Source organism: Rousettus aegyptiacus, unplaced genomic scaffold (genome assembly GCF_014176215.1).
Source record: "Rousettus aegyptiacus isolate mRouAeg1 unplaced genomic scaffold, mRouAeg1.p scaffold_m13_p_8, whole genome shotgun sequence".
NCBI classification, from domain to species: Eukaryota; Metazoa; Chordata; class Mammalia; order Chiroptera; family Pteropodidae; genus Rousettus; species Rousettus aegyptiacus.
This window is the reverse complement of record NW_023416311.1, coordinates 66,690,610-66,978,967: the sequence shown is the minus strand read 5'-3', so window position 1 is coordinate 66,978,967 and position 288,358 is coordinate 66,690,610. Positions and strand designations below refer to the sequence as shown.

Sequence of the window (288,358 nt, the reverse complement as noted above, 5' to 3'; positions counted from 1 at the left end):
AATTTCAGTTCACACAGTAAATATCAGAATGTTCCCACTAAAAATACATGGAAAAAATAATGAGTAAATATATTTACTCATTAATAAATTAAAAATACAGCATAATTAATTTATTCCTAAGTTTTAAAAATAATTCGTGATAAATGCTTTGACTTTATTTGGTAAGGAAGCAACTTAATAAATAAGAGATGCTAAGTATCTACATTTGAGAATCCACATCAGCTAGATACGGCTGAGAGGTCCTATTGGGTAGTTGAGGCGGAGTTAGAATTCTCCCATAAGACAGGTAGGACCAAATCCTGAAGATTCAGGCCCTGAGGAAAGAATATGACTTAGAAGCTGAGGCTAACTGCTTGGCAGTGCTCATAAATTATGAAAGGCACAATTAATTCTTTTCCATTCTGAATACATATAACCTTTCTGTTCTCAAATGCAATTTTGTACTTTATATTCTGTTCCCCCACATGGTTCCAATAGAGAATTAAATAATTTCTATTTCTATTAAGACTTTCCTGGTGCTATCAAAAATGCCATTGTGTAAACAGCTTTTTAATGCCATTAATAGGCTCTCAAAAGGGATTTCAAGTGGCCTGTTCAAACTTATGTGCATCTAAGTAGGCAAATAAAGCAGACATGTAAATGCATACACAGACAAAAGCTTCTCATATAGCTACTCAAATACGGTAGTGAATTCGGTTTGTTAACCTACTGCAGGGTGTGAAAGGTATCATGTGTGTCCTTTTTTACACTAAAGGTACAGGAGTGCTCATTTGGGACCTATGGGTAGCTTGGTTTCTTTGTTATCAATTTCTTCCATTTTTTACTTTAGAATCATTTTATTGCAATTTTTTCCCCAATTGTCAGTTCATTTTTTTCCTATATAACATTAGAAAAAGGAAAATTTTTTAAAAAGATCATTATCTAATAATTTCTAACTAAATTACCTCTTATGAAAGTTTTTTCCTAAAACTTGCAATAGTGGTAACTATTTCTGTAACACTACAGTTTATAATATTCAGTTTTTCCTTCAATCTTCGCATCAGACCTGTGAGAGAGGCAGGGCAAGCATTATTACCCGTTTCACAGATCAGGAAACTGAGGACAGAAAGTTTAGAGAAGACATAAAAAGACCTGCTGGTTATTCATTCCAAATAACTACAAATACCTTATTTCAATGGCGAAACTTCCTTTTCAGCTTCCTGTGGCTTTCCTGAATTCTAAATTATCACCCAAAAGAAACCCTGATGAAGTAAGATATAGTGTACGTGTTCTCATAAGGTTAAACCCTACTGCAATAAATACTATTCCAAAGATGGTAATTGGAATAAGAGTATTTTATATTAATCATTTATGATGTACCAGGTTCTGTATTAAGTGCTTTATATGTTTTGTCTCATTTAATCCTCAGAACATCCCTACATAGAAACTGTTATCTCCATTTTATAAACGAGGGAAATAGGCTTGAACCAATCTAATGATTTCTCCAGAGTTTCAGAAGCAATATTGTTGAATCTAGTAATGGACCCAGCTCAATCTGACTCCAGGCCCAGCATACTTCAGCAGTGCTTTATGCAAAGCTAATCTCTGTCCCTGCTGACGACGCAAAATAAAGGTGTTTGTATTTTGGTCTACAACGACTTGTCTTTATCAAAAAACTTACATTGCACTACACTGCTGGTACAAATGCAAAATGGTACAGTCACTTTGAAAAACAGTTGATCAATTTCTTATAAAGGTAAACATACACTTAGCACATGAAGCAGTAATCTAGGTATTTACTCAAGAGAAATGAAAACATTTGTCTGCACCAATACCTGAGTATTCATAGCAGCATTACTTGTAATAGCCCCAAACTGGAAACAACCCAAAAGTCTATTAACTGGTGAATTGATTAACTGTGGTACATCCATATGATGGAATACTACTCAGCAACAGAAAGAAAACCTACTGATAGATGCAAAATAGTGTTAGATGAATCTTAAAAGCATTATGTTAAGTAAAAGAAGCCAAACACAAAAAGCTATGCTATATTATAAATTATGTGATTCCATTAAATAGAATTCTACAAAATCGAAAATTACAATGACAAAACAAATCAGCATTTGCTATGGGCTGCGAAAGGCAAAGGAAGACTAAGAAGGCCTTTGGGAAACAGTTTGAGATCATGGAAATACTCAGCATCTTGATTGTTCTAGTGGTTACATAAGTTTATACATTTGTCAAAACTCATCCAACGTTCTACTTTAAAAAAAGGGTGAGTTTTAGCATATGTAGATTATACCTCAGCTAGTCTGACTTAAAAACAAATCTAGTATGAAAAACAGGGGTCAACCTCTGTCCTTGCTGCTGTCCAGAGGTGTTTGATTATGAGTTGTCGTCACAGCAAGGATATAGCATAGTTGCCACAGCGCTCTTGTTCACGCATAAAGTAGAAATTACCTTTCAACGTCTCTCATCCCTTGGGAAAATACTACAACTCTCCTCATCTGTTCTCAAATATTCCATCCGTTCCCCTCAGGGAAGAGCCAGTGTTGCAGCTGAAGGCCTTCTGCTGCTGAATTAGCCCTTACTTGGGGTTGTCAGCCTTTTTGTTCTGTTCAGGCCTAATGTGGGTTGAGGCCCACCCACGTTATGAAGGACAATCCGCTTTACTCAAAGTCTATCAATTTAAATGTTAATCTCATCAAAAAATATTCTTACAAAAACAATCAGAATAATATTGAACCATGTATCTGGGCACCAAGGCCCAGCCAAGTTGACCCATAAAGTTAATCTTCACTATCTTTATTCAGCTCTGTTTCTCCTCCAATTTTTTAAGAAAAGGAATGGAATTTCAGGAAATGAACTCCTCAAAACTGTGTTTTCCGGAGTTGGCTAATGATGAGAACCCTTTGGAGATCCCAGTCTCCTCCCCTGCAGATTCTGATTAAGGAGGTCTGGGGTGGGGTCCAGGACTCTGTCGTTTAAATCAGCTCCCTATGGGATTAGGCAAATTTGGGCAACAGCATCATAAAATGATCTACTCGAAACCAAGGAACCGGGCTATCCGGTGGGATTTTTATGAGCCTTTGCTCAATGTGAATCCTATCATTTGAAGCTGCTTTAAGGGCAGACAACAAAGACTATTTAAGAACTCTTTTATTAAGCAATTAGTCCCACCTAGGACTCAGCTGGTCTCCTCCTGAAGGAAGTCCATTAGGTGTGGTATAACTGCAGAGGCTAATGTATCAGATGCTGCCAGCTTATATGGGCCCATCTTGGCCCTTTGCAAAGGTGGATTTGGTGCAGAGTCAGAGCTGTCCTCTGGCAACAGCTTCCAATCACACACTAAAGAGACACAATGTGTGCCCTCCTACCAGGCTGAACCAAGGTCTTGCAGTGCCACAGGCAGGAAAAAACTTAGAAACCGAAGGGAGAAGTACACTTAATACCTCTAAAACAGACATTGGTCTTTTTCTCTGCTCTCTCTTTTAAGAAAGCTTTAGCCTGGAGTGAAAAGGACATCAGATAAATATCTTGAAATAGCTGAAGAGTGCTCATGTGGAAATGAGTTTTGGCTTTTCCCTCTCTGCTCCAAAGAGACAGAAATAGCTCTAGTGGGTGGAAGCTAGAGGTGGGGGACAGGTATATGGGCTTGATAAAAAGAAGAAGAAGAAAGAACAAGGAGTTACAGCCAGATAGGCAGCTGTTCACTCGCTGCCCCCCCCCCCCCCACTCTCTAGCTGTGGGATCTTGGGCAAGTAGTTAATCTCTCTGAGCTTTCTGAATTGCAAAATGGGAATAATAGCATTTCTAGTACTGTGATGAGGATTAAACGAGATGCTTATAAAGCTCTTAGCAGAGAGCCCACAACTGGTGGCAAATAAGCTGTAGATGACAAATATGAGAGTTAAAGCTGTGAAGGGAGAAGAGGTTGCCTCAAAGAGGAGCAAACTTCCATCACCAGAGGTGCGCAAACATAGTCTCAACCTTCCTTTACGGCGGGGAAGGGACATGACCGGAGTGGAGGTGCTCGGCATTGCTTGAGTGGTTGGATAAGACAACTTGTGAAGTCCTTTTCACCCTGAGCAATTTCATGGCTCGTAGGAGAGGTAGTGAATGCAATTTTGTGGCTGCAAAAAGATTTGCTCTTTTGCTTTTAGTGAAACCATTTATTCTCTCCAGACAGCCGCCCCTTAGCCTTTGCGTTTAATAATTTGAAGGCTTATAATTTAGATTTCTACTGGGAAGTTATGACATTACACAATGATTACTCTTATCCACCCTTAATATCAAAGCTTAAAACATGAATCACAAAACAAACTGATGGAAGAGTACATTCCCAAATAGAAAAGAAAATAACTGAACTAGAGCCTTGACTGTCATGCACACGGTGTAAAAAACACTGTGTTACAACCAGGACAATTTTCAGAGTGTTGTGGGATGCTGGAATACCTATTAAAAATCGGAACTGGAACTTCAATTTTCCCTAAATGTGTCACAAGAATGCCTAAATTTTCTCAAGAATTGGAATAAAGGTAAAGGGAAATTACTACGATCTTCTTGTAAGTGCACTGAAAATTCACATCGAGGATTTTCAATTAAACATGGAATATTAAAAATATGCATTTATAACCCTTCTTGTCTGTAGGAGCACCAATAAAGACACATTAAAAAATACACGTGCAGTCCAAAGAAAAGACAGCAGCTACTTAGAAGTTTAAAAGTTTTGGAAGAAGTGGAAGTAGGAGCGGTGATTGATATAGCAGAGCTGAGAAAGCTGAAAACTAAGCACTGGAAGAGAGACAAACCAGTGAGTGAGGGGCAAGCCAATTCACACTAGAGAACCATGGAAAGTCTCAGGAATAGAAGTGTTAGGTGTTATGTGTTATAGAAGATGTAGGTTAATTATAGAAATAAAAACTGAGGGTTAGTTGAAAGTTATATAAAGAAAATTAAACTCTTCATGTCTTTCCCCCTCCCCCACACGGCAAGTAACTAGCTCCCTCCTCTTCCTCCTCCTCCCCCCCCAGCTTGGAAATGAGATATTTATCCTCTGGAAAATTTGAACACAATAAATTCCCCATGTTAGGACATCAGAAAATTGTAGATCTTAGGGGAGGATGGGAGGAAGATGGTAGAAGTTCGAAAATAGGGAAGTTGAGTAAAAATCTTGATACTAAATGGAGAGTCCCTTAGCTCCTTTTTCTCATAGCTTTAAGAACAAAAATAGTCAGGATTCCAAAAAAACGTTTTGCAGATTTGGACCCTTTAAAAGGCTACCTTACCACTCGATCTCTTTAGAGCAGAGCCTACCGCTTAACAAGCCCCATCTGTACACCTTTCACTGATCTCTATAATATCTCATTCTTAATTCTAACCAGGCAACTAAGGATCACCAGATATTTGAGGAAAACCTCCAATGTATGAGAGAATAAAACATACAAGACAAAAAAGAGCTTGGAGGAAATCAAAATAATACAGAAAACGGGACTAGGGGGAAAAAAAAAACCTCTGACATCCTCAAAGAAATGGAAGAAATTTTATCTATGAAACAAGAACTGGATAGTATGAAGGAATAGAGAATAGAAAAAAAATGTTCTTGGAAATTTAGCCATGATAGCTGAAATTAAATATTCAATGGAAAAATTGGAAGATAAAATCTCTTCCAGAGTTGTTGAAAAAAAGATTAAAAATAGGCAATAGGGGAGAAAAGATAAAAATGTTAGAAAGTCAAGAAAATTCACTAATAGAGGTTTAAGGAAGAGAGAACAGAAAACAATGAATGAAGAAAATGATCGGACATGTAATATAAGAAATATCTCAGTGTATGACATTTTCCTACTGATTGAACATGCCAATTGTGTGTCCAACCTAATGAATAAAAAAATGTTCACCAAGTCACATCATTTTAAATTACAATGGGAATTACATTGGAAATAAAGACCCTAAAAGTTTTCAGAGAGAGAAAACGTAAAGAAAAAAGTGAGAATACAAGGAGTGGGAAACAGAATGGTATTAGATTTATTATTAGCAATATCAGAATCTAGAAGACAAAAGAGCAGTGCCATAAAAATTATAAATTGAAAGGATGTGGAATTCTATATCCAACCAAACTATCAAGTATGATATAAAATAATGACATTTTAAGACATGTTAGGTCTTGAAACTTTACATTCTAAGTGCTCTAAGGAACCACTGAGAATGTGCTCCACCAAAATGAGAGAGTAAAACAAGAATGAGAAAGATAAAGATTCAGAAAACAAGATATGTGCGGACCTGGAAACGAACTGCTTGACCTCATTTAGGAAATGACTTTTTGCTCAACTGAAAGATAGATGCTAGCTGAGAGCTTCTTTGAGACAGGCCACAACTTTTGAGCCAAAGTCACAGTTTTCTTGGGGTGGCCCTTAGTCAACAACCGAGCAAGGTGGTGATAAAAGGACCTAGCAATTTCTACCACTATGGGACCTCTCACAAGAACACTGTTTGCATTGCCATTCCCCATTGGGCTGGTAGAGTTGTTGTCAGGTTTGCTACACAGTCTGATAACTCACTTGTCCAATCCTGCTCTTCTCTTTCCCTGCATAGATATTACTCCTCAATAAATCTCTTGTACTCCTATCTTTGTCTTAGTGTCTCCTTCTCAAAGAATCCAATGGGTACGGGACCTAACACAAGAGAGAAGAGTAGCCCTAGAATGATGGTTGTTGAGTGGGCCTGAGGAGTAACCAGCCTGGATTAGGATAGAAAGCCTTCAGGGTCCCAGAAAGTAACCTTTGAGCTATTAACAAACAAACAAACAAATTTACCCCCAAACTAATCAGATAATATGGTAGATTTAATAATGTGGAAAATGTTTTAGGTGGAATTTTACAGTTCTGTGGGAGAGTCTAGGAAGATCTAGGGACAGGTACACTGTGGGCACTTAACAGATATGTCTTGAGAAATGCCTTGTTGGGTGATTTTTGTCACTGCGTGAACATCATAGAGGGCACTCACACAAACCTACGTGGTACTGCCTACTACGCACCTAGACAACATGGGACAGGCTATTGCTTCTGGGCTACAAGCCTGTACAGCATGATACTGTATAAAACAGCACAAGATTAAATCAAGCACAAGAGATAATGATGTGATCAAGAGATAGATGAGGCTGCTGCCAGCATAACAGGGCATAGAGCAAACGTTTTTAATAAGTAGAAGTACCCTCTAACATAATGATAAAAGTATAGTAAATACATAAACCAGTCACATAGTCATTTATTACCATCATCAGGTAGCATGTGCAGTACATAACCGTACATGCTATACTTTTATATGACTGGCAGTACAGTAGGTTTGTCTACATCAGCATCACTACAGACATGTGAGCGATGCACTGCACGATGACATTACAATGGCTACGGTGTCACTAGGCGAGAGGAATTTTTCAGCTCTATTATAATCTTAGGGGACCACAGTTGTGTACACAGTCTGTCATTGTCTGAAACATCATTGTGCAGGCGTGACCATGTACACAAGACTAAGAAAAAGGAAAGTCAAATAACTACAGTTAAGGCAAAAGTTGTAAAAGACTTGAAATATAATCACCCTACACTGGCTGAGAACATAAAAATATAAAAACTAAATATCGATTTAATTTTACAAGTTTGTGATATTTGTGAAAGAACATAAAAATATAAAAACTAAATATCGATTTAATTTTACAAGTTTGTGATACTATACTGGGGGAGGGGAAGCAGGAATGGTAATGAAGGAAAGTTAAATCCCTATTCCACCATTGCTTAGAAAGTCAACAAATCATGTTGCTACGTCTAAAATCGATGCGTCTATAGTAGCAGAATGAGTATAGCAAATGGCAGGAGAAACCGCTGAAGAGAGTTAAAAATTGTTGCCTCTGGAGAAGAGTATTGAAGTGGGAGGTGGAGGGGTGCTGTCATCCTTCACAAGTCTTATAATACGATTAGACTTTAACTTTGTGTGTGTAGGTAAAAAATAAATAAATGAATTTACAAAAAAAGAAAGAAAACTCATAGGCAGGAAGTGGAAACCTCATCAATAGGCATTGGTTCCCTGTGGGCATCTGTAGAAATACTAAAAGAAGAATGGTGGGAAGAGTGTCAGCCTGAAATGGTGGGACCAGTGCCATCCCCAGTGTAGTGTAAGGCCTGCGAGTTCCCCACTGCCGAAAGTCTGTGACTCTGTGCAATACACCGTGGCAAAAGTCCCTGATTAGTAAGTCCTTCCTCCATTAACTCTACCCCCTAGTTTATCAAAGTTGGAATTTCTTGGCCTGTCCCAGATTTACTTATCGGAAGAGAAGAGAAAAACAAAGAATTATAGTTGATTGGCTAGGAAAAATGCAAATATGATAATAACATATGAAGAGGAGATACATAAAATTCAGTGGCCTGCTTTTGTCAGAAAATATTTTTAACCTGATGCTCAGTGGTCAGTGTCTGTGATAAAGGGCACCGAGGCAGGCTTGGCCAGAGACTGAAAAGCAGGTTGCAGAGGAGGAAAGTTCTAGCAGATCAGGATAAAAAAGAAATCCTGTGTTTGCTTCTCATACTGATTAAAAGATTGTCATAGAAAGATTAGGAGGATGCTTGCTTAAAATAAGGCATGGTGAAAGGAGCCAGAGTATACATAAACACAGCAGAAAGAGAGAAACAAGTGAAGGCATCTTAAACGATGGCCCTCAGAAGAAATAGATTACACAGGGAGACCAGGTACTGGGTGGTGAAGCTGAACAACCGTAGGTGCTTTGATTTGGAGTTTGTTCTATTTTGAAGGGTGATTTGGGGAAAACTGACAGAGAAAGTAGCACAAAAGTTAGGTTGTGTGAGTTGGAGTGGGAGGTATAAAAAAGCACAGCCTTTAACTTTTTCATTTATTTTTTTCTTTTAAAAACTTTAAATTTCTTTTACCTTTTGTGAATTTATTTATAGGGTCATAAGAAGTTGTGAAGATAGAATAGAGAGTTCCCATGTATGTTACCCGATTTCCCTCAATGGATACATCTTAGGTAACTATAATATACTAACAGGACCTTGAAAACTACATTGGTAAAATTTGCGTACATAGTTCTATTCCATTTTATCACACGCACAGATGCATGAAAACACTGCCACGATCAAGACACTGAATGTTCCATCGCTACAAAGATCTCCCTCTTGCTACCTATTTACAGTCATACTCACTAACCCTCTTCCCGCCACCATCCCTAATCCCTTACCACCAAAAGTATGTTCTCTGTCTCTATAAGTTTGTCATTTTGAGAATATAATAGGAATGGATTTACACAATATGTGACCTTTTATAACTAGGTTTTTCACTCAGCATAATGCCTTTGAGGTCCATCCGAATTTTCACATGTATCAATAATTAAACACAATGATATGTTTAACCAGTAACTTCTTGAGAAACATTTTGGTTATTTCTAACTTTTAGCTGTTGCAAATAAAGCTGCTATGAACATTGTGTCTATGCATTGTGTTACATTTGCATTTCTTTGGATAAATTCCTTGGAGTGCAATTGCTGCATTGTATAATGAGTATGTGAGTCTGGTTAAGAAACTGCTATTTTCCAGAGTGGCTGTACCATTTTACATTCCCACCAACAATGTATGAAAGATTGACTATCTCCACATTCTCTCCAGCAGTTGGTATGGTTTTATTTCTTTTTAAAATATCAGTAACTTCCTGCTGTCTTCCCTTGTTTATTTTTAAATAAAAAAGTCAATATTCCATAAAGGTGTGTGTGTGTGTGTGTGTGTGTGTGTGTGTGTGTGTGTGTATACTATTTAAGTTCAAATGATAATAATAAGACAAACTTCTATTAACACACCATCCAGTTGAAAAACTAGAGTATTACCAAAACCGGTTCCACCCCTCTGGTTCTCAAGAGAGTAACTCTTTTGAAAGAGTAACCACACTGCTGGCAGTGTAAACCAGTTCTCTGGGGGAGGTGGTGGGGGAGACCTCTGATTTACAATGCTTATTGATGTCTGTGATGTAAATACTCCCACATGACTGATTTCAAGCTATCAAGATGAAGTAACTGACTGTGGAGCTGGGGAGAGATGTGCAGGATCAGCTCTTTCAAGACCATGCAAGCCTGTCCCAGCACCACTGATCCTGAATTTAGTATTTATTCGGCCTAGTGGTGGACAGAAAAAATGGACCCCTCAAGATATCCTAATCCCTGGAGCCTGTGAATGTTGCCTTACATGGCAAAGACTTTACAGATGTGATTAAATGAAAGAGCTTGAGATGTGGGGATTATTTGGATTATCCAGGTGGGCCCTAAATACAATCTTAAGTGTTTTTTATAAAATGAAGGCAGAAACAGATTTGATGAAGAAGAGAAGAAAGCAATGTGATCATGGAGGCAGACATTGGGGCGATGTGGCCAAGGAATGGTGGCAGCTATAAGAAGCTGAAAGAAGCAAGACACTAATTCTTCCCTAGGACCTCGGAGGAAGAATAGCCCTGTCAGTACCTTGATTTTAGCCCTGTGAAACTGATTTCAGACTTCTGGCCTTTAGAACTCTGAGAGAATAATAATCTATTATTTTAAGCTACTGAATTTGTGGTAATTTGTTAGAGCACCCACAGGAAATGAATACACATACACAGTGTTTTACACATGTACTACTAAAATATCTAATTCATTTAGCTAGATTGTATCTTTATAAAATTGCCATATTATTAAATACGTTAGGTAGATAATCGCTTTTTGTTTTTGGTGTGCTCTGGCTAGGTGGAATTCTTCACCAGGCTCTGGAGAGAAAGGCTGCTCAATCACTCATAAATAGGAGGTTGTAGCATAAAGACTGGGGATTACTTTTCTCACTCCACATTATTTCTAAGACTTATCCATTTTATTGCATCACTGTAATTCATATACTTTCACTGCTGAAAAATATTCCATTATGTACTTATCCACTCTCAGTAGGAATTTGGTAGGTATCTTTTATCAAATTAAAGATGACTTATTTTTCCCTCTGAACAGAGTTTACACCCAGGACATCACGTTTCCCACGTTCTTTCACTTCAAGTATTGGGTGAGATAAAAATTGTGAAAGATGACAAGTTGATGAATGTTATATGATTATGGGATTCCAGATACTCTGCCAAGAGTAAATGTGAGTCACCTTACCAACAGGGATGCAGAGCTGGCTAAGGTAAATTGGGGTAAGGGGTGGGCAGGGTCTCTCCTCAGCCACCTGCAGATATGGTCCACCACGGCAGAGAGAATGCCTTCTCTGCTGCACCCTCACCCCATCCCCACCCTGCTCACTACAGTGAGAACAAAGAGTCAGGGTGGATTTGGTTGAGAAAGAGGCAGATATGGCTAGAAGGCCAGCCCAGGACACAGAGACTCACCAAATGTGAGAATGACCATTAGTTGAAAACTGAGAATAAGATTTCTGACTTCTAGTTGGACACAGGATCCTTGCTTCCCCTGAACATCCAGTAAGATAAAAGGCATGAATGAATCTGAGTGAACCAAAGATGACTCAGCTTGGGATAAAATGGGTAAATGTCTATGAGACAGTTCGTTGTTCTCCTTTTGAAAGTTTGCCCTGGACAGTATCTTGCTTGACGAGCAGGTGAATCAGCTCACAAGTCTGAGTCATAATCCCAGCTCTCACTACTCGGCCACCCATTTCTTCGCTGCTCACCATCTATATGCTTTCTTTCCTCAGTTGCCATTAAAACTATCCCCTTTAATGAGAATCATATACTTTATTGATGATTTCAGGGGGACATATTGTGCACCAAAGCCCAAGCAACTGAAAATCAAATTTTCAAATTAATATTCTCTCAAATTTTCACCTAGGAATTGCTGAGTCAAAGGGCAGGTGCATTTCTTATTCTGATACATTCCCTTTATCTCGGAGCATCATCATACTTTAGCCCATGAGTCCCTAAGCGTTTTCTGTGGAGGAACAGTTCCTTCTTTTGCCAGAGGCAGAGCCACAGATAGGGAAGATCTTAGTAATGGGGGACACTTGGCTGAGCAGGTAAGCCTGGCAGGATCCAGAGGAGCCAGCAGCAAACGTTTTAGACAGCTCCTGGGCAAAGGCCTTCTTATGGTCATCCTCATGGCACCATCTCTGGGCTCATCCTTCACTATCATCCTTCCATATATTTACAAGCAATTTTCAACTGATTAGCATCTAGTCCTGCAGCCTGAAGATGACTTAAATTTTTTCCTTGGCTATTTTCCACCGCTTGCCCTTTGGTCACGAATTTCACATGTGCTATCTCCTCTAGAAACTGGAGAAAAACCGGGGGATGATTTGTGAGGCATAAAGATAAAAAGATAAGGTAGCCTTCGCAAAATACATTATCCTTCAGGGACATTCTAGAATCATCTGTAGGCTACAATCTCCTATTTATGAGTGATTTAGCAGCCTTTCTCTCCATAGCCTGGTGAGGAAATCCACCTAGCTAGAGCACACCAAGACTATATTCAGGTCTCCTGATTCTCCAAAGTTCTATTTTACCATATTCTATTTTTTTAGAGGTAAAATTTAAGACATATTTGCCATCGGTGGTCTAGTAAGACATTCAACAGGTTGCTCCTGGCTCTTGCTGTCACAAGTGGGCAGATGATAACTGAAGATCTTTGCCAACAACTGTCAGTAGCCTTTATTTCCATAATCATAGACTGAGGTGATACATTCACTTGCAAGGCAATGTCTAATGCCTTTAGTAGCAACACTAAGACTGACTATGTCATCAAAAGCTCCCAATATTTCTAGATTCATTCAAAATCAATGGCTGTCTTTGCAAAGTACAAAGGCAAACATCAAACTATCCAAAATCAATAAAGAAGAATGATGGACAGGAAAATAGGACTACGTAGCACAAAGGTTAAAGAAATAACAAAGCCAAAGGTTATGAAGTGATTGCTTTCTAATTTCTCTTTATAGAAAGGAAAAGAATCGAATGAAAAATTGGCAAGTCACAGAGTGAAAAAGTCAGAATCGTTTTACATTCTAAGGCTTTGCCACACACTGTCTTGCACAATGTTAGAGGAAGTGAGGTTGAAATGGAGAGTATTTTCACAAGGCTGAGCCAGCCAGGAAGCCAGGGGAAAATACTCTTAAATTTAGGAAAATTACAGGCCTGCTATTTGACATTAGTTGGAGAAAAACATCAAACCTCAGAACTTATTCTAAGAACTTGAACAAGAGAAGTACTTCAAGCCCTGTGTTTGGTCCAGGGGAGGGTGGATTCCTCTAGGAAATACTATTGGGGGTGGTCTGTAGGGAAGCCCCTGTTAGAGGTAGATGGATTAAAGGGGCTCGCATTTATATAAACCGTCTTCTACATGTGCACAGAGAATAAAAGCAGAGAGAATCTAACTCAGGTGTGGAGACTGGGAAAAATACAAGAGCTAGGTTGGAGTCAGATCTTCCCCTTAGGTATGGGCCTGGCACCAAGGTTAAATTAAGAATAAACAAACTTACTATTTAGAAAAAGAAAAGTAGTGAGGGCATGAGCTTTACTGTATAGTAAAACATGTTATCAAAATATATGAATAGTCATAAAGGTCAACGAAACAGACCTGAATGTCCATATATAGACCCAAATACAACAGAAATTTAGTATAGAGTCCATTGGCATGTCACATCAGCAGGAAAAAAAAGGCTCATTTTAGAAATGAGATTAGGGCAATGGAATAGTCATTCAAACAAAGATAAGTAAATTATAATTAAAGGACTTTTAAAAACTATGTAATTACTAGAAGAAATATGAGATTTTTATTTTTTGTAACTTAGGAGCATAGAAGGCCTAAGTATTATAAAGTCTCTGAATCCATAAAAGAGAAGGTAGGCCACATGAAAAGAAAAAGATTTCTGTATGGCAGCCCCTCAGCACAAGAAAATTTAAAAAAAAAGAAAAAACAAACTGGGGGAAAAATTGCAGTTCAAAATACAAGAAAAAGGATAAAAGCCTCTAATATATGAAAGCTCCTAAAAATTATTAAGAAAAAGGTTGATGACCCATGCTTACTCTTATTCATAATATGAGAAAGGCAAATTAAAACTATAATAAAATATTATTTTTACTTATTAGAATGGCAAAGATAAAAAATGTTAGTGGAGCAACAGGCCCTCTGCTGCTGCTAATGCCGTTGCTGGTGTAAATTTGTTCAACTCATTGGAAGGCAGTTTGGAAAACACCTATCCAAATTATAATTGCATAAACCCTGAGATCCAGAAATTTCAGTCTTAGGACTTAACATACAGATATTCCTGAACATGTATGAAATAAAGCATGCGTAACAATGTTCGTTATAGCATTATTCACAATAGGAAAAGACTGAAAACCTGAATGTCTATCGATGGGGGGGCTGTATAAAGAAATTTTATAACATTCAGTCAATGGAAAACAATTCAGCATGAAAAGAATGAGACAGATCTACGTATACAGAAATGGAATAGTCCCTAAGATATATTTTTAAGTAAAAAAAAAATTAAGGAGCAAAGGAATATGTGTTTGTGTATAGACTATATACACATATATACTGCTCCCAGGAGCAGTGATACTGTGCAGGCTCAGGGTTATCCCTGTCACACTCCAAAATTCCATACTGAAAGCCCACTTTTTAGGGGCACTGATACTATCTCTTACCTATGGTTCTCTTAGAAGCAGAGTCTGAGACAAAGGCTTATGGCGGCTGGTTTACTTGGAGTGACCCAAGGAGGAGGAGTGGAAAACAAGGGAAGTAAAACTGGAAAGGAGGGAAAGCCAATGGAAGAATGCCATGTATAACAATGTTTGCCTCTTCCTACTCCTATTAAAATTCAGTATTACACATTATCTCTGTTCTTAAATATTTTGATAAGTATGTACTTTCTGGGTAATTCTGGATTTTTATTTTTAATTAAGTTGTAATATTTTTCTCATGTTTTAAAATTGTTGTTCTGTCTGTAATTTTTTATTTTTTGTCCTTTGCTCATTTATTTATTAGGATCCAGTGTTAGTATTTTTTAAAAAGTGTCTTCGACCATTTTCATAGTCACTCTTATACATTACTGGGAGGCTAAACATTGATCCAACATTTCTAGACAGCCTTTTTAAATGCGTGTCAAGAACTTTAAAAATGTTTTCAGCTACTGCTAAAAAGTCTCTATGACAAACTGAAGTTAGGATACTGGAACAGGGTAGGTTTTGAGACCTTGGCTTGGGAGCCTGGGTAATGCAGGATGGACTTGCCATGGTCATTTCCTCCTCGTTTGTTGTTTGTATTTTTGTTGTTGTTATTTTCCTGAATGATGGTTCAGGGCGTTAGATATTTTAAGGCTTCATCTGGTCAAAACTGTTGGCTTTGGAAAGACTTTGCCCTACCAGAAGTCAGAAAATTTTTATTCTTATCTTCTTCTCTTTGTTTCCCCCCCCCCAAAACTTGACATTCTAAAAACATTTAACTCCTACACACCTATAGAACTTCTAACATAAAATAAATAAATAAATAAATGATAATAATAATAATAATAATACCACCAAATGCTGGAGAGGATGTGGAGAAACTGGATGTCTTACAAATTGCTGGTAGGAATGTTTAATGGTAAATTCACTCTGAAAAACAGTTTGGTAGTTTCTTAAATAACTAAACATTGCCATACAACCCAGCAATTGCATTCTTAGTCATTATTCTGGAGAAATAAAAATTTACATTTCCACAAAAACGTATACACGAATGTACATAGCAGATTTATTTATAACACCAAGATACTGAAGATAGCCCGAATGGCATTCAGTTGGTGAATAGCTGAACAAACTGAGGTCCATTCATATAACGGGATAAATATTATTCTGCCATGAAAAGAAATGAACTATTGATACATGCAACTAGATGGATCTCAAGGGCATTGTTCATGTGCAAAAGGAAAACATCAGGTTACTTACTGTATGATCCCAATTATATGTGACAGTTTCAAAATGAAAAAAAAAACTATAAGGTGGAGAACAGATTAGTGGTCATCAGGGAACGGGAAAGGTGGCAGGCAGGAGTAGAAGAGCATGGGGAGTGGAATGATTGGAGATGAGTGAGAACATAAAGAGGCAGCGCAAAGGAGGTTTTTTGTTGTGATGAAACAGATAACTTCACTGGTAACTTCCTAGTTTATTTTTCAGCAGGGCACATAAGAGACTGGTAGCAGTGGAATGGCTGAGATGGAGACTTACTCTTCACCATCTAACCTTTTGTAACTTTGACTTTTGTATCATGAACATGTATTACCTATTCAAAAAAGTATAATTTTTCAAATCAAACTTTTTTGAATGATATAAGACTTGAATGTCATGACCACATATGGGAAGAGTAAATGTGCCTTTTTCATAGTGGTGGTTACACAGCTCTGTTCCTGGGGTAAAACTACATAGAACTACACACACATATGTGTACACACAAATGCAGGTTTAAAATGGTGGAACTGTGTACAGTCTGCCGGGTTTAACAGTAACTTCAGCAGGTACAGGTAGAAGGTGAAACACTGGCTTATGTGGCAGCTATGACACTTGAATAAAATGGGGTAAGGGAAATTACAAAGATTGGGGAGCTGGTTCAATTTGATCTCTTTTGAAGTTTTGAAAAGCAAATGACTCAGGTTTCAAATGACTATCAGCTGAAGGTATGATGTGAAAGGCAGAAGGTAGCAGGGGAGAATGTGCTCAAAATTGGATCTAATTATAAGAGTGTCAGAGCTGCAAAGGAAGTTAATTCATAGCTTCAACAAATCTCTTGTGTGAAAGTCAGAGTAAGGAAAAGGGTAAGACCCTGAAATTTTATTTGGAGATATTTGGATGGATGAACTGAGTAGCAGGAACCCTCATCCCCTCTGAGCCATCTCCCCCCACTAGAGGAGAGCCACTCCCCTTGCCTGGAGGCCTATGCTAAAGCTTCATGTGATGTCTGTATTCCTCAGGATTCCCCTGCCTTCGCTCTGTTAACTCCAGACAATAACAAAGATGAGGTCTCAGCGTTTTGGTGCGATCAAATTTAAGACCCACGGAGCCAATTGAGATGAATTGTGAGCCTTTATTAGCCGGCTGGCGACTGACTCTCCCCACTAGAGAATCAGCCCGGAGCTCCCAAAAGAGGCAGTTTATAAAGCCTAGAACAAGTAAACAGATTACAGAAGCAAAAGATGACCGTTAGCAGATCTGGTTAACATCAATCAAGCAAGCAGATTGTCACACCCTGGTTAACAGAATCAGAAGTAAATCCTTAATGCTGGCTTACTGGAAAATTTTCCACCCTTAACATCGGCACAGTCTGAGTAACACAGTTTCTTCTCCAGGGATAAAAACTGTACACACCCAAGACATTGTGGGTCTTGGTTAATATGTATCAGTAGGAACCAAGGATCACATGAGCATACGGGTTATAAAGTAATCTAGGGTGGGGTGGGGCGGAGATGGGTTGGCAAGAGCAGAACAGAAAGCTGGCTTAGGGAGGACCTATTGACATAAGAACCCTCTCCCATGATTTGACTATCAGAGAAAGGATGCCTAGGACTCATCCTAATATACTACTGGGGTAGTTCCTTGAAGTTTGGCTTAAACAATGGCCACAGGAAATAAGATGGAAATGCTGCAATTGCCTTAGTATAGCGTCGATGAAGCGATCAGAAGCACAGACATATGGGGATGTTAGAGTAGCTTTATTTTGCAAGACCATAGGAACCACCAACATACTATAGTCTTCAGGAAGGCAGAGAGAATGTTCCCTTCACTAAGGCAATAGGGGTACATGTGAGGGAGATACTGGCATAGAGGAGTTTGATGGTGACTATCTTTAGTAGAGACCAGGGTTGATAGTAGGAGATGCTGTCATGGAAATAGGCTCCCTAGTATTAATGAAAATGACAGAATTCTGAAATGATGGAGACCAGAGGGTAGCAGTTAACCATCAGAACAAAGAAGAACAGAATTAGCATAAGGGCAGCAAGGCCTCAGCAGCAATCAAGGTGCTTTGACCAATGGGGGTGAGGGTGGGGGATCTATGGTAATGGCTAATAGATCACGGTGTTCCTAGGAGCAAGATACATGGACAGCCTGCTAGGACTTGTCAAGAATCATGAAGGGTCTGAGATTTTTGCCCTAATCACAAACTAACAAGTTAGCTTGCACAGTTTCACGGATGCTGACAGAAGACATGGGACTCCGGGGTCAGAGACAAAGAATTTTGTTTCTCACAGCACAGCTAGCAGCATGAGCTCAATATCTGCATTGCTCCCCAACCCCCTAAGTCCCACAGAGGCAATATTGAAGGAAACAAGTAAATACTGTACATACAGTGTCTTTATGTCACAATTGATAAACCCCAAGCTTGGGGGAACTTGAATATTTTATAATGAGCAGTAAGAAGTCTGCCTGTCTTTTGCTCTGGAGGACAACATCTGCTCTTTGCTCTCTGATGGGAGCCACTCTATCTTCCTAGGCTATTTGCTATATAAACATACTTGAAGATGTAATTAGGACCAAATGACAGTTTACGCTGATGAGACATAAAGAGGAGAGACCTTTGGAGAATAATCTCTCAACACTTGCCTAAAAAACCAAAACCAAACAAAAAATAACTTTGGTAAATAATTTTTGTTATAAACAATCCAAAGAGATCTTCCACTGGATCATTCATGGAGACAAAGATCTGGCTTTGTTCGTTGTAACCCATCACTATATTGGGGTTGCTATGGAGTGAACTTAATACCAGCTGGGACCAGGATAAGGGAGGTTTTGCAACCCTCCCTGCATCCAGCACCCTTTGCCATGTCACGCTATAGTTCCTCTCACTAAAGAGACAGTCTGTTTCCCTACGCCTTGAATCTGGGCTTGGCTATGTGACTTACTTCGGTTAACAGGACGTTGGTTAGCAACATCTCACAAACAGGATTGAAGAGCCTGAATGACTCCACTCCCTCCCTCCTGTCCTCTGCCATGCCACCAGAACATGTCTGGGCTAGTCAGCTCAAGGATAAGCAGTATGTGCAACTGGGTTCAGTCACCTCAGTTACCCAGCCAACAGCCAGGCAGCTCCTAGATATGTGAGGCACCCAGAAGAGCTGCCTAATCGACCACCTCAGACACTCAAGCAAAAAAAAAAAAAAGGTCAGCATTACATGTCATTCAGGTTTTGTGGTTTGTTTATTATGCAGAATTATTGTGGTAAGAGATAACTGACACTGTGAGGCAGACATATAAGGATGAAAATTACTTTTAACGGAAAGATATGATTACATTAAGGAGTCTGTTGTTCTTTTCTTTTCTATTTCTGCACAGTTGGCACCTGGATAGAAGGAAGAGTGGTGGAGTTTAACAACAACAACAACAACAACATATACTAGCCCCATATGTCTAATCTGGGAGGACTAGGCTGGAACAGAGCTGTACCTCACCTGCTACCTGAGGGATGACTGTACTGATCAGAAGGGAGTGGGTGGTGTGGAGCCTGGATAACAGAGCCAGGAAGCAAAACGATGCCATCTTTATTCAAGGCCATTCTAGGAAGAACCTGGCCTGAGAGTAAGCATTCTGGGGGCCACAGCCTTCCCCAGTCCTCCGTGGGACCCTCAGGGGGCTGGTCCTGATCCCCTGGCTTCCTTCATTCCTATGTGATGGAAAATACACCCTCTTTCCTTATATTTGCCGCTTCTAGCCATTTGGTCAAGCACCTCATCTGGTTCTCCCTGACCCAGAAACTCCGGCAAGCCCTGTGACAGAGAGTCTGGGGGGCTTGTCCTGGCCTTTCTCCAGGACTTTGCTGAGATTTTGTGTCATAAAACAGCTTCCAGTGATTAACTCAACCTCAAGCTCCCCATTCCCCAAATAGGGAAGAAATCCTCTGTTTGGAGACACAAATTTGGCAGCACCCCGAGTAAGTTATACTGTAGGGATAGCTAGAGAGAGGGAGCATTTGATACAGGGTGGGCCTTAGAAACTCAGCGGGGCACAGAAAACTTGAGCCCCTTCAGAACTGCTCCAATCCGTGACTAGTGTCACTCTCTAGTAGAAACAGATTATGACTTCCTCTAGACCCTGGTGGACACTGAAGGGATTTGGGCAAGTCCAGATTTCCTGTAAATACTATTTGTATGGACAGGAGCTAAAGAAACAATCTGTCTGGCAGCCATGATCAAAGGAACTCAGTCCTTGGTTTTTACCCCCTCAGCCTGGGGATGTAGGAGTGCCTTTTCTTCTTCTAGCACCAAAACCCCTTCAGACCCACAGCAGCCCTGCTGGGACCCTGACACTAATACAGATCTTGCCATTGGCAGTACCGTCTCTATCTCCAGCTCTAGCTGGACATTCTCAGTTTCTAGCAGAGGAGTGGCAGCTAAGCAGACGCTTGCTTTTAAATCTCCACTGCAGTTCACCTTGGGTCCCACCGGGAGCCCTTTGGCAAAGCTCAGGAGCTGCCCGCACCATCAAGAGTTCAGCAAGGCCCTGGCCTGGGTATAAACAGGAAATCTTAAGATTCTAGGAGGCAACTTCAAGCAGTAAAGGCTCTTAAGGAGCTCCTCAGTAAAAGACACTGAACCAGAAAAGTAAACTTTCACAGAGGAGAGGCTGCATTAAGGAGCTGACCAGTCATTAATACCAACCCTCCCACTTTAATGATTTGCACAGATGACCTGCAAAGGAAAAATAAAAGGCTTTCCAAAGAGGTGCAGAGTAGCGGAATTCGAGGAAGTGGAGTCCGCAATAGGAAACGGCAAGTAATACTGAAGGGAATGGAAGAGAAAGGAGACCCATTAGAATTCCAGGAGCTGAAAAGGAAACTAACACTTATAAGAAAAATTGAACAAAAGAATACCAAACAGATGAAAAATAAGTGCATCTCTGATAGGAAAGAATCACGGATAGACGAGAAAGGCCAAATGGGTGTTGTTATTAGGTGATTTCCCGGTGCCAACACCCAAGAAACAGCTGCGGGAACAAAGACAAACAGGATGCTAGTGTGAACTGGAAGAGGATATAATATTATAGGAAGTGCTGTTATTCCTATATAAGGTTTAGATGAAAATCTCAGTGCACCGCTGTACTATCTTGAAAAAAGCTGACACGTTTTCAATCTCTCTTCCATGTAGAGAATTCACAAAATGTCCCTTTAAAAAAGTCATATCTGTCATATTTGAAAATGTACCACTCACACAAAAAATATATCTGTAAACAAATACCTTTACAACTTTGAAATATGGAGCTGCAGTCTCTCCAATGCCAGATTTTCTGTTTGATGATAAATTAGAAACTTTGGGGAAAATATTTCTTCTTTTAGGTCACAATAATAACAGCCACAAAAATAACAGTTGTTACTCTTATTTTTTCATACATTTTAGAAACAGAGAGAGGGCTAAGTCCCACCCCAATTGAGAGGAGTTTGTGACATTTACTGTATGCTAAGCACTGTTCTCTATGGTTAACCTATATTAACTCTTTTGATTCTAACACCAATTGTATGAGGTAGCTACTATTTTTATTCTTTACAGATGTAGAAAACCAAAGCACAGAGAGATTAAGTGATTTGTTCAAGGTCACACAACTAATAAGTAACAACTAATAAGCAAAGAAAGTAGTAAGTAGTGAAGCAGGGATTCGAACTCAGATGGCCCAGTTTCAGAGTCGGAGCTTTTGAACACTAAACCGTGATGCTAGCAAAAACACCCCTGAAGCGCACAGAAGAACTTGTATCTAACAGCAGAGATTTGACTTGAGATGAATTTGGGTGAACCATCAGATTACAAGCGAGGCCGAATTATGGGGTTCATTTAATTTTAGAGGATCCCATTTTATCATAAAGCCTAAAGAGTCAACTTTTCCAAGTTTTGTTTTCTCTAAAGTTATCTTCCTTCTGAGACGGGAAGTATCCCCAGTGTAGGTGTACTTCCTTTCAGGAACAAGAGAGTCACTTCCATGTGTCACAATTAAATCAGTTATTTCTGTATCAACTGTGAAGGGAGCCATCATTATGTAAAGACTAAATAAGACTTTGGCAAAGAAAAAGAGAAACTGGATCATAGAATCATAAGTCTAGGGCAATGATTTTAATCCTTTCAATCCTCCCCTCTCCTTATTGGTTTTAAAATATGTATTTCAGTTAAAGAACTCATTCTAGACCAAAGACTGTCAATAAACTGGGAATGAGTCAAGTTTACTTCTAACCCCATTTTGTTGAACTCTTCAGTGTCTCTGATCTCCAAGGAGACTCCAGTCCACCCAAGGGCCCATCTAGAAACACATGTCTCAAGGGAGCCAGTCTTAAAACGGGTTTAGTATGAACATTTTCTCCCTGTAACCTTAAACCCAGTAACGAAACAGAGAATGTCATGTTTGTGTAATTTCCGTCATGTCGGAAAGAAATAAAATCTGATGACCACCTAACCAACAGAGTTAAGGAAAACGAAAGTTATATAGTTTTGAAAACATTAAAATGTTTACTGGAACCTTATCCCATGCATTAAATAATCCCTGGCCACAAAATACAATTCAAAGTTACTATTTCCCTAAGTCCTACAACTACAACCCAAGTTCTCTAGGTGGTAATTGTGATGTGTGTGAATGTCTTTGATCAGTTTTATAAATCTCTTAAACAGTTAAATGTGACTGTTGTTTAGAAGTAGTGCTTAACTGCTCAAGAAATTTTGCCCTAATGCCCTTGCCCCTAGCCTTCTATGCAAGATCCTTTGCAATCCTTTAGGGAAAATGAATTTCTATTGGTGGTTACTTTTGTTTTTTTCAAACTATACAAGTACTCATGAGGATTTGCTGGTTGCTTGTTTAAAGAACTTCGTGAAGGCTTTTCAAAGTGTCTTTACAGGCCTGGTGCCCAGTGCTTTTCTTCATGCTTGTGGGGAGAGTGAGAGCTAATACCAACAGATAACAAGGGAGCAAAATATAACGTATATTTACGAATATTAACAGCATTTTCTGAATGTGGTTTATTTTGAAACTAAAGGGCCTTTGTTTTACACAGAAAAAGGAGCAGATAATTTAATCACCTTAGAAATCAGTTTCTAAATGATTTATAAAATGAAATTTTATTCTATCAATAGGTTTTATATGCTCATTGTAGAAAATATTATAAATACAAAAAGTATAAAGAAAACATTAACATCATTCATAATCCCACCTCCAAGAAAGGAAAAAAAATCAACATTTTGTCTCGTATCTTTTCTATACCTACACACATGAGTATTTTTTAAATCTGTATGGAGGGTGGGGGGCAAGGACAGCTTTCCGTCAGTGTTCTTGCCATAAGGTTCTGAGACTCTATCTCTCCCTCCAGGGTTGGTCTCTTATCTATATGGTATGACATGAGTGTCCTGAACCTTTTACCTCCACATCAACATCTTGATTATGGCTGTTGCCGCAGAGCTCAGAACAGTGTCTGGCACATACTAGGTGCTCAGTAAATGTTTGTCAAAATAATGAATGGGTGAATGAACCTGGCTGCCATGGTTGCTCCTTTGCCCTCTACTTCTGGAGACCATGGGCAAGCAAACATGTTGTAATTCGAACAGCTTTGGCGCAAAGTGATGTGAGAACCGTTGGATACAGAATTATCCATTTATTGTTGTTTCTTGGGAGGACCCCTGGTCTTGGCTTTCACACGGTGGTATGTAGAATGGACTGGGAGACAGCCAATTTGGGCTTTTTCATCTACCAAACAAAACAAACCCAAACATTTAATTTTATGGCTGGAATCTCCAAGTGGATGATCTCACTCAATCCTTTCAACAATGGAATGAGACCACTGGCCTCCTGCAGGCTTTCTCTTGGTGGGGGGTAAGGGAGGAGTGGTGGGCTGGAATGGAGAGATAACAAATGTTAAAAGATGAACAAAACAAAGAATTATTTTAAACTATTAAAGATCCTTTTCAGGATCTTTTTCAGGATATGCAACCCTAACTACAATATAAAGAAATCTAAAATCTAGTATTATTGCTATATTTTTATGGCATAAGGAAACAATACCTTTAAAAATAACTTCTGTACTAAATGACATTTTAGGAGTTCATACTATTAATATCTTCTGGCCTGCTTGCATAAATACAAATAGCAGTCCCATAAGCAGAGACCAATGCACATATAGATTTGAAGTGATAGCCTTAGAAGATTACACATTTGAGTTAATTCTATGCCTGAGAACTGGAGGTGGAACCACAGGCTAGGAGTGACCATCTGGTTTCTGCTTTGTCCTGTGCAATTGTGCTGTGCCTGGCAATCTCCCCAGAGCTGAGGTTAGCTAAGGTCTCAGTGAAGAAATGGCAAGAGATAGTGATGTTTCTCCGAGAGGTGACCTCAGAGGTAAACCAGGTAACTGAAATACCTTTCCCCACCCAACACAAGAATGCCAAACATCTGCCATGTTTCCCCTCTTCATTCACACCAGTGTAGTTTATGGAAATTGAACCACATCAGTGGGCATGTGTGCGGGGTTTTTAGGGAACAAATTGTATCTTGAGGCATCTAGTCTTAGAACCTGTTGAGGTAGGACACTGTTGGACATCGACTTAGGAGAAATAAAAACTTCAGTGTGCAACTCGAGAGAGAAAATATCCCCAGTACTCCTTTCCAGAACTGGCAGTTACTGACAACAGGTACTTTGGCTTCAGGCCAATTTGACTGCAGGTGAATTCCACCAGTGGTAGCCACACACCTCAAACTGTATTTTTTTGGAGGTAGCACTTTCTCAACTAAAATGTCAATCACTAGTGTTTACTATGAAAATAATAAATACCCATCAGCAAAATATCCAGGAGCCAGAGGGAATATAACAGGGGGGTAATTTTGAGTCTAGTTGGGGTTAAAGCCCAAAGCTATCCAAGCAGGAGGAATTTAATTGCATGACTTTAGCCTAGGGACTCTCAGGACCTTACCTGCTATCAGCCAGGAAGGAAGAAGCCCAAGGCATCGGTACTCTTCCCAGACTTCTCTGACCCCCAGACCTAACCCACCATCAGTCCTGCAGTCACCTACACAAACTCATGGAAACCTATGCATCCCTTCCCTCGAGGTTCCCTTGCCAAGCCCATATCTTTAATGGTGGCAGCTTCTCTTTGTGCCACATAGATTTCTGGAATGAACTCATGTCCACAAATGAATACCCACAGATCCAAGTTAACACAGCCCCTCAGTCCTGTTTCAAAGCTTTCGGTGACCCCAACACACGGCCTTCTTCATGGGTGTTCAATCTATGGGGTGGCATTGGCCCTGTTTCAAAGGGCCCTGGCACCATCTGGAAGTTCTTAATAAGTTTGAACGAGGGGCCTCATTTTTATTTGCCGTGGGCCCTGAAAATTATGTAGCTAGTTATGCCTACATATGACCCTCACAGAAAATCTCCCTTTCTTTCAAGCAGATGCTCCATAGCTCCCCTCAAGCCTTAACCTCTGTCTTGCCCAACCTGGCCCCTACTCACTGCAGATCACTGAGTCTGGAAAGGGCAGTTGGGCACATGGAGATAGTAGGGTCCTTCCTTTGCTCTTATGAAGCCACAGAAACCAGGGTCCCTGGGAAGACACTAGGGTAGAAGGCAAGGAGGTTTGAGGGCGGGAGAAGAGCCCCTGCAAAATTATCTACCCCATCCACAAGCCAATTCCAGAAATTCCGCTAGTACAGAGAATTTGTGATAAAGCCCTTTCCAACTGTTTTAAAATAAAAATATTCCTGAGAGGGTCAACACCCCACATTATTGGTTTCTATCACACTGTGAACAAGTTTGTAAGCTATCATAAGCTGATCACTGGTGAGGGTCCTGGCACAGGGGAACATTTGAAGAGGAAATGAGGATGCTTTTCGAACTTGGAGGAGGGTAAATTGCAAAGGAGAAATCTGAGTGAGATGCTGCAGAGTGGGCACTGGAACATGGGAGTCAGGATAGAATAGGGGCTGCAGCAGGGGAGGAAGCTGCTAAAGAAGTATTTCTTTTAATCTGAGAACAAAGGCTGTTCTACTCAGCCTCTCTTGACAGGTAAAGGGTCTATATTAGTTTCCTGTGGCTGACCCCCCTCCCCCATTTTTGGGGGCCAATAGCAAATTACTACTACCTGGGTGGCTTAATACAACAGAAACTTATTCTCATAGAGTTCTGCAGACTAGAAGTCTAAAATCAATGTGTCGGCTAGGTTGGTTCCTTCTGGAAGCTCAGAAGAATCCTTTAATGCCTGTTTTCTAGCTTTTGGTCTCTGCCTGGCAATCTTTAGCTTGTAAACAAATCATTCCAATCTCTGCTTTCGTCTTCACTCCATCTCCTCTGTGTCTGTTTGTTCAGTCTTCCTCTCCTTTCTCTTATAAGGACACCAGTCATTGGATTTAGGGCCCAGTCAAAATGCAGAATGGTCTCATCTAGAAAACCTTACATCTGCAATGATCCTTGTTTCCAACTGTTAACAAAACTGAATATACTTCAAAATTGCTGAGACTAGACCTTAAATGTTCTCGCCACACACACACACACAAAAATTATGTGATGTGATAAAGGTATTAGCTAAAGCTACAGTAGTAAGCACATTGCAAAACATAAACGTATCAAATAACACACTGTACAAATTAAATTTTTATAATGTTATATGTAAATTATTTCTCAATTAAAAATCACTTTTAAAAAAGACCCTATTTGCAAGTAAAGTCACACTTCACAAGTACAGGGGTTAGGACTTGGACACATCTTTTTTTGTAGCCACAATTCAACACTCTAAGGGGTCCTCATTGTCAGTTTCTGTTTGCTTTTTTTCATGTTTTACTTGAACTTTTGAGCTTTGGTTTTTTCCTTGATAGAAATTCTGAAATTCCGAGAACCTTTATTAAATAATAATAGCAGAAGCTCTGCAAATCCAAGGCATTTTACAAGTATGTACCTCAAGAGACTGCAGGATCCCAGGAGAATGGGAAAGGAACAATAGCAAAATGCCTTTGATCCTTTCAGTAAAAACGTTTCAATGAGAGCCAAGTCCTGTGCTTTTAATGTTAGTCAGAACATAGAAATGTGAGTGTTTGTAATCCTGAAATTGAAATGGAAAAGTAGCAAAAATGCAAGTGTAGGAGATTTTTGTTAGATTCATTCATTTGTTAAAAATATGGAAAAGCCAAGAAAATATTTATGAATAAAACTTCTAATGACTGAATGTCATCCACTATTCCCTTATTATGCTTTTAGGAAAAATTTGTTTTTCAGTAAATTATACCCAAACAGTACCACAGAAGAATAATAAGAAATTATGCATGATTCCTAATCATTGAGGATAGATTCAATTTCTCTGAAAGATGTGACATATTAAAATTATTAAAACAGGAAACTAATATTATAAAAAGGTTTTTTTTTTCTTCATTAATCTTTACTGCTTTGGGTCATTTTTGTTCGAGTATCATCATGGCTTGGATCAAGGCCACAGAACATTCTGCAGATTTCAGATTAAAATTTGTTCCTCTGGGTACCACTCTTCTTTCTTGGATTCCAGTTTGCTTCCCATTCCCCCGCCCTCCTTTTTTTTTAAATGTACAGAAAATCTCAAATATCCCAGTGAGGCTCACTCATCCTAACAATGTTTCATGACTACTAATATCACCACGTAACTTTAAAAAATTGTTTGTATGGAAAAATACACTAAAAAGAGGAGCCCAGAAAATTATAAGAATGATAAAAAAAAGAAGTGGCCTTACCACATATCAAAATATATTACCTGGCTTAAATGCTTAGGACAGTGTGGAACTATTACGTAAAGCCCACTATGAATGGGTGGGAGAGAAAAAGAAAAAAGAAGACACAGACCTCAGAAATTTGGGAGGATTTTTCAAGTCAGTTGGCTAGTCAATGAAAAAAAGACATCTGAATCTATATCTCACACCTTAAAGTGAAAATATAAAATGCAAAAGTAAAACTGTAAAAGGTAAATCTGTAAAAGGTAAAAATGTAAACAACAAAACACGAAGTGGAAAAAAATCGTGGGAAAACATTTACAATTTCAGGGTTAAAAGGTCTTTCCAAGTATGACAAAAAATCCAGACAGCTAAAGAAAAAAAAAGAAAGAAATTTAACAACATAAAAATAATTGTTTTCCCCATGGAAAAGCCAATATAAACAAACTCAACAGGTGAACAATAAACTGGAAAAAATGTTTATAACTCACAGCACAAAGAACTAATTTTGGTCTCTGCCCTGCCCTCCCCTTCCCCACCCCTACCACACTGATTTAATCAATAGAAAACTGGGTATAAACTAATAGAAAACTAATAGAAAAATGGGCAAAGTCTATAAATACAGGTAGCCAAGAGGAAACAAACACTCAAAAGATACTCGCCTCACTGACAATGAGAGAAATGCAGAATTAAAAGCATAATTCAGTTATATTCGGGAAGTTGATTTTAAAAAACAAACGGAAAGCCATGTTTTACTCATCAAACTGTAAAGGCACAAAGTTCATTGTACAGCGTGCAGGCACTATTCCCTCCTCTATGATCCTGCCCCCTCCCTCTGGATGGGTTGGTAAGTCCTCTGAAGAATGGAGTGTGGAAGGGACGCTGTGTGACATATAAGCATGGCTGGGACCAAGGTGAGGCAAGATAGGTGCCAAGGCTCAAAATGTAAGAAAGCACTTCCTCTCAGGGCCGTGCAAGTGCAGAGGCAGCCTTGAGAAAGCACACCCTTAAATTGTGTGCTCCTCTCTTGTTTCTTGCTTCTAAGGAAGTCTGGCTACCTTGATGCCACCAGTCTGGAGAAACTATGTGGAGAAACCACAAAAGGATAGAAAGAGTGGTCCCAGCCATCCCATCACCTGGTGATTCAGCTCTTCACAGTCCTGCACCAGACACGTGACTGAGAAAGTCTTCAAAATGACTCCAGCTCTGATCACCATCTGAACGCAACCTCCTGAGAGATCTCACAGCAGAACAACCTAGCCAAGTCACCCCTCACCTGGACTCAGAGAAACAATGAAAGATAAGAAATGATTATTGTTTGAAGCCACTAAGTTTTGGGATGATTTGGTAGGCAGCAATAGTTACAGATTTTATGGATAACTAATCTAGGCACTCTCATATCTTGCTGATGACAGATTAAATTGGTATATTCTCCTTGGAGATGAGCAGTATACTAATATCTAATCAAAACAATGCATGCACAGGCCTTTTGCCCAGACATTCCACTTTTAGAAGTTCCCCAACAAATATACTCACACGTATGCTAAATGATATATGTACAATGTATTTGCCACGGTGTTGTTTAAATGATTGCTATGATTGGAAACAACCTAAAAGGCCATCAGTATGGGCCTGTTTAAGCAAATTATAACATTCAATGGAATATTGTTTGGTCCAAAAAAGAATGAGGATATTTATTTTCTGATGATATGAAAAAAAATCTCCAATGTAATTTCTAAGCAAAACAATAATTAAAAAGGTGCAAAGCAATGTGCACTGGCAATTGTGAAAGAGTAGGAAGAAAAGGCCATTCATAATAGCATGAATTTGCACAAATTATCTTTGCAAGTTACACAAAAAAACATTCATGTCCATTTCTTGGATAAGTGAGCTGATGGCTGATAGGAGTGGGAAGCTGCAGGTTCCCTGTACATCCTCAATATCTCTTAATTTTATACTGGTGAATGTATTACCTAATTAAAAATAAAATAAACTTTAACAAATTTTCTGTCAGTTGTTTTTGTTTTAACTTCACACTGTCTGTGATTATATAGTAGAGCTGGATCCTCAAATTGAGGTACCTGTAACCCTGTTAGGAAGATTTCTTCTAGGGTGTATATACATGGTTAGAAGGTTAAGGGCATCAGTTTCTAGATCCAGAATAAATACAAGTGCTTCTGCCTAAAATTCATTTGTCTGAGAAAGCAAGCACCTTGCCAGGCTGATTCTATTTCTCAATTCTTCTTTTCTAGCTTTTCTTCTCTCACTTGACAAAAGGCAGGCAAATTTCTCAACTGTCCTATATTTTATTCTAGGTGTCATCCAGATCCCTGGGGGGCCAGACAAAAGAACAATTCTAAATGTTGGCCTTGGTTTTGAGAAAGTGAACAGCTTTAAAGATTGGGAAACAAATCCTTTTGTAAGTCTAAATCTTACAAAAGATAGTTTCCAAGTTTTTGCTTTCAAAAAAATCAGAAGATGACCTATTGAGTTGTTAGCTGATAGCACATTAAAAATTATTTTTGATAGCAGATCACAGGACCATTTTTTATATATAACTCAGGACTTCAAAGCAACATGGGACATTACTATAAGAAAATTCTTCCCCTTGCCATCTGCTTATTTATATAAATAACATTCCTCAGCACTGACATTTTTAAGAACCACCCCCCCCAAAAAAAAAGGGGGGGGGAATAAAATTGATGTGATAAATTATACTCAGCCATAAATAAATGAATTTACTTAAAAACTAAAGCAGCCCTATCCATCTTACTAAGAGATACATCTCCAATAAAATTTTACTTTATGCTTAATGATTACAGCTGGTCAAAACAACTGTAGTGGAAACTCCATCTAAAGTTTTTTTTTTTAAAGCTTTATAGTCCCAGGAAATTTTTTAAATTTTAATTTGTTTACATACTTTTGTTGCTTTGAAGTATAATAAAGTGATTAAAAAATAATTTTAATCATACCGATATATTAGGGACAACATTCTTCAGGGAAAGTAGAATGAGTTCAAAGTAACAAGGGAAAAAGAATAATTTCTTGACAGATTTTAAAAAATGATGATAGTGGGTATAAAATGGCTGTGGTATTTGGTTACATTTTAAGAAATGATATAACAAAGTTTTTTAAATGTTCCATCTTTGGTTGAAGAAACATTTTAAATAACATAAAATTGCATAAGGGAGAAAGTTCTTTAAAAACTTTAAGCAATACACAAATAAATAATTTGAACTATTGCCTTAGAGACCATCTGTTTCAGCACTCTTTGCAGATGAAAAATTTGTCCATCAAAATGAAAGTAACTTGTCTCAAGGTCACTGAATAACAAATGGGGCCAGACCCTGGTCTCCTGCCTCCTGGTCCAGGCAACCATATCTAATCCAGGCAAACTGCCTGGTAGGGGTGAGTTCTCTATGGTCCTTGGCAGGAACACTTGAGTGATAAGGAACATAGGGAATTAGCCCAGTTTCCAACATTGTGCCCCCTGGGAATGGAGATAAACTCCAAGCAACAAAATGCTTTCTTCCCACATCCTTATGGGGTATGTGCAACTTTTTGATGTCCCCTTAAGATCACACTTCATTTCCTTTCCCATCCTTTCACCTCTAATTTCTGTGACTCTCTTGTTTTCAGTTTGCTCATCAGCTCTCTCTCCTGGGAACCAGTTTCATCTCCAATGCCTAGGATTCCAGCGAGTACTGGCCTGGGCCTAGCCAGTGGGAAAACGGGGCTGCAGGGGAGACCACATTGGCACCTTCTTAACTTTGCCTTGGTAGCTCTGCTTTTTTCTGTTCTCACCCTGACCTGCCTTCCAGCTTTGCTCAAATTCATTCAACAACAGTTGAATATAATTCATTTTCCAAATTAGCACACATTTGAAAGTGGAGTAAATATATTAATAATTACCCCAGAAAAAACAGGTAAAAACCAAGCCTGTTCTGGGATATATAGTCACCTTAGCTATAGGTTCCTGGTGAGAAAGAAAGGAAGGAGAAAACTGCTCAAAATGTTGGATTAAGCATGGGTAGTACTAAAGCAGCAGATAGATCAGAGAAATCTGGCTTGGAATTGGGTAATAAGACCAAAATGAGGTAGACAATGTACTGATAATGAATGAATGTTGTGTTGTTTTGCCTAACATTCTGGGGAGAGCCAATACTACCTAAGGACAGAATCAGCACCTATATACTTTGATGTGATTTGGGGAGTCCAGAAAAATCCAGAATTATATACTTATGTATATCTTTCTCACGTTCTGTAGTAACTGATATCCTCCAAATTAAAGTTATTGCTTAAGCCTTCAGGAAACTAGTATCTTTTACCTGGGTGGTATAACTTGGTGGGAATATCATAAATTTATCCTTCTCTACCTTACACAGAAAAATCATGAGAACATGAGTCATAGGACAGGTAAGTTTGGAAGTGAGGACAAGAGATAATGTAGTAAAAGATCCAGAACATAAGGTACTGAACCAAGTTTGTTGGGAGGAAGCAGCTCCAGCCTCTGGGGTGGGCACTTGAAATAGCCCATTCATACAGGCAACACCATTTAACCCTTCCTACAACCATGTAGGTGGGTGCAGTCTTCCCTGTGGTACCCAGGATGTGATGCCCAAATGGTCTGCTTGTTACCCCTCTGAAATTTCTTTGAAAGATTATTACAGATGATGCCAGAAATCAAAGGAATAACACTTGTGTATTTGTGCAGTTCTCGTGTTAACAAGTGCCTTCACGCATTTTATTTCATCCGGGCTTGATAACAGCCCCACAAATGAACTGGTCAGCTATCATTATGATCACTTTATGATGAACATAGCTGAGGCCCATATTCTAGGTGTCCTGACTCTCTGGGTTTAGTGATTTGGTGCTTTTGTCATAGGCTAGTTTATGAGATTAAAGCTGACAAATTTTCTTGGCCTTATGGAGAGAATAGTTGGATCACTCCAGTCATGCATACTGAGAAAATATTCATTTACAACTAGATTCACATAAACCTTACCAAGGTTCTAGGTCCCTAAAAACCTGATTCCTGCCCATTTTTCCAAACCTCTCAATTTTTCCTGTTCTCTCTGCCGTCTAATGTGGCCTCCTTTCTGGTCATTGACTGTATTGGTTCCTTTTTCACTGGCGGTTCCCTCTGCCTGCTCTCCTTCCCCCTACCCCACCCCCAAATCTTTACATGCTTGGCTTATTCTCATGCCTCAGGCCAAAGTTGATGTCTCCAGACTGTCCCTTCCCCTCTTATCTAAAGTGGTTTCTCTGGTTACTCTCCCTCCTGTTATCCTGCTTATTTCCTGATAACACAGCACCAACTGCAATGCTCTTGCTTATCTGTTATGTACTTTTATCACAATATCTCCAATGGCACTTGAGTACCATGAGGCAAAGACCAAGTTTGACTTTTTATTGCTGTATTTCCGGTGCTGGTGCAATAAATGTTTTATAAATAAAATGAATACGCAACCTTAACTGGGAATTCTTGACTGGGTCTGTGGCCAGCTAGCATTTCCACTATGGATGGTTATGCTATAATTCCAACAAGAGTTCATTTAGGAAGCTACAGTCAGTACCCCTGATGATGAAAAGGGAACATCATCTACTTGAAAGAATCTTCCAATCTGTCTGTCTCAGGAAAGGGAGTATCAAGATTACATTGGGCAAACATATCAGGTTTAGATCTTCCAATCTATATCCAAGCTGCTGGATTTTTTTTTTTTAAGCAAACACCACATGCTCTAGTCCAATTTTAATGGTACAGTTATTAGGAAGCATAGTATATAGGATTATATCATCGGAAAAAGCAAAAAACACTCCTCGATTTGCTTTGACAAGAATTTGAGCTCAGGAATTATTTGATCCCAAGAGATTCCAGAGGCTCCAGTACATGTTAATGTCAGAATGACTTCACTGGACTCTGGTCATCTTAGACTTTGGATACCATTGCCTGTTTTTTTTTTGTTTTTTGTTTTTTGTTTTTTAAATTCCATTTTTACTGCTGTCTTATGACCTTGATGCTGGTTTCCTTAACAGTAAGAATTCCCTGGGATTCTGATACAAGAAAGCAATCACATGGAACGGAGCTAAGAACTATATGGGGAAGTAGAGGAGAAATTTTAGAAATATAAGAAAAGAAAAAATTTTGAAGGCTGAGTTTTTCAAGGTCAAAAACATTTTCAGATTTCCCCTAAAGAATAAGGCTAATCAAAATGTATGAAATTCTACATTAATACATATTTATTCTGTAAGCATATATGCAAAATAAGTAAAAAATTACAGTTGAAGACTGTAGGATGTGGTTCCATAGTGTAGCAGTTAGCACTTCTGCTTTACACACAGAAGGTCCTGGCTTTATGTCCCAGTGGAGCCATGGTCTATGGTCTACAGCCATGAACATGCCTGATATCTGATCTCGGGGAGCTAAGCAGGGTCGGGCCTGGTTAATACTTGGATGGGAGACCACCTAGGAAGACCAGGTGCTGTAAGCATAAATAATAATAACACATAATAATAAAAAAAGAAGACTGTAAATGGTGAAAGATCTCTAAAATCTGTTCAGTTTGTATCATAAAAAATAAATGAGAGATTTCCAAATTTTTACTGTAATTTTGACAATTTCTTCCCATACTCTGATATAGGAAAAATAATGTTTATACTCTAATAATGATACAGAAACTCAATAATCACCCTGGAGCTGAGATATGTATTTTTAATCCCAGTTATAGAATGATATGATTTAATTAAATTGATTTTATACTTATTAAAAAAAAACTGAGACTCTAGTAATGATACCCTGCTCAATTTAAATGTATCTACCCACTGAGAAAATTAGAAGAGTGAGACAAAATATTTAAAATGCGTACTTAAAAGATCTGAGAGCTTTCAAGATAGCAAAGAGTTCCCAGGCTGGAAAATAGCAGTCCAGGGATGTGGCCCAGTATATGGAGATGTTTTTTTTTTCTCCTGAGGACTTTTGCCTACTCTGAAAGAAGTGCCATGGCTGAGGCTGAAAGGCTGGAGGGCACTTTTGACAGCCATATTGGGATAGAGGCCCTAATTAGTACACACCAACAGGACCTCTAGTGAACTATAGGTTGAGACCCCAAAAAGATCACTCTAGGAATAAGGGCGAATAAAAGTTAGAAAAGCTTTACAAAGATTGAAACTCAATTTCAAATGATCTAATTTCAAACGATCTTCTCTCTGAACTTGGATTGAAGTAATCTAAATTGGTGGCGTTCCTCTCTGGAGGAAAATGTCATCCTAGGCCTAAAATTAATTCTACAATGTTGCAAACAAAACATTTGGCACACAATAAAAAACAGCCTGGTACATTATAGGGCAAAATGAAAACAAAGAAACAAACAAACCCAGAAATGAACAACTACAGAAATAGACCCACAGGAGTTACGGATAAGGGAATTATCAGTAAAAGTCTTATATTAACTGTTTACTATGTTCAAAGAGATAAATGAAAGCACTGGTAATTTTGACAAGAACTAGAAGCCATAAGAAAGAAATAGATGGACATTTTAGAATTGAAAAAAATAAATTAAGAACTTAATGGATGGGTTTAACAATAAGTTTGACACAAATGAAGAGAGAATTGGGGAAATATAAGAAGGTCCAGAGGAAATTATTCAGAATGAATCATGAAGAGAAATATTAGTGGACAACTGGTGGTGTTTCTCTCTGGAGAAAAATGTAAGATTTTCTAAAAGATAGACTAAAAGAGGATACAATAGAGTATATCAAATACTTGAGACAGAGAGAGAGAGAATGAGGCAAACATAATACTTGAAGAAATGTTAGAATCTTCCGAAGGTGATGGAAGATATTAAGTCATATATTAAAAAATCTTCCCAATTCCAAACAAAATTTTAAAGAAGAAAGAAACCACATCTAGTCACATTATAGTAAACCTAAAAATTAAAGACAAAGAGAGAAAAATCTTAAACAGATCCTAATAATTAAAAACATTCAAAGAACAACAATGAGACTGACAACAGACTTTAATGAAAGTAATATAAAACAAAAGACAACGAAATGTTACCTTTAAAGTTCTAAAAGAAATGACTACAGCTGTATTAGAATGAATGGGAGATACATCTTCAGATAAAAACTGATTGAATTTCTTACTAGCAGACTTAAACTAAAGGATACTATTCAGGCAAAAGAAAAACAAGTCCAAATGAAAGTTTGAAGGTGCAGGAAAAAATCAGAAAAATTAAAAATGTTAGTCTAACTTAATATTGACTTATCAAACAATAATAAGAGTTAGAATACATAACCACAATGGCATATAAAGGTGGTATGAATAAATGGAATTAAAATACTCTAAGATCTTTACTTTGTTCAGGAAGAAGATAAAAACAACAATCAAACTGGACTTGTAAAGAAAGCATTTATTACCTATATGCAAAAGAAGATATCGTTTCTAAGCTAGCAGAAAAAATATAATTTAAAAATTCAAAATAAAAGCAAAGGAGAGAAAATAAGACCAAATCAGAACAATCATAAGTTACTTAATTACATGAGATTATAAACTCAAATATAGCAGTAATTACAATAATGAAATAAAACAAAGTCAAAGATTTTCAAACTGACATAAAAATATGTTTATAAGAATTATCTATATTTATATCTCTATGAATACCCAAATGTTGAAATTAAAAAGGTAGGTAAATACAATATAAATACCAATGAAAAGAAAGTGGATATAGATATATTAGTGTCAGATACAGTAAACTATATCTATAATGAGAGACAATAATAATAAAATGTACATATTAGGAAGATGTGATAATTCTAAATTTGTATCCACTAAAAATATAGCCTCAAAGTAATATAAAGCAAAAAATGAAAGAACTAAATGAGAAAACAAAAAAATATAATGGGAGTTTTTTTTTTGTCATTGTTAAAAAAATATACTTTGTTAGAACAAGCAAACAAAAATCCATAAGAACATGGACTTCAGCAACATGATTAATAACCTGTACACACTACAAGGATCATCTGTCAACTGCTGTGTATATCTTATTTTAAGGCATATATGGAAAAATTGATTTTATAATGTGTCATAAAGAAAGTCTCAACAAATTTCCAAGCATTGATATCATACAACATATGGTCTCTGTCAACACTGCAGTTGTAATTAGTAACACAAATATACCAGAAAACCCCCATTTATCCAAAAATCAAGAATTATGCCTCTAAATAATCCCTGGGTTACAGAAAAAATTACAATGGAAATTAGAAAACATTTTGGATGGCGTGAAATGAATAAAAATGTTATATATTAAAATATGGGGACATTTCTTAATTTTAAAATATTAGACATTGTCTGCTGACTTTACACTACGAAAAAGCTGGATTTAACTCTTTTACACATTTCCATGCCCCCCAACCCAATTTATCCCTTGTCTCCATTCCCCATTTTCCCAAAGAGTTATAGCACATTTGCTTAAATTAATATTCACTATTTATATTATTTTGGCTATGTAAATATTTTCACAAAATGTAAACGCTATAGATGTTACCTTCAAGGCAGTCCAGTTGTTACTTCTTATCTATTCTATTTACTTTCTTATCTCTCTGCCAGCCCCAAACCTCCTCACCCCAGCTGCCAAGGACATCAGCTAAACAGTTAAGGAGCTAAAAATCTCCACAATCCAGACTGCCAGGGCAAAAGCTTTTCCTGAGCTAATTGCAACTCAAGATGGAAAAAGATGTGTTTGCGTATTGCAAGATCACAAGAGCAAAGCTAAGGAATGCACGAAGGAAGTCGTGTTTAAAAACATAAAAAGAAGTAGATGCTCTCAAAGTGGATGGAAATAGCTATTTCTGGCTAACTATAAGAGTGCAGAGTGAGAAGAAACTGAGCTGAGCATTTTTACTTTTATTACTGGAGGAAAATAAAAGTTTGAAATGCCTTTTTATTTTCCTTCTTTTCAACACCTCTAAAAAGAAGGAAAAGAAAAAAGGAAAAAGAAAAAAAGGAGAGGGAGGAAAAAGAGGCAGTTCCCAGGAAACTAATCCATTGCTTATGGAATGTTCCCCAGAATACAGCATGTGCTTATGACTGTGAGCGGGTGGTTCTTTCTCCTGTGACCCCCAGGAGACACTTTCTTTATGAACTAAGTACAGGGGGTGGTGAATAAAGAAAATAAAAGGAAGGAACCCTCTCTCACAGCCAGGGCAGGTGGGGAGGCAGAAAGCAACTGTGTTCACTAAAGGCATCGAAGCAGGACAGACACAGTCTTAGTATCCCCAGTTCTTGGTTAGAAGCCAAAATGCATTTTCCGACAGAAGCAGTGAGAATATATAGCTATTAAGAACGGCTAGATGCGGGCTGTACTCTTGTATCAGGATGGAAGAAGAGACCAACAGATCTCATCTACAAAAAAGAGTTATGGTTTTATTTTTCTCCTATCGATATATGCATATTTCTATGGAAGGGCTGGAAACTTAACCTCAATTCATTTTTTTTGTTGTTGTTCGTTTATGGAGAACTTATTGAGTACCCAGCACTGGCTAAAGCTGGAGTTTTTTCAAAACGAACTTACAGTCCAGTGGGGGATATAGATATGAAAAGGTAATTACAACTGCGTAATAAGGTGAAATTGGGTGGATTTAGGTGCAAGAGCCCCTGGAGAGGGGTTGTCCTCAGTGCAGGCTGCCAGGATGGGAGGCTTCTAGAAACTGTCAGCTAAGGTAACATCTCAAACATAAAGATATGTAGCACTGTAGCACTGTAACTGTGAGAAAATGTTATAAATCCAAACATCAATCTTGTCAATTTATAAGACCTGATCAGCACATAAATTTAAGATTGCTTATATGTTATTCCTTCCTTAACCAGAGATAGAAGTCAACCATACTCACTGTTGTTAAGACTTCTGATTTTTACAGTTGTCTTAAGCCTAAAACCCTTTCTCTCTCTTTCCTTTCCCCATCACCACCTAAAAAGGTCCCAATCCACTTATCTGCTTTGCTCTACTTCTTTCTGACCCATTATGCAGTGTTGCCTCAAAATATTACTTGGAAATTCAAGGACAGTTCACAGTGGAAAAGGCTGGGAACTGCTTTACAGAACTGGCTCTCAGAAAAAAGCCATTAAAGGTAGCTAGCCATATCCAGCTTTTGATCAAATTTTAATGATCACACTGATATAAACCACTTTCTGTTTCTAATCTATTTCCCATGATCGTTCCTTCAATTAATCACCAGCTGAATGGATTCTGGGGCTTCAGGCCAAAGAGAAACTGCTTGCAGGCATCTCGACACTTTGTGTAAGGGACATTACAGCGTACTTTTTATTAGCTCTGACTCACTCTGGCTGTCTCTACAGCCTGAAGTAAGGCTGCCTGTTACCTTTGCTTCCTCCAGTTTCCATGGATACCACTCAAGGGACTTTGAAAGCTTGTAATACAAGCTTCCTCTGTCTTTTGGTACTTTTCTTGGAAATCCATGGTGGGGTTCATCTGACTCTTAGTTTTCAGATGGCCAGGCATTCTCATGATCACGTGCCCCAAGGTGTCACCAGTTGTCTTCAGTCATCAAGAAGGGGACATTAAGGTAACCAAAACACCATAGCTGCCTCTGGAAGCAGCTTCTTGGACTTGGGATTTGAACCATGTCAGAACAAGGTAATTGAGTTCCCTGTAAATTTTCTGGACAAGTGAAGGGAGGCAGAAAACTGAGCGCATTTTCTAAGAAAGTCATGCTAGAAATAAATAAAAAAATAAAAGCAACCTACCTTCAGTTTCCTGGACCTTTCAGTAAAAGAATTTTAGCCCAAATGATCAGAATTGCCTGTACTTCACAAAGTATGTGTGGACATGGCCTTAGGCTGTCCATTCTCCACCCCTCCAACCAGACGTCTCTAACCTCCACCCATTTTTATAAGAGTGCAGAAGCACTTCTCAGTTCCCCATTTTTCTTTATAGTCCAAGTAGGGGAGAGAATCTTTCTGAGCAATGCTTGCACTTGGTTACAGCTAGAAATTGTAACAAGCAGGAGGGAAGAAATCATGTCCTATTCATAGCTAATAGGTGAACCTGCGAATTAATTACTCATGGAGATGATCAAAACAAGTTGCTAAGGAGCCAGGTAATGTTTGTGGATGAGCTAAGTGCAGGTGGGCTATCCTTAGCTAAGACCCAATTCCTCCCACGTGTCTGGGTGGGCCAGAGGGTGGGGTTGGGGAAAAGGGCAGTGGGGAATTCTGTTTCCTTGGTAGCCCATCTGCTGAAGTTATGAGCAAGCTACACTCCGGTCTTGCGGGTGGTCTCTCATATTCACACTTGACCAGCTATACAACACAGCCCACCCCTGCTGTGGTCTCTGCCAGAGCACATATTAGGAACCCTGCCTCTTGGAAGACTAAATAGCTAGGACTTCATAATTAATGACTTCATTAATTTCCTACTGTAAATTTCCATGGCTAATGGGACTTAGGCCTACATTATTTATGGCATTAGGAGGGGTCCCATCCATCAATCTTATCTATCCCCATATGCCGAGGTGCCCACCACTTACCCTCTCCCCCATGAGCCTGCCAGCAGAGTAGGAGGTAGTCAGCACCAGAGTTAAGAAGATTTCTAAGGTCTCCACACTGATGTGCATGAATTTGTAGTATGGCCAAAAGTAGGCTGGGAAATGTTGAACACCCATTTACCATCTTTTAATTGTCTCCTATTCTGAGTAAATGGGGCATTCCAGTAGATGAAGCTGGACTTTCTCCACAGCTTGTCTTTCAAGATTGTCACTAGGGAGTAACTTAGAAGCTCTTTGGGACAGAAAAATGGAGGCCCTTAGAGAAAAGGGGCTGAGAGATGTACTCTGAGTTGCCAAAGGAAGCTGGTAGAAGATGAACATGAGATCAGTACATTTTTCTTAGAAAGAGTCATTTTGTGGCCTCGTTTGAGGAAAAGCTTTCTTTCTTAAGCCTTATGGCATGAGAGAATTAATAATACTGGAACAGCTGATATTTAAGCACCACCTTGTGTCAAAGAGTATTCTAAGTACTTTATATGTATTACCCATTCCTTCAACAGCTCTCTATCAGAATGTTTGTCCCTTCTCCCCTGGCATGAATTACAGCTGCAACATGGCTATCTAACTGGAACTACATTTCCTAGTCTCCCCTGATCCAGGTGAGGTCACGTGTCTACAACTTTCACCAATGGAAAGTGAACAATAGGGTGCTACACACAAGCTGTAGCCTTTAAAGGGGGAGTCAGCCTCCTCCATACTCTTTTCCCCTTTCCCTTGGTTGAGTTGTAATAGTCTTAAAATCCATGAGTTGCTATATCAGACATGGTGCCTAAGCCAGCTACCAACCCAGGTCACCTGTCCTGGATGGTTTAGTGACAGAAATAAACCACTTGTTCCTTAGCTCACCAAGTTTTAAGGATCCTTATTAGAAAGCTTATCTTACCCTAACATACTTTGCAATGACTCTCCAAGGCAAGTTAAATTTTTTTTTTATTAACTCCATCTTACTAATTATAAAACTGCAATTCAGAGTAGGTAGGTATTTTGTCTGAAGTCATACTGTTAAAAATTAGCAGCATTGGGATTCAAATTCAGGTTTCCTGACAATCTGTGATGATAGAGGTCAAAATAATGATTTCCTTTGGTAGAGTAGATTGACTGGGAGGGTGCATGAGTGAGTTTCTCCCCTTTTTTTGGGAGTATGGTGCTTGAATTAGTAATTATCTCTAACATTTAGACAACATTTTATCATTACACAAAGCATTTTCACATAATTAGCTCATTTAGGCCTCAAGAATAGCTTGTCCATTGTACAGATGAAGAGACTAAGGTTTGGACGAGTTAGAGATCTTAAACACAGTAAATAAGAACTGGTTCTAGGCTTTGAACACAGGTCTTCCTTCTAAGTCCTATATCCAATTTGTATGCACACACTAAAGAAACTCCCTCAGGTATAAATTACAAAAAAACAACTCACACTAGCTTAAGCAAAAAACAGACTCTATCACACACCACCATACACACACCCTTGTATGTCTGGTCACATAACTGGGGAAGGGGTGACAACTTAAAACTGGACAAAGTATCACGGCTGCATCAGATGTCTTGTTCTCTCTGCCAGCAGTCTTCTGGCTGTAGAAAATGGGGCTAAGGAAGCTCCAGCATACAACTTCCAACACTGGCAACGCCATAGTTAAAACTGAGTTCTTGCCTGCTGCTTTAATATTTATCAGTCCTACAGAAAGATCCTGATTGGCCTGACCTGGGTCCGTAGCCTTCTCCATGGACCAATCATTGAAGCCAGGGGGATAGGGGTTAGACACTGTGATTGCCAGTCCCACTAGAACCACATGGTACGGGTAGCAGGACAGGAACAATTATCCATAGGCAGTAGAGGGTGGGTGCTGATGTCAGAATCAGGAAGTGATGCTGGCAAGCAAAAACAGATCCATTATACATGTCCTGCATTACAGAAAGAATTCACCATAGAACTGGCAGCAGCATTCCTTAGTTTTGAATATGTTTGTGTTTTATAGAGTATTCTCTTGGTCTTATTACAGACATCCTCTTGTACAGTCCAAAAAGTTGTACTCTGTGACTTGCCCCTGTTCATTCATTCAAAACTCTCTCTAGAACCTCTTCACAGATTCCTTTAAATTACAGGGCCCCGGGGAGTCTGACCAGTGTGTGTGTGTGGTCTCATCCCAGGGAGGCCAAAGCCCCCGATTTAAGGAATGAAGTAATTGCACACGACTGTGGGTAGCTGTGCTCTGCGTGAGGAGTGGGAGCAAGAGGGTCACATGTCCCCTTAGTTTTCTGTCTTTAGGTTACTCTCTAAGGATCAATATTCATTTTCATCACAGTGTGAAGGGAAGACTTTAATAAAAAGTCAGGTATGTCATTCCGTCCGCTCCTCAGGTGTGCAGAGGCTTTTGGCTACTCCCAGCTAAGTCAATGCAATTCGTTACCCCATGGTCCCAACTGCCGGCCACAGACATGAACTTCACAAGCAAGCAAGCTCTCAGAACTGCCCAGCCTGGCAGGGGCTGTCATCTCTTTATTCTGGCATGTGACCTTTCTAACAACTTCTGACACATTTCTGACTCCAGACATTTCCATTCTATACTTTGCATTAAATAGTGGCTTTTAAACTTTTAAGTTAAAAAAATTAAACTCGCAGTAAACAAAAATTTTACACACATACACACACACATACACAACATTAGGTTGAAAAACACATAATATTTACCCTGTGTGTGGCACTCTGATATATTCTATTCAATTTTATTTCATGTTTTAAAAATTCCAGGGTATAACTGGTTACATTGCTTTCATGAGATTGTGACATGCAGTTGGGAGAGTACATAGTCCAACCATTCTATACACTGCCCTGAATGCATTATCACCTTAAAATGTGAGACCTTCCCATCTAATCCCTCAAATGCCTTTTGTATCAAGACTCTAGCCCAGGAGTGTGTGAACTGTGCTAGGTTGGGTAGGCGTGTCCTGGGTCTCAGACTTCATCTTTCCACTCCCTCGTGAGGGGATCTCAAAGTTAGAAGGGACACTTTCTCAGCTGGGTAAAACTCTGCCACATCACACAAGCACATGTGGTCACCCAGGCTCTGCTCCGTATCTCTAACAATCAGAAGTTCACTATCTGCTGAGTTATTTGAAAGTTCTTTGAAAACCACAATATCACCTCACACTTGTCAGAATGTCTATTATCAGAAAGTCAACAAATAACAAGTGCTAGCAAGCATGTGGAGAGAAGGGGATCCTTATGCACTGTTGGTGGGACTGTAAACTGGGATAACCACACGGAAAATAGTATGGAGGTTCTTCGATAAATTAAAAATAGAACTACCTTATGATCCAGCAATTTCACACTTCTGGTTATTTATTCAAGGAAAACAAAAACACTAATTCCAAAAAATATATGCACCCCCCATGTTCTCTGCAGCACTATTTACAATAGCCAAGATATGGAAGCAACCTAAGTGTCCATCAATAGATGGATAAAAAAAAATGTAATATATATATATCATATACATATATATAATGAAATATTACTCAGCCATAAAAAGAATAAAATCTTGCCGTTTGCAACAACATGGATGGACCTAGAGGGTATGATGCTAAGTAAAATAAGTCAGAGAAAGACAAATTCATATAATTTCACTTACATGTAAAATCTTTAAAAGCAAAACAGAACAGAAACACACTCATAAATACAGAGAACAGTAAACTTGACAGTTGCTGGAGGAATGAGGATTGGGGGAATGAGTGAAATAGATAAAGGAGGTTAAGAGGTACAAACTTCCAGTTATAAAATAAATTAGTCATGGGAATGTAAAGTACAGCACTGTGAATATAACCAGTAATATAATAACAACTTTGTATGACGACAGAAGGTTTTAGACTTAATGTGGTAATCACTTTGTAAGGTATTTAAATAGTGAATCACTATGTACACCTGAAACTAATATTGGATGTAAACTATACTTCAATAAAATTATGGGGCATTTAGAAACAATTAGTAATAGGTGTATTAACAAAGTTGTTATAAAACTGAGGCAATTTCTTACTCCAGAAAACAAAACAAAACAAAACAAAACAAAACAAAACAAAACAAAAAAACCCAGAAAGTTATGTAAGAAGGAAACGTAATCATGGTACATTACCTAGCTAGGTAGTAAAAAGTAGATCATAATGTAATCACTAAATATTAATGTACTTCTAAAAGTTATATATTTGTAGAGAGAATGAAGTAAAAAGAAAAAAGGGTCTATAAAAGATAAATCTTTGTCTATAAAAACAACATATCAACAGATGTTTAAATTATAAAGCAATAAAGAGCAGTCGAGCATGTCATTTTGAAATATGAAAATTGGAGTAGAATGAAAAAAAAGAAATGAACAGCTACTGCTGAGGGGCGGTACATGGAGATGGAGAAGGAGGAGTGGACAGAGAACTGCTAGATTTTGTCATGCCTTATGTTTTATTTTTAAAGCTATTTGCATATATTATTCTCACAAAAATAGAATTTAATTCACCCATTACTGTCCTGACCCCCCATCACCAATTCCTTCCATCTATAAGGGACACAGTTCCCAGGTCCCTTGCCATTCTGTCTATTGTTTCTGAGCACACTGTTATTTGCCAACATCTTTCCAAAAATGTGGCTCCTAGAAAAATATGTTTATTCTAATTATATTTTAAGAAATCAGCTGGTGTAACAAACACAGCTTTTGATTCCAAGACTGCAGACCCTTGTCCTAGCTGCATCGGCCCGGTATCTCTTCCTTTTATTGTTAAGAACAGAGGGTTGTGTTGTTTAATGGGCACCTACTTTCAGTCTGAGATGAACAAATTCTGGAAATGGGTAGTAGCGATGGTTGCACAACACTCTGAAGGTGTTTGTTTGACCTGTACAGTTAAAATGATGAAAATGATAACTTTTATGTTATGTCTATTTTACCACAATGGAGAGACATGATGATCTCTAATATTCCTTCCAACGTTTTAAGGCCTTCACCACATGACCTCACTTTACTTTGGCTTTGAAGGCCCCAGGTCCAGGTCCAGCTCAGGGCCTTCCATGGAAAGCAGTGAGAAGATGCTAACAGAGCCCTGTCAGTAGGAGGAAGGCTGGCTGGCAGTCCTTGGCACACAATGCTCTCACTCCCATTGTCCTGGAATCCTGTGGTCTAGTAAAGCCTAAACACAAAACACATCCCCAACTAAATCAGAACAGTGATCCTGGCTAGAACCTGGGCTCAGGGGCCTTGCAGGGCATTTAAATGAAGCAAATGCTTCTTCTGACAGACTGACTTTACAGTTACCAGGGCCAGTTCGAAGAAGACTCAGAGGCCCAGACTTGAAGAATTCCTTCCCTAGCCCTGGCTCTGGGTTTTAAAATCATTTTTCTCCTGTTGTCCCTCCCAGGGCAGCAGTGGGCTCTGAGAGCTTTGGGTGTGTGCCGGCGGGGAAGTCATCCAGTTGGGCTTTCATTCCTTTACTCTAGTTTTGGGAAGCAGCTTTTGCCTTCCTTTTAAAAGGCGGAGGGAAGGAGAAATAAACAATAGAAACCCCAAACGAGCTGAATCTGAGGACTAATGAGATGGCCTCCCAGGAGCCGGCAGGGCCATCACAGAGCTGTGACAAGCATCCATGCCTTGATGCTCTCAACTGTCAGCACCGCAGGCCACCTCCCCCTGAACTGCAGGGAACGGACTCCCAAACTCTCCCCAGAAATGACTCCCAGAATAAGCCAGACTGAAAAAGTACAAAATCACATGATATCACTTATATGTGGGCTATAAACCTAAGAGCAATAAACGAACAGGGCAAACAGAAACTTAGGGACATGGACAATGGACTAGTGGTTACCAGAGAGTAAGGAGGTGGGGGAGGAGGGGAGAGGTAAATGAGGTAAAGGGGGTCAAATATAGGGAGGTAGGGGGAGAGTGAAGTGGGTAAAGGAGAACAAATATATGGTAGCTGAAGGAAACTGGACCTTGGTGGTAATCATACAGTAGACTATATAGATGTCAAATTATAATGTACAACAGAAAATTATATAATTGTATTAACCAATGTTATCCCAATAAATTTAATTAAAAAAAAAAGAAATGGAAATGATCCCCAGTCTAATGCCCAAGCTCCCCCAGGACTCTGTGAAAGACTGCACCTCAATCAACACAGAGTCTTTGAAGTGAAAAAGGAGGAGTTAGAGTATTTGATTTTTGATAATTTTTTTCTTTTTCCAAACTATGGGAGAACACCTAGACAGCTGAAAACTACCTTAAAGACCTGGTTTTGAGAGTGCTATCATAGTTCATATATTCAACAAATGACCGGAAGCAATGCCACGGAGACAATAGGAGGCGAAGTGAGATGAAAGTCATTCAGTGTGGATCTGGTACCCCTTTTGCGAAGCAGCAGCTGACGAGACTCCAACATGTGCCACCACTGACAAAAAGGCCGAGGAGGAAGTCAAGACTGAGAATGAGGATATCAACTTGAAGGTGGTGGGGCAGGCTGTTGTTGTGGTGCAGTTTAAGAGTAAGAGGCATTTTTATACCACGTAGCAAACTAACAGAAGCCTGTTGTAAATGACAGGGTTTGTCAGTGAGGCAGATAAGCTTCTGATTTGATCGGCAGCCAATCAATGAAACAGACACCTACACAGGAGGAAACGGAGGATGAAGATATAATTGATGTGTTCCAGCACTGTCTACTAAAAGGGGAATGCGCTATTTTAGAACTCTGTTCTTAGATACCAAGTTTACAATTTCAATTAGAAAACCACATTTTGTATCCAATACATCCAGACTCTTATAGTTTCTCTATTCTTTCATTTTCCCCTTTCTTTTGCTGTACATAAATAACTGATGCGTGTGTACAAACATGGTGCATTTTTAATAAACTAAATAACCAATGGTATATTTTGATTGACATCAAGTGAAGAGGGGTTGGGGAAAGGTTACTGGCTCTGTGAAAATACCCTCTTTCTCCACTAGTGGCATGCTCATTTGGCTCTTACTTTTTATATACCAGAAGTTATTTTGCTCTATTTAACAAAAGAAAAACATGAAAAATCCTTGCATACCTTGTTTGATTGGAATTATAGTGTTTTTAATTTATTATGTAAAACCAGGGACAATTTCATAACTTTTTTGTATGTAGCTGTTACATGTAGAACTTTAGGAATAAATTACTTGAAAAGAAATGAATGCTAGATGGTTTTCTATTCTAGTCAAATATCTTAAATAAATTTATTTTTAAAATTAAGTTTATTGGTGTAACATTGTTTAATACAATTATATAATTTTCAGGTGTACATTATAATTTAACATCGGTATATTCTGTTGTGTGTTTACCACCCAAAATCCAGTTTCCTTCAGCTACCATATATTTGATCCCCTTTACCCACTTCACCCTTCCCCTCCCCCCTATATTTGACCTCCCTTACCCTGTCTACCTCCCCCCTCATCTCCCACACCCTACCCTCTGGTAGCCACTAGTCTATAGTCCATGTCTATGAGTATCTGTTTGTCCTATTCCTTTGTTGCTTTTAGGTTTATATCCCACATATAAGTGATATCATGTGATTTTTGACTTTTTTTGCCTGGCTAAATAAACCTGTTTAAAATGGAAAAAAAAAAAAAAAAAAAAAAAAAGACGAAACCAGAATAAAACTCCCAGGTGGTGGTCTAGATATCTCAACAATTAAAGAATTAAAGAACCAAACCTATCTGAAGTATGTTAGAGGGAGAGGGTGGGGCCAGAACGCAGGCATCCCTCCCACTTTCCCCCAAATGCCTTCCACTCAGCGCAAGGCACTGAGACCTAAGTGTGATTCATTCATTAGTCACAGCCTTGGGTTCTGGAGTCAGTTGGACCTGGGTTCAAATCCTGAATCTAACAATAACCAGCTCTGTGGCTCTGGGCAGATATTTTATGCTCTCTGTGCCTTTTAAAAACACTAAATAGTTGTCCTGGTTACAGAGTGCGGATGCTGGTATTTACTTTCCTCACAGGTGGTTGTGAGACTAAATAAGATAGTACACATAAGTGCATAGTGAGCAATGAGAACTCAATAAGCCTACATTAATGTATTTTGTGGTGTTCCAGGTCTGTGAAAGCTGAGAGCCATTTGTTCTCTTCAATTGTCAGAGCCACAAGGATTTTTTCTCTCCAACATTATAAAAAATTCCAACATACAGAAAAGTTGAAAATTAGATAGTGAACACCCATGTACCTATCACCTAGATACTACAATTAGCAGTTTGCTATATGGTTTATCACATATCTATTTATCTCTTATACACTCAACAATCTGTTTTTAAAAATTCATTTAAAGTAAATTGCAGATATCAAGACATGGAATATCATTAGTTTTTTTTTTAAAGGTAAAATTTACCTTTGGTGAATTACACAAACCTTAAGTATACCATGAATGGATTCATCTTGGATCCTTAGCTCTGTGTCTTGTCATCCCTATTGCTACAGAGACTGCTTTGTGATATGGTAGGCTCTTCCAGGAAACAGGTAGGAGGTGGTGGGTGGTATGGGAACACACAGGAGAGGAGGGGTCATCCATTCATCCTTTGAGGCCCAGCATAGCTCCTGCTCCTCGGGGAGGTCCAGATTGAGTTTATACTTCGGTCACTGTGCCACTATTTCACAGGTCCACTCCAGTCACTATTTCATAGCTCTATGACAGTCTTAGAAGTCATTTCATTTATTCAATGTAGGAAATCCTTTTGCAACCTCCCTAACGGATGATTATCCAATCTTTATTTGTATGCCTTGAGCAACCACACCAGGTTGGCTGTCCCAACTTAGAAGTTCTTTTTATTGTAAGCTGAAATTCTTCTTCCTTTAACTTCTAAGTTTTTCCTTCTGGATACAAATTCAATGTGCCTGTAAAAATAGGAATCCTGGTCTCTCACATGCCCTTCATCTTCTCTCAACTTCTCCAGGTCTTTCCATACTTCCTTGTTTGGCACTTTATCACGTCCTGCCTTGAACTGTCCATCAACACTTCACAAGGTGTCTCCTTAGTGAAGTTTCCAGATGACACAGAGCACATCTTAAGGCTCCCACATGCCAGCCTGAAACACTGCCCTCCTTAGAAGTGGACAATGCATGTGTGCAATTGACTTTGGTGGTGAAAAATAAGGATATTACACATGTGAGATACGAATGTATCTGATCTTTGAGTCCAAACAGCTTAATGAGCTTTAATCTTTTAAATATATTTTGGACCATGTATCATGAGTGGGAAAGTATATGCATCACTCAAGTTATATTCTCTAGAGAAAGTAGCCATAGAATATAACACCATAATGAGAGCCTTGATTAATGAAGCTATAAATAAAAATGCTTCTGCTAACTGTATGTTGTTAAGGCTGCTTGAGCCACCATGGCTATATGCTTTATTAGCTTTGGTTTATTAGCATAATTTTAGAGAAGAAAACCGCTATTTCCAAGAACCTGCTCTGAAATATCAGCCCAGTCTTCACGTCACCCCCAAGACTGAGATTAAGGGTAACTGTACTTCAATTCTGGGCACAGCAAAGAGCTCTGTGGTGTAAGGTTTCTTCCAATCCCCCAGACTCATCTACCAAACCAAACTTTCCTGCTTTCCATAAAGGGCCCTGGTTTCTAGCAGACACTATAATTGCAGAAAGTCCAGTTTCAACCAGTTCTTATCCATTCACATTCTTCCCAATTCATACACAGGAAACCCAAGTCGAAATGTCTTGAAGGAAACTTGCTTTGACATCATAAACACCTCCATTTGGGGCAGGCGGAGACTCTGCCAGCTCAGCTGGTGCACATTTTTTCAGTTTGTGTTTACAGAAAGGAAAAGCTCATTTTTATCAAGGTTTCTCCTCTCTGCCTCCCATGAGACCAAGAGTTAACCAGAAGCCAAATAATCACTCTGACAACATAACTGTGTCCTTACCCTTCCTGTTTTTCTTTTATCCCAAAATTAAGAAAAAAACAAAACTCCAAACCTACAGTCATGTATGGTTTTCATGGAAGGATGGAGCTGTTGACATCCAGATGGAGCCCAGGACACACTGGTTCTGCCCTGGGGCTGGGAAAGGGCTTTCAGCAAGAGGAGAAAATTGGTATAGGAGCTTCTGATACACTTGCAATGACTCGTGTCCACTGAGAGCTTAGAAAATGCAAAACGAGCCTATGTAGATTTTTACATTAAAAGTCAAGCAGAAAGGGACATCTCCAGCAGCACCACAGCATATAGAAGGGCTTCTTTAGGGAGACACATCTTTAAAAAAGAGCAACTTTGGATCTCAGTGTTTTTGGAGAAATGGTTTTGTTCACTCTCTGCTACATCCCTCCTATGGTCTGCCCAGGAGTTAGAGACTATTAGTTACTGATTGTTCTCCAGAGAGGCTGGGCCTCATCTGGAGAGTGGAAGTGTTAAGAACTGTTTCCTGCAATAGCTAAGAGCAAGGAGGCCAGAGGGAGTGCATCCATCATGCCTGGGGAAGCTCAATTCAGTGTCCTGTGCACTTAACATGGAGCCTGGAGCAAGTGCAAAGGACCCTCTGCGCTGGCTGCCGATGGATGGAAAACGAAAGGAAGGATAGGAGATGATGGGCAGAGGCCAGGATAATTTCCTGGACTAACTGTCCTGGGGAATCAGGGTTGTTTTCCTGAGAAGAAATAGTGTTCTATTTTGTATTTTATTGCTTACCCAGTGCATGGTGAGTCTGTTTGATTTATGTTAAAGCACAATACCCAGAAGAACAGCTGCCTTCAAAACAAAGTGGTTTTGCTTGCCGGAGCTGCCATGTCAGTGTTAGCAGTTTCACCTTCACTCTGGGGTCAAAAAGATCCGCCTCTTAAATGTACATGTCAAACCTCAACTCTGTCGAATTCTTTAAAGCTATGACCTTTAAGCACATTGTTGCGTCATAATGTCAAAAGCCATGATATTCTTCTGGACTAGGAAGTTTAAAGGTACTTAGCACTAAGTTGAATCCTGGATGCACATCTGAAAAACGGACCCTTCCAAATCGGCTAGAGCATCTTAACAGAGCACTGTTTGAAAGATCGCATAAGCTAAGACCGTGAAATATGAACCTGTAAACACACTTGAATGTACAACCCAAGCAATCGTTGGTCTTGAAAGCAATATTTTAGTCACATACCATTATTGCTCAGAGCATTTTCAAAATTCCTCTCAGAGTAGTCTTCAAAGCAGACTTGCAGACAAACAGAAAGATGCAACCTGACTTGATAGTCGTAGATTTGCTTCTTTGATTCAGTGCAATTTTCTGCCTTTCACACTTTTTACTGTTAGCCCTGCCCCCCTTCCCTCTTCCACATCACGAACTGATCGGCAAGGGATTCTAAGAGATGTGTTGTAATGGTGTTACTTGAGAACAGAAAGGTCCTGCAGAAAGACCATGGGGCCAGTGACTGCTGGAACTGGAAAGACCTACGGAGCAGGGCCCTGCCCCGAGTCCTTTGGATATTGAGCGACTATAAAAAATGTAAGTGGATAACTGGCCAAGTGTCATCAACCCAAATCATCTCAAGGTGAACCCCCTTTGAGTCGGGGGGTATTCTTTGGCTACAGCTGAGAGGTGTCACCACGCATCTAACACAGATCTGGATTGGGTCAACATCCTTTTTCGTGACAGGCCAGAATATGAACGCTGGTCAGTCATGCTGGAGCTGGTTGCCACTGGATGACAAGGAAGCTTGAGGCACAACGATAAGGTAGAAAAGAGCCCCTCAATGGTAACAGCTGTCAAAGGGAACCATAAGAGTTGGCTTGGGCCAATGTATGGGAAAAATTAATTCGTGAGAGTTCTCCATAGAGCTACAAAAAGGGAAAGCACCAGCCCAGATTAGCCAAGAATAATAGAGAACCTGGGTTGTATACTCAGGTTTGGAAACAAACAGATCAGTCAGATTTGATTTTGAGAATTAAATATTTATGCAAATATTTTGAAACTATAAAATGCTTTTGCTATGTTACTCACCACCCATATTATCCATCAGGAAAGCAAACAAATGTCAGCATCTTTGTCCTCTAGTTATCACTTATCTACATCCACCCCGACCTCCTTTGCTCTCTGCTCTCAGTGAAAGACTGTTCCTGTTTTTATTCAAAGCGAATTCCTACACCTGTGCAGCACCTGTGCTCTTCTAGAGCCGCCCCTCCCCACTTCCTGAGTTCTTGTTCCATTTAGTTAGGCCTTGTTCATTCATTCCTTCAACCTTCCCCTCCCTCTTCCCTACATTATAATACACTCTAAGATCTGACATAAAATACACTCTAAGATCTGACATAAAAAAAGAGAAAAACCCTTTTTCATGACTTTATATCCCTGTAGGGATTTCTTGTTTCTTACACTATTGCCTTTTCCATAGTCAGCCTTCTGGAACGGGCAAGCTCTACTCCCTACCTCCAGCTGCTCACATCCCATTCATACCCAAGCGCACTGCAGTCTGGGTCCTGGGTCCGTCACTGCACTGGAAACTGGTTTTGTCAATATGACCAGTGACCAGCCTCCCACACCACCACCATCACTAAATCCAATGGCCATATTTTGTTTTCCCATTAATCAACTTTCTAAACGTTCTTACTTCAGTTTCTATGGGAACACACTCTGTTGTTTCTCCCACTTATCTAACTGTTCTGTCCGTTTCCCTTCTTCTTTCCATTCCTTGAACATTGGGAAGCTCTCTTGGTTTGGCCTCCAGAGGCGTTGATGGTTCTTCGACTCTTAGGAGGAAATTTCATGGCACGTAGTTCACAATCAAGGCCCTTTGTTGGGCCAAAGGGTTTAGAGTTGGTGCTTTCTTCCCCTTGGACCCTCATGTGGAGTCATCTTCTCAGATGTTTGGTGTCGTGAGTCAGCCTGTGACCATCTATGGCTGGGAAAGCACATGTCCTACAGGTGCGGTTTCCATCAGATATGCTCCATGCATTAGAGACCTCTGTTTCCTTATCCTTTTCTACCGTGCCTTTTCTAGGGTTCACTCTGCCTCTCCTTAAAAGGGATAAGATGGAGCAGAAACTGGCATCTGGGCTTATGAAGACAGGTGCCACTCGATCTGTTGGATTTATGTCTTAGATCTGCCTACTGCAAGCTAGAGAGTCTGTGGGGCTCCATTAATGAAACCCAGTGCACTAGGGCTAGGGCTCTCCCTGAGGTCAGGGGCTAAAGCTCTAAGATATCTGGTCCTTGGGGGGTTCCTCTGCCTGGCTACATTCCTTATGAACTTATCCGCCCCAGGGTCCTAGAACAGGATTCAGGTGTTAAGGTTCTGGATACAGGCACTCTCAAATGCATCCTGATCTGACCAACTGGAGTCCACAGCCTCAGTCTTTTCTGTAGGCACCTGTCCTGAGAGATCTAATCCACCCGCAGGGCTCCAAATACTGCACGTGGGTGATGGTGACAAATTACCATCTCAAGCACATAGACAGAGCTCCTGCCTGTGGGCCCATATCTATTTAATGTGAACGCTATCTCTAAAAGGCAATTCATCAACACTTTCCAATCCTTTCCTTTCTTTGCCCCCTCCCCATTCTGTCTTTATCCTACTTCCCACCTTCCTTTTTGTCTGGTCGGTTTACTTTTCCATAAAAATGTAGCCAAGATGTCACCTCATTGGAAACCTTCCCTGGCCCCCAAGATCAGGTTGGTGGCCCTCCTTTACGTTCATATAGAGCCCAGTGCTTTCCCAACATGACACAGTATTTTAGTCACTTGCTCCCTTCCCAGTTTTCCCTCCAGAGTGCTTATTCTTCCAGAGCAGGAGCTCTTAGGGGTGAAACTCCAAGAGTAAGTGTACATGTGAATTGGACAACTTTCCCGTTGCAAATTGGAATATCATTTTTCCTCAAACACATGTCACCAGTTTATTGAGAAAGCTTAACTTGGTAGGATTCAATTTAGCTTTTTTTTTTCTCCTACCACTGTCTTCAAAGGAGTTCTGTCTGACTCCTTTCTTGATCTTTGGTGATTTCTTTAGACAGATCTTAAGACCTTGATCACTTCCAGATACCAGTACAGTACCGTTTGGGGATAATAAAAGCTCAAATTTAAACCCAGGCTTGAATCTCACAGCTGCTTTGAAGTTTCTTCCCTCTGTCCAGCTCAGGTCCGACACAGGGCTAAGACAGTGGGGATGGGGGCATGGTTTGTTCTTTCATTCTTCTTGATTTGCCTTCTCCACTTCCCCACCTCTCCAGCCTTCAAGATACTCTAGGGCTGAGCAGATGAGGAAAATGAGGGCAAAGGGGCAGAGGTCATTCTGTTCAATACGTGCAGTTTGTGGCTTTTGCCTGAGGGTCTGGAGTTCTCTGTGTCCTAAGTCCAGCCCCTCTGCAGGGCTTATTAATGGGACTTTTGAGATACCCTTTCTGACTCCCACTACAGGGATTTCCGGAGCTGCCCCAAAGTGATGCACTCTCCAGGACCTGGTCTCTCTCTGCTGAGACGCCCTGCCCCAGAAGGTAGCTCTCTGGCTATCATTTGGACCATGGGAATCTACTAACCCCTCTGCCTTTCAAATGGCAGAAACTCATCTTGCTATCTTAATTGCCTTCTCCCCACTTACCCTGCTTCAGCTGATCTCCTGCTTTCAGAACTCCCCTGAGAGCCAGGTGCCAGTCTTTATGCCCCTGAACTCCAGGAGGCACATAGCAAGCTCTTCCAAGACCCATGGCATTCTGCCGCATTTTGCAGGCTGAAAGGTTTTCACTACCCAGCAAAGCTTCTATCTACAAAATGAGGGGTTAGTTTGTTGAGAGGCCAGTTTGCCTCCCCTTCTTGCAAGACACCCCTAACCCTGAGGTTCTCTTGGTCCCCTCTTTACTTCGAATGACTGGATCCCTTTTTCCAAAGGGAGGAAAGGAAAAAGCAATACTTACTCTTCTTACAAATTCCCTTCAAAGAACTCTCAGAAACCTCTCTAGCAAGTTCTGTGAGAGATCTCCAGCACTTTTCTTTAGAATGTGAGGGTCCTTATCACACGTTGACTTCAGCCGACAGGAAAAGTTCCATTCTGCATCTCGTTAGCTTTTTCCTTTCTTAAACCTGCCATCAGCCTCATTTCGCTGCCCCCTTATCTAAATGTCAACCTTCTCTAAAATGTCACAGTACATAGTGAGGAAAAAAGGGGTAGATTGGAAATTTACCTTCAAATAACACTAAAAATCATAAAATATATGTTACTTATTTTATGAAATGGATGTTATGTGATTGGGCACTAATTCTTAAACTAGCAAAGAATGATTTTTTTTTTATTTCATTAGATATTTGACAAAATTATATGACAGCACACAATGTCTTGGTTCATTTTACATCAAGGATAGGAAGATAAAGAGGAATATTTTTTTGCAAAAATATTCAAGAGGCTCATCAGCTTCCTGAGGGCCTCTCTTCCACCTTTGATATTCAAATCACTTTCTGTTGAAAAGCCTGTTGGGTCAGTGTCCTCATCAATTTCCTCTCCTCCTCTCTCAACTGCTCTAATTCTGCCTGATCCTTCTTTGTTAGAGGGTTTCCCCGTGAAGGAGTTAGTTCTCCAACTTCACTGCCCACTTAATGAAAGTGCATTCTATTTGCATCTTATTTCCGCACCTGTTCAACTTTGAAGAATCAGCTGGAGTGTGGCCCATGACAAGGAGGATGAGGTGGCTGACTAGGAAAGAGGCCGGCTGAATGAGACTGAGTGGTGGGTAAGTTCATCGGTAACCATTGTGTTACAGCAACGTTTGCCACCTCCACGCCACTGTATAACTTTGGGACTTAGACACTGAAATCTAGGATAAGTAGGGGCCTCGTGCTGGCCCCCCAGAAAGAAGTTGTACCTTAAGTGGTTCTCAGATAAGATGGAGGCAAGGACTGGCTGGAGTCTGCAGAGTTCACAGGAGACAAGGATGACCTGGGGCTGAGAGTGTTTATGTTGAGTCACAGGGCTGGGAAGGGACTGGGAGGGTCTTGTATGGGCTCAGAACAAGTCACCCAAAGATATGCCTCTGTGGTATATGGACCATTTTGAGGTAAAGGCAACCAAGACTCTGTGGGCTCAAGAGAAATGTCTAACCCCTACCCTGCCAACTACCTAGAATAATTTGAATTAGGAGCCTTGTCCATAAGAAGAGATTATCAGAGAGAACCTTTTACGACCTAACTTACAGGGCAGGGCAACTTCTAATTATTGAACATCTGCTGCTCTTATCATCCTGCAGTGACCTTCCTCCCCTCTGAAGCCCCAAGGTGATCCTTAGCTCAGAATGTACTTGAACCTCTCATGTATTTGGTGTCTCTGATTCTCACATATGTGGAGTTCCCATATATATGTAAAAATTTTGGTCATTTTCTCTTGCTAATCTGCTTCATGTTTGATTATTAGACCAGCCTAAGGAACCTCAAGGGTAAAGGAAAATTTCTTCCTTCCCCACAGTCCAAAAGGGAAGGTGGGGGAGGTACCAAGATCATTTGGACTCTGTAACCACATAGGCAGGCTCAGTCCTAAGATGGCACAGAAACTGTCCTCTTCTGCAAGGCAGTTATTTGGCCCTGCACTTTAGCAGGACAATAAGCATCTTTATAAGATGATAGACTGTGCAGCATCAATAGGTAGACCAGGCTTCAAGTCATATTTTACAAAATGGATCTCCTCTAGGCACACACTTCCAGAAATGACCTTTCCACACCTACCACCTCTGACCCAGTACTTGGTCTCTTTAGACGGAGGCCGTGCCAGCATCACCAAGTCCTTCTGTCCCATACCCCTATAAGAAGAACATCCAACCAAACGTCCTGTTATGACTTAAGGCCATTCCCCACTCTCAGTGACACAGAAGAAAGAAGGAAGAAGTCACCAGTCCTTTTCATAAGCACATCCTGCACTGGGAAGGAAGAAATGAGATGGGGAAGAAAATGGCACCAGGTAGAGGGGACAGTGGGCAGCCTCTCGGGTGGCCCCCAGGAATCCCTGCACCTGGCATTCATGCCCCTGAGTGATCCCCTTCCATTGAGTATGGGTGGATTTAGCAACTGGCTTTGAACAAATAGAATATTTGTAATGAATGTCATTTCAGAGAGATTAGGTTTTAAATGACTGCGGCTTCCATCATGGGTGATCATGCTCTCTTAAGCCCTTCCCATTCCCCACCAAGTCAAGCTTCAGTTGAGATGGCCACCCATGATCGCCCCTAGCCAGAGCCACCTACCCAAGCTGCACCCTCAGACTGATAACCGTAAGAGACTGAGGGAGATAAATACTTTGTCTCTGGATGTAATTTTGCAGGTAATTTGTTACACAGCAATTAGATAATGTACAGGGCAGGGGGTATTGTTTGTGGTTTGTCTCCTTGATTTTTGAGTTCATTTGAGAGAAAAATATCAGTATCTTCCATGACCATGGAAGCCATCTGTGATCTTGGGCTCTAGATCAGGTGGTTTTTTAAGGACCACACCTTATCGTTACCTGCAGTGCCAGACACTGGCTTACATGGAAGGTGCTCAGCAAATGTAAATATGTGGTCTTAAACATGTTTGTGTTTCACTAAGATTCATGCTATCCTAGTCTGCGCCTAGGTGACTAAGCTTGTATCTCTAGTAACCCCAACCTTTGCCTTTAAAAACTTTTCCAATTCCACTTTCCTTAAAGAAAGCACTAGTTCATCTCCATTGTATCTCACCAGAAAAACTACACACACACACACTTTCATTCTGTGGAAGGAGAAAAGCCTCAGTAAAATATGGATCCATAACTAAAGAGCAAGCATCAGGAAACATGTCACCTGCCCTTTGCAGCTTGTCCTTGGCATTTGCAAGACATATCTCGGCACTAAGAGTAAACCAATAAGCCAGTTTTCTGCAGGGGAAGTGGCACATGGGAAAGCATTTGTAACAAAGCTTAAACAAATGAAAGGTGGAGGAATCTCAGGGAAAGACTGGAAAATGAAGGGGGGGAAATCTGCATCTGTCCAAATCTGAGACCATAAAGAGTGTTTGAAGCCGTCAGCTGGTATCTTGGAGGAGATCCCAGGGTAAACAGAACCTGCCTGAGGAGTCTGGAGAGTGTAATGTTCACCCTGATTCGACAGAGGCGCTGAAATTTTTCTAGCTGATACAGATGAAGCCCTTTGAAGATAGCCAATGCTCCAGACACACGTTCCCCCAGATCTGGGTGGGGCTGCCATCGAGGCCGAGGGAATCTGCTCTGCAGGTAGGATGGAAGGGTTGGAAACCAGGGCCAGACTTTGAAACCAGGGACTCAAAAGTTATCTTGAAATCAGAGAGTGATTAGGTTCTTTGAATTCAACAAATCGAAAGTGCACCCAACAAGTATAGTTTCAGCGCCAAGCCCTGCTCCAGGCGACAAAGATATCCATTAAACAAGTCAGAAATGAGACTTGCACCTGGCGGGAGACGGACATTTGCACATGAACAATAACACAGTGGGATATCCACTCTCACAGGAGTTGTGCAAGTCAGGACCGGCATTCCAGTTCAGCAGATGAGGAAGCCTTTTCAGGGGAAGGGACCTTTCAGGTTAGACCTGAAGGATGGGCTAGTCATGCAAAGAGGAAAGAGAACAGGAAACTATGCAAAGGGGCTAGCCTGTGTTAATGCTTAGACGAGAGCGTTGGCAGATGGGCTGTGAGGAGTGCAGGATGTCAGGCGAAAGGCACTGGGATTATTCGTACTGGAAAAGGAAAAGCTAAAAGTTAAGTGAAAGTTTTTAGTTATAATAAGTTGTTTATACAGAAGGCAACGACCTCCTTACCTAAGGGGGCTTGAGAAGAAAGAGGCTGCAGGGTCCGTTAGAGGCCAGCCAGTGTATAAGGGCCCAAGGCATAAAAGCACTGTCACCAGGAAGAGGCAGCTGTGGCCATCGTAACTGCTTTCCTGTGTAAGGATGGGTCCTTCGGGGTGAGATCACCCCAAGCGCTGTGCTTCGTAAGAAATAAGTGGTTGTTAAACTGCTTCTGAGAAGGGTGAGTCACTTACCTGCAGGGCTTTTGTTTCGCCAAGTGGGGTGTGACCCAGTGCCCGCTGGGACCAGACTTGCTGAGTTTGGGATCAGAGGGGAGTGACTGGGAGGCGGCCTTCTCTTTCCAGCTGTCTCCCACCCCTCCCCCAGTGCTCCCAGATTAATATTCCAATATGAAAAAAATATATCTCACTTTGAAGGAGCACCAAATTATTAGCCTACCCAGAGGGCTCACAGGTCTCAGTTTGGCCCTGTCCATAAGAAAGGGGAAGGACCTTGTCTATTCCTTCTCTACCTCTTTACTTTTCCCTGCCTCCTGCCACAGTTCCAAAGGCTGAATTAAAGCAGAGGCAATTAACCACTCAAAAAGCCCCACCTGGAAGGGGTTCTGGCAGCCCCAGCTGAGATGATGGCTCAGCTCCAAACAAAGGCTGGGCTTCTTCCTGCACTACCCTCTCAGCTGCGGCTCCTGTCCCACCCCGTCCCATGCTCTCTAGATCGCGGAGGGGGGATAGGGCTGATCAGGCCACTCAAAAAAGAGCCATGGGGCCAATAAATACAGGGAAAAGTCTAATCTCCAGGCACTGAAACACAAAATCATGTAACATTTTAAAGCCTGTCAAAGCAGCAAAATTGTAAAAGTTGTATAATTTAAGTACTGATAAAAAGTAAGGTCAGGTTCTATCCACGGACGGTATTATGTGTAAAACCTTAGACAGCACAGTGGAGGCACCAACTAACGGCACCAAGTTCTCACTTCTCCATTCTGCCATCCCCGTCCCCAGGACCAGCTCTCTCTGCCTGCTGGGGATGGATTAGCTAGGCCTCGGCGCTCTGCTTGGTAACCAGGTGGGTTTGCACGGGGAGAATCACTGGTGTGACCGAGTCTGAAAGCCACAGCAGCACAGTCCTCCTGTAGCACCAGCACGGATCTGGCCTTCGGGAGCAGACCCCCGCTGCACCCCAACCCCCCAGACTGTTTTAAAAGAAGCAGAGAATTCTCTCACTGACATTTTCCCTTGCCAACCAGAAAGATGAGTTGTAGACATAATTCCTATGGCTCAGCCACTTAACTTTTATATTTAAGGCAACCAAGTTTAACCAACTATAGAAATCAAAGCATTTCTCTAACCAGGTCCTGTTGACCAATACAAAGCTCTCTAATTTACATAACATCTTAAATAAAAACATACTATCTGAACCTATACATAGTCATTTTTTGTTCCTCTTTTCAATGAGAGACCCTCACAAAGCAACATTCCTTATAAAAAAAAAGTCCACAGATACAGGCTAACTTCTGCATTATCTTATTTCATCCTAATCTTCAGAGATAAATCATTACAAATAGAACTTTAAGAGATAGTCTATGGATCTGAAGTGTTTGTTACGCTTCATCTCAGAGCCTTAAACACAGAAGAGGAATGAGATCCTACTGATTTTGTATAAAAGAGTGTGTAGTCAGGGTGGCTGGTAGGAACCCCCACCTCCTCCAGAATTTAGCAAGATGGTCACTGATTATAACTAAATATTAAAGACCAGTTGATGTCAGCTGCTTATACAAGAACACAACAACAAGTTTTGAAGCCAGCACCATCATCAAAAGCTGCAGTGAGCTTTAAGAACCCACCTGAAAATCTTGCCTCTCCTTCATATCAGTATTGTGCTGTCGGTTTTGTGTCTGCATTCGCTGGGACAAAGGCATAGGTGGCCACTAGCCTCTGCGACCTGTGTGTGGGAAGGCGAGCTTCCTATGAAATAGATAAAAAACAACAAAGTCTCTTCCAGGCTGAGTAATTCCAACTCCTTTCAAATTATTTTAAAATGTATAAGCCTCCCATTAGCTTTTTTTCCTTCTGCTTGCATACCTCTGTAGTTGGCATTACTTCCTGGCTAAACTGTTGCATTTGCCTCCTCACTAGCTTCCCCGGCTCCCACTCAGCCCAGGCCCTCTGCCAGGTTGATGTTCACTCTGGAGGCTCCCTACGTCCTAGCTGTAAAAACTGGACTTCCAACAAACTATCCTCTGCCCTTAAAGGCACAGGACAAAGGGAAGGAAGCCCAGGACTGGACGTTGCAGAAGAGCACAGTAGAGAGCGGGGCTTTTTAAGAGCAATCTGGATTCCATTTCCAACTCTCCTGGCTGTGACTTCATGCAAGATAATTTCTAAAATGGTAAAACCATTTATCCAATGATTACGATGAGTTTAGCAGCCATTGTAAAAGTCAAATGGTGTTTGGCGTACAGCATGTCCTCAGTGAAGGTTAATTCCTTGCCTTGCCCCTATAATTAGCAAGATATGGCATACCTGATGAGCTAGATTACAATATCCAAAGAGGCTGTGGTAGATTTCAGGCCAGACGAGGTCCACGTGGGCACTTAGGGGGAATGAGCTGGCTGGTGAGGCAGAAGAGTGGGAGCCGTTCCTAAGCTCTGGTGACAGGGAGTCTCTGGGAGGGCGGCTTTACGATCTCTGAGACCATAGATTACAATCCTGGAATTTAAGGCTCAGGGAATTTCTTAACCCAAGAAACGCCCATGTTGTCTCTTTTGTCCTCCTCCCGGTGTTTATTTCTTCCAAACAGTTTTTCTCTGTATGTTGTATCTCCACCGACTTGTTTGTTGACTTTCCTGGCTTCTTCCTTTGGGTGAGTCCTCTGTGATTTTTCTACTGTATTGCAGAGGATGTGTATATTGGTTTCTTCTTATGTTTACACATTTAACTCATTTTGAATGTGTCCCTAGCCTCAGGGTCTGCAGGCACACGAGCAAAACAAACTGTTAGGAAAAGAGCAGCTGTGATTCCGGCAATGGAGCGGACAAAAGCACATCACCTAGATCACCTAGTAAAGTCACCAGTCACCATGGAGTGCCACCGGGCACTGTCATGGTGGGGCCTGGGCACACACTGAAGATGGGTGTGCCTGCCCCGAAGGAGTTTCCTTATCTTCACATCACTGTCCCAGAGTCACAGTCCTGGCACTGGTGATGATGAATCGTTTAGTGAAAAAGTTATTCATTCTTTTTTTTTCTTTCCATCCAGCTCAAGAACAGTTCCTAGCTCAAGTTTAAGAGCAATTTTAAATTCGCTGTGGGTATTTTCATGATTACCAATGATACTAGTTTCCCCTTTGCCATGATGATAAAACGTCATTCCTTAAAATTACTTATTTTAGTAAAGAATGTAAATTTAAGGAAAAGCACCATGTTAAGGCTCCCAGTAGCGAAAGGGCCTACGTGAGCCACAGAGGTCTGGGTGGGGCCCTGCGGAGCTATGGGATACTGGGGTACCCTCCAGGGCCCTGCTGCCTAGGGAGCTCAACCCACTTTTGGGGGGTAAGTGCGGATCTGTGGACCTCAGTGACAGAACACATGCAGGGCCCACTGAGAGGTGCCCTTCTCCTTGGCTTGGCGTCCTGGATGCAGGGCCCACATACTTCCATCACCTTCAGGCCTTAAACTCAGACACTCGCATTCAAGCGCTGGCTGTTGTGAAGCCACAAGTTAATGTTTTCATACCAAACAGCTGCTTCCCTAACAGGATCCTCTAATCAAAGGTTTTAACTTTAAAAATAGCTTATACAGAAAGAACTCACTGGTTTCATGGTACACCAAAGTAAAATGGAAAATTAAGGTAAATGAATTCCTTTGCAGGGCACGAGGCTCCATTTCCTCTGATTCAGGACCCCCTTCACCTCCCCTCTGCCCTGTCCTGGGACCTCCTGTCTGCTGGGCTCCCTGACGTGAGCCCATGGGAGCAAGGTCTGATCCGATGTACCCATGTACCCTCGCTTGCTGCCGTCGGCCGTTCCGTCCTTGCCCCCAGTGCATAGTGTGAACCTGAATGATCCTGGCTACAAAACACTGGCATAGAGGGCAAATCCCAGCTTTGATTCACTAATTGCAAATAAAAGCATAATAAGTCCTGTTTACCTGAGGAGGGGAGGAGTGTGTGTGTATCTGTATTCTGCAAGACTCTGCCGTGGACAAGAGGCAGGTGCCTATTTACTGTTTTGATTGCTTGCAAGCTGGCTCCTCAGTGTCCATGCCCCTCTTGAGGCCCATGGAGAAGGAATAAGAGGGGGGGTGGTGGGAAGAGGAAAAGAGGGAGGAGAAGAGGGGGCCGGGGGGGGGGGAGAGAGAGAGAGATAGAGAGAGAGAGAGAGAGAGAGAGAGAGAGAGAGAGAGAATGTGTTTGTGTGTGTGTGTGTGTGAAACCATGCCCCTCCCTTGGAAGTAAAAATCCTGCAAGCATCTATACTTCATTAATGGGATTAAAATGAAGATTTCCAGAAGAGGTGCCATTTTATTTATCTACCATCTTGAGTCTCCAATGAGGGCTCAACTGGGCAAAATGGGATTTGAAAACCAATTTGGGAAGTGGGCCACTTAATTATTCTCTTAAAGGGGTATGAAAGAAGGTTAATAGTGGCTATTCCTGGGTGGGTGGTTTATGAATTGTTTAATTTTCTTTTATAGTTTTCTGTATTTTCTAAAATTGTTACAGAGACATCTCTATTATCAGAAAAATAAAAATTATTAAATACATTAAATTCAGTGACTATTTGGGCAAATCAGTTTGAGAATGAAATTGCCTCTTCCATTTCCTGATGGTTACAAAATTCTGAATTGAGCCACCACTCGCCTCTGCTTTGTGCCATCTGGGGGGTGGCTTCCATGGCAACGGAGCAAAGGTCAAAGAGGTGTGGTGGGGACCTCCATGCTCTCGGCAACTGGTAAGAGTGATCACTAGGTGAGCAGGTGAGCAGGCTGGTCTTTCAACAACCTGAAAATGAACCAGTCTACATAAGCAATGGCTATTCTCTTATACAAAAAGTAGAATAAGTGGTGACTAGGAAAGATAATAAAAATGGGACAACATATTTTTTAAATTGTGATAAAAACTACATAACTTAAATTTTCTCATTTTAACCATTTTAAAGTGTACAATTCAGAGGCATTAAGTTCATTCATGTTATTGTGCAACCATCACCACAATCTAGTTCCAGAAATTTTTCATCACCCACATGGAAACTCCACACTGATGACACATTCTGAAAGATAAATTTAATTTTTTTGTCCCTTAAATGTGAAACAATTGTCAAGTAACAAGGAAAAACCAAAAATAAACAAAAACCTTCTTTAACGGTACATTTAGAAAGAAATAACATTAATACTTCTAATAACAACGTATGAATCTGTTCGCATTCTGGTACAGAAAAAGAAAATCTAATGAGATACATTCTATTATGAATAAAATAAAATCTCAAAAGTTTTATAAAAATTAGTCTTTAAAACTCCTTTTAAATCTATTGAATGCCGAATATCTACATTGTACACAGCAATCAAGGAATTAGAATTGGGGACAGCTACTGTGAGTATAGCAGGGATTGCAAAGAGGTGTCACATAGTGACGGCCTCTAATCTGACAGTGCTAACGGCTACCTACAGTCCTCGGATTAAAAAGATCCAGAAGAAACATCTGTTCTCAGTAAGTTCATCATATCTATCACAGGCTTGGGAGTGAGAAGTAATAGCATTTTGGCCAGGTGTTTGCCAACCCAAGAGTGGCGTACAGGTTGGTAACAGGTGTCATAAGTTCTAGCACCATTTCCTTCCAAACATCATTTTTTAAAACACTATACATTCGTAGTGACCAGAAAATAATGATACTGAATCGAAGGATGGCTATTCCAGGACCTGTATCATATTACTTGGTGGTCTTATGAAAAATAGAACTGAGGATTATTGGCAAAGTGTGCCTAGGGTAGGCATATCCGCACCAGAGAACATTACAATTTACTATGGCATGTGCTATAACCACCCGGATAAGCAGACGATGCTTCTCCCTTAGGAGGGCAGCTTGAGGGAAAAAAGCAATGGTTGGAAGAGATTTATATTACCCTGCATATTCAGCTAATTGGACTAGCACTTTTCATGGTGTGAAATTTTCTCATTTGCTTATTTGTCCATTTATTTATTTATTCATTCATTCATTCATTCCTTTATTTATTTATTAAGTTTACTGAGTGCTTTTTATGTACCAGACACTGATCCAGGTATTGGTGATAAGCAGTGAATGAAATAGTGAGGCTAATGCAAAAAGTGTATAGATTTTGCACACATTACTCTTTGGAGCCAATCTGGGCTGATCTACGTTAGTAGGACTTAAGTGGGACTGAGAAAGGGCGGGCATGACAAACTGTGTTACGTCCTCTTTGCCCTGCCCCAGAACCTCAAAACAAGCAGGAAAACTGAGAGAATAAGAGAAATGTAGATGTGCCCACCTGGCTTCACCGAAGCCCAGCGTCTCAGGTGCTGGCCATTTCCTTTTTCAAGTTCCCCACTTCCATCGTCTTAGAACAGTATTATTCGTTTCTGGGGATTTTTCCTCACTGCTGGGGTAGAGCAGTGCAGCTCCTACTGTTATATGAGACAAAGCCACACTCATTATAATACACTCCCTGCAATTAGAAAAATCCTCACCAAACAGAGGACACAGACCCTCACCTCACTCGTCCAGGCGTTGGCCACGGTCTCTGGGCAGGGCTCTTGCTTCGGCATAGGGCCAAGAGGCGGGCGAGGCTCAGCAGTGTTCCACACCAGTGGTGCTCAGCAGGGAGAAGCAAAGCAGCCTTTGCAAGCACATGACGCCTGAGGTAAAAGGAAGAGTAGGAAGAGGACCACGAGGAGCTGAGAGTAGCAGGAACTCTAGACAATGAATGACGGCAGAGGGGGAAACTTGGGGATAAAAACAGTTCTTTATTGTAAAACCCAGAACCATGGAGTAGGCATATCGTCAATACTGGCCTTGACAGTGAAATGCTGCATGATGGGTGAGTGACGAGGTGAGTGAGCGAGGGGTGAACCAAGGCAGGTTATTCACACAGAATGCCTGAACACCATGCCTCACAGACAGGGAGAACCCCTGGCCAACAGAACCATTAACAATTGTCTGCTCCCTTCATTTGTTACAAGAAATGTGAGTCACTCTAATAAAACCAGTTATTGGCAGAGGGAAATCTAACATCTGACTTGTGAGGCGAAAGGAGCCAGCTGCTCCAGCCTCCAGGACTCAATAACTTCCTATTTCAGATCAAGTTCCCAGCTGTCCCACAGGAAAAACGGGATGGACCCAGCCACCCTCTCCTTTAGTCACACACCCCAGCCAACAACAGGAGTGTTCCAGATTTTATCAGCTTTTAAATACACAAGGGGTTGAAATTAGACACTTCATTGTGGTTTAGTGGCCTGGTGAACCCGGTGAACCCAGGTTTAGAGAACAGATGAGACGAGAGTCACACTAGTAAAGGCCTAAAGTCCAACTTGCAACAGAAAGATTTTCTGGCCCCCGCCCCCAAGACTGCCTGAAATCCTACATCCAAGGGCCCCAAGCCCCAGTGCCCTTGGGATCACAGCGGGGGTCCTGTGCTGGGAAGTACACGGGCACTGAGTGTTCGTGGTAGAACTGAAGCCGGGAGAGGAGCTGCTTGACGATGTGGGGATATTCTCTTGACAGGTCATGTCGTTCTTCTGGGTCCTTATCAATATTAAAGAGCCAGAGGGTCTTGTTCAGTGGGTCCGATGAGGGTATCTCAGAAACACTGTATTGAGATGGTGGAGGGAACCAGGAACCACAGCCTGGCAAAGAAATACAATGATTTATTGGGGAGAGGCAATGGTAGGAAGGTTCTAATTTCGAGGAGGGAGTTTGGGAGACAAAGCTGAGCTGGGTTGTGGGCATGAGCACACAAGGAAGATGAGGTCCTTGATGCTGTGCCTAGATCTGTCTCAGACTCTGACTTCTGGTACTTCAGCTAGACATATCTTGTGCTTCACAACCAGGGCCACCCAGGAATGTGCGTGTGTGCGTGCGTGCGTGTGTGTGTGTGTGTGTGTGTGTGTGTGTTGGGGGGGTTAGTTATCACAATAACTTTGGGGGGAGGACGGGTGCCACTGGCATTTAGCAGTCAGGGATGCTTAAATGTCTTGCAACACATGGGGCTGTCCCAAACAATGAAGAATTGTCTTGCTGCAAATGCCAAGAACATCCTCATTATAAACACTGCTTAATTGCATCACAGCATTAACCATCATGCCACATATTTAAAAAGTGTTAAACAGATGTCATTTTTAGAGAATGTGCTCAGGGGAAGCAGCTTCCTCCCACCCCACCCCACCCCACCCCACCCCCCAGCTACACCATCAGTTTAGGGTGTAGCTTTCAGAGTCTCTTGAAAACCACACATATCTGAAATCCGTACTTTCCATGATGCATCAGAGTAACATCTCTTCCTTTTACTCCACCTACAGTTAATTCTTTCTTATTTTGATGAGGGGGAAAGGGTCAGGATTAGTAGCTCACCCTATTCCCCCCTCCTCCTTGTTCAGTGCCTTGTTCGGCAGCCCCCGAGTTATGCTGCCACGTTTTGGAAAATGCTGAGCATTCTACCTGGGAAGCCTGTGAGGAGTTTCCAGCTCCCATGTCTAATTGCAGCATGGACAGATGTGTTGAACGCTGAATATTCTAGAAGAGAAGAATCATCCTTTGCTGGAGCCGTGCTATTCCCAGGACCTGGGAAGAAATAGTTTGGGAGAATTAGATCCCTGTTATTGGAATGTGTCATTGTGAATCAACATTTTATATCCATCTTACAGAATAGAAGGTTTTATTCAACAGTGGAGTGTAAATGCATACCCTGCCACAGAAATGAATTTTCTATTAAATATAAACAGAGCTGTAGTTCCATTAAACATCAGTCATAAACCACAACAAATATAAAAGAAATCCCAAAGAGATTAGAATACTAATTCATCCTTAATATCACTATGTTCTGCCAATGTACAGCTGGCCATATGTAGAAAATTATTCTGTTATAGCATGGTGGGTTGTTTTTGTGCATGTGTGTTTTTACTGTTAAATGACTAAATTTAACAAATATATTTTCTGCATATACTTATACCTATGTAGATAATATAATACACTATAAAATGTTCACTTTAATGGAGTCTATCTCAAGCTATGAGAGTTCAAGTATGCCATGATAAATTGCACATATAATTTTTTAACCACAGGTATGAAATCTAAGCAGTGCTCTCAGCCGACTATTTAGACAGGATAATTAAGGTTGCAAGAATGAATCTGGTTCATAAATTATTGGCTGGTATTATGGATTACATTCCTTAATCCTCTTGAGGTCTTGTATTAATTGATTAAACAGGGAGCAATTAATATTATCTCCCTTGCCCTCCTGAGTTTGGAACTAATTGAGAGGTAGAGGCCAAACAAAAGCCAAACTCGTTGCTTTTGTTACCTATAAAGTTGGGTGGAGAGGGCATAGTTTCAGATCTGTGGCAGAGGCCTTGCTAATAACTGACCCTTGACTTAGAAAGACTAAAGCACCCATTCCTCATCTTGCTGGACGCCCATCAGGCTCCCTCAGAGTGCATGGCTCAGAGCAAACCAGAGTGCTTCCACATACCCTGGGGACACGCTGGCTCCAAAACGAGACAGATAAAGGGTCTGAATTGAGTATGTTAGATGCTTCTCTGGGGTAACTTCCTCTGTCCCCCGCTTGTGGGGAGGAGTGAGTAACGTGCATCCTACTCTAGTTGAAGATCCTAATGGATCCCTGAGGGCAAAGTAAGGAGGTCCTCCACCTCACTCCTACCTGTCTATGTTTAAAAGCCTCAACTTAGGGCCTAACTGTATAATTTTTAGTTTGTTTTAAGTTTACATTTATCTATTAAGTTTTCAAATATGGTCATGGCAATTACTTCGAGTACAATTCCAAAGGCAGCGAGACTACCCACCCAAGGACTAATAGCCATGGTGTGTGATATGTCTGTAAAAGTGCACTCTCCATTGTAGTGGTCGGTCCATCTGTCCACCATCCTGTTATAATAGATTTTGAGAGCACGCCCCTCCCTGCCAGAGTTGGGCTTCTGTGCTACTCAGGATTTAATGCAGGAAGCACTGTCAGTGGTGGAAAAGGCAGGGTCCCCAGTCTTCTGTCAGTTTTGTGGAAATGACCTTGGAAGAGACATAGTGGAGACTGAGCCAATAAACACTGGTGGTTTCAGATCTTCAGTCTTAACAATCATTAGTACCAAAGAGGAAATCTTTTTGACTTTTTGTTTATCTATTTGCTTGTGGCTATTTTGGTTCCAATAAAAATGAATGCTTCCAGTGATCAAGACTTATGAGCAGTCTATCACAGGAAGTACATTCTTAATACACAGACTATGATAGAACCGGGAGCCCTCATGATTTACTCCTTCTAAATTTGTATAAAGGCCACATTTTGATACCAAAGAATATTAAATAAAACAACCCTGCTTTGTGCACATAAACAAACAAAAAAAAGGAAATTCAGCTATCTTGGCCATATTTATATTTATATACATTTTTCTTAAACAGGAACATAAAATAACTAAATAATAAATAAGACTAAATGATGAAAGATGCTGTTATCTCAATGATATGTTTTCATTTTCAGAAATTCAACAAAAGTGAAAATTACAAGGAGCAACATAACTAACGCCCTGTGAGCTGTCACCCAGAATGAATAGATGTTATCATTTTGTCACATCTGCTTAAAAAAAAAAGAAGAAGAAAACAAGATAATGAAGATGAAGCGACAGCCTTCTTTATCCCCATTCTCAATACCGGTCCCTTTCTCCCCTCCCTCAGAGGTTGCTGCTGTCACAACTAAAGCGTATGGTGTTTCCTTCAACCATTTAAAAATACAGTAACATATATATGCGTCAAAGAATAATACATATAGTATTGTTATATACTCTAAAAATGTATGCATGTGTTATGCTATAAATATTCTGTACTTGGTTTTCATCCACTATTATATTTTTAGAGCTCTGTATTTATAAATACTTTGCTATATAAAAAACCCACATTTTATTTATCCTGTTGATGGGCATTTAGGTTGCTTTAATTTTTTTTCCTTCTGTAAGCTACCCTGCAATGAACATAGTTGCCCACATCTCCTTGCACACAAGTGCAAAAGTTTCCCTAAGTAGAACTCTCCATTTGTTAGGAGCACACGTTTATAACTTTACAACACATACTAACTGGCCCTCCTTCCGGTGATATCCCCATTTCTCGCATCCTATACCTAATACTTTTGGAATTAAAATTTTTTGCCTATCTAAAATTTTAGAGAGGATCTTCATCTTTTTAAAAATCATTTGATCAGTAAGAATATCTTTCTTCTTCTATGTTGAACCAAAGGCTGCTTTAAAAACATTCGTTAATAATACTTGTAGAGAAAAGTGTACAAATCTTGCTTGATGAAGAGTGCACTGTCCCCTGTAAACACCAGCCCACTCAAGAAAGAGAACATTCCTGACACTTCAGAAACCCATGCTGGCATGGCTATTATCCTCCTCTCCCCGAGGCAGCTGCTATCCAAACTTTAACTGGTGTTTTCATTATTAAATCAACAGTATATTGGATCGATTATCGAGAAGAGAGACAGAAGGAAGAGATTTCTTAGAATGTTAACAAACTTTTGGAATTCCTCTGACAGAGTTCGAGTAGATACAGATTTGAGAAATATTTATTGATTAACAAGTATGTGGTAAGAAAGCATTGTTTTCTGCATGAAGAAATAAGCAAAGAGACATGAAGAGAAGTTTTGAATGTAAAATCTAAAATATTTAGGAACTAAAGGTTATAAAAAATAAAATTCCAAGTTTTCAAGCTTGGTGATTGGGAAAATAGTGTTGCCATTGGCAGAACAGAGAGGCTGGAACAGGAATTAGTGGTGATAATGTGACTCTGGAGTTAGGCATACTGAATGAGGTCAAGGTAGAAATATTCACATACACTAGAGCTAAAGCACCAGGTCCTGTATGAGAGACTGAAGCACATGTCAATTCAAGCACCATCTACAGTGCAGTGATCATTGAACCCTGGAAATGGATTAGTTGTCTGGAGAATGAAACAAGAGAAAAGCAGTAGCTCAGAGAAAGAGTACTGAATGCCAAAGAAAACTGTCAGCAAACAAGGCTGAGAAGAAGAAAACTATTTGAGGAGGAAAACCAGTTGAACAGGACATCACAGAAGTCAAGAGAGAAGAGAGTTTCAGACCATAAATCGGAACTACCAAATATTCCACTCATCAGCTTGACAGAAGGGCACTGGATTTGTTAACCTCTGGGCAGAAACTAGGGAGTTCAGAGAGAAGCGTAAACAAACAAATCTTTCTCTTTTCCTTCTGAGCTTAAAGCTTCCTCTAAGATAATAAGGATTTCTGGCCAGACATAACTATTCAGTTATAAGTTGGATTAGTCATGTGTATTGAATTTGGATGTGAAAAAGGAGATTGGTAGAAAATTTTAGGGCAAATGAAGGAAATCATTATGTTATATAACATGTAGTAAATTTATAGAGCTCCTTATCTGAGCAATCTCGGGAAATATGAAGTCCGAATGTTCAGAGTCAGTTGGACCAATGGTTTCAGTGGAGAACTGTTCTCTAGAGCCAGAAGTGTCTCCAGAAGCTCCTTGAGAGTTGTCTTTTGATGGGCTGGTGAGTTAGTTGACAGGGGCCAGGTTCCCCATCTCCACCTCAATTGGTTTAATCCTTCAGGGAGAATCTGTAGTATTTGCTAAATATATTGTACTTCCCTTTTATGTGGGAAGAAAAGATCTGTAGCTAAAATATAATTTGAAAGACAGTAATTAGTGATAGGTGATAGATTTACCAAATGGGGAAGGAAATGGAAGATGCCTGAGGACACATCTGACCTTCTGGTGTTCAGGTGAAGGCAACCTTGCTCTCTTGGCTGTACGATGGATGCGTCCTCCTGACTCCCTGGAAACTACTGTCTAACATAGTCTATAATTGCGTTTTATGAAATATATTATTTTTTATGACTACATACATTATGTGTTTATTTCATGTACATATTGGAAAACACGAAGATGTATGAACAGAAAAATTAAAATTACCAGTAAATTTATTAGCTGCTGTTAACATTTTGGTGTATAATCCTTGAGAATTTTAACTACACAAAGCTTAGATGAAATAAACACATTAGTTGACTTGCAAATAAGAAGAGGTAAGTTCATAGAAAACAAACTTCGCATGCCAAGAGAAAACTGGGCAGAGTAGTGAGGCGTCCCAAGCATCAGTGCAGGGGTGAACAAACCGTCTGGGTCTCTTCCTCTCTGGAATGTCATTCAAGCAGAATGAGCTGGGCATGGCTGCAGAATGGAGCTTAGGAAGAGTTAATGTTGTGACCAGGGAGGAAAGCACTGCTAGGGATGATGACGAGGGCATGGCTGTGGCACTGAAGTGAAGCCTCCCCCACCATCCCGCCCCTCCCAGAAGGCCGTGGTGCATGGCAGTACCGAACATGCTGCTTGGGTTGGCATCTCAGCGCTGTCACTCACAGGCTGTCTGGCCTTAGGCATTAGCTAACCTCCCTAGGCCTGGGTTTTCTCATCTGTAAAATGAGGATATTATCTATATCACAGGATTATTTTGTGGCCTAAATGTGATGACACATTGAAAATGTTTATTAACACTAAGTCCAGCATATAGGAAGTGTGCAATAAATGCTATTATTAACAGTTGTGCAATCTTGGCAACTTTCTTAAATTCCCATACCTCAGTTCACTATCTATAAAATTAGTATAACAATAGCAAATGAGATAAGGCGTATATAGTACTTAGTATAGTATCTGGTATATTTTAAGACCTCTGTCAACATTAAAGATAATAACAGCTACTACTTATAAGCATTTACTATACACTTACAAAGATAAAACACTGTGTTAAGTGTTTTAAGTATATGAACTCATTTAATTCTTTCAATAGCTCTACGAAATAGGTAATAATGTCTAGCACTAACTGTTACTGAATGTTAGCCACTACTAGTAAAATATGTTTTTTTTCTTTTATATCCTCTTTTAAGACCTTACAAAGAGAAGGGAAGTAGGTAGAAGTCATTATTATACCAGGAAAAAAAAAAATCACTTCTCGGTCTGGGTTTGGAGAGGACCTATATTTGTTCCCGCCTTCATGTTCTAGAGTTTGAATAGGGTTAGAGGGGAAAGGTATCAATGGTGAAAGCTTTAATTTGCCACTTTTAGAGTTTATCCCTTATCTGCCCTGCTGAGTGGCCTGCCAATCATTTCCACTGAGCTCTTTTTATTTCTGATTACTTTTATAATTTACAAAGATTAAAGTTTTATTCTACTTCTAACGATCCATTTATTGCTCCTGCTAGTGAGTCCATCTTCATGCTTTAATGGCACACACATATTTACTTATAGCAAAATTTACCCACTTGGGCTAAGTGGGGGAAAATCTCCCTGCTTTTCCAGGTATTTGATCGTTAAGGTATTTCCTAACATGGAATAATACTGTCAGGGATGTTTTTTAACAAACAAGTAAGACTTAGGTTTAATTAGCATGACTGCCTTCAATTTTTTGTGCTTAAAAGTTCTTGAAAGCAGCTTGTTTGTTAGTTTATCATGTGATTCAATATACCTCTTAGAGTTAATTTACACTAAACATTTGATTGGCTGACTATTTCTTCATGGCTCAATCCAAGAAAAGTTCAAAGAATTCCATGTTCAAAGTGACGTTCAAGTTGCTAGGATCCTTACTGTGCCAGTTAGTCTGAGCCTCACTGTCCACAGCCTGTTTGCCCCCCCGATCATGGTGCATTTGGGCTCTGACTGGACAGACATGCTTGGTGCACATGTGGATCAAATCTCTAATGGGCTCAACCATGGCTGTTTCTCATCTCTCTGTGTGGTAAAGACTTACATACCCAGATGTGAATGTGTTCACTGCTCTCTTGATTCTTGCTTTGAAAAATCATTCTGGATCTAAACATAGAAGTTTTTCTCTAAAAATAGTCCCCCCCCCAAAAAAAAAAAACACAAAAAACCACTGGCTAGAACCCCCACGCTCTGAGCTGATGCTTCACTGATCCTCTTTGCTTAATTTTCAGAGATGAAAAAAAAAAAAAAAAAAAAGCCCCCAACAGCCATAGCCCTCCCAGCTTGAAAGCCGGGATTTACAGAACTGTTAGGAATTAGCAACAGAATTCCCTACATTGGGATACAAGTTCTGCCAAGGAACTGAGAGAAACCACTGTGCATTTTAGTAGCTTTTAGAATAATCTCTTTCTATTATCTTATTAAGTTATTTAACCACTCCGAATTCCTGTTTCCTTGTATGTAAAACGGGAATAAAAATAATGCCTACCTCACAGGATGACTGTAAGGACGACATGACAACTATGTGTGGTGAACGTGCTGTGCGCTGTAAGTATAAAAATCCTGGTGACAGATCTCTTGAATTCCCACAGAAGTTGCCAGAGGACAGGGTACAGTGACAAAACAGACTGACCAACTGAAAGAAATCGTTTCAATTTTAGGTGAACCTATGGCCTTTGATTGATAGCCATCAAAATCAAGGTGTGATCGACTGCCCAACTCTGGAACGACTGTGAGATCTGAACCAGTGGCCGAGGGAACAAGGTTTTATAAGATAATCATGGGTGAGAAGGGATGGGGAAACGAGGAGGTATTAGTCAAGGGGCACAAAGTTTCGGTTATACAAGGTGAGTAAGTCCTAGAGATCACCTGTATGGCACAGTGCCCATAGTGAACACTGTATTGTGTACTTAAAAATTGGTTAAGTGTTCTTATCACACATACACGCACAAAATAATAATAAAGGGGGCAGGGGGAACTTTTGGAGGAGATGGATGTTTATGGCATAGATTGTAGTGATGGTTTCATGCATGTATATTTATCTCGAAAATCATCAGTTTGTATGCATTAAATATGTATATGACAATCATACCTTAATAAAGTGGTTTGAAAACAAATAAATGAAAAAAAAGTAACATGAAAAAATGTGGCAATACTACCTAAATTCTATATACTAAACCAAAGAGCTGGCCAAACTTGTGAAAACAGAGTAAATAGAACAGGGATTCCCAGTTAAGATTGTACTCTGAGATCGCCTGATCTGCACAGTCACCCAGTACTTAACTCTGGCTCCCTGAGCTCAGCACAGCTCAGCTCGGGCCTCTTGCCTGGCCTAGCCTGGCCCAACATGGGCTGCCTGACCTTCTGTCACCTTCAGTGACTAGAAATCATCTTTAGCAGCACCCTCTATTATGCTTGCGATGGTCTTGACATAATTCCTCCCTTCAAACTCTATGCAGCTGTGCTTCACACAAAACAGCTAAATGCAGAGGCGTCCAATTTCCACAATGGTTCACTGGCGGCCATCTCCGGTGGACTCCTCAAGCTCCATGGGCCCCAGAGTGACAGCCAGTGGCCAGAGAACTCTGCTGGCTGCACCCATGTGGGCACAGGTGTGGAGCGCGAGGAGGCCTGTGGGCCTGGGGAGCATGTGGGCATTGCGGGGTGGTGGTGCGGGTTTGTGGGTCTGGGTTACAGTGAGCCACATGCCTTTTGCCCTTCAGGGCCACCTCCACCTCTCAGAACTCTGCTGGAGGAGAAAACAGGGAGGCCTGAACACCATTAAAAATCGCCCCCAAACTCATCCTGCCCCTTATTTCTGGACTTAAACCTGATTGCTCCAAGTTTTCTGTTATACCCACACTACTTATTTAGAATCCTGTCTCTCTTTGGTGAAATCCTTACAACATGAAACAGGAGTGTCGAGGAAAATATGCCAGACATAAAGCTAATCAGAAAAAGGTGAGGAGGAATATTACAGATGTTATTTATTACCTACAAGGGAAAAATCAAAATGCTCATAATTTTTATATATGCACTCCACATGACATATTTCAAATGAATCTAGGTTTATGATTTTCAGTTTACAAAGTCAGTCTCTCTGACACCTACTCATTCAGTCCATATTTGATATTTTAAAAGTCCTAGTGAAAAAGGAGCTTTGATGTGGCTTGCCCAGCCCAGACAGAGTTCAAATGTTAATCATTACTGAATCGTGCATAATAAGTATTCAGAGAATGTGCCTGTATTACAGGGAACTTCAACAGTTGGAAAAAGTCTGACACTAGCCAGGAGTGTCACTTGAGTAGCATAAACCAAAACAACAGAGAAAACAACCATTCGGCGAATCCTAAACTCAGGACTGTCCTAGTAAATTAGTCCATTTTTATCTCCTAATACTTTAGTTCAAATTGAATCTTGAATAAATATTCTATTTTATATTATTCATTTGTCTATTAAACAAATATTTATTTTGATTATTTTAAGAGCTAGGTATTAAATCTTCGAAGTGAATATACTGGAATACGGCAGGTGATAATAAAATAATTTCATTAAAACACCATAAATTCTAAAATAGTGAAATGCCCATCTGTTGGCTGAGTGAATAAAATGCACAAAGTACTAGGAGATTCCCAAGGAAAGAGCAACTGCCTGGAAGAGGATCCAGGAAGGTAATGCTCACTGGTGGGACCTAAACAGGATGAATGTCACAGGTAAAGAAAGCGTGACAAAGATGAACCAGGGAGGAGTGTCTTTCTTTTGGAATATGTCGTCTCCTCATGGAACTTTCCTACCCCTCACAGTTTATAGACATTCTCTGGCTTCACCACCTTTCTGCTGCCCTCGTGAGCCAGCCTGTCTTCCTCCTGCCCTGTGCTCAGAGTGAAGAGTAGTGGGCAGCGGCAGGGCAAGCCTGTCTACCTGACGGCCCACCGGGCGGCTTCGGCAGCTCCTTCCTGATGTATCGCATGCACTACCGAGCCCCGCGCCCCAAGCCAGGAGCTTCATCTCCGCAGCTTCCTATTGTGGTTAAAGTGGTAGAAACACACAGACTGAGACGAGAAAGGGGCAGAAGATGGAACCCTGGAGAAAACCAACATTCGAAAGGCAAAACAGAGGGGAAGGAGCCTCCGGCAGATTGAGGAGGAGCTAGACTAGAAGAATGTTTCAGAAGCCACGGGAAATATTCCATGGAGAAAATGGTTACTGTTGAAGAGAGGGAAAGTATGAGAAAGCAGGGAGGAGAGCACTGGATTTGGCAAATAGCATGTCATTGATGACTGTGGAAACAGCAATTTCACTGGGCTTGAAACATAATGCCCATAACAATGAGCTTGCAATAACAAAGACAGATAGAGGACTGTGTATTTTTTCTAATCATCTTCCAATTAAAGTGAAAACAGATGATCATGTCCAGTTATGACATCATTGTTTGTGTGCCAACCACCATCTCCATTCTGATCCTGCCCACGACAGGCTAATCTAATACAGACCTATAGCTATCCTTTGAATTCACATTTTTAGTTTGTCTCTCTCTAAATACAAGTTTTTCAAGTAATTGGTAGAGTCCGTCAGCAAATGGCTATAAATAGATACTGTGTATATATAAAAAAAGGGAAACTAACCGAAAATATTCATCTTCAGCCTGTGATTAAGATGATGAGCATGAACCAGGCTGAGTCGTCTGTTTTCTGGCTAAAGATAAAAGAAGAAAGTCTCCCCCGTCCCACAACATGGCATTTAGTGAAATCCCAACTTCTACAAAGGCCCACGGTCCAAAATGTCCTGCTGAAGGCCACACTCTTCCTGTGTTGTACAGTTCATATTCGGGTACACAAGAAAGACATGTCTAGTCTCTGAGCACATTTTTGGATAAAGATGAAATAATGCTAATTTAATACGTAATTTGGAAAGGGGGCCCTGCCCATGGAATCAGCCCATGATAGCTGACAGGTGGGCCTGGCCTCTCTTGGCAGCTTGGTGGTGCTGCCCTTCCCGACCCTGGGAGCTCACACTGGGGCAGCAGTGGCAACAATTACAGTGCAGAAAACTGAAGCTGGCTGGCACTCTTCCAAGGACAGCCCTCCACAGCATCGCTATTCCGTGGCCCACACCCCAGCATGTTATACAAACCCTATAATCACTGAAATGAGGGCCACTAGGTGCTGCTTGCCAAACGTAAAAAAGCAAAAATTTCAGACAACTCCTTCTAGCCTACCCTAGTTTTTGGCAGCAGCCCAAATGAAACTATGGTTGTTTTATATTTTGAGCCTATCAGGGTCTCACATAACCCAGGACTGAGAACACCAGCTCTTTCCAAGGAAAACTGGAAACACATCTGAGACAGTAAGTAAAGATGGTGTCTTTGTCCTAAAATGATTTAGAGAATGCAAAGTTAAAGAGGTGCCAGCAACTCTTCAGATCAACTTGAAAAGTTCGATTCCAGAAGGTACCTACGTTAAGTGTTTGTGAGTTTATAGACGCTGATTTGAATTTAGCAGCTTGATTATCGAGTCCAACAGGCAGACGATCTGAGGTTCCTGAAGACTTAGTCCTCTCCCTAAAAACCCTGTGTTAAGTGTCACATCCATAATCCCCAAAATGCCTCCTGAGGAATGCTAGCTGCTAGGCACCTCATACACATTCATGGAATGGCTCACAGAAGGGACAGAATCTGGATCTGTGCTGGCCAGCCCACTCTGGAGAGACGCTCTCCCTAACAGTCATGTTGCCATCTTTTTGAAGCCCAAAGCAGGCGGAGGGACTCAACTTTACTCAGCTCTACATATCTACCCACTACTCTTTCCCCTGACAGTAGTATTATCTTTCACATTAGGGGGTGATGTGACAGATAAACACCACTTCGAAGACCTGCATATGGAAAACCAATTAAGATGAAAAAAAAAAAAAAAGAACTGAATTTTCCATTTGACTCAAACAAGAATGTTGAGAATCTTTAGGCAGATTAGAAAATGAAATGGAGAGGCCTACTCTCATATCAGGGATTCATTTACTAGAGGGTGGTAATCTACAAAGGTTTAAGTAATCCAATTCCCACAGAGCCAGGGTAAATTTTGAAAATACAGTCATTTGCTTTGATGCTCTTTCCTGGCTCTAGTACAGTTTGTCACAAGAGAAATCTTGATAACATGGAAAACTTAAAAGACAGACCACCCCAGAGCAACACCCCTGCCCTTTGTAACCTCTTTCTTGGGGAAAAGAGCATTGTCAAAAGGAAGGTGGTAGTACTTATAACTAAACACTCCATGGCAAACCCAAAGTCGGTCTCCTGAATGAGTGGAACCAAAGTCGGACGCTGCCTACAGAGGACTAGAGAGTAAAAGGCAATCTCTACTCCCCACCAAGTATTTTGCCCAAAGGTCTTCCTTTTGGGCTTGAATTCCCAGCCAAAGCATTCCCCCTTAGCTAAGGCTTTAATTTTAGAAGGAATCATACATTAAAACAGCAGTACTATGTCAACAAGAATGTTTTGAACATCTGCTTTGTTGAAGGAACTGTGCAAGGTGTCACAGGACTTATAGAAAAGCATAACTAATTATTATTATTATTATTATTATTATTTTGTAGATGTGGCAGGTTTTAGATGTGGGAAAAGTATCCCTACTCAAGAAATTTAGAATAAATTGGAAGGATACATGTCAATAAAAGGCAACACAAGACAAATGCCAAAGGAATGGTAAGACATAATTTAAATAATTTAAGCATTAATTGAGCACTTAGATTTGTAAGCCACTGTGCAAAAACACTTTGGGGAGTAAGTATTACAAAACTCTAGAGATAGAAAGCTTATTTCTGGTTGGTGGAGTAAGGGCAGGATTTCCAGAGGAGGCAAGACTTGGGGATGACATGAAAGGACTGGCATTAAAGGATCTGTAGGATCCAGAGGGGTGATGAGTAGAAATAGCATGTCCTAGGCAGAGGGGAATAGTATAAGGTGAGGATTCACCAAGTCTGTTTTTAACTCTGGAGGACACCCAGGCATCCTGGCTGGCTGGAGAGAGACGGGGTATGGACGGTGTAGAAAGGACTGATTGAATAGGTTTCCCCAAACTACAGGAGTCGGACCTTTTCTCAGTAGGTCATTAAAATCCCGTAACTTTAGGGGACGGGGCGGGGATGAGAACCTTGTTTCAGAAAGATTTATCTCCATGTTTACTGCGATGTGATTATTAAGCTTACCAGATGACAAGATACTGTGAAAACATCACAGTCAGGGGTAACTGTCACTGGGAAAGAATATTCTACATTGCAAATGTGTAAATTAGCATTCTGTATCAGAGCAGAAAGAAACCAATCGAAGACCAGAAGACCATCCTCGGACGAGTATTCCTAAGGTAGGGAAAAGGAGAATCTAGATGACCAATAGAGCAGGAAAAAAAACATGACTGTGAGGTCTGGAGTGACATCACTGAAAGAAAACACGGAGGGGAGATGCTGCTTTTTGAGGGGGTTGATGAATTAGTTTAGACATGTTGTGCGACACGAGCAATCGATCATGTAGGGCTAGATGTGGTGATGGATTTACCGCAGGTGCATTCCCGCTCCGCTTTCCTCAGTGCCCTGGGAATAAAGCCTAAACTCTGCAACATGGCCCCCAGGGCCTGCATCATCTGCTCCGTCTCCTTCCTGTGATCACAGTCCCACCACGTTTCGTGGTCACCCTTGTAGTAAAGTACAAGCCCATGGAAAGTGAATAAAGTGGAAGCACAACTCCCAGGCAGATCTGGGCCTGGAAGAACCTCTCATGTGCAACCTTCCATGCAGACAAACATACTGGCCTTGGCGGCTCATTAAAAATGGCAGAGCCGCAAGATGGAAGAAGCTGTAATCCCCAAAACGTGGCTTGGACAAGAGCTGTTCACTGCCCCGGAATACACATTTTGTATATTCTATGAATAAAAAAAAGTCTGTGGTTTGGTGGTTACACAGTTTTGGTTTGTTCCAGCAGCCAGTGTTATTTTCACAGATGCACCCCTCCTCCGTCTCATGTCATGACGCTGCCCTCGCCTTGTGAGTCCAGTCACACAGTTTACTTCCAGTCCTCAGACACACCAAGCTCTGCTTGTTGCTGTGGCCTTTCCCTGCTGCAGTGCTTTTGGCATTTGCCTTTCCTTCTACATAGAGCACTTTCTGCAGCTCTTTGCCTAACTCATTTTCCAGGTCTCAGAGTTTCCTCAGAGCGGCCTTTTTTTTTTTTTTTGTCTTCCCAAATGAAATTAGGTCAACCCCTCCTAATCTTTTATTACCCATATTACAATCTGCACTTGTACATTTCTGTTTATTTAATTTTTCCCTATAAAGGTATAAGATCCCCAAAAGGCAGGATGGTAACTATTTTGTTCACCGGTATACAGTATACTCAGTGCCTAGCGCTGTGTAGATATCTGATAAATATTACTGAATAAGTCAACGAACTGAGTCTCCGAGACTATGGGTAGATTTTAGAGTGACCTAAATAAGGGCAAATGGGGAGAGATGAGCACAGGCTGAGACACAACCGTGGGAAATACACACTTCTTAACGTCACACCCCCGAAAGGTCACCGTAGAAGAATAAGGATTAGAGAAAAGACACTAGACAAATTAAGGAGATGATTATTATAGAATGAAGAATGTGAGAGCCCCCCAGGAGCCCTACACATCAAGTAACCTGACTCTTTGTACGGAAGTTAAATTCCCTGACCCAGCCAGGAGGGGGCCAAAGTGGGAGGTGCTGGTCAGGTATCCAGCTCTATATTAGGCCATACTTTAAAAAAAAAAAGTTTGGATTCTTCTGTTTGCATTGCTAGCTAATAAGAAATATAATTTTAAATTTGTGGCCAGGATAAATCTGTGGTCTCACAACTAGATCTAAGGGGCATCTCTGATATTCCTGCGATGGATTTAAATGAACTGATATCTCCTAAAATCGTAACTCCAGATCTTAACTCCATTCTCCTGAATGGTCAAAGAGAAGTGGGACTATTTGTAAGCATGAGTAAGGGATATCTAGGTCCTTATTTGGTTGCGTTTGCTTTCCCACAGAGTGAAACACTTATCTGCAGGAGATAAAGAACCTCCCTCAGAGAAATGAAGAGCAGGCATCCTGGCACCTGGAGAGGAGCATTTTTCCTTCCCTTGTGTGACTCATCTGCCTTCGTGAAGAATGTTTTCACTCACGCATTGGAGATGGAGCTTCAGCTCTGAAACTGACAATTCACCGTGATAAATGTCCCTTTGTACTGGAGAAACTTCTTGTATTAACATGATTAAACTAGCCTGTCAGTCCTCTGGTATCTTTTGAACACTTGAGAGAAAGTCGGCAGCTTACTGAGGCTTTTCCAATAGAACTATTTGCTACTGAGAAGTGACTTCTATACACATCCCTGCCTCCCTTGATCGGCAAATAATTACTGGGCTGTTGAAGCCACTGAAGCTGGGGCCTGGCACACAAACTGTGTGCTGCTGTAAGATTGCCAAAGTGAGCAGAGAAAGCTTTGGATTTGTACTGTCCCACTCGACTCTTACAAGCTTTCATGAGGTCAGAGCATCCATGTTCCCATAGAAACAGTGCTGGTCTCCTCAGTTGGAGGGCTTGGATCAGCCATCTGCCTCCCTGCTATGGCTGCTTTCCTATTTTATCCAGCCTAAATGCCTTCCAGAGGTTCAAGTGATATAAGCTCTGTGAAGACTGGAATTCTTCCCCACGGAATACAGTAATTTATTTTTTTATTTCGACAAATATTTATTGAGCATTGACTCTGTACCTTGTACCATACCAGGAACTGGTTTTGTTCCATTCAATGAGTATTTATTGAGTACTTACTAAGTACTGGGGGCTGTGCTCCAGTGTTTTCCCCTGCAGTCAAGGAGGTCTAGGTCTAGTGAAGGGCCTGTTCATTATTTCAGTGCCCTTATTCTCCCACCTGAGGACACCAGGCAGAACTAGACAGGGTCCCCGGCAGTCCTGGTGAGTCAAGGGTATAAGCAACATGCCCGAATAGCTCTCTAAGTCTTTTGCCATTAATGTTTTGAGAGGGGAAAAAAAGCCTTTTAGTTTCAAGGACCTTACATAAGACGCATGCAGATTTAGACTCCTGCAACAAGAAAGAGAAATATTAGGGGACAGATTATCTCTTAAGATTAATAATTACTCATATAGATATAACTGAAATGTGGAATGAAAAGAAAAAGAGTGTTTTTACTCCAGGTCAGAGTGAATATCTTATCAAAATTAGTTCATTCCTCTCCTTACATTGCCACCCCGTTTAAACCCACCTGTCACTGAGGTGGAGGACTTGGTCAATGTAATCACATAAGCCTTTCTTAAGGAAGAAGGTAGATGGTAAGTTAGAGAGGAGAGGAAGGTTGAGAACTGCCTAATTTTCATGGGATGCAGAAGAAACGGAAACCGTGGAACTATTCTCACTTATGGAACTATTCTGACGTATCAAGCAAGGGTGAAACAACTACTGGGAGGCAAAGGGTGAGACCTCAGAGGGATCAGAGCAAATCTCTCGACATGGCAGATAATTAATACACTAAAACGCACAACCAAAGGCCGAAATGGAAGCTGTAATTACCCAAATGCTTTCAAAGAGTGAATCCTGGAAAGGAAACAAAAGTGGGCTGTTGCTACTTTCACGGATGCTGATGGCCCCCTAGGGACTGGCCCTTCCCTTCCCCACAGGGGCAGGCTGGAGCTGTCTGCCTATCTCTGACCTTCCAGCTTGTTCACAAGTCCCCCTGGTTTTTGGACAGCAGCCCTGACGCCAATTCAGGAATTGGGACAATAGTGCTTATGTGTCCTCACAGGTCTGTGTCAAGTCTTCTATAAAATCAAAGCCATTTGAAGGCAGGAACTATACCTTTCAGTTCCTTTTAAATTACTTAGTACTTAGGTCAGTAGGAACACCATAAATATTTGTTAAGTGACTGATGTTTCTCTGCAACATTTTCTCTGCTGACCAGAGACCATTGGTGGACTCTCAGCATTGGCGTCCATGATTTTGTGAGAATGGCACACAGTTTCTTAGAAGCAGGAAGTTCCTCACAAGTTTACTCAAAGGAATGCACACTGGAGAGTGGGAGACCCCGATGAAATTATAAATCACATTGCAGAAGGGGCGGTTAAAAATACCAAAGCCTTTCTTTAATAATTGCTGAATCACATAACAAGCATCAGGTTTAATCCTATAATCATATCAAGTTTAGCTGTCTGAGTGACTTTCTGCATTCGCCACTTATCTGTAGCAATAATCTGACATATTAGTGACATGTCAGAGCAGAAGCAAGCCAGCAAAGCCCATAGGCAACTAATATTACACTATTAGAACTTATATTTTTATCAGTGATTTTATACAGGTATGTGATGAAGATTTAATAAGATTAGAAAAAGGACAGAGTGAGGTTATTAGGAAGAAAAATATCTTTTTGCTTCTATTAATTTTATTTCCATCTCCCACCGCGAAAGTGAAGAGGCTAATATAAATATTTCCTCTGCTTTCTATGGCAGTCAGAACTATTTCGGAGAAAGCAAAACTCACTCTTTTTAGCAGACTTTTCTGGTTCTCTCTGACCTTGACTAGAAAAACAAGCAGAAAAGAGAAGGAGTGGCAATACGTGAGGAAAAATATGTGGCCTGTACCTCTGATTTGGAAAATGGCGGGCTGATCCGGAATGTCCACTGGAAGCGAATTAAAAATTTCTGGTTATTACAGATGGTGCACTGACCAGCTCTGCGAGCTCTGATGCATGTTCACAGCCAGACTTGCCACAGCACTGAACCCCACATGGAGCACGTCAAGAGAACAGTTCTTTACTGCTGTGAAAAGGGCAGCACTGGACAGGCATTAAGAGCCTGATTCTGGAGATAAAGGAGGCTGGAATCCCAGCTCTGCTACTTTCTAGCTGTGCAGCCTTGGGCAGTTTACTTAAGACTTACTTTACTTCTCTGTAAAACAGGACTACTACCACCATCTATCTTTCTGGGGCTTCTGTGAGGATTACATGGGCCAATGCAAAATGCTGAGCCAGTGTCTGGCACAAAATAGAGGGCAAATATAGTGGCCTTTATTGCAATTGTTATTATGATTATAAAATCTCTTCTGGCTTTATTCTCCTCTCTCTCACCCTATTGTGCAACATAGGAACTTAAAGGATACAACAACGACAAAAGTAACTGGTACTCAAAAGAAATAAAAAACAAGAGTCACAGTGTCCCCTTGACATGCATAACAATTTCATATCTGAAGCATGTCATGAGGCTCTCAATAAGCGAGATCTTTACCGATCGTCTTCTGCATGCAACACACAGGATCAGGCACCTTCGGAGAGATAAGAATACCTTTCCTAATAGCAGCTAACATTTATTGAGATGACCTCCTTCACAGGCTTGCAGGAAACCAAACGTGGTTTCTGGCTATGTTACAGTACTGAAGCTTTCGACTTCTTTTATCTATGCAATTGGATTTTTAAAACTTTGTTTGGAGGTCCGTGTAGCCACATCTTACTCTTGTCTCATATTAAGTTCCCAGTCAGCCATTCCTCCTTACCCTGCTCTTTGCGACCGCCCCAAGCACAGCACTCTACATTTACCCCAACCGCATTCCAACCTGTTAGATTTGCCTTATTATTCTCAACTGTCAGCAGCTCCTGGATCCTGACTTAGTAATCCACTGTATTCACTCTTACACACAGCTCTTATGGCATCTGGAATGTGGTAACTATGGCTTTGGTAGCTTCCTCTAAGTCACACCACTAGAAAATGGAGCATGCACAGGAAGCTAGACAAGATGTTAACTTGTAGGAGTAGGCATCCCGGAAAACCCTTAAGTCTTAAATTGTTCCATTTAAGGCTTCACCAGCTGGCACACACTTGCCATGCTTACTCCTGTACTCCCTGTCACCCCCAATTAGCTATTCTTTCTCAACTCTCTTGCAACCCTGTCTGTGGTCTGCACAGGCAGAAAGCTGGGCCATGAAGATGAAAAGTGCCGAGGACAATAAAGTGAGTGCAAAGCATTCCATGGTGAGCTACGGTGGGGGTGAGGGTGCTTTGGAAACGAGAGGGTGGTGGAAATGAGGCCAATGAATATCTACTCTGGAAAATGTTCAGCTAACAGACTTCACAGCATCCAGTCTGTGTGGTAGATTAAAGAGAAACGTTTGAGAGATGAGATAATTCAGAGTGGAGCCTAACCTCGACAGTGTGTGTGCCTAACTGGCTCGCAGTCCCCAGGCTCTATCATAACACATCTTCATCAGTCGGCTTCCAGGAAGAGTTAGCTGCATGAAAGTATCCTTCCTTTTAAAATGTGCCCATGGCGGCTTCCCTGGGATATAAGCATAGTGAAAATGGCACATTTGTCTTCTATAATCTGTTATTACGGAGGCAGTGACTCCTCACTGGCAGAGGTGAGTGCTTTGTCCCAGAAGGAGCCTAAGCCAGAGTTTGGAGTACAGCTCTGCTTTGCCAGGACTTCAGGCTGTCCCCACCCTCCCTGAATCAATAAGAGGAGGCACATCTTATTCAAAGCCCTTTAAACATATTTGAGGGACCTGAAGATACAGTCTTTTAAGTAGTTGCTGAAATGTGCTAATAATTTGGATATTCTTCCCTAAGTAAAAGATCCTCAGAGGTGACCTTGTGCAAGGCAAAGAGACAATAAAGTGAATTCAAGAATAAAGAGGACGAGAACAAAATAACCATGTTTCCACCTTCTTTCCCACATACTCAAAAAAACACCTTATTATGAAAAATTTTAAGTACGCACAAAAGTAGACTGAATAACATAATAAACACAAAGGTACCCAACACTCGACTCCAACAGTTATCCACTTGTGGCCAATCTTTTCCATCTTCCCTTGTCTTTCCCTCTTCCCCACTTTGTTTCAAAGTAAATCCCAGCCATCTAACACTTCATCTGTAAATATTTAAGTACATATCTCTAAAAGACAAGGATTCCTCAAAGAAAACCCATAATCACCATACCATTATCACATTAATAGTGATTTAATAAGCGGAAATAAGCAATGTTTCCCAGAACATTAGCAGTAATTCCCTAATAGTGTCACAGCATCACATATCCACATATCCAGCACTATGGTCTAAATGTTTAATTCCACCCGCCCCAATTCATATGTTGAAATCTTAACCCACAAAGACCATGGTACTAGGAGGCCTCTGGGTGGTGCTTTGGTCATGAGGGTGGAGCCTCCATGAATGGGATAAGTGCATTTATAAAAGAGGCTCCAGGGAAGGCCCTGGCTATGAATTATGTTAGTACCTTGAACTTGGACTTCCGTCCTCCAGAACTGTGAGAAATAAATTTCGTTTGTTTATACAGACTGGTATTTTATCAGGCAGCCTGAATGGACTAAGACATCCAGTTGGCGTTCAAATGTCTGCCTTCAAATGGTTTTTAAGACACATTTCTGATGAGGCCTGCATTACTCTGTGAGTGGCTGAGAGGACATGGTCCTAGGGCACATAGATAGCTCAGGGCAGCCCGGCATGCTAGCAAAACACATCCTGTACTGGGTGGAGTGAGATTCATTTCATGTTGCATTTACGCTTCCCAGCACAGAGAAGCATTCCTATTAAAGCATTTCCCTGATTTCCGGAGCCACAGGCAGCTTCGGAAAGCCAAATACCTGTGAAAGCCTCAAGGGACCAATCACACACCACCATTCAGGACGGCTCAGTACTCAGCTTCGGCTGATGCTTCTGCCCTGTTCGTAGTGTCACAGGAGGGAACCAGGATGGCCCCCTCAGCCCTCCTGCTTGGGCCACTATATCCTGGCTGACATTCTGTAGGGTGTGGAGTGAGGTGGGATAACACACCAAGAGGCGTCAATAGATGTTAGATATTCCCTTTGCCCTGGTTTTTGAGTTTCTCAACTAGTCAGAGCTAACCTGTTATTGAGTGCTAAAGGCTTTCATTTAAGGTGCCAGATTAGCAATATAGACATATAGAAATTAAAGACTATGTTCCAGGCACTTGCTGGGAAGAGATACAAAGATGAACAGATATATACCCAAGTCCCTGCCTTTTAGAGGTTTGGAATCTAACCATAAGCCTGCCATAATGGGCTAGAGGTACATATAAAATGCTGAGTGGTCACTGAGGGAGAAGCAGTGATTACAAACTAAATTTTGCCTACAAAGGTGGGAAGGCCTTACATTTGAACTGGATCTCAGAGGATTAGCCAGAGTTTGCCAAGCAGGGGAAGGCAAGAAAGGCAAAAAAGAATAGCGCGTGGAAAAGCATAGAGACAAGAAAGCATGTGGCATAGTTGGGGGACAGGAAGAACATGGCATTGCTGAGCATGAGAGCCAGAGAAGGGGTGAAGCAGGAAGGGTCAGGAAATGGGGATGGACCACTTGGCTGGGCCCGGCCTGGGCAGGGCCTCTACAGGGCCTCCAGCTCTATCCTGGAGCAGGCACTGGGCACTCACTGAGGCAGGCTTAGCAGGCAGTGATGCTTATGGAGAGGATTTCAGGCCCACCTCTAGCCAGGGGAAAAAGCATCTCATGACAGACCCTTTGGCACATATTGTGAGTGACTCCCTCCTATGTCTACACCAAAAGTTAGTCTCATGGAGGAGCTGGGAGGAGTGAGGAACAAACAAGAAGACAGATTATTCTGCAGCATGTTCAGGGAAGAGGGTAGGGGCTGTCAGGTCTGGCTCAGCTCCCAGAGTAGGCAGCACTTCTCACCATTCAGCTGGAGCTGGGAGATCCACGTTATAGTCAGACTGAGATCCAGATCCCCAGGACCAGGCCTGACACCAGGCAGAAACAACTCTGCAGCTGTCTGGTACATGGCATCTGTCCACACTCGCTGCCTATGCTCCTGCTGTGATAACCACATCCTGGCAACCTGGCCATTAGACCTGGGCCAGGCCTGCCTGTTCTTCCCACAGCAGGCCTGCAGGCCTGGCGTGAACCTTATCCCACTGATGTACTTCTTAAGCTATATGCCTGCTTGCCTGGCCCTGATTCTGGGTGACCCTGGGACGCCAAGTCTCAGAGTGGAATTGGTGGCAGCTGAATGCTGGCAGGGAGTATAGACTGTATAAGCAGGGTCCATCTCTGGGCCCTGTCAAACCTCGCTCTGGTGGCTAAGTGAGCCCTTCACTGGACCCCTTGATTCAGAAGCATGGCCCATCTGTTATCCCAGAAGAAAAGGCACTGCTCCCCAGCTTATTCTTAGCAAACTTAGCTTTCCTAATCTCTACTTACTTCTCAAACTTCCTGTAACTCCTCAAATTTCCCTACCAAGGCAGAATGTTAATCTGTCTTTTCTTCAGGTGTTTAGAGTAGGACAGTCATTTATCTTTGGGGACAGATACAAACAGAGAGAGCCTGCAATGTAAGGAGTCAGAAAAAGAGGAGAAATAAAATAGAAGTGATTAAATTTATATTCAAAATCAGCATTCAGATCCCATGAATTTCCACTACCATTGGTACAAGTATTACAGGAAGAACTCAGTATCAGTAGCGAAAAGACAGAGAAAAGCAACACAGTGAAAACATTTTGCTCTGAATGGAAAAATGCAGTTGGTGCCTAGGAGTTATTTGTTTCTCATTTGCTTTGGAAAGAGGCTATGGAGAGAATTTGGAAACCTACATTCCATTTCAGAAAGCAGACCAGATTTCTGCTGACATCAGCTTGGCAGTGGGATAGATTTTGTCTATTTTTGCCACATGAACTCATTTCTGGGGGACACACTACAGTTCTAATTCTAGACACCAACAGAACTGCACCTTCAGTCATAAACTGTAATTAACATCGACCGACTTTTGAGTTTTTATTTAGGACCTGTTTTCAGAAAATACAAGGCCTTCCGTCTGCAAATCGTGAGTGCCACTGGGGACCACGTTAGTTAAACATCTTCCACCAGGAACTGTACTTGGCCTTCCTACACTTTGAGAGTTTCAGGAACTTCCAACCACTGTCTCCCAAGTTCAGCTGTCTCAGAAAATAATGACATTGTGGTTAGATTTCTCTCGACTCAAAGGCCTAGAAACTTTGGCTTAGTGTTGTTAACATAGTTAAACTTCTTATTATACAGAAGGCTTTATATAATACAACTTAGAAATATAAGGTAGGTAAATTTCTGTGGAAGATTCAGCTCTTAAAGTATTGGATTAAATGCAAAATTTGAAAAAAAGTACCTGGAGCTGTGGGTGTGATAAACTGGGGGCTCTCCCTACTTGTGGGGCAGGAAGAGCATAGTGCAGAGCATGGTTTGACACTTAACATGCTGCCATCCTACTGTTATTTTAGGTCCCATCTGTCCAATTGGACTGCCCATTTTTTGAGGTTAGCATCCATATATTATCTTTGCCTTGCCCACATTTCTTAGCAGGGTGAAACAATGAGTGCCCACTAACATCAGTTGATTAAATAGTTGAGGGCACAAACTGATAGGCTAGAACTTTTGGATGGGTTCTGTTCTTTTGGTTAGTGGGCTTCTGCTCTGGGTAGTGAAACTGCTTCCCTCATTCCCTCTCTGGGAACCAAAATTCTATCAAGAAGACACAATCAACTTAGCGATATAAACTACAGGATCCAGAAATTCCTCCTAGGAGCCCACTGAAGAGTTAATTCAGTTCTGATATGAGAATTATGAGGCAAGGCTATAAGAATTACACACAATGGATTTATAACACAATAATATATTTTTTTTTTTTATAAAAGAAAAACGAACAAAAGTAGTGACCAGGGACATTTCAGATGAAAAAATAACCATGTTAACCTCACTGCTTTTTAAACATCTGCATCTGTGAGCTGCAGAGGCTCAACATAAAGCAGATTGCCTATATCCACTGAAAGCCATTCTGGCATGAGAAGTTTCTCTTATATAAAGCAAAACAGATGTGTGAGAGAAAAAAGCAAACTCTCTTTTGGGTGTATCAACATTTGGAATTATATAGTAATTTTAGGAACTATATATTGTGTGAAGTAGTAAATATAGAATCTTGACCATACTATGTCCCTAAAAACTCGATATAAAAAGCAGAGACTTAATATCTGGAAAATACTAATTATTAATGCATATGGAAAACAATAGTATATTCACATTTTACTCATATATATATTTTTTTAGCTGAAAGGCTATCTGCCAATTGAACTAACCCTGCACCAGAGATTAAATATCTAGAATTTTTGGCCAAGTGCCACCTGGAAGATATGAATTCAGATCCACTTGACTGTTCAAGCTGTTAGAAGAAGTGCCACATCCTTGTATTCAGGAAAGGGTACACCAGGGTCATATGTACATGCGTCTGCATATTGGGAACCACCAGCAAATCAGTTTGGAAATAGAAAAGTGCACAAAGCTGCCCCTCTGGAGGTGCGGCTCAGTATTTACAGAGCAGTGGGCAAGTGCTCAGCTGTCTGCTAGGTCCTGGGAACCTCGTGAGAGAAGCACAAACAAGAACACAGGCACTGAGTCAGGAAGGAAGGCGCAGCGTCCTGGAGGCACCCACCTGGCCCAAGAGAAGAGCATTTACAGGAGGGAGGAGAGGAGAGGGCGCAGCCGAACTCCTCCGTGAGCAACCAGTCTAAACCCAGGCTGGGAAAGTTGTTCAAGGAACCTTCAGATTTGATCCACATGTAAAATATGTATGTAATAGATTGGGAATGGCAACACGACAATCAAGATCAATTTAGTAGAAATGAATGCTGGTATGATTAAAATAACCTCAAATATTGGATATGGTCACATTACGGAAACAAAGTCACAGGAACTTTCTGTTCAAACACACACACACACACACACACACACACACACACACTCTGTAGCATGAGATGAAGCGTGGAGGACTCAGAATTGTCCTGGGCACACATGAGCATAATAATAATGGGTGATGATTAAAAACTTAAAAATTATGAGTATAGATAGAGGAATAGGTAAAGATATTTCCACTGACAGTTTTTCCACTATGCACTTACACAAATTAAATTTACAATCTCTCCTTCAAGCCACACAGCATTTATTTATCGCTTTAAAAAAACCCCACAGCAGTGGTTTGTACTCTAAGTCAGTAGTCTCCAAACTTTTTGGCACCAGGGACTGGTGCTCCTCTGAGAATCTAATGCCTGCTGATCTGAGGTGGAGCTGAGGCGGTGATGCTAGCGCTGGGGAGCGGATGCAAATACAGAAGCAGCTTTGTTCACTCCCTCTCCACTCACTCCTGCTGTGCAGCCCGGTTCCTAACAGGCCACGGGGTCTGTGGCTGAGGGTTGTGGACCCCTGTTCTAAATCATAGAATCACGCAGTACTACACAAATTGGTACTTTTATCATTTTGTATTTGTTATGAGTATCAGTAAAAGGGAGCAATCTCTTCATTTTCTACTGATTTTACTAAATGTTTTCTGAAACTGTATTCTGATATTCGAAATGACTTGAGTGAGAAAAAGAATTATAAAAGAGAAATATCAAACACCCTCCAATAAAAACACATAGGTAGCGCCCCATTAAAAAAAACAAGCTCCAAATATGGGTTATATGAATAAACAATGGCTCTACATTGCAAAAGGTGGCTACAGTGTTTTCACAATTAATTTCATGACCACTTCTTCAATTTCACTGATTAGCAGTATAGATCGAGATAGCTGTAGGCCTCTCGCTTCAGAAGGAAAACGTACAGAGCAAGAATGTTTATTGTTCATGAAAGGCTCTGGCATCTGAATTTAATAATCAGATGCCTCTCGGAGTCTATACAGTTTTCGACAGTATAGTTTCTTAAACAAATCAGGCTGCAATTATATATAACTCTGCATATAATTCAACTGTGATTTATCTTTCTTTACATGTACATGCACAATCTCTTATGAAAAAGTCATAAAAGCAACCTAAAAAAGAAGAAGGAGGTTGTGGTTCAAGAGAGATCATTAATGAAGCAACGAGGAGATACAATTCAGTGTCCCCCTAGGTGGCTTTGAGCTGTGCGCCATCACATTAAGACCACAATGCCTTTATTAATATATATTCCCCACCTGAAGTGTCCTCTTCTTTTTTTAAAGTCCCAGTTAAAATCCAATCTCTTTTCTGAAATCTTCTCAGAACTCTATTTAGGCATATTCTTCCTCGCTCTATGTAATATCTCACCTATTGTTTTTCTATTACTCATTTAACTCTTCACCATCCACTGCTGTATATTAGTTATTTTGAAATATGTCTACATTTTACTTTGCTGAGTCATTTATATGCTCTACGAGGACAAGAAACACTGGGTTATATTCTTTCCATCTCTATAATGACGTTCCTCAAAGTGTAGTCTTTGTATCTTAAGAACTGCCTGGGTGTTTGATTGAAAGAGTGTTTCAGAGATCCTGAAGCTATATGGAGGAAGAGCCCAGGAAGCTGTGTTTTTAAGATGCTGCCCAGGTGATTTTTATGAGATTGAGGTCCACTATATACAAAGAACTAGGGGAATATTGTGAACATGAGTACCAAGAAGTATTTATGGAATATATAAAAAAACACAAAAATCCTTAAGCCAAACAAAAATAATAAGAACAAAAACCAACCAACCAGGACAAAAAGCTGTGTATGCAAATAGGCATGTTAGGTTTAATCTTAGGTCTGTAAGTTGAATCACTACCAAATAATCTTCTCATGAAATTGACTATATACAAAGAGTTATTTTAAAGAGAATGCTTATTCTTTAGTCTCATGGTTGCTGAATAGGGCAGGCCATCTCCCTAAAACTCCTAATCAGGAGGTCATTTGGCTACCTCCTTTCCCCATCTTTACCTATTGGCTTTCCCCAAGAATGCTTCCCTTGGCCTTCCTCCCTGTCACTATTGCTCCTTCCTTGCCTTTTATCTAAGAGATTGATTGCTTTTCATATATCTCACTATGACTCACAGGGTCAAGATAAGAAGAGAGCAGGCCATAAAGAGCAGGGCCCCACGAGTTTGCAGAGTGCCTTATTCAAATCAGAACAAGACACCCTTTCTGTGCCAAGAAGCATGACTTGGCAAATGAAGGAGAGGCTGTGCCCTGTGCAGTTGGCAACCTGTGAAACTATGCATGGCAGCCTGTCAAAAAAGGTGGAATAAAGTATCTGAGCCTATTATCCTTGCTCCCACATTTCTCTGAAGATGGCTTTTCCAGATCTCTGTTTTTTCAGACTTTACTCTTTTTTTTCCTCAGGTCCAGATGCTATTAGGTAATAAGGGAAGATCCAAACATTAGTCATTTGAAAGCTTATAAGAAAGCTTCATGTGACTTCTTATTGTGAGATGAATGTGAAGGACTTGCTTTCCACAAAAGAATGAACAAAAAGAAAAAAATTTACATTTCGGGAAAAGGTAAAATTAAGAAATGTGGGCTATGAGGGAGGCTGAGGAAGTCTCATTTCTGGAGAGGTTTTGAAATACGATGAGGAATGATCCATCTGGTAGTTTAGGGTTGATCTGAGCAAGGTGGCCTCCTGGAGGCCCCTTCTTTCTCCGTGAAGGCACTTTTCCTACAATGCTAGGCTCCTGGTACCTGCCTTTGCTGCCATTTCTGCTGGAGACCCCTGAGGCCTGGAGACCCCCTTTCAGAACTACAACCTTGGCTCCGAAGTCCTTGCTTCTATAGCCTGAGTCATCCTCTTTAGTACAAAGTTGATGGCAGCTACAATAGCAGGAGGCACTCAGGCCAGTCTACAAAACACGTAAAATTATTTTCCTGAAGATATGTAGATTTCACAGGGTACTAATTTGATCGGGACAGCATTACCAGTCTAGGAGGTATCTTATTATCTCGCTAGACTGTGAACTCCTAAAGAGCAGGCGCCCCATGTTCTCCATTATTCTAATGCTCATGAGGCTGAGCAAAGAAGCTTCTCAACAAAATGCTTATCGAAAAAAAAAGCTTCATTCTTCAGCTCAGTCACCTGACTCTGCCCCCAAAGTCCTTCTCTGTTTGGCTCCTGAAGAAGTTTTCCTTTCCTTGTGTCAACTTTCTATCTCCACCCCTTCACCCACCCCACCCTCCCACCCCCGCCTCACTCACAGTTTTCTTTGCAGAGACCCCTGCATCTCCAGGTGTCATCTAAAGGGCAGATGGAACCATACCTTGCGCAGCTGTTGTTTACTGAACTCTAAGCCCCATGACATTCACCCCTGGTCTACTCCCATGACTAAGTGACTTACTGAAAGAGGAACTCTGCAGATGTGATGCAGATCTAATCAGTGACCTCAAGACAGGGAAATTATCTGAGTGGCCCAACTTAATCATGAGCATTTCAAAAACAGAGAGTTTTCTTTGACTTATAACAAAAGTCAGAGAGATTCTGGATGTGATAGGAACTGGGCAAGAGAAGATTCTTGCTGACTCTGAGATGAAGGAGCTCATGGAGCAAAGACCTGAGAACAGCTTCTAGAAGCTGGCAGCAGTCCCTGTGGAGAAAACAGGGATCTCAGTCCTATAACCACAAGCAACTGAATTCTGCCAACGACCTGGAAGAACCTGGAAGCAGATGATTCCCCAGAGCCTCCAGGTGAGAGCCACCCAGCCTAACTGACTCCTTGACTGCAGCCTTGTGGGACCCTATGCAGAGCACCCAGTAGAGCCTGCTGAGAATTTCAACCTCAAGAACAGTGAGATAATAAATGAGTGTTGTTTTAAGCTGTGAAGTTTGTGGCAATTTGTTATATAGCAATAGGAAATGAATATAGCCCTCTGGGAATGCTGGTAGCAATACTCTACCTGCCTCCCAACTCAAGTTCAACCAGTTCTCTACTTGAGAAGAGAAAAAATAAGCATTAGTAGACTAAAAACAAACAATAGCTACGGTTATTATTGTTGTCCCTGCTCACTGACCCATTCAACCAACTGCTTCATTTTCTCCCCTATTTGCACTGCCTTCTCAAACCCACTCATTCGTCAAATCTTCCTTTCTACTCTCTATTCGGGCTTGTAGTTTATGGCAAAAGCCTCTACACTTGAGCTAGATCCTTTATGCTCCCCGGACCTCACCCAGCTTTAACATAGGTAATTAAAAATATAAATATAGAACCTGCAGAACATCTATACACAGATCTGGGGCAATCAGTGGGTGTGCCTTTAAGAATTAGATAATTGTCTTGCGTAAAATGAACTTGAACAGAAATGAGTCGAACTAAGATCCTTGACACACAACCAAGGGCTGCTCAGACTTGAGCAGTTGGGACTGAGATAGCCATACTCCTGGATGCTTTTATTGAGACCTAGGATCAATATACAAGATAAAAACTCCTGTCTAAGTCCAGGGCCTTACCTTAGAACTGTGCTCTAGAATCCAGCTCTCTTAAACTTCATTCTTCCTTCAGAAATCCTCCCTTCATTGTGTCTAAATCAAAAGAATCCATCAAACATAGCTGTTCTAACTTCCCAGAGGGTAAATGATTTCCAAGTGCCTTGCTTGATCCCCTATCATAGCTAATCCCCCCTTCCTCCTGAAGCAACTTTGTTCAATCTTCTTTATAGGGCTAGGTTTATTCTGTTTGATAATCTACGTGGCTGTTGACATGTGTCCCCACCCCGCAGTTCCATCCAGCTTTTTAGGGGCAGGGCCATGTCCCATTTATCTTTGTATCTCCCCAGGACCTGCCTGGTGAGCACGCAGTACATGTTTAAAGAGTTGGATTTACAGTTGAGACTTCCTTCACTGTCAGGTTTCAGGTAGGGCTTAAGGTCCCTTGATCTTAAGGGAGGCCAGGGCCAGGCAGCAGTTGCAGCTCAGCCCACTCCTGGGATCCCCCATCGAGGTGATGGTCCCACAATCTCAGGGGACTGAGAAGGGGGAGGGGAACGAAGTTCCAGATGGAGAGGAGGAAGTGCCAACCTCACCTCCCACCCCTCCTCCAGCAGCAAGCAGGGCTGCTTCTCTAATCTGATCTTTTCTCTGCCTTGGCCAAGGCTGAGTGCATTCCCTATAGAGCAAAAGTAAAACAATGCTGTTGCTGTTTCAAAGCAGAAAAAAGAAGGTGGTGGAAAAACGTGAGGAAAGCATTCTTCTTGATTTATGTTTTTAAATGTATATTGTGGGAGAAGTAGTCAAGATGATAAAATATGCGGTAAATTCTGAGCCATGAAGGAAAAACATTTCCTATTGTCCTTTAAAATCCTTGATACTATATCTAATCATTTATTCAATCACTCAGCAAACCACATACACTCAGCTTGGGGTATACTTCACTTTGCACAACTCATGTATGTGCTTGTCTTCTAAACCAGAGGGTCTCCAGGGCAAGGACCTTCCCACAGTTCATCTTCACGTCCCCCAGCACAGTGCCTGGAAGACAGCAAAAGCTCAGGCTATGGTGGTTGGCCAGTTACAGGAACTGAAATGGGACTCACATTGCAGGTGGATAATTCTTTGTCATGGGCCATCCTGTGCACTGTGGGGTGTTTAGCAGCATCCCTGGCCTCTACCTGCAAAATGCCAGTAGCACTACAACTCAGAGTGTGACCACCGAAATGTCTCCAGAGATTGCCAAAAGATAAATTATTAGCAGTGGTCATCTTTGGAAACAGGACTAAGAGTGGGAGTCATAGTGAATTTTGGCTTTATTTATACTGTTCGTGTTTTAAAAAATAAAAATGAAAATGTACTTGGTGTTCAAGTCTGCAAATGAATGGAAATTGAAGAGATGGACAAAGCACATGTAAAATACTCCCTGACAAAGTTTGGAGACGAAGAAAGGTGGCCAGAACGAGGCAGAATTAAAGGAAGGAATTTTTAGAATGTGGGAAAATTGTGCTAAATTCAGTCAAGTTACAATTTTGTATAAAGCATTATGAGGAAAGGGGTGAAGAACTTCTAGAATGCTTCCACTTATTAGCTCAAGATTTCAGTAATGCTCTGCCAACAATGACTTTCCCACTACAGTTAAATATGCATAAAATGATAGAATTTCTCTTTTTGTTTTTCCACTGCATGTTTCTTTAATTTGTATTTCTTTGGAGTGTGTACAGTTTTCTGTAACTAAAGTGCTTATGCCATTATGGAAACTGTCACTCTTCAGAGTTAGAAAGACCTGAGAATAAAAGCTGACTGTGACTTGTGTTTGGTCTGGCATGGTTGGGTATCCTGCAGGAGTGTATTTGTTTTTCATTAATTTGTTTGTCATTTTTCTCCATGATCTATGGAACGTTTATTTCCCCTGAAGCAAAAGGATCTGAAATGTCAGAGGTTTCTCTTGGTTCTGCTGGGGTAATGAATTGTTGAGAAAAAGAAAATTTTCTTATATGCTGTTTGATTGTAGAAGAAGACATTTTGTGACCTTTTGCTATTTTGCAGTGATAATGAATTTCCTGACAAATGTGGAAACTTTAGCCTTCTTTATTAAAATAATAAGGTTTGAGGAATAACTTTGACCCGGACCTTTGTAGAATTAATCAAATACAGATTTTGGAAAAATTGATGAGTTTGGTCTTTACCAAGACACTCTAATTTATCCCTGTCACTGAGGCAGTACACAGATCTACACCACATGAAAACATCAAACAATTAACTACAGATCCAATTCCCTGAGCAGAGATTTAGACACATTTGGTAGAAGAAGGTAAAGACTCAGGGACTGTTAGCCTGATCACAGTGTTGCTTCATTTCCTTTTTGGTTTTTGTTCCTTTTTTTCTTTTTTTAATGTAAAAGTAATATAGCCTTGTAGAAAATTTGGCCTATACTGAACAGAATGAAAAAGATAATATAAAGCACCCATACCCTCATTCTTCGAAGCTAATGAGCCATCATAACATTTTGGTTTATTCTTTTTAATCCTATTTTGGTGTCTATATTATTTATGCAATTGAGATGATACTGAATATAAAATTTTATTTTGTGGGCTTTTTTCCACTTAAATATTACATATAATATTTTGTTTCTAATATTTAAAGGATACCTATACTGAGTCCTCTTAGGATGTTCTGAATAAAGATATTAATTCATGGGGAAAATTGATGGAATAGGGTTTTTTTTTCACAATATTATAGGAAAATCAAATTCTACCATTTTCCTTCTGAATGTGATGATTAGATCAATTTTTCATGTTCTCTGAAATTGTAGCTATGTTTATGTCTTCATTTTTAAAAGGGGGGATGAGAAAACAAGCTTACTGAGTGCATGATGCAGGATGAGCTCACACAATGACACTGGGTCAGGATGCTTCGTGTCCCTCAAAGACAGAGTGACTGACAACAGATGTCCCAGCTATGCTGTGACCAGCCAAATGGATGCATGGAAGTCAACCACACCAGAATAACCCCTCAGCCATTTCAGAGGCAGGAGCATGGGGAATTTCTTCTTTTCTACTATGCAGTAATGCTCTTAGTTCCCTAGTTTCTCCACTTATTCTCTTTGGGGGCTTGTTGGAGTTTGATACCCAATACTCCGCACAAAAGAAGTCAGAACTCGCAACCCAGGCAGGGTCTCCGAGAATTTGCACAGAAGGAGAAGTGGGCTCCCGCATTCCTGATTGGGGTAGTAGATGTTCAGTTCACGGCCATTTTTTGGAAGTTTGGGTTTTCTTTCTGAATGTTGACAGAAAGAGAACATCGGAAACAAAAAGAAAAAGAAGCCAAGCTTCTGAGACAAGCTCTAACATCTTCATGCCTTGCTGACTTGAATATATGCTGAATTTTTTTCATCAAACACCAGATTACTTTAGGATCAGAAAATAATTTGGCATTTGGATAATGGGAAAGATAATGTAAATTACTATCCAACTAGCCTAAGTGGGAACTCGAGGTGGGGGTGGTGAGGTTATAAACACGTATAAAACAGTTCTGAAAGTTAAGGTCTTGTACCTGTTTTTAATTGCATATCTCGTAAAAATAATTAGTCTTAAATATTCATGCAAATAAGTGTATTGAATAAATTAATTTGTAATCTAAAAGATGGGATCTACATTTTAAATTTTAAATCTTGAACTTCAAATTGGGTGAAAGTCCTTTTTAGACTAGCGACTGGCTGCTCAAAGTGTGCAGGGAACCACAAGCACTGGCACCGACCGCCTGGGACCTTGTGAGAAATGCTGAATTTGAGTCCCAGCCAGGCCTACTCAGTTAGGTTGTCCACATGCTCACTTAAGTTTGAGAAGCACTGGTTTCCAGGAGGGTGACAGACTAGACCTTTAAAATGCAAGGATTTCACCTAGTGGCCACTGGTGAGTTCCCGGGAGATGCAGGAAAGTTGTTAGTACTGTTCACAGACTTTTTTTTATTCCATTAATAGCCTACTTCTAGTATTATCTTTTCATTGTCACCTCATTGGTGGTCATAATCTGCCTCTGACTGCTGAGAGAGTCTATAGTTCAGGTAACTGTCTGAGATTTTCTGTAGTAGTAAAATGATGCCAAGATTATCATCTTCTTGATTTGGGGTCAGGTCAAGGTAGAGAAAAGGGGATGATTGAGCTGAAAGTATCTGACAGCTGGAATACTGCACTGATAATACAGTGCATTTTGACAGATGTGATAAGTAACTCTAAAGAGTGCTTTTTTTTTTTTTTAATCTCATTTGTTTTCTCACTTGCTCACCTCTGCTTCTAGAAAAAAAGCAGCCTATGGACAATAAAGTTTCAGGAGTGCTCAAAAGCACGCCTAAAGTCAAGAATGTATTTGGTTTAGTAGTTAGGAGAATTTAAACTAAAACCCAGTTGGTTTTTAATGCAATTCGATCACCAAAACTTGATGAAGCACCATCTAGTTATCTAAAAGAAAGCAGATACTGCACAATGGAAGGGTTGATGTCATCTTTGGAGCTGCCAAACCATCAACAATTTGGAAAGTGAGTTCTTAAAAGGGAAAATGTAAAATTATGAAAAACATGTCATTCTTAGATTTGCTTACATGCTCTTCCAAGTGTCTGGTGATTTATGCACATCTCTGTCCATTCTTTTCTAACTTGGTTTCCACTGTCGCTATTTTCTTTTTAAAAGGATATATATTCACTTGAGCTCCGTGTAGGATAAATGCTGCTTTTTATAACTCGTGGAAAGATTAAGAAAAAATAAACTCATATAAATTTGAAAATATGGTTGAAATTAGAAAAAGGGAAAGGTTTAGATTTTTTCAGACTCTAACATTAAAAATTTTAAACATTAGTTGTTAACAGTTAGAAATCAGGTACTATATTCTAAATTTTTCAAGAAATAATCTAAATCCAATCCTCAACGTTGTTTAAATAAAATATATCTATTACAAATAATTCTTATATCTCAGGCAAAAGAGTATAAGGGAAGGTGGAACTTGAGCTGACCTTCTCCTTCTTCTTTTATTCTTATTTTCTCTTTAAAGAAAAGAGCCGACAGTCAGAGATTTAGCAAATTATTTTCTAAAAGGAGTTTTGAATCTAGTGATATAAAAAAGGCTCTGAAATGAACTTTTTTAAGTAGTCAAAATAATCATGACTTCCTGTTTAAGTCACTCTAAGTTATACTAGTGTCAGACTCAAGCAAACTTAAGTCTCGAACTTGCCATCGGTTAAGCCAAATCTGTTTTCTCCTTCCTTTATGGACAAACATTAGCCATCACAAATCAAATACCTATGACAGCTATTGAATCTCTTTTTTAAATATCTGTTAAAGAGGGACGCGAGGGTGCACATGGTGAGAGCACTTAGTTTTCATGTCCCTGCTGCCCCCGTTCCTCCCAGATCCACACTTATTTCCTTTCTCTCACTTTGGTAGACCATGTTTGTTCCCTATGGAGAGATGGTCCCCGATCTCGCAGGTTTCACCCTCCTGATGCCAGCAGTACCCATTGGAAATGTTGGCCAGCTTGCAATAGATCTGATTATTTCTACACTATGTGTAAAATTGGTTACTTCTATACTGATTGTCCTGTGCCAACGGTTGGAAACAATCCATATGCAACGTCAGAAGAAAATTCAGCAGAACTCAGTGTAAATGCTGAAGTGTATTCATTACCTTCAAAGAAGCTAGTGGTTCCATTTTTAAGTATAAATCAAAGGCATTCTGTGAAAAACTGATTTCCTAGGTAAAAAGTAGTAACTGTGTCAAAGTTATTGTTCTTTCAAGCAATCATTCCATAGCTTCGCAGTACTCCTTGCAGGTACCTTCTTATGCCTTCCGTGCAAAAAAAAGTCTTCAAAATAAAAAAAGAGCCTTCACTGGGAAGATATGGAAAAAGCCAACGCCTTCCTGAAACGCTCAGTTCTGAGTTTTGTATTCGTATTCCTGACACTCTATGATGAAGGCTGTTCTAAAGAAATCCCAATGGCAGTTCTGTCGAAATTTGTTTGGGAAGGAGACACTATCCCAGAAGCATTAGGCCTTGTTGAGTATCTTAATGAATAGCTTCAGGTAATCAAACCACAGTTCCATTGTGACGACCCCACAGCATCTGCCTTGCCGTGGAAAATACCCAGTTCTTGGAGGTTACTCTCGGGCAGTGGTCTTTCCCCTGCACGTCTTTGATGTGTTTTCAGTTTTATACCCAATGTCCCAAGACACTTATTGCCAACACAACTGTTAAACTACATAAAAAGTTGTATTACCTAATGTACTAGAAAATAAATCTTTAGTTTTCATAGAATATCTCAAGGAAAAATGGATTAGCAAGAGGTTGTTTTTGCCATGTTCGATCATAGGCAACAAATGTAAATTTTGTACAATAAAATATTTCCTAAATAAAAAAAAAATCTTTTAAAGTCTTTCTCAAGTGTTTCCTTTTTTTCCCGTTTTTCTTTAAATGAAGAAGGGCATCTGTTCTACAACGGCTTTTTGTTGTGCCACCGTTTTAGATGCTGGGGTACAGCAACAAACACAAAAGTCAAAATGTCTGCCCTCATGAAGCTTATATTTCAGTGGGAGAGGAAGATAATAAACAACTAAATATTTAAAATATAATCATGTCAGATAGTGATATGAGCTCTTAAAAAAAGGTGATGCTGGTATAAGGGATAGGGCAGTGGGGAAACTGCCTAGAACACAGTGCATTGTCAATATTTCTTTTCTTTTTTCTCTCCATGTGATTTCTCTCAACTCCCTTATTTAATCTTGTGTGTACGCTGTTCAAACTGCTTATGCAGAAACATTTCAGAAAGAGGGCAACTAGCACAGGTACCTAACATACCTCATATGTTAAAAGGAGGAGCTAAGGCTGAGTGAAAGCTTCTTTCCTGAGGAAAACAGTATGGTGCCCTAGGAGATAAGAAACACGCTAGCAGACTTTCACAAACATCCCTAATTTGGAAATCATGGCAGGTCACAAGACAGGAAGGAGTCTCCATGTGAGAACCTCTCTGATTACTCTGGGTCAATAGTATTAGGAATCACCTATGCCAAGAAGCCTGAGAGCTTCTAGTCCAACAGACTAGATAGAAAGATTGCATGCATGGGGTCCATTTTAACATGAGGGTAGAGTAGCACCAGGAAAGGAGCTGGGTACAGTCACTTGCATGTCTAGAACAGAGTCCAGGCTGATGAGAGGGGACCATCAAACTGGTTCCATATCAATGGCTCTAGAGATTATTTTCCCTTATTAGGATGGCCCTCTGCATCAGACATTTCTGCTCATCCACAGGCTACTCATCACTGAACTAGTTCTATATATCTTATGTAAGCTAGCCCTCCTCTTTTATATTTGAGATTATTCTCACAGCATGCAAAGATGGGACCTACGGATAATCCATCTATGATATTTTTAAGCAAAAACCAGCTAATTTACTCAATAACAAAATAATCATAGTACGGAAATACTAAAATATACAGAAATATAAAAATATTTCACAACATAAAAGAAGGAGGTAAGCATATAATTGAAGAGGTAGAGGCGTAGTATACCTGAACACTATTTCCTGAAGAAAAAAAACTGTCAAGATCAACTTTGTGTATTTAATACAATCACGCAAAAAGAGGCACACAAAAGAGGCAAAAGATACAATCATAAAATTAATATTAAAAAAAAAAAACTGGGGAGTTATCCATACTAGAAAGGTAGTGAGAAAAGGGATCTGCCATACTACATTTCGAAATGCCACTGGAAGCACTAAACAGAAACAAAATAAGATCTGTAAAAAAAATTAAATCAGCAAAGTGGAACTCACCCCAGAATGCAAGGGAAAAGGGCAAAGAGATAAAAATGAGACATGAAGAAACAGATCTATGAAGGGCAAAGGGTACCCGACATACATGTAAGTGGTGTCACTACCCAAAAGACCAGAGCACGTATAACAGAGATAAAATTCGAAGACATATCCGATTAAAATTTTCCTTGGAAGAAAAAATTTGAATTGTGCAGTGCTCACTGCGTACCAGGAGGAACATGAAATAAATTCGCAATACATTGAATGTACACACACACACACACACTGTTAGTACCAAAGACAGAATGCTACAATTATCTAGGCAGGGAGAAAAAAACTGGATACTGCCAAAGCAAGGATATAAAGCTATGTTGAGTTTACTTTTCTGCAACAATAGACGCCAGAGACCACGAGCAATATCTGCAGAATTTTGTAGGGAAAAAATTGTGACCTTGGATTATTTACCCAATAAAAGTTGTCATTATGCGTCTAACAGAAAGACATACAGTAATCTCAAATACGCAAGGCCTCAGAAAGCACACTACCCAGGAAATTTCCATGGAAAAAAGATAATTCAAAGATATACACAAACAAACAAACAAACAAAATCAAAAGAATATTTCTATCTCAAGATAAAATTACAATAAAAGAAACTAAGCACAGAAATCTGCAAGTAATTTGTATACAATTAAATCTGTTCTTTACTCCTGCACCCTGGGATCACTTTAAACAAACTGACTATGAGCAAGTCTTTGTTTCATGCTCTACTTTTTGTGAACTAAGACAAAGGCAATGAACAATAAATAATAAATAGATCAGTACAAGACACTGAAAATGTTCACTAAACAAAAAACTTTAAACTGAACTCACAGTAACGGGGAGTAGACTGATGATTGCCAGGAGCTGTAGGATAGGGAAAATGGGAGATGGTAATCAAAAGGTACTAACTTCCAATTTTAAGATGAAAAAGTACAGCATGGTGATCATAGTGGGATTAGAGCGATTTTTATCTTTGTCTCTAAGCTTTTCTGTATTTTTTAAAATTTCTACAGAAAAACCCTCCTGTGCATTACTTGTATGTCTAAAAAACAAACAGGGAGCTCCCCAATGCATACAAGTTCAAGTCTAATCTCTTTAGTCTGACACACTATCCTTATTTATCTTACCTTTTTATCTTTTCCATCTTTCCCATTTATTTTTCCTGCCTTCCCTTTGCCCATGGAACAGGCTTACACACACGCCCTTTTACTCACACTCTTCTATGCCTCAAGATGGCCTTTTCCATCTCAGGAACTCTTACTTCCAGGTTCAGAGCAAGGCTCCCTTCCCTTCGTGGACTAGCTGGTGTGATTCGGCCCTCCTTCATCCTCACACCAGCTCCCAGTCAGACTCTATGAAAATGATCTGGCAATTAATCAAGTACAACTTGTAATGTCTCTACCACCAATGCCTTGACCTGTTATTTGATTTTTTTTTTCAACTATTTGCGTGTTTTTGTTCTTCCCTCCAAGTACACTATTCTTGGTGTTTTTCGTAAAGTCTAGTGCAACAGAGTAGGTGTTTGAGGTAGACAGAATAATGGTCCCCAATAATGTCCATGTTCTGATCCCAAGAACCTGTGCATATGTTAGGCTACAATTAAGTTTGCAGATGGGATTAATGTTGCTGAACAGCTGACCTTAAAATAGAGGGATTATCCTGGGTTACCCATGTGGGCCCAATATAATCACAACAGTTCTTAAAATGTGGAGGGCGTCAGAGGAGATGTGATGATGGAAGCAACGCTGGAGTAATGTGCTATGAAAAAGACTCAGCCCCCATTGCTGGCTCTGAGGAAGGAAGCCATGGGCCAGGCAGGGCGGGCAGCTTCTCCAGGTGGGAAAAGACAACGAAATGAATTCTCCTCTAGAGCCTCCAGAAGGGAATGTGGCCCTGCTGACAGCCTGGATTTTTGTCCTGTGAGACCCATATCCGACTGTTAACCTACAGAATTGTAAGATAAATCTGTATTGTTTTAAGACATTAAGCTTATGGTAATTTGTTCCAACAATGGTTGAAAATTAATAGTGTTAAATATTATTTTCTTTCATTCACATTAAAATCAAGAAAAGATAAAATCAAAGTTGAGATAATAGACAAATGTAAAACTATCCTTTTTTAGGAAGTCTGTCCTAATTCCCAAATACCTCTCATTATCGCTTCATTTCTCTTTAGTGCTTATGTATTCAATTATATCACTTATCATACGTTGCTATTTTATTTTCTAACTGTGTTATTCTAACTGTGTATTTTATAACTGTGTTAACATCATTTCCTGGGCATATATTTTTTTCCCCACTGATTCAGAAGGCTCTTAAGAGGCAGGGGGCACGTATTTGCTGCCAGAGGTAACCGACTTCAGTCTACAAATGCCTGTTCCTAACATCTTACCTTACGGGTTAATTAAGGCAGTCCATGCATTCAGCATTGTTTTTAGTTTTATTTCTGCCTTATACATAAGCACTCTAAAGCTCCTTACAAAATCTGACCAGATTAGTAAATATTTAGAAGTAAACTTGCTATACTTTAGTTCTATTAGATATGTCCCATAAAATTTAGTGAGGTTTTTATGTGTTTCCAGAATTTTATAGTTGACTATTTCAAGAAAGGTGTATATATTTATCCTTACGGATTATCGGGTTGGGGAACTGAGGGAGGATGATGACTAGTCTAGACTGGGAGAGAAAGGGAGGAGTCTGGACATCCCCGAATCTTGAACAGATCTGGGTATGAGGTAGCTCCAGTGTGGGGGGAGGAGGGGCACAGCTGCTGGGTCTGAAAGGGACAATTTGGAGGACAATTGACTTTTGTATTGCGTGTCAAGTCAGCATAGGCCTTAACCAACTAGAATTATCAGGCTACTCTTGGAAGCCATGGCTAAAATTTCCAGGCTCTACCGGAATTAATGAAAAGGAAATAAATAAGTAGTGAGTTGGAAATGGCAGAACTTGGAATTATTGTAACACTGGGGGGGGGGGAGGGCGGCGGAGCTGATGTGTAAATGAGGTTCCAGGCAAGTAACTGCATTGTGCTGTGCAAAAAAGAATTTAGCAAGGCAGCTGGCCCTTGCCAGATGCCCTTCTCCCAGGCGGGTCCAGCCTAAGCCCTTCAAGTTAGCATCTGTTATCTGGCCCTGAGTAGCCTTAAAAAAGTTGCTTACCCTGATTTCTCCAAACAGAAAGTTGGGCAATGGGATTTGTCATTTCTGTGTAGCCTCGGCCTGTGGTGAGGATTAATTGGTGTTTTTAAAGTGCTGTGGGTTTGGTTTGGTTTATTTATTTTCTCAGGATGAAAGCCAGTGTGCCAGCACCAAGTGTTAACAGCAAAGGTTTGATGTATGTTACTTGAGATGCACTGCGTGAAGTGGGGTGGATGGGCTATGAGGCTTGTGGGACTGCCTTTGGCATCAAAAAGGCCATAGTTCAAAACACACTTTAGTACTCCCCAAAGTGAAGGAGGCAGAATAAAAGCCTTTGTAAATTAAAAAGGAGCAGAGTTATCTGTGTTCAGGCTCTGAAAATGAGGACATGCACCAACCCACACCAAGGAAAACTTGATGAGCCACTAAAGACAAATACTGGCAGCTAGAGAGGACACAAAATTCTACTCACTTTGTGGCAAGCTGTAAAATGAGCCACCGATAAAGACAAAGAATCGCAATGCAGGCAGTCAGGGTTTCGGGGCCGACAGCTGAGGAGAAATGCTGTCGTCACACACGAGCTTCTCTGACCCAGGACAGGTGGGCACAGGGAGCAGGAACTTCAGTATGGTCCCAACTCCCACTAAGAACCTAGCAGCTTAACGGACATTGCAGTCTCACAAGAACCCCTTGAGATAGTTGTTCAAAATAAGTATTTTTGGCTGTACTCCTGATTATGGAAGTTATACGTGCTCTTTAATAAAAATTAAAACTGCAGAAATACAAAAAGTAAAGAGTAAAGACACCCCTTCCAATCCCGACAGCCAAAATATAATTGCTGTTAACTGTCGTTTGGATTTATTTATAGGAGATAGCTATGATTGTCCTCAATTTACAGGTGATGAAACAGGTAATTCATAGAACTCATCCACATGTTCACAGGAAATATATTAAAGCTAGGATTCAAACCCAGGTCTTTCTGAAATCCCAGCGTTCTAAATGTTCCATTAGGTACACTGCTCTGTCCCTATACCTGCTCCCTCATCCCATCATCCTCGAATGTAATTACTACAAAGCACCGACAGGGTTTCCACAACTAGCTTTACAAAGAGAAGCTGCAAGGTCATGGGGATGTTATAAACAGCACGGGGAATACAGTCAATAACATCGACATAATTATGTACAGTGACGGATGGTTACTAAACTTACCATGGTCATCCTTTTGTAAGGTATATAAATGTTGAATCACTATGTTGTACACCTGAAACTGATATAATGCTGTATGTCACTTATAATTAAAAAAATATATATATATATATGTTTTAAAAAAAAGCTTTAAAAAACCCCAGAACTGCTGTCATCCATATAGTCAGATTATATGTGAAACTGCAAGGCTAGTCTGTCACTACTAAACCCCTTTTCCCACCTCATTTAAGTGTATAATGCTCCATCAACATATCATTATCTGAGTGAGACGACTGTAATAAGATCTGGGTGCCCTTTTCCCACAAAACTAGTGTAGAACAGAAAGCAGAGAGTCAGCAGGGTGTGACTTCTGTGTGAGGCCTGGACCTGGAGAGCTCTGAGTTCTCACTGTGTTATTTATTAGCTGTGTGTGACCAATGCCTCAGTTTCTTTTTCAGGATTATAAAGGTGATGGATGAACTGAATGCAAGGTGCCTTCTACCCTCTGGTATTTTATGCAATCTTATCATTGAGAGTTAGGCCTCATGCATCTCACCTAACTTTTTGAATTCTGCTCAATATCTAATCTCAGGCTGGAAGATAGAAAGTTGCCTCTGTATTGCTACTTCTCAAATATGCCCAGAAAAAAATGAAAGTGCTTTGAAAATAATGTATAATATTATTATTTTAGCTAGATTTACTCGAATTCAATGAATGGATGATAACCAACTTAAATGACTATTTTATTAGCATACATTCTTTAAGTATGTATAAATATCTGATATATAAGGCATCAAGAGAGCTAAGGATGAAATCTTGTCCTCCTTGGAACGTATGGCTCTGGATGGGAAAAACACACGAATATAAATAACTGCAGTATGAGGTAGCAAGAGCTCAGTGTCCCAGGATGTTCCAGAAAAAACTCAAGAGACTCAGGTTTGGAGAGATCAAGGAAAGCTTCATGGAGGAGGAGGGATGTGAACTGAGCCCTAAACCAGGATCAGAGAAGCAAAGGAAGATGACGGCGCCTGAAAGAGGGCATTGCAACGGTGCTGAGGGGGTGTTTCAGCTGAATGACAGAGGCTGTAGGAAGCAGGCTGAGGAGTCTGCACATGGCTATGAGCAGTTGGGACCCTCCGATAGCTGTCAAACAGGAACATGAGAGGTTATGTCCATGCCCTTTTCCAGACCAGTTTCTAACAAAAAACCTAACTGATCTCTAGTATTTACAAGAGTACCCAGCATGTCATGGGGAGTCAGTATCTACTGAATAAATAATCTTGGAAATGGCAACCTTGTGTCAGGAAATAGATTTGAACATTGCTCTAAAGAGGAAACAAGGAGTAGCTCCAAGCATGCAAACCTGCAGACTCTTTGATCTTGAGTATAGATCTGGCAATTTTACCACAGAAAATGCATGTGTGTGAGAGAGGGGGAAGGTCGTTCTTTCACCCTGTAATCATGAGCAGAAATAACATCTCATTATAACCTTTAAAGAGAGGAGGCCCTTTAAATGAAATAGTAACAAAGCCGTGCAGAATCACTTTGAAGACTTGGCCTTTGGTAGCGTGGAAAATGCTAACATCTGTCAATGCTCTTCATCTATAATCAAGCTCTATTAGCAGTGCTTTATATGTGTGCACGTGTATCAGGTATATATGCGTATGTTACACAATTGGATGTAGGTGAGAATTCTCATGCTGCACAGAATGCCACATCTGACTGCCAAGGTGAGTTGTGGTCCAGGACAGAGTAGGCCCATTACCTCAAAACGCCCCAGATTAAGCCTGCAGCCTGCAGGTTGATCTAATGCCTTCGAAATTATTTTTCTTCCTAGTCTGAAGCATGCTGGCTAGAACCTAGGGGAAGCACAGAATTTGGAGCCAGAGCTCTTCAGAACCACATGGGGCTTAACTCGCACCTGCAGGATTTCAGAGCCTCACTTGGGATCATGGCTACTCTCCATCACTCTGGATGTTCCCAGGCTTCTCCATATATCAGCTTAAAGATAGCATCCCATTCCCTCGGGCTTCCTCACAGATTTCCTCCATAGCCCAACTTGTGCTGCTGGAGAAAGACACCGAGTCTAGATCAGCCTGCTAGAAAGAAAGGTTTTAAAGAAACAGAGGAGTTAATGATTCTCAGGCTCTCTTCTTAGGAAGAAGGAAAGAGAAGAGGGTACTATCTGAACATGTCCATCCAAGGTTACCTCAAAACAAAGCCTCTAAAGATGAGTAAAAGTTTCCTCAAAGTGCACAGGAAAGCAGTTGCAGCCCACAGGTGTGACACTAGCCATGGGAGCTGCGAGCAGGGGAGATAAAATTAGAGTCAGATTTGAGGCACTGAGAAGACTAATGACCAATTAAACAATGGAAGGGAACTTGCCAGGAAGGCAGGAGCATGAAGAGGCGGTGCCCTGCACTCGGCAGCTGGGCTGAACCTATGGGCAGGGCCTTTATAAATATATATTTTTCTACCAAGGAAGTCTAGGGAGACCCGATTATTGCTCACATTACTTGGGGTTTGTTTTGTTCATGGTTTTTAGCCAGTTGGTCTATGTGACCATTAACATAAAATATGAACAAATTGGCTATAGATATATTAAAATAAGATAGAACAATATTCTGAAAAATCAAGATATAGTCTACAAAAAATGTAATTTTAATGTCCCTTAAATGCCTTAATACTATATTCTTTTCTTTTTGGTGAATATGTACATTTGATTGCTTTCGCTGGTGAGGACAAAAAGGACAGACGGTACTCCAGCCACAACCTACCAAGGGTATGCGGCCATGAAGAAACCATAACTCCACCAGTAAGAAGAGCCTCTGGGTGCCTCATACTCTTAGAATAACAGCGAGGTGGTATAGCTGCTAAAGCCCAAGAGGCAGGCCTCGGAGGAGACCTGGACCTCTCTGGGAAACCTCTAATGTCTATTACTATAATTTATGATAGAAGGACACACTGGACCACTATGCCAAAGAAGACCCATGAAAGGAGAAAGAGAAGATGGGAAAGTTGACTGATTCAGTAATGTTTTAGAACAGGGATCAGAAAGGTGGGCAGGATATAATAATAACAAAATCACATATTAATTCAAATTACTCTGGCATTTTTGATGTTTCTAATATTTTCAACTGTATTCATCTACTCACGACCACACCTCTGGCTACATCACTGCTTATTAACGAGTGCACCCTTTCCAGCAGGGTAAAAAAGGAGAGGAACTGAGTAAACAGCTTTGCTCCTTTCAGGACCTATTTATATAGAGACCCACAGAATGTTAAAGCTGGAAGGGACTTTATAGGTCATTTAACTCATTCTTTATTTCGCAGATGAGGAAACTGATGAAGTGGCTTTTGGGAAGGTGGAGGTGGAACACCGCCCTCTTCTGCTGTAAGCAGGTACCTATAACCTGGGAAGTGCTGGAGTTGGAAAGCAAAGAAATGGTTCAGAGGTAACACAAACTCAGTTGTCAATCCTTAATTTACACTCTAGATTGGCTGCTTTCTCATTTTATTCCACAAAAGCCTCCAGAACATATTCATAAAACAGATTCTATGAATATGATTGGCAGACTTGTCTGTCCTATAAATACATATATTCCTAAAGCTGAATTTATTTTTTCCCTATAAATTAATTGCACAGGAAAAAAAAGGGTTTGTTTCATCATCCTATAAAAAAGCAGGTTCCCAAAGACAGTTCTCCTTTTTTCAAATGCTGCACGGTAGATTGAAATGAATATAAAAACCAGGAGAAAAGGCCCACAGTGTTGCCTGTATATGAGAAAGAGGTGGCCCTTTGCTACCTGCAGGCACAGATAGTAGAGAATGCTATTTTTATGGACCAACGGTGAAAGTGATTCCATGCCAAGACCTCACATTGTCCCTCATCACACTCAGGAGTCACATCAAAAGTCCCAAGCGAGCAGGGAAGGCCAGTAGGAAGGCCTGGAGTGAGTGTCAAGAAGGAGGAAGGTAGAGTAGAAGGCCAAAAGTGTTCCTGAATTTGTGACCGCAATCATTGGTCTTAGTGAGCCCATCATTTAATATGGGGCAACTGACACCAAGAAAAGTGAAGGCACTTGCTTGAGGCCTTACAGTTTAAAAATGGCAAAAGTAAGACAACTCTCTATTCTTATTTTCATATTAAGGACATCTTAGGAGAAACAGCAAAAATCACTGTAGGTTATACCAAGAACCTTCCATCAAATAGCGTTATGGCCAGGTTAAGTAGGAGTAGAGTTCATAAGCTCCCATTTCTGATGCCAAATCAAAATGCATCTTAGTGAGTGAGGGGAGCGTAAGGCTTTTCATTTGTAGATGGAACTTAACGGGTTAGGACAGTTTATAACCAGTATATCGTGGGAGCATATTCAGCGCATCCCCGGATGTTATTACTGGGTTTATATAGTACATTAAATTACTCAGAAGTTTTAAAAACCATCCCTGCCTCCCCTCTATTCCCTTCTGGCCACCCCGAGAGAATCTGGTATGGCTGGCCCTTGGTTAAGAATCACTGCTCTAGTGGCTGGTTGCAGACTGGAACATGTCATATCACTTAGGTGTGCTGAAGCAGAGAAAAATTTAAGAACCACTGATGTAGTAGCCTCACAATAACTATCATGGTCTGTGATCCTCTTACACAGCTGATCAAATCATTTCCTAGCATCTTCTAGAATAATCCTTCTATACCAATAGAAATACATAGGTAATTAAAATTTTTCTATTAGCCATATTAAAAAAGGAAAACAGGAGAAAGTAATATTAATATTACACTTAACTCAATTTATCCAAAATATGCTGTTTCAACAAGTAGTAGGTGTATATTATGATATATTTTACTTTTTTATACTAAGTCTCCAAAATCTAATGTGTATTTTACACTTACAGCACATCTCAATCCACAATTAGCCACATTTCAAGTGTTCAATAGCCACATATGGCTGGTGGCTACCATATTGAACATTAAACTTCCCTTGCCTCTCTCACTGACATGTTTACTCCAACAGAAATAGAAATGTCTCCAAACTATAGCCATTCCTAGCTGTCCCAGGGCCCTTTCCTTTTCAAGCCTAATGCTTCCACTTTAGTCTTTATTCCATCCCAACTCTCCTCCATTCAGTCATCAAGTAGTCATTACTGAGTGCCTACCAAGTGCTGGATATTTGTGTTAACTTACGAGAATGAAAAGATAGATAAGACATAGACCTTGACTTCCAGAAGCTCTCAGTGGTAAATGAAGGCACATACAAGAGAATTTGATGAATGGTATACAAAGGTACATACAAAGGAGTGCACAAAGGAAGGAATGACTGATTCTTCTGGGGCTTCTGGAAAGCATTCAGAGATGGGGCATTTGGGCTGTGTTTTAAGGGATGAAGACAAATGGTGCAGAGGCAGGGAAAGGTGTTTCAGGCACAGGTAAAAGCATGTTCAAGATATAAGTATGCTGATCTGCATCCCTAGACATGGTAAACGTCTAGTAGGGCAAGATGGCAAGGGGTGCCTGGAGTGAGACTGGAGAGGTGAACTGGGCCTCAAATACTTGATGACACATTTGGAATTACCAAGAGGTCATTCTCTGAATAGGAAAATCTTGTGGTAGGTTATAGCACAAACGAGAAGACAAAATAGAGCCTGAGCAAAAGGTGGTAGCACTTTTTAGAAAGGAGGGGATGTGAGCACCCAAGTGAATGAAGGGAATGTAAGAACACTATTTTCTGAAGACAGTCTTAAGATGAGGCATTATGATGGAACCTGAGCAAAGGCAGTAATAGGTAATGCTTTCCAGGCCCAAGCTCACTAGGCTAGGAGCCTCAGGGCCACTAGCTTGGTATTTACATAGGACCATTACGATCTGCTGTGATCTGACAGCACTAAATGGCCTCTTTCCCTGAAGAATTAATAGGGTTCCTGATGGGTTAATTTAGGCAGTAGAGAGAATCAAACTAAATTACTGCCAGGATGTCTGGGTAAGTCCCACCTGTGAGATGCAGCAGGTACTCAGCAGCACCTGGCAGCTCAATTAGATAATGTGGTAGCTTATTCATTCCCGGAAAACCTTGAGTGTTCTAGAAGAAGGCTGGAGCTCTCAAATAACAGAACAGCAACAGGACATTTATAGTGAGAAGGAGCTTCTGAGATCTCATGGATTCTCCTTTTAAAGATGGGAAAGCTGAGGCGTGGAGAGCAAAAAGGCTTAAAGGTCTCACAGCTAGTAAGTAGCAGAGCCAAGACAAATTCACCCTCTGTGGCACCAAAGCTACAGTGAGATTAGGACAACAGGGGCCATGGAGAACTGTTTATCTCTATAGCAAAGTCAAGTGAAAAAAGAGAAGCTTGGCTAGAGACACATTAGGTGAGAAAACTATCTTTGGGAGCCAAGCAGATCCAGTTTAGCAGCAGTGAACAAGGTACTTACATGGAGAAGCGTCCACAAAGTTTGGGTCAATGTTGTGCAGCAGCTCCATTCTGGGGGATGGGCTTCCTTCACTAGAAAAGAATTTTTTAAGGAAACATTAATTTCCTTTCTCAAATGGGTAAGAATGATTTTAATACTTCCTATCTTATACTTGAAGGCAATAACAAAACTGCTAGTTAACATGAATTCAGGTCTCGAAAATCTGGTTGGTGGATATATCTTCAAGCAGTCATCATCTATCTATATTACGGCAATGACTGAACATTTACATAAGAACTTCAGTGTCAAGAACATAACAATTTAAAAAAATGAGTCTTGTGACCTTTTGTAATAAACAATGTGGCTATATTTAAACATGACTACTCTTCACAGCAGCAAAATGAGAACTCAAGTCATCTTGTGAAAACTGCATACTGAACCCTCACAGAGAAATGAAGAGCATCTGGCAAGATGGCAGCATCCATATTACAGATGCAACATGCCTTTTAAATACTAGACTAAATGAGAAAAATTAATGTCTTCCATATCCAGATCTGTGACATGGAACTTATATTTAATACAAATACATGTTAATTAGCTATACCTCTTCAACATTAAAAAAAATGTACATGCAAATACAATCACAACCCTTATTAGTGCTGAAAAAACACTTAGAGATCACTGAGTCCAACCCCCTCATGTTACAGATAACATAGTAAGGTATTGGCCAAATAATGGGTTGTGTGACTTTCAAAATAGTGTTCTTAAAAAATTGGGAGCACAAACAGCATCAGATGTTCGTGGGGTATGCATGAAGTACCCCGTTCATTTTGCTAGCATACACTCAGACTTGTAGAAGATCTTAGATACAATCTCAATCATTGGGAGAGTACTGTGGCCAACGTGACAGTCCAGGAGAAGGTTGCCAAGTACTGCTAATGCCCTGAGTTTTGTAAACATCTGAATAACCACTTAGGGTCCCTGATATAATCAAGAGGCCATGCTTTCAGGTGGCCAAATACCCACACCACAAACTCTACAGCAGTAGGTTTGGAATTTTAAGGATCAAAAAATTTCAAAAACTCTGAGTTGTGACTAGCAACATTGTATTTGCCAAGTAAGGACATGTTAAAACAAAACAAAATTAATTAAAAACAAAACAAAAAAACTCCAACTACCATCACTGTTATTTTATATATTCTGGATGCAAGTCCCTTATCAGATGCACTTGTTAATATTTTCTCCAATTCTGTGGGTTATCTTTATTCTTTCTTGATAGCATCATTTGCAGAATGAAAGTGTTAGCATATAATACAATTTTCTTCCTTAAAGGTATGTGTACCTACGTGGGTTGGAGAAAAATGTGTTTTGCATGTTCAAAAAATAGTTTTCAGCAATATCAATGGTGTGATCACTTGTAGAATAAATTGTGGCCTTATCAACCTCATAAAATACTTATGTGATTGATTATTGCTATCTTACAATATGTATTAGCATCTATATTCTATATCTATCCATCTATCTATTTTAGATAATGATACAAATATTGTGGTATTTCATTATTCTTTTGTACATTATAGCGTTCCTAAGTTTCATTTCCATACAACAAAAGAGGACAATGCCAATTGCTTCAATAGTCTACAGTCTTACTTCTGACCAGTTCCAAAGGCCTCACTCGCTCATGTTCAGAACAGCATCATCTTGAAGGGCATAGCCTCTTGGGGTTTATATCTCAACTGCACAGATTACTGGCCATATAAACTTGAGACTTATCTTTCTCACTAGCGAACTGTAGATTAAAGTACCCACTTACAGAGTTGTTATGAGAATTAAATGAGACAACATACGTAAAGCACTTTGACAGTGCATAGCATAAATTAAGTGCTGAATAGCTGCTCACTTAAAAACAACACCTTTCACTACAAAATGGATCCTGACTCAGTAGACATGGAAAAAATATAACCACAGATACAAGACACAGATACAAGAATAATAATGTAGACACAATGGAACATTAATAATTCCATCCATTTTTCCTGCTGGCAAGAGTTCCCCTTATGAAATACACTGATATAGCTATAACTTTAATTTCTAAGACATGTTATTATACTTTCTCCCATGTAAGAGTCTCTTTTTAGAAAAGTATCAGTGTCAAATATAGCTAAGTCACACAGTCTACTCACTATGAGCTGCATATAAAAATGATACATTATAATCTGTTATCTAGGAATTTTCCTTATTTTTCAGATTAGGCAGATGGAATTGTTTAGCTATACATGCAACACTATCTTCACTAGACCGTTGATTCTATTTGTGAAATGAAAATCTCTGAATAATGACTGATGATAATCACACAAATTCTTTGTTTTAAGGTGAATCAAGGCAAGGAGTGTTTTTATTATGGCAAATGCTTAGGCTGCGGGCTGATAGGAACAAAGGAAAGCTCTTTAATTAGCTCCTTTAAGATAGGCACATATGAGACTGTTCGAGGATCCTTACTGCACAGTGCTCACCGCCTGCCCCAGCATACATTAATGGCTACAGTAGTCAGTAGACAAAGAACTAAGTAAAGAGAAAGAACTGAACAATGACCACTTAACAACAGAAACCTACTTCTAAACCAGTGAAATGGGCATGTTTCATGCATGTCTATGACAACCAAACTGGAGATATTTGGGGGGTTGGCTAGGCTAGTTAGAATAATAGTGGCTAGCATTTACAGAGCATTTATTATGTGCTATATACCATTTTAAATGCTTTACATGTATTATCTCATTTAATTCTTGACATTATGATATAGACACAACTTTGGCACACTGAAGTTAAGTGAGTTACAAGATTACGAGTGATTAAGCAGGTGATAGAATTGAGTTTGAAACTCAGGCAGAATGACTCCCAAATTCCCCACTCCTAACCACTATGCTAAACTGTCTCCTTAATGAAATGTAAACATGGCCTGTCTTCTGAGTGTGTTATATTTTTACTCATTTAGCTTATTTTTAAGGTGGCATTAACAAATAGCTCTATTGACTTCAAATACCTCTATTAATAAGAGTTAATCATTTTTCTCCATCCTCTTAATGACTGATATAGAATAGTATACAGTTCATTTCTCTGATGATATTTAAGTATTAAATTTTAATTTACCTCAAATTTCCTATTTTCTGGATTAGTTTTTTTAAAAAAAATAGGGAAAGGAGAAACTGATCAGTGACTAGTTTCCAATATGCTATAAATATTTTCTAAAAGTCTACAGTTTCAGACACTGAGATCACAGCACTGTCCATTTATAAATAGAGTTTCCAGTTTTTGACTTTAATTTTCCAACTAGTTGAAGGGTGGGGCAGTAAAACATTTCCCATAAATAAATGAAATGCTATTACATTCCTACTTCTTTTACCACTAGCTGCTGACCATCTGTCATAAGACACGCCCTGAAAGGCAGAATCAAATTTTCAGAAATAGAAATCGTCATGGTAATATTTTCTGAGATGAAATTTTAACAAAAAAAAGTCACTAATTAAAAAATTGAAGATATGCCTACAGAGTAACATGCATCCTGTTAACTCTTTGTAAACACCTTTATCGTCATTTCCATCTCCACTTTAAGCTAGAGTTGTTACTATGTTCTAGACACCGTGCTAAGGGTTTTACGCAGATTCTTTCACTTAATCCTCACATAAGTGCCTATGTACATTTTTATGCACAAGGAAAGTGATGCTCAGAGATGTTAAGCAACTTTCCCAAGATCACACGAATAATAAATGAAAGAGACAGGATTTGAACCAGATCTAACCAAAGAGTTCACATTTTTAACTGTTATACTAATGAAATGAATCCCTTAGAGTACTTATTTTCTTTGTTATGTGGGTGTGGGTGATATTGGGTTTGCATAAATCCCATGCTCCTTGAAAAACGGTTTTAACATGAAAACATTTACCACAAATAAGGAGTTTAGGCATAGAAATGATAAAATGTTAATAAAATTTGATGAGGAAATACATAACTTAAATTCATTTGATATAGAGTTATATATGAGGAGATAATTTTTCATGTACATTTTTATTAAGGAATCAGTAAAATTTTAAAGTAGGCTACTTAAGAAATAAATAATATAAAAAATAATGGAATCATATCCTTCATATGATCTTTTCCTACTCATTACTGTAAAATAACTGGTAGGACTTCTGGGTTAGTATCTGGGTGGACCAACAGGGCCTGATATGCCTTTCTTCTAATTTCCATTATAAAACCCATAAAGAATTACAAAGAGATGAAAATTGGCAACAGTGTTGGAAACTAAAGAGAAGACCAGATGCCAAAGTCCCAAGGGGATTCTTACTAATGCCAATGCTGAATAGCTTAACAACACATTCTTGGATTCTACCCTAAGCATCAGAACCTGATCTCAAAGAAAATAGGAAAAGATGGCTTCACTTTATCCACCTTTAGCTAGAGGACTCAGAGGCCACATGAAACAAAAAACAGGCAATGATCTCTCATTAACTGTCTTCAGAGATCGCCCACCATCCCTTTCCTTCCTCACCCCCAGCAGCATCTCTCCCTATGTCCGTCCACCCAGGCAGCAAACACCAGACACCATGGAAGGAAACAGAAGAGACTAGCATGATATGTAATTTCCTAGAATGTAGCACCTAACTACGAAACTATCTGAAACAACCTGCAGAACACTACATACTACGGACATAGGGTAGAAGCTCTTTTGTCAAAAAAGGTAAAGCAGGAAATAAAAAATTAACACAGCATTCCTTAAATATTTTGCTTTAATGTATGTATGTATTCACTTGGCAGTCTCTGAATGCAGAGCCACTAGTTGGAGTTCTCTATCATCTTAATTTTATAAACCATATTTATAATGTTTCATCTACAGTTTCCAGTGCTGTTTTTTTCTTAAACTGGAGCAAGAGCCTAAGAACATGTGAGTTTGAGATTCCCATGGAATACTCGTGGCCATCTAAATTTGAACCTCTTCAAACATTCTTTTGAAAAACATATTAAAAAAAGGAAAGAAAGTAAATTCATCCAACACCCAAGATTATAACATAAGCAGGGGACAGAACATATATACACCCTGGATGTATGTGAGAGAATAACCACCTGAGACCTGGAGGACGGGTGCTAGTGCGCATCCAGGGCAGAGTCAGCCTGGGATTATGCAAAAGACAATGAGGGGTACAGAGAGCTGAGTAATAAAATGCTGATACAGGTCTGAAACCTGGAGGGTCAGAGGGCTGGCTACTGGGAAGTCAAAAGGAAGTGGCTTGGAAAGTGTGCAGGATCAGCATGGCAAAATCTGGCAGGCATCAATTCTGACAGGAGTAGTCAGAGTGTCTTTTGGAAGGTAGATGGTAAAGGGAAAGGAGGAGGAGGCAACAGATCAGGGTCCTGATCAACACAGAATCATAAGAAAACAGACCAGAAAGGAACAGCACTTGTTAAAGAAACTGCACTACATTGCAGCCATAGAAGAAGGTGCTCTTGAACTAAGAAATTAAACTTCCAAATTCTCCCCCCAAAGACCACCTGCTATCGTGGGTCTAGGAAAAGCTAACATACATAAATATAAACAACAACAACAGAAAACACAAGGATCTAAACAAAGTTGTCATATGAGTTTAAAAAAATTGCAAATGAGAATTCGAAACTTTTGACAAATGAAAATGTTCCCTTACTATGAGGGTGAGTGGGGGGGAGCCACAAAGCAGAAGAAAACTGTTACATACTATTTCACCATGAATTAAATATAACTGAATCAGTTACTGCCAATATAAAAAATATGTAAATCAAAAATTTTAAAGCTCTGACATCAAACTAAGGGAAGAAACTCAAAGAAGAGACAAACCTTCAGAAATGAAAGGATAGTGTATATTACTGAAAGCATATGAAAGTATATGGAGAATAAAAATAAAAAGAGATGTAATAATCAAAATAACAAAATAAAGTAAAAAGGGTCAGAGAGAAACTGGTACAAACAAAAGATATATAAGTAAGATTCAATACTATCTGTAATTTGAGTCCCTGAAGAAGAAACACAAAACAATAGAACATAATATTTACAACTACAATTTAAAAATCTCTGAAATAAAAGACCTCAATGTACAGATTGAAAGATATTACTATGTATTTGCAAAGACTGACCCTGCATAGTCACCTTTGAGATAAATCTAGTAAAAGTCTTAGGCTTTAAATAATAATAATAGTGATAATAAAAATCTGGGCCATCAGGCAAAAAGATCAATTCACTTGCAAAGGAAATAAAATCAGGTTGACATTAAACTTATTAACAGCAACATACAAAACAAGTAGAGTGGGGTGACATTTTCAAGAAGTTCAAGGAAAGACAGTATGAGACAAGGACTTTATATCAGTTGAACTGTTTTTCAATTCTCAAGGTTGTAGAAAATGTTTTAATAGACATAAAAGAATTCCAAGAATCCTGAGAAACCTAATAAAGAACAAATTCCTCCAACTAAGCGATAATTTAGAACACTTTAGAAATGGACAAGAGGTTAGCATGTAACATTTTATAGATCTAAGACAAAAACAAAACTGTGGATAAGGATAGAAGAACAGTATTATATATATTATGCTCTGACAAAGTAAAAATAATACAACCAAAAATAAAACTGGAAGAGAAAAGCAAGAAAGGGTAAAGTGGAATAAGCTAGTTGATTTTCTTATAGGTTAAATGGGTGTCAAAGATGTCATTTAAAGCTGACAAACCACATAGTAGAACCTGAATTAAAAAAAAAAAAAAACTGAGAAAATTATATAGATATTAGTATAATGGTGAACACTAGAATAAAGTATAAATCATTCTAAATATAAAAGAACTAACAAACAAAAGATAAAAGTAAATATAACATAAAACAATACGACAAAGCTAAGAATAAAAATACCATTCATAGCAATACATAGAAACTCATCTCCTAAAATAAAATATTTTCTGACTGGATCACACACAAAAAAAAACCTTACATTATACCTAACAGCTACAAAGTACACATTCTTTTCATCTCCACATGGCATAGATACCAAGAAAGACCGTCTGTGGGACCAAGTGTCAAATTTAAAAGAACTGAAATCATAAAAAGTATGTTCTCTGGCCAAAACAGAATTAAATTAGAAATCAATATAAGCAGAGAAAACCTGAAATATTTGGAAATTAAGCAATTTCCTTCTAAATACATGAGTCAAAAAAGAAATCACCATTTTTACCATTCCTACCATTATACTCTTCAATAATTTTGACATGAATTTTACCTTGTCAGATGCCAAGATTATAATCTCGGCTTTCTTTTTTAAGGTTTTAATCTTTTTTCTGTTTTTCCTCAGAAATAATTGACATATATCACTATACAAGTTTAAGGCATACAGCATGATGACTTGATTTATGTATTGTAAAATGATTACACAATAGGTTCAGCTAACATCTGTCTTCTAATATAGATAAAATAAAAAGAAAGAAATACATAAAGAAAAAAAATTATCCTTTTTATTTTCAAGTAAAACTGGTATACTTTCCTGTAATAGTATTTACCAGAAGACAATACAGCAATATCTACAGAACGTTGAGGAGAAAAGATTTCACAAGAATTCTTTGTCAAATTATCATTTATGTTTTAAGGTAATAGATATTTTTTCACATGCAAAGATTTTTTTAAAAACCTTATGATTTACATACCTCTACTGAAAATTACTTTAAAGTAGTAACCACCCAATTAAAAGATTAAAATTAGGAACTGAAGAGTAGGAAAGATATGTAACAAAAAGTGTTGGTAATATTAAAGGTAATAAAACATAGATCTATACATTTCTTTCCTTCTATCTATCTATCTATCTATCTATCTATCTATCTATCTATCTATCTATCTATCTTGAGTCTTATCATTGCCCTAGCTTGATAGAGTTTCCAAGCCCTGGTTCAGGAAGGGGAACTAAGGAACTGAGGCATAGCCCAGTGGACTCCCTGAGTTGAAGACAGAGCTGAGAGTCTAGTGAGACCAGGGCAGTTGAAGTTCATACAACAGAGAAACGAAGTACCAGAGAAGAGAAGGCTACACAGAAGGAGATTTGTAAAAGGACCCCTTAGAATACTCAGCTGAGCACTGGTCAGTTGTATGTGAAGCTGAATTTTGTAAAGGAAATATAATGGAGAGAGGTGGATAGCTACTCCTACCAGGTATTTAAATATACTCTAAAAAGACAATGATTACCAACCAACGGAGAGGTGCTAGCATGAGAATGGCTAAGTCAGTAGACTAAAACAATGGCACCAAGACAGATCACAGTACTAGTAAGAACTTAAAACATAATTAAAGTGATACCACAAAATTTTCACTAAAAAGGAAATATTATTCAATAATAATAAAATTATTATTCAGTAACAATTCTTCACTAATCAGTCTGTGTCATTTTGGTAATATTTGGAATAAAGTATCCTTTTAGTTCAGAGGTTCTTAACCTTTGGCTCATTGACTATTATGCTTCATTGGGCTTCATGAGTCTATGAAAGTGGAGTGAAAAGTGAGTATTTTTCCTTCAACTTTCTTCTTGGAACTTAATCCACAGGGTGGGAAAGTTTTTATAATGTCATATTGTTTTTAAGATATTTTACAGATAATATTTCATATTGTAACATAGAGAAGAATTCCCTATTGATGAGAAAGAAAAAAAAAATCTTTCCATCATTATGATCAGGGGCTCTGCTTTTGTTTATATTAAGTTTAAAGATAAAATAAGTTTAAAAAACATTATAAAGTCTGAATCCCTTGAAATGTCTTCAAATAACTTTTACACTGCTTATTAAGATGAAGAGCAGAACAAACATACAGAATTGGAAAGAGCTTGGAGGAGTTATGTCCCGTAGAAATTACAAACATCGTCTGTGGCTTGAAACAGGAAAAACTGAAGGAGCTGAAGGAGTTTCTGTTGAAAATAATGTCATCACTCCAGAATTGTTATTTCTTCTAACATTTTAACATTCTGAAGCAGGTCTAGGAGGATCGATAACTATGCAACTAGTGAAACCTCTGATGCCCTCAGCACGGTCAACTCTTTTTCATCCATCACTGGTATTGCTATTTCATGAGGCCCCTTGAAATTTTCAAAAACTACCATCACCCTGAAAATGGAATTTCCAAGTAAATATCTGACTGAAAAACAGTTATGGAACTCTGGGTACAGATCAAGTGTCTCTGGCATTTGGCTGTCCATTTGTTTTTGCTGCTTTGGAAAAAAGCTCCAGATGTCAATCTGACTGATTGCTTTCCATGTCAGCGGGCATGGGCGCCAAATGTTCTGCCACTGATTCTGAATGAGGGCTGCCTAATCCTGTGAGAGGCATCAACTTCATCAGGGCCAGGGGGCTGAATCATTTTTCAGGATCTTTTATCAAGAAATGGGTTCAGAATGAGAGCAGTTCTTCACTTACTGAAGATTTGCTAGATTCCCACGAGAAAGTCTTAAAGTGCTTGATTAAACTTTGGGCAGAAATTTTACTTTTTTAAAAATATAAAAGGAACATCTACTCTTTCATGGTTTAGCATATTTGGACAATATTTTTGGCCATATCTTTTGGTTAAAGTCTTGCAGTTAACATTATGTATACGGCTTAAGAGAGACGCCCTGTTCTGTAAGAGACCGGTCACTAGGAGTTTAGTGTTCTTCTCACAGCGAGGAAAGACCTTCTGCAATCTGGAGTTAAGGGAACCAAATTGTGTGCAATTTTTCTGCAGGCAGAAGCAAACATGTGCCAAATTCTTAAAGGTTACTTCTGATCAAGATAATCTTAAGACTGAAAAGTGGACTTATAACCCATAATTTGGTGATATGGATGAACATCAATCACTTGGACTTTGCCAAAGGTAATAACCTCAGTGAACTGGGGGCGGAGGGAATGATTTAAAATGAATGTAACTGTTTCTCAGCTCAAGCCTGCCTTCATTCGGCAAAAGGTACTACAAGAGCTTTGATTTCTTTTGCCTGTGTGCCTTTCCAAGCTAGGGTTTACAACACATTTGCCATCAAAACACAACAAAACAAAAATAAAAACTGACTGGATGTCAAGCATGATGCATATGTTGTCATATCAAATCCACTTAAAACTTTTTCCTACTTCTTTAAGTCAAATTTCAAGAGCTTTCACATTGAAAGCTATGATAAGCCGAACTGAAGTTTAAGTTTTGCATTGCTTGGAAATTTTTGTTTTATTTCCTTTTTATCATAAAGTAGATATTACTTTTTGGATTAAAAATGAGTGAGAGTCATAGGTTTGTAAAGATAGTTTTTTTTTCTTCCTATTTTTCTATGTGAAATCAAGAGAAGGCTGAGACATGAAAGGGTAGCAATGGAAGGATTAGGAAAGAGCATTAAGAGCAGAGATGTGTCATTAGAGACCAAAGCTAAGAACATCGACACTGTTGTATTCCCAATTACTTACTACATACGGATGTGAAAGCTGGACAGTGAAGAAAGCTGATAGGAAAAAAAACAGATTCGTTTGAAACATGGTGTTGAAAGAGAGCTCTACAGATACCCTGGACCTCCAGAAAGATGAACAAGTGGATCCTAGAGCAAATTAAGTCTGACATGTTGCTGGAGGCAAAGATGGCAAAACTGAAGCTGTCCTACTTTGGGGGCATCAAGAGCAGGCAGTGGTCCCTGGAAAAGACAATAATGCTGGGGTAAATAGAAGACAGGAAAAGAGGAAGATTAAATAGGGAATAGACTGACTCCGTAAAAGAAGCCATAGGCTGTTGAGGACAGGACATTTTGGAAATTACTCATAGGGTCACCAGGAGTCAGAGCTGACTCAACAGTACATAACATACACAATCACATAGAAAAGAAAGTGTAATCAAGGTCTAATATCATAAAAATAAATTCTAATTAAATATTTTGCACATATGTTCAGGTAAATTTTTTTTCCCTATAAATTCACATCTTTCAGTCTCAAAGAAGTCTAAATTCTGAAAAAAAAAAAAAACCCTACTCCTCTGATTTAGATATCCACCTTGCATAATACATACAATCATCTTACAACAAAAAATTCAAGAATTACATGGAAGAAAATCAAACTACAACACTTAGAAGAAATCTAGATAAATAACATTTCAGGCTGAGAAAAAGCTTCTGAACAAAAAAGCAAGAGAAAATTTAAAAAATAAAATAAAATCGTCCTTTTCTAGCTTAGTAATTTAATTTCAAAATCATTTATATCTAAGGGAAAAATCCAAAATGTAGAAAGATTTTATGAAGAAATTGTTCATCACAGTGTGATTGATTTAAAAAATAAAAATTAATCTAAGTTAAGGGAATATTTAAGTATATCAAGGTACATACATATGGTAGAATTGGCATAAATGAGTGACGTGAGATTGCACTGGGAGTTGAGAGCAATAGGGCCTGGTGATTTGAAGGGTGAATACTTCATCTAAGGAAGATGGTAACTGATTGATTCTTGTCAGTTGTTGGCTTTGTGGTAATGTAGGCCCTGTGTTGCCAGACTTCCCTATTTTTAAAAACATTTTAATTGGAAATAATTTCAAATTTATGGAAAGTTGCAAAAATAAAACATAGTAAAAGAACACTGAAGCCCTTTACTGAGATTATTTGATTGTTAATATTTGACTCCATTTGTATTATTTCTGTGCGCACATACTTATTGTGTGTTTGTATTAAAAAAGTATGTATACAAATGTATACCTGAATATATATACACATGCACACATAACTTTTTTCTGAACCACTTGAACGTATGTTGCATATACCTTTACACCTAAATACGTCATCGTGTATTTCCTAAGAACAGAAACTCCTATATTTGAGGTGAGGCATCTGGAGCGGAATGAAGAAGGGAAAACCTGAGAAGGTCGTCTCCCCCAGGCCACTAGACCAGTCAGTCAGTCACTACTCCTTGCTGTAACAACAAATAGAGGTTGAAAACAATTGGACTAGACAATTGTCATTCTATCGGTAAAAGCAATATCTCCAATATATGTAGGTTTATTTATAAATTGGATATATGTACTAACTTACTAATATATTATATACCTTATAAAAAACATATACTTTAAAAAGGATGACATCAAATTAAATACAAATACAAGTTTTAAAGTTTTCTTTCTGCACCCTCTAAGGTGTGCTCCTCCCCACTTTGGGGTCATTGTTCCATACTGCGGTGGCTAAAGAGGAAAAGGCTGCCACCATTCCCGAAGCTGAGTCTGGGTTCTGCTCCCCAGGCTGTATCTCCTTCACATCTACCAGCTCTATCACCACATGCTGTTTTCTTGCCTCCATAGTGCTTACCACTACCAGAAGTTATTTTGCTTATCCATGTGTTTACTTGTACATTCTTCCCCACCCCTAACTAGAGTGTAAGCTCCATGAGAACTAGGATCTTGCTTGTCTTATTCATTCCCAATTCATCCACACCCAGAACAGTGCTTGGCACATAGTAGGTGCTTACTAGATACTTATTGGGCACAGCTACTCCCTGGCTCACATTCCAGCTCTTGCCCCACTGCATGGTCCTCCATTCTCCTAGCAGGCAATGGAGCAGATCCCCTTACCCCCTGCAGGAAGAAAACAATACACTACCCTACTTCTTAGAGAAACATCTCTGCTTAATGACCTCCTGTAGAGGGTGAGCTGCTGAAGACAATCTTCTCCTTCATGTAAAACACAGGCCCATGACCTCAAATATATATATATAATATTATAAATATATATATATGTAATTATAATATTTCTAAAGGCATTTCTATTTTTTAAAAATCTCTTATTTGTAGGATACCCTTTCCACACACAAAAGCTATCATTCTCAACTCAATTGAGTCAAACCGTTCTGGGAGTACCTGTCCTGGGAGGAAAAAGAGAAAGATGTGCAGGTACCTGATGGTTTCCCACACGTCGAAACCATCCAGAGGCTTGGTCCCATTCGTGCTTCCTCCAGCCAGCTTCACGAGGGTGGGCAGCCAGTCGGAAATGTGGATGAGCTCCCGGTTCTTCACCCCCTTCTGTTTCAGCAAGGGGCTTGTCACAAAGCCCACCCCTCGAACGCCTCCTTCCCACAGGCTCCATTTTCTTCCTCGAAGGGGCCAGTTATTGCCCCCTGCCAAAGTCTGCCCTCCATTATCTGAAACACAATTAGGTATTGGCATGAAGACATCATCAACTCTTAGATAAATTTTAGAACAGAAGACTTCTATGTATGTTGTTCTTAAATGGTACTTAAGAACTAAAAAAAGATAACTCCTCCTTACCCTCTCCTGTACCAACTACCCTTCTCTCACCTGAAACTACCCTCCATCACACAGACATAACTAGAGCACAGTGTGGTACAAATCTGACATGAGATCATTAAATCCTCAGTGGACAGGTCCACTGAAAAACAAGGAAGTCTCTTGAGGGTCACTGCTTGGGATGGAGCCCTGTGCTGATCAATGCACTAGGTTTCAATTGCATGTGTGCGGCTTAGCATAACATAGGAGAATGAATCCAGGTAGGCTGAATGTACCCTCCTGGTACATGAAAACCTTTGAGTAAGTTTCCCTTAGTGAATTAAAGTTCCTGATAGGTGGGACAGTGAACCATTTTATTTTACTCATGGAAAAATTTTCTAACATTTGAACTGGTAACTAAACCAGTTCTTTCTTAAGTGTGAAAGTTGAAGATTTCTCCAGTGCATTAAAAGTCTCTGTAAACAGAGCAGTCGGGTGGAAAAGAATAATTGCAAGAAAAATTACTCCCTTCTTAATAGGATAGCAAGACAAAGTTTCATCGTGTGCTGTGCCAGGGAAGAGAAGAGTTTTTTATTTTTTCTTCCAAGAAAACCGAAGGAATGGAGGACACTGGTGAAGCCAGAGGAAAAGTTACAAGAGTTACTGAAGCTAAGTATCTTACCAGATGGTTAGGGCTCAGATGTAGGAATTCAGTTGGATCATAGAAAGTAATAAGTAGTATTTCTTGTATAGTGACGTTGTAGAATTATATTATCTCCAAAAGTATCCATACGTTTAGAAGACCAGATACACATTTTAAATAATGCTTATTTGCATGTAGATTATAGTCCAATTATACATTTTTTAGAAACCATTGTTTTCCAAATGAACCACATGAGGGCAGTATGACAAACCTGCTCTACAGAACGTTACATATAAAAATCTAACACAGAAACCAAATCTGTCAAAGCCACAGGATACACATGGAAGGAAAGAGAACTAACATGTGGTAAGCACCTACTATGCGAGAGGCACCACTTTAATTTCCCTTTCCTTCTCACAGAATCTGGAGTCTGACAGACCTGGAATGGGAGCCTGACGCCACTTTTTGGCTCTGTGACGTGGAGCAATAGGCTGCCTCAGTTTCTTTATCGTTAACGTGGAGATAACTACTACCTCATATATGATGGTGAGAATTAACTGACACCATTTATGATAATTGCTTGGCTGGGCACCTGTTACAACCTGAGCACTCAATAAATGCTAATATTTAGCATAACGAAATAGCTAATATTTAACCCAAAGAGTCTAGTATTATAACCATTTTGTTGCTTAAGAAAAATGAGGTGTGAAAAAGCCACGTCAGTAAGTGGCAAAGCTAGGATTCAAACAAGGTCTATATAACTCTCCAGGTGCCTTCTGCTACCAGAGTGCCATGCTCCTGATGTCCTTGATGCATTGGGTTTTATACCTATAGGTCACATAAAGCTTCACTTCCCTATGAAAACCACAAGCATGGTCAATCTCAGCAAACAAAGAGTACACTCTTCCTATGATACAGCAGAAGGAGAGCTGTTTCAAGGTGATGATAATTCCCTTTATAGGAGAACCACCTTTGTTGCTGGAGGATAAGAAATTTAAGGCTCTACTGCCACAGAGACTTTTCATTAAATCCTCAACACACCCAGGTCCTCCGTTCTCCTCTGTGAAGGAGAGAAAAGTCTTGAACTAGATTAGATAAAGGTAACAATTCTTGAACACGATTAGGTATTGACATGGGTGGCTGGGGTGACAATCCTCACTTACTGTCACAGATGTACAAGAACCTCTCCTTAAACCCCACATCACTTCTTGACAAAAATCTAAGGCCCAGTCACCCAAGCCAGTGTATTAAATACACATCTATTTCACATGAGCAGGTCTGTCTATTCAAAACAAGGGGCATCGTCTTTAAACAGAAGGGATTCTTCCATACTCCTTGTACTTCCCAGAGTATCAGTTACCCATAACCAACATGTCGAAATTTAAAAGAAGATGCTAATCATGTAATACAAAAATACGCTGGGAAGAAATGTTTACACTCTACCTGTGAGAACAAGAATGGCTAAGTTAGCACTATTATTTCACTCTATTGTCTGGATTGTTATAAATGATAGTGGCTTAATGCTTTCAGAAGATGCCTGTTGTCTCCATTTTAAATAGATACACTTTTGAAATATTATATAATGTCTCTTTTAGTTCCACATATTTGTTAGCACTCAATCCAAAAATGTTGAATAACGATGATGGTGGAAATTAGAGTGGAGATGATGGGGATAGCGTGGCTGGGTCTGGAATCTGATTCTAGGAGCAGCCCTTTGGGCATGACTTAGAAAGGAAAATACTCTGGCCTATAAAGAGAATCTGGCCACTGTTACTACTGTAGGAACTGGAAGGTGTTTCCACATATCATTAGGGGACGGCGCTGGTGCAGTCAGTGTGACTGCTTTTGCCATTAGCTCACTGTGATGTTTTTGCCATTAGCTATGATAAGCCATTCTGTCATCTGTTATCAATGTTACCGCCTCCTTCCATTTTTCAAGAGCACTCCAGAGAGAAATCACTGATAATCGACATACCTGCAGCTTGTTCTCTTGGGTTCCCCAGTCAAGGGCCAACTTTAGACTTGGCTGCATGAAGAGGGCAATTCAGCATGTGGGGGCTGGGAGGGGGTGTGTTGGCAGAGGGGCTGTATCTACACAGGCAGCACCAGGCTGATGGTTGCCGCATATTAGCAAAGGGGCGGAATCTACCACAGACTTAGGCCTTTGAGAAATAGGGTACCATCCATCAGTTCTAGCACAGTCTCCCCAGTATTTCAAAGAGCTGGACATAAAATTGATCAAAGTAAGAGCAAGGATCAAACAAGTTCATTTGAAACAAGGTAGAAAGGGGGTTTCCTATATTGCTCATTTAACTCTAAAGAATTAAAAGGGGTCGATTGTATGGTGAAAGATAGTAACTAGTTTTTGGTGCTGATTACTTTGTAGTACATACAGATGTTGAACTATAATGAAACATAATGTTATATAGCAGTTTTATACTATATATATGTATACACCAACATATGTTATTATACACTAATTTTACCTCAACAAAAAAAATTTTAAAAAGACAGTGGAACCACTACCATTTCAAACATATTTCATTTCCCTCCTAATTTTCTTGGGGCAAAAGTTAATTTTCGTTCTTGTTATGAATTAATTTTCAAGAGAAATTTTTCTTGTTTCATTTCCTGACTGACTTATGAAAAAATTTCCAAATCGAAATAAGATGACGCCAACTAGTAAAGGGAGCTATGAAGCATTTTTTTTTTTTTTAAGGAAATTGTTTTCCAGCAATGTTTTTGGCAGAGGGAAAAGCTAATTATAAAACCTTTGCTATCCAGAAAAGAAATGTCAAAATAAAACAAATGCTGTCATATACAGATGGTAAATCTCACTTTATTATTCATTACTGAGCAAAAATAACTGTCAAAAAGTCATGGAAAAACATCGGTTAGCCAAATCTCTGAGTAAAAGCATTAAGTACATGACAATGAAGCCTCATCCATACCCAGCTGATAAAAATTAAGATGGACCTGTGACAGCAGCATTAGTTTTTAGGACCACTCCCCAGACAACTAAATGTAGTGGGTTGGCTGCGGCAGGCTGCCCAGCACCATGAGCGTACACTTCTGTCTCACTGCACCCTGGATCTATTGACCCGTGCTTCCCCAAGACACCCTTCTCACGCTGACCTGGAAGTAACAAAAAGAAAAGCAGGGAAGGCTCCTGCAGCCTCGCACCGGGACCTGGGCTCCTCTTGGAATAGGGCCACCCCAGTGAGTGTGACAGACGAGGAGACAACATGATTTCAAATACTAAGAAATCTCTCTGTCTAAAAAATTGAATTGCTTGCTGATGGTTGCTTCTTTAGATTAATTTTGTAAAAATTACTAAAATGTAAATTGGAGTTAACATGTGTCTTGGTAGTCATCTAAAGGATTAGGTAAATTTAATCTTCTACTAAAAGATTTCAGAGAAAATATCTACCCAGATACTCAGTTTACAACCTGATGATCTTCTCTTTCCCTCTTGCTCCATATTCAACCATTCCTGATTGAATGAGCATTCATTTCTAGAAAGTGTATCTCTCCAACGGGTTTCCAGTCCAGCCCCACTGCCTTGGGTCTGACACTCCTCTTACCTGGTCTCCTGAGGTAACTTACAGACTATTTCACGTTGCTCTCACAGGCACCTTTGTGAAGCCCCTAACCCATCAAGACACATCAGAGTTTAAACATCTCCAATGGTTTTTCAATGAGGAAAAAGTTCAAACTTCTGCCCCACAAATAGAATCAATCCTTCACATCTGGACCAACCTACTTTTGGTGCATCAACTCCTGCTTTCCCCATAAAAAGTGCTCTGTGCTTCAGTCACATGGAACTAACTTCTCCCTGTTGTCAGAACAGGTTCATGTTGACTTCGCCCTTGCACATGTTGGTTTCTTTGCCTAAAATACTCTTCTTCTTTCCGGCCTGACTTAAATTTTTAAGACCCAGGTTAAATGTCACACCTTCTATGGACTTTTAACTGACTCCTCCAGATAGTCTTTCTCCTCTGTACTTCTGCTGCACTTTATAGACACCTTTCTATCACGCTTACCTCAGTATCTTATATACACTTATTGTACTTATCTCTGTATATTAACCAGTTGTTCATGGGTTTGTCTTCCCCTTTAACTCTTCCTCTCAAGAGCAAGAACAATGTCTCATTTATCTTTGCATTCCTAGGACCTAGCACAAAATGCCAGAGAGAGAGCTCAAGATTTGAGAGTGGTGGGAGAACAAAAAATCATGGAGAAAAGGCCTCCAAAAACAGAGATTGAAGACACTAAAAATGAACTGTGATTACTGCTTGGGTTTTTCTGAGCCTTTATCCTGCCATTCTATGACCTTGACTTTTAGGAAGCTGTTCTGCACATAGATACTCCTTCTTTTATGGGATGTTGGCAAAGGGAGCTCTGGGAATCCTGTGAGGATATATGCAAATATCAAAATTGTTTGTCCAATCTGGCATCTGGTCATCTGTACTGAAGTCAAAGGGGTTGTTTGAGAGCATTTGAGGAAGCACTGGTGTTGGCCTGGAAGAGAATTCTCACTTGCCCCTTTGATAGATCTTTCTGGAATTCCCACCATGTACCAGGGACCACTCTAGTTTTGGGGAAATGGTAGCAGTCAAGACAGACAAGGTCTTCTTTTTCATGGAGTGAGTAAAGAGATCTCTCCATTCCTGGTAGGTGATAACGGGGCCTCTCTGAGGAGCTGAAACCAGAATGACAGAACAGAGCCAACCACCATCAGAGTCAGGAGCCCTGTCACAGGAAGGGGGCAGCTCTAATCACACATTAGATGGTGGGGTGTTCTGCGTCAAGGTTTTATTTATTTGTTTGTTTGTTTGATTTATTTATTTTTGAGCCACATAAGGGATATAATTTATTCAGGAGCATGAAAGAGAGAGCAGCAGGGAGGGAGGTTCAAGAAAGGCTCCAAAGGTAAGAGGTAACATTTAAGTGGGCCTTAGATGCTGAGTTGGATTTCCCCAGAAGAAAATTTTGGAAAGAGGGACAAAGACTTAGTAAGTATATAAACTGAATTGTGTCTCTACCAAAAAAAAAAAAAAAAAAAAAAAGTTATGTCGAAGCCCTAACCCCCAGAATCTCAGAATGTGACCTAATTTGGAAATAGGGTCACTGCAGATGTGATTAGTTAAGATGAGGGCATACTGGAGTAGGGTGGGCCCTGACCCAGTATAACTTATGCCCTTATAAGAAGACAACTGTGCGAAGACAGAGACACACAGGGAGAACGCCATGCGACAGCAGTCAGAGCTTGAAGGGCTGCAGCCATAAACCACGGAACACCAAGAAGTGCTGACAAACCAGCAGAGGCTGGGAAGAGGTAGGAAGGAGCCTCGCCTAGTGGTTGCGGAGAGAGCATGACCCTGTCCACACCTTGATTCTGAACTGCTAGCCTCCAGGACTAAGATGACAAATTTGGTTTTTTTTAAGCCATCCAGTGCATGGTACTTTGTAATGGCAGCCCTAAAAAAATTAAGTAATGGAAAGTTTCTACTTAATTAAAGACTAAATTAACTATGTCCTCAAGAACATTGTTTCCAAAACTTAAGGAAAATCTGAGCTGAATGATGACTACATATAAACAAGATGCCTTGCTATTTCATGACTGTCGTCATTTTTCTCTATCATCCTTACTACTATATTTCTAATTTCACTGAAATGTATTCAAGGGATAGGAGTTAAGTGCTGCGGGTTTGGGAAAGTTACTCTATCTGTGAGCCTAAGTTTCTTCATTTGAAAAACTTGGATAATGACAATATCCACCCTAATATAGTGTCTGGTACAGAAGTAGTGCTCAATAAGTATTAGCTATTTATTAATGAAAATTACCACCAGCAGTAGCATCAAAGTATGTGGGGCAGAACACACTCATATCTGAGTATTTACCGAACATATACTAGACGTAGGTATTGTAGACACACTCTAAAATGCCACACTTCATAAGAAGAAAGTATTCTATGCATAGAGCCCTTGTAGGTCGCATTCTCTTCTCTGTAGGTAATTTGAGAGCCAAAAAGTGAATTGTGAGGGGTTTTGTTGTTATTATCGAGGCAGAGCCAGGGTGACTCCTTTCTGTTTCCATGAGTAGATCAGTTATCAAAGAAAGAGGTGCAACAGCCATAGGGTGCGATTCAAATTAAAAGTTAGGAACTTTTATTCAGAAACTTATATGAACATTTGAAGGGGTTTTAAATGATGTGCAGCATTCAGGGCAGGTAAATGTTCTGGCCCCCAACTCCCAGTCAGGCCCTAATCAGACTTTACGCCTTGATTAAAGGCACTAGCACAGGGAGCATTCCTGCTGCACTGGAATTAGAAAGATGCTGGTGGAATGGAACTGGCAGCCAGGCCCAAAATAACGGACATAGCCACCAAAAAAGCTGAAGGAAAAGGAAGATCGAGGCAAAATCAGGAACGAATGGGGCTTAAAAAGAAAGAGATTACACAGGTTACAGTAAAAAGTTTCCTCATTTTAATGAGACTAAAGTCATTCCTTACAATGATGAACTACCAGTGGGATTTTATCTCTCCTTTACATTTATTAAGGATTAAAAGACTCAAAAGTCTTGAAAGATAGAAAACATTTGATCTCCAAAAGTTAAAATGGAACTGGGAACTGGAAAACTGTGTCCTGATTTATTACATATTGGTAGGCAAGCAACTGAACCTCCTTCTGCAATTTAAAGCATACCCACTCTTGGAGGTCCTTAGATGAAAGTTATAAGCACAAAATGTTGTGTCATTCTCACTTAGGAAGCATGGGTAAATGCTAGGTATGGTCTGCACATTCTAGATCCCCTAACAAGTACCACAGAAGCCCTGTGGAGTATTTAGAGCCAGCAAAAGTGCTTCCTGTTTATTTTTTCCTTTTTTACAACTAAAACTCTCCTTGTTTACCCTGAAGTTAAAAGAATGCAATTTTTTTTCTTTTTTCTTTTTCACTAATGAAGTTATGAATTTCATGGCACACTAAAGTTATTTGGCACCTTGAGAGAGTTTCATAATTTACTCACAAAGTATTTGGTTCCCCTTCCAGACCTGAAACATCTTTAAGGTGGCCAGTTAATTTTTTACCAGACAGCTGTTTATCTGTTAGGAATGACAATCAAAAAGTAATAGATCAAAAAAGTATCAAAGAAGTGCTTTAGAGCCTGGCAGGTTCAAGGATAACAATAAAGAGGGGAAAATATCATCAAGAGATTGAAGAAAGTAGAATTGTAGATTCAAAACAACAAATGTACTAACTACTTGTGTGGTGAGAAAGATGGCAATTGAGATCAATGATTTTTCAGAGAATTCAACTAGAGAATGCTCATATATCCTATTTGGGTAAGCATCAAGTACTTTGTCTTTATATCCAAATATATAAGTTAAATGTTCTGAATTTACCCTTGAAGCGGAAACATTTTATTGGATTCCTATTTTATGGGTGGCAAGATAACCTTTTAGGGTTACTCGGAAAAATCAATAAACCAAAATGAGGAGACAGGCAGTTTTGTTCCCTCAGAGCCCTTCTCAAAGTTTGCTAAATGCTAATGGGTTTCACTGGTGTATGTGTGACTAATTATGGTGGGAGAGACCAAAAAAAAAGTCATGAAAACACTGATCAACACAACTCTCTTTGAAGAACAACAGAATAGGGAAATGTTTAATGGCAGAAACAAAAAGAACTCAATACAACTAAATATTAAGAAGTTTGTCAAAAGAATTGTAAACATTGAATGCATGCGTAATAAAGATATAAGAAAAAGATTCACTTTGGATCTGCAGATGACATTCACTACAAAGTCAAGGTGAAACAAACTCTGAGTCTTTGAGCTCTGGGTCCTCCTGACCACATGGGGAGGCAGTCCCCCTTCTGATCAGGGGGTGCACCGTGAGAGTGAGAAGAAACCATGTGACACTAGGCATCCAACAGGAAAAGAGAGTGTCAGGGAGGGGAGAGGTGAACATGTGAGAAGCAGCCTGGGTCTCTGCACCTAATGAAAAGCTAGAAAGTAAACAGGCATTTTAGCAGGAGACAAAGGGATGTTGAGAGAAAGATCCAGTACCTGGAACAGCCAGGAACCAGGATTAAAAAAAAAAAAGAGACCAAACAGCCAAACAAATCCAAACAAATGCCCCTGAGTGACCACAACAGGCATGCTAAGTCCCTGCAATTAGACCCTAATGCAGGGCCCACTTAGTCGCAGATAAGATCTAATGATATGTATGGTGGCTGGCTTCCTAGTTCATAGCTGGAATCTGCATATTAGGCAGGCAGACTGCTGGATATGGTCTCTGCAGAGACCACCCTAAGAGTAAGGGAAGAAGAATATGAATTTAAAAAGCACACCACAAACTAAAAATGGATTTATCTTTTTTCCAATGGTAAGTAATCTGCATTGATGTATATTAAAGACACCACTGTATGAAGCATAATATAACTAAAAAATTTAAATGATGACCCTGCAGTATCAAGACAGTTAAGAAACTCATGGTATAGTTAAGGACAACTTAGACCGAGGAAAATGTTTATATTCCATATTCATGACACTGATCCTATCTCCATCAAATAATGTGACCACCTTCACCTGTCATCTTCTAGCAGAGGTTACAAATACAAGTATACAAAAGCTATCCTGAGATAGACTTAAGTCTATACAGGACACAAGGGAGAAAATGATTACAGGTCAAACAGGGTGCCTCACATGCCTTATTTCTCTACTGCAAAAATGTTTTCAAATAGTAAGTCAGAGCTTCCTTCACTCCTAGTAATTGCTGTATGTTACTTTCTCTCCACCCAAAAAGTAGGGCGTTGGGTGTATGGCCTCAGGGAAGAGACAGTCAGCAGACCAATGAGCTAATAGGTTTAGCTTAAACAAACATTCAGAGCCAGTTAGGGGAAGAGAGAGGGCTGGAAGCAGAGGGAGAAGGCATGGCTGTGACCCTAAGGCACCTAGGCCCTGTCCTTGGGACTGCATTCCAGGCTAGAGGGAATGACAGATATGGGGACCCAAGGGTGGAAATAAACTGCATTATCCCCCAGTGGAGCATGGGGACAAAGGGAGGGGATAGCAAGGCTCCCTGCATTTCCCTGTGCCTAGTGTGTAATGGCAGCAACAGACGGCAACGGTTGCAGGCCCAGAGGCCGTCATACCACAGTGTGAAGAGGCTGCCTTTGTTTGCTGTTGAGAAGAGATCAGATGTGGCAAGAGGTGGTTTCAATCTCTGCAGGCAAGGTTGCAGCAAGACCTAGATGGATGACATCCAGAGGCCAGACAGAAACAGGAACATTTGTGCACAATAAGGAGGAATGGTAACTACCTACTTATGTGCTTCCCTACTTATGTGCTTCATGCAGTGACTTTACCTTTTTATATAATGCCAACTACAGGCATACTTCGTTGTAGGTTCAGCTCTAAACCACCGCAATAAAGCAAATATTGCAAAAAAAGCAAGTCGCTAGAATTTTTTAGATCCTCAGTACACATAAAAGTTATGTTTACACTACATTGTAGTCTGTTAAGTGTGCAATAACATTGTCTAAAAAAATCAATGTACGTATTTTAATTTAAAAATACTTTGTTGCTAAAAAAGAAAATGCTAGTAACCATGATGAAGTAGTAATCCTTTTGCTGGTGGAGGGTCCTGCAGTGATGTTGATGGCTGCTGACTGATCAGGGTGGTGGTTGCTAAAGGCTGGGGTAGCTGTGGCAATTTCTTAAAATAGACAATAATGAAGTTCACTATATCAACTGACTCTTCCTTTCATGAATGATATCTCAGTACCACACGATGCTGTTTCATAGCACTTTACCCACAGTAGAACTTCCAAACTGGAGTCAATCCTCTCAAACCCTGCCACTGCTTTATCAACTAAGTTTATATAATACTCTAAATCCTCTGTATTCATTTCAACAGTCTTCACAGCATCTTTGCCAGGAGTAGATTCCATCTCAAGAAATCACTTTCTTTGCTCCTCCATAAGAAGCAATTCCTCATTCGTTAAAGTTTTATCATGAGATTAAAGCAATTCAGTCACATCTTCAGGCCCCACTTCTAATTCTAGTTCCCTAGTTATTTCTACCACATCTGCAGTTATTTCCTCCACTGAAGTCTTGAACCTCTCAGTCATCCATGAGGGTTGAAATCATCTTCTTCCACACTCCTGTTAGAGTTGATATTTTGATATCTTCCCATGAATCACAAATGTTCTTAATGGCCCCTAGGTTGGTGAATCCTTTCCAGAGGTTTTCAATTCACTTTGCCCAGATCCATCAGAGGAATCAACATCTATGGCAGCTATGGCTTTATAAAATGTATTTCTTACATAATAAGACTTGAAAGCCGAAATTACTCCTTGATCCATGGGCCGCATAAGGGATGTTGTGTTAACGGGCATGAAAACAACATTCATCTCATTGTACATCTCCAACAGAGCTCTTTGCTGACCAGGCATATTGTCAATGAACAGTAATATTTTGAAAGGAATCTTTTTTATTCTGAGCAGTAGGTCTCAACAGGGAGCTTAAAATATTCAGTAAACAAATATGTTGTCATCCAGGCTTTGTTGTTCCATTTACAGAGCACGGGCAGAGTAAATTCAGCATAATTCTTAAGGGCTGTAGGTTTTTCAAAATGATATAAGAGTGCTGACTTCAACTTAAAGTCACCAACTGCATTAGCTTCTAACAGGAGTGTCAGCCTGTCCTTTGAAACTTTGAAGCCAGGCATTGAGTTCTCCTCCTTAGCTATGAAAAGTCCTAAATGGCATCTGCTTCCAATAGATGGCTGTTTCATCTACACTGAAAACTATTTCCTGCAGCCATTGATTATCTTAGCCAAATCTTCTGGACAGCTTGCTGCAGCTTCCACATCCACACTTGCTGCTCCATTGTCCGCTTTTATGGTAAGGAGATGGCTTCTTTCCTCAAACATGAACCGATCTCTGCTAGCTTCAAACTTTTCTTCTGCAGCTTCCTCACCTCTTTCAACCTTCATAGAATTGAAGAGAGTTAGGGCTTTGCTCTGGATTAGGCTTTGGCTTAAGGGAATGTTCTGGCTGGTTTGATCTTCTAACCAGACCACTAAAACTTTCTCCATACCAGCAATAAGGCTGTTTCGCTCTTATCATTCATGTGTTCAGTGGAAGAGCACTTTTAATTTCCTTCAAGGACCTTTCCTTTGCATTCACAATTTGGCTAATTGCTTGGTGCAATAGGTCTAGCTTTTGGCTTGTCTCAGCTTTTGACATGCCTTCCTCACTAAACTTAATCATTTCTAGCTTTTCATTTAAGGTGAGAGATGTATAATTCTTTCTTTCACTTGAACACTTAGAGGCCATCATAGGGTTATTAATTGGCCTAATTTCAATACTGTTGTGTCTCAGGGAACAGGGAGGCCAACAAAAGGGAGAGAGGAGGGGGAACAGCCAGTTGGTAGAGCAGTGAGAACACACACAACATTGGTTAATCAAGGTCACTATCTCATATGTGTGCTGCCCCAGAACAATTACAACAACAACATCAGAGATTACGGATCATTGTAACAAAATATATAATGAATATTCACAGGTCAGGGCTTTAGGATATGAACAACTTTGGGGGAAGAGAGGGAACATTACTCTGCCTAGTGCAATCATGATGATCAAATGCAAGCAACTTCTTAATAGAATAACAAAGATGAAAGAATTATATTACCCAACTAAAGCCCTACTATAAAGCTATAGCAATGAAGACAATATGGTGCTGGAATAGAGAGCCTCATTAAAAAATCATTCTTAAATGATCATTTGATATTCAGCAAAGAAGAAAAAAAGTCTGCAAGGAATGATTCTAGAGTAGTTGCATAGCTAAAGAGGACGGGAAAGAACTTTGACCAACCCCTACTTAACAGCATACATAAAAAAATTAATTGATGATGGATCACATTACAACATAATAATGGAAAGAAAAAACAATTACAACATAGGCAAAGGATTTGAATAGATATTTTTCTGAAGAAGATATACAAATGGCCAATAAGTACATGAAAAAGTATTCAATATCATTAGTTATCAGGGGAATGCAAATCAGAACCACAAGGAGACACCGCTTTACACTCAGGAAGGCTATAATAAAGTAGACAGATGATGACAAGTGTTGGAGAAGATATGGAGAAACTGGAACCCTCAAACACTGCTGGTGGGAATGTGACATGGTGTAGCTGCTTTGGAAACAATCTGGCAGTTCCTCAAAAAGTTAAATATAGAGTTACTATATAACCCAGAAATACCACTCCCGGGTATATGCCCAAATAAAAACATATGTCTACACTAAAACTTGTGTTCACTGTAGCATTATTCATAATAGCCTCCAAAAGTGGAAACATCTGATTGTCTATTAATTAGTAAACGATTAAAGAAAATGTGATATATTTTCAGCAATATATAACAGTAAGAGATACTGTTTCACAATAAAAAGGAATGAAGTCCTGATACATGCTACAACATGAACCTCGAAAACATAATGGTAAATGAAAGAGGCCAGTCACAAAAGGCCATATACTGTATTATTCCATTTATATGAAAGGTCTGGGATAGACAAATCAACAGAAAAAGTAGGCTAGTGGTTGCTTGGGGTTGGTAGTAGGGGAGAATACTAATGGATACAGGATTTTGAGGGAAAGTGATGAAAAGTAGATAATGGTGATGATTGTACAACTTTGTGAATATACTAAAAACCACTGAATTGTACACTTTAGAAGAGTGGATTTTATGGTAATGTGAACTACATTTTAACAAAACAAAGCTGAGAAAGAGAACAATGAATCAAAGGTCTAACTGTAAAAGCTAAAACCATAAAACTTATAGAAAAATGTAAGAGAATATTTGTGACTTGAGGATAGGCAAAGGTTGCTTAAAACCAACTTTTTATATATGTTTGTGTATAAAAATTGATAAGATCCATAATGGTGTAAGAGGAAGTAGAGTGATGACAGGACTTCAAAAGCAGAATAAGTAGTAGGAAGTGCAGCTCTGGTCAGCTGGTGGGATCTCACTGCAATTAAGCATCTAGCCTACACTTTTTGTCCTTCGGATGAGAAGTGGGTTAAAGAAGGAATTCTACATTCAAAGAAACTCTTCTTGATGTCACAGGAATGTACACCATCTGCTTCAGGGAAATAGCCCGAGCTGGCCCACTCCATGTACATTTAGAACACAGGCAAGGATACACCTCAGGACAATAGATGTGATTCTTCTAGACAGGGCATTTTAAATCCTGCTCTGGGTCTCAAAACCCAGAGCTTCCAGGACATGTCAGGTTCTTTGTTCTTGTTTTCACCAGCCCATCAAATTGACTTAGTTTCTTTTAACAACAGTAGATCCTTTCTGGAATCGATGTGTCTCTTTTGTATAGATTCCTACTTTTCTACTTCAATTTTTCATTGGGCCCTTTTGTTGTAAGCTTACCTTCCAAAACATCTGCTTGGCATGTGAGACACGAAATTCATTTTAGAAAGTTTTTTGTATGTACACAAAGAAACTACTTCATTGTTTATTCCATTTCTGGCTTCCTGCAAGTTTAAATACAGAATCAAGTGGAAAATGACTTCAAAACAGTGAAAAGAGATTATATGAATCTTTTCTCTACTTCATGTAGACATGAAGATGTATTAATCCTATTACATATGAAATGGTGTTAGTGATTTCTTTTATTTTTTATTTTCTAATTTACATACAGTAAAATTCACTTGTCTTGTGACAAACAGTTTTATATAACCAGAGCAGAACAACTCCATCACCCCAGAATCAGTCCCTTTTTCTTCCTTTTTGTAGTCAAACCCTCCATCCTACCTTTAATCCCTGGCAACCACTGATGTTTTTTCCATCTTTAAAAATTTTGCCTTTTCTGGAATGTCAGTGCGTAACCTTCTGAGTCTGGCTTCTTTCACTCAGCATGACACATTTGACATTCATGTATGTTAATGTGGTATCGACGAACGGTTCATTGTACTGCTGAGTAGTTGTGTACTGTTGAGATGTACCACATTTCATTTATCCATTCATTAGTTGAAGGACATTTGAGTTTTTTCCAATTTTAAGCAATTACCAATAAAGCTGCTATCAACATGTGGGTATACATTTTATTTAAACATGTTTTTATTTCTCTTGGATAAATCTCCAAGATTGGAATTGCTGCTTTCAAGATGTTTTTTTTCTTCATCTTTGGTTTTCAGCAGTCTGATTACAATGTGAGTGTAGTTATCTCTGGATTCATCCTGATAGGATTTTCCTGGGCTTCTTGAATCTACACACGTATCTTTCATCAAATTTGTGAAGTTTTCAGACATTATTCTTCACACACACATATATATATATTTGTCACCAATATTTCTCCTCTCCTTCTGAGACTCCAAGGACGTAAATGTTAGACCTTTTGATATTGTTTTATAAGTCCCTCCCTGCAACTCGGTTCAATTTTTCTCTCTCTCTCTTTTATAGATTGTGAAATGTCTACTGACCTATTTTGAAGTTCAATGACCTTTTCCTTTATCATCTTCATTCTGATATTCGGCCCATAGGGTGAATTTTTAATTTCGGATACTGTATTTTTCAGTTCTAAAATTTAAACTTGGTCTCTTTGTTTTTCTTTCTATTTCTCTGCTGAGAACTTCTATTTTTCCACTCATTTCAAGAGTGTTCTACTTCTTCTCCTGGAGAACGGTTATCATCAACCCATTCAGACTACAAGTTTTGTCTTACCTTCTGCAGACAGTGGTGCTAATGCCAGTTTAGTTTTTAAAAACTTTGCCATGCTGTTTGGGTTTGTTCAATGTGTATACCACTCAAGGGTTAGTTTGGGGCTTGGTTTATATCACAGTTGAGTTCTTGAAGGTTTTGCTATGTTTCTTTGTGTCTGTGTGGTACAGCTTGGGGGTGAGACTGGAATTTAAGTCAATTCATAGTGACAGAGAATCAGGGGATCCTCTTCTCTAGACTTCATCCCTCTTTCCAGTCCTTGGGTTCTTTTTCCTGCTTCTTCTGGTCGTAAAGATAGGTTTCTCTCAGGTTTTAGCCTCCTGTTTTATCATGTACTTCTACGCAACTGATGCTGCCTTTGAGAGAAAAGCAGCAAAAATAAAGACAGAGATCAGATTGTGATTCTCCCACAGTCTTTGGACAAAAGGGGCTCCTTTTCCCTGATCCTTTGGTCAGAGAGAATCTTCTTTTGGCATTTTAGGTGCCCAAACCTCTACCCCAAAAGCAATACAGATCCTAAGTTGGGACTGGCTTTGGGGCAGGTTTGGGAGAGAAAAAAGAGAAAAAGTAACAGATAAAATGCAAAGTCCCCTATATTCTCCAGCAAAGGACCCCTTTCTCAAACCTCTTGTTAGAAATAGGGGTTTTCACCTGGATACTTTGCTACCAAGGCCTGCTGCATAGTTCTTTAATTCCATCAGCTCTTGGGTCAAAGCTGAGAGAGGAAAGAACACAAACTCCACAAACTCACCCCTGGTACAAGGATTGATAAAGCTTTGACTTCATTCCCATTTGCCATCTGGCTGCTATTGTTTACTACCGGGTGCCCCAGGTAGTTGTTTTCTGTATTGTCCAGGGTTTGTAGCTGGAATCCATGAGAAATATAGGCTTTAGGTGGCTTACTCCATCCTACCCAGCACCAGAATTGCATGCTCATGATTTTAATGAGAATAGGCCAATACCTGGTCTTGGGTTTTTTGTTTGCTTGTTTGTTTTTTTGGTTGTTGTTTTTTACTTTTGTGAAGTTTTCAGACATTATTCTTCACACACACACACACACACACACACACACACACACACACGTGTGCTTCACCAATACAGAAGCAGAATAAATGACACTTCATGTCAGGCAAGAATAAAAAAGAAAACAATTATGCTATATGCCTTAATTAAGCACCTGCTAAGTACCCAGAACTGTTGTGAGCACTGTGGGAAAAGATGAGAGGTACAATACACAATCCCTGCTCTCAAGGGACATGTCATCCACAGAACACCTGGGCCAGAAAAAAAATATAAAATTCTTCACAATTAGAGCTAAAAAGGATACAGAGAAGGGAGAGAGAAGAAAACGGGGTAATCAGAGAATGTGACATGGAAGTCATTCAACTATGTGCTAGACCTTAATGGAGAGGGAAAGGTACATTTCACAAGAGGGAAAGGAAGTTCAATGGGGGCAATTATTCTTCCGAACTTGGTTTTGTTCCCTTTTTATTACACATTTGAGTTTGTTTTCCCCAAAGGAAACTAAGAGGCAGTTTCTAAGGGCATTTTATTGCTCCTGAACCTGTCCTTCTACCCACTCTCCTTCTCTCAGCTTGGTAAGAGTTTCCAGGACCCTGATTCAGAGTGAGGACTGGAGGCCCTGTCCAGCTGGAGTGAGTCATGGGATCTTTCCCGGGGAGTCTTGAATTACCCCAGACAAAATTTTCAATAATTGTTGTAACTCAGCTGGTTGCTGGCATTGTTTTCATGCTTCAGCTGAGTTAAAACATTCGGAAGTTTATTTTTCATATTTTATTTGGGTTGATTCCTACAATCACAAAGGCAGTATCCTCAATTCTAGAACAGTATCTATTCTATTTGAACATATTTTTTTTTTTTGGTTCAGTATTCAGAGAGTCTTTGCATGGAGAGCCCCTGTGAGCAGACAACCACAAAGAATGAAAGGCCACGGGTAGAGCGGTTGCACAGATGGCCTGCATAAGCAAATAGGAGCCAAGTCCATTGTGAATTTTCACTTGCAGCTGGGTGGAAAATACCTATGCTCGTGACTCAATGTCTTTGGATTTCTAGCTTTAAATGACAGCAGGGAGGCGATCATTTTCAAATGCTAAGCATACAGGGATACTGGAGAACTTCAGCCAGTTTTGAGCCCGTCAGCTACCATGCATTGCAACACGGAAGGACAATTAAAAAAAAAAAAAAAAAACTTAAAAGGGATTTCTGTCACAATCAGGTAATCAAGCATGGTACCTGGACAGCTGACACAGCGACCAACTGACACAGATACTGTCTCTATTTCCAGTCATGGAAATTCAGCTTCCTCCTAGTGTGACTTCATGCTGGAATTCTTTTCTGGAATGAGATGTGTTCAGATCCAAAGTTACTGCTTAGCCAGCCCACTGAGCCACATGTAAATGCAGGACTAGTGATTGCATCACCTTTGTGCCTTTTCATGGTTTTGTCTGGGAATTCTATTTTTTGTAAAAGACCTTGCTTGTGTCCCCTGATTCCCCATCCCCTGCTTCCACCCTCCTCACAGTGGGCTGCTGGGATTGTATTTTGTCGCTTATCTAACACAAAATAAACAGAACAATCTGGAGCTAATTTAAGTGGTTTACCATATCAGGATACAGCTGGGAAAGATTTTAAGAAAAAGGCTCAACAGGAACAATAGTGCTGTGAAGTCGAGCAGCGGCAGAGCGCACAGGAAGGCAGTTTCAGACAGCCTGGCAGACAGCTGTCAGCCACTCCAATAACAGTCCCCGCAGCCAATGAAAACGGGCAGGGTCTGTGTGGGCAGCTCGGCCGGCCGGAACAGCAACAACGAAAACAAGGGACTGGAGGGCGTTCTGAGTTAATGGCTCAAGTGTCAGGGCCACTGGTCTCCTGGGCACCCGCCCGCAGTGCTCCCATGCAGCAAGGACTGAAGATGACAGACAACGCTTCGTTTCTCCAGAACACTGGCCAAGACTTTTTTTTTTTCCCTTTTTGACATGCATGCACACAGGCTGGCTTTATCCTGACTTACGAACCCAGCAAGGCCCTCAGAGGAACATCTGTTTTTGACATTAGTTTCTTCTGCTCTGCAAGCTGGTTGTCTTTTTAACTCTTTGAGGGCCTCCGGCTAGACCTGCAATTTCCTGGTGCAACTTGACAGAGGTGAGGGGGCTTGAGAGACTTAAATAAAGCTATGTGCTACCCTTGAAAGAACTTGCAAATGCTTTACATATTAAAACAAACAAATGAAGAAAAACCTTAGTGGGATCAAGCTCTTGATGAAAATCCAACCAATTAGGTAAACCGTACAGTCCTAAAGGCAGTGGCGTTTTGTGCAGAGAATACTGAATTAGAAGTATGGAGCCTTGGACTCTTAAGTCTACTCCTGCCACCTTTTGGGGCAAAGTTTCCTCACTTATGACCAGATGTCCTTAATCCTCATCTTCATCTCTTAATTCATGATAATAACTTATGCTGACACCTTCTTCCAGGGAGCATTGAATTTAGTAAAAATTTCCTTTTGACAAGAGCAATCTTTGGGTCTATTACAGAACAAATCCATTTGTTGAATAACTTTAAAAAATAATCCTTTTCTGTGTTCTAAAAAAATGCCATTTGGAAGGTTCAATAAAAATAAACAAGTATAAATTAATGTTTCATTAGTCACTGTTCCATCTACTATTATATCATATATCACAATAGATCACTTAAATAGCATTAATCAAAGTTTCCATGATAATAGAACTAATTTAAGATAAAATTTCGGTGTGCAAATAGACAGAGTTTGGGTTGGTTTTCCAAGAGCAGAAAAGAATATGAAAATGTCTAAAGGATAAAAAGATAGGAAGGCAGGGAAATGCCCCTTAGAAATGTAATATCCCTCTTATTTCCAGAGCATGTAAGTCTGGACAACGATTACTTAAAAAATATCTGACCACACTTAAAAAAACAATCCAAGTATCTGAAAACATAAAATCTCTCTAGAACAGTCTCAAATAGCGGGTATTGGAACTACCTGGAAGGCCCGTTAATGCAGATTGCTGGTTCCCACCTCCAGCATTTCTTGTACAGAGCCTGAGAATTTGCATTTCTAACAGTTCTCAGGTAGTGGTCATGATGCTACTTCTGAGACCATACTTTAAAAACCATTGCTCCAGAGAGAGAGAAAGAGAGGAAGGGGGGAAGAATAGCTGATAGCATTAAAGTCAATCGGTTTTACTCTCTCTTTTTTGTTGTTTTTAAGAGTCACTGGTCAAGTGTGGTTGAATAATGAGAGTGGAAAAATAAGCAAGAATACAAATGGGCACTGGATCAATGCAAAATATTCATAAAAGTCACACAAAGGGAAAATGGCTGAACCTTAACTTCTGTGAGGATTAAATTATAAAAGAATTATAAAAGTCATTATTTTCTGTCACTGTTCTTGACTTAAGGATGAAAAAAATGTGGCACAGGACAAATTTTTATAATAATAAGTTCCCGGGCCTAGACTCTATGCCCGTGGTTCTTATCCTGGTAGAATCACTTGGGGAATCAGAATCTTTGAAAGGGGCTTCAATAGACTTGGAAATACAAAGATTGTGAACCTGCTTAGAAGGTGCTTTGCCCTGCAGAAAAGAGTGTCTGAATTTCCACGAGGGGACCAGAGAATCTCAAATGGTACCTTAGAGATCAGTATGAAGATGATGACAGATTAAATGGCATGAGAGAAGCTGCACAGCTAGTTAGAAGCGAAGCCACAATTAAACCTCTTTTCCTGAAGCTCACCCATATCTCATCTATCCTATTATTTGACTACAGTGGCAGTAATAATTAAAAAGAGAGAGAAAGGAGGTAATTAGGAGAATCTAAAATAGAGACCTCCATACACAACAGTAAGGTCGACTGTCATCTTCGAGATTCCAGTGGTTTCATTCAAAGTATTCATTTTAAGAAAGTGAGGAATTAATGAAGACTCTCATCAATTTTGAAACTACACTTCTAATGAAAGGTTGTGTCACCAGGCCTTCACTGTCTACAAACTACATAGCTGCTGCGAGTTGGTTAATAGCATTATTGTAGTACATGGAGAGCATATGAATCTGAAGAATAAGGAAAGAGATAGAAGACGGACTATAGTGAAGCTATCTGATAGCCTTGACAGTTCATAGGCAAACTCCTCTCAAGCAAGCTATCTCAGATACTCCAGTGATATCATTAAATTGCACTGACAGAGGTTTGCTAGAGGGAAAGTGAGGTCATGGAGTGATTCGGTGAGGCCCACAGCTTGTCAGTGACTCAGCCTACTTTATGGGACTCAAAATGAATTAAAACTACATTTTAATAGCCATATCTTCCACCTGGTTCCCATCACTGGTTTTGGCTAGCAGTAAAAGGACCTGTCGGTTCTTATCTGTAGGAGTTAAAAAAGAGGCAGCACATAAAAAGCAAATAAACATATTTGCCATGATGGTTTCAGGTTTACGGACTCAGCAGGTGGGGCAGGAAGCACTGCATCGATGCAAATACTTGCAACAGCAACATTTCACTCATCCAGATAATCTGATATCACATGACCACGAAGGAGGTACGTTTGAGCTTGAAATATGGAGCAGAGTTTCGACTGGAGCTTCTCCAACGATCTGATTAAGGCACCTACATTACATAGGAACTTTTTCTCTTGGGACCAATTCACAATTCCACTATCCGTTCCCATTTCTTGATAAAAAACCACACACATGATCAGAAATTATTTTTAAAGCAGCTTTGCTGAAAGAACATTCAGGGCATTAGTATGAAGACTTGATGTGTCATTTTTATCACTTAAGAGCTTTTTCATGGTTACTAAAAACATGCTGAGAGCTAGGGGACAGAACTCAGTGACTCAGTAGGGGTCTTCCAAGAATGATTCCTCATCAGCCAGAGCTGTACCTCCCTCACCATTCCTTTTCCTACCAGCCAAAAAGATGATGGGGACCACACTTTAAAAATGTAGTTTTAATTTACTCGAGTATCATAAAGTAGGCTGAGTCACAGATAAAAAGTTGGGAAAACTGGACAGATACATGCAAAAAAAAAAAAAAAAAGAAAAAGAAAAAAGAAAAGAAATAAGACCACTTTCCTACATCGTATATTAAAATAAGCTCAAAATAGATTAAAGACTTAAAGGTAAGACCTGAAACCATTAAATTATTAGAAGAAAACATAGGGAGTAAACGTTTTGACGTCGCTCTTAACAATTTTTTTTTTGACATGTCTCTTTAGTCAAGGGAAATAAAAAAATAAATAAAAAGTGGAACTACATCAAACTAAGTTTTTGCACAGCAAAGGTAACCATCAACAAAACAAGAAGACAACCTACTGAACAGATATTTGCCAATGATACATCTGATAAGGGGTTAATATCCAAAATATATGAGGAACACATACAGCTTAACATACACACACATACACACACACTCTCACTCTCTCTCTCTCTCTCTCTCTCTCTCTCTCTCTCTCTCTCTCTCTCTAATTAAAAGATGGACAGAGGACCTGAATAGACATTTCTCAAAAAAGGACATACAGATGGCCAAAAGACATAAAAAAAGGTGCTCAACATCATTAATTATCAGGGAAATGCAAGTTAAAACCAACGTGAGATATCACTGCATACCTGTCGGAATGGCTATCATCAATAAATCAACAAACAAGTGTTGATGAGAATGTGGAGTGATGAAGACCCTTGTGCACTGTTGGTGGGATCACAAATTGGTGCAGCCACTATGGAAAACAATTTGGAAGTTCCTCAAAACATTAAAAATAAAACTACCTTATAACCTGGCAATTCCACTCCTGGGTATTTATCTAGAGAAATCCAAAACACTAATTTGAAAAGACATATGTATCCCCATATTTACTGCAGCATTATTTACAATAGCCAAGACAGGGAAGCAATCAAAGTGTTCATTGACAGATGAATGGATAAAGAAATGGTGGTACAAATACACAATGGAATATTAATCAGCCATAAAAAAGAATGAAATCTTACCATTTGTGATAACATAGATGGACCCGGAGCGTATTTTGCTAAGAGAAGTAAGTCAGACAGAGAAAGATAAATATGATTTCATTTATATGTAGAATCTACAAAAAAAAAACCCATAAATAAACAAACAAAACAGATATAAACTCATAGAGAACAAAATGATAGTTTCTAGAAGGGGAGTTGAGGGGATAAGTGAAAAAGGTGAATGGGATTAAGAAGTAGAAATTGCCAGTTATAAAAACAGTCATGGGGATGTAAAGTACAGTATAGGAAATATAGTCGATAATAACATAATAACTGTGTATGGTGTCAGAGAGGTACTAGATTTATCAGAGTGATCACTTCATAAATTGTATGTCTAATCACTATTTTGAAACAAATATAATTTTGTATGTCTACTGTAAGTAAAAAATAAGTTTTAAAAAATAACAGTTTGGGGTTTACTTAGTATTTTTTCTGTTCTGGTGTATGGGGAAACCTATTTTTTTCATTTGATTCTCAAGTTTCTCATAGCATGTTCGAATCTCAACATAGTGGTTCCTATCAGTTTATTTTACACAAGTGAGTTAGAGCCTCTTTATCCACATTTCAGCATAGGTTCAATGTTGCATATTTGTGTTTGGGAGCCGAAATTTACAGACTTGCCATTTTAAATTTATTACAATTATTCTCTGTCACAATGTGTTTATGCCAGAATATCAAATTAAGATACTCAAAATTTTAGGGGAAAAAAATCTCTCTTCAACCTGTAGTTACCTAAATCATAATTTGGTAAAATGACTATTATTAAAAATCTTGTTTTAAAACAATTTTAACATTAGAGAAATTTTCACCATAGGAAGTATTTACCTTGCGTGGTGGATAATGAATAATTTACATTTTCCTTTTTATACCTTTCAATAGTTTTCTTGTTTCCTACCATAATCGTGATTCATATTTTATCATTAGTATGTGATCAAATAAATTTTAAATAAATTAATGAAGATATCAGGGATTTCTTTCAAACACTGATATTAAATCCAAAATAAGCACAGCTTATTGTTTAATAAACTCTATTCTGGTAATTCGAAATTTAGAAAGTCTTATTTTTATGTTAGTTTACAAAGAAGAAAGCAATGAAATAGGAAGTACCTTTTTTAGAGAGAAAAGTAACATTTTAGAGCAACGCTATAAAATGAAATAGGCCCTCAATGTCCCCACTAACCCTTCTCAATGCCACAACTTGCTGGAATAGTATGACCCACATATTGACATGGAGTGGCCCACAAGTACTAAGTGCCACATGATCGCACCAACATACTTTATACTCATTACATTTCATGAATGTCTTCATAAGACTATTAAACATTCCAGTAAATTGTCCAGGTAACTGGCCCGCCAGTAGGCTACTTTCTTCGGTGCTTGAGCTCACTCTTCATTCCTGACTTGTTTGTGTGCTTTTGACTAGAAGAGGCATAACTCAGTTTAGCAGAAACATTCCTTTTTGTCAAGTAAATCTGGTCTTCACCATCAAAGTGCAATTAGTTTGGTTTCTGTTTCCCAGTCATTTCCTGAATACCTTCCTGCGTTATCTGATAATTATTTGATCAATTAAATTACTACTGACATTTTAATTAAAATGGACACAATTTATCGAGTTGACATATCTAGGCCCTGGGCTTCTTTTTCTGAGCTTCATCAGTTATGGCATGAAGGATTTTCTAAACTGTATTGATAGTGTAACTAAAAGGAAACCAGTGATCCCAGGAAAAGGCCTTCTACATTGGGGATCATAATTAGTAAAATACGCCGTTCAAGTCAGTCTGCAGCGAGCAAACTCTGTATACTAAGAGAAGAGATGCCCTACAGCCAGTAATAGAGATGGTCAAACAGACTTTCAATTAAGCATGAAGACGACATTAAATTGGGGGGAAAAGAAAAGGAGGAAGAGAACGTGAAAGAGAAGGGAAAAAAGAAGCGGACACCTGTCGGATCTAAAGGGATGCTCACTTGCTTACTGTAGCCCTTATGTAATCGTAATTCGTGACTTCATTTGCACTCTGAGATTAGCATTCCCTACAAATATCCTCTAGTAGGAATGATTCATTATTATATTGCTGCGGTTTTGAGTTAGGATAACATGTGGCAAATGAGGCATGACTTCCATAATATTCAAAATATCCCAGATGTGTATATAGCTCACGTGTAAACAGGTGATGATAACTAAGTGGTCTAACCTATATTTCCTTTAAGGTTCTCAACAAGTCTGTGAAAGCTTCCCATGCAAGTTCTAAGGCAGATGAGAGGCCAAGATATATCGGGTGCCCTGACTATTAAGAGAAGGATAAAGATTCTCCCTGGCCTGTTCTACTCCAGAGCAAAGATGACTGGGCCTGGACCCATGGATGAGCTTTCTTTGGTCTAAAGCCAAAAATGAACTTGATCAAATTTCTGGGTTAATGTTGTAAAACACTAAATGTGCCTGTTCTTTGGGTATATTCAGGTAGAACAAGAGGTCACTGAGACAATGAACCCAGGGTCACCTGTGTTTGTTTCCCATCCCCAAAGTCATCCTTCTCTTAGTGACAAACAAAAAAAAAAAAAAAAAAAAGATAAGAAAGGAGCTAAAATAGCAATTTGTTCTACAGATAAAACATTACCCTAATGCCAAGTTTTCTCCTTGGGATTTATCATTTTCCTTTAAATTATATCATTTATCATGCCCTAAAAGCAATATAAGTATCTAAGCAAATCATAAATGGAGTAAGGAATGAGAAGAAGATTTAGTAACTGGAGGTTGTTATTAATTCATAAGGGGATCTTCCTGGCTTGCTTTCTACCAGGAATTTTAAATGAATATATGCCTGTACATATGAGTTACAATGTCAAACGTTAAAGTATCAGCCTACTATGTGCCAGTGTTCTAAGAACAGGAGATACAGAGCTGAATAAGGCAGAGAAGGTCCCACTTGGAATTTAATTCTGGTAAGGGAAACAGGTGATAAAGAAGAAGCAAAAAACAGCAGACAAGATAATTCCCATTGTGACAAGTGCTATGAAGAAAAGCCAAATGTTGTGATGCGATAGACAATGAGGGGGTAGAAAAGGGCAATATCAGTTGAAGAGTTGACCTGTGAGCTGAGACTTAAAATGACAAAGCATTAGCTCTGTGAAGGTCAAAATGAAAAGAATTCTAGACAGGGGGAACTCAAGTTCAAAGGCTCTAATACAATATGGGGATATCTGGACACAGTACATTGTGCCAGTTTCTTTTAAATCAAATACTATATTAACCATATTTCTGATAATTTTCTGTTGTCAAGAAAAACATGAGCTAAATGATACCTAGCATTCAACCACAAAGTAACTTCAAATTTTGTGATTATCACATTACTTTTCTTCCATTATTTGTACCACCCACCTATTTAATTTCATTGACATTTATTTATATGATAGGATAAATGTCTATTTGAAACCATTTTTTTAATGCAATTGTGTTTAAAGGTGGCAAATTAAACCCCAGGTTTAAGGGGAATCAAAGAAAACTGAATATTCTTCAATCAAATTTGGCCAGAAATCAGTTAATTTCTTAGAAACTTATAATGGAACAAATCAGTAGGACTACATTAAATAAAAAACCAAATTAAAAAAAACTATATCAAACAAAATAACAAAAACAAATATAAATCCTACATCAAACAAACAAACAAAAAAATAGCAAAGCTTCTGTATAACAAATGAAACCATCAAAAAATGAAAAGGTAATCTACAGAATGGGAGAAAATATCTGCAAACCATATATATGATAAAGGGTTAATATTCACAATATATAAGGTGCTCATACAATTCAATAGCAAAGCAAATGAACAACATGCAAACAAATCAAAAAATCTAATTAAAAATAGGTAAAGGATCTGAATAGACATTCTTCTCAGACAGATATTCGACCGAACAGGTACAAGAATGAAAAGGTGCTCAATATCACTAATCGTCAGGGAAAGGTAAATCAATGAGATATCACCTCATATCTGTTAGAATTTCTATTACCAAAGAGAAAATAGATAAAGTGCTGGCAAGGATGTAGAGAAAAGGGAACCCTTGTGCACTGTTGGTGGGAATGTAAACAGGTACAGCTACTATGGAAAACAGTATGGAGGTTGCTCAAAAAATTAACAATTGAGCTAACACATGACCTAGCAATTCCACTTTAGGGTATTTATCCAAAGGAAATGAAATCACTATCTCGAAGAGATACCTGTACCCCTAAGGTCACTGAAGCATTCTTTACAATAGCCAAGGCATAGAAACAAAGTGTCAACTGATAGATAAATAGACACAAGACATATACACAATGAAATATTATTCAATCATAAAAAAGAAAATCCTGCTATTTGTAATAACATGGATAAATCTTGAGGGAATTATGCTAAGTGAGATAAGTCAGACAGAGAAAGACAAATACGATATGATCTCATTGAAGTATCTATAAAAAACAACTCATAGTAACAGAGAGTAGATTGGTGGCTGCCAGTGGCTGGGCAATGGGGAAAATGGGTGATGGTAATCAAAGGATTCGAACTTCCAAAGGACCTAATGTGAAGCATGGTGACTATAGTTAACGATACAGTATTGAATTCACAAAAACTGCTAAGAGTAAATCTTAAATGTTCTCACTATAGTAAAAAGGTAAGTATATGAGGTAATCGATGTGTTAACTAACCATACTGTGGTAATCGTTTCATAATATATACTTATATCAGATGATCATGTTGTACACCTTAAATTTATACAGTGTTACATGTTCATTATAGCTCAGTAGAGCTAGGAAAAAGAAACAGTAGCCACTAGGCACCTGTGGCTGTTAAGCACATGAACTGTGGCTAGTCTGAACTGAGACAGTGCTGCAGGAATAAAATATACACTGGACTTATTATGACTGTAAAATATCTCACTGATAACTTTTTATATTGATTACTTATTGAAAATGATAATATTTTGGCTATATTGGGTTGAATAAAATTTATTACTAAAATTAATTTCACCTGTTTCTAGCTTTTTAAAAACATGGCTATTTAAAATTATGTATGTGGCTCACATTTGTCATTTGCATTATATAATTCTATTGGACAGCATTGGTCTAGAACCCCACTTTAATAATTCTTCAGGATATACAATCCTTCCATCACACCACCTTTTTACCATATTTTAACAATCTTCCACCAAGTTCTAATTTCCCTCCTTAACCATCTTACATTCCAAGCCCATCAGGAGAATCTGTTCTTTATACCAACATACCCTTCTCTCTTTTCATTGTACTCACCTGTGCAAACTCAACTTCATAAATTTAACTTGCTATGGTCCCTCAGGTATCCAGAAACCAAGTGTCATCAGTATTTTTTATCATTACTCATTCTCTTCCTATTGGAAATCCAAGGGGCTTGAGAGCTAGCACATAATCAGTAAGGAACAGAATGAGTGACAGTTTTAAAGGACTTACTAGTAGCCAAAAAACTTGAATGGGGTCCCACTCTCAAATCTGCCTTGGCCTTGCTGTGTGAATGTAGGAAGTAACTTCACCTCTTTAGAGCTCCATTTCCTCATGTAAAGTATGAGGCTCTTAGTCTTTGTAACTTCAATGTGCCGTGATTTGTTAAAGACATTGGGAGCCAGTATTAACATAGGACAATGAGTAAATGCTTTTGCCACTGCCTTTGCCTGGGCCAAAAGCAGCAGCTTGCATTCAGGTAGTTCATTTTGGAAGCGATCCCAGTGAACAAGAGTGAGAGGCTGGGGTTGTTGAACGGGGTAAAAGGAAAAAGCCAAACGTGGGTGTGTTATCAAACTGCCCATTGGCATAGGTGATGTATGCTTAACCTCACTGGGTAGGACCTTTTAAGAATCCTGATGAAATTCATCTCAGAACTGTCACTGTGAGGGACATATGGAGGAAACATTTATCCACTGGCTCCCAATGAGTTAAGGTGGCCCCATAGACATCAATTGCCAGCACATCTGGATTACACACACGTGAGTCCCCTGGTGTCAGAGAACATGTAGGCTCGGGGCAAGGCACTGTGTTTGCCCTTTGAGAAGATGACCAAAGCCTGTTCTGAACTGGTCACCAGAACAGCAACTGGAGCAAGACGTGGGGCTGAGCATCGGCTCTGATGTACAGAGGTGATGATGACAGAGACGGTCTTAATAAGTGTGGTTTCTAAATGAAAGCCTGGAGCCAAAGAATGCAATTGTGCCTTTGTTTTAAACTGCAGATCACTGTCCCTTCAGCCCATCTCTTCAACTGAAAAATGGAGAAGAGCACACCTGTCTCACATTCTGGAGAAGGCTTAAAACCAGAGTCTTGTCATTCAATGGTTGAAAGACCATCGGTAATATTTAAAGTCGGAAATTGACTATTAGGTCATCAGCTTCTGCCTGCTCCAACCTGTCCATTCACAGATTCTGAGGCCCTTCAAAGTATAAGTTCAACTCTGCTCAAGCCCTTGATTTGGAGAGCTCTGTACTGGAGTCTAGAGCTTTCCCTGCAACCTTCATTCCTAACCACTCTAAATGCAGTGTTATGTGCAGGCCTCTGCCTGGTTTCCAAATGCTCATTACAGTTCACCAAAAACAAGGTCCTCACAGCCCGCCCAGCCCTTATGAACCCTCTCTTCTGGAGGTGCCAGGCTGTCCATGAGGCACGGCTGAACGAGGTCCTGTTGCAACCTGGACCCTTGGAACCTAAATACAGATACAATATTTGTAAAACAGCATATTGCCCAGAAATTACTGCTGCAGTGTCCTCACCAACCAGTGCAAGATGGCAAAAGCCCACATAGTGGTGATAGTAATGATGATAGCTGTAATCATTTAATTCCTACTTTATATCACGTGTGGTATCAAGTACATTACATGAATTATTAAATTCTCACAGGAGTCTTGTGAGTGAACTTTATCCTCATTTTGCAAATAAGAATACTGATGATCAGAAAAGTGACCCAACATCACATGGTCAGTAAGTGGTAGAATGAGGATGTGAACTCAGGTTTGTTTGATTATCCGGCCTCTGCTCTGTTTTAATCATTTGCTGCACTGTCCTTCCAAGATGGATCTCAAACTTGCCATGTCGTCTGGGCCATTAGAAACCATAGTCTTTATCAACCTCTGGAGCCAGTACTATAGCCAGCTCAGCCCCCTATTCTTAGCTTACCTCAGACCTGGCTTCCTAAGTAGTTGATTTTCCAGGAAATTCTATATTGACCGAAGCTGGATGAATCTTTTTTACATATTATATTGCTTTATCAGGCATCTGACTTGGGTAGTCATTGAAGTTAAAATGTAATATCAACCTCTGGTGTGTTCTTTGAGTTAGGATGAAATCTAGATCTATTACTAAGTTTCTGTGATGAGTGATGTATGCCCGAGGTCAAGAAAAGTAAAAAGAGAGCACAGGGGGTGTAGAACACGCTTCAGGGAATAGAATGAATTGTAGATGGGATAAGAGTATACAACTTTAAAAGCAAAGCATTGTCCTGAAATACCAACACATAAAATCATTTTTTTCTTTTCCAAAATGTGTTTCTTCCTTCTTTCTCTTCATGTCCTGTATGCATATGTAACAGGGAGAAAGATCTACTGCCTATTATTTTTGAACCTGCAAACATACACTCTCCAGGTTCTATATATTTTTCAAATCCTGAATGCTTAAGGAAACATTCAGCTGACTTGGCTAGGTGTCTCCAAGGAACAGGCTGTTTACATCTGCTCCTTTCTAAACCTCAGACTTGGAGCATCTTATTACCACGACCCATCATTTCCTTCTCATTTACAGTTCTCGGCAGGATCCCTGGTTGATGGTGACAGAGACAGTGCACAAGCTCACAGGACCATGGTTTCTGTGTTCAGTTTAACAAGTGATCTCGATGAAGCTCTCTAACTCATTAGTGCTAAAAGACTTGAGAAAATATCAACAAAGGGACAACCATGTCAGGAAAAAAAGTAAATAAAAACTCCTACAGAGAAAATAAGTGCCCCTGGTTTTTAATCATACACAGCAATACGATTGACTAAATTCCTCAAGAATGTGAGCTGACAAATAAAGCAGTGGGAATGTGATAATGAAGGTCTCATAGATTCACAGTAACTTTGCCTCCAAGAAGCAGGCAAGGATGCTAAAATCCCTTTTATTATTATTGGAAGGAAAGGAAAAGTACTAAGATTGAGAATTCAACTTACTCCTCTTAACTTTCTAAACATCTTGTAAATCACTATATTATTAAACAAAGCATGGTGTAGAAGTTAATAAGAAGTGCACGTAAAAATGAAGCATACCTCCTTGCTTTCAGAATGGCATTGTTCTAAGTAAACAAAAGACATTTTAGTACTTACATAGTTGTGTGATAGATATTATGGAATGGAAAGTAAAAGATGTAAAATTTCCAATCATTTCTGTTACTGGTCACCTATGCTTTTCAACAAATAACCTCTCTGTGATTATTTCCCTATTTACAAAATGGTGATAATTATTTCTCACCTACCTCAGAGAATTAGAAGACAATGTAGCTCTACAATGAAGGGTATTTTTTAAGGATCTTAAAAAACAATGGCCTTCTGGTGGGGGATTTTGATAATGGGGGAGGCTACGCAAATGTTAGGGCAGGATGGATATGGGACGTCGCTGTACCTTCCTCAATTCTGCTGTGAATCCCAAGCTACTCTTAAAAATATAAAATCTTTTTTAAAAAAAGCTTTCTTTTTTGGAAAAGATCATTTTTATTTCATGGAGAAATACTTTGCTAATAGTAAACTTCTCTGAAAAAAGATTTTATAATCTTGAAACAGAAAAATTGTGAAAAAATGGATATAGTAACCTCAAGAATATCTTCAGCATATATATGTACAAATAATAAAAATTTCAAAGAAAATATGTTATACAATATGGACATTTAATAAGTTGATCCAGGATCCCATAATCCTATGTTGTATATTGTAAGAGTATTTCTTCTGGTACCAAAAAGGAAGTGTTATCACATCATAGCAAACGACTTAAATATTTTGGGTTCTCTTTAGAGCAGTTGGAAAAAGCTTCCTTTCCCCCTCTGCTTCCATCGTGTTGCATTCTGCATTTATAAAATAACAATACATATGACCGCCGTTCTTGCCCAAGAGGGTTTCTACATGCTAACCCACTGGAGGTGTGGACTTTAAGTAATGAGACTGCTTCCTTTTTTTAACCTTTAAACTTTAGACTTAAGCAACCAAATGAATTATACCTTTCAATGAAATCACTGAATTCCCTTATTTCAATGATGCTGCCAATCCCCAAAACTGTTTTTGGGATTGTCTTCCGAGCCAGTTTATGAGCCTCCTATGCAAATAACCTCATCACTCTTGCCTCCAAAGTATGGTAAACAAATAGTTCTTGCCCCTAAAACCTTACAGTCTACCATTTGTTAATTCCATCTTACCCTGATGACTGAGAGAGAAAATCTTCAATTCCCAGGCAACTCGCAAGAAAGAGGTATGAATTATTGCATTATGAAGCTACAATCTAGAGAAGCACTGTCCAACAGAAATACAATCTGAGCCACATATGTTGTATAAAATTTTGTAGTGGCTGCATTTAAAAAGATAAAAAGAAACAGTTAAAATTAATCTCAATAATATATTTTATTCAATCCAATATATCAAAAATATTATCATGTCAACATGCGATCAATATAAAAATTGTTGATATTGTTTTATAATCTTCTTTCATACCAAGTCTTTGAAATTCAGTATTTTACATGCAAAGCTCATCTCAATCAAATTAGCCACATTTCAAATGCTCAATTAGCCATCTGTGGTTAGTGGTCACCTATTGGACAGTATAGATCTAGATCTTTTTCTTCCCAGAGTAATGAAGGTCAGTGCAGAATTTAGTTTTGGATTAACTGAGTTTTTCTTGACACTTTCTTATTTCCTTTAACTGGTAAGTAGATGACCATGGTACAAGAAAGCTATCTATAACACTGGGCAGTTGGGTATTATAACAAAGTCAATCAGACGCATGTCAGAAAACATGAAAATTAAAACAGCATGGTAAAGAAAAGTCTAGAGGCTCTTTCGCCCACCAGTAATTCAACCTCTCGTTGGCCTCTGATGCCACTCTAGCTTGGAGAGTCTGCATATGGTCTTTTCTCAAAGCTGGAAAAAACCAGTGACAGCTTTGAAGGGGAGTGGTTTGTCTTTGTCTAGAAAGAACAGCACCTGTGATCTAAGTTACATAATGATTCACAGCCCAAACATGCTGAAGACAAAAGAACAGAATGAGGCAGGGACATGGGTAGAAAAGGAAGCCAGAGGGGCTGAAGAACCTGAGATAGGAATTTAGGGCTTAGGATCTGACTAGGGAGAAAGGAAAGGAAATTAAAGACTCAGGAAGTATCTCTGAAGACCCTTCATTCTATTATCCTGGGAGACTGAGGCTGACCAGATCCACCAGCCCTCCTTGCATTCTCAGCAAGAGTACAGACTCCGCAGCCCAGACCTGAGCTCAGAGGTCCTTCGTGTCTGTTGTGTGGGATGGAGGCACATCCTTTAGGGGGAGTAACACTAACTGCCATCACGATTTGCCATCCAGGGCATGCACAGTGTCAGCGAGCCTGAGTCTCCAACCGGGGTTCTCTAACGGCCAAGAGAAATCCTTGGCCATGTGGTCAAGTGCTGGACTCCTTGCTCCACCTCCCACAGGCACTTCAGAGGAAACACAGCTCTCTTTTAAATTCTCTTTTAAAAAATTTAAAATTCTTCCATGAAAATATCAAAAGAAAAGAATGAAAACCTCAGATTTTGAACTTAAAAAAAAATCCATGAAATAAACTGTATTGTGCTCCATAATTTGCCCTCGTTTATTACCAAAATGTTCTAAATTATTAACCAGTTAAATCACTCAATTTTCCTTTTATTCAAGCAAAATTAACTAACGTTCCAGGAGGATGGATCCTGCTTATATTGTGGTTTTGCGTGTCCTTTTGAACACTTATGGGAAGGGTAGATGGCCTAGTCACCATGTCCAGAACTAACCTTTGCTCCTTTCTTCCTGCCTATCTGCTCATGCCACTCTCCATGTCCAAAATGTCCTGCCCTGTCTTTCCATTCATCTTCCAATAACTTCTCAATCACTTAAACATAGCTTAATTTCTGTCCCATCTCCCCGATAGCCCCTAGCCAGAGGCTCTCTCCTCATTCGACTTCTAATTATGGCCTGTGTTGGTATGCTGTTATACCTAGAATGCATGTTACACCTAGAATGCTCCCCCACCTGCAACATTTCTTGAATTCTATGCTGGACACTGCCGGACTAGTGGCTCTCTGTAGTTTTTGTCCTACTGTCCATCAGTAGCTGTACACCTTACACTAAATGGTTTTCGGCCTATAGATCAGAGAATAAACCCAAGTCTTTCTAGGAGATAGGTCACAGCTCCAGACATGGGAAAGGACTTTTCCACACTGTATACTGCCTGGCTCCCTCCTCACCACTCCAAGGAATCTGCCACTGATTAACGACCAGGACCACGATACTGGGTGTTCTTTAAGACCATATCTTATTTAGCTCTGGGTCTCTTCAGGACCAGTACATTGTCTTAAATAACATATAGAGTCATCATGCGTATTGATTAATTCTTGTTACCAAGAAGGAAAATGGTGATCTCATCTGGTCAGGTGACCTCACCTGGTGAGAGCCTAATGACCCAAACCCTCCATGGACACCAATCACGCCACATTTTTCAGGGACTCACAGATGTGAGCTGTATATACTGCACACAGTACACTTTGAGGAGACTGGATTTCCAATGGATCCCACCATTCAGCCTGCTCTATTACATTTGGATTTGAGAAAGACCTTCTAACATCTAACGTGACACTAAAGTGGGATTTTAAAGTGGCACCATAAAGTCAGCATTTTCAGTCCAAACGCAGCACTCACGCCCTTCTCTCCCTACCCCCTCTTCTTTCACCCTTTTGACTATTTTTGTGTGTGTGTACGCCAGTGTATTTCAGAATATGTCGCCAGATGACAGGCTGTTCTGAGGACGGAGGCCAGGGTTTTTGGTAGTCTCCACAGCAGTAGATGTCATTTTTCATTTTAATTTTTTTAAAAAAACAATCCTTACTTTTAAAACAGGGATGGAAATGATAGAAAAAAAATATCACTGTACTTGGAACAGTCATCCTAGAAGAGGCTAATTAGATGTGGCCCATACTGTGAGAGAAAAATATAAAAGAGATCATAGAGATTATAGTTGGTTAAGCATGAAAACCTCTGGAAAGGAAGAAACCTGTGGTGCCAATAATCTCAAATATTTTCTCATTAAGAAAACATGAGAAAAGAGCCTCACAAGGTTAAGAACTCTTCCGTAAGAAGGGAACAAGCCTGGAAGGCAGAATTTCTGTATACAACATTTTGTTGATGCTTTGCACCTAAGTGCCAAAGTCAGCAAGAGAAGCGATGGGGATTTTTTCAAATACATTTTTACTATTGTTTTTAGGCCTGGTTGGGGGGATCTTGTGCTTCTGAAAGCAAAGGAGGAGCAGCCTGTTTGAGGCCAAGCACAGCGGGGCTATCTCCCGCAAAGAGCTTCGGCACTGGTTCCCAGGCCCTCCATGGAAGAGCAGGTCTCCACAGACTCCTGGGAAGGGAGGAGCCAGCAGGAGTCCCTTGGCTGACTAAGCAAGGGCCTCAGATCAAGTCAGACAACCACAGCAAGCGTTGACAAACCCACAGTGAAGAGGAATCCGGGACAGAACGTCAGTAAAAGCTAGCCCTGGAACTCTCTAATTTTTGAACAAATGCCTTGTTTCAAACATATCCATACGTGTGCACAGCAGTTACCGCTGCCTCCAGGAGAACCCCACATGTGTGTGGAGTATAAAATAGGGAAGAATTAGACTGCTTGGTTTCTTTAGTAGCTAAAATTTAGCCACATTTTTTCCCTTAAAAAAATTAGAGTAAATCCTTATTTTTACACTCTTGAAGATATGAGTAGAAACAATATAGAGCTTTTGTTTTTCAACTAATAACACTAGTTCTTCTTTTGAAATTAAATTTTTATCTTCCATATCTTAAAATTGGTTTTTAAAACTTCAGACCAAAAACACGTGAAGTACAATCTACTTTTGCTGATTCACAAACTAATAATTCCTAGGCCATATAGTTTCCTCTTTCATCCTCCAGCTACCTACTGTTATTTGCACCTACAAATGGCAACCTGACTTTATTTCAGCCCCTTCTGCTTGTTGTCACCATGGCTCCCATGTGATTATTTCCATATAGAATCTACTTTTCACCTTCCTTCGTTCTCCAGAGCAGCCTGTCCAACTTAACATTCCTCTCACCTTCACAGAAAATGTAGGCTCCAATGAGTTCTGAGAGGAATATACAATATAAGAAATGGATCCATCTTAAATGTGACCTTTAAAATGAAATGCAAAACAAGAGGAAAAAGTAAACCTAAACAAATTGGAAAGCTTTTTGCAATTTAGTCGATAAATGTGTTCGGTTCAATATGTATCTTCCATTAATTATAAACTCAGGGAGAGATCACTTAGAAACTCACAGGCCAATTATAAACTCAAGGAAAGGCCATTTCTCATAGAAATGCAAAAATAAAGATTACTTTATGCTTCTCAAACCAAAAAAGTAATAGTATCAAAAATGCAGTATTATAGCCTACAAGTAATAAGCAATATAATAAAACATTGAAGATCTTGATAAACACAGAGATTGAGAAGTATCTTTGCCTTACACTCTGGGATTATGGAATCAATGGTTTGTCACAGAGAATACATGCAAGACTGTTCTGGGGATCTTGAAAATGCATTGGTTATTATTTTCTTTCAATAAAAGAATCAAGAATCAACAAATCTATGCATTACTACCTATTACTAATAAAATTTTAAAGTGATCTAATATGCTTTCGGCAGGGACATTAATATAGAAAGATTAAACAGGTGAAATGGACTGACTTCTGATTAGGAAAAAAAATAGTTTCATAGTTTTGAGTCATGTGTTGTTATTTCCCTCTTTGGTAGATGTGTTAAATAAAGGGATAATTAATTGCAAAGAGAAAGACAGTGTAGACACACTATATGATTTATTCACTTAACGGGTCCTCCTTAGCTTTGCCAGGAATTCATTTAAGTTTATGAAGAAGCTAGTGACATTGGTTTTGCCTGCAGTCAGATTACTTTGTTCCTGGCACAGAATTTCTGTAATATTTTAATGTCTACCATTGCATAAGTACATTTAAAACCATGAAGGAGTTTTCCATTTGCCAGTACTAGTGCTTAAGGGAATTCTATATGTAAGGGAGAAAAGGACATTAGATTTGGAAAAATTACTTAAGATGTTTTATTGCTTTAAGGTATTAAATTACATAAAATGTCGTGAAAACTCAGATAATGTTGAAAACTTAGACGCTGTCATAAATGATCATATTGGTTTTGGAAATGCGCTACTGAACAGGACCCAGTCCATGTTCCCAGGTGCAGATGGAACTGACCCATGGGGTGGGACGTGTCTCCAGTGGTGCAGGGCTGGCCTGGGCACTGCAGGTGGCTGTCTTTCAAATTATTCCACCCTCAAGTCACTGTGACAACCAAAACCATTTCTGCACATTTCTAAATACTGTTGTGGACCCACTCAGTGGCAAATGGACCATATGGATCTATCACTATGTAGGTGACATGGGCACTCTGGCCATGCACTGCATTCTCTCCAGCTCTCTGCGAATACATTCCATTGCCAACAGAAGGGACGGCTCCATCAAAGGCTACCACTGGCACTGATACAAGTTCTGAAAACAGAATTACATTACCATCAACTTTCTTAGTACATGCATAGGAACTCTTAGAGACCAACTGGTCCAAGCTCTCCTACGTATTTCTTAAATCTGTTCTTTCATCTCTATCAGCTTTCTCTCTGCCTTTATTCAGGGCCCCCTTATCCTCCTACTTACTGCTCCTACTGCCAACACCTCCTAACAAGTCGGCCTGCCTCCCATCATCCTCTATACCAACCCTAAAATGAAAACGTAATCCTGCTTAAAACCTTTCAATGCTTCCCCACTGCCTTCAAATACCTTCTAACTTCTTCCATTCTGAGCCAGCTCTGTGACACACTCTCCAGCCTGACATCTCACCATTCCCAACCTTACACTCTGGGGTCCAGTCCTGCTGAATCTCCTACACAACTGTTCTCTCCACTCTGGCCTTGTTCACGTTCCCCTCTCTCAGCTGAGGATGCTGCCCAATCTCCCTCCCACCTGCACACCGTTTATGTGACCACCTCGTCCCAGCCTTGAACTCTCAGAAAGCCTTCCCAGAGGAGGGACAGGCACTCCTTCTACATGTGCTCAGCACCCTGGGCTGCATCGTAACACCTTTCCACTGCGTTGTAATAATGCATTTGCTTGTTTACCTCACTAGTCTGCAAATTTCCTAAGAGCTGGAACTATGTCTTAATTATATTTCTCTCTGCAATGAGAGACTGTGTGAATAAATGAAAGACTGGCCAGTCTGCATTTAATAGATAATGAAACTGAGGCTTGAGTCTACATAACTAATTGGCAGGAAAGCTGGGATGTGAACCCTGATCATATCCTATCAGAGAGGAATTAGAAGGGTCACTTCTGTATAAAAAGAACAGATTATGTATGGAAGGAGACAAGCGATATTTGTTAACAGCAGTAATAATCACGCATTTCCCTAACTGAAAGGAGGCAGGGAGACAATATTCAGGTTGTAATTTATAAGCAGTAAAGGCATGGACAACAGAATGACCTGAAAATTTTCTTATTAGTTTTTTCTGAAGAGTCTATTTCTAGAAATGGGTGCATTTACCCAAAATGAAAACTACTTAGAAGAGACTGAACTTCAAACCAAATTGTTTTCTGGTGTGTGTGTGTGTATGTGTGTGTGTGTGTGTGTGCACGCGTGCGTCTACATGTACCTATACATTAATAGCTTGTAATATGTATATACACAAACTATTTAAAAATTTGTATATAAAAATATATAATAATATAGTATATAATTTAACTAATGAGGAATATATATATATGTATACATATATTCCTCATTAGGTAAATTCCCAAGGTTTAAATAAGTTATCTTAGATCATAGATTCTCAAATTTCTGTGTACAAGAGAATCACCTGAATCATGGTTAAAGATGTAGATCCTAGACCCTGACTCCAGCCTTTCTGATTCAGTATTTCTGTGAAACTGCATTTTTAAAAATTGAGGCAAAATTCACATAACATAAAATTAATGATTTTAAAGTGTTTGATTTTGTGGCATTTAGCATATTCACAATGTTGTGCAGCCATCACCTCTGAAAGGGCATTTTTAACAAACACTCCACTGTGACGGGTGGTCCCCAAGTGGCATACTGAGAATAATCACTTTAAGTGCTCAGACGATGATGACAAGAAATGAGAAGCCTCATGGAACTCTCATTATAAAAGGAGATTTACCAAAAAAAGTCAGCCTCCCCAAACATTAAACCTAAACGAAAAATATGCCTTTGCCTCTTCCTTCTACTAAATACAAGTGTTTTAGCAAGAAGCTACGTGTCTCAGGGTTTTCTATACTAATGGATTCAGCATTTATTTCTCTGGGTTCACCAGTATTTATATGCTTATAAAGAAGAACAGTGCTAAGTGAAGGGAAGTGAGAAAACTGGAAAAAATGAATCACTGATCTATGATCAGCCAGATCCACGTCCCGTTTCTTTGGGTTTAAAAACATTATTATAGCACAGCATTAAATTCTACTTCAGGCAATGAAACTGTCAATAAACACAGAAAAAGTCTCCAGAGAAAGAACTGCAAATTGGGTTTCTCCTTATGGTCAAACCCTCATCTAAATGTAAGGAAACTGGTTATTCTGATAAGAGTTAATATAAATATACACAGGCATACCTTGGAGACATTGCAGGTTTGGTTCTAGACCACTGCAAAAAAAAATGAGTATTACAATAAAGTGAGCTGTAATTTTTTTTTTGCTGGTGGAGGGTTTTGCTTTCAGTTTGTAAAAGACACAACACGTGTGAAGCACAATAAAGTAGAGCACAATAAAATAAGGTATGCCTGTAACAGCTGCGTAAAGATGTTGAGAATTGCTGTTTTCTCTTCAAGGTTTCAGAATCAGTGTTCCTGGTTTTAATTCATGGTCTACTTGCTGCAACGTTGGTTTTAATTTTAGCTCATTTCACTCAGGGTCAGATTTCTGTGAGGATTCCTAAAATTAAGTGACTATAAAGGTCAGCCACAGTGATAGGAATCCAGGTTAAAATGGCATCTTTGTAATAGTCCTTAGTGCTGCTTCTCTTAACTAACACCTTGCTAAAATAACAAAGATACAGAATTCGATGAAAACTCATCATAAGGTGAGAAACCAAGACTGAACAGCATACAATGCCAGAGTCTTGGAGAAAATTCTATGAGCTGTGAAGCTGAAGAAGCTGGGCTGAGGACACAGAGTCATCCCATCAACCTGAGAAGAGGCAGGGAGGCAGCCTGGGAGGGGCAGTGTGAATTTTTGACATGAGCAAAGTATTGCCTCCTCAACTTTCTATGTGTGGTTAGCGATCAAAATTCCCAGAAAAAAAAAAAAATGAGCAGGAGAAGAAAAAATTCTATCAGAGGGGCACAATGTACCTTGGGAAGTGACCCCAGGTGGCGCCCTAAAGGTATGGAAATAGGAAAAGTCTGCTAACTGTGCATATTGGAGTCATTTTAGCATGTCGAAGAACCAGGTAGTCAAAAGAGGAGGGGCAGGGAACAGGTCATTCGAGTTTAGTAGAGTATAGGACTTTCAACGCCTTCAGGCTACTGAGAACTGAGTGAGTGGTGTGCATCAACCTGACATCAAGTTATAGATGTGAGAAGAAATTAACCAAAGGAACAGTTACCAGAGGCTAAGAGATGACCATGCACTGTGTGTAGACAAATCCTTCACTGCTCTACTCAGGGGAAGAGTATATAGCTGGTAATGATTTACTCTGGAAATGAAGATTTTAGAAAAGTTCTATTCAGGCAAAGCATGGGTGCTAAGAACAGAAGTGTAGAAAGCCAAAAGTAGAGATAAAGGACAATGGTAAAGGTAAAAGGAAAAGGAGATGCATAAGCACAATCGGTTAGGGTAAACGGATGTGGACCTCAAGGTCTTGGTTTGGATTCTGACTCTTCCATTTGTTAGATGAGTGCTTCTCTTGGTCCATTCGAGCTGCTATATAACAAAATACCACAGTCTAGGTAGCTTATAAACAATAGAAATTTAGTTCTCACAGTTCTAGAAGCTCAGAAGTTCAAGATCAAGGCACCAGCATGGTGGCCTTTTGGTGAGGACCCCCTTCCAGGTTCATAGCCATCGCCTTCTCACTGTGCCCTCACACAGAGGAAGTGGGGTTAGGGGTCTCTCTGGGGTCTCTTTTATAAAAGCCCTAATCTCATTCAGGAGGGCTCCACCCTCATGGCCTAAATATCTCCCAAAGGCCCCACCTTCTAATGCCATCGCACTGGACATTGGGATTCCAACATGTGAATTTAAGGGAACACAAACATTCAGACCATGGCGGTGACCTTGGACAAATCATTTCCCCTCTTTCAGTTTTGATTTCATTTATAAAATGGAGATAAAGAAACCTATTTCACAAGGTTATATTGAGCTTTAATGCTTATGACATGACCAATAGCACGAAAGTATAGGAAAAGCACTAGAACTGGACCTGGGCATGCAGTAAAAGTAGCCATTATTATTACTAACGAGCTTATAAGAAAAGGGAACTGATTAAGGCAAACAAAAATTGCAAAGAAACTAAAAACACAATAATAATCTCCATGGGAACATTAAAGAGCAGAATTAAAATTGCAGAAATGTCTAACTGGTAACACAGAGGAGCTCCAGAAGAATGAGAAAAAGGACAGAAAACTGAAAATGAGAGAAAAGCTGAGTCAGTGATTCAATCTACTAATTAAAGATATTTTTTTGAGAAATAAATCAAGCAGAGCAAAAACAATAAACTAAAATATGAAAAAGGATAACTTCCTGGAATGAAAACATAATCTCAGCATGCAGATCAAAGGGCTCATATTATTTCAGGCAAAATTAATTTTAAAATATTTTAAAGACCCACACCTAGATATAATTTACAAAAAATTTAAACTATGGAGATAACTTTTTTTTAAGCTTCCAAAAAAGTTCCAGGCAGGGACCAGCTTAACCAGAGAGATCTTTCAAACGATCTGTAAACTGTTCCAGAGCATAGAAAAAAATTGAAAAAACATCTAAACTATTTTATGAAGTGAGCATAACCAAGACAACAAAACCTGATAGAGAGAAAAGAAGCTACCAACCCCACTTGCACCTCTGAATCGATGGAAAAATCTTAAATAAAATACGAGCAAATTGAATTAAGCAGTATAATAAAAATGCATATACACAATCAAGTTGGCTTTAGCCCAACAAAGCAAAGATGGTCCCAGACTAATATATCTTTTAATATATCAAAGTGTCAGAATATGACAACCTTCTTATAAGGTAATCCACATTTTCTTGGTGAAAAGCACCAAAAATTATTTCTGCTAACTTGAATACATATAACACAGATATCTGTGAAATAGTCAACTATCTATCTATTCACTCAGAGGGAGACATTATGCATACACATTTGAAATCATATAATAAAATATCTTAAAATATTGCCTTTTTCCCACTCTCACATTTCATGAAAAAATTGTATTCCACCTCCTCCCACAGATAATTGACATCAATATCTGCTGTCACAGGAGCCACTGTGAGATATTTAAGAGTTTTACGGAGCTGCCATCTTCACTTTTGTCTCAACACATTTCAGTTTATACCTGACACTTTAATCCATATATACTTTTGTTTCAGGAAATCATTTATCCTTAAGTTGTATAACTGTGACCTCTCTAACGGAGGCTTGCATTTTAAACTTAAAACTTCCAATTCTTGCAGTTGTGAGGTCATTTCCCAGGAATAATTACTAAATCAGTATTAAATGTCTTGGCTTCCTTTCATATTGATTCTTTCTAGTGACCTTTATAAGCATTCAATACCAACATTAACCAAAGTGCTTTATCAGACTGTTCAAAATAAAGTCAACTGATAAAGGCTCTCAGACTATGAGAGATTTTGTCAGGACTTGTGTATAAGATATCTCCTTTTCTGAAGAGTAAATTTTTGGAAGAAAACAAATGTTATCTTATAGCAACCCTTTCCATAGCAGGACATACTTAGAATATTATAGTATTTGTATAGCACTAAAGCAAATGAATAGGCTGCTCAGGGTGGCCGCTACCCCTGGCCCTGCTCAGGCTCCTCAATAAATCAACATTGCAGCACACCATGGAAAAAAATCTCTGCTATGTTATGAGGGCCAATAAGAATATCAGATCATCATGAGCACTATCTCAGAGGCAGGAGACTGCAGTGGAGCCAGAAAGGTTGATGCCTGGCGTTGCCTGGCTGTGTGACCCTTATGCAAGTTACCTAGCCTCCCTGTGCTTTAGTTCTCACATCTGCAAGAAGGGATAATAACAGTCCCCAGAGAATCACTGTGAGGATTAACTGAACTAATTAATGTAAAGAATTTAGAACTGTGTACTGCACGTTGTAAGCCCACAGTATGTGCTAGGTTCAATAACCATGCCTGATGAAAAGCAAAACAAAACAACTCTAAAAACCCCCCAGAACAAACAAACTATGGGTACAATAACCAGATTAATTCTGCAACATTTTACTTCACACCCTTTACACAGTCACTTTAAAACTCATCAGATGACAAGCCCTGACCTCACCCTTGGAGTCGAATTTTTAAGTTTTAGCCAACGATTACTAGAAATTTTGAGTCTCTTTCATGAAAGACAATCCGAAACAAAGATATAAATGACCTTAGAAGGAAGAGAGACAACATTAGGAATGTAAGCAAACTTAAAAATATATATATATGCAGAGACACACCTACATACATACTCACACATACATAAAATTAATGGTTAAGGGCACAGAATTTGGAGAAATAATATTACATTTATAAAGTAAAACCAGAACTTCACAGAAAAGGAAGAGTTCTTGATATTTAAAAAATATGGTGGTTGCAATGAATTCAATTAAACAGTTACAAAATAATAAGAAAATATCCCAATAGAAGAAAATAAGAGTAAAAAAAAAAAAAGAAAATTAGAGGATTAATCCAATATCTAAATAACAGGAGTTCTGTACAGGCAGAATAGGAAAAAGGTAGGATGGCGGGTCAAACAATTCTGAAATAAATAATACAAGAAATTTCCCCAAACAAAAGGATCTGCATCTTCAGATAGAAAGTGCTGAGTACACAGCATGATGAATAAACCAACATTTACACCCAAAGCACATCACAGGAAAATTTTAGAAAACTGTCTAATAAGGGGCGGGGGGGTGGGGGGCGCAGGAATCGCATATATAACAGATTAAAAGTCAAAATGACATTGCCATAATGAAAATGATTTTCAAAAAATGTCCTTCATCCTTCTTCTTTTTTGTTTTTCTATAATCAACATGTATGACTTTTATTGTCAGAAAATTTTAATATAAAAGTATCTATACTTGGAGACTCTAGCCTAGATTTAAATGGCTCCATTTCTTATTTCTCTTCACAATGTACCAATCTGTCTCTGCACTGATACAGAGAACCCTATAGTCAGCATAAGCCCTATTCACAGAGCTTGGGTGGCAGAGATTACTGAAAGGAAGCCACTTCAGGGAGTCACTGCCCAGCTGCCCTGCGTATAAGTGATGCCCATTCATATTTACTCAGTGAATGCTTGTTTTCAAGCAGACTCCCAGAATATTTTGAAATTTGAAGAAAAGGGGGAAAGCCCATAATTCTTTTTCCTTAGACACATCTTTCTATCCATTATGCTCATGTCTCCACTCTTGCAGTTAGCATTTATTTTAATAAGGAACTTCTAAATGCTCCAATTTGTCTTCATTCCATTTATCGAGTACCATGTCTTAAGCTTTGCCAAGAGATGATTTTCCTATTGACAGGCTTACCTGTGGAGAAGATGAACACCGTGTTGTTCCAGAGCCCATGGCTTTTTAAAGCTGCAGTGACATTTCCCACTGCTTCATCCATAAGAGACACCATTCCTGCATAATAATGCCTGTTCCTATCTTGGATAAAGTCATATGGCTTCAGGTATTCCTCGGGAACCTGAAGGGGCTCGTGGACAGACTGGAGAGCAAGGTAGAGAAATAGAGGCTGAAAAGAGAGTTTATGCAAATCAGTTCAGAGGGCACGGAAGCATTAAATCCATATATAGAGAAGTCCAGATTTACCAGTTAATAAAAATAATGTCACAGAATAGGTTGAAAATATTTGTAAATTATATATCTGATAAGGGACTTGTACCCAGAATATATAAAGAACTCTTATGACTCAATAATAAAACAATTAACCCAAATACAAAATAGGCAAAGCATTTGAAGACATTTCTCCAAAGAAGATTTACAAATAGCCAATAAGCACATGAAAAGATGCTCAACGTCATTATTTATTAAGAAATTAGAGTGGTCCCATAAAGTAGTGGTTAGCACATCTGCTTCACATGCAGAAGGTCCTGGGTTCGAACCCCAGCTAAGCCAAGGGCACCAGGCCACGGGAGGCACCAGGCCCTGGGTGTGTGCCGTGAGTGTGTGGGAAGAGATGTCCCACATTCAGAGATCCAGTTCTCAAGAGGAGACAGCAACATCCATAGGTGAGGGGTGGAAGTGTGTGTGTTGGGCGTGGGGAGTCAGGGGGGAATATTAAAAATTAATTAATTAATTAAAAATGGTTTAAAAAATTTAAAAAAAAGGAAATTCAAGTCAAAACCACTCTTATGATATCATTCATTTCACATCCACTAGGATGGTTATAGTACAAAAATCAGAAAATAACAAGTGTTGGTGAGAATGTAGATAAATTGAAACCTTGATTCCTTGCTGGTGGGAATATAAAATGGTACAGCCAGTTGAATAACAATTTGTTAGTTCCTAAAATTGTTAAACATAGTTACCATACGACCCAGTATTCCCATTCCCAGAGAGCGTATATCCACACAAAAACTTGTATAGGGATGTTCACAACGGCATATTCATACCAATCTAAAACTGGAAAAAACCCAAATATCCACCAATGGATAAACAAAATATGGTATATTTTCAGCAATATACAGCAATAGAAGGAATATTATCCAGTCATAAAAAGGAATGAAGTACTGACACATGCTACAACAGAGATGAACCTTAGAAATATGCTAAGTGAAAGAAGCCATCACGAAAGGACACATTTTGTATGATTCCATTTACATGAAATGTCCAGAAGAAGCAAATCATAGATACAGAAAGTAGATCAGTGGTTGCCTGAAGTTGTAGGAAGCCATGGGGGGAGAGACGTGGTGAGTGGACTACTAATAGGTACAAGTTTCTTTTTGGGGTGATGGAAATATTTTAAACTTAGATTGTGCTGTAGGTTGCACAAATCTGACTTTTCTATTGAATTATATACTTTAAATGAGTGAATTTTATGGTATGTGAATTATCTCTCAATAAAGATGTTTAAAAGTGTAATGAAAGGCAAGATTTAAAGAATTAAAAATAAAAGCTTGAGTTCTAAAATGGTCTAGAAGGCTCTGATCCAAATAAATAATGTCAGTCATAACTACACATTAAATGTCTCTGTGCTAGATACTAAAAGGATTTACATATTCTATCTCATTTAATCCTCAAAACCACTCTATGTTACATCCATTTTACAGATAAGTTAACTGAGGCTTAGAAAGATTATATGATTTGTCTAAGTTCATACTAATTACAGAGGAATCTCCTATTGAAAACCCCACTATCATGGTGTGGGTATGTATTATTAGATGCTTTAACTTCTTGCTTTAGCTAAAAAATAACTTTACACCTTTTAGGAGAAGGTTGGGGATTTAGGGTATGTTTATGAGAATCCAAGAATACCACATCTTATCAGTCTTTGATATAAGACCAATTCAATTTCTGGAAACTAAGAAGTCTGATACCACTGATTCTATTTTACATCTTACACCAATTTACAGTACTTAATATTAGTGGCATTTCAGGTCACGCTCTCCTTTTTAATGAGCCTCTCTTCATTGTGTTCCTACAGAATGCTTTAATAAGTTGAAAACCTTCAAAAAGATAACCGGTTCAACCCAAAACTAAATATATAATTCTCTTAAAGTACGTGAGGAATTTAAATCTCATAAATGGATGGAAAAAGTTAGAAAGCTGACTGAGGGTAGAGGACTCCTATTTCATTCTTCATTGTTGATACCTTTTAAATTGTATATTATATATCCCTATGATAGAGTAAGGAGTATATATATGTAGAGCCCAAGTAGATGCCCAAATATTACTTATAGTTCAGATCTTTGGCACTTAAAAACACCTTTCCCCAAAACCAAAACATTAAAAATAGCTGTCAAATATTAGTCATCATTTTAAAACCTATTTAACTAACAAAGTAAGTGCTGGAACAAAAACCATGATAATGTAGAACCTGTGCTTCATTTGTAACATTATTTCCATGGGAAAACATTCCCAATTCCAACTCCGAAAGTCAGTACGAAAAGCTTTACCACTACGTCAGCTCTGCCTCTGCTCCCTATCGACACACACTTCCTTCTCTAGCCACGCAAGTCACACTGAAGCTTGTGTTCCTCCAGGCCCTGGTAGAGGGAATCCTAGCTGATGTTCTGCTGGGTGGCGAGGAAGGGATGTGGGCTTAACTGGGGGTTAGGGGACCTGTCCATGCTGACTGTTGGCAGGAGTCCTCATTTCTCGACCACGCAGACCTCTCGATAGGATCGCTTGAGTGCAACGTGGTGGCTATCTTCTCTCGGGGCCAGTGATCCAAGAGAGAGCAAGGCAGAAGCCATAATATCTGATAAGACCTAGTCTAGGACCAATACACGATCACCTCTGCAGTAGCCTAATGATCACACAGGAAAGCCATGATTAAAAACTATGTAAAGTGTGAATACCAGAAGGCGAGCATCACTGGGGGCCACTGTAGAGGCTGACTACTACTCCATCTGGTAACAAATAGCTGGAGTAGGAGAAACAAAGATCCCACTCCCAAAGCTCTCCAATTTCCTAGGGTCTCCTCACTGTTCTACCTGAGCGGCTTCACTTATTTAGGTTAGCAGCCTGATCCTTGTAAATGTGAGATTGTGACCCTAGTCTGGATTTTCTACGGTGGGCAGGGGTGGAGGAATGAGAAAGTAACCTCACTGCTTATGAAGACGTGCTCATCGGTTGTAATCAGCAATGTGGCACCCCACGTGGTGAAGGAGAGAAAGGGGAAGCAGGGCAGGTCATTCTCAGCCAGCAAGTGCTTCCTAAAGGCAATGGCCAGGGAGGGTCGAGGGGGAGAGTTGTCATAATCATGCCAAGAAAAACAATGATGATTCTGGAACCATCATTAGAGGACCTTATATGTACTCAGCATAGACATCATTCTACTCACTTTGTAAAATATAGCCAAAAATTACCTGAAAAGCTTTCCAATAAGTATCCCTTAGTGGCTAAAGGCATGACCAACTACAGCAATTTCCCATTTTCCTAGTGGTCAGGCTTCTGTTCAAATAGAAAGGGCACGACTGAGAAGAGGAAGTGAAAACAACCTCTGAGAGATGAGGCTCAGCCTGTCCTGCGACTGCTGACCAGATCCCAATAACTTACAAGTAGAGCTAAAGGTATTCCTTGAACAAAACGACTTATCTTTCTTCCTGTTTCATCAGCAGTAACCTAGGGCCATTTAATGTACAGGCAAATAGCCTTACACACACATAGATATGGCTCTGGGTCTCCAAGAGGAGGTAGAATGGTATATAGTGCAGCCCATTTAATGAGGTGAGGACCAAGGCAATACATTTTAGAGTATTTTTATCCAATATTGTAAAAATAAAGTTTCGACATTCATAAGGTGTACTTTGTTCATGAAACAACTCATTCCCTAACAGGGCTAGATATGAAGCATTTCTATACTACTTTTAATTTGAAAAAAAAATTAATAGATTACTGTTCTGAGTACTACGTGGTGGCCCACTGGAAAGAAAAATTAACTAGAGCTCCAAGGTTCTCCAACCACAATCAGGACCCCAGCTACAGCCACTTTCCCTAAGGCCCTCCCAGTGAACAGCTGTAGCCAATTTCCCCACACCTGCTGGCCAGGGCCTCAGCTCACTGTTAGCCTAAATCAAGAGGCCAGCATCCTGGGGATGGGCTCATTATTACTATGCTGTCTACTGACTTGAGTTCCAACCCAATCACGCGTTGGCCTTTGCAAACTTTCAGGCCTACTCTGCCCTTACTGAAATCCTGATTCAAAACACTTGAGTCCTGTGCTCGAGTTGATCCTCATTGATCTCTGGGTTTATGCTGGATCCTGATCTCTTTCTTGTTCTTTCTTAGATCCAAATCCCTGCTCTGACCAACCCAGTTACAGCTACCACCCTCACACCAACTTTAACTGTACCTTTCGGGTTTCTTGGGACTAGAAAATGGAATCCTAGATGTGAATCATGACCAAATGTATAAGTATTACATGAAAATATAACATTATCACCTAATGTTATTAGCATATTAATAAGATGTTAAGGGTTTATTTCCTTTTCTTATTACGTCTACTATTATACGCTAAATATTCTCACCATGCTAAGAAACCTAATTTCAATGAGGCATAAAGTCTTATTTTTCATTTCTTTAGTACATTTTCCTAATTTAAAAAATAAATTTAAAAATCATATATTTTTAAATTGTTATTCTATCTTTGACTTCCAAATTAAGACATTCTTTTCCAAACTGTGTCAGGGAAAACTATGTCTACAATAAGAAACTTGCATTTACTTTAAGAAGCTTCTAGTAATTAAATATGTGAGAAAACATTTATTTTTATACTGTGAGGTGCCAAGGGGGGCTATTTTAACCAACAGATATTTTATGAATATGTTACGTTCACATTGTAGTGTTAGTACTAAGGAAATTATTCTATAGAAAAAGAGGACATTCCTTCCTCTTTTTCTGCAGTGGTTGTTAGCGGCATCTCCCTGAGTTAAGGACCAACAGTATTTCTGTTACAAAGTAGCTCCATATGCTTCCCCCACAACCCAAGTGCTCTTTAAAATAGGCACATTTTTAACTGAGCCTGTGGATTTGTGTTTATTTCTTTAATGACTTCCATCTTAGAAGCTGCGTATTTTACAGTCTATATACAGCACTTGAGAAATTAGACCAGAAAAAGATTCGACATTGGCATAAAGTAGTAAGTGCAGTTCCTGGAACTGGGGTGAAAAATCATTTTACTGAGAACTGAACAGGTAAACATCTGCATTTGCTAGTTTATATGAACTTTCTGGGGCTGCCACTTGGCTATTATTTCATTCATTTCTGTCTATGCTTGAACCTTCACTTTGAGGTGGGGAATGCTGGATGCCGCTTTAGAGTATTTCAGACCCTGTAGAAAAATGACCACCCTCTCATCTGGCAATGTCCATAACGTTCTCTCTGAGCAGCACCATATTAATAACACTAGTTTGGATGGCTTATGAGCTCTTGAGACTCACAATTTTTCTCAGTTCCTGTGCTTTCCGCACTATACCAGTTAAGGCAGCCCACCCACAAAGAACTATTTCACCCCAGCTGCTCCCTTTTATCCATTTAATGTTATGGGCACTGTGAAAGAATACTCTATTGTTCCTTAATGTGAACTAATTTTTATTGTAGGCATAGTTACATGATTAAATTGTGAACCTGTAAAAGGCAGTTGGCTTTCACTTGCCCCTCTGTGTTTGAGGGGGGTCCATAGTGGCTGCACATCGGAATTACCGGTGGGAGGAGGGAGTGGAGGGGTGACAGGGTCCCACCCCAGACCAATAAATCACAATATCTGAAAATGGAATTTCTCAAGAGCTTTCCAGATGATCATGTCAGGACTGGAACCATCAAGCTGAATCATACATTCACTGGGCCTCATTATCTCCGGCCTTGGATATTAACTGTGAACAGGGAGGGTACTGAGCTCTGGAGTTAAACAGCATGGGTTTAAAATCGTATTCTAACTCTCAACGGCTCTGTGGCTTTGAACAAGTTACTTAACTTCTCTAAGCCAGTTTGTTTATCTGTAAAATGGTGCCTACCTCAAAGGACAGAACAAAGACTAGTTTCCTTAAAACCTAATCTTTTTCTTTGGGTTTTTAGCTGTATCCGTAAAATGCCAAGCATAAAGAAGAAAACTTAGAACTTAAGCCTATTTCTTAGCAGTTATCTTTCCAACAACTTGAATATTAGTATAGCTCTAGATTTAAAATCTACATGTGTCTACATATTTGAGAGCACATTCCAATTCCTTCTATGTTCCACAGTGAGCATGGCCACTCCAAGACGTCAGCATGTAGAAGTGATAAAGAGCTGAAAGTGGAGCAAAGACTTCTGGTACCGAGTTAGAGGCGGCAAAGACAGAGCGAGGAAGAACCTGTCAAAAAGATAGTCAGCAGCCAAGTGCCAAGTCTAACAGGTACATAAACTGAAATCCAAATTGTGGTTTGTACTGAGGACCCTCAATAATTGTCAAAGAGGCGAAGTGCAGGAAATGGGAAGAACCCGGTAACACTGCACATTCTGTAATGTGCTATGTCAGGACGGACTAATTTTGTGGATGTTCTAATGCAGTTCTTAATGAAGCCATATTTTGACCCAATATCTAACAACACAAATATTTGATCCAATTTTAAAGGCATTTATAAGCTAAATCCAGAGGATTTAGTTAAAGCTTTAGCTCATGAGGTTAACTCTAGGTTAACAAAAAAATGTTGAAGGCTATTCAAACTCTTTTCTATTTTTACATATAGATAATTCAAGAGATGTCAGCACATGACATACACGATGGCTTCAGGAAGATAAATGCAAAAAACATGCTCATCAGTACGCCGCATTTATGGATTGGAAAGCTCAATATTCTTATGATATCCACTCTTCCCAAGTTGGTCTGTAGATTCAATAAAATCGAAATATAAGCAGGCACTTCATTTTTTGGTAGAAATTGACCAGCTGATTCTAGAATTAACATGGGGATGTAAAATATCTACACTAGCTAAAATGACCTTGAGGGGCAAACTATGAAGTTAGAGGACTTGCACTGAACCAAAAATTGGTTGATCTCTTAACAGAAAGTTTGCCACAACAAAATCTCATCTTGTACATAAGCCTATCATTTAAAAAAAAAAAAAGTCAATTTACTAATTACTTATGGCACATGCATATAATACACCAAAATAATAAAACTATATTTCTACTAAAACACTATAGACTCAGTGTTTCTTAAGTGTGATCTAGGGACCACTTGCATCAGAATCAGCCTTGAGGAATTTCTTTGAAATGCTGACATATGGATTTCTCACAGACCTAAGAAATCAGACTCTTAAGAGGTAGGCTCCAGGAATTTCTATTTTTAACAAGCTTCCTAGGCTCATAATAATGTACTCTAAAATTTGAAAACTACTCCCCTAAAATTTAGATTTTCCCCTAAACAATGGTGGCCTTTTCCTATAGTCATCTGAAGAGATGGTATCTTAACACAATCTAAGTATCAATAAAGAGGCAAGACTTACCTTCTCTGGTGGATGGTTAGTTATGAGGGCTGTAGCTCTTTGGGTAAATATGTTTGTTGAATACATATTTTCATATCCTTTTGCAACTTCTTCACCATCTCGAAAATCAAGAGCACATCGTGTGACATTCAGAGCATTGATTAACGTACAGCGCTCATGGGAATAGTAATCTTCACTACCTAGGAGATAGCCTACAGCAAGAATGGGAGATAGAAGTAGTCAGCATAGTATAAAGCTTGTTAAACAAATTAATGTTTCAGTACTTAATTGCCTAAGGCAATTGATTACCCAAGACAAGGCTAGTCAAGTGACAAGGCTAATCAGAGGGCCATTTCTTAATATCTCTATATTTCTCAGCAGAAGGCATTAAAATGTTACTGTAAAAAATTTCAATTCCACTCCTCAATCCAGTCTAGAACATAAGCTCTGTGATATAACACTCAAAGTGGATGATTCCAAGTAAATACATTTTTAAAAATCAGGGTTCAAATTCAGGAAAGTAATAACACCTTAATCTTTTAAAGCTATCTAATGGTTAAAACAGCAAAAAGTTAATGCGATTTGTTACAAGCTTTTATTTTGAAATGATCACTTAAATGAGTGCAGGAATCAACGCTGCTATTGACTTTAGGAGACTGGCTTCAAGATTATTTAAAGATTCTGCTATAGGAGGAATCATCTTTAGTCAGATGCTGACACCTGCTGGTGGAAGGCACAAACCTTTCCAAACAGAAGATTTCTAGACTTAACAGAGCCAAACAATCAAATTTACATGAGGTACTGAGATTAGATTTTTCTACTCATGGTGATCTCAATTTTAATACCCCAAATTTAAATGGCGTTAACTGTCTGTCCCAAAATTTAGACCTAAACATGGAAGGAAATGGGTTTTCTCAACCAACAGTTGTTTCTGCAAATGTTCCATATTTTCCTAAAATATTAAAATGAGTTGCGTTGCATATTATATAATTCAATTAATACAAATAACCAGAATGGATAAATTTATAGAGACAAAAAGAAGGTTAGTGGCTTCCCAGGGATGGTGGGGTTGGGGGCAAGTAGGGAGTGAGCACTAATGGAAATGGGGTTTCTCTTGGGGGTGGCGTGGTGATGGAAATGTTCTACAACTGGATTGTGAGGGCAGTGGTACAAGCCTGTGAATTTAGTAAAAATCACTGAATTGTACCCTCTAATTGGGTGAATTGTATGGTATGTGAATTACCCCTTGATAAAGCTATTAAAAAAAAGAAATAAGTCGTATTGGACTCTTAGCTATCTCCTGACAAATATTGCTTATTATCCTTAAAATAAGGATAATAAAATTGGCCTGACCCTTTCCCCAGTCCCGAATCGTCCCTATAATTAAAAATCATTTCAGTCCTTATATGAGTGATTAGAGGGGACAAGACGTGGGGGTTCTATTTGGGGTTTTTAATAATCACTGGGTGTTAAACTTGAGGAAATCACTTCAGATTCATTATTTGTAAACGTAAACTGTTTTTGTCATTTGGGAGAATATATACATAGGATATACTTGACTAAAAGCTGTATAAACTAAATACTAAAAAGATGTTAAAATAGGAAAATTCCAGAAACAGAACTATTTATTCACATACTTCATCAAACTGAAACCAAACATCCATGTGACAATCACACAGTTTTCTCATAGCAGTGATTACAAAGTTGAACTTACATGCTAAGCCTAAAGAGGCTGGCATCCTATGCCTTTTGAGAAAAAGTGAGACAAAACCTTCTGAACAACTAAATCTCTGCATTATTGAACAGATATAATTCACATACAAGTCACCCATTTGAAGTGTACAATTCAGTGGTTTGTACTGTATTCAGGGAGTTGCATGTCCAGCCCCACACCATCCGACTGCTCTTCAACAGACCATCAAAGTTGGAAGAGTGATCACAGCTACATGGTCATCATGCCCTTTCCTTGTCTGCAAGTCTCCATTCCAAATAAACATGGGCTGTCTTGTATGTATCTAAGGCTTCCTAATTCTCATGAAAAAAAAAAAAAGTACCATTTCTATCTTTGTTCCAATCAAATTTTTAAATATATAACTTGGCTTAAAATTTTTTTTTAAATGTCCACAGTTTTCCTCTTGCCAGAGTATAGGTATTGACCCATATTTTAGCAAAGATCTGACTAAAAAATTTCAAAGGATGTACAGGCTGTTTTTTCCTCTAGAAATTCCAAAATGACAATGAGGTCTTACATCCAAATCCAATTTTTAACAAATATTTAAGGGTACTCAGGATATACCCAGGATCAAAAGAAAATGCCATGATTGATTAGTGGTATCTGCTAGAAAACTCAGATGAGAGTGAGGCACACAAGGTCTCATGTCTGATATTCTTGAATCTCAACTTTAACCCTGGATCCAACAAGTACTACAGAGAAATGTGTTTCAACTCAATTGTTTAGGCTCCATATAATCACTTTTACTGAAATGTACTTTGGTGCTCTGGTCCTAGCTTAAATGAAAGGGAATGCCTCAAGAAACGTCTATAGGAAAACCACCACTTTATTACTAAAACGATGTTTTTGAAGATGCTATCCACCTTACCTTTTCCCGAAGGAGAAATTTCTCTCAAGTCTAAGAACCAGAAAATGCTTTCCTTTTCCTGAACATCTGGTTTCTATTTATTTTATAAATAATGTGACTATTATAGACTTCTCCTCCCCCTTTTTTTTGTTGTGGACATAACAAATCTCAAATCTCAGAGTTAAGTGTGAAGTCCACCTATATAGCCATGCAGTTATTTTGTAATGTGGTGCCACGCAATTAACTATTCCATCTTTTTCTACTCACCCTAGTTTGTATTCTATTATGAAACTTTTAAAGTTGAACATGTGTTTCTTTTTGGATATGGAAAGTTGAAAATAAATGAAGAGACAAAGAGGAGGTAGGTAGGTAGTGAAATAGCTCGACAGAAAGCTCAAAATGAAAAGAACTTGACAGAAAGCTACATAGCCACTGTTAAAATAAATATGTTGCTAATTAAGATAGCTCATTTTAAAACAAACTTTAGGTTTCACTTTCATTTTTAGAGGGCTGTCAAGTCCATAAATTACCTGTAATTTCTTACTACCCTTTCTATTACCATTTGCATTTACTAATCTATTACCATTTTATTTTTTTGATCTATCTTCCCCCATCTAGTGATCTGAAAAACAGATCTCAGAGAAAGGACAAGGTTGCCAATGGAAGAGTCTTCTCCACCATCTTCTCACATGCACACACGCACGCACACATCCCCAGAGGTAGCACGTTTTCCGAATGCCCCAATGTGTCACTTAGCACCCTGGCAAAGGTAACTGCCTCCCTGTGGGCTCACGTCCCCCATGAGCTGAACACAGAACCATGTTTATAAAGGTGGCGTTGGGCAGTGGCTCCACAGCAGTGCTGACTGATTCACTGTGTGTTCAAGTTTCCTGTGAAAGTATTACATTTGATTACACTTGGTTGTGTTTTATGAAATGGCTGCAGTCAGTCTGAGTTGTTAAAGAAACATGTGCATTTCCATTACCAAAGTAGGTATCAAATCCTCGGCGGGTCGGAAGGCATTCTTTCCGGTACATTCCCAGGTGCCATTTTCCAACCATATGCGTAGTGTAGCCTGCTTCTTTCAGGAGCTGGGGCAGGAGTTTTTCATCCAGAGGAACACAGCTGGGCTGACAAGGCCAGATTATTTGGTGCTGTAAACCCGTGTGGATCTTAAAGAGATGAACATAAAGTCATGAATTAATGATGTTAAAACATTTGAACTAGCAGATAAAGTGGCTGCCTAATTTATTGGACATATCTGGAGTACAGGAATGTTTAACTCTATTCCTGTACTGACTTAAGGCTATTTCTGAAAGGCACTTTACTCACTTATTCAAATAAGTCTTTCAAGATATGGTGATGTTTTTGAGGGTTATTCAACAGTATAATGAAAGTGATTATTTGCATTTCTTATTCCACTTTATATAAACTATAATTGTACAAGACAGTGACCAAGTTTTCCTTAAAAAAGAAAGCAGGTGTCTGACCCACGGGTTTTGAGGTGCTTGCACGCATTTGCCCAGGGCGCAAGGACCACACGACTAGCTTTTAAGAAATGATCACTTGTTGAGTCTTAGTATAATGTTAAAATTATGCAACTTTTTACCCAAGTGATATATGGCAACAGATTGAATACAGAAGCAGATGTTAAAAATCTAGCTATCTTCTATTAACAGAAGACAAATACAAAAATATAAAAATTTGTCACTCTTCTCATGTAGTTCTCCTGTTTTAGAAAATATAGTTATCTTTCATAAGTTATTTATGTTAACCTGTAATGGGATTATTATTGCTGTTTCGAAATGAATAAAAATATTTTAAAATTTCTATTTTAATTTCTGATACAGTAAATTTTGAAAGATATAACTCTCATAAACCTAAGATCTTTGAGGTCTTCAATAATTTTTAAGCATGTACAGAAGTCCTAAAACCAAAAAGTCTGAGAACTGATGTTACCATGTCTGATAGTGATCATTGCTAAGAGGATAGTAAAGTAGGAGAGAGAGGCAGGGACAGAGGTGATTCTTTAGATAGGGTGGCAAAAGAAAGCTTATCTGAGGAGGATATATTTGAGTAGTAATCTGAAGAGAGCATTCCAAAAAATCTGGGGCGAGAGCCACATCGGCATCGGGAATAAAAAATGCAAAGGCCCTGAGATCTGAACTTGCTAGGTAAGTTTGAAGGACAGAGTACAGGCCAGTGTGGCCTATCACATCTCCTGTGCTGGTGATGGCCGCCAATGTACCTCCTGCTGGGGTGTAAGTTTGGGGTAAAGGGGGAATGGTCCCTTCCCTAGTTGCCTGCACAACACCTCCATTCCCCAGAAGTTCACATTTCCTCCCCCTACACTGGCTTAGTCAGGGAGATGCTCTTCTTTACATGAAGCAGCGCTGGGGTCTCACATTCGACTCTGCACTGGACACCCACCTTCCCTAGCACTGGGTGCTCCTTATTCCCCTAGAATCAACAGGGCTCTGAGGACACCAAAGGTTGACAGTGCCAGTTCTTGACCCACGCCCTGACTCCCTGGTGCCACCATCAGCTGTCAGGTGGGTAGCAAACAATTACTAATAAATGGTAAAAAAAAAAAAAAAAAATTTGTTTGCGAATGATTTACTTGCTTTTGTTAAAGCAGAATAGCACAAACCCAGAGAGTTAAAACTTATCCTGGCTCTGTCTCCAAGCACATAAGAAAAACTCAACAATTGCCATAGTAATAACCGTAAGCATTGTTACCAATAAGGTATCATACCCTCTTACCTAATCTCAGCATGTTTTCTTGAGGAGTTGGGGTGGCATTAGCAGAACATGCACCCAAGCCTGGGACAGCCCCCAGGAGTGTGTATTGTTACACATGAACATCATATAACCTGTGTCCTGGAGCCACAGATCTCTCGTGGTGGCACTGCTAAATACTGACATGACTGATTTTCTCAGATTCAAATACTGACTCCTCACTTGGGACAGACTCATAGATTTTTGTCTTGTTTTGTTTTAAATATGTGGCAATAAATAGATATAATGTAGAACCAACCCCCACACCCACCAAAAAAAAAATCCTTCAAACTCACAATCCTTCTTTTCCTAATTTATTTTATGCTACTTATTATTAAATAGTTTTCTCATAAGTTTTGACATTATCATGCACTTCATTTTTTGTGTGTGAGTTTCCAGAGCCAACACTTTTAGAATAGCACCTGCTATTGCTTGACTTGGTGATACCTTTCCAAGATCCTCCTAAAAGAACCTGTGGAATATTTTAAGTGTTAAATTAAAGTGGGTTTATTTTGAAGGTGAGTGACATGCTTGCTATCTTGGTTGTGGTGATGGCATCATGGGTATGTACATATCAAAACTTTTACTGTACCCTTTAATTACGTGTAGTTTGTTGTATATCAATCATACCTGAATAAAGCTGTTAAAAAATAAAAGTGACTTTAAGTTTTCTTTTGAGATTTTTTTATGCCTCTCCTAGAAATAATCGGACACTTACTTTGGGATATGTGCCAGATACCTTCCATTTGACCTCCAAATCCATACTCAGCCTTCTGTCCTGCTCTCCACCTGGGATGCTTACCTATGGGGACCAAATCAAAGGATTCCCTTGCCTCCTGGCTTCTGACTGGGAAGCCCTGACGGAGAATAGAGAGAGGGAAGGGATGAGTGCCATTGGGCTGCCAGGCTGTCTCTATTGCAGGCCAGTCTAAAAGCAGCCTTCTCTATAGACTCTGTCCTCCTAGGTTCTGGTAAGTCTCCTTTCCTTTCCTTCCTTCTTGTCTAAGAGCAGTAACAGCTCCACTGGGTAATACACTATCCCTTAGGCTCCCTCACATATTCACATCTTTTTAAAATAGTTCCTCTGTAAATAAACCCTTCCAAAATTATTTTAATTCGAATGTGCCATCTCTTTCCAGCTGGGATCATGAATGATAAAGATGTTACAACATCCAGGTTGGAAAAAGGAAACATATCTCCCAACACACACACATACACGCACACTTCACATCCTCCAAATCATAGAAGGATTCCGTCTATGGTTAACATTAGCTTATCAATAGAAAATTAATCCTGGGTTCAAGAACTTCAAATATATACTAATTGGCAACAGAGCAGGATAAGATAATATTTTTTGCAATTCAAAAGACCCAGTGGAGATAAATGCTATGTGCAAATTTCCTAAATGGAAAGCTCATCCATCACATGCAGAAAATTAACTCTGACAGCTATAAAGCACTGCCAAGGGATGCTGTGTGATTCGGTTTTCCTAAGCCATGGCACCAAGCCAGGTGGTCAGCTGAAGCCTGCTTCAATTATCTACAATCATATGGAGCAGGGAATTTGTTCTTTTCAGTTCCTGAGGATTTATTTGACAGAGTATTTTTATGGCATTACTAGGGAGTGGAAACCAAATTCTGGATGACAGCCAAAAACATGTTTTTGGTCTGTTCAAACACTATTTGAAGTAAGGAAGCTGTACTGTGTAGAGAAGCAGTAAACAGGCAAATGCTGAGCTGGTTCCAACCCAGCACATTAGCACAGAATTGCAGAGCTACATCATGTTTCGTGGGGCAGGATGATAACAGGGCACTAACGGAATCGAAAGAAAAAATAAGCATCCCCTTGTAAATGCTACAGCATCTAAAACAATTCCATTTCAACACCCATCTTCAGTGAGAGTATGTGTAGAGAGAGTCCTATACATAATATACAAAAGTCCAAAGGGGTGACTCTCTCTCTAGCATGGGTAGCTGTCTCTTCCTCATTAAACCAATTCCTCTCTCAAAAACCAAATCCTCATGAAGGATTCCCACTGCAGAGGCAAAGGGTCTGCAAATTCTGTGAAGGACCTGGCTTGTTTCTGGGGTTCTTTCTGTAAGATAACTGATGAGAAATCCTTGTTTACATGTCTGTTGCATGTAAAAACATATTTGATCCTGTGAATTATTCTGTCTTCTGTAGACCTAGAGATACTAGAAGTGTAGTGTCATGAGCATAAAGGAGAAAAAAACAATCTCCTGAACAGGGAGGAGAGGGGAGGAGGGTTGTTCCCACATCAGAACCTCTTGCAGAAGTCCGGGCAGTCTATTGATTAATTATCTACTTGGAAGCTCACAGCACAGTCTTTCAGCTACAATTACAATAAACTCTCCCAGGCACTAGGTGAACCACTGCTACAAACATTGCAATGAATGCTATTTCTCTTAGCTCAATCGTGTTGAGATAACACCCAGTTCAAAAGATGAAAGTTCTATCCTGTTGGTCTAACCTGTGGAAGATGAACTCATATCCTCATTGCACTCGCCTGCTACACTACTTGAAAATTAAGAAAAACGGGCAGCTCTACCCCTCCATTTTACACACCAGAGAGCCTAGAGGGAAGCTTCCGAGCGGAACACAATCAAAGAACATGCTGGGAGACAGCCAGGACTTCAGAACACCCAGCTTGTGCCTTGGCCAGTACACTACAGGTTATAACCACAGTTAAGTACCACTCATGCCACCTTAGGGTTTATTCCTGGAGATGCCCCACAAAACAAATGGATAGTGGAGAATTTGCTCTGTCCTCCCACCCCAAGCCTTCTAAAAAGCAGTCAGCTGCCCATGCTGTTGAAGCCAAGAGCTACAGAACACACATTATATGTGCTAGGGGCCTGGCTTTGCCATCTGGCCTGGTCCTTCAGAACTCAGGCTGCAGAACTGGCTGGTGTCACTGACAGTTTTAAGGGTTTATTTATTTTGGTGTTGATTAGCAAAGCGTAAATCTGACTAAACCCACAAAAGGATATTGTTTGTAAAAAGAATAAACAAGGCAAAAATTGTTTCAGTGCCTTCCTCAGTTTAAATTATAAATCCAACCTAAAGCCCATAATGAAAAAGGAGGAAAACATGGAAGAAAAAGAACTTTTAGTAAAGTGATATGATTAAGGAAACAAAAACAAAGAGAGTTACCAAACAGCAACAGCTTATGCTCAAAGGGATTCTTGAAATAACAAACCTCAAAAATCAATCAACAAAAAGCTCCCATATGTCAATGGATCATATTCTATTCAGCCTCAAACTTATTTTCTCACTTCCTCATTCCCAATTACTTGGAAAGTAAAATGCGTAAAATAAGGAGTTGTTTCTTAAAATATCTTCAGTACTCGCAGAATACGGTCTCCAGATACCCCCTGCTTTCTGATAAAACGCTTCTTGGCTCTGGCTAAGCTGAGGAAGGACATCTGGCTTCAGGGAAAACAAAAGACCCATCAGAGCAAGTCATCCCCCTGGTTCCCTGCCTTGGAACCCTGATGTGTTTCAGTGGGTGGCCATCTTGCTTGTTTCTATGGAGCTAATGCATCCTTTGTTCTTCACCTAACTAGTGCTTTCTAACAAGTGCTTTCTCTTAGGCAGCACCTATGGCCTTGAGACTATATCTTCCTCTTATCTCTCACTCCTTGGATGCCTTCGCCAGGGGGTCCCATGAATGCTCCCCGTTTGTGGCATAGAATTTTCCTCAAGCTCCCAGCCCCACATCTAATCTTAGAGTTCAGAGAATCCCCTAAGAGGCAAGCATGTGGAAGAGTGATAAGGAAGGGGCAGGCAGGACACTGAGGACAAGAAGCAGGGAGGTGAGGGCATCCTCAGGCAGTACTCTTCCTTTCCATGCCACAGTATGCAGTGCTCTGTTTTGCTTGCAGCCATGGGTCTTAGTTTTCACACTCTTAAAGCAAACTTGAAGCAAAAGTCAAAAATTACCCACAATATTGCTACATAGATTCCATCCTGTATTTCCTGGCTAAGGTTCTGCTTCAGGGGCGAGTGAAAAGCTATGAAAGTGTCTTGTCCATTTATCAATGTAATTAAGAGAAATGTGGCTTGGGTCCCTTAAGAATGAAACCTTCGAGTCATCTTTCATTGCTTCTATTCTCTGCCAAGGTTTATAGAGTTCTGGTGGAGTGGTCTCCTCAGCCCCCAGGGTAAGAATGTTCCCAGGTGAGGAGGACCAAAGTTATTTTACCTTTTTTCCAAAAGGAAGTGTTTCCACTAAAACCTACCACTTTTGTTACCTTTTTAATCTCTTTAATTTCTTTAAAAGGAAGCACAGGCGTCAGAAATGATGTGGTAACCCTAAGCAGTTAAGATAGTGAGCTCCATCAGGAAATGCTCCAGGGTTAAAGCGCATTCATTCATTAGTTGGTTTGACACTGGAAATTTAGTGTTTTCAAGTCTTCTACTTGAACTAAAAGCAGTATACAAATTCTATTAGAAAAGCTGAAGGACTTTTATTATTTATCTTACCACTTTTATAAACATCTTCATTATGTGTACTATTGTTTTATTGAAATATATTTGACATATTTGATATACAACATTGTGTACATTTAAGATGTACCACACGTTAATTTGATACATTTAAACATTGTGATATGATTGCCATTGCAGCGATAATTAAGACTTCTACTGCATTCCAAAATTATCCTTTCTTTTTAGTGGTTGGAATCATTAAGTTCTAGTCTCTTAGCAAGTTTGGTGATTATAATACAATACTGTTGTCTAGATTCACTGTACTGTGCATTAGATCTCTAGGTGTTATTTACTACTTGTTGCAAGTTTGTATCCTTAAACAACATCTGTCCTATCACCCTTGAAGGATTTTTAAATTAATATTTTTAATCGTGACATTCAAAACAAGGGGAAAATGAATATAAAATCTATTTCATTATATTCATAACAGGCCTCCAAAGGATATTTAAAATTAATAAACAGGAGCTATCTATGGGAAGGAGAGCCAGGATACAGGATGAAAAGATCTTTTTTTGAAACATATATCTCTTTTTAAATCTTTCATATTTGAAACTTTCAAATTTATTTCCTAAAGACAATTTAAAATATAAGCTTACTTTAAAAAAATATATATATATTTTAAAGTAAAATATATATATATAATCTAGTTCTAACTGGAATTACATGTATACAAAAAAATGCCATGTGGCACTTTATTTACTACTTAAAATATATTTATTTAGTACATTATTAGATTAGAAACATTCTTTACTATATATTAGCCTTCAGTGTAACATTAGTATGAAAGCATAAACAAGTGAAGTTGAGTAGTTTATCAGGAGTTAGGCAGTTAGGTACAGGGAGACCCCGCCTTCCTCTCTGTGCTCAGCAGGCTTTCCATACCCTCTTTCATTCAGTTCCAGCCACAACTGCCCTTTCCCCATTCTTAGAACAGCGCATTCGAGCCTCAGGGTCTTTACTTTGGTTGTCCCTTCCGCTGTGTTAAACTCTCTTTCCCAGCATCTTTGCATGGCTGATCCCTCTTCATTCAGGCCTCCGCTCAGGTCTTCTTGTAGATACCTTCCTGAGTCACCATCACTTGACCTACTTCATTTTCTTCCTCACATTTATGGCCACACCATTTAAATTCACCTTTGCTACTCGTTTATTTATGTGTTATTGCACTTCCCACCTTGATCACTCCTTCCTATAGCCTCACACCCCCACCAATATAAAAGCACCAGGAGATCCCCAGAGTATAGCACAATGCCTGGCATAAACAGTTGCTCAGTAAATACTTGTTGAACAAAAGAATTAATGACTGCATTACGTTTAATGATGTTAGACTGAAAGCTTTCCCTATATGATCAGGAGTAAGAAAAAGATGTCCATTCTTGCCATTTCTATCTGTCATTGTAATGGAGGTTCTAGTTAGGGCCATTAGAAAAGGAAATGAAATGAAAGACAGCCAGAACAGCAAAGAAGGATTAAAACTATTTCTATTTGCAGATGACAAAATCTTGTATATAGAAAATCATAAAGATCACACAGATACACAAACACAGAGACAATTAAAACTAATAAGTTCAGCAAGGTTGCAGAATACAGATCAATACATAAATGTCAGTTGCATTTCTATATATTAGCGATGAATAATCAAAAATGAAATCGAGAAAGCAATTCCATTTAAAACAGTATCAAAAAGAATAAAAATTTAGAAATAAATATAACCAAAGTACAAGACTTGTGTGCTGAAAACTATACAACACTGTTGAAAGAAATTTAAAAACCTATAAAAGGAGAAAGATATCTCCATATTCATAGACTGGATGACTTTGATTGATAAGGTAGTAACACTCCCAAATGGATTTGTAGATCGGGGAAACCCTATCAAAATTCCAACTGCCTTTTTTTTTTTAAAAAAAAGAAATGGACAAGTTGATCCCAAAATACATATGGAAATGCAAAGGGCCCATATATAGCCAAAAGGATCTTGAAAAAGAACAAAATTGGAGGACTCACTTTTCGATTCTGAAACCTACGACAAAGTGACAATAATCAAGACAGTGTGGTAATGACAGAAGAATAAACATATAGATCAATGGAATAAAATTGAGTTCAGAAATAAAGCCATATATCGATGGTCAATTGATTTTTGACAAGGGTGCAAAGACCATTAAATGCGGGAAAGAAGCCTTTTCAACAAATGGTCCTCAAACAACAGGACATCCACATGCATACATGTACCTCAAAAATATACAAAAATTAACTAAAAATGGATCAAAGACCCAAATGTAAGAGCTTAAACTATAATATTCTTATAAGAAAACACAGAGGTAAATCTTTGTAACCTTGGATTATATAACCTTGGTTACCTTTGTAACCTTGATTTCTTAGAAGTGACACCAAAGCACAAAGTAAACAAATGTTCCCAGATCTCTCTCCTTGAAATAAGCTGAGCACCTAAAACCCCAACAAAAAAACACCCAACCTGCACACAAGCACATCTGAGTGAGGGAACTGTGAATAAGAGCTACCACAGGTCAGAACCCTGGGAGCCGGGTGGTAGACTGGGAGAAACAAAAAAGCTGCCTCTCGCAGCCAGAGCTCCCCGCAGGAGGAAGGGGAGGGGAGAAGGTGCAGTGGGTTCCCTGAACAAGCCTGCCTTGGAAAGCTGTGAGTTCCCCATGGACGGCCAGTGGCAGTGCCAAGTCATCAGGGCAGAAAGCAGAGTAGTGGGGATGGCAGAGAAGCAGGGGATGGCAGAGAAACTACAGTTGATCATTACCAGCCGCGGGTGTAAAACGCGAGGCTGAGCTGCAGCCCTCACACTTCAGTCCAGAGGGCCCTCCTCCCATATCCTCCAAGACAGAACACTGCGGAGCCCCAGCGGATTCTGAGCAAACGCTACCGAAAAGGTCTCTAACACTGACAGGGACTGAGACTGAGGGTAACGAGTGTGACTGAATATAAGAAAAAAAAGTTATTATTAAGACTTTATATAAAGCAGTGATCCAAGATACTTAGATGTCACCTACTAGAAACAAACAAAAAAATGCCTTCTTTGCAAGAGGTTAAAGAGAGATCTTTATATAATAAAAATCTTTCTGGGAAAAAAAAAAAAAAAAACAGAAAACATTTCCACTATTGCCCAGGCAGAGAAATAGTCCATTAAACACCATGAACAACCAAAGCGACAAGGCAGCTCAGAAAGAAAGAGAAAATTCTCCAGAAAATAAGAATAAAGACATAGAAATATGGAATATGGAACTTAAATTACAGAGAATTCAGGATGGTACTTCTGAAAAAACTCAGTGAGATCCAAAATAATTCATATCAACGATTTCAGGAACTGCAAAAACAAATAGATCAGCAGAATGAATTTTTTAACAAGGAAAATGAAACTCTTAAAAAGAACAACATAGAACTTCTGGAGATGAAGTACACACTGAAAGAGATGAAAAATGAAATAGCGAGCTTGGGAAATAGAGTCAACCAAATGGAAGAAAGGATCAGTGATATTGAAGACAGAAATCTAGAAATAAATCAGAAGGAAAATGACAGAAACCAAAGAATGAAAAATAATGAAAGAGAAATACAAGAACTAGCTGATACCATCAGGAGAGGAAACATAAGACTAATGGGCATTCTCGAAGGGGAGGAAAAGGAAGAGATAAGAAAGCATTTTCAGACAAATAGTTGACAAGAATTTCCCAAATCTAAGGAATGAGCTGGAACTTAGAATTCGAGAAGTAAACAGAACACCCAATGATCTCAACCCAAAAAGACCTTCTCCAAGATACATTGTATTAAAATTATCAAAAATCAATGACAAAGAATTCCCAGGGCAGCCAGGGAAAAGAAGACGGTAATCTATAGAGGAAAACCCATTAGACTATTATCACACTTCTCAGCACAAACCTTACAAGCCAGAAAGGAGTGGAATCAAATATTTAAACTATCAAATAAAAGGAACTACCAGCCAAGGATAATATATCTAGCAAAGCTCTCCTTTAGATACGAAGAAGAAATAAAGACCTTTCCAGACATACAAAAATTGAGAGAATTCTCCATTTCGAGGCCTGCATTATAGGAAATATTGAAATGCATCAGCTCACCTAAAATAAAATGACAAAAAAAAATACATAACTATGAGTAAAGCAACTAGGAGACCGATAAAAGCAGAGGAGTGCAACCCTTACTAAGAACAGAGCATTATAAGCTTAAACAATAAGAAGAGATTAGCTATAGCAAGATAGTAATGAACATTCAGTATACATAGGGATAAATTGAGACAACAATGACTAAAAAGGGGAGAATTCAAAGATCCAAATTCTCAAAGGGGAAAGGAGATAAGGCACACACAGAGGAAAATGGACTACAATATATATATAAAACTATCCTTTACATATTCATAATGGTAACCATATGCCAAAGATTCAGAACTTAAGTATATAACATAAAACATGAAGGACCAGAGGTAAAATCCACAAAACACAACTAAACTAAACTAAACTAAACTAAACTAAAATAAAATAAAAAACAGAAACACAAAGACAAGGAAGCAATGGAAACACCGAGGTACCAAAAAGCAAAAGATAAAATGGCTATAGGAAAACCTTATATTTCAATTATCACCTTAAATGTAAATGGACTGAACTCAACAATAAAAAGGCACAGAGTTGCAGATTGGATAAAAAAACAAAACTCAACCATATGCTGCCTCCCCAGGAAACACATCTCAGTTCCAAAGACAAATATAGACTCAAAGTGAAAGAGTGGAAAATGATATTTCAAGCAAATGGAATTCAAAGAAAAGCGAGAGTAGCAGTACCAAATAGACTAAATAGTATCAAACTAAACAGACTTCAAAATAAAAAAGGTAAAGAAAGATACCGAGGGACACTCTATAATGATAAAGGGAATTATGCACCAAGAAGACATAAGGTTTAATAATATCTATGCTCCCAAACAGGGAGCCCCAAAATATGTAAAGCAATTACTAACAGAACTAAAGGGAGAAAAAGACCAAAACACTTTCATAGTAGGGGACCAAAATACCCCACTATTGGATATGGACATATCACCAAAACAGAAAATCAACAAGGATAACATCCTTAAATGACACATTAGACCAACTGGACATAATTGACATTTACGGAGCCTTTCATCCCAAAACAGCCATTTATGCATTCTTCTCTAGTGCACATAGAACATTTTCAAGGACTAACCATATACTGAGACACATAGTTAGCCTCAACAAATATAAGAAGATTGATATCATATCAACCATATTCTCTAATCATAATGCTCTGAAACTGGAGATCAACTGTAAAAGGAAAGAAGGAAGAACAATACATGGATATTAAACAACATGCTACTGAAGAATGACTGGGTTAGAGAAAAAATAAAAAATATCAAGAGATACATAGAAATGAAGGATAATGATAGTACAACATATCAAAACTTTTGGGACATGGCAAAAGGAGTCATAAAAGGAAACTTCATAGCATTACAGGCCTATCTCCAAAAACAAGAACAAGCCCAAATAAACAACCTATTGCTTCATCCTAAAAAACTAGAAAAAGAAGAACAAATGAAGCCTAAAATCAGCAGAAGGAAAGAAATAATCAAAATTAGAGCAGAATTAAATGAAATTTAAAAAAAATAGAAAACATAAATGCAATAAAGAGCTGGTTCTTTGAGAAGGTTAATAAAACCGAAAACCCCCTAGGTAGACTCACTAAAGAAAAAAAAAGAACACAAATAAACAAAATCAGGGATGAAAGAGGAAAAATTATGACAGACTGCAGAAAAACAAAGGATCATACAAGAATATCATGAAAAGTATTTAACACCAAATTTAACAACCTAGAAGAAATGGACAAGCACTTAGAAAGATATAACCTCCCGAGACTGAATCAAAAAGAATGGAAAATCTAAATAGATCAGCAGTATGGTGATAGAAACAATCATTAAAAACCTACCAAAAAGTAAAAGTCCAGGATCAGATGCCTTCACCAGTGAATTCTAACATTCAAAGAAGATTTAATACCTATTCTGTCAAACTCTTCCAAAAATTAGAAGAGGAGGCAATACTGCCCAAATCATTTTATGAGGTCTATATTACCCCGATACCAACACCTAGTAAAGATAACACAAAAAAAGAAAACTACAGACCAATATCTCTCATGAACACAAATGCAAAAATCCTAAATAAAATACTAGTGAACCGAATACAACAACATATTAAAAAGATTATACACCACGATCAAGTGGGCTTCATCCCAGGGGCACAGAGATGGTTCAACATATGCAAATTGATTAATGTGATACACCACATAAACAAATTAAAAAATAAGAATCATATGATCATATCAATAGAAGTAGAAAAAGCCTTTAACAAGATACAGCATCCATTTATGATCAAAACACTTAACAAAATTGGTATAGAAGGAAAAAATGATCATATATAACAAACCCTCAGCCAATATTATACTTAATGGTGAAAATTAAAAACCTTCCCTCTAAGATCAGGAACAAGGCAAGGTGTCCACTATTGCCACTGTTATTCAATATAACATTGGAGGTCCTAGTGAGTGCAATCAGATGAGATAAAGATATAAAAGGCATCCGAATAGGAAATGAAGAAGTCAAACTGTCACTATTTGCAGATGACATGATTCTTTATATAGAAAACTCTGAAGAATCCACAAGAACAATACTAGAAACAATAAGCAAATACAGTAAAGTTTCTGGATACAAAATAAATGTTAAAAATCCATAGCATTCCCACTCTAATAATGAAGTGTCAGAAAACAAGTGGAAAAAATGATTCCTTTTGCAATTGCAACAAAAACAATAAAACACCTAGGAATAAACCTAACAAAACACATGAAGGACCTATATGATGAAAACTATAAAACCCTATTAAAAGAAATCAAAGATCAAAGAAATGGAAAGATATCCCATGTTCTTGGATTGGAAGAATCAACATAACTAAAATGATCTTATTACCTAAGGCATTCTACAGATTCAGTGTACTCCCCATTAAAATTTCATCGGTATTTTTTAAAGAAATAAAAGAAAAAAATCATCAGATTTGTATGGATGCACAAAAGACTTTGAATTGCCAAAGCCATCCTGAGAAAAAAGAACGAGTCTGGAGGCATCACTCTGCCTAACCTTTATATAGAAAACTCTACAAAGCGACAATAATCAAAATGGCACAAGACCAGTGGAATTTAATTGAGAATCCAGAAATAAACCCATGTTTACACGAGCAAATAATGTTTGACAAAAAAGCCAAAAATATACAGTGGAGAAAGGAAAGCCTCTTCAATAAATGGTGCTGAGAAAACTGCAAAGCCACCTGCAAAAGAATGGAACTAGACTGTTGTCTATCGCCACACACCAAAATTAATTGAAAATAGATTAAGGACCTGAATATAAGACTTGAAACAATAAAATGCATAGAAGAAAACATAGGAACTAAACTCAAGACCTTAAAGATTTTATGAATTTGACTTCAAAGGTGAGGGGAGTAAAAGTAAAAATAAATGAATGGGACTACATCAAACTAAAAAGCTTCTGCACAGCAAAACAAACCATCAACAAGGTAAAGAGACAACCATCCAAATGGGAAAATATATTTGCAAGCAACGCAATATCCAAAATATACAAAGAACTCATACAACTCAATAACAACAACAACAACAACAACAACAAACAAACGATCCAATTAAAAAATGGGCAGAGGATCTGAACATACATTTATCCCAAGAAGACATACAAATAGCCAACAAATATATGAAAAGATGCTCGTCATCGCTAGCTATTAGGGAAATGCAAATCAAAACCATGATGAGATACCATCTTACACCTGTTAAAATAGCTATAATCAACAGGACAAGTAATAACATATGTTGGAGAGGATGTGGAGAAAAAGGAACCCTCATACACTGCTGGTGGGACTGCAATTGGTACAGCCACTATGGAAAACAGAATGGAGGTTGTTCAAAAAACTAAGAATTGATCTACCATATAACCCAGCAATCCCTCTACTGGGTATTTACCACCAAAGACTTGAAAACCCATATCCAAAAAGATATTTGCACACCGATGTTCATAGCAGCATTATTCACAGTGGCCAGGACATGGAAGCAACTGAAATGTCCTATGAGAGATGATTGACTAAAGAAGCTGTGCATATATACAATGGAATATTACTCAGCCATAGGAAGAGATGAAACACTGCCATTTGTAACAACATGGATGGACCTCAAGATAATCATGCTAAGCAAAATAAGCCAGAAAGAAAAAGTTGAAACCCACGTGATATCACTTATATGTGGGATATAAACCTAAAAGTAATAAGCAAACAGAACAGAGACTTATGGACATGAACAACAGATTAGTGGTTACCAGAGGGTGGGGGAAAAGGGGGAGGAGGGAGGAAGATGGGGTAAAAGGGGTCAAATATGTAGTGACAGAAAGAGATCCAACAAGAGATGCAATTTTTTAAAAAAATTAAGGAAAAAAAGTATTAAACAGAGAGCTGCTATATGATCTAGCATTCCGCTCCTAGATATATACTTGAGAATACTAAAAAAAAGTTCATATAAAATTTGTACCTGGATGTTCACAGCAGCGTTATTCATGATTACCGAGAAGTAGAACAATCCAATGTCTATCAACTGATGAATGGGAAAATAACATGTTTGTATATCCATTTAATGGAATATTACTTGGCCATAAAAAGGAATGATACAGGCGACAATATAGATAAAAGGACATCTTTTGTATGATTCCATTTATATGAAATATCCAGAATAGACAAATCCAAAAAGAGAGAAAGTAGAATAGTGGTCGTCAGGGGCTGGGGAGAGAAGGAAATGTGGAGTGACTGCTAATGGCTGTGGGGTTTGTTTTGGGGGTGCTGGAAATGTTCTGGAATTAGATAGTGGTGATGGTTGCACAACCTTGTGGCTATATGAAAAACCAATGGACTAAACACTTAAAATGGTGAATTCTATGGTATGTGAAATATAACTTTTAAAAAGAGTATTGAAAAATAAGCAAATATTATATGTTGTTGGTAGGCATGTAGACTGATACAATCTACTGAATTGCAGCTTTGCAATATTTATCAAAATTACAAATGTATTAAACCCAGAAAATTCCTTTTTAAAGGATGTATCCTATTAGATATATTCAAACATATTAAGATGACATATTTACAGCATCCTTTGATATATCAAAAGGCTAGAAAAGCCTGCATGTCCACCATTATGTGACTGGTTAAATAAATTATGAAATGCCCATTTGACAAAATATTATATAGACATAAAAACTGAGGATGCCCTTTATGTAACAATATGGAATTATTTCAAATGTTAAGTAAAAAAAATCAAAGTGCAAAGCAGTATGAAGAGTATGCTATCATTCATATAAAGAGAAGAGGAATATCTACATATGTATTTTCTTGTACATGCATAAAATACTTTTGGAAGGATATATGTATTTCAGACAGCATTGTTTGCCTCCAAAGATGGGGAACTGGATGCCTAAGGAAGAGAATGTGTGTGTGTATGTGTGTGTATGAAAAGATTTTCACTGTAAACCCTTTCGTACTTTTGAGTTTTTAAACCATGTGAATGTATTTTCTATTCCAAAATACATATATATAAAATATAGGTTTAAAATATTTTTTAAATAATAAATGAATGAGTCATGTAAGGCTATGGGAAGAACACTATCCCAAGTGTACAAAGACTCAAATTCTAAATTTACCAGTAACATCTTACCTTATTTGCTGATCAGTCTCCCTTCTCCCTCTTCCCCAAACTCCTATGCTTTTTCAGCAAAGCATGCAGGTTTAAAAAGGCTCATAAGTGAGGATTCTGAGCAATTAAATGTCTCAACAGAAAAGGCTGAATTCATGTTCTTGTTTGAACAAGCGTCTAGCAGCAGAATAAGAAGCTGGTGCACCCATAAGGCACATAGTGCTGGGCAATATTAATCTTTCTACTAGTAGGTGGGGTTAGTGATAGACTACATTTACCAAGCTAGACATTTGCTCTAATGGATTGGAGTCTTAGAGTCAAACAAATTTAGAGCTATAGAGCCTTAGTGTTCAGCCTAATTACCATATTTTCCAGATGCAGAAAATAATGTTCAGTGAGGTCAGAGTCTGAAGATTGACACAGCGAAGAATAAAACCCGCATCTCATAATTTCTAATTGGTCCTCTTCACTAACTACTTTAACAAGTTAAAAAAACTAAAACTCAGAACTTCTTGGGAATACAAAGTTCAATCAGTCAGTCTAGGTTTACTTATCATTTTATACTTCTCTAATCTCTAATCTAAAGTTAGATGATTATGGGAAGGAAGGGCTCGAAATATTAAAGAATTCACAGATATGGTTATTAAGTAGTTCTTTCAAGTACCTAATTTTAAAATAAACAAATTTCCTCACTTTATTGTCTAAAATTATGTATAACACATGACTTGTTTCAGAAAACCTCTCCCTATTTTCATTTTATATTTAATATAGCCAATTCCTAACCTGAAATGTGATGGGTTGTTTTAATTGTGATATTTAGGAACGACCTAAATGTCCATAAAGAATAGAGATCATTCAGTAAATCTGAAGCTGCTCTTGCGATGATATTTTTAATAATCCTTAATAGTCGATGTAGTGTAGCGGTTATGTAGCCACACTGCTTGTTTCAAATTCTAGTCCACCACTTACTGGTCCTGTGACCTTGAGCAAGTTTCTTAACCTCTTCAGCCTTGGCTTCCTTATTATCAAATAGGGATGATAACGTTAATACCCACTTCATCAAGTTGCTGTGAGAATGTAAAGTGCTCATCATGGTACCAGTAAGTAGAATCTGAGGACAATTAGACTTCTTAACCCTTTGAGAAATATTGACTTCTTTAATAGAGAATGCTTGCTAACTCAAGATAATTTCAAATTTGGTATGATGAACTCTAACAGAATAAAACAGTGAAGAAAAGTCAAAATGTTTGGGGAGGCTGGCTTGTTATGTTAAGCAGTCTCTAAACTGTGTTTGGAATATCCAGCTTCTAAGCTTCCTTCACTTCTTAACCACCATAATCAAGGTCTGTTTGTTTGTTTGTTTGTGTTTCCCAAGACGGAATGCTGGTGACTGGTCAGAGAAGATATTACGGAATAAAATCAACCAATTATATGAATAAGTTTTTGAAGTGTGCTATTTGCTTTCCTGTTCAAGTCCGTTGGAAAGGAGGAAGTTAGAGAAATAAATGGACCTCCCACTCTTCTGCAATTAGAGTTCAGTTCTCTTGCTTCAGAGAAAATGCAGAAGTACTTTGAGCAGAACTTGCCTTCCTTCCTTTCCCTTCTTTACTTGAATGCCCATTTATATGTGCAAAGCATCCAGGGTAAGATCTGCATCAGAGTAGATATTCCTGATCATACCTAGCAGCCAAAGTTAGAACTGTGGAAAGTACTCAGAGCTAATGGTGAAGGGAATCACCCTTCACCATTGCAAACCTTGGCTACGGCTATTTCTCAGACTATCCTTTTTGTTTCTAACTCTATCTTTTCTGTTTCTAAAAGTCTTCAGTCTAGTGTGGAAATCTTTATTGCAATGAATCCTCCATTCAGGACAACATGAGGCTAGAGTTGATCTGAAAGGCTACATGAACACAGATTGGGGAGAGCAAAGTTCAAGCATATTCCCTATGACTCGCACGGTCAAGGCTCAAAACAGCTTGTTGAACAGACAGTGCGTATATACGGTAGAAAGCATTTGTTCTCCCACAGTACTTGTTGACTGTATTTACTACGGTCATAATTACACCATGACCTCACAAAAATGTCGATCTTATTCAATTTGGGGGGGGGGAGCTCATTTTTAGAGGCCCGAGATAGCTAGTAGATGCAGAAAAGCAACGCTTTCTAGCGGTGTAATTCTTCATATGTCAACAAATTTCTACAGGTTTGTTTCCTCGTTTGTAAAAGCGTATTAAAAATAAGTGCTACCTCACGGGCTGTTTCAAGAATTAACTTTAAAAACAGTAAAGTACAACACAAATGTTCTTGATACTGTCAGTTATCTAACATATGCACACTTTCTACAAGTATACTTTATTAACTACAGCGAAGTTTTTAAAGAGACCCTTTTAGAGAGATAGTAAGATGCTCAGAGGCGTTGAATATAGGTTAAATCTGAAGGGAATGTCGGCAGCCCAAGAAAAATCAACCGGGGCTGCTGAAACGTGGAAAAACTACTTTAATTTTTTGTCAGACAGTCCTAACCCATCCACGACTGCACAGGGAACTAGAATCGCCCCAACTGCGGGCACTCTTGTATTTCAACTCTCCCCCCAGCTTTCCCGGCTTCCCACCCCTCACTAGGCGGGTATCCCGCCAGCTCCTCTATCCTCCCACTTCAGGACCGCTCCACAGAGTCCATTTCGACCCTTTGGCCTATCTGCTCGCAAGGCCCAGAACCTAGCGGTCCCCAGAAATCTTTTCACCCTGACCTTCAGAAAACGAAAGAAAAAAACGCCACCCTGAGAGGTGGGGCTTTGGGGGTGCGGGGCGCCCTCGAATCGGGCATGCGCAGAGGCTGCGGCGGGCTGCAGGCCTGGGAGGTGCGGAGAGTGCCAGGACCAGAAGCCGCCTCGCTCCGACCCGGTTCGCGGAGTTGACCCCGGCCTGCCCCAGCCTCCTGGCCCGCTTCCAAAAGGCTCTCAGGCCTGGTCTGGCCGGGACGCTAGCGGGCGGCCCGAGGCGGGGGCGGAGCCAGGCGCAGGTCGCCGGGGACGCGGGCCGCCGGGGGCGCTGCGTACCTGGAAGCGGCCGGTGAGCAGCTGGCTCCGCGATGGCGTGCACAGCGGCTGCGTGTAGTAGTTGTCGAGGAGCACCCCGCTGGCCGCCAGCGCGTCCAGGTGCGGCGTGCGGATGTTGGAGCCGTGGAAACCCACGTCGTTCCAACCGAGGTCGTCCGCCAGCACGAAGACGAGATGCGGCGGCCGGCGGGGCCCGGCTCCCGAGCTCGGGGGCGGCGGCAGCAGCAGCAGCAGCAGCAGCAGCAGCAGCGGCAGCGGCGGCGGCAGCAGCGGCGGGAGGACGGTGGAGAGGAGCGGCCGGCGAGGGCTGGGGCTGCGAGGCAGGCTCGCCGCCCGGCGTGGGCCCATCCTTCGCTCTCCGCGGTCCCCACGCCTGTGGCGCCACCGGCCCCTGGCACCGATTATAGAATCAGGAACTGGGCGGCTGGGGCCTGCCCCGCCCCGGCACGCGACTTCACCCCCAGAGGGCTGCGGGCTGGAGACGCCGGCGCCCGAGCCCCCGCGGCGTCTGACCCGGGCCCGGCGAGTGAAGCGAAGGAGGAGCCAGCGGAGAGAGCTCGTGGGGATCCTGCCGCACGGCTCCGTGGAAACCCTGTTGATGCTTGATAGGGACTAAGATTTCTAACCTTTGCAGCGGCGAACTTTTGCATCGTGGCATTCTAAAAGTGGAGGTTTTTTTTTTTTTCTTTTTAAATAACTCGTTACAGTTTATAAAGCATTTTCACAACCCTCTTTAAATCTCGCAACCTCCCTGGCAGCTGGGAATTATAATTAATGTCCCCTTTCCCCCTTCAGAATAAACAAGCTTGTAGTTGATAGAGCCTAACCCAAACCCAGGTCTGACTCCAATCCTGTGCTATCAATGTTTTAAAGGTAGTGGGAGAATCATTTCTAGCAAGAGTCCAGCCTCCTGCCGGTGGGAGAACAATGAAGAGGCAAAGCCTAGATGGTGTTTCAGACTTATTTAGGAATAGTGTACACCTGTGAAGCCACTTCCTACTAGCAAAAAGAGGGCCAAATACACACTCCAACTGCGCGGTGCCCTTTTGAAGGTGCAGGTTTGTTTAGGCTGCCTTGGGAGTTTGGAATGCTGTGTGGCCACTGAGTAGCTCCTTAGCTTGTCCAGATACAGCCCCTTCAGAGCTGGCTCCCCAACAATCAAGTGAACCAAAGAAGTATAGTATCGAATTCGCCTGGAATAATCTGTGGATCGAAGGAAAAATTCCCTTAATCACATGCTCACTGAATTGGGAAGTTAGCTTTATGACCAGTATATTCCCACTGCCAACAGAGACCTGCCTACTATTTGTCTGGCGATAGATAAAAACTTAACAGTTGTAGGGTAAAAGATGCACTACATATTTTCAAGTGTTCTGATTGCATGGGAGTTATTTTATAACTTTATAACATAACGTGTAGATAACTGAGAGCAATGAAAACTAATTCCTGTTTATACCTATGCAAATGAATTCTATCCAGCAAAGCGACCCACTACCATTCCCTACAAAAAAAAAAAAAAAAATTGCCTCCACTTGCACATTTATTTTAATATTCCCGATCTATCATTTTAACTGGTTTTAACACCGGACCAGTTTCCTCAATAATGAGTTAAATAAAATTTTTAACGTATATTCATTTTTATGTGTGTATGAGGGTCATGATTTTATTCTTTTGAAAACTATCCTTTCAGACATGTAATAATTCCCTCTTAATGTATATATTTTTTCTTTTCAGAAGTAGATTATGTTACAGTCACTTTTCACCTCTAGTGAAATCAGCGAAATTTAGCAGGAAAAAATTTTACATGTAGCTTTACATTAAGAAGAATTTTGAAGAGATGTTTGATTCTCGTGTTGAGGCTTGAAATTTTCATTTAAAGATCCTGTAAGGAAACTTGAAGAACTGAGAATTTTCAACTATGGCCTTTGCATATCCTTTTCTCCCATAACTGTTCGTCTCTACTCTTCCTGATAAAAATCAAATTGCCCCCCAAATGGTCACTAATCTGCTGGAACAATTAGGACTTGACCAGAACTGCTCCTAAAACTAGCTAAACTTGCACTGAGCCTTCTCATGTCCTGCATGTTCAAATAAAAGTTTATGCTAATAGTGCTCTAGAAATGTGCAAATGAATTAATTAAAAGGAATAAATTCTGTTTTTCATCTATGTACTGAACACCTATAATGTGCAGTAGAGGATAGTTATTGTAAAATCTCTCAATTGGAGTTTGTCTGATGTTTCCTAATGATAGACTCAGGTTATTAGTTTGTGCAGAAATATCACAAAAGTGATGTATCCTTCTTGATGCTATACATTAAGAGGCACATGATGTTAATTTGCTCTATTATTTGAACACTTTGCTAAGGTGACCATTTCTCCACTATAAAGTTACTATTTCCCTCTCATCATTAGTAAGTTTTATGGGGAGATACTTTGAGAATATGTATATATTCTATAATTCCTAAAACTTTCACCTATTAGTTTTAGCACCCACTGATGCTTCTTGTTTCAATAAATTATTGAGATGATTGTCAAATGATGATTTTCTTTTTAAAACATTTGTTTAATTTAAGTATAGTTGATATATAATATTATATTGATTATATTAGTTTCAGGTGTATAATATAGTGATTCGACATATTTATACCTCCGATGTAATCAGCCCACTAATTCTAGTAATCATCTGTAACCATGAAAACTTATCACAATAGTATTGACTATACTCCTTTCCCTTTTCACCTATTCCCTCACCCCCTCCCTTCTAATAACCATCCCTTTAGTCTCTATTTCTATAATTCTGTTTTTGTTTTGTTTGTTGTTTTAGATTCCACATATATGTGAAACCATGCAGTATTTGTCTTTCTCTGCCTGACATTTCATTTAGCATAATACCTTCTAGATCCTTGCATGTTGTCACAAATGGCAAGATTCATTCTTTTTTATTGCTGTGCAATATTCCATTATATGTTTGTATTTGTATGTGTATCACATATTTATCCATTCATCTATTAATGGACACCTAGGTTGTGTCCATATATTGGCTATTATAAATAATGCTGCAATGAACACAGGGGTACATATATGTTTGAATTAGTTTTCTCATTTTCTTCAGATAAATGCCCAAAAGTGGAATTGCTGGGTCATATGGTATATATATTTTTAGTTTTTTGAGTAATCTCTGAATGGTGATTTTCTAATTTCATTATCCTTCTAAATTTATTAGTTGGCTTTCTACTGTAAAGAAGAGCTTTCCTTTCTCCCTCATTTATTTATGTCACTATGAACTCATGGATTTTCATTTCAATCAATATACTATAATACTTTGCTATAATTATTTCAGTGCTCAAATTTCCTCTGATTTGGGCAATGAGAGCCTCTTCAATCTGGCTCTTGTATCCTTTTAGCATGTCCTCTTTAATCTTTGAGCATTTCCTTACTTTTTGGTACAACAAGATATTCTAGGTTTACTTATACTTTTCCTTCCACAACTCTAGAATCAGCGATTTCTCTAAAGAATTGATTCCTTTTAGTGGAGGGTGGCATCTAGAAACCCAGATTTATGCAATACGTGTGTTCATTACTATTGCTATTGGGCTGTCATTGCTTCTAGAATCTCTCACCAGACAAAGATAGAAACTATATGTATGTGTACACATACAAACATACATAAATATTTACACACACACATATACACACACACACACACATATATGTATATACACACACGTTTTAATGTATGATAGGGATAGTGACTCCTTATAGATTTGAATTCTTAATGCTTTCCTAGATATTTCTCCATGTTTATTTTTTCATGTGAACTTTAATATCAACATGTCCAGTTCCATTAAAAATGTATTGGTATTTTTATTGGAAGTGCATTAAACTTATAAATTAATTTAGGGACAACTGAAATCTTTATGATATTAAGTTGTCCTACCTAAAAATGAAGGTTAACTTTCACTTATTAAAGTCTACTTTTATGTCTTTCAGAAGTGTTTTAAAATTTTCCTCTTATCAGTTTTGCATCTTTCTTCTTAAATTTATTCCTAAGTATTTTATCTTTTCTGTTGCTGTTGAAATGGGGGCTTTCTCTACCATTCTGTCTTTTAACAGGTTATTTGTGGACATGAAGGCTACTGATTTCTGTATGGTAATTTATATTCTGCCAAATACTGAATTATTTTGTTTGAGTTGTTTAATCATTTATTTTTTAAGGGTTTTTCCAATACATAATCATATCAGTAAAAACAATCCCAATCAATTAAAACAACCCCTGGGGTGCTGGTCCGTGGCCTGTTAGGAACAAGGCCACACAGCAGGAGTTGAGTGGCGGGTGGGTGAGTGAAGCTTCATCTGTATTTGCATCTGCTCCCCAGCGCTATTATAATCACCTCAGCTCCATCTCAGATTATCAAGCATTAGATTCTCATAGGAGCACCAGTCCCTGGTGCCAAAAAAATTGGGGACTGCTGAGTTAGAAGATGCAAAAATTAGGACTGAAATAAAGGCAGCTTCCAATTCACAAATGGGTATAAAAGTTAATTGTTTGGTAGAGGGGTGCTTAGACTTGGAATATATATTTCTTACATAAAAAAGATATATTTTTCATAGTTGGCTCTTCCTATCAAGATGCCAGAGTAGGTAAATGCTGTGCTTGCTTCTTGTGACCACATCAAAATTACACCTAAACTACAGAACAACCATCTTTGAGAATCACCTGAAGTCCAGCTGAACAGAAGTTCTATAACTGAAGATATACAGAAGAAGCCACCTTGAGATTGGTAGGAGGGGAAGAGACTCAGAACAGGCTGGTCCCACACCCACATGTGGCGGTTAAACATCAAGAGGGATATCTCAGCTGTGGAGGTACCCCGAGGAGCAAGGAGTCCAAGCCTCATCCTAGGCTCCCCAGTCCCAAATTCTAGTGCCAGGAACAGAGGTTCTACAATTTCTGGCTGTGAAAATCAGTGGAGATTGTGGCCAAATGAGATGGAGAGCAGTGAGAGTCTCAGGCATTCCTCTTAAAAGGCCTACACACAAACTTACTTGCTGATGGACTCACTCATTCTGAGCTCCAAAGCTAGGCAGCAGCTTGAAAGGTGCTGGGGACATATAGGGAGGAACTGAATTGTCTGACTTCCAGGCAAGAGCTGGAGGGGCAGGTTTCTCTCAGAGAGAGGTGCTAGCAGAAGCCATCATTCCTTTGTTGAGCCCTCCCCAACCCAGCACGTAGATGCAGGCACCATATCTGAGTCTCCATCAAAATGGCTAACACTGTTTGCGCCATCCCAGTAATTCCCTGAGACCCTGACCCACCCACCTTGTGAGCCCACTCAAACTGCTTCCAGTAGCTTCTCCATACAAACAGCTCATGCTGTGGGCTTTCTGAAAAGCTCTCAAAGGTTCACAAGCCCCAAACAATCAACATCTGGCCTCGACATGCCCTGTACCTCTTGGTAGGCAGCCCCAAACCAAGCAGTAGCAGCAGCTAGCCTCAGTTTGCAGCTTAGCCTCTCCCAGGTGCCTCCAAGCCCAGGATAAGTGGCAACTATCTATAGATCACTTTGTAGCTCATACAAAGTGGCCCTGGGCAAGGCACAGGCTGCAGCTGAACTTGGCCTGCAGCGAGGCCCCTACCAGGAGGCCCCTGGGCCACATACCTGATGACCAAATTTAGACCAAGCCAGAGCACTACCTGGGGTCAAATCAAAGGATGACACACCCAAAGGGCAAACTGGGAAAGTACCAGTGCCCTACTAAAGCAAATCCTACTCCGTAGGGTCAGACCCTGCCTAATAGCCCCTCCACTGAAGTCAGTGGCCAGTCCTCACAACCAATTGGCCTGAGGGTCAATCTCTCCCATTGACATGCAAACAGCTACCAAGGCTCAACTACAACAGGAGGCCACATACAACTCCTATAAGGGACATACCTGGAACACCCAGCTCAGGTGAAAAGGGAGATTGCGCCACTGGGCCCCACAGGACACCTGCTACATAAGGCTATTCAACTAAGACCAGGAAATGTAGCAGCCCTCATAATACATAGAAATAAACACAGGGAGGAAGCCCAAATGGGGAGACAAAGAAACATGACTCAAATGAAAGAACAGAAAAAATCTCCAGAAAAAAAAAAAAAACTAAACAAAATGGAGACAAGCAATCTACCAGATGCAGATTTCAAAACATTAGTTATAAGAATGATCGATTATCTTGGTGATGACTTTAACGAAGAGATAGAAAACAAAGTGAAGAATACAACAAATGAAATGAAAAATATATTAGAGGGAATCAACAGTAGATTAGATGAACCAGAGGATTGAATCAGCAATTTGCAAGATAAGGTAGTAGAAAACACCCAATCAGAACAGCAATGAGAAAAAACAATCCAAAAAAAAAAAAAAAAAAAAGACAGTATAAGGGACCTCCCAGACAACATCAAGCTTACCAACATTAGCATTATAGGGGTACCAGAAGGGGAAGAAAGAGAGAAAGAAATTGAAACCTATCTGAAGAAATAATGACAGAAAACTTCCCTAACCTGGTGAAGAAAAGACATATAAGCCCAGGAAGTCCAAAGAGTCTCAAATAAGATAAACCCAAAGAGGCCCACACCAAGACACATCATAATTAAAATACCAAAGGTTAAAGACAAAAAGATAATCTTAAAAGCAGTAAAAGAAAAGCAGTTAGTTACCTACAAGGGAGCTCCCATAAGACTGTCAGCTGATTCCTCAACAGAAACTTTGCAAGCAAGAAGGGATCAGCATGAAATATTCAAAGTGATGAAAAGTAAGGATCTACAACCAAGATTACTCTACCTACCAAAATTATCACTTAGAAATGAAGGGTTGGTAAAGAGCTTCCCAGACAAGAAAAAGCAAAAGAAGTCATCATCGCCAAACCAGATTACAAAAAATGTTAAAGGGACTCCTTTAAGAAGAAGGAGAAGATGATCAAAAATATGAATAAAATGGCGATAGTTACATATCTATCAACAATTACTTTAAATGTAAATGGATTAAATAGTCCAATCAAAAGACATAGGGTGACCGAATGGATAAGAAAAAAAGACCCTTACTTATGTTGCCTGCAAGAGACTCACTTCAGATTAAAAGTCACACACAGACTGAAAGTAAAAGGATGGGAAAAGATATTTCATGAAAATGGAAACAAACAAACAAATAAAAAGCTGGGGTAGCAATGCTTATACCAGACAAAATAGACTGTGAAACAAAGGCTATAACAAGCTACAAAGAAAGACCTAGTAATCACACTTCTGGGTGTTTATTTGAAAAAACCCAAAACACTGCTTCAAAGGGACACATGAATCCATATGTTCATTGCAGCATTATTTACAATAGCCAAGATATGGAGGCAACCTGGGTGTCCATCAATGGATGAATAGATAAAGAGAGGTGGTACAAATATGCAATGGAATATTACTCAGCCATAAAAAGAATGAAATCTTGCCATTATCAACAACATGGATGAATCCAAAGGATATTGTTCTGAGTGGAATAAGTCAGACAGAGAAATACAAATGCCTTTATGATTTCACTTATATGTGGAATCTAAAGAACAAAATAAACAAAGTAGAAACAAAATCATAGATAGAAAATTCTGATGGTTGCAAGATGGGAGGGTGAAAAAGGGAAAAGTATTAAGAAGTACAATTGGCAGAATAGTCATGGGGATGTAAAGTATAGCATTTGAGGAATATAGACAGTAATATTGTAATAACTTTGTATGGAGTCAGATGCATACTAGATTTATAGGGGTGATCACTTGATAGGTTATAAAGGTATCTAATCACTATGTTGTTCATCTGAAACTAATATAATATTATACATCAACTGTAATGGAAAAATAAAAAATGTTAAAAGAAAAAAGAAGTTATAATCACCTGGTTTGTATTCTAACCTACATAAAACCAGTTTAACCCATAGTTAAAAATTTCTTAACTCCTGAAGTCTGTAAGAAAAAGACCAATAATCCAATTTTTACCTGGGAAAAATATAGGAACATAATAGTTTACAGAAAGGAAATATAAATGGTCATTAAATATATGAATAGATATTCAATCTCACACAAAAGGAGAAAAAACAAATTGAAACTTCAATAATATACCTCACTGCTTTGGATAGGGTGTGAAAAAAAAAAAAGCACTCTCATGTATTGGTCACAGAAGTGAAATCTGACACAACCTTAGAGGAACAATTTTGCATATCTGTCAAAAATGTACATATGCTTTAACCCTGCAATTCCAGTTGTAGGATTTTATCCTTCAGATATACTCCCTGTAAGAAATAACATATACATGAAGATGTTGAGTTTAGCCTTATTTCCACTAGAAAAAGACAAATAATAGGGCTTGGTCAAATTAAGTACAGGGTACTAAGCAATCATTTTAAAGGATGATACAGAATAATCTCCTAGATATACTATTAATTTTTAAACATTAGGAAAAGAACATTATGCTTGGTGTGCTTTCATTTGCTTAAAAATATATGTATATGTGCACAAATATATATATATCTTTTCATATGTTTAGAGAGATGATTATATAGAATATCTTAAGAAGGATACAGAAGAAATGACAACATTGGTTGTCTCTGGGTAGATCGGTTAACTTAGGAGAGGTATAGGAGAGAGACTAACTTTTCACCATCTATACTTTATGTCTTCTAAATTTTAAGTCTTTGTATATATTATCTATTTCTAATAGTATTTTATTAATAATAATAGTAATAACATAATTTACATTTAAAAAAATATATACTATAAGTGAGTGAGAATGGATTGACAAGAACAAGAATCCCTCAATGAATATTTTTGTAAAACCTGAAGGCCATGCGCTAAGATCACATAGATGTTTTTGCCTCTTGGTTTCTCCAGTTTGTAGAGCTCCTAGTTCTTAGCATGATGCTAACTGGCTATAAGGTATGCTCAGAAGTCAGGATACCTGTGTTTCAATGCTCATCTTAACTGGTTTTTGTTTTAGTGCTTTCGATAATAAGTTGCATATAAAGGCCAAGCAATTTTAAACACTTTATTTCTAAATGTTTAACCGTTAGGGTAGAGATAAGGATGGCAAGAAGTCTTTCTTAGAAAACCTGAAGTTCACTAACTAAATGTAGTAAATTGTGGTTGGTGTTACTCATTGCCCTATTACTTCCCTGAATAGTCCAGAAGGAGATAGAATTGAACGTGAGTAAGAATATCCAAACTTTGTTACTTTAGATGTCAGCTATTAAATTGTTTTCACAATACATTTAGTTTTGGAAACTGATCTGGAATGGCTTTGTTTCTACCATGTCTAAGTAAAGGAGGGGGAGAGGGTCTTCTTAAAGACCTGTAAGGTCATATATAAGACTTACAGATGAGTATTCTTAAGGTTCTTTAACCCTTCTCCTAGTTGTCAGTAGTTACATGCATAAGTTATATGCATTAACTACTATCAGTGCTAACTACTATCACTGCATTAAAAATCATCCAGGTTCCAAGCATAAGGAAGATAATTCTCTCTAAAAAGCATCTTTAGTTTCGTGTTAGTTTTGTTTTGTATGTTAGTGTATGTGTATGTAGTGAGAGGAAAAGGTCGGATTAAAAAAAAAAAAGGCTGAAAGATTTCTCTTAGCTCTAAAATTCTCCAGCTTTCTGAAATTGATCATCTGGATAAGAACAGCTTTAGCTAACTCAAAATGAAACTCCTTTGCCCCCTCCACCCCCACCCTGCATCCTGCCCATTGCTTATCACTGCCTACCTTCTTAAAAACAACTATATATGAATAGAGAGTGGAAATAGTACCATTCATGTAAAAAAAAAAAAAAAGACTTTGGCATAGCATTTTTTTGTGCCTAGGGTACACAAAGGTATACATTAGTCAATGAATTCTTATAAAGTGAACATATACATATAATTACCAGGTCAACAGGTCAAAAAACAGATGATGGTATTGTATCTTGTCTCATTTCTTCTTTCCTTTTCTTTATCTTTCACAAAGCCTAAGCCTTAGTGTCTACACAATATTATATACAACTGAATTACATTCATTTTTTCTGTACTGAACATTTTACATTGTACGTCAATTTCTTAAGAAGTTCTAAGTCAACTCTTTTCAACCATGCTTAAATATCTCAAAACAATGTGAACACTAGATTAAAAAAAAAAATGAGTCATATTATATGACCAAAAAAGTAGGAACCTACTCTTACTAGATAAGAAAGGTATATATGAAATTTTGATATTATATATATAATATTTTTTAAAAAGTGAAACATGCACATAGTTTTTTTAAAATTTAATTTAAAAAGTCATACACTGAAAAGTAAGTCTCAGGAACATTAGTGTTACTCCCAGAGATAGTCTATACATATAAATACATTTTAAATATTTAAAAATTTCCTCTTTGAACCTAAACAAGAGGATATTGCATATTATAGTACACTGTGTTTTTAAGAAATAATAGTATAAGTAGCCCTTTTAAATGTTGTAGCCAGTCCCAGGACCTCCCTCAATTCTAATAGCCATATTTGCATCTCTTGACCTGACTGACCCCTTTAGTCAGGACTGAACGGATTACTTTGGTGTTATATGATAGTCATTATCTATTATTATGCATTCCATTTCATGATCTTCCTCTGCTCTGCTCTGTATCATGGGGGAGAGAGGGAGTGGGAGTGAGTAAACCCTACAAACTACATATCTCAGGTTCCTTTACCTACTTGGCTACAGATAGGTTCAGCCAATGGGAGGCACTGGTGAGAGACTGGAGCGTGAGAGGAAAGGAGAAGTCAGGGTGTTTCTTCCCTTCTCTTTGCTTTGGGTAGCATCTTCGGCAGCATGGCTATATCTCTTCTATGGTTCCAGCTCCCACTGCCAGCCCCCGCCTGTATGGTTCAAGTACCACCTTGTAGGCTGCCTTGCTGGTTCTCCCTGTTAAATTTCCTCCTTTGACCTACCTATAAGTTAGTCACAGGAAGCAGCAATGTGGAGAGAGATGCCCTGCCAGCCCCAGCTGTCACAGTCATCCCTGGTGAGGTGCCAAACATGAGAGTGAAGAAGCCATCTTGAATGACCAGCAGTGAGATGATCAGATTAAGTGAAAATCATTTTTTAAAAGCCCTGCATCTTTTATATGACACAATTATTTTTTAGTAATAATCATAAAATAAAATGAATAACCAGAAAAGAAATGTAAAAAGTGAAAATATTCTCCTATTAAACTGAGTATTATAATCATTCCAGTAAAAAACAAGAAAAGTATAAATAAAATAAATGCTATGGTATAAAAAAGCAAGGGGTTAATTTTTAAAATTATATTAGTGTTTTTTTTAAAAGGAAAATATTTATATCTACATATTGGTTTATTGGGATAAATTGGTCTATTGTCTACAAATAATGATGTCAAATTTTCTGTTTTTAAGCCTTAAGCTTTGCAGTGACTTCATTGAAATTAATCCGCTTTATAAATTAATGTTTACTAGACAGTATAGTCAGAGTTGTCCAGTTATCTTTGCAGATAGTAGATTAGAGGACATTTTTTAAGCTTTTAATTTCTAAAGCTCCTTTTACATGACCAACAGATATATAAGTAATTAGAAAAAGACTATCACAATGATAAGTTAGCAGAGCTTTATAAAAATGTTCTTTAACAACAAACTCCAAAAACTGTAGTACTGTCTACGTCTTTGTTTCTTTAGAAACAATTATAGTAGCTTTCAAATATCTCTTTGTTGAAAATTTTCCACTAAAATATCTTCATCAGAAAATTCAGCATATATTTGTATTATATATGGTAAAAACTTCAGAAGTTTTTCTTCATCTGCTAAAACCAGAGAAAATGGCTTGATGATAACAAACATTGACATTATTTGATCTATCGCTTGAGAATACATGCCCAATTGTCGATGAAAAAGATCAAGGCATTCAATTAGCGCTCTACTGATTTCTTCTAGTAATGTAAGACTAATATCTTTTGTTGCTTGTCCTGGCATTCTTTGAAATTTGATTACTTTTTCTGAATAAATGACCATCTCCTGAGATTTTGTTTTTTCTTAGTTAATTGTCTTCTCCACAATTTCTGCATACTGCTTCTTTGAATAGAGTCTGATATAATATTTTATCCAAATAATTTGTCCAGTAACTAATAAATTACAACTTAAGTAACTATTAAATTGTATCATTGATGTAGCATTATATTTTCTTAGTTCTTTTTTTAGTTTCAACATAATTCACAATTTAAAAAGAATTTGAATTTTAAGGATACTATTCAAAATCAGTAAGATATTTCACGTATAAATTAAAATTGTACTTACTGAACATATACCTCACAATTCGCCATTTCATAATGTAAATAACAAATGTAAATAGAAATTCTAAATGATCACATAGAAAGACAGAATTTAAGAAACTCAACTTATGCTTCTTTGTATTTACAATTACTCTGCTGTCCTTGTTTATGTCCAACCTACTGTTTAGATGTAGGATAAGTAGTTCCACAGGAATTGGAGACCCCAAACTATGCCTGAAGAAACTTGAATGGTTTCCACACTGAAGAATTTACTCTGGAAATAAATGCTCGTAGCTGAGTGTGTGAGTGTCAGGGGCCTGTGATATAACTAGGCATCGGTCTCTCCCCTATCCCTCCCTTTCTTTTTCTCTCTCTTGTTTCTTCCTTTCTCTTCCTTCTTCTTCCTTCCTACCTTTCTTTCATTTATGTATAGTTAACATTGTATTGCAAAATAATGTTAGTTTTAGGGGTACGATATAAAGATTCAACATTTATACACCTTACAATGTGATCACCACACTAAGTCTAGTGATCATCTGCCACCATGCAAACTTATTGCAATATTATTGGGGTTCTTTAAATTAATTTCCCCAAAGAACACAGTGTGAATTAAAGTAGTAAAAATGCACTATTTTGAAATAGAAGGATAGATGATCAAAACATCAACAATTGCAACAACAAAAGATTTAAAGTGTCTTGAGGGGAGGAAGATTTGACAAAGTGGAGAAAAGAACTGAGATATGACCTCATTGAGCCCACCTCCAGACTTCCTGTATGTGATTTAATAAATAAATAATTGCTTAAACTGCTGTTCACAGAATATTTTATTACTTGCACCTGAATGCTTTCTATCCAATACCCTTTATAATCTATCTTATTAAGAAGCTGCTCCTGGGTGGTAAGATTCTATGTTCCCTATCTCTAACTTCTTACCTCCTTCCTATTCATTTTTCACTGGAGTCTGGCTTTTCCCCTCACTAGTATCCTGAAATAGTTCATGCCAATAGCACCAATGATGCATTGTTGCTTAACTCAAGGGACACTTTTCAGCCTTTAATCTTGATATTTTTTATCTTTTGACACTGTTTGCCATCCACTCCTTCTCACAATGCTCTCTCCCCTTAGTTTTCATGATGCCTCAGTTTGTAACAAAATATACTATTCGTTGTTGTTGTTGTTGTAGTTAAATGCTTGACCTCTCTAGTCTATAAACTACATAAAGGCCGGAACTACGCCTGTTTGTTGCTTTTCCATTGCCTGGCCTGTAGTAAATATTCAACAAATGTGTGTAGACTAATGAATACTTTACTAAAGAAAGCAATTACTCATAGAACTTTAAATACTAGAAAGAATTTGGTAGATGATGTGTAGTCTGTGCTTGGTAGCCAGCAGAGCTGGGAAAAGCAAGTCTTCTGGCTTTCAGTCCAGTAGCCTTTATACCAGTCTGTTACCTCTATGCTTCATGACAAGGTAATACTTCCAAAATCTATACCTGGAGAAATTATAATTAAGTAATGTATTTCTCTTTTATAGTTCATAATGTAGCTTCTCTAAACTATCAAACTATTCTAAAGATTCAATAATGGCAGAGAGATAAAGGCATGATGCTCATTTGTATTTTTATTTGAGGACTCATCAGAAGAAAGTATGATTAACTTCATTTTTGGTTCTCTGCTTTTTTGACATTTTGGCTAATGGATGCTATTTGTGCAGCTAAAAATTCCTTTCACAGCTGCCGTATGTCAACCTTCCTTTTTGTTCAATTCAAATATGCACGAAATCCTTTCACTAAAATTCCAGAATCTAATATGTCTGCTATTTAATGTCCCACACAGCACACTTAAAATTTTTTTTTTCTGTCACTTTTCCTATCAGCATGAAAGAATAAAGACATAAATTAGTTAGGATGTGAACCTCAGTAACATAACATCCATAAACATTTCATAATGTATTGATCAGAAAGTGCTTTTGCAATTCCAAGAAACTTCCCAAGCTCAAGAGAAGAAAATACCTATAACTTACCATCACATTCTTGAGAACATTTTTTTCTAAGCTGTAAACATGACTTTCATGCATGATGGTTGTTTGCTGTTCAAAGCTGAGACTAATCAGGGGACCATTCCTTTGAGGCCTCTCTGAGTATATGGTCCACTTTCCAGAACCTAGTTGTTTTAATAGGCTTTTTTTAGTCAAGGTTCTCACCTAAGATAGGCAAGTAGGAGCTAAGAGCTTCAAGAACTGGTCTTTCACACTCTCTGTCTCTCTTTCAGGGCCTCTCTCCTCGTCAGGAACTCTCCTCGCTGCAAAGCTTCTAGGCCTCTCTTTCTATACATCTTTTCAGCTTTAGCTTTTAGCACTGGTTATTCTCCGATGGTTCATAGTTCAAATTTACATGGGAGGAAATCTGTTTAACTTGATTTATCTTTTCATAGCCAGGTTGTGTTGTAGGTCATTGGTCAGCCTCTGGATTAATTGATGCCAACCCTGGTACCTAGGCCAGGACCACTGGGTGGGTAGAAGTGGGGTATTGGGGTGACCTACAAAACCAAATAGCACCTGACATACAACAAAAGAAGAAATGAGGGCAACTTCAAAAGAAAACCAGTATGTAAATTTCTTTTACATACTGTAGTAGAATTTCTTTAAAAGTATAATCTTCATCTTAATGTTCTATTCTTTGGCGATCTGTTTTAGTTCTATATTAACTAACTGTATGGCATGAATTTGATGGTGTACTTTCAGGATTGCTTGTGATTATAGCATCAAAAAAAAAAAAAACTAGAAAAGCCTATTTTGCAGAAGAGAGATCAAGTGATAATAAACAGATACTCTAAGGATATAAGACTACAGAAAAGCAGAAAATGGGAATTGGGATCTCTTGATTCCCATCCAAAGGCTTTAATAAATACCTAATAACAGAACTAAGATATATGTTCATTACCAAAGGGATTTTCTCCTTTTCATATTTAAGAGGGCATGTCAAACAGACATGAATGGCATGTTGAAAAGTTCTAATATGTGATTATTTTTATGAAACATTTAAAATATAAATTTGATACCGTTTCAAAACTTGCTAGAAATCATTTGAAAATCTATTCTAATTACGGAATCTTATTATGCTTCACATCCAGCTTTATTTAATACCATGGAAAAGTTCAATAAATGTATACAGAGTGTATAACAAATTATAAATGATAAACTACCTTTAACAAAAATTTTTATTTACTCAACTGAATCCAAATAATTTTCAGAACTATACCAAAGAATTATTTCTAATTGGATTTTTTTTTTCTCACTGTACACAGTGTTAAGGGCAATCCTGTTAGCTTTTAAGCTTTTGTTTGACCTGTTTTGTCAAATGCTTTGTGAAATGGTATTCAGAATGGCACAATGTGATGTCAACTTGCATTAATTCTTTCCTAAAGAGAGGTGTTCAGTATTCAAACAGTGTTTGTACTGGCACAATCTATTTATGTTTCAGCTTCATTTCAGGTTTCCAAGTATCGCTTCCTTTGGAAGACTGTTCATTTTTGTAAATTCTCTTCTAAAATAACCTTTGAAAGGACAATAATAATGTCCCATAAAGCTGCTTTCAGAGAAGTCATTAAGAAAATAAATATTTCAGAGAATTAAATAAAATGTTATATATCAATAGTAAATTTTATTATTTCCATCATAAATATATTATGAAAAATTGTTATAAACTGTTCCTTGTCAACTAAGAAAATATTTTCAAAGCAGTAAATCCATTAACAGTATTGCATTTGTTTTTATGTAAAATGTAATTTACTCATTTTTTTCAACTAATAAGAACCATATGCATATCTTCCTAAAATTATATACTATCCTCTAATTCAGTTTTAATAATTGTTTAACACTTAAATGTTTTATCTATTGAATTTCATAACAACAATATAGGAGAATAAAAACATTCATTTCAAATTTCTTCCTTTGAAACAACAATATAAATCACTAATTCCTTATTCTATCTTGCTTGGAAAACGGGAGAAAGGTTTTAGTAAATTTCTTAATCTAGATTTTGGTGATTTCGAAATTAATTCTTGATTTCCCCTATTCCTTCACAAGTCAATTATAATTTTGAGTATAGTCACACAACAACCATAATTCCATTGATTGCTGAAGGTCTTTTTCAATTTTTTTCCTTTCCACCTTTGTTCTGAAGCCGGTTTCTGGTTGGTTCCGTCAATACCAAAGGTTCTTGTATGATGATCGCTGGGTAATGTTTGCCTAATAGTTCAACTTCCACTTGTTGTCCTACCTTACTTAGCTCCACAGGAACATACGCGAAAGCCAGACTCTTCTGGATACTGTAACTGTAGCTTCCAGACGTCGTATTGCCAACCACCTGAAACACAAGACCCGAACATCTCCAGCATCACGGTCACATCTCTGTGCTCCTCCTCTCCAGCTAAAAACACTTAAAATATAGGTTCAACTTACAAGCTGAAAGTTTTATGATATGCTGTATGTGTGTATAATACCAGGAAAATAACTTCACTTTTTTGAGAAAATTAATTAAAATTATGAAAGTAATTCTTAAAGTATCTATACTACTTTGACATTTTCCATTTTTAAATAATAATAACACCTAGTTTCTTAATACTTGGCAGTATTTTGTTCAGTTTAATGCCAAGAGATCTAATAGGAGGAGGAATGGATTATTTTCATTTTAAACTTAAAAAAATTCTCTTTTATTATCAAACTAACATGGCAATAGTAAAAACAAGGAAGAAAATCTAAAAATCCAAATGAAAACTTAGTCATCTCTCTCTGTTGGGGTTCAGAAAATGATCTGCCAAAACTGTGCTAAATTAAACTTTTTATTAATTTATAGTCAATGTGAACATTCTCTATGAATACATAGAGTATTTAATAATTCCTGGAAATTGCAAGACACTTAAATAAATGCCACTTTAACCCTCTTTAGCTCTACCATATACAAAACATTTTGCTAGATAGTCTAGAGAATTAGTAGAGGCCTGATTTCTACCCTCATAAGCTTCTAGCCTCATTGAGGAATTAACACAGAGATACAAGAAAAATGTAACCAGGAGGTTAAGGTTGTCAATGTAATTAAGCCAGGATTTGTCCTACACTTTGAAGATGGGTGAAATTTGGTAGGTAGTGATGAGGGGGTGGGGTGAAATCTTCCAGGATGAGTGGAGATGTGAGTTAGGTGTAAACAATCCAAATTGAGGATATAATAGGATAACTTGGGATGGCAAACCAAAAAAAAAAAAAATATATATTGAACAAGATATCAAAACTTGGGAGATGAAAACAAAAGCTTTATGCTACAAAACAAAACAAAACAAAACAAAAAACTATATAACAAGCCTGATTTAGAAGATAAGAAGATTAGCAGAAACCAGATCTAAAGTAAAAGATGAAAGAGAAGGAAAAGCAGATTAAAATGCAAGAAAAAATAAGATACAGACATGTCAGGTTAAAACATCGCATTTAAAAATGTAAAAGTAAGACAACAAAAGCAAAACATGATTTATAGCCCAACTCAACACAGCTTCTTCTGGCTACATAACATTACACTAATCCTTACAGCCTGAGTCTTGCACAGTGGGCTGTTCATAGCTCGTGCCTAGAAACATTCACATGCATGAATCAGCCTGGTGATCTTTCAGCTGCCTTAGCAAAGAATCCACTAGAATCAAGTCTTATTACAGCATATCTAGTCTTTTAGATGCTAATACATTTATGACATTAAATACAGACTCCTATCTCTGTAGCCCCAGTTTTTAATTATCTCGTTGAAATCGCAAATCCAAAGCTCTCCACATCATTTCTGAATTAATGATGAGAACTGATTGATTAAAAAAAAAAAAAAAAACAACCCTATCTTGAAGGCATTCATTAGTAAAAGCTTCACTCTTGCAAATTATTAACTGCCAAAATATTGTTGAGATACACATGTTTTAAATTGCTTTTCTCCTTTAGATCATAGTTAAGTGATTTAGGTCAGGGAAGTTAAAGTTTTGATCATTGCTTCATGAAAGACTGCCTTGGTAACTTGGGTTTCACTTCCCAGTCTGTAGATCAGAGATTTGTGTTTGGAGCTCTGGGAAACTTAACCTAATTTGCTTGGGCATCCTAAGAAAACAAGAAACGGCCTGAGCAAGTCTCTTGGCCAAATCCCCTAACTGACTGGGTCAAAACCCCACAGTCACTCTTTGAAGACTGGGTAAACCATTTCCTCAGGCCTCCCCATCTCTTAAAATCCCAGCAGTGATTGTCTTGCAGTTATTTCTGCATTACTAAGTTAAAGAAATAGCATATTTATTTTGTGAATACTATTTTTTAAATTAATTTATTTATTTAAGTTAGTTTCAAGCATACAGTACATTGGTTAGACATCTATAATGTTTATAAAATGATCTTCCCAATAGCTCCCTCCTTCCCATGGCCCTCCATCATATTAACACTAACTGCATTCCTTCTGCCATGCTCCCTGTGCCCAACTATCAACTATTAATTTGTATTTTTTTAACCCTTCACCCCATTCTCCCAGCCTCCCAATCCCCCTCCCCTCTGTCTATCACCAAATTGTCCACTATATTTGTGAGTCTGTTTTTGATTAGTGTGTTCATTTTGTTCCTTAGATACCGCATATAAGTGAAATCATATGGTATTTTTCTTTGTCTGACTTATTTCATTCAACAGAATAACCTCTAGATCCATCTATGTCATTGCAAATGGTAGGATTTCATATTTTTAATGGTTGAGTAATATTCTATTGTATATATGAACTATAACTTCTTTACCCAATTGTCTGTTGGTGAGCATTTAGGTTGCTTCCATATCTTGGCTATTGTAAATTGTGCTGCTATGAATATTGGCATGCATAGATCTTTACGAATTATTATTTTGGTTTTCTTAGGATAAATACCCAGAAGTGCAATTGCTGGATCAAGTGATTGCTATTTTAAAAATATTTATTGAATGCTTTGCTTTTGTTAGATTACTTTCACTTCTCCTTTAATTTCTCTCTATTCCCAGGGTCAGTAGCCCAGAGGCTTTTTTTTAGAAGTCTGGCCTTTCCTTGTATCCTATTACTAAATCTCCAGGGAAAGGTTTTTCCTAGCATAAATGTTATATTGTTCTACCTTAAAAATCTTCCAGATTCAATGAAATCCATTGCTTCTTTTTGCTCACCGAATCACAAAAACACCTTCCCTCACCCTCTGCCTAGTAGATTCTCATTCTCATACTCTTTGTGAAATCAAACAGTGGTCTTCTTACCAATATAAATGAGCCTCATTTATTTTTAGCCTTTTCTCATTCTTCTCTTATGAGACATTAAGACTCCTCTAACAGACTTAGAGAAGATTATATAGTAAAAGGCCTTTGAAGGAGGTAATGAAATTTAAATTGGATGATATATTGCATTTCTTTGGCAGTCTCTGTGTGTTTTAGTTTATAATAATGAAAGAGACTTCCCAAATTCTCCAAACTTCCTTCCTTAAAAAACTCTTCTTCAAAACTTACTTCCCAGTAAAGCTGCTTTTATAACTAAAGAAAGCCCTTTCCATTCCCACCTTTATGTCTTGATTTTTTAAAATTAAATTTCATTTAATTTTAACAGTAAACGTTATCCACTCTAACATTATCCCTCCAACATTATCCACCTCCTAATTGGACTTTACTTTTCTCCAGGAGACAAATCACTCTCTGACATGCCATTTATTTATTATGTTCATTGTCTATCTCTCTCTGCTCTGGAATCTAAACTCCATGGGGGCAGAGATTCTTGCCTGTTTTGCTCACCATAGCATCCCTAGTACATACAGTATTGCTGGCACATAGTAAACACTCAATAAAACCTTGCTGAATATATAAATACTTTTGTAACCTATCTCTAGCACTGGAAAAGTGGAAGCCAAATACTAAAGGCAGTACAAGGTCCAGACAAAATCAGGAAATAAAAAAGCAAACTATTTGATATCATTCTGAAGTATAAAAAGGATCAAAGAGGGTCATCTGCACGACAAAATGATAACCATACTAAGCACCAAAGAGCAAACAAGCTGCTATCAGGAATTTAACAGATATATTATTAATAAAAGACTGTACAGTTAGATTAACATCTCTGTAGGCAGATGGTATATAGTAGGAAAGGTGAACAATACAGCATATAAACTCTGCACAGATATAGCAAAGAAAATAAAATTCAAAAATGGAACTTGTTTTTCCAGTGTTTTTTCCCCCAGCTTTGAGATATAATGACATATAACATTGTATAAATTTAAGGTGCAGGTTTCCAGTTTTTTAAAACTTTAACTTGGGTATCATGATAGTTAAGAGGGCTAAAAATCTGTCAGTCATCGTAGTTGATGTGAGGTCGTTCACAGAATATTGTAGTCTCACCTCTCTACCATTCCATGGCCGTGTGAAACAAAGTTGGTGGAGGATGGGCATTGAATGTATAAGGAAGACTGAAAAAGCTGGATGAGAATAGAGTGAAAATGTAAAACAAAAGAAAGATGAGGTGGGGAAAATATAATGACTAGGGGAAAATTAATTATAGGTAGAGAGAATTTTAGACATTATTTCTTCTAATGGCTTCATTTGCAATGAGAAAACTGAAGCCCAGAGAGGCTAAGATCAGTTCAAGCAGTTAACTCGTGGCAGAGGTGGTTATCAGTGGAAATTGTAGGCAGATTTGAAATTGGAGGAAAAGCCTAGGAAGATAAGAGTGCTAAACCAGAGACTTAGAACGGAAAGAAGGGAGACAGTGAGATAAGAGTAGAGGTAGTTCAAACAGAAGAACAAACTCAGCACCATGAAAGGTGAGGCATTTAAGAAAGAGCTTAAGATCTGAGAAAAATTTGTTGGCTTCATAATGTCTAATAACATCCACCTACGACTCAGATGTGCAAGAAATGTAGGCATATAATTAAGTGCTGGAGAGACCACAGTGGAACATAAGCAGAGACAGAGAAGAGAGTAAACTGCAGTATTCAACATGGCTCAGAAGAAAAGATAAGCAATTCAAAATTCAACTATACCTGGATCAGAAATCAGCTCCTTCAATCATGAGCTGTGTAACCTCAAGCAAGTTATTTCACCTTTCTGAGCCCCAAAGCCTCATCAAAACAATTAGCCTTCTTAAAATGAAGACAATCATACATATCTGGGAAGGGTGTGGTAAAATTAGATGAGAGAGTACACGAAAAATATCCAACACATATTAGGAATTAGTTCTATGTCAAAGTGACCCATACCTCAGCCTAAGTGGCCATTTCTTTAGTAATCCAAAGGGTGATTTGATGCCATTTGCTTTCCTCATCTCCAGATTCTTTTTGTCACTGAAGAGTTTGGGGAAATGGAAACACATATCAAGCAGGCTGCAGTGTGTGAGAAAAAACACCCAGGCATGGAATCTCTTTGAGGCTTTGGGTGTTGACCAGGCAGACTTTGTCCAACATGGAGCAGTTGTTTAGATAAAGGCACTGTGCCTATCTTATGATCTAAGCTGAGTTCCCACCTGCCTGATAACACCAGCCAAAACACAATAAAATCTTGACCTAAACTGGAGTTTACAAATAGCTGTAAAAAGTGGAGACAATGAAGTCCTATGAGTGAGTTATCTGGTTTTACGGAATACCAATAGAGAAATGAAACATTCCAAAGTGAGAAGGTAATTTTATTCTTCCTGAAGAATCAAATGGTTTATACATTTCACTTTATTTTCTAAGGTTTCACTTTCCATTGTCACAGATGTTTTCATTTGGAAATATTTTTCTGCTAAGTGCTAACGTTAGAATTGCCTACTTCTGAAAGAAGTTAAATGTGAACCCCAAATTCTTTATAAAACTGATCTCTTGCATTCACAGATATAAATGTGGTGAGCAAGTAGATGATTTTATCTGCTAAATCATACCTTACCCTTTGTCCCATGTATTTCAAGTCCTTGGGTTTATTTTCTTTAATCACAGCATATAGAATTTTATGTTTTCTAGAATGAATAGCATTTCATTTTCTTTTAAGTTAATTAATTTCTGTTTCTTGATGTCAGCTCAGAAATCAAAAGTGTGTCATCCCACCAATAGATAAATAGCAAAAACGCTAAAAGGAAACAGAAACAAGGAGAGTTCCTGTTGCAGAAGAGCAGCAGAGGCCCTGGTCATGAGCTCCTTAGTACTCACCTTGCCGTCATGCCAGACGCTTTCATTTCCCTCCGGATCAGCATCGTCCGTCGCCAAGGTGAGGCAGACCAGTCTCCGTTTCAGCCCCTTGGCTTTAATCTGTTTCAGTGCTTGCTTTCCTATGAAGTCCGCTGGCTGTAGGAATCCAAGATAATGATGATGAATGAATGCACAGACGCTGTGACAAGGTTAGAGATGCAAGCATTTAAATTTGTCTTTGCTATTTTCTCGCCAATTACACATTCAATAAAAATACAGATTGGATCAAACGTCTAGACAAATATTTCTTAGTCCTCAAATGACAATATCAGCCACCTATTCCTTCAGAATAGGTTAGACTTACGAGTGATAACTTGTGATAACAATTTCACCAGAACCACCTATGCAGAACCACCTATGCATGATATTGCAATGGTGGATTATGAAAGTGACCCTTGTATCTAATGGTTCTGGACGGTGGTAATGGCTGGTAATGAGCAATGTACTACTCAGTTTCCACCTATAGTAAGCCTTTTACAAAAAAGATATTTGTTTTTATTGAAATGTGATGCAAAACAACTCCAAAATGCCACATATTATTTTTCTTCTTTAGAACACTGGTCTGGAAAATGTGTTAACCTATTGGGTTGCACTCAGTTCATTCAGGAATGTACTGAGCCCCTACTGCGTGTGAGGCATCATGAGAGGCCCTGCGTGGGTTACAAAGTTAGTCAGGCATTTTGATCAAAGAGCTTATTCTCTAATATTGCACTATTCAAACTTTTTTTTTCCCCTTTCATGCAACACAAGGCAGATGACATTCATATTCCTGATACATTCCCCTGAGCAATTCAGGGTTATTCCCAATGCAATACAAGTGAGTGAGAGTGACACTGTTACAGGGATAACCTTGAATCAATCCATTCTTATGTGTTAAAAAAGTAGGAATCATGTAAACTTCAGGACTTCCACATTTATTAATAACACCTTACAACCAACAGGTGAGCAATAACTCCTCAGTGGAGACACTTGGCAAACAAAGAAGGTACAACTCTATGCAAACAGAGTGCAGGGGACATTAGTGAGCTTGAGAAACCAGCAAGAGGCTAAGAGCGGTTGGAATGTAAAGGAGGGGGCGCTGGGGTAAGGCTTCCACGTAAGTGTGCCCAAAGGAGCATCTCTTATCTTACAGGGAAAAAAGGAATTTGTGATATACCAATCGCATCTCTGTGAATGAGATTTCATTAGAGATCAAGACGTGGAAATAAAGTTCTCAAAACAGTTCTCATATACAGACTAACTACTTCCTTAAAGAAAAGAAATGACTTTAATTTCTTCATTGGCCAAAAAAGAAAGGAAACAATATTTCAAGCTCAAAATTTCCTCTGCCACCAACATTGAGGCTTTATACAGCTCTTTCAGCACATAAAACATTTAGGATTGAGTACAATAAGTTTCCTGACTTCTCAGTGAAGCAGCAGGAGGAGGGGCCTCACATCCTCTGCCTGAGATCCCCAGCTCACTCTTTTACTAACTCAGACCTTCTATGACAGGCCTGCAGTGAAATAAGATTTCTATGGATACTGCAACTTTAAATTGCTAACCTACACAGAAAGCTAAAGAAAGTTTCCATTGACCGAGGTTAAAATAATTGCAAGATGAAAGTCCTTTTTCCCATTGAGATCCGGATGGTGAGAACCAACTGCAAAGCTTTATTATGAAGCCAGATAAAAATGCAAAGAAGACTGGACCCTATGTTATTTAAGACAGGGCTACTAGAGAAAAACAAAACCCACAGGAAGAGCTTGATTCATTTGAATTCATATGTAGGATAAATTCATGATAACAAAAGTCATAACAAACCAAAGTTCATTATAGTTAAAACATGTATAACTAAATAAAGAAAGAACTCTATATAACAACAAATTTTTTTGCTATCTTTTTTAAAGAAGACTTGCTATCATGGATAAATGATGACAAGGGGTGCTTTTTAGAATCCTTGTCTAGTCTCACACTTTATTGTGCGGAAAAGCACTTAGAACAATACTGCGTGGCCCATGCACTATATATAGTGTGATTTGTTATCACCTGTTACGGAATCTGAATATTTACTATTAGAAATTCATTTAGATCTTGAAGGTTTTGAGTCTTCCAGAGTCCCTATTAAAGAATTTTCGTTAAATTATTTACTCAGCCATTATTATCCCTCTGCTGTCTATCAGACACTGTGTAGGGACCAGGTATTCAGAGCTGTATAGAACATGGTTTTACAGCTTCTGGGAGGCCCCTGTGAAGATGTGACCCCCTTACCCTCCACATCACAACATGCCCAGTCCTGAAATTATTATATCTCCTCAACATTTCAACATAGCAAAGGTAAAGAGAAAAATGTGAGGTTACTGGAAAGATGGTAGAACATGACACATAGTAGCATACAAATCAGCTATACCAATTTGAAACATGAATCAATGTTGGTTCTGTTTGTTCTATGAAAGTGTAAAAATCACATTTTGTAAGTTTAAAACAAAGAATGTCTAATGTGTGGAGGCAGAAATGCAAACAGATGCTATGATGGGTCTGTACAGTGCAGGCTCAAGAAAGAGTAAGATTAATTCTATCTTCCTGGGAGAGCAGGGCTGGGGCAGCATTCTGTCAGCGACAATTCTGTCAAGGAAGTTGCTTGAAGTGAGTTGTTAAAGGTGAGGTTTCATAATAACTATTGTCTGCAAACCTTTTCCAAAAGTCCTTATACTTACATTATAATTTAATCTTTACAAGAACCCACAGACTGTGGATTTGGGAGTCTGAAAAAGTGAATTAACTTAGCCAAAGAAATGAACAAGCTGGTTAAGAATCAAGATCTCAGGAGTCCCAGATCTGTTATTTTCATTTGCTTAAAGATGACTTCACCAAGCCGCTTAAGCCAATGTCTGCTACACCTTTGGAGGGGCTGTGGTGAAAGTGGCCATAACCGAAGCTTTCAGAAATGGGTCCTTGTAGGGGTGCTGGACCAGTGCTATTGGGGCAGGTGCTGGAAGGTTTGGGGGCAATAAGATGTGTTGGAATGGGAGCCTAACTTATCTTTGGCAAATTCACAATTTTACCAAAGTCTAAGCAGGAACATAACGTATGAGCTAATTGCAAGAAACAGAGAAAAGGAGGAGAACCCCATAATACTTTCTTTAGAAGAGAAAAATCAAAGTAACAAATTTAGTAAAAAGTAAATACTATTAATAAATAATATTTTCAATTTATTAGGCCCTTATGTGCCAGACACTGCTGAGCGTTTTATATTCATGGGTTCATTTAATCCTCATGAGATAATTTTATCCCCAGCTCATACAAGAGAAAGGCCCTGCAAAATTAAGGCTCAATTACATGGCTATATAACTCAGCACCTTTAGATTTTATCCATACATTTTTGTTAAATAATTGTACCTGGGGACTATCATTGGAAGACATGGCTGATGTAAATACTCTAAAAAATATTTCTTTTAAATCGTTCATAGGTAGCTTGAGCCCATTTTGAAATACATTCACTACACAATAATATTTATGTGCTACATGAAAGAATGTGAAAATACCCTCAAGGTTAATACTAATGATATTTGACATCTATATCTGTATATCCCTGAATTAGGAAGTAATCTTGTCTACAATACCAAGCTCAGACATGAATGAAAATAATACTCTAACAAATGACAAACAAAAACCTAATTAAATATAAGGAACACATTCTTAAAACACAAATAAAAAGTGACACTTGCCCCTTGAGACAATTCTTCCTTCGCAAGCTAACCTTGTGCCTAACGTGGGAAGATTTAAAGTGGGGCAATGGCTTTTCATTCTCGTTTTACTTGGCTTTCCTCCCAAGATTGTAGATTTTACTCTATTATTTAGTTATTAATTATAAATGACAGGAAGTGTGTCTGAAGGTAAGTGCTGTGATTAAAACCGGTGATTTCAGGATGACCTGAGAATAGAAATATATTTCTTTAATGAGTCACTGCCAAATTAACTATATAAATAGCTATTAATGTCTCTGAGAAACATAAATTTCTGGGGCACTGAAACTATAGCTTAAAAATAGTCTTGGCTTATATTTTTTAATTTATTAATTTTAAAAAGCAATAAGAGCTATTAAAATAGCCACCTGTAATACATACTCAATATAACATCTACATAGATGAAAATATTAAGTAGATTTTAAGTAAAATGTAATTATTCATCTCTTATTAGTTTTATTAAAAGTACACATATTAGCTAAAAATACATGGAAATGAAATAAATTAAACTAGTACCTTTTTATTCATGACTATCAGGGCGATGGAGAGTTCTCAGATGTAGTTAAAGTCAAATATAATAGTAGCAGTAGAAGGAAGGTTCTGATACAGAGTCAGGGTAGTGAGCTCTCATTAACCAGGAAAAAAATTCTAAAAATCTAGTTTGAGACCCTTTCTGTTTCATATAATTGGTGTCAATATCTATCAGAAAATTCGAGGAAGTTATCAGTTAGACCAAAATTCCTTTAACCTAAATATCAAAAGTTTCCAAAGGCATAAGACAATCAGCATAACATCCCGGGCCCCAAGAAAGCCCCTCTTGAAAACCAGGCACAGCACTGACTGTGAAATTTTGCTCCTGCATTTACAGGTCTGGAGAGAGTTGCAGAGAGACCCACTGGTCACCAGTTACCGTAAGTGGCAGAAAGGAGATGAAAATCCAGGTGACAGACTTCTGCCATTGGCCCTTAATACTTTCCTAAAAACTTTCTCATTTAAAATGGGGCTCAGGGATCATAATTTTAAAACAATTGTGATGGGAACCCCTTTGTAAAGCATGTGGCCATTACTAGCCTAAAGTCTATGTAAATCTGTGCTTGTCTCACAGTCAAACTGATAAAGTTGTACACTGGATTCCATGACTTGAGTGCATGCATCATCTGACTCACTATTCTATCAAAACAAATTATATCATCATTCACTTTATATTAACATAACTAGAATCACCGAAGTTCTTAAGCAGGCAGAAAACAGTCCAGTCTCATTTTTCATATGAGAAAATTAACGCCCAAAGTTGTATCTTGCCTGAGGTGACAAAGTGAGTCAGCATCAAATACTGAACCCGAAGTTCTTAACTTCCCCCCCCCCAAACATATATTCACAATATTCCACATAAGTTTATAATAATCACAATGTCAATATCTCTTTATTAGCAAAATGTTAAATTATTAGTTTAGCAACTCAAGTACATTATTATCGGCTGGAAATGAATACTCCCACGTACACACAGTTTTCATTCTCTGCTCTTGGCAATTTAAAAGAAACAGCTCATCTAGCATTGTTCTAACCAAAATTACTAATCATTTAAGTATTCCTTCTCAAAAAAAGTCTTTAATAGATTAGAAAAGGGGCTCTATTAACTACAAGGTGGGGATAAAAAAGAATCTGGAGAAAATATTTAAAATATTCCTAAGCCAGGCTAGTAATTAGGTTAATTAGCACTCAAAACAAACTATATTTTTTAAAACTAAAATCTCCCCCATTACATGTGTTTTATAACTTTTACTAGATTCAATATCAAAGAGGATATTTACTTTTCAATTTTTGACTCTAATGATTCAAAGTAAACCTGGAGAATGGATCTGTGGCTTTGTCAAATGTTCTTTTATGTTTAACTGCATTAGCAATAATTATAACAGAGTTTTCATAATAGTTTTATCTCTCTAAAGAACAATTGCCCTTTTGGTGTTTTAAATATAGCAAACATGCAAAGTTATTGTTATTAAAGGAAATGAGAAAAACATGAAGAAATGAGACCTCACTAGGGACCCAAAATCTTTCTTGCTGGGATCTTCAAAACGTGAAAAGATTTTATCTATAGCTCTTTTTTTCCCTAAAAGATTTTAGATTCAATTCAATGATGGCTGGGAACTAACACTTTCGGAGGTGCTGAATTTTCTTGATCTCATCCATACTTAAACTTATGAGCTGGATATTTTGTTCATTTTACAGATGAAAAAACTGAAGTACTTATAAGTTAAGCAACTTATTTAGTTTTAGAATCAGTAAGTGTCAGAACCATTATTTAAACCCTTCAACAACTTACTAAGCCCTAATGAATTATCAGACACAGTGCTACCCCTAGAGATCTTTGGCCTCTGTCCTCAGGAAGCTCACAGTCTAGCTGAGAAAGCTGCCAGTATTATGTGATACAGTGTGGCAAGTACCTCAGTAAGGTAAGTTACAGGGTGCTATAGAAGAAGGGTTCCCAATATGCCCCTGACTTTAATTACCACCTATTATATGAATCATCCAAATCCATAATTTCTGGAGCAGAGGTCTCCAAACTCATGTGCTCAGCTGCTGTCTGATTTCTCTACTGGGCTGTCCCATAGCCCCAAAACACCACGAGTCCTTCCAACCTCCCAATTAAACTCCCCCTGTGTTTACTAGTTCATTAACGGTATCCTAGATCCTCCTCTACAGTCCCTTCCCTTGCAGTCCCTTGTGTGGTCTCCACTCTACCTTAATATCACTCACACCTCTTTCTTCTCCATCTTATGACCACTGCCTTAATTGAAGCCCTTGACATTCTTCCACCGGATTTCCTTAATAATTGGGAAAGTGATTTCCCAGTCACCAGGCTAATTCCCTTTTAATCTGTCTTGTTTTTTTAATTTTATTTTTATTTTTTTTATTTTTATCACTAAAGTGTCACTCCTTACTCAAAATTCTTCAATATCTTCCCAGTGTCTCCAGGATACATTCTAAATTCCTTAGCCTGGTAGATGAGACCCTTGATGATGAGGTCCCAGTACTTCTCCAGCATCCTTTCTTGACACTGCTTTGAACAACAAAATATTTGCTGTTACATGCCAGCCCTGAACTAGGTGTTGGAGATAAAATGGTAAATAAAACACATTTTATATTGCTAGAACCTATACTTAAGAAGTATATATTCCATTTGAAAGAAAAATAAACAAAATAATTGCAAGCTGTAGCACATCCTATAAGGAGGATGTAGGTGCTAATTTTCTTTTTAAAATTATCGAATAAAATTCAACAATATCAGAAAACATAATACATTACAAAGTGGGCTTTAGTCCAAAAAGGAAAAGTTGGGTTAACATTTGAGAATTAATAAATGTAATTCACCATATAACAAAATAAAAAAGAAAAAATATGATTATATTAGTATATGCAGAAAAAGCATTTGCCAAAATCTAATACTCCCGATTTAAAAAAAAAAAAAAACTTTTAGCACTAGGAATAGAAATTAATGTCCTCAATATGATAAAGAGTATCTTTGAAAATCTATAGCTATCATCATATTTATAATGAAAGACTGAATGCCTTCCACTGAAGATCAGGAACAAGATAACTACATCTGTTTTCACCAATTCTATTTAACTTAGTGGAAGGAGGTTTTAGCCAGTATAATAATGCAAGAAAAAGAAATAAAAAACATACAGATTAAAAATGATTAAGAAAAACTTATTTATAAAACACTTATTTTTGTAAAACATGATTATCCATGTAGAAAATCCAATGGAATCTACAAAAAAAGAATTATAAGAAAGTACTAGAACTATTGAGTTTAGCAAAATTGCAGAATACAAGATCAATATACAAAAACCAGTTGTTTTCTGTATTAGCAATAAACTGAAAATTGAATTAAAAATACCACTTATACTTTGCTTTTGAGTTGGAAGACTTGAATTGACCTATAGACACAATGAAATTCCCAATCAAAATCCAAGCGGGACTTTTTTGTATAAATTGACAAATTGATTCTAAAATTTATGGAAATTTAAAGGATGTATAATATCTAAAACAACTTTGAAATCTAAGAACAAAGTTTCAGGGCTATCACAACCTGATTTAAGCTACAATAATCAAGCCAGTGTGGTAGTGGTATCGAGATAGACAATATACAGATGCTCCTTGGCTTATGATGGGATTATGTCCTGATAAACCCATAAGTTGAAAATCTAAGTCGAACTGTATTTAGTACACTTAACTTACCAAATATGATAGCTTAGCCTAGGCTACCTTAAACATGCTCAGAATCCTTGCATCAGCCTAAAGTTGGGCAAAATCATCTTGCTGCTGCTGCCCCGTATCACAAGAGTATCGCTAGCCTGGGAAAAGATCAAAATTCAGAGTACACTTTCTATTGAATGAGTATTGCTTTTGTACCATAGTAAGTTGAAAGATAGTTAAGCAAACATTTGTAACTTGGGGGCCACCTGTAGATCAATAGGACACAGTAAAGACCAGACCTAAACATATGTGGACAACTTATTTTTGACAATGGTGCAAAGGCAATCCAGTTCAGAATGTATACTCTTTTCAACAAATGGTGCTGGAAATAATTGGATGTTTGTATGCTAAAAAATAAACTTCATATCTTGCACCAGATACAAAAACTAAGTAAGAATGACTCATAGGCCTAAATGTAAAAAGATAAAAAAAATTTCTAGGGAAAATGGCAGAAAATCTTTGTGATTTTGGGACAGGCAAAGATTTCTTAGATACAACACCAAAAGCATGATCCATTAAAAAACAAATTGATAAGGACTTTAAAAATTCAAAATTTAAAACTTCCTGTTCTTTGAAAGACATTATTAAACAAATGAAAAGACAATACACAGACAGACTAGGAAAAAATATTTGCAAGGCACGTATCTGATAAAGGACTTGTGCCTTGTATACATAAAGCACTTTCAAAACTAAAAATAATAATAATAATAATAATTTAAAAATGAGTAAAAGAGTTGACCAGACATTTCACTTTAAAAGAGATAGGAATGTTGAACTGGTACATAAAAAATGTTCAATATCAAGTCATTAAAGAGAGAAATTAAAACTGTGATAACACTACCTCTCTCTCAGAATAACTAAAGTTAAATGGACACAGCTAGAATTTGGTGATTTTTTCTTTTTTTGGAGGGGAAGGATGTAGAAGAACAGGAACTGGTGGGAATATAAAATATGAAATGGTACACTACTTAATAAAACAGCTTCTTAAAAAGTTAACAGATACCTGCCATTTTATCTAGCCATTCCACTCTTAGGTATTTACTCCAGGGCAAAAAAAGCATGTGTCCATACAAATACTTGTACAAGAATACTCATAACCATTTTATTTGTAATAGCCCTAAGCTGGAAACAATTTTAGTTCATTAATAAGTATATAAACAAATTGTGGAATATACATACAATGGAATGCTACTTAGTATATAAACTATCGATTGATACACATAACACCATAGATGAGTCTCAAAATAATTATGCTGAGTAAAACAATTCAGACAAAGAATATATACTGCATGATTCCAATTATATAAAACTCTAGAAAATGCAAAGTAGTCTAGAGTGAAAAAATGTTCCTTGGAGGCACGTGGAGGGTGTAGGGCTGGTTGGTAGGTACAGCTGCAGAAGGCAGCCCTAGTTCTGGGGCATGTTCACCATTTTCATTATGGTAATGGCTTTGTGAGTAGTAAACCTTACCAAATGATACACTTTTAATATGTTGATTTATTGCATGTTTAGTTAAGCTGTTAAAAATAATAAAAATAAAACAAAAGCAATCTAAAGAATTACTTCAATTCATTCCTAGATGAGTTTCCATGAACTTCCAAATTATAAAGCGGACAACTAACCAACACACTCAAGTTTGTAGAGTGGAAATAGAGGATATTTTATAACAGAAATTAGATATATACGAAGCTAATGATTCAATGGCTGTTAGTTTAATACACTCTGACACATGGTTCAGGAATTATAAACTTTATCTCAGCCTAATATAGAAAAGAGGCATGAGAACTACACGAATTGACTAAATATTAAACCAGTTTATATTCAGAGCCTGCTACATACTGTTAGACACAGGAAACTGGCTGATCAGCCATACAGCCAGACCACAGGGAACCTACAGGAAGATTTCTGCTAAGATTACAAACAATTATTTCCCCATGCCTATAACATTGCATAGCCAATACCATGAAAGGAAAACAGATATAAATCCAATTCCTCAAACACTGGGCTTCTCATTCTCTGACTCCGAGAGAAGACTACGTCTCTGTGGAGCATTATCCCTTCTCTAATAAACTTTCCTTTGTCTCCAACCCTGGCCCACAATTGAATTCTTTCCTGTGAAGAGCCAAGAACCCTCTCTTGGAGGGCATAAGGCTTGAGCCCTGTCCTGCATCAAACCTAGGTTTTACTCCCGTCTTATCTTTCTTTCTTTCTTTTTTTTTCTTTCTTTTTTTAATCATTCAGTGATGGAAATGGGTAAGAGAATAAGAATGGCATAACTAAAATGACACAATTATGGTTCGCATAGATAACATAGCACAATGTCGTCAACTACTCTGCTAGCTGGTACTTCATAGAATTTTAGACATGCAAGGGAGCCCTTATTTGATAGATTAACAATCTCAGGCATAAAATGAAGTTGAACCGCGTTTCCAAAGCCACACAGCTAGAATTTGGTGCTTTTCTTTTCTTTTCTTTTTTAATTCACTACTACCCAGTTGCAAAAAAAGAAAAAAGAAAGAAAGAAAAGAAAAGAAAAAAGTGTGTGTGGGGAAGGTAGAATGTATTAAGGGGCAGCCTAGTCAAAAGTTGTCATACATCTACTGACTTACTTCCAATTCATTACAGATTCTATATCATCCTCTGACCAATTCACCTCTTTTTCTGCTTTACTGTTTATTCATAAGAGCTCAGCAGGCATGAGATTAAAATAAATAAGACAGTGGTTCTCAATCTTCATTGCATAATAAAACCAAGAATCCCAGAACCTACCCCCATGCCCGAGGCCAATCCAATCAGTTGGATAGGTCAGTGTCCTCAAACTTAACTTGAATGTTCATTAGAATCAACCAGAGAGCTTGTTAAAACAGACTGCATTTTTAACAGATCTCAAGATAATAGTGATACTGCTGTTCTGTGAATCACACACAGAACCATTGAGGGTAAGGCATCAGGTAGTCTTTTTAAAGTTTTCCAAGATAATTGAAAATCAAAAGTTTAAAACAATCATTCTCAATCTTTTCTGGAATCACCTGGGAAATTACAAAGAAAATACTGATGCCTGAGTCTCTACCCCAGAGATTCTTTTTAAATTGATCTGAGATGTAGCCTGAGCCTCAGGAATTTTTAAGGCATCATATGATTTAAAAGAATCATACCCCAAATGATTCTAATGTGCAGTCAAGACTGAGAGTCACTGAAAATTTTCTGCCTCCCCAGTTCCTATTACCGCTTACCTAAAATATCCTCAGTGGAGCTGGGTACTTTCACCATTATAGCATATAGAAATTCTTCTTTAACTTGTCTGTCAACAAAGATTTATTTCCACTTTGATGTATTAATAAGGCTTATACTTACTGAATACTTAGGATGAAGTAAACCTGGTGATAAGCTCTTTTCCACTGTACTGGGGTGTTTTTTTTGTTTGTTTTAATTACTGAATAGTTATGCTTTAAATAATTTTTCCTCAGAGACCCTTGTATTTTCTAGGATCACCATTTTCTTCTAACTTGTACTTAATATACATATTACATTTCATTCCAGTTTTACTAGTTAGAAGCCCAAGACAGGAAAACAGAGAGAGAGAGAGAAAGGGGTGGAGGATCTTACAGAAAAAAATATTTTCCTGATCTGCTTAAACACATTACACTTAGTATTTGATTAGCTTTGAATCTTGGCTGGGGTTCTCTGGAAATGGACAAAGATTCAGTAATTCCAAAAGGAAAATTCCAAGAATACTTATGACTCCATCTTAAAGCAGTTGATTTTCCTTTTGTTCTTGATTAATGTCTTCCATTTCCAACTAAAAAAAAAAAAATACCGCTATTTTTCCCCCCAAAAGTAACTTCCTTTGGAAAAAATTCTGACGCCATTAAGAACAATGATGTGAGTTGTTTCAGATAAAGGGGTTTTAGTTGAGGAGATTTAAAAGTATACACTCCACAAATATTCAATTATTTTTACCTGTTATCACAGTTCTGAAGAATGCCTCCTCTGCTCACTCTCCACAAGATGGCACTGTTGTGTACTACTAGAGAACCCTCATGCAGACTGATATTTTCAGAATTAATGTGAAGAATGGTTCCTACAGCTTTAGTAATAAGCTTCATGAGATCTGAGAGCCATCTTTAACTTGTAGCCCTGTGGCCTAGCAAGGTGTTTAACAAATCATCCTTAATAAATGTTGACTAGATGAATGAATATGTGTGTGTGTGTGTGTGTGTGTGTGCGTGTGTGTGTGTGTGTGTGTGTATAAAATCTCTATTTTACTTAGGCCAATGCCTTGGGGGAACTGAGGCTCAAACAATTCTAAGAAGTAAGGAAGGCAACTGCCATCAACATCTTCCTTTGCTAGCTAAGATTTCTTCAATACTCCATTTTTCTATTCCATACTTTTGAATCAGTTTTGACAAGAACACAGTTCACCTTAATGAAACCCAGTGGTCTCTCTCCTCACCCACTTTTTTCTTTCTTAAAATGGGCAAAGCAACTATTCTTATCCTACTAATAAAGCACAAAATTAGGTCCTCTGATTAATAAAGTGCTTGTGAAATGAAAAAAAAAAACCCTCGAAATTAGTTATAACAAAAGTATGACTGTCCTGGTATAAATTCTATGATGCACATTCCTAGAAAAAGAACACTCATCATATTTGATATTATGGGCAGTCATTCAAGGCCGATAAGCTCTTTATGGGAACAGATCTTGCTGGGAAAAGAGGTAGGTGAGAAAGCACAATAATGAGGTCAGAGTTCAACCTGTGCTAACCTGATGACTGCACCTCAGTAACTTTACCTCACTGTGCTTCAGTTTCCTCGGCCTTAAATGAGGTGGTGGTACTGAGTGATCTGCAGCTCCCCCTCCCTGCCCCCTCAGCTCTGACACAGCCAGAATCTCTATGTTATAAGATTATGGCTGATACAACCATTATGTAAAGGTTTGAGGGCCAAGCAGGGAATTCTACATATAGACATACCTGGTTTTATTGCTCAAGGCTCTCCACCAGCAGAAAGATTACAACTTGCTTTATTGTAATACACAAGTATTGAGGCCTTCCTTGCCCTCAATTTGTAAAAAACGCAACATCTGTGAAGTACAATAAAGTGAAGAGCAATAAAACCAGGTATGCCTGTAGGATCTAAAGTTGATCCAACCTATTCACTTGTTTAGGAAATTAGCAAACATCACTATGGCTAGGTTGATACTAACCACCTGAATCAATGTAATTGAAGAAGATTGGCTCAGGGAGGTCCAGGTCCTGTGCTATATGGACCTTCACCCAATGAAAGCATTATAAATTATCTCTGTAACACCAGAATGAGAACCAACGATTCAGAAATCATAAAAGCATACCATAAATCAAAATCATTATCTGTTAAAAAACTAACTTAGCTCTGAACAGAGCTTTGGTTATGAAATAATTTAAAAGATCTGATAAACATGCAATACACACCTGCTCATCTTCATAAGGGAAGTTTTAAAATCCATTTTCACCACAGAGATCATTTATCTATGCCTTATTCCCAAACACTGAAGTGAGTCAATTATCTATTTACCTACTGGTGACCAACCACAGAACTTTAGTGCTTTCACGAGCCAAGCCATTTTTATCCTTATTTTAAGTGGCTAAACTAAGACTTCTGTTATCAGAAGAAGCAACCTGCTGCCAAGCTCTGCTCAGATTCCAGGCACCTGCTTTCCCTGGTCTAGAGGCAGATGGTACATCATAAAAATAAAAGTCATGGGGACTGTGTACAGAAAGCTATTCCCTTTAAGACTCTTTAGGAGATTCTCTTTCCTAAAATCTAATACTCTAAATATACATGCTTATGTTAATATCTTAGCTCAGAATTTGGGAACTGATGCAGGGGCATTAAAGAAGTTTCCTTAGCCTGATTCATGTGCCTGTATTCACCAATTTCCATAAGATGGGAAAATTTGAGCTTATGAGTACCTAAGGCAGGACACTTTGGTTTTGGAACTCTGACAAGTGTCCTGAACAGCAGCTGCTGCCATTCCAGCCTATGATACTACCACAAACTGTATCTCTGTCAAGGCTTTTTATGATGACTAAGACACAGCTCAATCGGTGTCTGAGTCAGCTCGGGCTGCTGTAACAAAACACCACACTCTGGGTGGCTTAAACAACAAGAATTTGTTGCTCACAGTTCTGGAGGCTGGAAAGTCCAAGATCAAGGTGCCAGCCAATTTGGTTCTCCTGTGAGTGTCCTCTTCCTGCCTTGCAGATGGCCAGTAGTGAGCTCTGGTCTCTCTTCCTTTCTCATAACACTAATCCCAGCATGGGGGCCCACCTCATGACCTCATCTCAACCTGATCACCTCCCAAAGGTCCCGCCTCCAAATACCATTACATGAGGGTTAGAGTTTCAGCACATGAATTTTGGAGAGACATAACAATAGAATAACCTCATATACATTTATAGGGCTTGTGTAGATAAATCGAGCTGTAATAAATTGGCCTCATAATATGCTTTCCACAATAATTATGTAGGGTAGTGCTTCTCAAACTTGAGGTACATCGGAATCCCTTGCACCTTGCTAAAACAGATTTCTTCGCCTGACCCCCAGAGATTCCAATTTAATAGGTCTGAGATTACCTTGAGAATTTGCATTTTTAACAATTTCCCAGATGATGCTAATATGGTCTGAGAACCATACTTTGAGAACAACTGATGTAAAGGATCATTTTAGAATGTTAATATCAATTATGATTCTTTGGGCCTATATTGACTTCTCTGTAAATGCCCATTTTATGTTGAACACATGTGAAATGTGTCATTTGCATATATTCAGATGTTGCAGTTACATACAAAGATTCTTAATAAGCAGATGGATAGACCTACTGAGATGAAAGAGGCTGCTTCATGCTGTGAGCACCCAGAGAGAGTCAACTAATGCAGAATGTTTGATTAGCTGATGTGAGCTTTACAAGTCACCAGGGTTTATAAGACTGTCTGCGGATATCTTATCCTTACTAACTTTTATCTTAGAATTTAGATTTAATCTTTAAAGTTGCTAGATTCAGCTATCTTATATCTCTACAAACACACCGTAATAGCAAGAACTGAGATCAAATTTTGGCAAAGCTTAAAATGAAGTACCTGAGCAATGCTCAGCTTTATGTTCAATTCATTTGTCCTATTATTATACTTGGTTAGATTTTAAAGCATGGCTCTGTCATGATACAGCATAATTTTAAGATATACTTCAAGTACATGTTGGAATGTAAACATACCTTATTTAGCTTTACAAAATTTTCCAGTCCAGCTTCCAAGGGATTTGTATCACAGTTCATCTAAAAGGGAAGCACACATTTTAAATACTAGATGCATGCAAATCATTTCAGTAACATCACTTTCATGTTTTTTTTTTAGGGAACAGAATGCTTTTTGATTTTGAATATAGATTCTAAAAAAGAAAAATTATTAACTGGTCTCTAAAGTAATTTTTTAAAACCTAAAATTCAAATGTTGCCTTTCAGCAAATACTGTCATTTGAATAGCAAATTAGGAACTAAAATTCACAGTTTGTTTCCATGGATCTTTATTATAATAAACATCTGAGGAATACTACAACATAACGTTTCTTCCATAATTTTACATAATTAGATGTTGAACAGTTATGAAGTAATTTACTTATCCTACAATTAGTCAAGAATCAGGGTAAATAGAGGAGAAAGCAGATGGTAGGGGAATGGCTTCTACAGAGTTCAGGAAAAGGGAAAAGAGGTTGAATCTCATCTTTTCCGATACAGCTGAGTCATTACAATATACTTCAAGTCAGAGCTAAAGCTACTACTGGGGACTAGACTTGAAGTTAATGGCTTTGTCTGTTTATTAGTTTCTTTTGCTTCAAGAGAACTGGTCTAAACCCCATAAAAAGGCCAACTTTTAAAAAAAGACAACACAGCACTCATATAAACCAGATGAATAATGTAAACTTGTTTTACGTGATATAAAATTTTGTCTTGACTTCCTAAGCAATTTAAACAACTCTAAAATTACTTTTTTTAATCTGCTCAGAAAAAAAAAAAAAACAACTAAAACAAAGCACAAAAGATTGATTGCTGTAATAACACTAGAGGGCGCGCTGGCACTGCTGGGAAATCGGAGGAGCCTGAGATGGAGAAAAGCTCTTAAGGAGGGCTCCCAGAGAGGAGGCAAGAGAAAATGAAAGGCAGGAGGGCGGAGAAATGCCTAACTCCAAAGGGTGCTTCTGTTGCTCCACTCCTTGGGGAGTGTGGGGACAGAGCTGTTTCCCTCCCTGCGGCAACCTCATCTAAGGCGCTTGTTATAGGCTGAGAATCCCTTAATAGAGCACCGCTCCTGTAAAATGACAACTTGTTCCAGGGTCCTTGTTCTCGCGTCGCTCCAGGTCGCTTCCCTCTCCACCTCAATGCTCACTTGCTTCTGCCCATAGTCTAAATGTTCGAGGGTTCCTGCCTGCCCTTTCAAACCCTCTTTGCTCTCCAGTTAAATCCATTCTATTACGTGCTAGGTACCTTATAGACTATCTAATATATATGATAACCGTAGGATAAAAATTCTCTCTATTTTATAGAAAAGAACACAGAGGGTCTAGAGGATTAAGTCTACATAGTTAGTATGTAGTGGAGGATAAATTCAAACCCAAGAGACCCCACTCCGAAGTACATCCTTTACCACAATCCCTTATCTCACCTCTCAGGCCTAAAACTTCACTGTCTTCTAAGGAAACACACAGTGAAGCTGAAAAAATTAAAGGATCCAGAGACAGCCTGCCATATTAGAGATGAAATAGGAACCATAATTTGGTCACTTCCATGTAATCCAGAGAAGTTTTTACTGTTTCTGTGATTACATGTAGAGTAGGGACAATTTAAATACCCCGACTCTCAACCCCTTGTCCAAGAATCACCAATAATACCTTCTTCAGGAGAGTAAAGAAGGTAAATGAAATCATGTATATGAAAATGGTGTGTAACTCTACAAATAGAAATCCTAAGTTCTCATCATTAATGGTAAAAGTAGGCTAGAGCAACACATCCTATACCATCAGCTCTGCTCCTCAGAAAGAAACCTTTGTCATTATTTCCCCAAAAGGAACATGATACGAATAAAATGAGAATTGGCAACATGACAGAGGAGGAGGAAAAATTTGAAAGGTGGTCCTAAAATTTTGTGGGGTAGGCCGGCTCCATTGGAGCAGCCAAGCCCCATACATAGTCAAAGAGAGATGATCAGGGCTGTCTGCCAAGGAAGAATAATCAGGTAGAATAAACAGTAAGTCATAATTCCACTGAACTTTAAACTGGAAAATCGAAATGAAAAATCTCTTCCTCTAATTAAGTAAAGTTATCTAATAATACATAATTTCTCTTATCACCAGAGCCAATGTTAAAGCAGTTAAAACTAGCCCTTGTATAAACATCAGAAACAATAAACAAAATTTTAATGAAGATGCTGGCATTTCAAACCTCTGACCCCCAGGCTCTGAAAGCTTTCTCCAGTCTTAACGCATTCATGGCATATGTTCCAAAATTGTCAATTCCTTCCTCCTGGCCTGCATTCATGATAACGTTATAAAGTGCTGCCGAATCTTCTCGCCTGTGGTACAGCTCCCAGCCCAGCTCACCTGAAATAAACCCACAAGTGCCACACCAGAGTAAGAATAATGATCCCAAGGTCTAACGTGCATTAGCTAAAACACATAAATTTATGCAACATTACCATTGCTGAGTTTTAAAAGACCAGTTCACAAAAAGTTGCAATAAAACCCCACTGCAAAGGAGCCTGCCCTATCACAGACACATTAATTAGTTCCTAATGCTGTCTCTCACACAGGGTGTTATCTGGAACACCTCTTCTCGAGATGTAGAAAGACTATAACGTAGGAGTTAACCCTGACCCTTGACCTAAGCTTTATAATGATGAATACTTAGCGTGGCATAGTTTATCAAGATAAGAGGTTCAGGTTTAAACAATTCAGCCCCTAACTTATTGACCCAAAATCATGAGGCTTAAAAATAGAGACAACTGACATTAATTCAAATGGTCTCCATTGTGGGATAGCCATAGTCTCTGATGCTCCCTTGTCCCCTCTTCTTCCTCACTTGGCCACTCTATGGGAAACAATGTAGGGGAGAGCATCTGGAATGTTCCTAGATAGAGTCAGCTGGCCTAAATATTCCAGCAACCCTTCCAACTATTCCAGCAGCCGTCATCTTCCCATTTTCTTCTCTACCCTTCCAAATGGTAGGCAGATGTAGGACTGGAAGAACAATTGGAAATCTGTAGAATGAATCTCACCCAAACAAAACAAAAGAATTGTCATACAAGTTTAGCAGGGGAAATCTTTCTCCAAACTATATTAACAAAAGTGAGTGCGTGTGTGTACACATACACATTTTTGGTAGTTTCTTTTAAATTTTAGAGACTTACTCTAGGTTATTTTCCAGTTCTTACCAGTGTAAGATATCCTAGTGGCAGTGACAGGAATATGGGAAATCTTTAAAGTCTTGGTTTGAAGAAACTTGAAAACATCATGACTAAGATCTTCAGAGGTCAGTTTCTGAAGGACCTTTCTTGCATGTGGCCCTGCAACTCCGAGGACTCCAAGCTCATCGGTTATGTTTTTAATTTCAACATTATATCCACCTTTGACTGCCTCTTCTTCAATCCATCTGCATTTGAGTCATAAATATTATATTAAACATTGCTTGAATAATGTATGTTGGTAACATATATTTCTCTGGAGAAATGCTCTGTGTCTAGAATTACCAGAAAGTCTCCAGAGTGTCATTTCTTAAAATCACCTAGTTTTTAAAGTTGAAGAAACTGAGTCCCAGAGATGTTAAGTGATTCTCTATAAATCTGGAAGTAATTTTACCCACTTATAAATTTGGGGGTAATTTTTCACAGTAGAGAGGATCCTTCATTTAAATGAGTGCTGCCACAGAATTATTTTAAATAGTGACAGTCCTATTACATTTAAACTAATGACTCAATCTTCAAAAATTAATTTAAACCCAAATTTTCTCTAATACCTGTACACAGGATGGATGCTTGTGCTGCTAAAAGTTAATAATGTGCCTGCCACCAGACACAGAACTGCTTTGACAATTAGAAGGAAAAAAAATAAAAACCCTAAAGACTAGTTTTGATTTCTAGGTCTTGGTTATGAAGGGGTGTGTGTGTGTGTGTGTGTGTGTGTGTGTGTGTGTGTGTGTGGAGAGAGAGAGAGAGAGAGAAAGAGAGAGAGAGAGAGAGAGATCAGTCCCTAGAGCTACACAAATCTATCATAGAATGATTACCTGAATTTACACAAAGCTAAGCTAAGATGGTCCCTAATATATCTTGGATTGAATGATATAATTCGCATCATTTTATAACTAGAGTGAGAATCTGTCAGAGTAAGACATTATTAAACAATAATATTCCAAATATTTATGGGATGGGATACTAGACTAAAGACTACAGATTTTATAGTAAACTAAATAGTAGACTAAATATTCATGTGAAAGATTGACTTGGCAGAACAACAATTTAGATTCGGCTGTGGACCAGAGAGCCTAAAGCATGAAAAAAAGAGAAGATAACCCAGGGGGGCAGCTTACTAAAATGGACTGAATGTGGGCATCAGAATCATAAAGACTGGCTTGAGCAAGTTCCTTTAACTCAAACTTTAGTTTCCTTGTCTGAAAATGGGAACAGTGTATACTGTGAAGATATATCTATTAAGAGAATTAATTGAGATAATATGTAAGAAGAGTTCTGACACATTGCTGGTGCCTAATAAATAAGAGTTAATACTATTAAAATCAGTAAACCCTACAGATGGATTACTTTTTGGAGGAGAGTGGAGACAGGGTCCCTTATTTTAAATAATTTTCTGTAAAGACGTAAGTTTATTCTAAACAATAAGGTTTAAGAATTAAAGTGGTACTTTCAACTATTGGTAAAAGAAAAAACTCAATTTAAGATTGAGTTAATGTATAATCCATATAAAATTTTCTTACTAGGTATACTTACCTAAGATCATGAAGTTCTGACCCAGAACCAGTTATTAATAGAAACTCCCCAGGAAACTGGTGAGAAACAGTCAACTCAGCATATACTCGACCTTTTGGTGTTAACATGTGACTTATATTTGTAAAACCCACCTATATGAAAAAAATTAAAATCATCTCAAGATGAAATAAAATTCTTATGAATCCTCTTAATACAACATGAAATAAAAATGTCAACAATAAAAAAAAAAGTCCGAATCTTATCGTTTATACCAATGGTGCGAACTCTATGCCCAAGGTTAATTTTGAAGTTCTCAGTGTAAATAATCATTACAATTATTTGTCATAAAAACTACACTTCAGTCAATTTTTCAGTTCCTATTGGCACAATTAAGGAAAGTTATAAGGTCCTTGGGTAATAATTCATTAAACAAAAACATAAATTGAAAAATTAGCTAGAATAGTCTTAGTCAACTGAAGAGTTCTAGGATTCATACAGAAATCTTTCTGTGAACTAAAGCAACATATTGTTTTTGTTTTTTTTTTTTAAATGAGAGAGTAGAGAGTTAAGCAGGCCATAATCTTGAACCTTGTACCCTTAAAAGGTTATTTACCTTTGGAATGACATTTGCAAAGAGATGGTCCAACAATCTAATAGAGTCTTGGCCTTTGATGTTAAACTTCCCAAATGGTGACAGGTCAATCACCCCTACTCTTTGCATAACCTGTTTATACTCAGAGCCCACAGGCTCAAACCAGTTCGTGCGGCGAAAACTTGGCCTGAAACATAATGTTTGTCAAAAAGCAATTGTCATTCATGTTCAGAAAATGACAGAATAATTTTATTTTAACAATCCCTATTAATCTAGCAAATCCCATTTGGAAAAAAAAATGCAACCTAAAATTCTGTTCTGCAAATCATATGTATACACTGGAATCTGACTTTTTAAGTTACTCATCTATCCCTATGGCACATTTAATAATGAATGAAGTATTAATTAACTAGAAAATAAGATAGGACATGTGGGCTCTCAGATCTGGAAGAAAGCTTAGAAGTCAACCAGTCTTGTGATTTTCAATCTTGGTTGTATATTAGAGTCACCTAGAGAGCACTTAAAAAATACTATTTTTTTAACCTAAATAGATCAGAATATACGGGGGTAGAGCTATCTTGTCCAGTGCTTCTCAAACATCAATGCGAATAAAAATCACTTGCACTTGTTAAAATGCAGAATCTGATGAGGCAGGTCTGGGGTGGGGGCCTCTATTCTGCATTCTAGCAGGCTCCCAAGTAATGCTCATGCTATTAGTCCACATCTGGACTAAGCATGGATCTGATCGAACATCTTCATTTTTTTAGAGAAAAAGCACAAAATGACTTCCAAAGCCTTTGCATTATTTAATGGCAGGGCCTGGAAAGAAGGTCCCCTGATTCATTATGCAGGGTCCATTCTACTTTATGAAATGGACTTCTAATGTGGTATTTTCACTTCAGAGCAGAATGCTAAGTTTGCAAAATGAGTTTTCAGTAGCTTAATTATTAAAACAGTAGAAAAAACAGGACAGATCCAAACAGCACAAGGTGAAGAATAGATCTGGCATTTATCTGAGTCTCTTCGGAAAAGCAAAACCAGTATTTTGCCCCCAGATATCTAGACTGGCTTTCTACAGAGCCCAAATTCATTATTCAACAACTGGCCCTCTACTATGCCTTGCGCCATTTAGGTCTGATCTTAAAAAATAGACACCCAAACCTATTCTAAATAAGCAAAATGACAGGTTAAAAAATGATAACTTAATTTCTTGATTTGCTATTTGTTTTCTCTTGGTTTATGGATTCTCATGAGAAAAATATATAATCTTTATTACTCCCAAATACAACAATGGCATGTAATCTAAGTAAAACAATGGCAAGACTTTAGAGGAATTCAGAGAATCATTTTAGTGACATACTTTGTTTTAGCTTAACCTAAAATGCCAAGTAAATTATCTTTTCCCAATTGAAAAATAAAAATCTTTTTATTAGATTATCTTTACCCTAATTTATCAATAGGGCATATAATTTTCATGACCCAGTGACACAAAATAGTTGCCTTGAGCTGTTCATTGATAAACAGAAAATCCATATTTCCATACTAAGTGATTCGACCAGGCATCTTAAACCAGGACAAACCTTTAGGAGCCACCTGAAGCCAGATGGAAATTTGGAGGTGTTGGGTAGTTTCCTCTGAGCTCTTAGAAAATGCCAAAGTGAGGCTTCGCCTGGTCTGGCTGTTGGACATTCAAGGTCACATGAGTTCTAGATATGAACCAATCTTATGTGGGATAGACCAATGCCTCCACTGCCAGAAAATAATTTTTGTAGGAAAAGGCTTAATGCTTTTTAGAATGGGTAGAGGGATGAGGTGGGAGAGGGAAATGGCACTTCTCTGATGTCCCTCTATCCCACATCCAAAGTTTCATTCTGTAGTCAGAACCATAGGCAGGTTGTCGCTCACTTACCTGTAGTGAGTGTCCTGGTCCGGTTTGTAGAACCAGTGTGGCTGCTCCCAGCCCGCATGGAATCCCATGGAACATTTAGACTCTAGGGTTTTATAAAGCCCACTGACTCGCTGAGTTGGCCTCCCAGCAAATCGTTCTTCTTTAGGATAACCAACTGAAATAGGAAAACCAGCACTCTAAATAGCATATAACCAAAATTATAAAATAGTTTGAAGGGATTCAGAAAATGGAAAGTATAGCACTTAAAATCCAAAAGCATATATGAATGTTAGATATATGTAAAACTCTCAAAGATGTCATTTATATTGATCATCAAAGGGTAAAGATACAAATAGACTTAAAAACAAAATCACTGATGTACTTCACAGATTAAATATATGTATTAATACAGATTCTTTGCTATGTATTAAAGGCACATGCTTTTTAGATTCTCTAACCACTCCCACCACAATATAGAATAAAAAGCATCTAAAGTCAGAGGCACTGCAAGTCAATTCTGTATATACTCTGTACACAACAGCAAATTTGCACTTTACCAATATTGTTGAATCCATATGACTCTCTTGCTTTGGCCTCAGTGTACTGAGTTGTTGTCCATTTGCCATAGCGATTGGGATCCAATTCTATCAGATCAAAAGGAGGTTCTCCATGCAGGATCCAGTCACTGAGATATTTCCCTACCCCACCAGCGTGGATGATGCCATATCTTTCAAATACAGAGATAAATACCCTATTACTTACATATGCTATTTTCGAACAATGAAACATGTCCAAATATTTTACAGGCCCTCAAAGTTGGGGTGTTTTGTGCAATTCAGAACACACAATCAACATAATCTTTATGCTATAATTTTTGTTCCTCAAAAAAAAGTACACATTTAGACATCTATATTAAATGTGCCTGACTTGATAGCTAGTTTCTTTCCACAGTTTCAAGAGATGTATAATACCTGCAGAATGGCCTACAACTCTTGGCTAGTAAGGATGCTTGCTTTAGGAAAATGGGGAAAGGAAGCAACAGGCAGATATGGTTGATGCCTTATCAGCCCTCTAGAGCTGTGATTATTCTGACAGATAGGAACCTTGTAGGAGAAGAAACATGTACACTGTAAAGTGGCATGCCCATCTCTTCTCAGACTAAATTTAGTTCAGGCACCCTCAGGCAATGACTTCTGTGCAAGGATCTTGGGCCATTATTTTAGAAGCATTCAGGGACTCACTAGGGAGTTGTGGGGAGGACACAGAAAAGAACACTGCCCACTGTATTTTATAACTAATGAGTCGCTTGGTGGAGAAGGTGGGCTTGTTTTCTATTTCTACATGAAGATGCTTTAAAACCGAGAGCACGATTGTGGTAAAGAATTTGATATAGATGGAGGGATCGCAATTAAACTTTGGTCATGTGCTGTTCTACCCACTCACTTGTCTAATGAAGACCTTTACTGTGGATTTATCTATGGTTTAAGTTAAGAGACGCTTCAGAGGAATTGGATGAGTAGGAAGTCATGAAAAGATGACCAAGAAAAGGAGCTACACGAGCAGACCTCAAAGAAAATTTCGAACAGACCTTGAAATTCCAGTACCCAAAATGAGAGCAACGTAACAGCAAGAATCATGGATTCTAAGTGCTTGGGAGGACCTTAGCAAAGACTAGAAATGTTAACTAGTTTTGCTATTTTATAAAAATAAATGCCTTATTTGTTATAAGGCTATTTCTCAAGCAGAATAAAAAGGCAACAATTAACACTTCTCTGGAAAGTTTTTAAAAAGAGAGACATGAATCATCCAAATTACCCACTATCTCACTATGTTTCAAGAAAGCAAGAAAAATTATTACATATATGCTTAAAATAATTATGAAATATATGCTTTAAATGTGTATTCACTTAGTTATGCCCAATGTATGATATACAATAGTTTCCATTTTTGAGAGTTAGGGATGCCCATTTATAAGACTTGAAGCTGTATAAAGCTTTACTACTATTTATTGAGAGTGCTTACCATTTACAAGGCATTGTTTCCACCTAACATGTACCAGTTTCATTCTTTAGCAATTCCATTTTACCAATGAGCACACCAACTGGCACACGGGGGTTAAATAAGGCCATACAGCAATAAAGAGCAGATTCAAGATAAAAAGCTCAGTCATCATCCGACTCCAGTGTACACTCCATTATTGGACTTCTTCAATGTTCCAAATCTTTTTTTTCGGCTAAGACACATACGACATAATTAACATCATCAGCAGACTCCTTAGGCATAGCCAGGGTTGCACTTTGGTTCCCTGTCACCTCACTGCTACACCATGGTATCCTTTCCCTCTCAACAATGCACATAAAAACAAAAGGGGCAGAGTGCTATTATTTAAGGACAATCCTGAATAAAATCTAATTTATTTTTAAAAAGTAAATCTTCTACAAACTTTAGCTCTCTAACCATTAACAAGTTATATGTAAAATGCCACACACCTGAGTGTTATGAAACTTCTATTGAGAGCCCCTAATTTAGTAGCTAAAAATAAAAAATAGTAGAATAAGGAGATCTGGATATGATTTTTGTTCTGCGGCTATTAGTTGTGTGACCTTGGGAAAGCTGTGTAACCATCGTGAGCTCAGTCTTCTCCTGTGCACACTTTCTTTGTGGTGCTGGTGGAAGATTAATTGACATGGAATTTAAAAGCACATAGTAGAGAAGCAATACATGGTGGCTATTGGGCCCTCGTATACTGACAACAGAGTGTGCCTATGCCCGATCAATAAGATCTTCGTAAGGAAGTAATAGGTGAAGTAGAACTAGAAGTAAATTTAATGAGGAGAGGAGAGTTAGATTCTTCCTGTAACTTTAGCATTAAGAATCTGTTTCTTTTAAATGGCCCATGTTTTTCGAGTGTTTGTGTCTGCTTTTTATAATCTGTTATACTGTTAGATTTAACAACTTAAAGCACTCTCCCCTATTTAAACTTGCTGCTTATAATCTGTTCTAAGACAAAAACAAAACAAAACAAAACAAAAACAAAAACAAAAAAAAACCAACTAGATTCAATTCAATGCAAGTCATTAAACATTTTTAGGGCATTATGTTAGAAGCAGAAGATCTCGTTAGAATTGTGACAAAATAAAAGTAAAACAGCTTTGTCTGACATAATCTGTGAGTAAAGTAAATTAGCACTAGCATATACATAGACAGTTTGGGAGGGGCAGCCAATGTGGGCATTCATCATACTACCAATTAAAAATATCTTAGCTATTGTGAATAATGCTTCAATGAACATAGGGGTACATATATCTTTATGAATAAGTACTTTCAAATTTTCAGTTAGATGCCCTGAAGGATTCCTGAGTCAGATGGTAGCTCTATTCTTAATTTTTGGAGGAAGCTCCAGATAAGAATTATATGATTTCATTCATATATGAGATATAAAACAAAAGGCAACAAACAAACAGAATGTTGGTTACCAAAGGAGAAGGGAGTAGGAGGATGAAGAGGGTAAAAGAGGGCAAATATATGATTACAAATGGAGACTAGACATTGGGTGGTATGCACACTGTAAAGTACACGGACGTCATATTATAAAGTTGCACATCTAGAATTTATATAAAGTTATTAACCAATGTTACTCCCCATAAATTTAATTTTAAAAAAGGAAAATAAACATTCCAGACTTCTTCACGATTAAAAACTTTGTGGTTCAGTAGACACTATTAAGAAAGTGAAAAAACTCACAGAATGGGAGAAAAATTTTGCAAATCATCTATCTGATGAGGGTCTTATATCTAGAATATATAAATACTTCCTAAAACTTAACAAAAAAAGATGAATAATCCGATTTTTTAAATGGGCAAAAGATACAAACAGACATTTCTCCAAAGAAGATACACAAGTGATGTACCAGAGAAACACTCCCACACATGTACACTTACATATGGACTCTACGGTGACTACCTAAGCGCTCAGTTACATTATACAGGCCAGTCCCCTATCTCCATCTGGTGTTCTCCCTTTGGATGTCCCACAGATCTAAACTTAACACTTCAAACCCAACCTGTCAAAAGTAGAACTCATTTTTCAGGTTCTTTCTCTCCAGGGTTCCAGCATCCAACCTGGGGTCAACTTAAACAGGTTGCCATCATTTGCTATTTTTTTCTCTCCCTCAGGACATAATGCAATTGATTAGTAAATTTAATAATTTTATCTCCTGTTCTCAGTTCTCACTGCTATTTCCTTAGTTCAGAGCCCAGCCTCTCTACTGTTGGCAGAACAGTACCCCAATAAGCCTTGCACCTCTGGTCAGATTTCACTGCCTTATTCTCAGTTGTAGCCCGGTGCCTAGCTATAGACCCCACACAGAGATAGCAATCATTAAATATTGGTTGAATAAATAGCTAAATAAAATAGAGAAGAAAAGTAGAACATTAGAAGTTGTAATATGATCATAAATGGAGCATGACATTAATAATCACCAAATAAATGGCAAAAATATTAGAGATGAAACACCAAGTGAGTGATGAAATCATAAATAGTAAACAACTTGAGGAATTATAAAGAAACAAATCATGTTAGACAAACGTGAATCATGGCAAAAACTGTCAGATATGTTATATATTTGATATTTTAAATTATCTTTGTCACATTGTGTTATAGAAACATTGGGGCAAACTGACTTAAGTAAATATACACAGAATGAAAAAAAGCATAAATAATAGAAATGGCAGGAAATATACAAAGAGAAAATTCCAGAAAATTATTGCCCTTCCGTGTGCAAGTCTTTAAGATCTATACAAGCGATTAAACCATTGCATAGTCAGTGCCTTAAGAATGAAACTTTTTATTCCTCACATTTCATTGATCATGAAAGGAAGAAAACTCTTCACCTCCTCCATTTTCCATTTTTGGCCTAAGATTATGGGACAAGACTTATGTAAAATACATGATTCAATGATAAATGTTGAATTACATGGAGATACTCACCCAAAGCCTATAGCCACCCAGTAGTTTCTGACCCCCTGATGGGGCCCCACCATAGGCAGTATGTCAGGAGAATAGGTAATAGGACCATTGACCACATTGATGATGTCAGCCTTTTTCAAGACTGGAACCATTTCCATGGCAGCTTCGACATGTTCCATGATTCGGTCGAGATCAGACTCAAAGAGCTCCTTTCCAAAATCTGAAAGGTCATACCACTGTGATCAGGATGCCACATTTGCTCTGACAAGTACTCTAAAGTGGTTTAGATCTCTGAATCAGCTTACATGTAAAGATGGCCTGTTAATAAGCTACTTCTTCTTTTCTTCTTTAAGTCTAAACTTGATATTCACTATCAACAGATGGGTACTCAGTATTTTACTAAGAACAATAATGTTATTTCTTGAAACAATAAAATCGTGAAAGTTAACCTTTTTAATTAATAGAAAATTTTAACTTATACCTATTAACAGTTTCCAGTATTTAATCCAATCACAATTTTTATAAAAACGAGCAACAGTTATTCAGTTTATCAAGAGACGTGGGTTCCAGGCCTGGCTGGTCCCAGGTCTGACTGTGATCCAGGCTCGCAGCTTGGAATAGGACCCCAGATTTAGAGTGTTACATTAGTGTAGTAGGGTGCCTGCACCTAAAACATGTAAACATGCTTCAGCTTATTGTATCACGCATGTGAGACTGAATGCCACTATGGTACTCTGCTAAGTGCGGAGCTGTGCAGTGTCCTGGAGAACAGAAGGGGAGCACAAGAAGGGGAGCGGAAAAAGTGCGTGCAATATCGTGCTCCCCACCAACAGAAGTGCGCTCCACACAAAACTGTTGGTGCCTGCTCTTTCATTCTCACGTCTGCCTCTTGCATTCTTCCAACTGGGCTTCATTATTGAACCTTCCCTTCTCAATTAGCTCAGCACTGACAAGAGAAATCTTTTATCCTTTAAATAACCATTAGTCTGCTTTGGCCTCCCAGATGAGGGCAAATGGAAATTTATAAAGTCATGTCAAGACACTGGGGATAAGTGGAAACTATGCTAGGCTCTGAGAGATGGCTTTCAACCCCTTTTAACTCTTAGCAGGGAAGGAATGGCATGGAGGCCTCCTTCCCCAAGCCTGCCCCCATACACTGTGAAAAGAGTCAGGGCCCTGGAGTGCAATCATCCTCTCAGTCCCCAAAGGCACTGTGATTGAAGGCAGGGCCACAGATGAGATTCTAAAAGACTGCGTCCCCCAATACTGGTGATTTTCCCACACGGCAGCCAGCTAGTTTTTTGTTGTCCCTCCCATGGACTGCAGGTTGGGTTAGTGGTGTAGAGGCCTGTAGATCACCAGGACTGGATGCAGACATGTGGTTGCTCAGGGCCAGCCAATAATCTGGCTCTCCCTCTGAATGAAATTATTAAAATATTTGTTCAACATTTACTTGGAGGAGAGGCTGCCAGTATGGGGGAAGAGTGGAGAGGGTAGGCTCTCAGGGGACAGATCAGCCCTCCTTCTGTGATTAGGAGCTATTCCGCTCAGGCCCAAACACAAAGAGCCTACTCAGCAAAACTAAAGTCCTCAGCTAACTGGCCCAACTTCTACGGAAGGTGCTTTAGTAGTCATTTGTGGTGACATGGGCATATGTATTCTATGAGGAATGGGAGGGAGGGATTCATTCCCTAGTCCCAGTAGCTTATCAAAGTATTATTCTAGAAAGTTCAGTTGCCTCCATTTGTTTGTATTCTCTATAACAGTTCAGTGTCCCAATGACATTTTAGTTCCATTTAGAGATTAAAACCTGAGGTACCTCCTTCAGTGACCCAGTCTTTAATCTGGCTCTACAGAAACATTTTGTCAATAACAAACACAGGTCCTTCTCCCTTACGGAACTTGAAAGAGAAACTGTAGTACCTCCTGCTTTAGCATAGAGGCTTGAGCCTTTTCCACATCCACTTATGTAGTAGGAGAGGGCTTCAGTGTGCAGTTGCAACCTATCTTGCTCTAGGACAGACTCTGAGGCTTTCATTCTTAGAAGGCTAGCTAACTTGTCTCTGATATCTGTCATGTTTCCAACTGTCCAAACACAATAGCAGCTACATCCAAATTAGACCCAGCAGGCAGGGGAGGAAGGAAAGAGGAGGGAGGCAGGAGGTTGGTATGGGCAGGTAAAAATTACCTAGAGCCTTCCACAGCAGTAGGGAGCATGTTTCTTTAGCTTCTCCACCATCGACTACCTCCTCTCTTTCTTTACTCCCTGCTGTGATTGTTCAGTGGCATAGGAGAAGAGTTTACCTCAAACCCCTCACCACCAATGTTCCAGGGATCTGATAGGCTAGTACTATGGTGTCACCTTACTCTACAGCCAGTCTCCCGCCACAGGGAGGATAAAATATATGTGTCTGACCTGCACACACTTCCATTTGCTGAACCCACCTGGAGGGACTCCACTGGTGACCCATGAGTCCAGAACTTTCATTTTCTCCTGACTTTCATAGGGACCAAACAAAAGCCCATCCCTTTCTTGTCGGATGTAATAAGATCCTTCCAGGTCACGGATCACAGGCAGTTCTCGTTTCAAAGCTTTTACTTCGGGGATAGTCGATGTAACAACATATTGATGTTGAACCGGAATGAGAGGATGTTCTAGTCCAATCATCTTACCTACTTCACGAGCCCAAAATCCTTAAATTAAAAAAAAATCACTTGAAAATGTCACCACATATATAAACATACCACATCTGACATTTATAAGACCAATTTATGTTAAAATAAAATAGAAGACTTCAATACCAATGGCAAAGTCTAAAGTATGGCATAACAACTTTAAATTTTTTGTCATTATGAAATTGACTGGGGGAAGAGAAGATGAGACAAAATTTTACATGGCTCCAGAGTTTTGAAGATAATTCTGTAATTTAATAGAACTCCATTTCTGATAAAGTATTTTGCCCACAAACGAAGATGGGCAGGAAAATAATATTTGAAGGACAAAATAAATAACCCAAATATGTCAAATGTACCAACGTGGATAAGAAAGTAAGTAATGAACTGACCCTATCTGTAGAACATAAATGAAAGGGCAAGGGAAGAGGCCCCGATTTTGATATGATCAAAGTAACACATAATAATCATGACCAAAGCCTTGCAGGTCAGTTCCTGACCCCCAGGTTCTCCTCTCCCCATGTGCTGATGTCTAAAACTCCATAAGCACAAAATTGTTCTGCTAACTTATAATTTGAAAATATATATACTTTGGGAGAGATAGCACATTCGGTTTTCTCTGTTATTTTAAAAGTTCAGTTTGGATATGTTTGTAAGGTCCTTTCTTACAAAAGACACAAAGGCACCAGGGTCCAGAGCAGGAGATGCCACAGCCAAGGGGAGAGGGCTCATAAGTAGTGGGGGTTCTCACAACCAAGGTTTCTTACTTCACAGTGTGCATGGGGGACTGTCTTATTGGTAGGAACAAATGTTATATTTTCTTTGCAAAAGATAGAACCAGATAATTTGTGGCTGAAAGGACCCTTGATTCTCCCCCAAGAGACTCTTCAGTATACAGATATGGAGCTGAAGTCCAGAGAGAAAAAGAGCCCTGCCCGAGGTCACACAGGGAGACTCTGAAATCAGCACATTTTATGGGTTTTCTTGCTACAGAAAGACTTTATTTTAAAAATCCAAGACTCTTTCACTGTATAAAGGTACTTTAGAATCTGAAAGGATAAGTAATTGTTAGGGATGTGATGTCACCTGACCCACCAATGGATTGTTTGAGGAGAAAGGGTTTTATGTGCTTGTTTGTTTCATAATAATTTTGAGGAATCATTCAAATAATTAGGGAATCTTTTTTAAGTTATTTCTTTAGGGGTTTCACTCTCTAAATTTTTAATCATTTCTTTTTTCTCCTTTTTTCATAATCTAATAAGTTCTGAATTTCCTATCATTATGAAGTTCAGAGGTAGACACAGAATTATCAATTATGAGTCAATCTGGGAACCCAGATTATATACTCTTATGTGTGGAAGTCTATTTTTACTTAACCATCTAAATATCACTCTTGTGTTCAGTTGTTACGTTTTGGCCTAACGGCTAAGTTGGCCCCACTTACATAATAGCACCCAAAATAGGTGTCTGTTTGCAAACCAAAAATCTTGCCTATGGGCATTAGAGCTGTTTGTTGGTCTTTTAATAATTTAGAGATTTAATTTATTTGTGCTAGTAGGAAGATGTGAATTAACAATGTCAGGACTTTGTAGGAAAATATAGTAAAGCCACATATTCTAGTTATATCCACTAGAGATGCTTTAAAATATAAAAAGCCAAAATATTTAGCTTAGCAATTCAAAGCATTTATCCTCAATATATTTGTTTCAATTAAAAACATAAATTGAAGAATAAATTCTGTCCTATGCAAACATATTTATACATTTCTGAGTATAACTGCTCACTTATTAATGTGCTTCATCATTAAAATAAAGTGGAAACATATGCTTAAGTATCATATAACTATATTATTTCAATGAGCTCCATGGAAAGCTCTCTGCTATTTTACCCTATGGTGGTGGTGTTTGTTGGCATTCTCTCCTCCATACGTCAATCAAGTTAATCTAAATCCAGCTAGGATTATACTTCAACCCCTGCTAGATCACCTACCTACCAAGTTCAAAAGAAAGACAGACAAATGTGGAGGAATCATCTAAAATCTACCATACCACCTAGAAAACACTGAAGAGATGAGTCAATAAAAACAATCATTTGGAAATGGCTTCCATTTTTAAAAAAATGAGTGATTAATAGAAACGGAGTTAAAATGAAGGGTGCAGTTTTGTGGACAAGTTTCCTTGTACTAGATGATTTATACAGTGGCAATGATGGTTTATACAGTGACATTCTCTGATGCAGAGTATCAGGCAAAATTAAGTAATTATTTTTGGCTGAACACTGGACTTCAGGTTGGCACCATCCAATCACATTTCTGATTTACCATATTAGGAAAATTCTTGAGTAAAGTTTACAAAACTATCTCAGGCTTACAGGCTTACAGAGTCAATTGGAAATGAGAACAAGAGGAACATTCATCACCATGCAAAGAAAAAGCCTGCATTATAATAAATAGCTCCTGTCCTATGCCCCTGAGCTGCCTCTGAAGGGAGGAGTAGAATGCAGGTAGAATTAAAAACAGTTTTTTAAGCAACGTTAAAGGCAAGTTAGCCTATTGTACACCAAGAGGTCAGGAGTGTCAGAAACTATTCCTCTGCTCTGCTTGCTCAAGAATAAAGTTACTTTAGTCTCCCTCCCAGACCAGGGCATTGACTTTCAAGGACATAATTAATCATAATAATGATTACGATTGTCATACTTAATTTTTTAGTGTTTTCTATATGGTAAACCCTTTCTGGATACTTCATATTACTAACTCATTAACTAACTATAATAACTTTTTGAAATGGGCACTATTATCTCCATTTTACAAATAAGTCATTTGCCCAGGTCACATGGTAACAATACACACGTTTCTGGTGGAGAAAGCCCTACTACCCTGGACGATGCTGGAGACACATAAGCAAATGGACATAGTTTTTACCTGTATACTTTCCTTTCCATGGATATCCTAAACTCAACAGCTTCCTGTTATGACTCCACATAAAGAAACTTCTAGCAGGTGATTGAGTAGATAATAGTGGCCTTTATGTCTTCGACATTTTGCTTATATTTCCAAGTTTATATCCTAGTTTCTTTCATTAAATTTCAGAGTTGGTCTGAGGGCCTCACCTGAATTGGTGAGGCATCCTGGTGTCACTGAGTAGTAACTTTGAGAAACATTCCATCAGACACACATTTTCTAATCCTCTTAGCATGATGCCTTCTGTAAAGATTGCTTTTATTCACAAAATTGATCTTTGTTAGTTTTAATTATAAAAGGAAGCATGTTGACACCTTGGCCCCAATTACTGAGGCTTACCATTGGGGAGCTTCTACACTTTAAATAAGATTTTTTTCCAACCAGGTTTACAATTAATTAAACACACACTGCTCTACACCTTCTATGGATGACTAATATGTAATCAGAGTTTTTTCAGTAACTTTTGCCCAGTGGAAGAGAAGAGATGGAGGGAAAATATGCAAATAAAAAAGATATGGGCCAGAGATATGACCTAAATGACATACAGAATTGATGTAATGTACAAATGATGCATTATAAAATCGTACACCTGAAATGCGTATAATGTTATTAACCAATGTTACCTCAATACATTTAATTTAAAAGGAAGGAATTGAGAATTGAGACAGCATAGTTCTTCATAGAACTCTCAGCAAGGAGCTGCCTGGAGTTTCCAAGAATTGAGGACAGGAAAGGCAGCAATGTGACTTAGATGCTTCAAGAACAAAGACAGCAAAAGGACATCCTAGGGAACAGCTTCCTGGTGCTGACCCGGAAAAACAATCCCAGAAATTAGGTTGAAGGTGTGGCCCTATGTTTATCACCCTACACAGGGCTGCACTGTCAATCTAATTCTAAGGATTTGCTTTCCCAGGCCAGTACTGGAAGTGTTTTCTAGCACCTCCTGCCATTGCCCTCCCTTGCCCAGATCACCCCAAAAGATTTCACAACTGCATAGAATATGTCAGATCTCTTTGGAAAGAATTCTTTCTCTTCAGTGATTCTTTATTCCTCACAGTTTGTTATTTAGGGGAAAAAATTATTACAATGGTAATGAACTATATAAACAAATTTTTATCCATTTTTAGGGAAACAACAGATAACTGTGTTAAATTAAGGTCTTCTACATGCTTCCTCAAAATATCAGTTGGGAGTGTGCGGCTGCCTGAAGCACTGTGTTGAGAAAAATGGTGAGGTTTGTCCAAGCTCATCTGAAATGAGCGCAGTGATCAATTAGCAAAGTCTGCCATGGGTGCTGATATGGAAGTCGAAGTATGTTTGTTCAGTATTTGTTATCACTATGAAAACAGTAAAATATTTTAGGGGCTGAAATCATAAGGTCAAAAAGAAATGTGTACGGTTACAAAGAATCTTTGCTACCTGGTAAATAAGGTATCAGTGATTTCATTGTCTTAGATATTCTAGAAGAATTTAGATCAGTGATACCCAATGACAGCAAGGGGTAGGGATATTAGATGGGGATTGTGGGGGTATGGGAGGTGGGTAGAGGCAGGTTCAAAAAAGAAAGTTCGGAAAGAAGGCAATATTTATTCTTTTGCTCTTTTTTTTCCAACAAGTCATTTTCTGTTACTGTACTATGAATTTCAAATGATATCAAAGAAGTTATAAGAGTTTTATCCTTTTCAAATGGGGAACTAGGTTAGAAAGATTCAGAAGTACTAATTTATACTCTTAAATATTGAAAATATAACTTATTCTAGAACCACTGAAAGTGTTTTGTTTTTAAAAAAATAACATCAATTGGAGTTATAATTTAGAGGAAAGAATCTTAAGAATCCATGTTTCTAGCATGTCCTCATGGCATAGTATTTGATCTGAAAAAATATAGATAGTTTTTACTGTATAATTTAAGCACTGACTCAAAGAGTAGACAACAAGAATATCAGTTACTTCCTCAAGCTTATTTTAGGTTTTAAATTAACGATTATGAACAATAGGTAAATATAAAGTATTAGCCCAGTTTAGACTGCATAAGTATTTTCATTTGCACAAGAATTTATTTTTGTGTGTATGATGGTTGAAAATGACTTCACAAGCAAATGACTTATTAACTCAAGAATCAAAAGACGCAGGTCCAAGTCCTGGCTCTGACATAATTGTGTTACTTTGCCGAGTGGCATTACCTTTCTGGACCTTGGTTTTCATAAATGGAAAATGAATGAGTTGTTACACTATCTCAAATATTCCTTTTGGCTTCACTGTTCTGAGTCTAAATTGTAACAGAGTAAACTGAGAAAAGATTATGAAGTACTTTTAATAATTCTGTGAAAGGAAGGGATTAAAAGTTTTTTGACAAGAGTAAAGTAATCAGAAATGGATGACAGAGAACACAAATGATTAAATCTGCCCTAAAAGAGCAAACTGAAAACAAAGATGCTTATAAATTGGAACTCTAGAATTTAATTACTAGTATAGGGAAAGAGTGAATATGGGAAGGAAAAGGAAGCATAATTTGGCAAAACATGATCTGAGCAGAATAAAATGGAGCACAGAGAAGAATGTCAACTTTCTGTAGATAAACCAAGGACAGAGTGGTATCTCACACACTAAGAGCAAAGTGATGAGAAGAGGGCTTTGTAGCTTAGAAACAGACACAATGTTCACCTTGGGAGCATGACAGTGTTTCATAACAATGCTCATAATATAAAATATTACTTTATGGTGTAATATCTTCTTTCTTTGGCACCTGAAAACCCCCACTAATTTAAAAAAAAAAAGATGTGACACTTACCCGCAGCATTCACAATTCTATTTGCTCTCATAGATCCCTGTGGTGTTTCAACATCCCATGTTCCATCTGACCTGGGTTTCAGAGAAGTCACCGGTGCAGGATATTTTAAAAGAGCACCATATTTTCTAGCCCCGGCAGCCAGGGCCATAGTTAGAGAGTAAGGATCAATGTGACCATCTCCAGGATTATACAGTCCAGCTAAAATCTAAATCGATGGTAAAAAGCCAATATGCAAACAAATATGCACGTATTACTCACTGTAACCATATCTTACCAGCAAATGTTTAATAAAACTGTACTTTAAAAGTGCATTGGGGCATCAGATTGTCTGCACTTCTTTCTCCTGTATCAAAGCTCGGACTGAGGCAAGACTCACACTACTAGTTAAGTAGACAGGCTATTTAATAGAGCTTTGCAATTATCTCCAATATCCATTCTCCCTGCCCCTATAGCAATGGAAACTGAATGTTTATTTAGACACATGGCTACTAAGAACAAAGAGTTTCCAATTGTTGTCAGCTATCAGTCCCAACTGATAGCTAAAACTGTTGCAAAACTCTGGTCAGTAAAATGCAAATGAAAGTGTCACGTGGCAGCGGACAAACCATTATGAAAAGACAACTGGCTTATGCTCTTTGTCCCTTCTTCTTTGTCCCTTCCTCCATCCTGCTGTCGGGAATGCAGACATGATGTCTGGAGCTCTAGTTGCCATCTTAGAATGAGAACATAAGAGTCAGAGCAACGACTCTAGGAAGACAGAGCAATGACTTGGAAGGTGACTAAGTTCCTGAAGTCTCCACTGAAAGAGTCACCATCAAGTCCAGACTGTCTAAATGATTCAGTCATTCAACAACTAATTCTTGAATACCTATTGTGTGCTAGGGCTTGAAGGTAGGTACTGTAAAGGAAACAAAGAAGATCGAAATTCAGATGAAATAAGGAATGAACATGTAAAGTAGTATCATTAGGTCTTAGCCATTCAACAAAAATTTATTGAGTACCAAGAATGAGCAGGGAGCTTTTGTCAACTTTTTTTCTGCATCTATTGAGATGATCATGTTTTCGTTTTTTATTCTATTCATGTGGTGTATTACACTGATTGACTTTCAGAGGCTAAACCAATATTCCTGGGATAAATTCTATTTGGTCATGCTGCAAATCCTTTCATATGTTGCTGAATCCAGTTTGCTAGTACTTTCTTGAGGATTTTCTCATGAATATTAATCAGGAATATCGATCTTTCTTTTATTGTGATATCTCTGTCTGATTTTGGTATCACAGCAATACTGGCCTCATAGGGGAGTCGAGAAGGGTTCACTTCTCTTCTATTTCTTGGAAGAGTTTGTGAAAGATTAGTATTAATTCTTCTTTAAAATTCTGGTAGAGTTCACCAGTGTAACCATGTGGGCTTGGGCTTTTTCTTTGTGAGAAGTTTTTGTTTTTATTATTTCATATTTCATTTAGCATACATAATAACCCACTTTGAAATTTACCCATATTTCAGCACTAATCATCTGATTTGCTATTCAAAATGTGTACACAAAGTTTTTCTATGTTTAATCGAAATTTTAAAATAACATTTTCTAATCTTAGGTCAAGCCAACAAATGGTGAAAATGTCCTTAAGGGTAAGTACCTTATTCATGTTGAGTAAAGGGAACATCTCTTGAATTTTTTCGGGTTCAATAATATACTGCTTTGTTGCATGCCAGCCAGTTCGAGTCATTTGATATTTAAATTCATCTACCCTTATCGAAGTTGTAGCAATTCTGATGCTTCCTGGCTGATGGAATCCAACCGCCTGTGACAAGAATGCCAATTAAAACACATAGATAAATCATTATTTGGTGCTTGAATACGGTTCTTCTCCAGCACGATGAAAATATGGGAACATAAGAAAAGAGATTTACTATGCAGTGAAAAAGATAACTATAAAAACATATTTACATCTTACAGAAAGACATTCATTCAACAACCATTTACTAAGTGCCTGTTCTGTGCCAGGCACCAAGCTTCAGAGATGCTGTTGTGAACAAGAGAGGTGAAGACCTGGCTTGGATGGAGCTTATGGTGTCGACAGGTGAAGGTAGACAGCTAAATGCATAATTATAACATGAGATAGTGTTAATGTACAGAGTGCAAGAAAATTATGTGAACAAGATAAAAATAAAGGATTTGAGGAGGGAATATGAAGAATTAGAATGATGCAGTGATGAGATTAAGTGTGAATTGAAATAAACATTCATTTGACATGTATTGAAGTTCTTCAGTTAGCCAGGCATTTGGCTAAGCCCTGGGTTGCAGAAATAAAAGAGGTTATTCACAACCTGTAGGGAAGACCAGCCAGTAAAGCAACAATCACCATAGAGAGAGATTCGTGTTGTAAGAGCAGTGTGCACAAAGGTTCTTAGGACCTCAGTTTGGTCTGACTGGTGAGGGGGCAAAGTCAAGGCCAGCTTCTTAAAGAGAATGACCCCCGAGGAAAGGTGGGGGTGAATGCTGAAATGGGGACCAGAGGGAATGTTGTTTCAGACAGAGAGGACAACACACTCCAGAAGGATAAGTAATTAAGAATAGCTGAAGAATGTAAGCATAGCAAAGAGTGGCAAGTGAAAATGTTGGAAAGGCAGGCAGGGCTCAGCCGATGAAGGTCCTTCTTGTCTCACTTTTTGTCCTGTAGACTGTGAGGAGCCATGTGATGGTTTTAAGCAAAGGAAATGGCAAGAACAATTTAAGGTGACTTTGGTCTTAGCCTATGGATAGTCTTTCTCCCCACCTTTAATTCCTACCTCCACTCCTCCTCCGTCCCCTCCCCTCCAACTTCCACCCCTGACCTATGGATGTTGCCATTTCCCTTTAAGGACTGGATTTCTGAAGGTGGGGTTTCTCCTCCCCCTAGCCCCTGCCAGGCGCCCCCTGGGACCAAGGAGGCCAGGTGTCCCCTGAGATATGGTCAGTGGCTCCACCTGGGGTACACACCCAGGACCTTCTGTGTATAAGGCAGACGTGCTAACCACTACACTATGAAGCCACCCACTATGGATATTCTTTACCTGCTACTTTATTTTGAGAGTACTAATAAGTATGAGAATAGATAAAAATAAAAATAAAAGTGAGGGGCTTTCAGTGAAGTACTTTTCAAAATCATGTGACAATCATGGTATACACAGTTGTCAGATCCTTTGTGATCCAGTTGCTGAAAGGCTCTGATTTCTCAGTTTCTAGATATGGTAACTGCCTAAAGATATTTTGAAAACTGTTGCTTTTTATTCCTCCTTCATTTAAAAAAAGTTCAAAAGAGCAGGTAATTATATGGGTAATACACTTCAAGAAATTAAATTGATCATAGAGCAAACTTTAGAGGTTCTTACCTTAAACTCATCGGATTTCTCTACCACATTAAACATGCCATTGATGTCACTATACACAGCTATATATAATGATATCGAATCCTTCAGAGATCTTATATACAGAAACTGACCTAAAAGACAATTTCAAGTTAAATTTATTTACCTGTCCAGTTTCTTCTTCCAGTTTCTCATAAAGTTTGATGCTATCATAATGTATTTTCTTCAAGTTTATTCCAGGATGAAAGTAAGTTGTTAAACCTGCCTTAAAAGTGGAGAGGAAAGGAAATCAACACTTTAAAAATTTTGCTAGCTTATCTGTTAAGCAGGAATTTACTACAAGCAAGAAATTGAGAGGATCTAGCCAAGACAGTCCTTTGAAATGAGAACACATCAGCACCAATATGAGCACACCAGAGCAAAAGGTTATGACAAAGTTATAAGAATTGTTTGAACCAAATAAGTAATGTGAGAGCCAGCCAACAAATATATATATATGAATATATATATGAATAATACATATATATGAATAATACATATATACAAATAATATATAAATCTACATGCATACATACATACATAATCTTTGAAAGTTATTAGGGAAAGTGTTGTTTTCCAATTCAGAAATGGGATGATTTAGATGGGAAGTTTAGGAATATTTGCTATTAGGAAGAATATAGGGGATGGCATAAAACGTGGACTCAAACCAGCAAATTACATGTGTTCCCTTAAGGAGAAAGACTATGGACTAGCAAAGAGTTTTCCTTGACACAGTCCCCACCAGTCCCTTGAAAGGAGCAGCCCTCCTGTTTTGTTTCCTGAAATTTCTGAAATTAAAGAAGTGGAAAATTCCTGGGAATTAGAGCCTGGTGAATTGATGAACAGATTTTTGCCATAGCTTAATCTGTTTTAGGAGCACATAGATTGTACCCCACAAATATTTGCTGAATAAATACTGAATAATTACTCTCAGGAAAAAGTATCTAAATATTACTACTATACCAAAACTCCTTTGATCAACTCTGGCAGATGCAATGTAGTGTCCAGACAAAGAATTCTAAACAATTCTATGAAGCACGCTCTCTGGGCCCCATTTTGCAGCTAATTTAGCTGGGAAAGTTCATCGGAACACAATCTATTCAAAATAAAATATGTTCAGGAGTATTTATAAGGTTCTTCTATGGCAGTGGTGGGCATTTGGTTCTCCTGATCTCAAAAGCACTCCATTTAAAGTTCATTAATCATCCTTTATGGACCAAAATCCTCAGGTTTCTATCAAGAATTAGTTTAAGCATTTGGACTTATGCACACCTATCTTTTTTGAGAAAAGTCCCGGTCCAGCTTATAGGTCCTCTCATAGCACAGCCTCATTACAATGGAACTACGAGTCAGTCCCCATAACCTTCAGTCAAACACTACATTCTTTACAAGCTTGGTATCTAGTGTGCATATGAACTTTTCCAGCTCAATAATAGAGAACCCCTGGCTTTCAAGTATCTGAGAACTCAATTTTGTCTTTCATATATCCCCTGACAGTTAAGAAAATTGGTATTCATGAGCACTAGCCTAGAATGCTGTTCACCATTCACTCCTCAAGATCCTCTAATCTTAAACTAGGTTAAGTTAGACCACCAGAAAGTTATATACTATCTGTACTGCAGCAATCCTCTTCTTCCTCACTCCAGAAAACCATATTCATAGAATGAGTTAATGATCTTTCATCTGAGTCACATGGATTAGTTCTTATAAAACTATTATTCAAAACCTTTAGCTCAGTGTCCTTTGTTTGGGAAACAAGTTTTTCTAGGAATTCCTGGTCAAGGAAAGTTAGTCTCCCACACTGAAATAGTATGCCTATTTCGACTGGACAATTCATACTGTTGGGACAGTCAGAAGTAACTCCTGGGCTTAATTTTTTGCCAGCTATAAAATCGTATTATTTAATTTTTGTATCTTATATATTTTTTTAGACATTGACTTTTGTCTTTTAATCTGTGTTGAAAATTTGGGTTCAATCATATATGTGCCATTATTGTAAGTTATTTGAATATAATACCTTACTTGTTATTTAAAATTAATTAATTATTTTTATGATAACATTGGTTAACGAAATCCAATAAGTTTCAGCTATACACTTTAACAGTAAAGCATATACATATTTACACTCAGTGTTCACCTCCCATAGTTAGATTTCTTTCTGTCACCACATATTTGGCCCCCTTTACTCCACCTACCTCCCCTCTCTCCCCTACCCCCTACCCTCTGGTGACTACTAGTCTATAGTCCATGTCCATGAGTCTCTGTTTGTTTGTCCTGTTCATTTGTTGCTTTTAGGTTTATATCCCACATATAAGTGATATGAGGTGATTTTCAATTTTTTCTGTCTGGCCTATTTTGCTTAGCATGATTATCTCGAGCTCCATCCATGTTATCGCAAACAGCAGTATTTCATCTCTTCTTATGGCTGAGTAATATTCCATTGTATATATGTACCACAGCTTCTTTAGTCAATCATCTCTCATAGGACATTTCAGTTGCTTCCATGTCCTGGCCACTGTGAAAAATGCTGCTGTGAACATCGGTGTGCAAATATCTTTTGGATATGAATTTTCAAGTGTTTGGGGTAAATACCCAGTAGAGGAATTGCTGGATCATATGGTAGTTTTTTGAGGAACCTGCATACTGTTTTCCGTAGTGGCTGTACCAATTAGCAGTCCCACAGCAGTGTATGAGGGTTTCTTTTTCTACGCATCCTCTCCAACATTTGTTATTACTTGTGCTGTTGATTATAGCTATTCTAACAGGTGTGAGGTGGTATCTCATTGTGGTTTTGATTTGCATTTCCCTAATAGCTAGTGATGTTGACCATTTTCTTACATGGTTTTTATTGCTAATTTATGAGCCAGTCTTATGGCATGTGTTGTAAGAAGAGTACAGTGTTTTTCTGTTCTGGGCTTCATCAAGACTATATTAAATGGCAAGTTTGAAGAAGAAAACATTGTTCTTATCCTTCAAGATGTTATGGTCTGATTGAGGGCATGAAACTTTAATATATGAAACAATGAAATCAACAGCATATGATTAAGTGCCAGAGCATATAAAGACATAAAAACAAAAAGAAGATGCTACAGGGTCACAGACATCTTCGAAGAGGACTAGGAGGGGCTTACCTTTGAGTTGAAGAAAGAAAATAATTAAAGTTGGCAGAGAAGATAAAAGAGGGAAGATGAAACAGAGACATAAATAACCACCAGGAATGACAGCTCTTTGAATAAAATAAAAATATATGAATCCTTATCGATATAAATAAAAGAAGGGAAAACTTTTCCTTATAGCAGACTGACAATTAATAATGAATTAATGAGTTACTGAAAGGAATGATGGAGTTAGAAAAATCATCAATTGAGCCATGATGCTTTCCCTCTCTCTTTAATAATCTTTTTCCCTCATTCATGAGCCTCCACAGCCTCGAGAAGCCCAGGGACTGACCTCAAGTCATCCTATATCCCAGTGGCTCCAAATCTTTCATCCATCTACTCACATCCAATTAAAAATTTTGAGCATACCCACTATTTCTTTATTTTTACATGATATAGTTGTGTATTTCTATATTAACAGAAATCATAAAACACACAAAACAGCTTGAAATTAATAAAATATTTTAAATAATTTTTATTTTGTTTATTGTGTAGAAAAGCTTTGGAATATTAAGCTTATTAATATTTTAACAAGGGCTGTGTGATTAATATACTTTATTACTAAAATATGTATATTGGATTAATTGTGGTAAAACAACCATTTGAAGGCCTAATTCTAGGTTTGTATTATTTTAAGACTGGTTCGAATGGCTGTGATAACTGAACGAGCCACTTATCTTTATACAAAGACCTAAGGAGAAGAAGTGCACTCTCTTGGCTATACTCACTGCATCCTGACACGACTTCCTCCATCCCAATCACCACCTATACAACGGTTTTCATCAAAATTTGACTATTAATGTTTCAGGTTCTCTTGTTCATCAGTTATTGTTACTTGCTAACTGGAAGGTATTGCATTTTTATTTTAAATAAATGGGTATTAATCCAACTGAAAATTCTCATTTGGAAAAATTTTTGATGGGTTAAAAAATTTACCTTTTGAGGTCAAATATGTGGTGACAGAAAGAAATCTAACTATGAGAGGTGAACACACAGTGTAAATATATATATGCCTTACTGTTAAAATGTACAGCTAAAACTTATTGGACTTTGTTAACCAATGTCACTATAAGATAAATAAATAAATAATTTTTTAAGTTACCTTTTGCATATATGACAACTTTTCTAGGTGACATGTGTCATTTTGGCCAGAAAAATCTAATAATAAATGCCAACATTTCCAAATATCCTTTTTTTTAAATGCTCTTTTCCCAACAGGACTGTTTTGCAAAAAAGTAGTTATTTCTCACTTATGGTAACATTACTTTACTTTGAAGGGATAGACTACATCTATTTAAAAAAAAAAATAAGTGTCTGCTATGTAGAAATGACTGGCAATCATTTGCATCACCACAAAGGTCACTGAATTTGGGATAGCTTGTAAAAAAAAAACTTTAAGTTTCACAACTCTTTTAATTATTGTCATGAACTAGTCAACAAACCTGTGTAGTACAGCATTCTCATGGTTACTCCCTCTCCCTTTTATCACAAATTATATTATTTAAAGCCTTGCTTCTATAAAATTACTCCCAACGATGATACCCTATGGCACATGATCTACAAACGACACGATAGACTGCAGATAGTCAGTCACCTGTATCAAAAGTGAGGGCTGTTTATAAAGACTAGTAAAGCTTAATTTTTTTCTTATATTTTTAGACAAATATAAATAGAAAGTTCTGATATTGTTTTCCTATACTTTAAATGGGTCATCTTGCCTCTTTAGTCCTCAACCCTCCAAAACATCCACTTTCTTACCCTTTCCAGGAGCAGCCTCTCGTAGGGGTTGCTCCAAAACTGCTCTTCACTCAGTCTTTCCCTCTTCCCCTCCATCCCACAAGAAAAGCTCTATATTAGTAGTAATATCGGGTGCTGACAAAACAGGCTCCTTAAAATATAGGAAACCCTCAAGATTTTTGGATTTGTCACTCCTTTTTCAATACTCATGTTGCAAGTTGTGCCTTCCTCCCTAAACACTGATTCCAGCCCTCTCCAGGCACATTCAACCTTGAGCACATGTCAGACCTCAGTGAGAATGCCTTTATTTTTTAGCTGCCTTCCCGACCTTCCACATTCTCATAACTGCTCCACACATTTCTGAGTTAAAAATTCCTGATACATGAGAGTTTTTCATGTTGCTCCTCAGACAGAGGCCCCCTTGACTTACAAATTGTCCTAGAATCAGCTTCTTAGAGGCTCTCTTTTCTGTTTTCTTTATCCCTTGGGGGCCAAATAACCTGGCTTCTGATGCCCGACTCCATCTTGAGCTCAAACGGCATGAATGTCATTTTGTAAACCACAGGTTGCATAATATTTTGTTCACAAACCAGGATAATGTCTTTTCCACTCACTCTGGTATTTCTTTGCTTAAGGGAAAATTGTTTTGCACAGTTAATATTTAACAAGATTATATGTTAAAATATTTAAAAACCTTTGCTCACTTTTCTTAAAAGAATAGGTTAAGGGTATGTTTATTATTATTATTATTTTAATTCTTTGGATATCTAAGAAGTAAAAGTGCAGGGAATCCAGTACACTATTCTAAAATGCAGGCCCCATTGAACCAATCAAGAATAAATGAGAAAATAAGTAATTAAAATATTAAAGAGAACATCCTCCTTAACAACACAAAAGTGTAAAAAAGACGTAAGCCCTCCCTCTTAGAATATTTTCACTTGCCTAAATTTCCCTCTGACTACATGCTCTTTCAAGTGGCCTCCTGACTCCTCCACCTCCATCATTCTTCATCCTTTTACCCCAATTTCCTCTTCTTTATGGCACTGATTACTCTCAAACACTACTTATGTGCTTTCTGTCTGCCCTACCAGAATGTGGCTCCATGAGGGCAGAGACTTTGTTTTGTTCACTGCTATGTCCTTATCTCCTAGAACAGTGTTGGCTTGACACAATATAGGCTTTTAGTAAATATTCGTTGAAAGAGTGCCTGTACACCAAGAAGAAGATATAGGAGAGCTATAAGAAAAATGCAGGCTTTCTTTTACATGATAGCAAAAAGCCTACATAGAAAGTCTAGTTCAGGGTAGGGAGAAGAGTCAGGAGTGTTGGTGGCTTCATGAACCCCTCTCTCCAGGCAGGAGGAAACAAGATGAGGAGGAACTGGTAAAACTAAAGACAAGTGTGCCTGTGAAGTTTCCCCCCAAATTTGCAGTCAGGGAGGATCAGCTGCTTGGGCCACTCTCACAGATTAAGGGGTAAGAAGAATAGGAGAGGAAAGAGGGAAGAGGAGATGGGCTTGGTACAATTTTTCTGGGAGCCTCCATCCAACCTGTCGGAGTGGTCTATGTGACCACTAGGATGCTGGGACCAACTAGGCTTAAATCTGGGCCACACACATCCTCCCCAAACTCAGCTGGATACAGATAGCTCAGCCTTTCATCTTATACCTTGAGTAGGTTCTGCATGTCAAAAGGTCCCTAAAAGCAGGGCTCCCTCTTGTCTCAGCAGAGGAAAAATAATGACAAAGTTGAGCCAACACTGCCCAACTCCTCCACCAAAAGAAATCTGTACCTAAAGTCGTAAAAACTTCTGCTCCCATCCTTAGCTGACTTCAGAAGTAATTGACTTGGCAGTATGAAAGCAGTGTCAATGACCTCATTTACCTGAGCATTTTTCCATCTAAGCCACTGGAACAACTATGTATACCATAAGTACGAGAGACTGACTTGGTCATGCATTTTATTTCGCACAAAAGCTGTGTCAGAAGTTTTCAGTCTTCATAGTTACGTTTTCATACAGCCAAGTTGTCTTACAGCACAAAATTAAAATAATAAATAAACAAATAAATATAAAGGACCACTAAAGCCAAGTGAAAGGCGTATAGGTGAAGGTCTCAGCCATATTCAGGATCACCCAGCCACTACCTTTCAATACCAAAGCTAAATTTACTAAACAGTTATCATGTGTTTAATAACTTGACACATATTAACTCCATCTTCATCACAATCCTAGCAGGTAGGTACCATTAATACTCCCATTTTACACATCAGGAAATGGAAACTTAAGTAATTAACCATAAGTCATGTGGATAGAAAACAGCAGAGCCAGGATCTGAATCCAGAAGCTGTATGTTCAAAATAAAGACATCATAAATGTTGACCACTGCCTGGAAGTACACCAATCATAGTGGAACTGTACTTTTTAACACTGTTGAGAGGGAACTCACTCTAAAGAGCTTACAATGGGGACCTGAGAATGTGAGGGAAACTGATTCCACTGGTGCGCAACTCATGCATATGAGAGTTTCGGAGTGCTTTCCTTACTGCGTGCCAGGTAGATCCAGCAGTGAGCTCTGATTTCTCCAGGAGGACCACATCTTTCATGCCCGCTTTGGCTAGGTGATAAGCCAGACTCACACCAATGCAGCCGCCTCCAATTATCACTGTTTCTGCCTGGTCTTTCCATCTTGTTTCTGCAGATAAAGGTGGGTTGTCCTCTCTGGAAGACAATTTGTTTTTAATGGTACCTTTACTAGGCTATGGTAGCTATAGTTTTGCTATTTCTTTGTTTTTTTAAGGCATCTATAGCTTGACTTAGACAACTTGGTTGGGGGAGACGAGAGGAGGCATTTGAACCCCATTCCATATAATTCTAGTTCATCAGAGATAACTAATTTAGCTAAAGAATTGAACAGATGAAGTCGTCTTTTTTTTCAAAGAATGTAAAGAATAATTTGTCTTAGTCTACTTAAAGAACACACAAAATCATTTTATATTACACAAAAAGCATAATTGTCATGAAGTTTAATATCCATAAATCTTGGATCACCTCATCTCTACTGTTATCCAGATTGAAGAGAGCCAGATAGGGTAAAACATTCTTCTTCACTTAACTTTCTCTCACTGTTTACATGTTTCTTTAATTATATTGTTTAGTGGTTTAATGTATTTATGTGCATGACTGTCACCTTAGCTGGATCGTGAGCTTCTTCAAGACACTGTAAAAATCGATGTGTAAATAAGCCAAAATAGAATACCTATACACTTGTGTTTGCCGACACATAGATCATCTCTGAACAGATACAGAAGTTACTATACGGTTGACTGGGGAAGGGAATTGAAGTAGGAGAGACTTTGCACCAGGAACCCTTTGATACTGTTTCACTCTGTACGGTTGCATATGGAAAAGAAAACGTAAATCAAGAAGAAATCCAAATGCCCATTTTTCAGAGGCCGAAGGGCCGCCAACCCCAAAGTCTGCCTTAGCAACGCCTCCCGCCGCCCCGCCCGCCACTCACACCGCACGGGGCCTCCGGGACGCATGCCTCTGGTCAGGCAGGGCCCTCACTCACCCTCTGCGGCCACTGACGGAGCGTGGACAGCTGGGGAAGCGGGACACGGGAAAGCCCCGCCACGGGAGGCCCCGCAGTCGCTGCGCGCCCAGGCGGAGCATGGCGAGGCGGAGGCTGAGGGCGAGGGCACCCGCTCCCAGGCCGACCAACATCCTGGGACGGCGGGGCGGCGGGGCGGCGGGGCGGCGGGAGATCCTCCCCCAGTTGAGGGGCGGGCTCCTGGACAGACACGCTCCCAGCGACCCGGGGCCCGCAAAGCTGCGGCACCATGGTACCAGCTGGAGGCCCCGGGGCCAAGAAGGTGAGTTTCCCGGAGGCTTCAAGGTTCTCAGTCAGCCCTCCCGGCTGCGGAGCTCCCAGAGCCCGGAATTCAAATCCCACCTTAGTAGCCCCTAGCCCAGCTCTGTGGCCTTCGCAAGGCACCTGTGCGGCTCTGAGCTTACCCCGTTGCGAAGCGGGGAGGATGACAGTACTGCCTTGGTGTAATGAACAATCCTAGGTACCATTTACTGCTTGGAGTGTGTTTCGCAATTATCTCCTCATCTTCGCAATTGTCCCAATGTTACAGGTGAGGAAACTGAGGCCCACAGAGTCAGCCTGCTTGCTCTAGGTTAAGTGGGGATTTGAAGTCTAGCCTTGGACTCAGAGGCCACACTCTCCCCCCACCCCACCCTGCCCTCCCCTTTCCTGATCTGATTGCCAGCTATAATGGCTTTGCCCCCCTTCCCCCATTTCTACCCTTGGGTGTGTGTATGGTGGGAGAAGGATATCAAAACAAAATTAGGAAGGGCGTGAACTTGGACGCAGGACATGTCCAGGACCCCTCAAAGCAACCAATCGGTGCCCCAAAATTCAGAAGAGAGAGTCAGGATGAATGGGGAAATATAGACATGGAAATGTACGCCACTGATTTATTTACACTAAAAGCTAAGTTTGGAAATGGGCAAAGTGCTTTGGCAATGTTAAGTATAAAAGGAGATATATCACAGACTGATTCCAGCTATGCATGTAAAAATACACACTGTAAAGAAAGACACAATAATGGTAGTAGTAACAAAAGATGAAGAATATGGATTTTAAAAACTTACAAACATATTTTGGATATGTTTTACTGATTATGAAAGTAAAATATGGGCATTGGAGAAAATGAGCATAATAGAAAGATAAAGAAGCAAAGTGCTGATTTCTTTTTCTAAACTTTCTCTAATACTATGTTCACTTTTACAGTTCATTTTTTTTTTTTTAGTTTTAAAAATATGCTATCTGTTTAATTTTTTCTTGGCCTCTACTCTTGCAACACCAGACTATGATCCACTAATGCATGTTAATGTGTACCTGGGAGTTAAAATGTTAGCAGGAAGGAGCTGACCTCGCCACTCTTCTCAGCTAACAGGTGCATTTTAAGAAGTACATTTAGGTCTTCTGATCATTTTTAAAATGGATTGGGTTTTTTTTTGTTTTTGTTTTGTTTTGTTTTGTTTTTGGTGTAAAGTTGTATGAGTTCTTTATAAATTTTGGATATTAACCCCTTATCAGATGTATTATTGGCAAATATCTTCTCCCATTCAGTAGGTTGTCTTTTCATTTTGTTGGTTTCCTTCGCTGTGCAAAAACTTTTTATTTTGATATAGTCTCATTTGTTCATTTTTTCTTTTCTGTCCCTTGCCTGAAGAGGGATATCAGAAAAAATATTACTAAGAACAATGTCAGAGAGTTATTGCCTGTTTTCTTCTAGGAGTTTTATGGTTTCAAAACTTACATTTAAGTCTTTAATCCATTTCGAGTTTATTCTTGTATGAGGTGTAAGAAGGTAGTCCAGTTTCATCTTTTTGCATATATCTACCCAGTTTTCCAACACCATTTATTGAATAGACAATCTACCCAACTGTATCTTTTTTGCCTTCTATGTCATAGATTAACTGACCATATTGATGTTCAGCATCACTAATGATCAGAGAAATGCAAACTAAAACCACAATGAGATATCACTTCACACCAGTCAGAATGGCTATCATCATTAAATCAGTGAATAACAAATGTTGGTTAGGAGGAGGAGAAAAGGGAACCCTCGTGCACTGTTGGTAAGATGGCAAATTAGTGTAGCCACTATGGAAAATTGTATGGAAATGCCTCAAAAAATTAAAAATAGAACTACCTTATGATCCAGCAATTCCACTTCTGGGTATTTATCTAAAGAAATTCAAAATGCTAATTTGAAAAGATATATGTATCCCTATGTTCATTGCAATAGTCAAGATATGGAAGCTATGTAAGTGCCCATCAATAGACTGCTGGATAATGAAGATGTGGTACATATGTACAATGGAATATTACTTGATCTTAAAAAAGGATGAAATCCTACCCTTGGCAACAGCATTGATGAATCTAGAGGGTATTACATTAAGTGAAATAACTTAGAGAAAGACAAATAGTATATGATCTCACTTATATGTGAAATCTAAAGAACAAAATAAATGAATAAACAAAACAGAAACGGACTCATAAATACAAAAAAAACAAATCGATGGTTGCCAAATAGGAGTGGGGTTAGGGGGCTGGGTGAAAAAGGTGAAGGGATTAAGAAGTACAAAATGGTAATTTCAAAATAGTCACAGGAATGAAAAGTACAGCACAGGGAATATAGTCAATAATATTGTAATAACTATGTAGAGTGCCAGATGGGTACTAGACTATTGAGGGTGGGGGGAGAAATATTTTATAAATTATATAAATGTCTAAGATTTCACTGAACTGCCACAGATGACACCTCCAATTGCCTCTTTAATCCAAAAGAGCAGTCTAGGTGTCGATTCAGGCAGCTGGGGAGATATTTTAGTGATTGGATTTCTGGCTGCCTCCTGCTACAAGTTGGAGTTGGTGGATTCCTCTGTGTGTGAATAGAGGTGCCCCGAAGCCAGGTCTCAAATCCAGAGGTCTAGATACTGATAATATGCAAAAAGGGGGCAAAACTATCTCCCAGACTTCACTATTAGATCCCGGGTTTATCTTCACCTAATGCAGTCTATCCACGAGGGATAGGGATCACCATGGGGGTGTTTGCAGTATGTCATAAGGTAGGCAGGGAAGGTCTTTCCGGAAAGTTGGCACTTGACCAAAGACCTGAAGGAACCGAGAGGGTGAGCCATGCAGGTATCGGGGGAGGCATACTTTAGACAGTGGAAACTCTAACTCTTGAATAACTGCTCAGGATACAACCTTTTATTCAAGTTATGTGTGGGCTGAATAGAAAGGTAGTAAAATAGAAAAAGACTAGATTAAGAATTCAGAAGATCTGAAGTCTGCTTTATTACTTACTTAGCTCTCTGATCTTGGACAAGTCACTTAGCCTCTCTGAACCTCAGTTTCCTCGCTTGTAAAATGCCCTGCCTTGCTCACAGAGTTGTTGAGAGTACCGAATGATAACATGTGTATTGACATCCTGGAAAATGTAGGGCATAATTATGAAATACTGTGTCCATTAGGATTATGTTGCATGGTTTACATACACACACAAAGGTTTATTTTTCTCACCTAACAAGAGGTCTAGCAGTCCACAGATAACAGGCTACGGTTGTCATTCTGCTCCACTAGCCTTAGCATGTGGCTTTCAGATGCCACAAGATGACCGCTATACCCCCTGTGCTCATGTTGACACTCAAGTCAGGAAGGAAAAAAGTGTCAAAATGGAAGGGAGTGGGCATCTAGATCAGGAAAGCAAAACTTTTCCAGAAATCTTAAGTGGATTTCCACCTTTGTCATATTGGCCAGCACTGTGTCATATGACTACCCCCAGCAGCAATGTAGCCTGAGATTTATCATTTAAGTTGGGAACATTGCCCAAACAAAATACATCAGCAAAGAAAAGGAGATAAAATGAAGATTAGCTATGCAACTAGCAATGTTTGCCACATGTTGAAAAATCAAACTATGGAATCACTGCTTTCACTACATTTTGACTCAGATAAAATGTTATGAGAAAAAATAGTCACAGCACTCTGCACAAAACAAGTACCTGGGTTGTCAAAGAAATATAATATACTTAACCTTTCTGAACTGTTATTAGATATTGATGATTTTAACAGAATTGAAGCTATAAAAGTATAGCACTGCATTTCCTAGAATTAGAAACTACATTTTGATTCCATGGTTTGATTTTTAGGACAAAAGAAAAGAGGGGTCTTAGGTGATATTTCTTTCTTTTCTCAGGGTATTTTGGAACGTCTGAATAGTGGGGAGGTCGTGGTTGGAGATGGCAGCTTTCTTATAACTCTGGAGAAGAGGGGCTACGTGAAAGCCGGGCTCTGGACCCCAGAAGCTGTAATAGAACATCCAAATGCAGGTCAGTGCCAGCATGCCCAAGAGCATCTGGGTGACATTTTGCTTACATCTGACCTAGAGAATATTTTAAAAAATCAACAGCATGAGTTTTCCAATGACTATTTCACTCGTAAAAATTGCCAAGATGTGGAGACAGTGACCGTACATGGGCTGATTGAACAGAAGAAAATGTCCCTCACTACCTCTTCCCCTATCAGACACACACATTTTCATCTTTATATATAGGTAGTGTTAAAATATACATCTTAATATTCGTTTCATAAATATTTACCTTATGGATTTTCAAGAGCTTCCTTACCATAGTAAAACAATTATTGCTTCAGATTCATCCTTCTGGCTAATTTGCATATTATATTATAACAATGTGTTTGGTAAGGATGATTAACCATAACCACCAACTTGGCAGAGCTAGACAGCCAAGTTCTGTTGGGGGAGGAGGAGGGAGTGAAGAAATAAACACAGTTTTCCTCATTCTACTTTGAGGGCTCCCCAGTGCTGACTATAAGTAGATATACTTCACAACACTGGCAAATGAATAAATTCTTTCTAGATCAAAAGACCAAGGGACAACTGGCCAACCAAGTCTTAATTTCTGCATGAGATATCACCAGGCCTTGAAACCCATCAGCAGAACAATATAAGGCTACTTTAAATAGCCCTGATTTGGTATAGTCTCTGCCATGTCTTGTCCTTGAATTCTGCTGACTTTAGTCTGCAATTTTTAACCAAGTACTAGGTCTGAAATTGTATATCACTGAAAGAGAGGCGAGTGGGTGAATTGCTGCTGCTGGTGAAAATGATAACAACTGTGATTTTTAATTTTTAATTTCAATTTAAAAAACAACTACTTTGTAGTTCGTCAGCTTCACGTGGAATTCTTGAGAGCAGGATCAAATGTCATGCAAACTTTCACCTTTTCTGCCAATGAAGAAAACATGGAAAGCAAGGTAAACTGGATTGCCAGTCAGTTAAAGGTCAAAGTGGGGGCAGGGGAAGCAGGGATCATCTATAAAAAAAAATAACCTCTTGATGGGAAACTATGGAATTGACCTGATGTGTTACTATACTATATTACAAACTCCACATAAAATATCTATTAAGTAATTAATTATTTATGTATACACTAAATAAATTAGCTTCTTTGGTCTCTTTCTCTAGGGGAGGGGTAGAGATAGGACTGGTAAAGAATTGGCCATTGGAAGGGCATGGCCATTTTCCTATGCTATTTTTTTTTTTTTATAGAGAATTAACACTGTATAGATGCTCTTTTTACCTTCTCATTTCACATTCTTCTTTTCTGATTTGTTCATCTGGAGACAGGGTGGTCTCCAGCACTGGCTTAGGCATGAGAAGAATTGGGTTGGATGCCCAATTTTGCTACCTATTTGTTGTGTGACTTTGTGCAAGACACTTAACTGCATGGAGCATTGGTTTTCTCTGCAAGTGAAAATAAGTTATGGTTAACTGCATAAAGTTGTTGAAAAAGGTGGATACGGTGAAGGGTGTGGAAGTATTATGAGATATTTTGTAAATGTAATTTATAATACTTACAAATGTTAATGCCCATTTATTCATTCAACCAACAGACATTTACTGTGTGCTTGTTATAGTGCATTCTCTATGCGAGATACAAAGATAATACAAAGGCATAGAGTTGATTTTGGGGTGGCTCACAGTCAGTTTGGGAGGCAAACAAATATGCTAAAATCCAGTGTGGTAAGTACAATAATGGAAATAAAAGCCCACTGGTAATAGAGGAGATGGTGCCCAACTCTGCTGGTCTTCTCAAATTGCAGTTTAAACCAGAGACTTGTACTCATCTTACTCACTCATTGCCCCCTTTGCTATTGATTATATTTTACATTTAAAATGTCATCTTAACTCTTGCTCTCTAACTTCAGTGGGAAGATGTAAATGCCACTGCCTGTGACCTCGCCAGAGAAGTGGCTAGCAAAGGTGACGCTTTGGTAGCAGGGGGGATCTGCCAGACATCAATATATAAACACCGCAAGGATGAAGCTAGAGTAAAAAAACTTTTTCGACTACAGCTAGAGGTTTTCACCAGGAAAAATGTGGACTTCTTGATTGCAGAGGTAAGCCTAGTGTTATAGGGAAAAGGTTAAATCTATTTTGACAAGTATAAATGCATAGCCTTTAACTTTCACAAGGGTAATGGACTGCCTATGCCCTCATTTCCTCTGTGTAGATGGTCAAAGGTTTATTTAAATGCACTATAGTCAAGGCCAACACCCTCTCACCTGTGTGGTAGGTTCTCTGTGAAGTTGAAGGACAGACCAATGAGAAGCCCCACTGTAGCCTTTGGTTTTCTAAGGGAAAGGTGGTTGTAACAGCTGACTCTCAGGAACCCTACCATGGTCAGAGAAGGGGATGGTGATTCAGGAAGTATCCTCTCCTGAAGGAGGGACAGGGCAAATAGGAGCTGTGTGTATGGGCTAGAGGCCATGATGGAGCAAAGCCTTGGGGATAGGTGGCTGCTTAGGCTCATCAAGGCCTCACAAATAATCCTCAGTAGTTCTGTTGCCCTTCTCCATCCAGGCCTTGCTCACTCTTGCCTCTATGTTTTCATTCAAACTATAACATATGAGTAATATTTTAAAGAAAGGAACAGTAAGAATTGGTCACTGATTGGACATGAAGGCCCAGAACATTCTCTTCCTTTCTCCTTCAAAAATTAAAAAGACATCATTCCCTATTTCCTAACACAATTGCTGGAGCCAAGTCCTCAACCCAGGTCTTTACCTCAACAAGGACAATAGCCTACCAACTGCTATTTCCTCAATCACTCTATTGAACCTATTAAAAACCTTGCTTCAACTTTCCCAAGGCTCAGGGCCACCTACAGCTAACCCATCTGGGAACAACCTCTGGCAGAGCCAAGCACACACTCTACTCGATCTGTTTTCCAGATGATGTGAATACATGTCATTCCTCACATACTGCTTCTGCAGAATCTGTTTCTAAGTCAAGAAGGAAGAAAGAGGGAGATTTTTTCACTTAGGTTCAGCTTTTCAATTGTGGCACATAAGGGGTTTCTAAGAAGCACTGCTGCAAATAGCAAGAATTTTTCAGACAGGGTGTCCTGTGCACAATCCACAAAGAAACTCAGTAGCTATCCCTTTCCACTCTGTGCCTCAGTGTTCTCATGTGGGGAAATAATCGTATTTCCCTTTCTACTTTATGGAACACTTATCAATATTTAACTAGAAGTGAATATGAAAGCACTTTGAAGTAGTATAAGGCCTGACCAACTATTCATTATATTTCAGCATTACTCCAGTTCCATAAAAGATGAATCCAAAATTTATCAGTAAAATATTTGTTTTTTTAAATTATGATTTTAAATACTCAGTTACTTTAAAAACCTTTGTGTTTTTTTAGTTTATATCTGAATGAAAATCTATACATTGTTAAAAGCATTAAAATATTTCCTAAAAAAAGGCATTCTTTAGTCAGTCTGATAGAGACATATTCCTTAGCAAGTTTTATCACATATTATATATTGGATAATTTTCATAACTTTTGCAACATTTGTTATTCTACCACTCAAAATCTGATTTATATTTGAACCAATAGAAACAAAATGAAATTTCTTTTAGTATTTTGAGCATGCTGAAGAAGCTGCGTGGGCTGTGGAAGTCTTAAAAGAATCTGGCAAACCTGTGGCAGCTACTATGTGCATAGGCCCTGAAGGAGACGAGAATAATCTAACACCTGGAGAATGTGCTATTAAACTGGTGAAAGCAGGTAATTTAGACTCATAATGTGATAAACAGTTCAGTTGTCGTTTATGAAATTTAGCTAAGTTTGCTTAATATTGTGAGAGCAGTTCGGAAATAAAAGAACATTAACTGGGATCAGCTTCCTTATCTGTAAAACTTGAGAATTGGAGGGGGATGGCTAATCTCTAAGGCACCTTCCAACTATTAAAATATAAAATAAACAAATAAAAAAATAAAATGTAAAAGTTTTTTATTTCTTTACATAGGGGCTTCAATCGTTGGCGTGAACTGCCGATTTGGGCCCACGACCAGCCTGAAGACCATAAAGCTCATGAAGGAAGGCCTCCAGGCTGCAGGACTGAAAGCACACCTGATGGTGCAGTCCCTGGGTTTTCACACACCCGATTGTGGCAAAGGAGGGTTTTTGGATCTCCCAGAATATCCCTTTGGTAAGCTCAGGTGCATAGTAAGAGGTCTTTGTGATTTCTTGTGACAAAATGAAACAGCTATGATGAACAACCGTGGTACAATCTTATAATAAAAGACTGCATAAGACAAGAAAACATTCAGTGTTAACCCAAAATGAGCTATCTTAAGAATTCATAATCTAAAGTTTACAGTTTAAAAAAAAAAAAAAACCATCAGAGCATCTATCATTTGAAAATAGAGATGATAACAGAGATGCTGTAATTACTGTATTACAGGACTGGAGCCCAGAGTTGCAACCAGATGGGACATTCAAAAATATGCCAGAGAGGCCTACAACCTGGGGGTCAGATATATAGGAGGATGCTGCGGATTTGAGCCCTACCACATCAGGGCAATTGCAGAGGAGCTGGCCCCAGAAAGGGGCTTTTGGCCACCAGCTTCCGATAAACATGGTAGTTGGGGAAGTGGCTTCAACATGCACACTAAACCCTGGATTAGAGCAAGGTAGGAATTTTTAAATTAGCATTACTAATTTCCTCAAATCTCATTTTATTTATTATTATAAACATTATGTATTCATATGATAAAAGGAATTCAGAAAATATAGAATTGTGAAAATTAAACTTGCTCCCCTTCTGACATCAGCCCTATTCCCAGAAGTAACCTGTTTGCCATTTATGTTTGAAGTCTTATACCTCTATTTTCTGTTTCATTAATATGAAGTGGTAATTACCCTTTATGAAATCATATAATTGTGATTTGGCTACTTACTTTGAAACTTTTGCAGAGTATCTATCTTGCTTTGACACTTGATATCTATTCTCTCTTGATGCCACCAATAAAATTTCCAGTCTAATATTCTGGTACCCCGGTAATGATTTCTAAACATTATTCACTACAGAACCAAGTGGTAAGCATGGAACTATGAAGAAAGAATCCTATTTTATAAAACTTGAGCCACTTGTAGGAGAATGTTCTAAGATCAAGGTCAAGTTGATACTCCTCTTATCTATTCAGTGCTAGTATATACATAATCCATTTTATACTTTTTTATCCATTTCATCAGAATTAGAACAATCTTCATTTTTGAACTAGAATGACTTTCTAATATAAATTTATTTCGATTGTAAAAGTAGGCAAGAAACCATTTAGCCAAACATTTCTTCTGGGAGGTATGGATATTTAATAGAGAAAGTGGTATTTATAGGGCTCATACTTAGAAAAAGTACTAAATATAAATATAAGGAAAAGGAGAGGGAAGAATACTTTGGTGATAATTAAAATACTTCAAATAAGTGAGAAATGGCTTATTTTAATTATCATTGTTTAGGGAATCCTTAAAATGCATTAGCCACTAAAGATAAAACATTATTCTGTAGAATAAACCCATACATTCCTTACCCTGAACTCCCAAACATACTGAAGTTTGCAGACATTTGTGATTACACAGAAACCTGTATACACTCCACATTTCTAATATTTTTTCATCCCAAAATATTGATTTGTTCACCGTTTCATAAGTAAAGAAGAAGAAACTGTAAAAACATATTGAACACAAGGGTCTTTGACCCAGAATCTTTGTGCTCTTTCTGTCTCTAAAAGCAAGGAACAAAACAGACAAAACTATCTGTATTCTGTTTTAAGTTACTTTTTAAAGAATTATATTTTGTCTCATTACATTAAAAAATTATCTTCATGTACCTGTCATTACATTAAAATATTGTGTAGAGCTAGAAGGACCCTCTAGAAATTTCAGAATGAATATTATTTACAAAAACATGTAAAGTCAAACACATTGTCATTTTCTGAACAGTTGTATGAAATCTAATTATTGTTACTGAGAACAGACATGTGAGAAAGATCCCTGACATTAATGGATATGGACATAGTTTTCTCTATGTTGAAACTGAAGTTCTACTTTAAACCAGCAATCTCCATAACTTATGTGTATTTGAAAAATTGTATATATAATGTATAGAACTTATAAAATAAGTGAAAATCTTTTAATTAATTAACTATATATTTTTTAAAACACAGGGCTAGAAGAGAGTATTGGGAGAATCTGCTGCCAGCTTCAGGCAGGCCTTTCTGTCCTTCGATGTCAAAGCCAGACGTCTAAGAAGTGGCGAAAGAGAACACCAAAATAATAGAACAGAAAGAAATCCCCCTCAAGTCCCATCTGGACTCCTTCCTCACCTTAATCCTCAGCCCACCCTTATATTTCCAGCCAGAGAACAGCTAATGTGCTGCAGCCCCTTCAGTCAACTCAACATAACACATATTACACTCATGGGGTGGTTAAGTACAGAGCTGGATGCTATGGGAGACGGAAAGATGATGAGAAAGGCCCCTTGTTCTCAGTACTAACTATCCAGTAGTACTGCATGCAGTACACTGTTGTGAAGGTCATCAAGAAGAGCAAAACTTGTCTTTTAGGGTGAATTTGAGATTTTTAAAATAACTAGAAGTCACTAAGCACCGAAACTAGTGATTAATTCAGGTGACTAAGCTAGGTGCTTGAGGAAGATGGAGCAGCGTTCTAAACTAAAGCAATAAGTCTACTTTTGTTAAATGATTTGTTAATGACTCCAAAAGCAATCCCAAGGGAAAAGATGCAAAAAATGTTTTGAGCAACGGCAGGATTATCAAAAATAAGTGTTTAATCTTTCAAAGCGATTACTTTAAAAGATGATTTTACTTAAAGTTGTTAGGTCCTAGGATTTTTAAATGTGTTTTTATAATCACAAATAGCTAGATTATAAACTATATAGGGATAAGGACCATGTGATATGCTTCTTATAGGTTTCCTTACAGTATTTTAGGCTTGTGCTAGACATAAAATAGATGCTCAATGAAATACTTATTGTTTAAAATAAAACACAGTTTTAGAAGACCTTTTTAAAAGTTAGAGTTTAAATCTATCTTGGTGTCATGTTTTTTTTGATTTATGTTTGTGTTATTTGCTATGTGCTGACTTTTTTGATCTTCAAAACCATGTATCAATTTGCGACAATAAAATTAAAAATAATTTACTTTTATAGTGTTTGAATATTTAAAATTTTATGAACATTTTTAAAAATAATAACAAACATTTATTACTTATGTTCCAGTCTCTTGCTTTTCTTTCAAGAGAGAGCGAGAGTAAGAGAAAAAGAGAGAGAAAAATTCATTTAATCCTCACAGGGATTTAAAAAAATGAGATAGTGCTTTTAACACACTAGTTTATATATGAGGAAACTGAGGTATAACAAGGCTACGCAATTTGCCTGAGGTCACACAATTAGTAAATGACAGAATGAGACTTGAATCCACATGATCTGGCCTGGGAATCCATGTTCACAACCACTATACTGCACTACCTCTATTATGCAACTGCTGCTTTTATCAGAGTCTATTCAAATTTTTCTGTTGTAGAGGTTAAGATATTTTTTTCAAATTTGCTTAATATGAATCAGCCTTTCAATTCTGATATGCTTGTTTCTGTAATGTAGACACCTGGAATTCATTAAATGTTGCCACTGTACCCGTAATGTAAAAAATGAAGGTGAATCATTTACCTTCATCTCAAGGCCCTAAGGGTCTTTGAGGATGCTTAATCCCAAGCACTAAGTAAGTGCCTGAAAATCATTACCAACATCTCCAAAAAGGGCCATCCTGTCTCTTGACTATTCCAATAGTAGCTCACTACCTCTCAAAATCACTTATTCTTTTTTAAAGCTACATCTCATTCTTTGAAAGTTATTCCATATATTAATCAGAAATCTACTTATCACTAACTTTCACTTCTTAGTCCAAATATTACACTCTGAGCAACTATGGCAATATTTATTGTTTCTTCCATGTGCTAGTTCTTCAAAGATTCAAAGATAAGTGTTACGGCTTCCTTATACTTACTCTTCACTTCCTCCAACCGAAGGCATAAGCTTTTAAGAAGCTTTGCTAAAACAAGCTGTGTGACATTAGACGGTTAAGTTTCCTGTCAATTTCTTCATCTTTAAAATGAGAATAACAATAGAATCATCCTCATTGGGGTGCTAGAGGATTAAATGAGATAAAAAGATACTTAAGATCAGTTCCTGACAGATAGTAAGCATTCAATGCATGTTAAGTAGTGTAGTATAATTATGTGACTTGATTTCGAAACCCCTCATCCTTGTGGTGACTCTTCTGGTCACACTCCAGCCATCAAATCTTCTATTTAAGTTTAGTACCTGGTCCTGAACAAAACACTGTAAGAGTGGATGCTCACACAATAACAGCTTGCTTAGTAAATAAAGATTATGTGAAAAGGCAAAGAGCAAGGGCTAAGAGGCTACATAGGAAGGGGAAGCCATCTTCACGCTGAATCCCTTCCTTGAGTTTGCAGAAGTACAAACTAAAACCTTTATTCAGTTTCATATCATACAGTTAGAACTGGTGTAACAAACATGAATTATATATGGTAGGTGGTAAGGAAATGTTTTTCAATCTAGGTTCTTTGGCCACGAAAAAAAAAAAAATGAAAATCACTTGAGGCCCATTTTAGCCAAGAGCAGCTCATTTAAAGTTTTAGAAAGTGTCAAGTCATTCATCGCCTTTCAGATTAACAATTGTGATATACACCAAAAAATAATTAAAATATATTCTCTAGAGCTTGTTAGTTACAGGAATGGCATGGATTGAAAGATGTGAATAAAGAAATTAATAAGGAAAAATGAATCTGAAGAAGATATGCAGGCTGAGAATAACAAGAGAGGATGAGACGTGGCATAAAGCAATAATGTAGGTTATACCCACTTGTAACAGTGTGCAGTCACTGAAAATTGTGTTCAAGAAGAGAATTTAATAACTTCATTGCAGATGCTGCTTTGCTTTGATAACTTGTTGTCTGAGCATTATTGCTAAGACAAAAGTCATCCTAGATTTGTTAAACATGCTGGTTTCATTTTGGGTTTAGTGAGTACAGTGCCTGGGATAGATCTTGATGACATGGAATTTGATAAAACTTCCAAGGGACAAGCAGGTAACCAATAAAGGAAAGTCTTTAAGAGGAAGATTTCCTACACTGAAAGATTCTACGTTTATATAGTGATTGGATCACACTTTAGATAATAATAAAAATACATTGGGGGAAAGTATTTCAAACCATGTAGTTCTAACTCTAACTTTTTAAAATGTATACTAAAATGTTAAATTCTTATTTTAATTTACTTTAAATAATTTAGTGTATTAAAATGAGGGTAATTTTTAAAAGCAAGATTTTCACAGACTTTGATTTGGTAGAAAGAATTTAAGAAAAAGGAAATTGTCTATAAAAAGTTCTCAGTGAAACTAAGAAAAATTGGCTTAAACTAACTTTTTCCAGTTCCACAGAAGATATTTACTGTACTAGGGAGTTATCAGGAAGAGTAAATGACCCTCTGATAAACCCTGCTGTGCTGTGTGTAGAATCAGCAATGCAGACAAGCAAATAACTGGCATGGAAACCACCATAAGGGGTGGAAGAGACATGCTGAAACCAAAGAGCAAAGTTCAATGGGAAAAACAATTCCTGCTTGGTAATGATCACAGCCAGGATTTGATACCCTAATGCAAAATAGTAAGCAAAGGTCAGTAACCCGTTTTGGCTGGGTGATCAGCTGCCTTGAAGGCGAGCACTTACTTTGTTTAACCAGTAATGAAAATGCTGAAAATAGTATCAGAAGGGTGCAGTTTTGCCTGAAATCAGTTATTTTATTAGTCTTGGGCCAAGTTGGTGGGGCATGCTGACTGGTATTGATGGCACTCTGGTAGTCACATTTCATTTCATTCAAAATAGTGAAATTGGAGAATCATCCTTCCATTTGATGGTGACTACTTACCTTGAGGGTTCTGTTCTCTCATACCAAGTATATTCACTCATTCATTCATGTATTCACTTACTCATTCATTCATTATTCAAATAACTTTTAGTGATCGACCGATGAATGTCACTGCACTCTCATTATGTGTTTCCATAATACCTTAGATTTATATTGAATAAGTACTATGTAGTTTTAATACTTCCTTGATTATTCCTATTTACTTGCCTGTCTTCTACTTAAGGAGGCAGAGAAAATATCTCTTCAATTGTTGTATTCCCAGTACCTGGCATATGAAAAATTCAAAAAAAAAATATATGGAAAAGATGTGGAGAAAAGGGAACCCTTATATACTGTTGGTGGGCATGTATACTGGTATAGCCACTATGGAAAACAGTATGGAGATTCCTCAAAAAATTAAAAATAGAGTTATCATATGATCTAATGATTTGACTTCTAGGTATTTATCTGAAGAATACAAAAAGGGTAATTCAAAAAGATATATGAACCTCTATGTTCATTGCAGCATTATTCACAATAGAAAAGATATAGAAACAACCTAAGTGTCCATTGATGAATGAATAGATAAAGCAATTGTGTCATATATCTATTCAGCCATAAAACATAAAACCTTGATTTGTGGACCTTGAGGTTATTCTGCTAAGTGAAATAAGTCAGAAAGAAAAAAACATATACCATATGATTTCACTCATATGTGGAATCTAAACAAACAAACAATTGAAGAAACAAAACAAAAAAATCATAGATACAGAAAACAGATTAGTGGTTACCAGAGGAGAGGGAGGTGGGGGTGGTAAATGGATGAGGGAGGTCAATTGTATGGTGAAAGATGGTAACTAGACTTTTGGTGGTGATCATTTTTAGTACATACAGATATTGAATCACAATGTTGTATACCTGAAACCTATATAATATTTTACACCAATTTTACATCCAGAAAGGAAGAAAAAGTCATAAGAGATGAGATCTCAGAAACAAGAGAAATCAGATTATGTGAGAGCCTGTAAGTGTTAACAAGCATTTTGGTTTTTACTCTGAGTGATATGAGAGGACAC

The 288,358-nt window shown here is 38.6% G+C and overlaps 3 protein-coding genes and 2 pseudogenes across 6 annotated transcripts; 2 read left to right on the top strand and 3 right to left on the bottom strand.

Moving 5' to 3' along the window:
- Positions 1-65,903: 65,903 nt before the first annotated feature.
- ARSB (arylsulfatase B) lies at positions 65,904-205,263 on the bottom strand. 3 transcript variants are annotated; one of them, XM_016118853.2, is made up of 8 exons: positions 202,730-205,247; positions 183,602-183,788; positions 180,059-180,249; positions 172,437-172,644; positions 127,640-127,883; positions 114,746-114,816; positions 67,614-67,736; positions 65,904-66,802 (listed from the first exon to the last, which is right to left on the bottom strand). In XM_016118853.2, the coding sequence occupies exons 1-8, from the start codon at positions 203,075-203,077 to the stop codon at positions 66,537-66,539; spliced, it is 1,638 nt and encodes a 545-aa protein (XP_015974339.2). In that variant the 5' UTR covers positions 203,078-205,247; the 3' UTR covers positions 65,904-66,536. The 3 variants fall into 3 exon arrangements, 2 of the variants coding, with proteins under 2 accessions (XP_015974339.2, XP_015974341.2); XR_001593765.2 differs by lacking the exon at positions 65,904-66,802 and adding an exon at positions 68,975-69,194 and having other exon boundaries at positions 67,629-67,736; positions 202,730-205,263; XM_016118855.2 differs by lacking the exons at positions 65,904-66,802; positions 67,614-67,736 and adding an exon at positions 102,457-104,862 and having other exon boundaries at positions 202,730-205,261.
- LOC107497215 lies at positions 101,603-102,377 on the top strand (annotated as a pseudogene).
- LOC118606523 lies at positions 133,773-149,569 on the bottom strand (annotated as a pseudogene).
- Positions 205,264-218,672: 13,409 nt separating the features above from the next.
- Positions 218,673-273,112, bottom strand: DMGDH (dimethylglycine dehydrogenase). 2 transcript variants are annotated; one of them, XM_016118849.2, is made up of 16 exons: positions 272,957-273,112; positions 271,929-272,103; positions 264,618-264,716; positions 262,741-262,905; positions 261,106-261,310; positions 255,128-255,376; positions 252,704-252,902; positions 248,272-248,441; positions 247,736-247,889; positions 245,848-246,013; positions 245,256-245,386; positions 243,690-243,907; positions 242,702-242,859; positions 240,482-240,541; positions 225,207-225,341; positions 218,673-219,391 (listed from the first exon to the last, which is right to left on the bottom strand). In XM_016118849.2, the coding sequence occupies exons 1-16, from the start codon at positions 273,106-273,108 to the stop codon at positions 219,176-219,178; spliced, it is 2,652 nt and encodes an 883-aa protein (XP_015974335.2). In that variant the 5' UTR covers positions 273,109-273,112; the 3' UTR covers positions 218,673-219,175. The 2 variants fall into 2 exon arrangements, with proteins under 2 accessions (XP_015974335.2, XP_015974336.2); XM_016118850.2 differs by lacking the exons at positions 218,673-219,391; positions 225,207-225,341 and adding an exon at positions 234,009-237,029.
- Positions 273,113-273,144: 32 nt separating this feature from the next.
- Positions 273,145-284,471, top strand: BHMT2 (betaine--homocysteine S-methyltransferase 2). The gene is made up of 8 exons (XM_016118852.2): positions 273,145-273,257; positions 277,163-277,295; positions 278,150-278,241; positions 279,196-279,387; positions 280,912-281,059; positions 281,301-281,483; positions 281,739-281,967; positions 283,501-284,471. The coding sequence occupies exons 1-8, from the start codon at positions 273,225-273,227 to the stop codon at positions 283,580-283,582; spliced, it is 1,092 nt and encodes a 363-aa protein (XP_015974338.1). The 5' UTR covers positions 273,145-273,224; the 3' UTR covers positions 283,583-284,471.
- Positions 284,472-288,358: the final 3,887 nt, after the last annotated feature.

Coding starts and splice junctions, on each gene's coding strand:
- DMGDH (XM_016118849.2), bottom strand. CDS start 273,108: ATGTTGGTCGGCCTGGGAGCGGGTGCCCTCGCCCTCAGCCTCCGCCTC. Junction 252,903..255,127: donor CACCAGTGGAGTCCCTCCAG/GTGGGTTCAGCA, acceptor ATGACCTTTCAG/ATTTTGGAAAGGAGCTCTTT. Junction 219,392..225,206: donor GCGTCTGGCATGACGGCAAG/GTGAGTACTAAG, acceptor CTTGTGTTTCAG/GTGGTTGGCAATACGACGTC.
- ARSB (XM_016118853.2), bottom strand. CDS start 203,077: ATGGGCCCACGCCGGGCGGCGAGCCTGCCTCGCAGCCCCAGCCCTCGC. Junction 180,250..183,601: donor AGGATTTGATACCTACTTTG/GTAATGGAAATG, acceptor TTCTTGCTGTAG/GCTATCTCCTAGGTAGTGAA. Junction 66,803..67,613: donor ACTCCTCACAGGCTTCCCAG/GTAGAATGCTCA, acceptor TTTCTTTGCCAG/GCTGTGGTTCCTGGTTCCCT.
- BHMT2 (XM_016118852.2), top strand. CDS start 273,225: ATGGTACCAGCTGGAGGCCCCGGGGCCAAGAAG. Junction 279,388..280,911: donor TGGACTTCTTGATTGCAGAG/GTAAGCCTAGTG, acceptor AATTTCTTTTAG/TATTTTGAGCATGCTGAAGA. Junction 281,484..281,738: donor TCTCCCAGAATATCCCTTTG/GTAAGCTCAGGT, acceptor ACTGTATTACAG/GACTGGAGCCCAGAGTTGCA.